The following is a 244,746-nucleotide window of genomic DNA, read 5'->3' as shown; positions in this document are numbered from 1 at the left end:
AAAAATAAATAAATAAATAAAAATGAAATGAGGGCTTCTTATTATGAAATTAAGTTCGTAAATTTAAAACTGCAACCTCTTTCCCTACTCCCCTTCCCTGCTTTAAGTTTTTAAAATCGGTTATGACATACTGTGCATTTTAATCACATATTTTTAAAATAATGCCTCCTCTCTCCTCTTCCTCATCCCAACACATCACTAGAATGGGGACAGGGAATTTTTTCTATTTTGCTCACCATTGTGTTCTCAATATATAGAAGAGTACCCGGCAGCCAGGAGGAACTCATTGAGTATTTGCTGTATGAGTGGGTGAAGAATACATGCAATAAGCAAAAATTACTGCTTCGAGCGCCACTTCCACCAGAGTTCTAGGATGCAAACAGGGCGACCAGTACATTGACTGACTTTTGTGACTGATGATTCCTCAGTGCTCGTAGGGATTGTGGCTACATTCATTGTTCTTGGGGATGTGCTGATGTGTGTAGAGTTTGTGAACTTGCACACAGCTGTGCTGGCAGGACACCGAACTAACACCGAGGTCCGCAAATTCTCAAATTCACACCAACAGAAGCACGTTAGTGTAAGTGCACGGGTCTTCCGTTCTTTTGGGTAATCTGCACAGAACAATCTAGTGTATTTCTTCACTGGAGATTTTACAGTGAAGAAGGGATCAAGGGTGGTGGCCCCCAAATGCGCAAGGACAGGGAAATGAATTAAACAGGCGTCTGGTTGCGAAACAGAAGCCAAGTCTGTATCAAATTCTCACCCTAGATCAAATCCCGCGCTCTTCGTACCCCCAACCTGCCTCCACCTCCACCCCGTCCCCTTCAGATATCCCTGGTGGGCGGGGCAGAGAATAAACATTCCGGGCTCCCTGAAAAATTGTTTAGTCTCGCCCCAGTCTTGGGGTCGCACATTTCCGCAAACACCGAGGACACGGAATCACTAGTGAAAACCGCCGACCAAATGACATTGAAGCAGCATACGCGAGCAGAGAAGAAAGCAAAACACGAAGAAAGGCATCAGTCCAGCAGCCACGTGAGGTGGGCGATCCCCTCCGCCCTCTGAGAGAGGACTTCAACTCCCGGCGTGCCCCTGGGCGGTTACCCTCCGAGGACTCCAACTCCCAGGGTGCTGCGGGAGCGGCCACCGCAACCTCCCACTCAGCCGCCCGCTGCTCCTCCCGCCCCTCCCCCGCCCCTCCTGGCCGGATCGGCGTGCGCCTGCGCACGGGAGGCCGGAGGAGTCTTACCCTAATGTAAGATGGTGGCCCGTCTGGCTGTGGAACCCACCGAAAGCTGAGAGTCTGTCTCTCAGCCGTAAAGGTCGGACTCGCTGAAGCAATCAGGCCCGGTTCTGAAGAGTTTTTTCCCCGACGCTCGTTCGGTGGTTTCTTGTGAGGACGCGGCAGCGCGTGGAGTCGGCTGAGGGAAAAGCGAGGCAAGGCAGGCGGGTGAGTCTATGCGGGGCTGGGCTTAGGGGAAACCCGGGGCTGACCGGCTACGAGAGAGCGGAGGCTTCGCTGGGACTGTACAGGCCGCACCCCCCTTTCTCCCCACCCCCCGCCTCATCTTCACCCTCCTCCTCCTTGGTCTTATTCCTCCTCCTCCTCTTCCTCCCTCTCCCCTTTACGCCACAGCAGTTACCATCAGGAAAAGGGAGCGGGTCAGAAGGCAGCGCGGCGGCAAGCAGCGACTCTCCTTCGAGAATTTCTTTAATTGGGGAGCCGAGGCGGCTTTTGGTCTCCAGCTTTTCTCCCTGCATTTTCACCGGGGCAGGATTCTTAGGTCTCAGTCCTCCTTGTTTCCCCAATCCCCTGTTCCCTGTCTGACGTCCTTTCCCACTGGCCCCGTCTCCCAAGACCAAAGCCATCACTTCCACTCTGACCCGTGTTGCTGCTGCTGCTCATTAATCCCACTGCTCATTGCCCACTCGTCCTGCTGCTTGTTTTTTTGCTCCACTGCTACCACTCTGGAGTTAGCCTTTGCCCCCCTCTGGTGCTTGCAATCAGCCCACAGTGTATCTGCCACACTAGAGCTGCTTCCGATTTGCAGTCTTTCCTTCCACCACATCTGTCATCTTAGAGCTGCCCCTTAAGTATCTAGATTATGCTCCTGCTCCTGCTAACCCACCTGTTTCTCAGCCTTCTTGAGAATTGTCCGTTCCTTCCCTCTTTCCTGTACAGATCCTTTCAATATACACTTCCAGAAAAAGGGATGCCCTGTGGTGGCCCTTGAAAAGTAAAGGAAGTTGGGAAGTGAATGAAGTGAGGTAGGATACTATTAAACGTTATGAGTAAAGATCTTTTATTCAGGCTATTCCGGAGGGGACCGTTTTCTTTTTGCTTTCTGTGATCTATTTGTCACTTATTCGCTCTGTTGTGTTAGGACGTGGTTTTTTTCTTTTTTTCATTTTGGACTGGTTTTATCATGCTACTAAGCGTTCTTTGGATTGCCTTTCCCCAGGACACTTAGTGTGGGCCCTGATTTATACCAACAAATATTAACCCCAGCATTACACAGTAAGATAAATCTGGCCCACATACAGAATTCATCTGTGAACTCCGCTAGCAAATATAAGTGATATTTTGATTACATGTGGGTTATGTGTGGGTTCTTTATTGAAACTTGATTTTTGACTGAGTTTTATTGATGCTCAGCTTAATTAATGACATTTTATTTATGATTTGAGTGGAAATTTCCTCTCCAGTTAATATCAGATTTTCTTCTTCTTTTTGGATTTGGGAAGTTCTCTTGACATTTCTAAATGATAGTTATCTGAATAAATTGTCTTCTCTTGAAAATCCATTAGTTATGTATGCAAAAGAAAAATCGATATTTTTATATAAACCTAAGTTCCTCGTATTTTCCCCATAGAAAAGAAGGGGGCTGGGAAAAGAATGACAAAGCTGTGCACATACATGCATTTGGTGGAACTCACTGTCATTGTTATCTACAGTAAAAAGCAGAAAACTGGAAGCAAGAGGTGGCTTATGATGTCCATGTTTTGGTGAAAGCAAAATTAAGATGTACTGACTAATGGTAAAATGGAAAGAAGCAGCCCTGGCTATAATCAGACCACTGTGAGATAAAGAATTACCAGAAAAGCAACCAGGATTACATAGTTCAAATACATACATCCCAAGTTTAAACATGACATACATGACATTGTATTCTTAAGATATATGTAAAAATGTTTAAAATCAGTGACAGTCTCATGTGGCAGTCCATTACTGGCTTATTGTAATTTTTACAAATTTTACCTGTAAAATTTGGAATCTTAACATTTGGCATTATGTTCACTTGATTGTGATAAATGGTCTGTTTTACCAAACGTAAACTAAGGTTAGAAAAGCTGTTTATAAAACCTTTTTCTTTCAGCCACTTAAGCCCCAATTTGGGGGACCAAATAAATACTTACTCTTAGAACTGCAAGCAATTTATATGGCAAACTTTGTCCTAAGTTACAGCTTGAGTTTTGTTTCTTTTTAAAATCACTTACATTTAGTTTATCAGTAGGAGTGTATTTAATAGTTGATCTTTAACTCTAAAAAATATACTTTTGTTGTAATACACTGGTGGAGAAGCTTTCCACTTTGAACAATCCTAACACAGATTTAGAAACTCTTGGCAGTCATACTTGGCTGAATTGTAAGCAGTGAGTTCTAGGAGAGGACTGTTTGTCTGGTAGAAGGGAGTGATTTTAATACATCTTTTTTTTTAAAAAAGGTATTTGTCTCACGAAATATTTTCTCAAGTAATTCTTTCCCCTCCATAATTTTTGCCTGCAGTTACTGAATTCTTCATTTCAGCCCTCTGAAGTCAAAAGGAATTTACTTTTGTCTCTTTAGTACGTTTAAAGAAGATATCTAAAGTTCTTTAACATTTTGATAGGAAATAGGGAGCTGAGATTTCTAAATATTTTTGCGTGGTTTAAGTTTTTTGATCTAACGTCATGAACACTGAAGCTTCATATTTTCATGGTTTCTTTTGATAATTTGGAATACCTTCTGCCAGGTTCAGTAGTTGAATTCTTGAGATCAATAGATTATTTCTGTAAGAAGGTTTTCAACATGAATCGCTTAAAATTGGCCTATTATAAAATTAGGAAGAGATAGTTATAATCAGATGACAAAGTGCAGAAAAATAAAATTGTTTTCGTAATGCCCTTTAACTTGAGTCTAAATGGGAGTACCAGCGATAACTTGCAACTCATTACTTTGTTAAAGAAAGGGTGTTGCCAGAGGATGGACTCCTAGCTTTAGGGGAGTCTTATTTTAAAAATGATTTTGTGTGCTTTAAAGGAATGAAAAAATATCCTACCAATTTAAGCAGTTTGGATTTAGAAATCTTCCCTTTTTTCCCCTCCCTACTCTTGTCTTTAAAAGGAATCCATATTCTTCAGTTTAATAAATTTATCTTTTTGTTGTTTTGTATGAGAAAAATATTAAATTTTCTTTTTCTTTTCTTTTTTTTGAGACAGAGTCTCGCTCTGTCACCCAGGTTGGAGTGCAGTGGTGCGATCTTGGCTTACTCTGCCTCCTGGGTTCAAGCGATTCTCCTGCCTCAGTCTCTTGAGTAGCTGGGATTACAGGCGTGTGCCACCACGCCTGGCTAAGTTTTGTATTTTTAGTAGAGACTGGGTTTCACCATGTTGGTCAGGCTGGTCTTGAACTCCTGACCTCATGATCTGCCCACCTTGGCCTCCCAGAGGGTTGGGATTACAGGCGTGAGTCACCATGCCAGGCCTAAAATTAAATTCTCTAATGTGACTGCAAATAGTACTCAATTAAATATATTTAAACTTAGTGTTTTTTTTTTTATAGATCATTTAAGTAAAATGGTTTTAATTTGTGAAAACTTCAGCCTCTGGTGAAAATTCAGTTAGTTAGGTCTCTGACAGTAACTGTAATACCATCTTGACTCTTTGTGAGGGAAGTTACATTCAGCTCATTTGGTTCCGAAGAAAACAGTAGGGAAATAGGTTATAGAGATTTTTGCTGTTCTAGAAACAGTATAACTAGAATGTACTACATACTTTTCTCAAAGGATTTCTTAATCTAAATGGAACTTGTAAATGGTTTTTATCCCACTGGAATAGCATGTATTGGATAAAACTTGTTTAACACATTCTGAGATTTTATAATATTTTATGTTACCTCAAAGATATTAGGAAAAATCTGCAAATATCTATTCCTGAATAAAAGATGACAATATCCTCAATATTTTAAAGATTGTAGTATATACATATTTTTCTCAAAAGTTGAGAGTACACAAATTTAAAAGCTAGCATTATTTACCCAGTTATTTTTGTGATGCAAGGAAAGAAGATATGTGGGACTTTTTAATCATGCGTTTAGTGGTTTTCTAAAAGAACTTCACAATTGTTTTTAATCTTTTTATGTGGACTTCTTTATTAGAAAAGATGTGGTAAATGTCAACTTTTTCTACTATAATAGAATCTAACTGGTTCTGTGACACATTTCTTTTTTATGATAGGATTCTTTCATTATTTAATTATAAAGTTTATCGAAAATTTCACCACTATTTTGTCTCCTTAGATTTTAGTACTTAGATTTTAGCAGCATATTTTTCTTTTATCAGAAGAGAGAAATTATAAGCTACTAAAAAGAAGATGATTACTTTTACTTGGTAGGAAAACCTAACTTTAAGAATCGTATAACACAGTTTGAGTATGAGTTTATTTTTCATCTTAACAGGTTTATTTGTGAGTATGGCTTTTTTTCTCCGCCCCCCACTCCCCAAGATGGAGTCTTGCTCTGTCACCCAGGCTGGAGTGTAGCTGCAGGATCTCGGCTCACTGCAGCCTCTGCCTCCTGGGTTCAAGCAATCCTCCTGCCTCAGCCTCCCGAGTAGCTGGGATTACAGATGCCCACCACCACACTCAGATAATTTTTGTATTTTTAGTAGAGATAGGGTTTCACCATGTTGGCCAGGCTGGTCTCGAACTCCTGACCTGTGATCTGCCTGCCTCAGCCTCCCAAAGTGCTGGAATTACAAGTGTGAGCCCCTGTGCCCAGCCTCAAGTACGGCTTCTTTATTATTAAACTCTGTTTATACAGGAGGGTTGTCCTGTTTTAAGGTTTAATTGCTTTGGGTGATGGGCAGATGATGTATTGCTATTAGGATAAGTCTCGCTATTTGTATAGGTGTGTATGTCAGATAACTGTTCAAAAACAACGTTTTTAAAGTATGGCTACTAAAATTTCACCTCTTGAGTTTTAAAGCAATTATGGAGTAGAATTTGAAATCAAAATAGTCAAAATTGGCTTGTGGATATGCTTAAAACCAGTTTGGAAAAAATGTCAAGGCAAAAAAGCAGTGTAATTAGAAGAATAAAATGCATTCCCTTAAAAATAGTAGATGTGGCTGGGCGTGGTGGCTCACGCCTGTAATCCCAGCACTTTGGGAGGCCAAGGTGGGTGGATCATGAGGTCAGGAGTTCGAGACCAGCCTGGCCAACATAGTGAAACCCCATCTCTACTAAAACAAAAATTAGCCGGATGTGGTGGCACGTGCTTGTAATCCCAGCTACTCGGGAGGCTGAGGCAGGAGAATCATTTGAACTTGAGAGTCAGAGGTTGCAGTGATCTGAGATTGCACCATTGCACTCCAGCCTGGGTGACAGAGTGAGACTTTGTCTCCAAAAACAAAAAGAAAAAAAATTAGCAGATCTTATATTACTGCTTTTGGAAGCAGTTAGTGAATGATGTAGGCAAAATAGTGATTGAATTTTGAAAAGCAGTTAGACTAAAATTTCAAAGGGGTGGAGCATTTCTTAATAGCAACAAACAGATACATGGTCATTAATCCCAATATCTGAAATTTTCTGAGCATGTTTTTCAGTGTTTGGAATAGAGTGGAAGTGCTAATTTTCTGATTATTTAAGAACCTTTTAATCCATTCCCTTAGAGCATCAGGTGTTTTCAGATTGTGAATTTTCTAAAATAACATTGGCTGATTTGGGTTATTGAACATTGGTTGTAGCAACTTTTCTCCTTTTTTTCCCCTTTATTTTCTGCTTCCCATATTTTGCTTAAGATTTTTTTCTGAAGTTTTAAATTTTCATCAGTTATTTGGGTGGACCCTCTTGTGAATGCTCTAATTGAATGAAGATTTATAATATAAACAGTGTTGCTTTTAGTGGTTAGGATTAATTTTTCTTTTCATGGAAATCCCTTCTATTTGATTATATTTTTTCCTCTAACTTTTATTAATTCTTAGATGAGAATTAGGATTCTGCATTAAATCTTTCTGCAAGCATTTTTCTTACTGTCAGGAGGGACCTATGTATTCTTTGGGTAAAGAAAATGTTATATTTTGGTTTTGTCATTTAAAATGATATAAAGACGTTATTAGTACTTTTTTAAAAAGGAACTTTTGGTATTTTTAAACAAGTACAAAAGTAGATATGAACCACCATGTAGCTGTTACTCAGCTTCAAAGAGTATCAAATCTTAGTCATTACATTGTTTCATTCGTACTAGAACTTTTTTTCTTTTTTTTTTTTTTGAGATGGTCTCTGTTGCCCAGGCTGGAGTGCAGTGGCACAATCCTAGCTCGTTGTAGCCTTGAACTCCTGGGTTCAAGCAATTCTCCCACCTCAGCCTCTCAGGTTGCTCTGACTACAGGCACGGGACCATGCCCAGCTAATTTTCTTATTTTTTATGGAAATGGGATCTCACCCTGTTGCCCAGGGTAGTCTCAAACTTCTGGGCTTAAGTGATCCTCTTATCTCAGCCTCCCAAAGTGCTGGGATTGCAGGTGTGAGCCACTATGCCGTGATATAATAAAATGTCTTTATTTATTTATTTTGAGATGATGTCTCACTCTGTCACCCAGGCTAAAGTGGCAGTGGTGCCATCCTGGCTTACTGCAACTTCTGCTTTCTGGGTTCAAGCGGTTCTCCTGCCTCAGCCTCCCAAGTAGCTAGAACTACAGGCGTGTGCCACCATGCCCAGCTAATTTTTGTATTTGTGGTAGAGACAGGGTTTCAGCATGTTGGCCAGGCTGGTCTCGAACTCCTGACCTCAGGTGATCCACCTGCCTCAGCCTCCCAAAGTGCTGGGATCACGGGCGTGAGCCACCGTGCCCTGCCAAAATCAGGATTATTTAATCAACTTTTCTTTTTTTTTTTTTTTTTGAGATGGAGTTTTGCTCTTGTTGTTCAGGCTGGAGTGCAGTGGTGTGATCTTGGCTCACTGCAACCTCCACCTCCCGGGTTCAAGCGACTCTCCTGCCTCAGCCTCCTGAGTAGCTGGGATTACAGGTGCCTGCCACCACACCTGGCTAAGTTTTTGTATTTTTAGTAGAGGCAAGGTTTCACCATGTTGGCCAGGCTGGTCTTGAACTCCTGACCTCAGGTGATCTGCCCGCTTCGGCCTCCCAAAGTGTTGGGATTACAGGCCTGAGCCACTGCACCCAGCTTTAATCAGTTTCTCGAACAGACTTTGCTTATGGAACCACTTCTTGGAAAATTTGGCACAACTTCTTCGTAGAGTTTATCTTGTCAGGAATACTTTCATAATGATATAATTAGCACTGTCCAAAGCAGTGTACAAATGATGTGTGCTACATGTAGTATGAGTCCAGTCTGTTTGTATAGGGATATCTTCAGACTAAAGTCCTAGGAGTGAGGCTTCCTGAAGAAGATGAGACTTGAATAAAGGTTGTGTACTGTTTGTATAGGCTAGCATATCCAGAAGGAGAACATTATGTACGTTCTATATAGGGAATGGAAGCATGTCTTAGTTCATTTTATGCTGCTATAACAGAATACCACAGACTGGATAATTATAATCAACAGAAATGTATTTGGCTCATGGTTTTGGAGACTGGGAAGAACCAGAACATGGCGCTGGCATCTGGCAGGGCCTTCATGCTGTGTCATCCCATGGTGTAAGGTAGAAGAGCAAGAGAGGGTGAGCGAACAAGAACAGAGAGGACAGAACTTGCTTTTTATCAGGAACCTACTTCCATTACTATGGCATTATCATTGATGAGGGTAGAGCCCTCATAACCTAATCACCTCTTAATGGCCTCAGCTCTTAATACCATCACACTGGCAATTAGTTTCAATATACGTTGTGGAGGAGACAGACCACAGTAAAGAATGAGCAAACACTTGGTAGGGGCCAGCATGATGTGAGAGGGATGTAAGGAGTCTGATCTCAATGGAATAAAGTGTTAATTACTGGGAATGGTGGCAGATAAATTTGTATTAGTAGGGTAGAGCTAGATTATGAAAGGTGTATTAGTGTCAGGTTGAATCTAATCTGCTAAACAATAAGAGGCCAGTAGAGGTTGGTAGGGAGCAGGAGAAAACATGATGAAAGTGGTTTTCAGAAAGATTAGTCTTTTAGTAGTATGCAGCATATTTTGGGGTTGACAGTTGAGTTTTGTTTGAAAAATTAGAGACCAAGCCACTGAGGTAAGGAGCTATCCTGAGAGATGTTAGGATGGAAATTCTACAGGATTTGTCAGATAATTGATTCCATCTTCTCTTTAGTCCCTCATGCCCTAAAGTGACACCAAGGTTTTGAAGAGTAGAGAACTGAGGAAATGTGGTCTATTTGTCTTTGATAGTAAACTGTAATTTGTTATCCAAGCCCAGCTGTTGCGAAGGAAGTGATAGATGATTACTCAAATAACAGCCTCAAAAAGTTTTAGTAGTCCTGGTGTGGTGGCTCACACCTGTAATCCCAGCACTTTGGGAGGCTGAGGTGGGAGGATTGCTTGAGGTCAGGAGTTTGAGACCAGCCTGGCCAACATAGTGAAACCCTGTCTGTACTAAAAATACAAAAATTAGCTGGGCATGGTGGTGTGCCCCTGTAATCCCAGCTACTCGGGAGGCTGAGGCTGGGATAATTGCTTGAACCCGGGAGGCAGAGGTTGCAGTGAGCCAAGATGGCACCACTGCACTGCAGCCTGGGCTACGGAGTGAAACTCTGTCTCAAAAAAAAAAAAAAAAGTTTAGTAGAAAATAGCTACCAGTGTTTTTGAATGATTTTAAAGCTATTCACTGGAGAATAGGAGCTTGGAAAATAAAGAAATATTGTCTTTATTACAGTAAGAGAAATGAACATACTTCATTTGTAAAAGAGAAATTTAGGCCTTACCTGCTTCCTATGTGTGTGTTAGTTCAGAATGATTATTAGGAGACTACTCACATTTGAATACTATAACCAGTAAATATTACTGGATGACTTTAGTAATGGTCTGATCAGAGCTAAAGAAAATTCTGATGAAGTAGGGCATTAAATATTTCTAGCTACCAGCTCCCTTTAAGGATAAATAAAGGTAGGTCCGCAGGCTGAGGAAGTATACAGGGAGATTGTGAAATGAAAACTTATCCTTTCATTTACTTCGATATCTTTGTTTTGCACAGGTAATTTAAAAAATAGGTCTGGTTAAACATCAGCTGTATATGTTTTGGCTGGAATTTTTTTTTTAAGTTCTGCGACCTTTGAAGTTGTTTTTTATTCTTTGTTTTGGTTTGTAGACCCTGCATTAAGCCAACTTTCTGGGTCTGTTGTGTATTTCTGGATAGCATACTTTGTTTTGTGAAGGAAAATTTTACATTTTATTTTAAAGCTGGGGGAAAAAAGTAGGTTTCTTGTTTCTCGCTTTGTAAATGAGGTAGATGAATAATACTGTATTGCCACTTATTATCTTCATGCTTCCTTCAATGTCTCAGGTATTCCTCCTCTACTGTATTTAGCATGTGGATCTCAAAGTTTCCCACAGTTGAGTCTGAAAACATCTCAACTGTGCTTATAATTTTAAAATTAAACTTAATTTTACCATTTTCTTTCTTGTTATTATAAAATATAGGACCTATCATAATGCCATGGACCTTTTAGTGACTTGGGAAATACTCAATGATTAAGATGATGCAACATAGTACATTATTGGGAAATAATCTGTTTTTCATTGGCATCGCCTCTATCCTTAGACCTCTTTCATTCCAGTAATATGACAGAAATATTTTTGACGTTTTAAAACTTCCTTATTTAGCTGGTCGTGTGTGCTGTTGAAAATGAACACTAGAATAGAAAGCCATTGCCTTCTCCTTGGGGGGTTTGTTTTAACAGGGTTTTCATGTTTTAATTTTGGATTTGAGTTGAGATCTCCATTGTGTAGAGAATCTTGAGAAGGATTATACATCTTTCTTGTTGTCACCAGTGTATGTGGGAGGGAAGAAAATATCAAATATGGGGTATATAGGAGAACCTTAGTATTTGGGAATATCTTCAGTGATAGCTGCCAAATCCAGTGTTTTCCCCAGGAAATTTGTAGTTAATCCCTTGGAGTATGGGATGACTTTATGAGTGTCATAGTGGGTTGCTGTGGGTGAGGAGAGGAGAAAACGACTCCCTGTTTGAAAGATCTTTTCCAAACAGTTGAAACATTTGAGATTAAATAGAATTAACCGCAAATTATTAATAGTTTATGTTTTTTTTTTTTTTTTTAACTCATACAGTGCTTGGGAAGAAATTGGTTTTCTGTGAGTGGCCTTGGGGGTGCTTTGGGTGCTTTCCTTACCCAGGAAAAGGGAGGAGAGGCAGAAAATAAAGCGGGGAATAGTAGCTGCTGTGGATTTTTGCCTAAGGCATTGATGGCATTGTTTTTTTGGCTGCCTTTATCTACATACCTTTTCTTTTCCAGTTAGGCTGTCATTACTAGTTGGAAAGGCTACATACAGTCTAGCCTTTCCCAAATCAAACTAGCATCCGTGTCCTGGTTTGTTTTAATCTCTCCATCTCAAAACCTGACAAATTCATGTCTTTTCTCTGCCTAAAGAGCAGGGGAAACTGGAAAGAAAATGATAATGTTGTAGTTAGGCACTCCCTATCTTTTAATATGTCAGGATTGTTTTATGAAAGAACCTCTGCCTTTGGATTTTAATTTTATGTAATCAGTTATAAAATAATTGAATTCTCTATGAGTCCTTAGAAACCTTTTAAAAGATCCTTTAGCCATAAAGTTGGTGATAGGTTGAAGAGTACCTATATGAGTTAAATGCTTTGGGGAGTTTTTTTGCTTCTCCTAAATTTTTTTCTGTCATACGGGACCTAGTCCTACGTGTGAATTTTTCTTCCAAACAGTAAAGCTGGCAGTCTTTTAATCCCAGCACTTTGGGAGGCTGAGGCGGGTGGATCACGAAGTCAGGAGTTCGAGACCAGCCTGGCCAACATGGTGAAACCCTGTCTCTACTAAAAATAGAAAAATTAGCCGGGCGTGGTGGCATGTGCCTTTAATCCCAGCTACTCCGGAGGCTGAGGCAGGAGAATCACTTGAACCTAGGAGGCAGAGGTTGCAGTGAGCCAAGACCATGCCATTACACTCCAGCCTCGGTGACAGAGCAAGACTCCGTCTCAAAAACAAACAAACAAAAACCTTAAAGATTGTACAAATCTATTTTGATTCTGATGAAAGCAAGGATGACAGCAAAATACTTTAATATGTGCATGCTAACAAAAGAACACAAGTTAGACCTGTGTCACCATATATTCTTTGTCATGCCTAGCAAGTATTTTCAGCATCTTTGGGGAGCTCTGAATGATATATGGTGTATTCATGTTTGTAGATTGTGGTTTTTACTATATACTATTAAATTCTATAATTTAAACTTGACATATTAGAGGAAATACCGTTCTTCATTATTTGGAGTAAAGGATTAACTTATTATATGTAACTTTTTATAGTCGAATATAGTTTTCAGTTTCAGTTTTGAGCTCTATTTGTTTTTATTACTTCTGCTGGGAGTATACTAGGTAGTATGGAACCAGGCTTCCTACATATGAATGTTGGCTCTCCCACTTACTATCTGTGAGACCTAGGTTGTTACTTTACCGTCTTTGGGCCTCAGCTTCCTCATTTGTAAAATGGAGATACCAGGATTGTTGTGTGGAATAAATGGGTTAATGTATATAAAGTGCTTGGAATAGTGTTTGGCACATAGTCGCTTTGTGTAGGTGTTTGCTATTTTTATGCATTTGAAGGAATCAAAAACATTCATCTTTGAATTTCTCTATTAATTCAGTACACTTGTAAAACAATGTCTAAGTACTAAACATATATTTTCAGTAGTCACTTGACCACATAGAAATATAAGGAATGTGTTTGAGGGGTAATCAGAAGATTGGCCTGCCTGGAATTCCCTTGAATCAGAGAGTAATGGAAAATGAACCTGTATGGATACGATAGAAAATGATTATCAAGTGTTTTGGACTAAGGCATAGAAAATTAGATGTGGCTGATAAGAGGGGAATCATTGCAAGGTTGTTATTGTTGTTTTCAAGTCACGAGAGTGATGTGTTTAAAATAGTATTTAGGGGAAGATAGTTTTGAGTGTGCTTGGTAGCATAGAATTATTTCACTGTGGGGACAGAGGATTTTTTTTTGGTCTGTTCTGTTCACTAATCTATTTTAAGCAACCCAAACAGAACCTGGTTGATGGTAGATGCTCAATAAATACTTAATTGGATGAATGAACCTTAAAAGAGATTATCAGAATCTTTTATTTTTATTTTTATTTTGAGACAGTGTCTCACTCTCTCACCCAGGCTATAGTGCAGTGGCACAATCTTGGCTCACCACAACCTCCGCCTCCTGGGTTCAAGCAATTCCCGAGTAGCTGGAACTACAGGCACATGTCACCATGCCTGGCTAATTATTGTATTTTTTGGTAAAGATGGGGTTTCACCGTGTTGGCCGGGCTGGTCTTGAGCTCCTGGCCTCAAGCAATCCGCCTGTCTCGGCTTCCCAAAGTGCTGGGATTATAGGCGTGAGCCACCATGCCTGACCCTATGAGAATATAAAAAAGAGCTGGGTGCAGTGGCTCACGCCTGTAATCCGAACACTTTGGGAGTCCGAGGCTGGAGGATAGCTTGAGCCCAGAAGTTCAAGACCATCTTGGGCAATTATAGTGAGACTCCATTTCTTAAAAAAAAAAAAAAAAAATTATCCAGGCTTGGTGGCACACTCATGTAGTCCCAGCTACTTGGGAGTTTAAGTGGGGAGGATCGCTTGAGCTTGGGAGATTGAGGCTGCAGTGAGCTGTGATTGTGCCACTTCACTCCAGTCCAGTCTGGGTGACACAGACTCTGTCTCAAAAAATAAAAAGAAAATAAGAGAAGAACAGTGGACTCAACTTAAACTTTTGGGGTTCCTACATTTCAGGGGTAGAAGTGAAAAAGATACTTTAATAGGAACAGTAGGAGAGGTAAAAGGAAGATGGAAAAGTTTGTCTCAGAATCCAAAGGAAGAGATTTTCTAAGGGAAAGGTCAGAGAGAGAGAGAGAGGAATAGGAAGATTCAGGATAGTGTTGCTTCTAGGTAGCCAAGGAGGTTTCAGGAAGAAGGGCACAGAGGTGGACATAGTCCAATACAGAGTTCGAGGAGAATGAGAATAGAGAAAGAATCCTTTGGCTTGGTGGTGTGAGGGTCACTGACCACATTAAAGCAGTTTCAGTACACTAAGAATGGTAATATAAATCAGATTGCAGGGAGGTTAAGGAAGATGTTAAGCAGAGACTGATAAAGACTATTCAGCTGGCCTGGCACAGTGGCTAACGCCTGTAATCCCAGCACTATGGGAGGCCAAGGCGAGCAGATGACATGAGGTCAGGAGTTTGAGACCAGCCTGGCCAACATGGTGAAACCCCGTCTCTAATAAAGATACTGAAATTAGTTGGGCATGGTGGTGCGTGCCTGTAATTCCAGCTACTTGGGAGGCTGAGGCATAAGAATCACTTGAACCCAGGAGGTGGAGGTTGCAGTGAGTGGAGATTGCACCACTTCACTCCAGCCTGGGTGATGGAGTGAGACCTCTTGTCTCAAAAAACAAAAAAACAAAAACTATTTAGTCAAGAAAATAACTGTAAAAATGGCCAGAAAACAATATAATAGGAGCATTCACAGTTTTTGTATATATACTGTGAGAGTCTGTTTATTAGAGGTGAGAAAACTTGAGACAGTTTGTGCTGAATATTATTCTTTTTCTTTATTTTAGAGACAGGATCTTCCTCTGTTTTCCAGGCTGGAGTGCAGTGGCGCAATCATAGCTTATTGCAGCCTTGAACTCCTGGGCTCAAGCAATCCTCCCACCTTGGCCTCCCAAAAGCACTGGGATTTACAGATATGAGACATTGCTCCCACCCAGCCCTGAATGTTCTTAAATTTCTTTCTTTCTTTTTTTTTTTGAGACAGGGTCTCACTCTGTCACCTAGGCTGGAGTGCAGTGGTGAGATCTTGGCTCCCTGCAGCCTCGATCTCCCGGGTTCAGGTAATTCTCCCACCTCAGCCTCCCAAGTAGCTGGCACTGTAGGTGTGTGCCATCACATTCAGCTAATTTTTTTTTTTTTTTTGAGACAGAGTCTCGCTCTGTCTGTCGCCCAGGCTGGAGTGCAATGGCGCAGTCTCGGCTCACTGCAGCCTCCGCCTCCCGGGTTCAAGCGATTCTCCTGCCTCAGCCTCGCGAGTAGCTGGGACTACAGGTATGTGCCAGCATACTCGGCTAATTTTTGTATTTTTAGTAGAGATAGGGTTTCACCATGTTGGCCAGTCTGGTCTCAAACTCCTGACCTCAGGTGATCCATCCGCCTTGGCCTCCCAAAGTGCTGGGATTACAGGTGTGAGCCACTGTGCCCCACCGCTGGTGGTGCTTTTTTAGAGAAGCCAGTTATCAGATTGATGGACACTATATAGGACTTTACCTTCTCAAAGACTTCCTCCTTTTTCTCAAATGAGTTTTCTGAGTTTTTTTTTGGTACAGGTTTCTTGAAATCACTTGGGAAACCCATTCGTTAATAGCTGAGGAAAGGAATCTATAAATGAATCTTTTTTTGATACAATACTTATATTTTACATTTGATTAGCTAATGAAAGCCTATCTGTGAGTGCTTATTAGATGCTAAGCACTATTCTAACCTCCTTATTAGTTTCAAAAAATTCTATAACACCTTACAAGTGCATTACAGTTTCTTTGCAAGCCATTATTAAGGTTTAAGGGGAGGCCCTGTGTACTGAGACCAAGAGCATGATTCCCCAAACTGTTGTCTTCCATTGATAGGGAGCTTCAAATACCACATTCCTTCCTCCAATATTCATAGCTTTGACACTGCTACTTGTATCAGTCCACCAGGACTAATCTCATTATGTTCTTTATCCCTTTTCCCTTTTTATGTCAGTTACTATCAGTCTTCTAGGTGATACTCATGTCCCCACAAGGTGTGGTGTATTTACTATTTTTTTCAATCCTCTTCAACTCTTGAAATCTTGCCATTGTGCAACCCAGTGGAATTCACAGTCTATCATCAGCAAAATTTCCTGTATCCTTGTTTGTTCTTTCTCTGAACATTTTGTCTACTTCGTACTTTGCTGAGGATGCTGCTTCCCCTGTGGCTGTCTTATACATTGGCAATTAAATATTTCATTTTTTTCTGATAATGTCATCAAGGATCAGTGGGGAGTCCTATGCACTGAGACTTGAAACTACATTTCCTGGCCAGGCATGGTAGTATACACCTGCAGTCCCAGCTACTTGAGAGATGGAGGCAGGAGGATCCCTGAGCCCCGTTCAAGGCCAGCCTAGGCTACATAGTGAGACCCTGTCTCTAAAAACAAACAAGCAAACAAACAAACAAACAAACAAACAAACCATTTTCCTGCTCTGACCTACTCCATTTGAACAGGAGTCAACAGGGAGCCTGGTTCCACTGACTGGAACCAGGAGCCTGGAGATGGGGCAGTTGTCCACCATTCTCTTGTTCTCCTTAAAACTTGTCTATTAACAGGTTATATTGTCTGTAAATCCTCATGTTTGCTGGCATCTACTGCAACCTGGGTTACACCTTCTCTTTTCTTGACTAGTTTAGCTCCTGGCTCACTGTCATTCTTCTAACACGAAGTCTCTTTTAATTCTTGATAATTTCAATATATATCACTATGGTCCCTCTAATACTGTGACCTCTTAATTTCTAAATGTCTTCTTTAATGATCTTACTGTCTAGCCCATTTAAGGCACTTCATGGTCCTATCTTTTTTATGCATTAAAAAAGATATTTTGTAAAGATGAGGTCTTGCTGTGTTGCCAAGTCTGGTCTGAAACTCCTGGCCCCAAGCAGTCCTCCTTTCTTGGCCTCCCAAAGCGCTGGGATTACAAGTGTGAGCCACCACACCTGGCCTCATGGTCATTTCATATACCTTGTTATTACCAATAACTTGAAACCTCTTCATTTTTTCTAAGCTCTTTCTGACTGCTGTCTTTTCAGCCCATTCTACCTGGTACTTCAACTCAATAATTCCTCACTGTCATTGAAACTGTCAGTCCACTGATTCTATTCCCTTTTCACTGTACCTTGCCGCCTTGATTTCCTTTCTTCCTTTCTTACCTTGTATAATTCAACTGCCAGTCATATTGCATATGCCCTCAACTCACTTGCTCCTTTCTGGCCTCTTCATAATTAGTTGGCAAAACCTCAATCTTAGGTAAATCAACTCTTTGAGTACTTCATATCTACATCTGTGCAGCTGAAAGTGACTGAAGAAAAATACAACTATGTTAACTGCTCTCGCTTTAAATTCATGGTAAGAAACCTCAGGTTTCTTGCCCTGAATATTGTCTGGCAATTATACTCTATTTTTTTTTTTTTTTTTTTTTGAGATGGAGTCTCGCTCTGTCGCCCAGGCTGGAGTGCAGTGGCACAATCTTGGCTCACTGCAAGCTCCGCCTCCCGGGTTCACGCCATTCTCCTGCCTCAGCCTCTCCGAGTAGCTGGGACTACAGGCGCCTGCCACCACGCCCGGCTAATTTTTTTTTTGTATTTTTAGTAGAGACGGGGTTGTACTCTATTTTCTTAGTCCATTCAGTCTCCCCTCTCATAGATGACTGAGTTTGTACTCTTGCTTTTCTCTTCAAACTTCCAACCCTCTTCCTCATACTCACTCTCAGTTGATGGACCTGATTTCTACTTCATTGTAAGATGCAAGCAGTCAGAAGAACATTTATAGACTCCTGCCACCACATGTATGTATTGACTACATCTGTACTCACAGACCTTGCTGCTGTCTTTGTGTTACTATAGATTTACTCTCTATGTTTCTGTATAGTCCCAGGTCCTCTGATTAATGCATTAGTTAATGAACTGTGAAGTTCTTTTTATGACAACCAATCTCCAAGGTTCTTTATATACAGTGTAGTAGATAACTCCTATAGATTTACTCTGGACATTGCCCTACCATTCTCCCTTCTCTGTATATCATCAATTCGTCTCTTCTGGATAATTCCCATCAATATACAAGCATACTGTTACTTTTTTCATCATAAAAATATATTCCCTCAATTGCTCTTTCTTGCTCTCTTTCTGTAGAACCCCTTAAAGCATTGTCTAAATGCACTTGTCCTAATTTCTTTCTCATGTTCTCTCTTAAGCCTGTTCTAATCAGGCTTTGCCCCTACCACTGTGCTAAGATTGCTTTTGTTAATGTCTTCCAACAAATGACATTATTAAATCTAATAGTCAGTTCTGTCATTACCTTGGGTGATGATCTACGTTTGACAAAGTTATTTTCTCCTTGTCTTTGATATACTTGTTTAACTTGCCTTTTAGGCTACTACGTTTACTTGGTTTTCCTCAGAATTCATTGGCTGCTCCTCCTTAGTCTTCCTTAGTAGATTTTCCTTTTTGCCTACCTCTAAACATTGGAATATCCCAAGGCTCACTCCTTGGTTTATCTTCTCTAGCTATGCTCATTCCCTTAGCAATCTCTGTTAGTTTGGTGGCTTTGAATATTTTCTCTCAAATGAATTTTTTCAGCCCAGATCTCTCTCCATAACTCCTTATTTTTATATCCAGTTGCCTATGTTGAATGGCTCTTAAACATCTCACACTCAACATTTCCAAAATGGAATTCTTGCTTTTCCCTCCCAAACCTGCTCTCTCATACCTACCCTGTCCACATAGCCTTCCTCATCTCAGTTCCTGTCAGCTTTCCAGTTGCTTAGGCCAGAAACCTTGGAGTCATTCTTGACTCTTGCTGTCTTATCCTCTTATCCTACATTCATTCCTTCAGGAAGTTGTTGGCTCTAACTTTAAAACATATCCAGAATTCAACCGGTTTTCACTGTCTCCACAGCCACCATCATCTCTTGCTGGGTAATGGCAGCAGCCTTTTAACAGGTTTTCCTGCTTCTACCCTTGCCCTCTGTAGTCTGTTATTAACACAGCAATCAAAAAGATCCTTTGAAAATTTAAGTCAGATGGCAAGAGATTTTGTACTACATTTAAGAAGTTTCATGAGTTGATAAGATTAGAGATTGTTCTAGCCAATGATATTTTACTAAATCATGTCAGCCCTGAAGGCACATTTAAGGCAGGCTTTGAGTATGCTTGTTTGTGTGGGTGGGGAAGGAGTGGTCAGAGATGGTTCATAGCCTCCCTCTTTTCTCCTCACTAACACTTGTCTTTTCCACCATATGCACGAAAAGACATATTTATTCCTGAGGAAATTAGAAAGGGAGGGCCTGAGTTGGTTGCTATTCCTGAAAGTTTCTTTGAATGGAATACTGGATCATCGTTTTTGAAGAGGTCTGTTGTTACTTCGTTATTACCTCCTTTAGCAACACGCTTGTTTTCCTCCAACCCCTGCCAAGATTAGTGTCCTGTGTCTACATTTGCCATTTCTGTTTCTCATACTCCCAAATGGAAATATTATATTTCTTAGGACTTTTCGCGCTATTTGAATTAGTATTTTATACTCGAAACCCTTCAGAAATCCTGAAACCCATTCTTATGCTTTCTATGTGAGTTGGTTTTATTTTTGTTAATAATGTTTCAACAGAATGATACTGGACATGATAGCAAAAGGGAAATTGATACCAATATGTAATGAAGAAATCATGTGTGAAATTGTGAAGAAAATGAAAAATATTTTTATTGAGTACTTTGAAGGTACTTGTCATAAACTAACAATGCTAATGATTTCTAGAGGAGTTATATACTACACTGTATATAAAGAACCTTGGAGATTGGTTGGCATAGAAAGAACTTCACAGTTCATTTCTTTTATGTGTGTACATTCTTTTCTCTAGAGGCAAATGTTCTTTAATCAGTTTTCCTTTGATTCTCTTTCATAGAGGCTCATGTAGTGGGATCAACAACCATATCACTGTTGTGGCATTGTATATATGTTAACTATTGATTTTATATTCTTTTAGATTATAATATTTAATCTCTTGGTCTGAAGGTAGATATATTCCTGTTTTCTCAAGCTGTTTCTTAGACCTTTATTGTCCAGTATGGTACCCACTAGCCATATGGGACTACTGAGCACATGAAATGTAGCTAGTCGGCCAGGCGCAGTGGCTCATGCCTGTAATCCCGGCACTTTTGGAGGGTGAGGCGGGCAGATCACACGAGGTCAGGAGTTCAAGACTAGCTTGGCCAACATGGAGAAACCCTATCTCTGCTGAAAATACAAAAATTAGCCGGGTGTGGTGGCGGGTGCCTGTAATCCCAGCTACGCGGGAGGCTGAGGCAGGAGAATTGCTTGAGCCAGGGAAGTAGAGGTTGCAGTGAGCTGAGATCATGCCCTTGTACTCCAGCCTGGGGGACAGAGTGAGACTGTCTCAAAAAAAAAAAAAAAAAAAAAAAAAAAAAGAAATGTGACTAGTCTGAATCAAGATTGTGCTAAGTACAAAATACACACTGGAGTTAGAATCCTTAGTAACAAAATTTTATAAAATGTGTAAAATTTCTCATTAGTAATTTTTTAATATAGATTACATGTTGAGCTGATTTGTTGGGTTAAATAAAATTAATTTTACTTGTTCTTATTTTTTCTAAATATGGCTAGTGGAAAATGTAAAATTATATATGTGATTTACGTTATATTTCTCTTGGATAGTGCTGTCTTAAACTTATCTTTCTCTTTTGCCCTAAACCTTCTGAAGTTGTTTTTAACTCTGTTAATGATCTGTTATGTATTCACTAAAGTATGATTTTAGTATTTATTATTATAAAATAATTTGTTTTTTTCTGAAGGAACAACTTTTATGTTTTTATCCTTCTTAGTCCTAACTTTCTCAAGTCTTGAGTTTTCTTTTTCCTTTTTTTAAAAACCCTTTGACTTTTGCCATACCTTACCCATGGTAGTACTACACAAGCATAACTTACTGTTTCTCTACATTGCTTGGGAGAATTTTGAAAAGGGAATTTGAAATTACGAGTATCAGAGTTGATCTTTTATTTACTTTCCTTCTTAATATTAGGACTGTTAATAATAATACATTTTATAATTCCTCCATTATAACATAATTTTAAAATTTAAAATAAAGGCAAATTTTATCAAGTAAAAAAGTGGATTGAAAAAGTTACATATGAGGAAAGAGATTTTTGTCTGCTTTAACATAAAACCCAGCAAATAAACAAAAATACCTGCACTGACCCATTCTACTGGCACACATTTTGTACATTTTTATAAACTTAGGCTCTAACAGCTACTATTGGCTTTTTTTCTTCAAAGATTTCAGTTTAGGCTGGGCACAGTGGCTCACGCCTGTAATCCTAGCACTTTGGGAGGCCAAGGCGGGTGGATCACTTGAGGTCAGGAGTTCAAGACCAGCCTGGCCAACGTGGTGAAACCCCTTCTCTACTAAAAATACAGAATTCAGCTGGGTGTGGTGGCATGTGCCTGTAGTGACACGATTCTCTTGCCTCAGGAGGCTGAGAATCGTACCATTCAGTACCAGTCGTACCACTCAGGAGGCTGAGGCAAGAGAATTTCTTGAACCTGGGAGGTGAAGGTTGCAGTGAGTTGTTGACATTGTGCCACTCACTGCACTCCAGCCTGGGCAACAGAGCTCAAAAAAAGGCTTCAGTTTATGGTTTTATTTATATTAATTTTTTTTTGAAAAAATCTTTGAAAACAAGATTTATGTAGAATTTAATGAATGCTTTTTTTTTCTTTCTTCTCTTTTTTTTTTTTTTGAGATGGAGTCTTGGAGTCTCACTCTGTCATCCAGGCTGGAGTGCAGTGGTGCGATCTCAGCTCACTGCAAGTTCTGCCTCCCAGGTTCACACCATTCTCCTGCCTCAGCCTCCTGAGTAGCTGGGACTACAGGTGCCCACCACCATGCCCGGCTAATTTTGTTTTTGTATTTTTAGTAGGGACGGGGTTTCACCGTGTTAGCCAGGATGGTCTCTATCTCCTGACCTCGTGATCCGCCTGCCTCAGCCTCCCAAAGTGCTGGGATCACAGGCGTAAGCCACTGTGCCTGGCCGCTGTGCTCGAAAGTATATTTTGAAAGTAATCCACAATCTAGTATCAATTCTGATTTTTTTTTTAAAAAGCAATCCATGAGATAGTAGCAATTCGTGTTGCTACTATCAGTGTACTAACAAAAGTGGCTTTGTTAGGCATTTGGAAATAATTTATTTGCTGAAGAAGTATTACTTTTATTGTTCTTACCGACTCAAAAGAGTCCATAATACCTGGTTAGGTACGGAAAATTAGGCCTGGTGTGGTGACTCACACCTGTAATCCCAGCACATTTTGAGGCCAAAGTGGGAGGATCATTTGAGCCCAGGAGTTCCAGACAAGCCTGGGAAACATAGGGATACTGCATCTCTACAAAAAATTTACAAAAAAAAATTATCTGGGTGTGGCGGTGTGTACCACCACCATTACTTGGGAGGCTGAGGTGGGAGGATTGCTTGAATCTGGGAGATCAAGGCTGCAGTAAGCTGTGATGGCATCATTGCAGTCTAGCCTGGGTAAGAGGGAGACCATGTCTCCAAAAATAAGAAAAGAAAAGAAAATCATATAAAAGCACATTTACAGGAAGAGTATTAAAAAAAAAAAAAGTTTGGGCCAACAAGCTAAAACTTTTTTTTAAATGATTGTAATTGAGAAAACGTTGGTTTTATAAACAAGGACAATGAGGGCAAAAGATATTTAGGGTAGAAAAAGTAGAGATAATATAGATAATAGGAATTTGCGGATGTTAAGAAAATAAGCAAAGTCATAAAAGTTCACATTTTTGGATGCTTAATGGAAGGATAATCTTGACAGACTGAAACAAAAATTTTACTACTTGTTAATTTTCTGGATCTTAGTACTCTTTACCTTTTTTATTTCTTTTATGCTTTGAGGATATGACTGATTTCTGTTGGCTCTCTAGACCTAGATTTGTATTGATTCATAAACATTTCTTTAAAAGAAGTGTTTTGTTTTGTTTTGTTTTTTGTCCTGTGACACAGCCTCAGGAGACTATTCTTATGTGCCCCAAAAGAACAATTTCCGAGTTCATCTGTGTTGTGTATATTAACTCTTTGTTCCTTTTTATTGCTGAGTAGTATTCAGTGGTGTGTGGGTATACCACAGTTTAGCTATTTACCTACTGAAGGACATTTTGGTTCTTTTCAGTTTCTGACTCAACTAAAAGAGCTGTTATGAACATTTGTGTACATGTTTTCATATGAACGTAAGTTTTTATTTCTCTCAGATAAACTCCCAAGAGCAAAATTGCTGGGTCATCTGGTAAGTACGCGTTTAGTTTTAAAAGAAACTGGTAAAGTGTTTTCCAGTATGTCAGTACAGTTTTGCATTCTCATAAGCATTAAATGAGTGGTCCAGTTTCTTTGTGTTCTAGCCAGATAGGGTGTTATCAGTTTTTTCATTGTAGTCATTCCAGGAGATCCGTAGTGATATTTTATTGTGGTGTTTACTTGCATTCCCTAATGGCTAAAGATGTTCAACATTTTTTCACACGCTTATTGGCCTTTCGTAATTCCTTTTCAGTGAAATGTCTGTTTGTGTCTTTTGTCCATTTTCAAATTGGTTATCTTTACTGTTAGATTTTTTTAATATCTTGAGACTTTTCTAGATATCTTATTTTCTTCTCTTTCATTTTATTTTTATTTTTCTATTAAGTTATTGGGGTACAGGTGGTATTTAGTTAAGTTCTTTAGTGGTGATTTGTGAGATTTTGGTGAGTCCGTTATACTAGTTCTTTGTCAGATATGTGATTTGCTAGTATTTTCTCTCTGGTTTTAACTTGTCTTTTCATCCTCTTTGTAGGGTTATTCACAGAGTGAAAGTTTTTAATTTTGATGAGGTTCAGTATAGCAGTTCTTCCTTTTGTGGATCGTGCTTTTGGTGTCAAGTTTAAGAACTCTACCTGGTGCCAATGCCTGAAGATTTTCTCTAAGTTTCTTCCTAAAAGTTTTATACTTTCACGTTTTACATTTAAGTGTGTGATAACATTTGGATCTAGTTTTTGTATAAAGTAAGCGGTTTAGGTTGATATCTCTTCCTCCTTCTCGTCCCGCTTCCCTTCCCCCTTCTCTTCCCCATCCATGGAAGTCCCAGTTGCTCTAGCACCATTTATTGGAAAGGCTGTCCTTCTTTTATTGAATTGCTTGTGCATCATTGTGAAACATCATTTGGGCATATTAGTGTGGACACATTTCTGGGTTTTCTGTTCTGTTCTATTAGTCTATATGTCTCTTTCTTCATCAGTACCACAGTTTTAATTGCTATAGTGGTATAGTTATCCTTAATATCGGGAGGCATAATTCTACTTGTTTTTTGTTTTGTTTTGTTTTGTTTTTACAAAACTGCTTTAGGTCTCCTAGGACTTTTCCTTTCCATTTAAATTTTAGAATATGTTTGTCTATATCTACAGAAACAAAAAACCGCTGGCTGCGGTGGCTCAAGCCTATAATCCCAGCACTTTGGGAGGCCAAGGCAGGTGGATCATGAGGTCAAGAGATCAAGACCATTCTGGCCAACATGGTGAAAGCCCGTATCTATAAAAATACAAAAATTAGCTGGGCGTGGTAGCACGCGCCTGTAATCCCAGCTACTCGGAAGACTGAGGCAGGAGAATCGCTTGAATCCGGGAGGCAGAGGTTGCAGTGAGCCAAGATCGCGCCACTGCACTCCAGCCTGGCGACAGAGCAAGACTCCATCTCAAAAAACAAACAAAATCCTTCCTAAGATTTTTCTAGGAATTGCATTATACTATACATCAATTTGGGGAGTATTGATATCTTTACTATGTTATATTTTCCCATCAATGAACATAGTAAGTCTCTTCAGTTATTTAGATCTTTGATTTTACATTAGCATTTTGTAATTTTCAGTATATAGATCCTGTATATATTTTGTTAGATTTATACCTAAGTATTTCATTTCCTTTGGAGCAATTGTAAATAGCATTGTATTTTAAATTTCAGCTTTCATGTTTATTAATATATGGAAATATGATTGATTTTTGATTTTTGATTTTTTTTTTTGAGACAGAGTCTCACTCTGTTGCCTAGGCTGGAGTGCAGTGGCACAATCTCGGCTCACTGCAACCTCTGCTTCCTGGGTTCAAGTGATGCTCGTGTCTCACCCTCCCAAGTAGTTGGAATTACAGGTAGCACCACCACACCCAGGTAATTTTTGTATTTTTAGTATAAATGGAGTTTCACCATGCTGGCCAGGCTGGTCGCAAACTCCTGGTCTCAAGTGATCTGCCCGACTCAGCTCTCAAAGTGCTGGGATTACAGGCACGAAATAAGACTGATTTTTGTATGTTGACCTTGCATTTTATAACCTTGCTGAACTTAATTATTCTGGGGGATTTTTGGGTAGATTTCTTGCGATTTTCTAGATAGTCATGTCATCTACAAACAGGGACAGGTTTTTTCTTCTGCTCTAGTCTGTTTGCCTTTTATTTTCTTGTGCTGGCTGGAATTTCCATAATTATGTTGGATAAGATTGGTGAGAATAGCCAATCTTGTTTTATACTTGAAGTTGGGGGAAAATATACTATTTTTCTTTTTTAAATTAAATTAATTTATTTATTTTGAGGTGAGGTCTCACTCTGTCGCCCAGGCTAGAGTGCAGTGGCACAATCTCGGCTCACTGCAACCTTCGCCTCCCAGGGTCAAGTGATTCTCCTGCCTCAGCCTCTTGAGTAGCTGGTACTATAGGCGCCTGCCACCATGTCTGGCTAATTTTTTGTATTTTTAGTGGAGACGGGGTTTCACCGTATTGGCCAAGCTGGTTTCGGACTCCTGACCTCAAGTGATCTGCCCACCTTGGCCTCCCAAATTGGTGCTAGGATTACAGGCGTGGGCCACCACGCCTGGCCTAGCTATAGGTTTTTTTGTAGATGTTCTTTGCCAAGTTGAGGAAGTTCTTCTCTATTCCCAGTTTGCTTAGAGTTTGGTTTTGTTTTGTTTTTGAGACAGGGTCTCACTCTGTCATCCAGGCTGGAGTGCAGTGGTGCAGTTTCGGCATACTGCAGCCTCAACCTTCAGTGATCCTCCTACCTCAGCCCCCTGAGTGGTTGGGACTACAGGCATGTGACACCATGTCCGGCTAATTTTTGTATTTTTTGTAGAGATGGGGTTTCCTCATGTTTCCCAGGCCGGTCTCAAACTTCTAGGCTGAAGCAATCTGCCCTCCTTGCTCTCCCAAGGTGCTGGGACTACAGGCGTGAACCACCGCACCCGACCTGCTTGGAGTTTTTTTTAATATCATGAATTTTGTCAAATGCTTTTTCTGTCAATAATATGATCATGTGATTTTTCTTCTTCAGCCTTTTGATATGGCAGATTACAGTATTTTTCAAATGTTGAACCAGCCTTGCATACTTGGAATAAATCCCATTTGGTTGTGGTTTGTAATTTTTTAATGTATTGCTTTATTTTATTTTTATTTTTTTGAGACAAGGTCTTATTCTGTCACCCAGGCTGGAAGGCAGTGGCACGATCATGGCTCACTGTAGCCTTGACCTCCTGGGATCAAGCGATCTTCCCACCTCAGCCTCCAGAGTAGCTGGGAGTACAGGCATGTGGCACCACACCTACCTATTTTTTCTTTTTTAATTTTTTGTAGAGATAGAGTTCCACTATGTTACCCAGGTTGGTCTCAAATGCCAGGGCTCAAGCAGTCCTCCTATCTTGGCCTCCCAAAGTACTGAGAAAAAACAGGCATGAGCCACTGTTCACAGCCTAGATTTTACTTGCTAATATTTTGTTCGGGATTTTTCATCTACTGTTTTTTTTTTTTTTTTTTTTTTTTGATATGAAGTCTCGCTCTGTTGCCCAGGCTGAAGTGCACTGGCATGGTCTCAGCTCACTGCAACCTCCACCTCCCAGGCTCAGGAGATTCTCCTGCTTCAGCCTCCCGAGTAGCTGGGATTACAGGCACCCACTACCATGCCTGGCTAATTTTTGTATTTTTAGTAGAGACAGGGTTTCACCACATTGGCCAGGCTGATCTTGAACTCCTGACCTCAGGTGATCTGCCTGCCTTGGCCTCCCAAAGTGCTGGGATTACAGGCGCTAGCCACTGTGCCCGGCCTTTCATCTACTTTTATGAGAGGTATTGGTCTGCAGTTTTTCTTTGTTTCTTCTCTCTCTCTTATTTTTTTTCTTTTTTTGTGATATCTTTGTCTGGTTTTGATACCTGGCTCTCTGGACCACAGGATTTCTTTCTTTCTTTTTTTGTTGATACAGGGTCTCGCTCTGTCACCCAAGGTAGAGTGCAGTGGTATGATCACAGCTCATTGCTCCACCTCCCGGGTCCAAGCGATCCTTTCACTTTAGCTTCCCGAGTGGCTGGGATTACAGTTGTGTACCACCACACCTGACTGATTTTTAATTTTGTTTGTATACAGGGTCTCTGCATGTTGCCCAGGCTGTTTTCGGACTACTAGGCTCAAGCAATCCTCCTGCCTTGGCCTCCCAAAGTGCTGGGATTGCAGGCATGAGCCACCACACTCCTAGGATTTCTTTATTGGGAGCTTTTAAACTATTAATTCAGTTTAATTTTTTAGATTGATGCATAATATATATTTGTGGAGTACATGTGAGTATTATATGCATAGAATGTGTAATGATCAAGTCAGGGCATTTGAGGTATCTATCACCTTTAATATTTATTCTTTCTGTTGGGAACATTTAAAATCCTTTCTTCTAGCTACTTTGAAGTACACAGTACTTTGTTGCTGACTATAGTCACCAGTACTCTGCTATTGAACATTAGAAGTTATTTCTTCTATTTGACTGTATATTTTGTACTCATTAACCAACTTCTCTTTATCCGCTCTCACCCACCCACCCTCTACAGCCTCTAGTATCTATAATTCTATTTGCTACTTCTATAAGATTAACTCTTTTAGTTTCTACATATGAGTGAGAACATGCAGTATTTGTCTTGCTGTGCCTGGCTTATTTCACTTAATATAATAACCTCCAACTCTATCTGTGTTGCTGCAAATGACATGATTTCATTCTTTGAATGCCAAATCCATTGTGTATATATACTACATTTTCTTTATTTCATCTGTTGATGGACACTTAAGTTGGTTCTTTGTCTTGGCTATTGTGAATAGTGCTGCAATAAACACATGAGTGCAGGTATCCCTTTGATACACTGATTCTTTTTCTTTTGGGATTGCCAGATCATATGATAATGATATTTTTAGTTTTTTGAGAATTCTCCATACTGTTTTTCGTAGTCGTTTTACGGATTTACATTCCCACCAACAGTGTTTAAGAGTTCTCTTTTTCTCTGCATGCTTGCCAGCATCTGTTATTTTGTGTGTGTGTGTGTGTGCACGCGCGCATGTGTGTGTTTTAGAAATATCCATTCTAACTGGGGTAAGACAATATCTCATTGTGGTTTAGAATTGTATTTCTCTGATTATTAGTGATGTTGAACATTTTTTTCATATACCTGTTGGCCATTTGTATGTCTTTTAAGAAATGTCTATTCATGTCCTTTGCCCACTTTTTAATGGGATTATTTGTGTTTTTTTTTAATGGTTTGAGTTTCTTGTGTATTCTGGATATTAGTCTCTTGTCACATTAATAGTTTGCAAATATTTTCTCTCATTCAACAGGTTATCTCTTCATTATGTAGATATTCCCTTTGCTGTACAGAAGCTTTTCAGTTTAATATAGTCCCATTTGTCTATTTTTATTTTTGTGGTCTGAGCTTTTGAGGTCTTAGCCATAAAAATCTTTGCTTAGACCAATGTCCTGATGTGTTTTTTTTTTTCCAGTTTTATATTTTTGGTCTTAGGTTTAAGTCTTTAATCCATCTTGACTATTTTTTTTAATATGGTGAGAGAAAGATCCAGTTTCTTTTTTTTTTTTTTTGCATATAGATATCCAGTTTTCCCAGCACAAATTAGCCTGTCCTTTCTTCAGTGTATGTTCTTGGCACTTACGTTGAAAATTAGTTGTCTCTAAATATGCAGAATTATATGAATTAAGTAGATATATATGATTTAGAAATTGTATATTAAGCTTATAGCCAGGAATAAAATGGAAGAAACATTTGTATTCCTAAAAGACATTTCATGGGACACAGATGAATGCCTCTGCAATGGTTCTAATAGGAATCTGAAACTGCAATGGGCTATGTCATGCCACTGCACTCCAGGCTGGGCAACAGAGCAAGACCTCATCTCTTAAAAAAAAAATACAACATTTCCAGAATCTGCATTTTTGACAAGATTGCGTGATCAAGTTTGGTAGGCACTGGTTTGAAGGGAAGTTAATCAAATAGGACTGTATGTAAGTTGAATTGTAGATGAGAGAAATTATGGTAAGAAGTCAGTTCAGATTCCTTGATTTCCTATATTAGTAATCCACTTGAAGTGGAGACCAAAGGGTATGTAAAAAGAGAATTCTTAAATAAATAAGTAGGATTTAGAGAATGGAGGAGAGTGCTATATCAATGATTATGATCAAGTTTTGGCACTGGGCAACGGAAAACTTAGTGGACCAGTGACAAGAAATCAAAACCGTAGGTGGCATAAAAAGCCGTGGTGGTTATTCTTTACTCCCAGACTACTAGAAGTTATTGTTAACAGAAAATAAGCATAATAATAACACTGGAGAAAATCTTGAAAAAGGAATTTAGAAAAATTCATAATTTCAAAATCCTAAAATAAGCAGCATTTTTTGCAAGTTATCTTATTAATATGCGAACTTTTTTTAGCTTGTTAGTAGTTTAAAGCCAGTTTGTAGTTTTAATGTTTCTTATACTTGTTTCTTCAGAATTTAATTAGTTTTAAAGGAATTTTTCTCATTATAAAATACATAAACTCTCAAATTCTTTTTGTTTTGTTTTGTTTTTTTAAGTTCTCACTCTGTCACCCAGCCTGGAGTGCAGTGGTGCGATCTTGGCTTACTGCAGCCTCCACCTCCCAGGCCCAAGCAATCTTCCTGCCTCAGCCTCCCAAGTAGCTGGGACCACAGGTACCATGCCTGACTAATTTTTGTATTTTTTATAGCGACCAGGTTTCTCCATGTTGCCCAGGCTGATCTCAAACTCCTGAACTCAAGCCATCCTCCTGCCTCGGCCTCCCAAAGTGCTGGAATTACAGGTGTCAGCCACCATGCCATGCCTGGGCATTTTTCTTTCTTTTTTTTGAGTCAAATTCTTTAAAAAAATGTAAATTATAAATGATAACTCCAGTATTTGTGTTTTAGATTGGTGAGGATTAAAATACTTGGTTCTGGCCAGGCGCAGTGGCTCATGCCTGTAATCCCAGCACTTTGGGAGGCCGAGGCGGGTGGATCATGAGGTCAAGAGATCGAGACCATCCTAGCCAACATAATGAAACCCTGTCTCTACTAAAAAAATACAAAAATTAGCTGGGCATGGTGGTGCGCTCCTGTAGTACCAGCTACTCGGGAGGCTGACGCTGAAGAATCACTTGAACCTGGGAGGCAGAGGTTGCAGTGACACGAGATCATGCCACTGCACTCCAGCCTGGTGACAGAGCGAGACTCCGTCTCAAAAAAAAAAAAAAATTTTTTGGTTCTAATAGGCTTTGGTGAGACTGTAAGATTGGTGCAACTTTTAAAATGACAATTTGGCAATGTTTGTCAAATCTAAAAAAATGCACATACCATGCTTCATCTAGCAATTCCATTTCTAAGAATTTGTTCTACAAATATACTGGCTCTATGTCAATTAATCCATAGACGGACTCATCAAGTTTACCAATTGTGTTGGTGTATTCAGGAAAATTTTTTTAAAATAGATATGGTCAAAATTACATCACTTCATGGAATTTTTCAGTTTATTCTGATTTCTTTTCAATCCTTTTAAAAGTTGTTTTATGTATTTCCCCCAGCATCTTAGTATTTTTAGGATTATTTTGTCAACTTCAAAGTGCCTCTACCAACCTTACTTTTTGGTGTTTTTGACTAAAGTTTACAGCTATTTATATTGGATGGGATGATCATAAGAGATTTTGAAGATTTTTGATGAGATTTGGTTGACTCGATTGATTGGTTGATTCAGACAGAGTTTCATTCTGTCACCCAGGCTGGAGTGCAGTGGTGCAATCTCTGCTCACTGCAACCTCCACCTCCTGGGGCTCAAGAGAACCTCCCACCTCAGCCTCCAGAGTAGCAGGGACCACAGGCACATGCCACTATGCCTGGCTAATATTTGTATTTTTCGTAAAGACAGGGTCTCCCCAGTTGCCCAGGCCGGTCTTGCACTTCTGAACACAAGTGATCTGAGTTACCGTGCCTAGTCCTATTCTTATAATATCATTTAAAGGACTGTTCAACTTGTAAGCTAAGGGTCGTGGCCTGGTTGATTTTTATGAATATATTCAATATTCAGAAAAACATTTCACAACCAGTAATTATTATTTCACTGTAACTCTAACATACATCTACCATAAATGTGTGTTGAAAAATAGGCAACTGCATGAGTAAGAAATGCCAATATTTTGGTTCTTAATTGCTATAAAAATTAAGAGTGATACTTTAGTTGAGACATTAGGGAATAATAAATTACCTAACAACTGGAATAATAAAATATTTCATTCAAATAAGAATGTGAAATACCATCATGAAAGACAAATTAAGAATTATAATGACTAGAACAATTAGCAAATATGTTAATTAGTATAGTAATACATATAAATATGTTTTCACAAATTAATATTTGTAAACAGATAACACCACATTTGATTTTAATAAATATATATTTGTGCATATTAATAATCATATATCTATTAATATATTAAATATAAACATTACACACAGAAGTACATATAGTGTGTTAATATATCAACATAAAATATATACTGGCATAAAATATAAGAATCATGTGTCTGAGTGGTTCAGCTCTTTGAGATGAATGTGTAAAGTTGGTAATTTCCATGAATTTATTGTTCAGTGAATCAAGTTTTGTAGAATGAGTTTGTTTTTGTTATACTAACATACAGGATTATATGTTCAAGTGTGTGCATTACCAGATGGGAAACAGGAGGGTCAGTTGTGTGTTTGTTATTTGTCCATCTGTATGATGAAATGTATTGCAGCCATGAAAAAGAATGAAGTAAAGATGCATCTATTAAGATGGAAGAATGTGCAGTGCATGTAAAGTGAAAAAGGGTTCAGAACAATGTATGCATTCGTTTCGTTTTCAATTAAAAGAGGGTACTACAAGATATATTCGTGAGTGTATGTTTATGTATATATCGGGTGTATCTATAGGAATACACAAGAATTGTTTACAGTGGTTGTTATTAGGACTTTAAAAGATGGAAACAAAAGTTAATGGGTGTCCTTTTATTGATTTTAATTCTGATCATCCAGTGAGTAAAAGTAAAATTAATTATTTATTTATTTATTTATTTTTTATTTTTTTTGAGACAGAGTCTTGCTCTGTCACCCAGGCTGGAGCGCAGTGGCGCGATCCTGGCTCACTGCAACCTCTGCCTCCTGGGTTGAGGTGATTCTCCTGCCTCAGCCTCCCGAGTAGCTGGGACTATGGGCATGTGCCACCATGCCTGGCTAATTTTTGTATTTTTAACAGAGACAGGGTTTCGCCATTGTTGGCCAGGCTGGTCTTGAACTCCTGGCCAACCTCAGCCTCCCAAAGTGCCAGGAAAGCAGGCGTGAGCCACGACATCTGGCCTAAAATTAAATATTTATAGCATATATATTCATTATAGAATATGTGAAAAATGACAACATAGAAGAAAAGTCAACCAAGATAACTATTGGTAAAAGTTTGCTTTAATGTGTTTCCTTTCAGTCTTTTTGTTTATTTGTTTGTTTTTGCAACCTCTGTGTCCCTGGCTCAAGCTGTCCTCCCACCTCAGCCTCCTGAGTAGCTGGGACTACAGACACATACCACCACGCTCAGCTAATTATTTTATATTTTTTGTAGAGATGGGATTTTGCTGTATTGTCCAGGCTGGTCTGGAACTCCAGAGCTCAAGTGATCTGCCCGCCTTGGCCTCCCAAAGTGCTGGTATTACAGGCGTGAGCCACTGTACCTGGCCTTTTCTTTTTTTAAGAGACAGGATCTTGCTCTGTTGCTCAGGCTGGAGTGCAGTGGCACAAACATAGCTTACTGCAGCCTCAGTCTCCTGGGCTCAAGTGATCCTCTGGCTTTAGCCTACCCTGTAGCTAGGACTACAAGTGCGTATACCACTATACCCAGCTCCTTTTAATCTTTTTATTTTGTATTATGCTTTTACTGTTTAAATATTAGTTTATTTAAATAACTTACCATAAAATTAATATTTTATAGTTTTCGTATACTCCATAACATACTTCCTGAAATAAGATGGGGACGTAAAATGAACTTCCAAGCCTCATTTTTAGCAGTTAATAATTTCATTATAATGATGGGAAGGCAATGTGATTGTGTGTATTACCACATCAGTTGTCTGAGCTGATGGCTGATCTTGTGGGTTGGGTAGGTGGCCTCTTCCTTTCTCATGGTTGTGTATCTGTCTTTCTCTCAGTTTTGTTGAAGATGACAGCCCCTACTGGTTAGGAAAATCTTCCCCCGTTGGACACTTAGATTTTTCTCAGGTTTTTTTGATGTCATAGATATTGTAGTGATGTATCTTTTTGCTACATTTTTTGACCCAGTAGACTGATCCTCCAAGGATATTGTCAGTCCAGTTTAGTCAGTTTTACCAAAATTAATGAATTTTCATCAGAGTATTTTATATGAAAAGTTACATTATTTTATTGGTCAATTTTCTACATAGCAACTTTAAACTTTTTTAGACTTTTTCCCTCATTTTTATTTTTCCATTGTTATTATTGAGACAGGGTCTTATTCTGTCACCCAGGCTGGAGTGCAGTGGTGTGAACATAGCTCACTGCAGCCCTGACTTCCTGGGCTCATGCTATCCTCCCACTTCAGACTCCTGAGAAGCTGGGACTACAGGTGTGCACCACCATGCGTGGCTGATTTTTTTTTTTTTTTTTTGTAATGACAGGGTCTTGCCATGTTGGCCTTGCTGGTCTCAAATTACTGGGCTCAAGCAATCCTCCTGCCTTGGCCTCCCAAAGTGCTGGGATTACAGGTGTAAGCCACCTTGCCCGACCCATTTTTATTTTACTCAAATTATTTTTACTGGGATTATTTTCCTTTTACATTTTAGAATGAACATTTACTTTATTGAGCTGATTTTTGTTCTTAATTTTGTAAATTATAGCTTTGTATTTGTTAGTTTTCTTTTGTACTTCTACCAAATTCAGTTTTTTTAATTAAAAAAATTTTTAACCATTTCACTGCACACTGAGAGTTTTCCTACGTCAAATATTGCACACTAAAATTCTGTAATTATCAGTTTTTAGTCAGCACTGTAGTTTACCAGGTACAATTTTAGTCATGATATGCTTAATTTTGTTGGTGGACTCTGTCCGTGAGTCTCAGAATATCTTCAGTTCTTTTGTGTTTTATATGTTTCTTCACCCTGAAAGTCTGGTCATAATGTTGGCCTTTTGTTTTGGAGCCTTCCTGTTCCAGTGATGAGATTCTAAAATGTAGAATTTGGCTTGTTTGTGACTTATCCTTAGCTTTGATAAAGTTTTATTTTGTAGATTTCATTTATTGTTCTGTCACACAGATAACACCTTTGGAGTACAGGATGGCAATTTGGATGCCTCAAATATAGATCTTTACACTGCCTTAAACCAGGCTCTAGCTCATTTCAATTGACCGTTAAATCGTAATACAGATTCTGAAGTGCTAGGCAAGGTTGAAACAGTGCACATTTCTTTAAATTTTTTGCTTAAGTAAAATTTCTAGACATGAACTTACTGGATCAGAGGATATTACCATCATTATGGTTTTTGCATTAATTTTCAAAAAGATTGCGACAATTTGTAATGTCATCAGCAGTGTATAAGCATTTCAATTTTAATATATTTTCTTTAAAATTAGGTATCAGTATTTTAAAATGTTTTATCTAATGAACTAAGAGTAAAATGGTCTTGTGAATTTTCTTTCATTTACATTTTTAGTTATTTTGTATAGAAATTTAATAGGAACAAGAAGTTAGAAGCAGATTAGAGACATGCTAAACTTAAACTCCTAACCAGAGCATTTGGCTGTATAGACTACTATGCACTGCATTAGTGTTTTGAATCTAAACCAGTTTAGTTCAGGCGCCGTGGCTCATGCTTGTAATCCTAGCACTTTGGGAGGCCACTGTGGGCAGATCACTTGAGGTCAGAGGTTCAAGACCAGCTTGGCCAACATGATGAAACCCCATCTCTACTAAAAATAAGCTGGATGTAGTGGCACCCACCTGTAGTTCCAGCTACTTGGGAGGCTGAGGCAGGAGAATTGCTCGAACCCAGGAGATGGAGGTTGCAGTGAGCTGAGATCACGCCTCTGCACTCCAGCCTGGGCGACAGAGCAAGATTCTGTCTCCAAAAAAAAAAAAAAATAAAAAAAAAAAAAAAAAAAAAAGTTTGGGCACAGTGGCTTATGCCTGTAATCCCAGCACTTTGGGAGGCTGAGGCAGGTGGATCATGAGGTCAAGAGTTCAAGACCAGCCTGGCCAAGATGGTGAAACCCTGTCTCTACTAAAACTACAAAAATTAGCTGGGCCCAGTGGCAGGTGCCTGTAATCCCAGCTACTTGGGAGGCTGAGGCAGGAGAGTCACTTGAACCAGGGCGGCAGAGGTTGCAGTGAGCCGAGATCACACCATTGCACTCCAGCCTGGGCAACACAGTGAGACTCTGTCTCAAAACACACACACACACACACACACACACACACACACAAAGACAAAAACCAGTTTAAAAATTAAGATTACTTATTAGCATGATGAAATAGAGCATCCCTGGAAAGAAAGCCATAAACAGTACTATTCTACTCTTGGATGGGGGAGTTTGTTCCTTTGTCTTATGTCCTTCTAGAATCTACTTTTATCCTGCAATTTGACAGTCACCGTGCGTAAATGTCTGCTTGTCACACATGCGCTCTTACTCTCCCTCGCTTTCTTTCTCCCTCTTAGACTGTCTTGCTCAGTTACCCAGGCTGGAGTGCAGTGGCATGATCTCGGCTCACTGCGGCCTCCTTCTCCTGGCCTCAAGCCATCTTCTCACCTTAGCCTCCCAAGTAGCTGGGACTACAGGCATGCACCATCACGCCTGGCTAATTTTTATATTTTTTGTAGAGACAGGATTATGCCATGTTGCCCAGGCAGGTCTCAAACTCGTGGGCTCAAGGGATCCACCTGCCTCGCCTTCCAAAATGTTGGGGTTACGGGTGTGAGCCACCACGCCTGGCCTATTTTTAAATCTTTTGCCAAATTAGTAGTGCTGTAATAAATTTTTCAGAGAAATAAATGGAAAACCGTCATGTTTGTTAGTTTTTTTTTTTTTTTTTTTTTTTTTAGCCAAAAATTATTAGGGTGGCTCCACTTTTTCCTTATTGCTTTTGAATTTGGTTTTTAAATTGTAAATAACTTAAGAGATGCCTGGAAATGATTTAAAATAAGGCATGTTATTAGTTCATTTATTAGAAAATAAGGAATACTTATATAGGAGTTTGAGTTAATTATTTACTTTCCCATTTATGACACTTTTAGGACTCTTATTCAAACTTCCAAGCCAACAGTTTTATTAAAACTAGATTCTAAGGTACATGAATCAATCTTTTCTTAATATCAGTAAGACTATAAATTGTATAATTATATTTGCAGTCCTTTTTTTTTTTTTTTTGAGACAGAGTCTTGCTCTGTCACCCAGGCTGGAGTGTAGTGGCATGATCGTAACTCACTGCACCCTCGACCTCCCGGATTCAGGCAGTCCTCCCACCTCAGCCTCCCATGTAGCTGGGACTGTAGGCATATGCCACCATGCCTGACTAATCTTTTGGTTTTTTATAGAGACATGGTCTCCCTGTGTTGCCCAGGCTGGCCTTGAACTACTGGGCTCAAGTGATCCACCCACTTCAACCTCCCAAAGTGCTAGGATTGTAGGTATGAGCTACTGCAACCAGCCTATATTTGCATCTTTTAAAAGATTTATTTTTTACTTTTAACCTTTGTTTAGAATTTTATATAATTTGTGTGTTGCATATTTAAGCTTCTTTGTTCTGTCTCTTTAATTTCCTTTGGAGCCAATCATTATCTCTTAGGGATAATTCGAAAGGGTTAAATGCTGTGAGATGCTATGACGTACTTATGGTGAGGATCACTTTATATATACATATAATTTTTTTTTTTTTTTTTTTGAGACGGAGTCTCACTCTGTCGCCCAGGCTGGAGTGCAGTGGTGTGATCTCTGCTCACTGCAAGCTCCGTGTCCCGGGTTCACGCCATTCTCTTGCCTCAGCCTCCTGAGTAGCTGGGACTACAGGTGCCCGCCACCACGCCCGGCTAATTTTTTGTATTTTTAGTAGAGACGGGGTTTCACTGTGTTATCCAGGATGGTCTCGATCTCCCGACCTCATGATCTGCCCACCGCGGCCTCCCAAATTGCTGGGATTACAGGTGTGAGCCACCACACCCAGCCTGTATATTTATATATGTATTTTTGAGAGAGGGTCTTACTCTGTGGCCTATGCTGGAGTACAGTGGTGTGATCTCAGCTCACTGCAACCTCCACCTCCTAGGCTCAAGCTCTACTCCTGCCTCAGCCCCCCAAGTAGCTGGGGCTACAGGCACTTGCCACCACACCTGGCTAATTTTTGTGTTTTTAGTAGAGACAGGGTTTCACCATGTTGCCCAGGCAGGTCTGGAACTCCTGAGCTCGAGTGGTCCGCCTGCCTTGGCCTCCCAAAATGCTGGGATTACAGGCGTGAGCCACCGCATCTGGCCAATATATTTTACATAGTAAGGTCTCCTTCAGCTAGTCAGCATGCGTTCCAACTCTCTGCTAGGCATAGGAACACTGCTCAAGGTGCCATTATATTGGCTAGCGGAGTGCCAAGATTTACGTGTATAACGTAAGACACTTATGGAATAATACAAGTCATTGTATATACAGGAGCTGTAGAGTTCAGAGAACAGAAGGGTGTATGGGTCAATAGTTTACTTTTTATTATCTCCGACCAGCTGATAAAAGACAATAATTAAATACACACATACATACATAAAACAGATAATTTACTTTCAAGGCTACTATTCTGCCTCTGATTTTATCTCTTGATAATCTTGCTTCCCAAAACATAATTTTATCAGATTCCTTTAAACTTAGTCTTTAACTTGATTCTTTTATGCATACTTATTACCATTTTAGTTATGAAGATGCTACTTTTAGGCATGTGTCACAACTCTCATAATAATTGCAAAATATTCTACAGTTTAATGGTTTTTTTGAGGACCCTCAGATTTTTTAAGTTTATAATAAAGTGTCTTAAGTTTCTTAACAGTATCAACTGTTTTCAGTTGTTTGAATGGTCGCTGAATGAATTGGCATGCTTAGTGACTTTTTTTTTTCAATCAGAATCTCTTATCTCTGTTTCCATACTGTCTCCCAGTCTTCTCACTGAAGGTTTACTATGTAATTTAGCATAACTGTTCTGGGTGTACCAGAGTTTAGAGTTGCAAGATATGTTCTAAAAGACTACCTTTTCTCCCTCCAACCCACTGTTGGGTGCTTCCCTCCAAGTCTTCACCACCAGCCAGATAGTGGGATCAAATTTCTTAAAGTAGGCTTAACTGTAAGGGTTCTGCAGACATGGAATTAAGTCGAGATTTTGTTCATGGCTTAAAAATTTGTTTTAAGTTTGAGGTCAATTGTATACAATGAAATACATAATCTTAAATAAGTGTTAAATGAGTTTTGACAAATGTGTGCACCTGTGTAACCCACATCTTTATCAAGATATAGAACATTTCCATCACTCCAGAAGCTTCTCTCATACTCCTTCCTACTCAATACCTGTCTCCCAGATTTAACCGTTGTTCTGATTCTGTCACCAGAGCTTAGTTGTGGCTGTTACGGAGTTTTATATAAATGGAATAATTTTGTGACTGGCTTCTTTTACTGAGCATAATGCTTTTCAGATTTGTTCATGTTTCACCTATTAGCACTTCTTTTTTATTGATGAGTAGTATTTAGTATTCTGTTGAATGAGTATACCACAGTTCGTTTATTCATTTACATGTTGATGGACATTGAGGGTTGATGGACATCGAGGTGTTTTTTTTTTTTTTTTTTTGAGAGAGTCTAGCTCTGTTGCCCACGCTGGAGTGCAGTGGCACAATCTCAGCTCACTGCAACCAGCTCACTGTGCCTGGCCAGGTGGACATTGAGGTTCTTTCCATTTTGTCCATTATGAATAAAACTGCTTATGAACAGGCCAAGCATGGTAGCTTACATCTGTAAATCCCAGCACTTTGGGAGGCTGAGGAGGAGCATAGCTTGGGCCCAGGAGTTTGAGACCAGCCTGTGCAATACAGTGACACTTCATCTCTACAAAAAAATTAAGAAACTAGTGGGGCATGGGGTCATGTGCCGGTGGTCCTAGCTACTCAGGAGGCTGAGGTGGGAGGATTGCTTGAGCCTGGGAGGTCAAGGTTGCAGTGAGCCATAATTGCACCACTGCAGTTGCTATGCCTGGGTGACAAAGTGAGACGCTGTCCTCTCCCCCCCAAAAAACACACCAGGCTCAGCACGGTGTCTCACACCTGTAATCCCAGCACTTTGGGAGGCTGAGGAGGGTGGATCACTTGAGGCCAGGAGTTTGAGACCAGCCTAACCAACATGATGATACCCTAGCTCTACTAAAAATAGAAAAATTAGCCAGGCATAGTGGTGCATGCCTGTACTTCCAGCTACTCGGGAGGCTCAGGCAGGAGAATTGCTTGAACCTAGGAGGCGGAGGTTGCAATGGCCTGAGATCGTGCCACCGCACTCCAGCCTGGGCGACAGATCAAGACTCCATCTCAAAAACGAACAAACAAACAAAAAAACCCACACACCACCACCACCAACAAAAAACTGCTCATGAACATTTGTGTGTAAGCCCTTTTGTGGATGCATGTTTTCATTTTTCTTGGGTTAATATATAGAATTGAAATTGCTAGGCCATATAGGAAATATATGTTTAAAACTATTTTCCCCTGGACCATAGTGATAGAGGGGAATGGAGGTGAGAGGTAAGTGAAGGCTATACCATAAATGACCTTATAGTTCATATTAAGGAGGGTTTTATCCCAAGTATTAAAAAAGCCATGGAAGTGATGTAGGAGAATAAAACCATCAATTTACATTTTTACACCTGACTGCTTTTTGAAGACTGAGTTAAAGGTGAGGCTGAAGGAGGAAGATTCAGTGAAGACGATATATCAGTGAGGACTCTGTTGCAAAGAACATAAAACTTGACCAAACTAGCTTAAACAAAAAGAGAATTTTTGTATCACATAAATGAGAAGGTCCAGGAAGCATCGTTCATTCTCAAATATTTAAATACTAAATATGTCTGATTCCAAAATTTGTATTTCATCAGCTCTTACCTCTCTTCTGAACTCTAGGTATGTTCACTAAAGAGATCCTTATGCTTAGAAAAGTGCCTCATGTATATACTGGATACTCAATAAATAATTTGATGAATAAACTAATGTTCTTGGGCATCCCTCAAGAGTTATACTGGGAATCATACTTGAAACCTCCTGCTCTTCCATTTATCATCATCAATAATTATCAATCCTCCTGACAGATTATTTGTCAAACTTGTTCAGTTTTCTCAATCTTCACTGCCGTTACACCCCTGATTTCTTTCCTACCCTTCTTGAGAACCTTCTGTGGTCTTCACATGCTGCTTCTTTCTCCATTACAGTCTCTAAAGGTTGGAGTTACTCAGGCCTTGGTCCCATATCCTCTTCTCTTTCTTTGTACCCTTCTTTGGATGGAAGGTAAATATTAAAAAAGGAAGATAATAAGTATAATATTAAGAGTAAGGCATAAGGGTTTGAATTGATTCTGACATATAGTGAACTACATGCTAATTTGCTATAAAGGGAAAGTGGAAAATATACCAATAGGTAAAGTCCAGGGAAGGAATAGATGTATAAATTTTTTTTTTTTGAGACAGAGTCTTGCTCGTCACCCAGGCTAGAGTGGAGTGCAGTGGCATGATCTTGGTTCAATGCAACCTCTGCTTCCTGAGTTCAAGCGATTCTCATGTCTCAGGCTCCTGAGTAGCTGGGACTACAGGTGCCCACCACCACACCCGGCTAACTTTTGTATTTTTAGTAGAGACAGAGTTTCGCCATGTTGGCCAGGCTGGTCTCGAACTCCTGACCTCAGGTCATCCACCTGCCTTGGCCTCCCAAAGTGTTCAGACTACAGGTGTGAGCCACCACGCCCAGCTGAGATGTGTGAAATTTTTGGTAGAGTTCTTCATGGCATATCTGAGAGTGGGGAAATGTATTGTTCCTTTGCTTCCAGAACCTACAAATTAACTATTCAAAATATGACCTTAGGCACACATCAAGTGATCTGTAATAATATTTTATTTATTTATTTATCTTTATTTTATTTTATTTTTTTGAGACGGAGTCTCGCTCTGTCGCCCAGGCTGGAGTGCAGTGGCGCCATCTCTGCTCACTGCAAGCTCTGCCTCCTGGGTTCACGCCATTGTCCTGCCTCAGCCTCCCAAGTAGCTGGGACTACAGGCTCCTGCCACCAAGCCTGGCTAATTTTTTTGTATTTTTAGTAGAGATGGGGTTTCACCGTGTTAGCCAGGATGGTCTGGATCTCCTGACCTCGTGAGCCGCTCATCTCGGGCTCCCAAAGTGTTGGGATTACAGGCGTGAGCCACGACGCCTGGCTGATCTGTAATAATATTTTATTTTTGTAAACCAATAAATGACTTTAAAATTTGTAAAAGAAATGAAGAAGTGTGCTTAAATTAAGTCACAAAACAAGGAAGTTGGTGCTTTAATGAAGCACCAACTTCCTTGTTTTCTCTCTGTTCTTCCCTTTATTTTTACCATTTGCACACTGTGTTTCCTTAGATAGTCATATTTTCCAGAAGTTTTATATCTTTTTTTAATTAAAAAAAATTTTTTGGAGACAGGGTCTTTCTCTGTCATCCAGGCTGGAGTGCAGTAGCATGATCATAGCTCATTGCATCCTCAAACCCCTGGGCTTGAGAGCCTTTTGCTCCAATCTCTTAACTAGCTGGAACTACACGTGTGCGTCACCATGCTCAGCTAATTTGTTTTTTTATTTTTGTGGAGATGGGGTCTTGCTATATTGCCCAGGCTGGTTTTGAACTCCTGACCTCAAGCGATTTTTTCATCTCAGCCTCCCAAAGTGCCGGGATTACAGGTATGATCCACTGTGCCAGGCCCCGGAAATTTTATGTCTTTACATCATAGAGTGTTGACTAAAGAAGGCTGACTCACAGCGATGGTCGGGAAAGTAGTGGCAGCATGGAATAGAGAGATTTGCACAGTAGTTTGCATAGCTATGTTTAGACCATAGTTGATAAATTTTGAAGTCTTGGAAGAACCTGAAATTTGCCTGTGTAAATAGAGTGAAGGTGACAGAGTGCATAGTAAATTTATTAATCATTAATATTTCTTCCTTGAGCAACATCATCATCATCATCATCATCATGAATGCCTAGTATTATATCTGATACACAGTATGTGCCTAATAGGATCTTTCGTTTTAAAAAGAGTTAAACTTGAGTTTCCTGGAAAATACACAGATGGTGAAAGATAAAAGTAAACATTACTAAAAACTGAAATGCTCTGTCCTAGAAATGGAAATGTACACTAATGCATCGCTTAACAATATGGCTAGTTTTGAAAAATGCATTGTTAGATTATTTTGTTGTTGTGTGAATGTCATGGAGTGTACTTACACAAACCTAGATGGTACAGCCTACTGTACACCTAGGCTATTCGGTATAGTCTATGCTCCTAGGCTACAAACCTGTACAGTATGCTGCTGTAGTGAATACTGAAAGCATTTGTAACACAATGGTATTTGTGTATTATACATATCTAAACATGAAAAAGGTATAGTAAAAATATGATATAAAAGATTAAGAAGTGGTAAACCTGTTTAGGGCATTCACCATGAATGGAGCTTATAGGACTGGAAGTTGCTCTGGATGAGTTGGTGAGTAAGTGTTGAGGGAATATGAAGGCCTAGGACATTAATGTACACTACTGTAGACATTGTAAACACTGTATAGTTAGGCTACACTAAATTTATATTAAAAATTTTCTTCAGTAATTAACCTTAGCTTGCTGCTTTAACATTTTTATATTATAAACTTTTTTTTTTTTTTTTTGAGACAGTCTTGCTGCGTTGCCCAGGCGATGGAGTGCAGTGGTGTGATCTTGGCTCACTGCAACCTCTGCCTTTTGGGTTCAAGCGATTCTCATACCTCAGCTTCCTGAGTAGCTGGGATTACAGGTGCATGCCACCACGCCTGGCTAATTTTTGTATTTTTAGTAGAGACATGTTGGCCAGGATGTTCTCAAACTCCTGATCTCACATGATCTGCCCGCCTCAGACTCCCAAAGTGCTGGGATTACAGGCATGAGCCACCATACATGGTCTATATTATAAACTTTTTAATTTTTAAAAACATTTTAACTTTTATAATAACACAGCTTAAAACACACATTGTACATATTTACAAAAATTTTTCTTTATAGTGTTACTCTGTAAGCTATGTCTATTTTAATTTCTTATTTTTATTTATTAATTTATTATTTGAGATGGAGTCTCACTTTGTTGCCCAGGCTGGAGTGCAGTGGTACAGTCTCAACTCACTGCAACCTCTGCCTCCCAGGTTCAAGCGATTCTCCTGCCTCAGCCTCCAGAGTAGCTAGGATTACAGGCACTTGGCCACCATGCCTGGCTAATTTTTGTAGTTTTAGTAGAGCTGGGGTTTCACCGTGTTGGTCAGGCTGGTCTAGAACTCCTGACCTCAAGTGATCCACCTGCCTCAGCCTCCCAAAGTGCTGGGATTATGGGCATGAGCCACCACACCTGGCCTTATTTTAATTAAAAACAAAAAAAAACAACAAAAAAACTTTTTTGTTAAACACACACACATGTACACACATGCTTACATTAGCCCACACCTACACAGGGTCAGGATCATCACCATTGTCTTCCACTTCCATATCTTGTCCCACTGGACATGGAGCTGTCATCTGTGATAACAGTGCCTTCTTCTGGAATATTTTCTTAAGGGCCCGCCTGAGGCTGTTTTACAGTTAACTTTTTTTCATAAGTAGAAAGGAGTAAACTCTAAAATAATGATAAAAAGTGTAGTATAGTAAATACATAAACTAGTAACATAGTTGTTTATTATCAAGTATTACATACTTCAGGCATCCATTGGAGATCTTGGAATGTATTCCCCTTGGATAAGAGGGGACTTGTATTGAATAATTATAAATTATTGATCTCTGCCATAAATACAAAAATGTGGGTGTGTGTTGTGGGAGTAGCAGTCAGCGTGTATATACACATGTCTGGTGTGGGTGAAGATCCCAAGGGGAGATCCAATCCAACAGGAGCAGAAAAAAATACTCCGTTAAAATGGGTATGTGCTTGGATTTTTATACGTTTATATAAATATAAACATGTAAATGAATAAAACAGTGAACCCTGTCCTTTTATTTAAAATTAATTTATTAAAACCAGAGAGCAGCAGCTTAGGAAATATACCAGATTTATTAAAAATCTACTTTAATAGCCCAGCTGTCTTCCAGATTATCTGTGATAATTTAGTGTATCAATAGCAATCTGATGTATAAAATAATAGTATGTATACAAAAAAGTACTCTAATTCAGATTTCTCTTCCAATTCAAATTAGTAGCTTTAATCTGTGTTTCTTGTACCTTAGGAAAAAATTCTTTGTGCAATATCTTTAGATTTTTTCTAGTCATTACTAAACACTAAAAGCCATTTATTAACAGTAAATATCAAAACATTGGGCTTTATTAAATAACAGTTTTCTTGAGAATGGCGACAGACTTAAATTTTGAATTATAAAATTATTTTTTAATTTTAAAATTTAATAGTATTATAGAATGTTGATTAGCATTGTATTTTATTCCTATTGTAGGTTATCACAGTTTTTTTTAAAACTTTTAGGTTTGGGGTACATGATAAGGTTTGTTACATAGGTAAACACATGTCACATCACCCAGATATTAAACCCAGTACCCAATAGTTATCTTTTCTGCTCCTCTCCCTTCTTCCACCCTCCCTACTTTCCCCTCAAGTAGAGCCATGTCTGTTGTTTCCTTTTTTGTGTTCATAAGTTTTTATCATTTAGCTCACATTTATAAGTGAGAACATGCAGTATTTGGCTGTTCCTGCATTAGTTTGCTAAGAATAATAGCCTCCAGCTCCATCCATGTTCCTGCAAAAGATATGATCTTGTTCTTTTTTTATGGCTGCATAGTATCCCATGGTGTATATGTGCCACATTTTCTTTAATCTGTCATTGATGGGCATTTAGGTTGATTCCATGTGTTTACTATTGTGAATAGCGCTGCAGTGAACATTCATGTGCATGTGACTTTATGGTAGAATTATTTATATTCCTCTAGGTATATACTCAGTAATGGGATTGCTGGTTTGAATGGTGGTTCTGCTTTTAGCTCTGAGGAATTGCCATACTGCTTTCCACAATGGGTGAACTAATTTACATTACCACTAGCAATGTAAGTGTTCCCTTTTCTTCGTAACCTTGCCAGCATCTGTTTTTTTTTTTTTTTGACTTTTTAATGGTAGCCATCCTAATAGGTGTGAGATGATACCTCATGGTGGTTTTGATTTGCATTTCTCTAATGATCAATGATATTGAGGGTTTTTTTTCATATGCTTGTTGGTAGCATATATGTCTTCTTTGTGAAGTGTCTATTCATGTCCTTTGCCCTCTTTGTAATGAGATTGTTTGTTTTTCTCTTGTAAATTTGTTTGTTCCTTATAGATGCTGGATATTAGACTTTTGTCAGATGCATAGTTTCCAAATATTTTCTCCCATTCTGTAGGTTGTTTATTCTGTTGATAGTTTCTTTTGCTGTGCAGAAGCTCTTAAGTTTAATTAGATCCCACTTGTCAATTTTTGCTTTTGTTGCAATTGCTTTTGGTGTCTTTGTCATTAAATCTTTGCCGGTTCCTGCATCCAGGATGGTATTTGTTTAGATTGTCTTCCAGGGTTGGTTGGTTGGTTGGTTGGTTGGTTTTTTTTTTTTTTTGGAATGAAGTCTCACTGTTGTCCCTTAGGCTGGAGTGCGATGGCACGATCTTGGCTCACTGCAACCTCCACAGCCTGGGTTCAAGCAATTCTCCTGCCTCAGCCCCCCAAATAGCTGGGATTACAGACGCCTGCCACAAGGCCCAGCTAGGCTGGTCTCGAACTCCTGACCTCAGGTGATCTACTCGCCTCGGCCTCCCAAAGTGCTGGGATTACAGGCATGAGCCACTGTGCCTCGCCTTCCAGGTTTTTTATAGTTTTGGGTTTTACATTTAAGTCTTCAATCCATCTTCAGTTAGTTTTTGTGTATGGTATAAGGAAGTGGTCCAGCATTGTTTTACTCGACTTCAAACTATACTACAAGGCTACAGTAACCAAAACAGCACGACACTGGTACAAAAACAGGCGCATAGACCAATGGAACAGAATAGAGGGCCCAGAAATAAGGCTGCACATCTACGGCCGTCTGTTCTTTGACAAAGCTGACAAAAACAAGCAATGGGGAAAAGATTGCCTAACCAATAAATGGTGCTGGGATAACTGGCTAGCCATATGCAGAAGATTGAAGGTTATCACATTATTTAATCCCTTTAAAATCCGTTGCTTAACTGCAAGAGGTTTACTGTAATCATTTTACATTTTTAGAGTTTTAGAATGGGGAGGGATCTTAGAGGTTTATCTAATACAACTTCTTCATTTTACTGACCGAAGCTCAGGTCTATAGAAACCTATGACTTGACCAACTTCTCAAAACTAGTTATTTTAAGAATCCAAGACTGTAACCTAGATCTGCTATACACACCATATTTTCGAATGCTTTCTAATTTGAATCTAATTGAAATACAGAATGTGCTAATATTTGCATGTTAAAAGGTCTTCATTGGTAAGAAAATCTTCAGAAGCTGTAATGGACAAAAGTATAAGGAAGTATTAGGAAGGAATCGAGTTTCCTGTGAGAGTAAGGGTCTTTGTGACATGCGGTTGATAACTCTCCTCCAGTCTTTTATTATTTCATTCCTTTCATCTCTTTTTTTCTCCTGGATCCCTCCTACCCCTTTTTCTCTTAGAGTGCAGATGGGATGACTGTAAAGTGGACCTTTTAGAGTAGACCAGAATAAGGAGATTGGATCGAGGGAGATGGGGGCAGAACTGGCAGGTTAATTATATTTTGTAACTTCCCAAGCTGGTTCTAATGTTCCAGCACAGTTACTGGAAACCAAAAGAACTAAAAACATAGATTTTTTTTTTTTTAGAAGCACTCCACACTCTGCTGAAGTTGGTAATATTATAAAAGTTGTAGAATTCTCTGTTAGTCTTCCATCCTACGCCTGTGAAGTCCACCTTCTTTGTTTTCTCTTTTAAAAATTTTCCTTTTTTTACCTTTTTTCCTTCTGTTCAAACGTTGTTTGCTTCAAGTGATTTTTTTTTTTTTACAAGGGAATAGAAAATGTGAATATACTCTTAAGACGGATATTCTTCCTTTTAATAAATCTCTGGACTGTTGCAGTTCTTATCCTTTTTTAAAGAGAAGAGTTTGCTGAAGTGATTAAAGATATTTTACTGAAATTTCATCTTGGTAAAAAAAGACAGTTAATTTTTAATATTATTTTATTATATTTGCTCTGCTTATTTCCTTATTTTATTTTATTTTTCTGGGACGGGATCTCGCTCTGTCACCCAGGCTGGAGTGCAGTGGTGCGATCTCGGCTTACTGCAGTCTCCACCTCCCAGGTTTAAGCAATTCTCCCACCTTAGCCTCCTGAATAGCCAGAATTATAGGGGTGTGCCACCACGCCTGGCTAATTTTTGCATTTTTAGTAGAGACGGAGTTTTGCCATGTTGGCCAGGCTGGTCTTGAACTCCTGACCTCAGGTAATCCACCTGCCTCGGCCTCCCAAAGTGTTGGGATTACAGGCGTGAGCCACTGCGCCCGGCCTTTGCTTGTTATTTCCAAAGATTTAATAGGTAAAGCAGGGACACGCTGTGAACTGAGATAAGGACAATTAGATGATGATATTTATTCCTGTAGCTGTGAGTCATTATGTAGCCACAGTTGGGTGTACAGGGCTTGTTAGGAGCAGCCTTTCAGGGAGTATCTTCTGAATATTTGATAAAAGTAGTTGATGAGTTATGAACATTAGCAAAACCATTTATTCTAATAAGCATCTTTAAAATTGCTTGTTTCTTTTTTGGACACTAGACTTCATAAAAATTTAAATTATAAATTTTGATTAGTCTGTGTGGGGGTGAGAATTAAAAGAAGATATATGAAATTTATTTCTTAAATGTAGTTAAGAATCATTACACTAGACTTTTCAAAAAAAAATGTGACTGGCACACACCACCTAAAATTGTGGGGTAATTTTCTATTTTCACAGATCTTTGTAGAATGTGATCTAATCCAGGGATTGGCAAACTGTGCCCTGCAGTCCCCATCCTATTCATGGACTGTTTTTTGTAAAGTCCATGAGCTAAAAATGGTTTTTACATTTTTACAGGTTTGTAAAAACAAAACAAAGAATATAGAACAGAGATTGTATGTGCCTATGTAGCCTGAAATACCTACAATCTGGCCCTTGCAGAAAAAAATTTGTTGAATCCTGAAGAAAGCTCTACATGGTCACATAGAACCATTTCAGGCAATTCAGAATTACAGGCATAAGTTGCCTTATTGTGTACTGCTTTAATAAGTGCTTCATAGATACTGCTTTTTTTTCAAATTGAAGGTTTGTGGCAACCCTGAGTCAAGCAAGTCTGTCAGTGGCGTTTTTCAACAGCATATACTTGCTTCATGTTTCAGTATCACATTTGGGTAATTCTCACAATATTTCACACTTTTTAATGATTATTATGTCTGTTACGGTGATCTCTGGTCAGTGATCTTTGATGTTACTATTATGGCTGTTTTGAGATGCCGGGAACTCCACCTATGTAAAATGATGAACTTAATTAATACATGTTGTATGTGTTCTGACTGCTCTGCTGACTGACAATTGCTCTGTCTCTCTCCCTCTGGGCCCTCCTTACTCCCTGAAACACAACAATATTGAAATTAAGTCATTTTCTAAGTGTTCAGATGAAAGAGAGAATCACACGTCTCTCACTTTAACCCAAAAGCTAGAAATGATTAAGTTCAGTGAAGAAGGCATGTCAAAAGCCTCATGAGATAGGCCAAAAAGTAGGGCTTTTGCACCAAACAATTAGCCAAGTTCTGAATGCAAAGGAAAACTTGAGGGAAATTGAAAGTGCTACTCCAGTGAACACATGAATGATAAGAAAGCGAGACAGCCTTATTGTGGACATGGAGAAAGTTTGAGTCGTCTACCTAGAAGATGAAACCAGCCACATAATTTCCTTAAACCACAACCTAATCCAGAGCAAAGCTCTAACTCACATCCAGAGCAAGGCTCTAACTCTCTTCCATTGTATGAAAGCTGAGAGAAGTGAGAAAGCTACAGAAGAAAAGTTTGAAACTAGCTGAGATTGGCTCACGATGTTTAAGGAAGGAAGCCATTTCCATAACATAAAAGTGCTAGGTGAAACACCAAGTGCTGATGTAGAAACTGTAGTCAATTGTCCAGAAGATCTAGCTAAGATCATGGATGAAGATGGCTACACTAAACAGATTTTCAGTGTAGATGAAACAGCCTTCTAGGACTTGGATTACTAGAAAGGAGAAGTCAGTGCCTGGCTTCAAGGCTTCAAAGCTTCAAAGGGTAGGCTGACTCTTATTAGGGGTTAATGCAGCTGGAGACTTCAAGTTGCAGTCAGTACTCATGGACTATTCTGAAAGCCACAGGGCCCTTAGGAATTATGCTAAATCTACCCTGCCTATGCTCTGTAAATGGAACGACCATTTTATATAAGGGACTTGAGCTTCCTCTGATTTTTGTATCCATAGAAGGTGAGGAGGTCCTGGAACAAGTCCTCCAAGGATACTGACGGATGATTATATTTCATGTTATATACCACAGCTTGTAAAAGTACATCCTTAGAATAGAGAAACCATTTGCCTAATAGTCAAAAGATTTCTTCAGGGAGAAGTATAAGAGAAAAAGATTTGAAAGAGGTCTAGGATTTAGACTTATGATCAATTATGAGGTTTCCTTGTTGGTTTAGATCAGAGCAGAGGTTGGTAAACTGTGTCCCACTGCAGAAATCCTTCCTGCTGCTTGTTTTTGTGAGGCATGAGAGGATGGTAGAAAGCCTGGCTGAGAGCATATCTGTTTACAGCATGGTTTAGGGAATGTTAAGCCCGCTGTTGAGACCTAGTGCTCAGAAAAAAAGATTCCTTTCAAACTATCACTGTGCATTGCCCTGGTGACCTGAGAGCTTTGATGGAGATGTACAAGGAGATTAATGTTTTCATGCCTGCTAACACAACATCTATTCTGCAGTACATAGATCCAGGAGTAATTTTGAGTTTCACGTAATCTTATTTAAGAAATACAATGTTCATAAGGCTATAGTTGCTGTAGATAGTGATTCCTCCAATGGATCTGGGCAAAATAGATTGAAAACCTTCTGGAAAGGATTCATCATTCTAGAAACCATTAATAACATCCCTGATTGATGGAAGGAGGTCAAAATACCAACATTAGCAGGGGTTTGGAAGAAGTTGATTTCATCTCTCATGGATGACTTTGAGAGGTTTAAGACTTCATCGTGGGAAGTAACTGCAGATATGGTAGAAATAGCAAGATAACTAGAATTAGAAGTAGAGCCTGAAGATGTGACTGAATTGCTGCAATCTCATGATAAAATTTGAACAGATAAGGAGTTGCCTCATAAGAATGAGCAAAGAAAGTGGTTTTTAGAGATGGAACCTTCTCCTGAAGATGCCGTGAATATTGAAATGACAACAAAGGATTTAGAATATTTAATAAACTTATTTGACAAAGCAATGACAGGGTTCGAGAGGATTGCCTTCAATTTTGAAAGAGGTTCTACGTGGGTAAAATGCTATCAAACAGTATCACATGCTACAGAGAACTCTTTCGTGAAAGAGTCAATGGATGTGGCAAACTTTATTGTTGACTTATTTTAAGAAATTGCTACAGCTACTCCATCTTTTGGCAACCACCACCCTCATCAGTCAGCAGTCATCAACATCAAGGGCAAGACCCTCTACCAGCAAAAAGACTGTGACTGTCTGAAGGCTTAGATGATCTTACCATTTTTTAGCAGTAAAGTATTTTTAAATTAAGGTGTATACATTGTTTTCTAGACATAATGCTATTGCATATGTGATATACTACAGTATAGTGTAAACATACCTTTAATATGCACCACGAAACCAAAAAATTTGTGTGACTTGCTTTGTGGTGGTAATTGCAGGTGCCTGGAACTGAATCTACAATATCTTCGAGGTATGCCTGTATAGGTGAAATAACATAAATGAAGAAAATCAACACACATGGAGTGTTTGTTACAATGTTGTTTACAGTAGTAAAAACTTTGAAACAAATGTTCAGTAACAGGAGACTGGTTAAATAAATTATAGGACATCTGTGTAGTAGAATATAATATTCATTGAGAGTCGTAACCTATGATTTACACAAAGGAAAAATGTTGATTGCATTAAGAGTGGGGGAGACCAGATTCCAGAACTATATGCAGTAAGATCCTTTACAAAACACACACATTACACGCACATACATATGCTCATGATATCTGTATAGGTACAGAAAATTTTATATACTATAGAGTCCTTGGTGACTTAGATATTTTTTCTAATTGTTGCTTTTATTTCATTGCTAATTATATTACAATGAAGTTAAATAATTTATCTTTGGGTATGGAAAAATTAAATCTGAATAGAGTTTTAAGTCACAAAGATAACAGATATTTTATGTAAAATAGTATTAGAAGCATGGAAACGCCATCGAAACTTACAAATTTTTGGAAAAATTAAAATAGAACCTATCTCAAAATTCTATTAATTTATTATTCTTAAAGTTTAAATAGGCTGAGCATGTAATAATGATATTTCAGTTAGTTGTCCAAAGAAGGTATATCCCTTACAATGCGAGATACTACGTATCATAGAGGACACTTCTTTCCACAGAAGCATGCATTGGTGTTACTTTCAGATATAGATTTTGACTTAGCCAAATCATAAAATTAAACCTCAAATAACATTTCTTCCTTCCATTTCTCTTTCCCTTTGTCTCCTTCCCTTCCCTTCCTTTCCTTAAAGCACTGTGTATTATTGAAGTACAGTCAGATAATACTGACTTTTTACAAATGTATGCTCCCTGTCGTTGCCAACATCCAGTCTTCTTTCTTTTCTCTCCCTAGTGTTTTGTGGCTTAATGTAAATGTGTTTCACATCTCATTAAATTTATTCCTTGATATTTGGTGTTTTATTTGATGCTGTTTAAGTGTTATTACACTTTTACTTTGTTTCCATTGCATGTTACTAGTATTTCGAAATACAGCGGATTTTTGTATATTGGTGTTATAGCCAGTGATCTTGCTAAATTAGTAGTTATAGTAGTTTTCTGTTATTTTGGGGTTTCTATGTACAAAATCATGTCATCTGCAGATAAAGACTAGTTTTACTTCTTTTCCCATCTTACACAGTAGTCCTCCCTTATCCATTGGTGATGCGTTCCAAGACCCGCAGTGATTGCCTGAAACCGCAGATAGTACTGAACCCCGTGTATACAGTTGGCCTTCTGTATCTGTGGATTCAACCAGCCATGGATGGAAAATTTTTGGGGTTGGGGTGGAGACAACAAAAAATATAAATAAAAAAACTATGTCACAGTAACTGTTTATATAGCATTTACTGAGTTATAAGTAATCTAGAGGTGATTTAAAATAAATGGGAGGATTGCATATGTTATATGCAAATAATAAACCATTTTATATAAGGGACTTGAGCTTCTTCTGATTTTTGTATCCATAGAAGGTGGGGAGGTCCTGGAACAAGTCCTCCAATGATACCGATGGATGATTATATTTCATAATATATACCACAGCTTGTAAAAGTACATCCTTAGAATAGAGAGAAACCATTTGCCTAATATGTAGTCAAAATATTTCTTCAGGAAGAAGTATAAGAGAAAAAGATTTGAAAGAGGTCTAGGATTTAGACTTATGATCAATTGTGAGGTTTCCTTGTTGGTTTAGATCAGAGCAGAGGCTGGTAAACTGCATCCCACTGCAGAAATCCTTCCTGCTGCTTATTTTTGTGAAGCATGAGAGAATGGTAGAAAAAATAATTTTAAAAAATCAGTATTTTGTAATATGAGAAAATTAAGTGAAATTCAGTTTTCAATGTCCGTAGATGGATTTATTGGAATACAGCCACACTTACTCATTTGTGTATAGCCTTTGCAAAGACTGCTTTTGCATTTAAGCAGTAGAGTAATTGTAATGTTTGAATGGCCAGTAAAGCAAAAGATATTTACTGTTTAGCCCTTCAACAAAAATGTTTCCTAATCTCTAGATTTCTCTTCTGTTTTCATCAATGTTACATTTTTAAATGGAGGTTTTCTAAGATGGCAGTGGTGTGAGTTTGCATCCCACAATTAAGTAAACAAAATATCCTGTTCTCAGATACTACATGCTTATATGTTTTAGTCTTTTTTTGTCGTTGTTTTTTTGAGACAGTCTTGCTCTGTTGCCCAGGCTGGAGTGCAGTGGCACAATCTTGGCTCACTGCAGCTTCCACCTCACAGGTTCACCTCGTGCCTCAGCCTCTCAAATAGTTGGGACTACAGGCATGCACCACCACGCCCAGCTGATTTTTTATTTTTAGTAGAGATAGGGTTTCACCATGTTAGCCAGGCTGGTCTTGAGCTCCTGGCCTCAAGTAATCTGCCGCCTCAGCCTCCAAAAGTGCTGGGATTACAGGCATGAGCCACAGTGCCTGGCCTTAGTCTTTTTTTTTTAAACCTATGGGCTTAAATTTCCTGAAGACACCTAAAGTATATATTTATTTAAATAGACCACTTTTGTTGCAAAATAAATAAATTCCTTTGTCCATAGTTGGATGGTAGACTTTTATTTTGAAATTGTTTTTAAAATGTGTATAGAATATATTTATGTGCAATTTCAAGATTAGTAAAACTAGCACCCATATATGTATTGACCATTATTTTCTATATTCAAAGCACAGCTTTTGAGTTGGTTGAATTGGTTGGCATTGCTATATGAATTTAAAGCTTTTTTTTTCCCTACATAGTTTTTTTTTTTTTTTAGGAGAACAGGATTTTGCTCTCTTCCCGAGGCTGGAGTGCAGTGGTATGATCCTAGGTCACTGCAGCCTTGAAATCCTTGGCTCAAGTGATCTTCCCACCTCAGCCTCCCAAGTAGCTGGGACTACAGACACACACCACTGCACCTGGCTATTCTTTCTTTCTCTTCCTGTCCTGTCTTGTCCTTTTTTCACACGGGGCCTCACTTTGTAGTCCGGGCTGGTCTCCTGGCTTCAAGTGATCCTCTTGCCTCAGCCTCCCAAAGTGCTAGGATTACTAGTGTGAGCCATTGTGGCTGACCAATTTGTTTTCCACAATTGTAATTGACCTAGTGTTGTGTTTATTTGGTCTTTTATGTTTATAGAATGTTTTGTTTTGTTTTGTTTTATTTTATTTTGAGACGCTGTCACTCTGTCACACAGGCTGGAGTGAAGTGGCATGATCTCGGCTCACTACAACCTCCTCTTCCCAGGCTCAAGTGATTCTTGTGCTTCAGCCCCCTGGGACTACAGGCACATGCCACCATACCCAGCTCATTATTGTACTTTTTGTAGAGATGGAGTTTCACCACATTGCCCAGACTGGTCTCAAGCTCCTTTTTTTTTTACTTATTTACTTTTTTTATTTTTATTTTTTGAGACAGGCTTTTACTCCTGTCACCCAGGCTGAAGTGTGTGATCTTGGCTCACTGCAATCTCCACTTCCCAGGCTCAAGTCATTCTCCTGCCTCACCCTCCTGAGTAGCTGGGACCACAGATGTGCACCACCACGCCTGACTAATTTTTTTTTAATTTTTAATTTATTTTTTATTTTTATAGAGATAGGGTTTCACCATATTGCCCAGGCTGGTCTTTAACTCCTGAACTCAAGCGATCCACCTGCCTTGGCCTCCCAAAGTGCTGGGATTACAGGCATGAGTTGCTGTACCCGGCCTTGTTTTATTCTTGAAAACATTCTGACATATACATTCTCTGTGAGACTTTCTATAGTAATAGTAATTTGGTTAACATTTTGTATTGGAAACAGGAATGAACTAGTTGTATGTGGACCAGAGGACTCTTGACTTTACTATTTTAGTTTTATGGTGTAAAACAGTTACCATTCTAGGCTTTACTGAGTCATAATAGAAGTGAGGCACACATGGAGATTAGGGAGGAACAAACATTAAAACATTAAATTTTTTCTTCCTTTTAAAGAAGAATTAATAGCTATATTTCTGTATTTTAGGCCCCTTAAAAGTATTTGTTATTTAGTTTTATTCCAGATGGCTGCATGGTAGCATATCTAGAAATCAAATATATATATATATATATATACACACACACACACACACACACATATATATGTGTGTGTATATATATGTATATATATTTTTTATAGAGATAGGGTTTCGCCATATTGCCCAGGCTGGTCTTGAACCCCTAAGCTCAAGCGATCCACCTGCCTTGGCCTCCCAAAGTGCTGGGATTACAGGCATGAGCTGCTGTACCAGCATATATATATAATATTTTTGTATCCATATATGTTATATAATATATATAACATATATGTAATATATATAACACACATGTAATATATATATAACACACACACACATATATATAACATATATATAAAAAACAATCCCAGGAAAATACTCATACGTAAGCTTAATTGTTTTATTTTTGTTTAAATTTTCAAAAACCATTTTCTTTCATTTAAAAATCATTATCTACCCAGATACCCATTATCTGCCCTCCTTTATGAATTCTCTCTTACTGTACACTTCCTCCGTGTCCGCTTATGCCCTACCTAGCCCAAAACACGAAAGGGTGGACTTCCACATATGAATCAGTGCTTTCCATGAAGTGGAACTGCAGAAGTGGTGGCAGGATGTTCGTGAATGAAGTTTGAGACAGGTATACTGGCAGAGATCTCTTGGTGGGCAGGGAGCATAAGATTAGTAGCATGCCATCTGGGGTTAGAATTTAGGAGGTGGTAGAATCTAAGTGACTAGATGACAGTTTGGCTAAAGAAGTGGTTGCGTTTAACCAGGCTAATAAACGTGAGCTTAAGAAAAAAAAGAATTCACTGGCTAAGACTGGGTCTTGCACTTCATTTTCAGTTTAGTGTTTCTCCTTGGATTAATTTTTTCAGTTTTATCCGTTACTAGTGGTATACTGTAAATTGATGTACAGCAGTATCTCTAAAAAGACTAATTTATGAGTCCAGATGGACTAGAAGGGTTTTAAGCTTATAATACTTGGATCCTTTTGTTTTAATTAGGTTTCTAGATAAGTCCTTACAAACTTCAAAGGTGTTGTACCCTATCGGATACTTTTTCCCCTAAATAAAACTGTATTTTTCAGTAGAAAATAAATTGATATAGGCAATTCCTTTTCTTGACAACCTTCACAAGTGTGGTAGAGAATTATTTAGCACACTAATTAGTCTCAGCTTTGATTTTGTACAGATTTGATTTTACCTATTAATAACACTTTCATCAGGCTTAGCCTTTAATTTCATAAACTCCGAGCCTCCTCCTGAGCATTAAATTAATAGGAAACATACTGATGCTAATCTCTAATTATACATTCAGAAGTTTTTTCATCTCATCAATCACTCTATTGTCCCTTTTTATTTGTCCGTTATACTTAAATTTTCAACTAATTTAGTACAGTTTTTCTCATTATAAAAGTAAATGTTCATTTCTAAAGATTGAAAGGAAGAAAACAAACTACCTCTAGCCCTCTACTCAGTGACACACACTGCTATTTTCTTTTCTTTTTCTTTTTTTGAGATGGAGTTTCACTCTTGTTGCCCAGGCTGATACGACCTCAGCTCACTGCAACCTCCGCCTCCCAGGTTCATGCGGTTCTCCTGCCTCAGCCTCCCAAGTAGCTGGGATTACAAGTGTGTGCCACCACGCCTGGCTAATTTTTGTATTTTTAGTCGAAACAGGCTTTCGCTATGCTGGCCAGGCTGGTCTCGAACTCCTGACCTCAGGTGATCCACCTGCCTTGGCCTCCCAAAGTGCTGGGACAGGCATGAGCCACCATGCCCGTCCCTATTTTCTTATATGTCCTTTGATACACTCTTTTATTACTATTCCTCTTTTAGAGACAGGTTCTCACTCTGTCACCCAGGCTATGGTGTAGTGACGTGATCATAGCTCACTGCAGCCTTGAACTCCTGGGCTCAAGCGATCCTTCTGCCTCACCCTCCGCAGTAGCTGGCACTACAGGTGTGCTCCACCATGCCCAGCTATTTTTTGTACCGATAGGGTCTCGCTTTGTTGCCCGGGCTGGTCTTGAACTCCTAGCCTCAGGTGATCCTCCCTTCTCAGCCTCACAAAGTGCTGGGATTACAGCTGCAAGCCACTGCACCCAGCCTGAATCACTCTTTTATTCATCTCTCTGCCATCCTCCATATACAGTTTTGGGAGCATATAATACTTGCACATGTCTATGGTACAGTGTTGAATAACATAGGCACAGTCTTTGCACTCAGGATTCAAAGTTTAATACTCTTTAAAAAGTTATCTTTTAAAAATTAATTGCTATTATAGAAGAAATACATAAATAGTCTCTTTGCAAAAACACATAGATAAGGTTCAGGTTTCTGATTGCTCCCATTCCCTTCTTTATTTTCCTAAAGGTAATCACTATTATCAGTTTATATGTCATTTTTCCTCCTAAGGTTTTGCTTATACTATACATATGTAGAGAACATGTATGATTTCTTTTTTAGTGTAAAAACAGTTGGTTGGGTGTGGTAGCTCATGCCTGTAATTCCAGCACTTTGGGAGGTCGAGGCGGGCAGATCACTTGAGTCCAGCAGTTCGAGACCAGCCTGTCCAATGTGATGAAACCCTGTTTCTACTAAAAATACAAAAATTAACCAGGTGTGGTGGTGCATGCCTGTAATCCCAGCTACTAGGAAATCTGAGGGATGAGAATCGCTTGAACCCAGGAGGTGGATGTTGCAATGAGCCAAGATCACACCATGCATTCCAGCCTGGGGTACAGAATGAGACTCTCTCAAACAAAAACAAGACAAAACAAAACACAACTGTTATACAGTACCTACAATTAGTTTTCTTTTCATTCAGTATGTTAGTATGTACAGATTTAGTTCTTTAAACTGCTTTATTTAATTTTGTTGATATACAGTAACTTAGCCTTTCCTATTGATAGACATTGGGAGTCCCAATTTTTTGCTATTGCAAAACATTCCTGCAGTTGCTTATACTCATGTAGATGTGCAACTGTTTCTCTAAGGCTGTTATACAGAGGTGGGGTTAGTAGATCGTAGAGGATTATGTGATTACCCTTGAAATTTTACCATTCATGTTACTCTTTTTTTACCCTCTTTTTTCGGAGGGTCTTGTTTTTCTTTTTTGAGTCAGTCTCACTTTGTCACCCAGGCTGGAGTGCAGTGGGGTGATCTCGGCTCACTGCAACCTCTCCTTCCTGGGTTCAAGTGATTCTTATGCCTTGACCTCCCGACCATTCATGTTACTCTTTAAGTTGGACCTTAGAGCAGTTTATCTTATATCACACCCCTTCCAACAGACATTTTATCCTTTTTAAATCTAACAAATTAGACAGACATTGTTGTTATTTTATAGAGAAATGTGTGATTCAGTTTACTCACATTTTTGCCACATCTTTCCTTACCATCCCTTCAATTTCTGACTGTGGCTGGGCACACAGCAGCTCACACCTGTAATCACAGCACTTTAGGAGGCTGAGGCAGGTGGATCACTTGAGAACAGCCTATTCAACATGGTGAAACCCCGTCTGTACCAAAAATACAAAAATTAGCCAGGCGTGGTGGTGTGCACCTGTCATCCTAGCTATTCAGAAGGCTGAGGAAGGAGAATCACTTGAACCTAGGAGGCGGAGGTTGCAGTGAGCCGAGATCACGCCACTGCACTCCAGCCTGGCAACAGAGTGAGACCCTGACACAAACAAACAAACAGAAAAAAAAATTTCTGACTGTCCTCCTGGATCATTTTCCTCCTTCTTAAAAAACATCTTCAGAAGTTTCATTAGTGGAAGCCTTTTAGTGGTAAATTGCCTGGTTTTGTTTATTTAATTTTTAATTTAGCCTCATTTCTCTTTTTGAGTCAGGATCTTACTATGTTGCCCAGGCTGGCCTTGAACTCCTGGGCTTAAGCGATTCTCCTGCCTCAGTTTCCCAAGTAGCTGGGATTACACGTGTTGGCCACTGTGCCTGACTATTTTTAGCTGTTTATCATGAAAATTTTTAAGCATACATGAAAGTAGAACAAATGCTATGATGAAATCCAGTATTTCCATTCCTCAGTTTCCTGTTATTGATACTTTATCATTTGATGTTTAAAGAGGGTTCTCTTTACCTCTGTGTGCCTTCCTTTCTGCTGGAATATCCAATCATGAAGTCTGTAAATACTTTAGAATGTATCTCCTAGAGAAGAGGTTAAAAAAAAAAACCCACAATATTCTCATTCCTAACTAAATTAGCGGTAATTCCTTAACATCATCTAACACCTAGTCCATGTCAAAGTCTTTTCAGTTGTCTTTGAAATGTCTTTTTATAATTTTACTCTCATTTTTCAGGGTTGTTATTTCCTAGGTGCTCAGTTGTAGGTTGACAGTAATTTTTTCTTCGTATCTTGAAGATACGTCACTGCCTTCTGGCTTCCTTGCTGTTACTTGCTGTTACTCTAATTATTCCATTGGGTGAAGGATTCTTTCTTTATGGCTTCTTTTATGGTTCTTGTTGTCTTCAGTGTTGTGCAATTTTACTACTTTGTGTCTGGATGTGGGCTTATTGATCACATTTGGGTATGTTGTACTTCCTGGGTCTAGGGATTACTTTTAACCAATTCTTGGAAATTTGCAGCTAGTATCTCTTTTAAAACTTTGAAAAAGGAAATATACATTCAGAAACATATAAAACATGTACAGTTTCGTTATAAAGTGGGTGTCTTTGTAGACTCTTCTGAGGTCAAAAGCAGAATATTTCATGTACCTCAGAATCCTCCTGCCCCAAACACCCCTTGCCATTTGAAATCCTCTCCCTTAGAGGTAGTCACTGTCATGACTTTTATCACTTTATGTGCATCCCTAAAATATAGTTTCCTTTGTTGAAATTTATATGACCAGCATCGTATACTTTGTCTTGCTGTTTTTGCTCAAAATCGCTTATGTTTGTGAGATTCATCTGTGTTACCTGTAGTTCTTCATTTTTATGCAGTCATCATTACCTAAGATAGTTTTTCTTTCCCTTTCCCTCTCTCTCCTGTCCGTTTACTACTCCCATTATGTGTATGTTCATGTGCTTAATGATGTTTCATATTTCTCTGAGGCTTTGTATTTTTTTCACTCTTTTTTTTTCCTCTCTGTTCTTTGGATTGCATCATCTCTATCAATCTATATTCAAGTTTGCCAGTTCTTTTTTCTGCCAGTTCAAATGTACTTTTAAGCTCCTCTGGTGATTTTTTCTAGTCAGTGTTCAACTCCAGAATTTCCATTTGGTTCTTTTTAATAATGTCTCTTTATCGATATTGTCTATTTGCTGAGATACTGTCATTATACCTGCCTTCTGCAATTACGGTATCCTTTAGTTCTTTGGACATATTTATAATGGCTTTTTGAAGTCGGTTACATCCATCATCTGGTTGCTCTTGCAGGTAGTGTCTTTTGCCTTTATTTTTCTCTGGTATATGGGTCCTTCCTTCCTCCCTCCCTTTTTTTTTTGAGGGAGTTGCACTGTCACCCAGGCTGATTCTCCACTCACTGCAACCTCTGTCTCCTGGGTTCAAGGAGTTCTCCTGCCTCAGCCTCCCTAGTAGCTGGGATTACAGGCGCCCGCCACCACGCCTGGCTAATTTTTTGTATTTTTAGTACAGACGGAGTTTCACCATGTTGGCCAGGCTGGTCTCGAACTCCTGACCTTGTGATCCGCTCACCTCGGCCTCCCAAAGTGCTGGGATTACAGGCGTGAGCCACCACGCTCAGCACTTTCCTATTTCTTTACGTGGCTTGTAATTTTATGTTGGAAACTGAACATCTTGTATAACATTGCAACAACTCTGGGTACTGATCTTTGAACCCCCTGCTCATTTCCAGGGCTTGTTACAATTATTTGCTTATTTGTTTAGTGACTTCTCTTTCCCTATTTCAGTGACTTCTATTTCCCCCTTGCAGTGTTTAAGCCTCTGGTGTTGCTCCTTAGGGGCACAGACTTGTGTATGCCTGCTTGGCACCTGGCAGTGTTGGGCTGACAGTGTTTGGCAGAGCTTCCTTCTGTTTCTTTTTCTGACCACACCCAGCTTTTTAGCTCCACTGATTGCTGGCTGACTGCTCTGTTGTCTTTAACAATACCCTAGGACATAAATTGCTTCTTAGCCAGATCCATACAACTCTCGAGGTCATTGCACGTACAATTTGTTCAGACCCAGAGGGGTGCATCCCAGCTGTCTTATTCCCTGGTTCTCACCTGCAAACTAGCTGGCCTACAGTTCAGCCTGTATTTTAAATCTCTTCCAAAATGCCTTTCACTCAACCTTGGGTTTGATATTGCCTTTAGGCTTGAACATCACACTCTTGCAAATGAAGTCAGCTCCTTTGGGAAGAGATTCCCAGCTATCTCTGGGGACGTGTTAAATTATATGAGATGCTTTGTATGCTGCTTTTGATTTACATCTTAGAAAAGTAAAATACAAATATTTTACTACATAAATAGCAAAGTGATAGGTAGAAAGCAGTCCTACATAGTTGATTTTTCTGTATAACAGCAGTTTAACCTTTAATGAGAGAGGCTTTTAAAAGTTGTTAGGTAGACAGATTTCTAAGACATAAGTAAGCTTTTCTTGCTTCCTAAAGGTAATACAGTCCTGAGTTCTACAATATATGAATATTCATGGTAGATATACATTGGTACTTTGGCACCTAATTTAAAACGGGAAATTAAGTATTAGTGCTGATATTTAAACTTTTTCACTTAGCACACTGTTCATAGCTACTCTTTAGTCTGTTTTTTGTCTTTGTGTAGTTTATGTAAATAACATGCTTTGTGAAATGTGTCTAATACAGAAACAATGGACAACTTAAAGTGCTGTTTCTTGTTTTCGAAGGTTGTCATTTATAACAGACATATAACAAATAATTTATTCTTTCTTTTACGTATTCATCAAATGTGTGAATGCTTAGTATATACTGGAAGCCATGCTGTAGCTGCATGGTATACTGTCATAAATGTGATGCACCAGGTCATTTCTGCCCTCCTGAAGTTTCCATTCAAGTGGGAACAGATTAATTATAAAGTCCTGAAGTTTCCATTCTAGTGGGAACAGACTAATTATAAAAATATATAGTTTATAATTTTATGTATATATTGCATGTATGGTTTTTATGGAAACTTTTTTTTCTTTTTCTTTTTTTAATCTTTTTTACTTTTTGATTTCTAGCTAGAACCACCTCCAGAATTTATGGAAACTTTTAAGATGCTATACAGTACCAAAGTGTGTGTGTGTGTGTGTGTGTGTGTGTGTGTGTGTGTGTGTGTCTGTGTGTGTATTTCATATCTATAAATAGCTTTCAATTATGTATAATTACAGTGTATATATAACTGGTGTACAGTATATACTTAGGAGTATTATTTCTGTGTAACTGTATTCATTGGAGTTCCACTAGCTACATATTTAAGTTATTAAAAATTCATCGATTAGATTGGCAAAAAATTAAAGGGTTAATTAAATACAGTAATCATTTTTAAATTTTATAAAAGTACTGTTATGTACTATATTTAAGTGTATACAGCATATTTTTCTTTTTTTGACTTTTTTATTGTGGCAAAATATATATAACATAAACATTTACCATTTTAACCATTTTCAAATGTACAATGCAGTGGCATTAAGTACATTCACATTGTTGTATAACCATCACCACTGTCTGTTTCCAGAAAGTTTTTCAGCATCTCAAACAGAAACTCTGTACAATTAAGTAATAACTCCCCATTCTTCTCCCCAGCCCCCTAGTAACCTTTGTTCCACTTTCTGTATCTTTGAATTTGTCTATTCTAGATACCTCATAAAAGTGAGATCAGGCTGGTCATGGTGGCTCATGCCTGTAATTCCAGCACTTTGGGAGCCCGAGGCGGGAGGATCACTTGAGCCCGGAGTTCAAGACCAGCCTTTGCAACACAGGGAGACCCCATCTATATAGATATTTTAAAAATTAGGCGGGTGTGGTGGTGCACACCTGTGGTTCCAGCTACTCAGGTGGCTGAGGTGGGAGGATTTGCTTTATAAAGCCCAGCATTTTGAGGTTGCAGTGAGCTATGATCCCACCACTCACTGCACTGTAGCCTGGGTGACAGAGTGAGACCCTGTCTCGAAAACAAGAAACCAAAAGTGAAAACATAAAATATTTGTCTTCTTGTTACTGGCTTATTTCACTTAAAGCATAGTGTTTTCAGGGTTCATTCATGTTGTAGCATGTATCAGAATTTGATTCCTTTTGTGACTGAATATATTCTTTTTTTATTATTATACAACATTTTATTTAAAAAATTATTTTCATAGAATACATTTTCACATTGGAGATTCCCATTGTGTGAAAATAATAATTTATTACTTATAGTTTTATATTTGTGGACAGATTGTTTTACAACAAGTAGAACACATTTGAGAATTAAATCTCAGTTTACAATTGGTAATATTTTGGTATGTCTACAAGGGGAAACTTGCCCTTAAATGGAACTTCTCTATATTCAGAAGCACTCCAAGCATTTCTTCCTAAGATTTAGAAATTTATAATGTGAAATATCAGCATTTCCTAATTTAAAAATTTCCCTAGTATATGTAACCATCAGTAGGTGGTATCTACTGACTAGAGAGGGAAGTTTTCGAAAATTAAACACTTGTCTAATTTTCTGCAAAGTTTTTATTCATGAATTAAGAGTATTTCCCTTTGTCCATTATTCCCAGGGCAAATATGGAAGTTTGATCATATACTAATAGTAATAAAGCTGGATTCTTTTTAAGAGATTGATAAATTAAAAGGCAAAATCTCATATATCATGTTTAGTTAACTGTGAGTCTTATAAGAAGCTGGGAGGCAACCCTATTAACTCACCAGAATACAGAACTCAGTCTCACAATTTCTTAGATGTAATTCCTCTCAAACCTTTTCCTCAAAGATTAAATTCTGAAAATAACCTTGTGATTAAGAGAAGAAGGCTGTCCACCAATGGACTTATCTGTTATTTCTTCCTTATTGTGAGCTTAATGGCATGACAAAGCAGAGGCAAAGAGGCATGCATCAGTTCTTCAAAGTATGAAGTCAAAAAGGTCAGAGCTTCCACAACGTGGCAACAGCTTTGCAGATGCCCATATCGTGATAGTTGAAATAGCAAAGCCCAGCAAAGGTTAAAGCTGAAAGTGCCAAAAGCCCTGCCTTGGCAGCTTTCTGCGAGGCATCCCCGTGAACATAGTCAGTAACAACTTGTCCAAGGCCCCAGTGACCATGAAGATTGAGGGTCGCAGGCAGGGAATAGTCCATCCCAGAGCAAGGATTCAAATAAGCAGCCGGAAGCAGACCCAGGAGCAAAACACTGACAACCCTCTCGCTAGTCCAGTGGAGAGATGCAGCCATGGAACCAGAATGGTGGCTCGGTGACAAGTGTATGTGCTGTACTCCACACCATTCTGGGATAGGTCGGTCCTGAAGAAATGCTGAGATATGATGAGCAGGTCTGACCACTGGGGTTTGCAGCAACAGAGCTCGGCCTCTTTGGGCACCGCAAAGGGCACTCAGCCTCCAGAGAACCGCCATCTCGTTCCTGAGGATGACTGAATATATTCTAATAGTCCATGGTATGGATATACCACATTTTGTGTATCCCTCCTTTAATGGACACTTGGATTACTTTCCATTTTTTGGCTATTGTCAAAAATACTGTTAGGAACACTGGTGCACAAGTATCTGTTCAAGTCCTTTCAGTTCTTTGAATATACACCTAGGAGTGAAATTGCTGGGTCATATGCTAATTCTAAGTTTAGTAACCACCAAACTATTTTCTGTAGTGGCTGTACTACCTTACATTCTCGTGTATTATTATTATTATTATTATTATTATTATTATTTGAAACAGGGTTTCACTATCTCCCCCAGGCTGGAGTGCAGCAGTGCCATATCACGGCTCACTGCAGCCTCTCCCTCCTGGCTCAGGTGATCCTCCTACCTCGGCCTCCTGAGTAGCTAAGACTACAGGTGTGCACTACCACGCCCGGCTCATTTTGTAGAGATGGGGTTTCATCATGTTGCCCAGGCTGGTCTCGAACCCCTGAGTTCAAACGATTTGCCTGCCTCAGCCTCCCAAAGTGCTAGGACTGTGAATGTGAGCCATTGCGTCCAGCCTCTCGTGTATTCTTATACGTATCTTTTGAACAGGACCCTAAACACAAAACCATGTATACAGCAACACTTTATAAGTGATAAGACACTTTCAAACATAATTTTGAGTGTATGATTTTTATTTTGTGTACTTACTACATGGTATGTGAGATTTTTGGTGATGCAGGAGCATTATTACATATGTCATAGTTACTAGTTACAGTTGATGTAGAGAACAAGAACTCAAGTAATAGAGTAAAAATTTGCCATAGAGCTTAACTTTTTAAAAAGTAATGTTGTTTTATTCTTTGGGCATTTGCACTCCACTTCCAAGTATACGTAGCTCCAACATCAGTAATCGTGACTTCTGTCTTACCATGTTGGAAAGGGCATGAGTTTTGAAGTTGGGTCCTGTTTTTGAATTGTATCTTTAACACTCTAGCTTCAGTTTCATATTTTGTAAAGGGTATAGTGTGTTCTTACCAAGTCACTGTGAGGATTGGATTATGTATATTAAAAGGCTTTTTTTTTAAACCTCTGCCTCCCGGACTCAAGCAGTCTTCCTATCCCAGCCTCCCAAGTAGCTGGGACTACAGGCGTATGCCACCAACCCAGCTAATTTTTTTTTTTTTTTTTTGGTAGAGATAGGGTTTCGCCATGGTGCCCAGGCTAGTCTTGAACTTTTGGCCTCAAGAGATCCATCTGCCTTGGCCTCCAAAAGTGCTGCGGTTACAGGTGTGAGCCAGCGTGCCTGGCAGAATTGTTGTTGAGACAGGGTTTCACTCTGTCACCCAGGCTAGAGTACAGTGGCGTGAACATGGCTCACTACAGCCATGACCTCCTTTGGTCAAGCAATCCTCCTGCCTCAGTCTCCCAAGTAGCTGGGACCACAGGCACACAACACCATACCTGGCTAATTTTAAAAATTTTTCATAGAGACAAGGTCTCCTTGTGTTGCCCAGGCTGGTCTTGAACTCCTGGGCTCAAGTAGTCCTGCTGCCTTGGCCACCCAAGGTGCTGGGATTACAGGTATAAGCCACTGTGTATGGCTAAAAATGAATATTTTTTTCCCTGCCAGATTAATTCTAAGGACTCCTGCACCCCATTCAGGAAATCATTGGCTTTTCTTGCCCTTTTCATTTAAAACGATATTTTATTTCTATGTCTTACAACATTTTAAATCTTATTATTTGAACGTATTGTTTTATTTTATTTTACTTATTTTTGAAATGAAGTTTTTGCTCTTGTTGCCCAGGCTGCAGTGCAGTGGCACAATCTCGGCTCACTGCAACCTCTGCCTCCTGTGTTCAAGCAATTCTCCTTTTTCAGCCCCCCAAATAGCTGGGATTACAGGCATGCACCACCACGCTCGGCTAATTTTTTTGTATTTTTGGTAGAGACGGGGTTTCACCATGTTGGCCAGGCTGGTCTCGAACTCCTGACCTCAGGTGATCCGCCTGCCTTGGCCTCCCAAAGTGCTGGGATTACAGGCATGAGCCACCACGCCGCCCTGTTTAGTTTTAATTTTAATATTAGTTGTCTGGCTTGTTAAGTAAAATTATTCTCTAAATGAAAATTTGGGCAAGGGTATTTTGGAGAGTCGATTTCAAAGCTTATTTTAAAAGCTTAGTTCAGAGGGGTACTATAATACATTTAGGAAATTGCTCTATACTTGAAATTCCCTAAAAGTTTGTGTTTCTTCGTTGTTCAGATGAGTACATCAAATTCTTTTGAATTTCTTATCCAAGATCATATAGTTACTTTGTGAAATAGATGAGTCAGTCAACTCTTTGACCTTGTATTGCAGTGTTCTACCACATCAGACTACCCTCCTCCTACCTTTTACCATTTATGAGATTACTTTTGGCAGCCGGCTTCTGTGGCTTCTCTCCATGGTGCTAGAAGTGCACAAATGTACTTACTTTTGTATTAACTATCTAAAGGATTTCTTTCTTCTTTGTCCCTTTTTGTTCCTCTAAACCTCCCCCTAAACTGAAAGATACATACTCTTGTAAACTTTTTTAAAATTAAAAAGCAGATAGAAACAATCAAAAAGCAAAACCTCAGTATGTCATTTTTTATTTATGTAATTTACCTTTTAGAAAGCTTTTCTATTCATAAGCCCCAATGTATTGTTTCCTTCCCAACATTCCATAAGTTACTTCACTAAAACTCTAATAACCTGTGGTTAAAGAAATGATATCTTAGAATCAAAGGTATTAGAAGTGTAGATAGCATCGTTTGATTATTTCAGTTTACTTTTCTGTTACTGGAACCTATATTTGAGTCTATGTTTTCTACAGGTACAGTTTTGGGATGTTTAAAGTTGGAGGACCTATTAGAAGTCAGCTTTAAACTCCTAACTGTATATATGCTGAAAACTGTTAGTGGCAAATCTGGGCATTTCTTTTTTTTTTTTAATTTTATTTTGAAATAATTATAGATTCACAAGAAGACACTATTTCGTTGTATTTTTCTTCTAATTATTAGCAAAAGTGAGAAGTAATTTTTCTAAAGGAAATGAAAACAATTTTCCTCTTTTTTTAAAGGGCCATTTGAATTGTGAAAAAAATACACTTTTTGCAGCAATTTAGATAATATGGATTTTTCTTTAAAAAATTAGTAGTCTCCTACTTCCATTTTGTCTTGTGTGAAATAACATCATTTTGGTGTCTAAACTTCCATGCGTTTATTTTCTTAGTGAAACAAATATATACGCATACAGGGTTTATATGTTTTTATGGAGGTAATTGTATATCCATACTTGCTGTTCTTTAAAAAGTATAACTAGGATAGACATTCTGATCAACATACCTTATGTTATATCGTATTTACGTAATGATTTTCCTATTAATGGACAGTATACTGTTTGCAGTTTTCTACTCTTTTTTTTTTTTTTTTGAGACGGAGTCTCTCTCTCACCAGGCTGGAGTGCAGTGGCACGATCTTGGCTCGCTGCCACCTCCGCCTCCTGGGTTCAAGCAGTTCTCTTGCCTCAGCCTCCCAAGTAGCTGGGAATACAGGCATGTGCCACCACGCCCAGCTAATTTTTGTATTTTTAGTAGAGACGGGATTTCACCATGTTGGCCAGGATGTCTCGATCTCTTGACCTCGTGATTCACCTGCCTCGGCCTCTCAAAGTGCTGGGATTACAGGTGTGAGCCACTGCACCTGGCCAGCAGTTTTCTACTCTTATAATGCTGTAGAACATAGCCAAACACTTGGCTATGTAGGTGTCACTATTTATGTAGAATAGATTCTTAGTTAGGAGGTGGTATAAGGGAGTGGTTAAGAGCACAGATTATCTAGGGCTAAAACTTCCTAGAAGGAATCCAGGCTGTACTAATAAGTGTGTAACTTAAGGCAAAGTAATGTGTTCCCATTTCCTCTTTTGAAAGAGGGACTAGATCATTGATCCTCTCTACTTGTCTACTTTGGGTGAAACTAACTTCTTTGACAGGCTGATGGGGTAAAAAATAAATAAATAAATAAGTTACCTGGCTGTTAACTAAAGATTGATCATTTTTTCATGTATTTTAATCACTTGTAATTCTTCTGTAACTACTTATCATTTTCTTGTCTCTCTCTCTTTTTTTTTTTTTTTAACTTGTCTGTGTCTTACGCTTTGTAGGATTTCTTTATACATTCTGGACATTAGCTTTTCATTATATGTAGCAAACATATCTTTTACTCTGATGCTTACTTTTAATTTTATTTATGTTTTCTTCTTTCCATGTTGCTAAGTTGATTAGTTGATTGTCTCCTTTTATGGCTTCTGAATTTCTGTTTTGCTTACAAAGACCTTCTATATCCCAAGATTTAAAAAAAAATCTGTTTTTTTTCTTTAACACTTCAATAATTTATTGATCACTAGATCATTTGGGATTTTTAAAAATTGCAGTATTAGATTATATACTATTTTTTCTTCAAATGGATAGCCCAGTGTCCCATCACTGTTTATAAAATGGTCCAGCCTTCCCATCTTGAGTTATACATTTTATCAAATATTAAAATCTCATAAACTCATGAGTCTGTTTCTAGATTTTTCTAATTTTGAGACAGGGTCTCTGTCACCCATGCTGGAGTGCGGTGGCACAATTATAGCTCACTGCAGCCTTGAACTCTTGGGCTCAAGCGATGCTCCTGCCTCAAGCCTCCCAAGTAGCTGGGACTACAGGTGTGTGCCACCATACCCAGCTTATTTTAAAATTTGTTATAGACATGGGGGCTTTGCTATGTTGTGCTGGTCTTGAACTCCTGGCTGGAGATGAACTCCTGCCCTCAAGCGATCCTCCTGCCTTGGCCTCTCAAAGTGCTGGGATTACAGTCATGAGCTGCTGTACCCAGCTACATCTAGATTCTTTAGTTACTTTGCTCTTTTGTCTAATTTTATATTAATAGGAAATTATTTAAATTACTGTAGCTTTATAGTATAATTTAGTATGTGATAGGGCAAATTCCCACTTTTTTCCCCAGAAGCTTCAAAATGATTCCCATGCATATATTCTTGTATGTAACCTTTAGGGTCAGTTTGTCCAATTATGTAAAAAATTACCACCATGATTTTGATAGGGATTAGTATAGAATTATAGATTAGTTTGCAGGCTATCAGATTTTAACTTAAAATAGTGATTTCAACCTAACCTTTTAATCTAACAGTGGCTTTAGCCTAAACTGTTACCTAAAAATTTAAAACTCCCCATAATCTAAAAAGTTATATTATTTAACTTTTCAAAAAGTGTTTGTGATATGAAGGTCTATTTGTTCCCTTCTTTCTTCCTGTTTATTGTAGGCTTTTTGTAGTATTACCATAGGAATACTTTTGTTTAATACGTGTTTGTCAGAAGTTTTCATTGGCATATTGTTATGTAATTAGTTGTATAGTTAAGGTCTATGGTTCTGTGGCATCCGAGTTTTTCTGAGTTTTAGCCTATGTTCCTGTGTCAAGAGTTTGATGTTAACATGTAACTATAGATGATTGAAGTCTCTTGTTTTCATTCGATTTGTTTTATAAATTGTGACAAACTTTAGAATAGTGTAATAGTCTTCTAGTTATGTGGCAATATTACTAGGTTTTAGGTCAAAGATGAGACAGTTAAGAGTGCTTTATTTCCCTAAAATGTGTTATGATTAGTGCTATAGGCTAGTACTAAATGTTTTATCGAGAAAAAAAGGAAGCTCTTTTATATTTATGTTGAATCCAAAATATTAATGATGCCAGGCCTTTTGTTTTGGTATTCAAAAATTTTCAGAAATCCATTCTGAAAGCCATTTCAGGTTGATAACAGTAGTTGCTCAGTCAGTATTTTTCAAAGTTTTTGACAGTGTGACTCTTAATTGTTGACTGTGCCATTTTTCCAGTAGTAAACAGTGTATTTTGTTTCTTCTCATGCAGGTTGTCAAAGTCCTACATTTAAGCTTTCAGTGCTGAACTTCCTTCTCCCTTAAATTATTATAAACTTTTGCTGCTGTTTAATAAACGTGAAGATGTCTCGCAGTCCTGATGTGAAGGAAGACCCTGTGGAGTGCCCTCTTTGCATGGAGCCGTTGGAGATAGATGATATCAACTTTTTCCCTTGCACCTGTGGCTACCAGATTTGCCGATTTTGTTGGCATCGAATTCGCACTGATGAAAATGGGCTTTGTCCTGCATGTAGAAAGGTAAATACTTCAAAATAACATCACAGTGATTTGTTTTAATTGTATAGTTTTTTGCTGCCATGTATATGAGCAAGTGAATTTAAAAGACTGTGCAAACCTCACCTGATTATATTATTTTATTATGTATATTAAGACATAATAAGGTGGAAAGAACACTGCACTGGGAGTCAGGGCCACGTCTTGGCTTTGTTTACTAGCTGTATGATCTTTGTAAAGTCATATAACCTCTCTGATTGGCCTTTAGTTTGTTGTTGTTTTTATCCGAGGAGAAAGACATGGTCAGGGATGCTTACTGCTTAAGAAAATTAAGAATAGAGAGGTAATGGATTTGGATAGGGTTGCATGAAATTAGAAAAACATTTTATATTACATGTGGGAGGAAATTCACCTCAATTTTCTAGTACAAAATCGGAGAGAAGAGGTTTACTAAAAAGAGTTAAAATGACAGAGAAATCCTCGTTCAGAAGATAATAAATGCTCATTTCTTGAGCCCTTACAGCAATTTTAGGCTGGTATTGATATTCCCATTTTACACTCAAGGAAACAGGAGCTTAGAGAACTTGTCCAGAGTCATCAACTTGTGAGTAGTAGGTAGGAGGTTTGGAATTCAAATATGTCTTTTGAGTCTATAGTCTGTTCTGAACTATTGTATTATTGAAAAGCCCCTCCTGGCCGGGCGCGGTGGCTCACACCTGTAATCCCAGCACTTTGGGAGGCTGAGGCGGGTGGATCACAAGGTCAGGATATCGAGACCATCCTGGCTAACACAGTGAAACCCCATCTCTACTAAAAATACAAAAAATTAGGCAGGTGTGGTGGCGGGCGCCTGTAGTCCCAGCTACTCGGGAGGCTGAGGCAGGAGAATGACGTGAACCAGGAGGTGGAGCTTGCAGTGAGCCAAGATCGTGCCATTGCACTCCAGCCTGGGCAACAGAGCAAGACTCCATCTCAAAAAAAAAAGAAAAGCCCCTCCTAACTCTACAAATCTATTATTTTTAATATTCTATGGGTTTTATTGTTTTGATAAGCACCAGCAACACAATTACAGTGTAGTGAATTAACTACTAGGATAGGTAGGACTGCCACATTTGTATTTTGAAGGACTTTATTTGTGACCTTAGGGATTAATGCAAATATCTGCCACTTTATTATGGAATTTGCCTTTTCTTTAATGTTTGTATAACTTAAACTTTATTTTCTAATTACCCATTTTAAAGACTTCGTGTCCATTACTATCAAATTTTGAGAAAGCTGAAATGTGTTTTAGATATCTAAAATTTAAAAAATAATCTATCTCTCAGTTTTCTTACCTGAGAATTTATAATAAACCTCAGAAGGCAATGCATTGTTTATTTATCATTAGATTTTTAAAATGAATCCAGTGGATATGTATATGTATTATATGAATAAAAAGTTAGGTCTATTTCAATGTTAATGTAGTTTATACATTTATATAGTTACACATATATTGTATATATAACATATATAATGTGTATATATAATTTGTATATATATGATATTTCACGTAGTTAATATAGTTTAAGAAATGTGAATGGAAAGGTAAATGAAAACCCTAACATTAGCTTTGGGCAAAATCTATATAAATTTTTGTTTATGGATTTTAAACATTTAGTTATATTTTAGAAATTGGTTCCCAGTCATTCCATAAGAAGACAATCATATTGAACTATTTCATCGGAAGTAATGACTTTCAGGATTGCCCAAGACTCTAAGGATTGTAAATTTGATTGGCTTCATGACGTTTATCTTTTTCTTTTCTTTTTTTTTCCCTTTGGGATGTTATGAAGTCACCTTAAAAGGACCAATTATTAAATTGTCATTAGAGAAAAATAAGTTATTTGGGGAAATTACAAAGAAAATCATTTCAGTCTTAAGAGATTACCTAAAACTACTTCAAGTCCTTAGAAAGTAAAAAAAGAAAAAAAAATAGAAGATTTTAAAGGTAAAAACAATATAACTTTATCAAAGCTTGATATGGATAAAAGGGTGTCCTGGGAATACCAGAAAGTGTGAGGAATCTCTGAAAGACAAGAAGGACGTTGGAATCAATTTCAAGGAGGAAGCATTAGATCAGCTCAAGAGAAAACTGCTTTAAAAAAAAAAAAGGAATGGCAGTGCTTCAGGATCCTAGGAAAAATATCAGTGTAGTTGGTCAAGTATGGTGTCAGAGCAGCCTTATGGGCCTATCCCCTTTTTTGTGCCATATAGCAGAGACAGATGCCCTCTAATTAAAACAGTGATTGTAAGTTTGAATCAGAGCCTTAAGGTTAATGGAAACATTCTGGAGGAACTAGGAGCTTCTATACCTAGCAGATTACCTGTCCAGCAATATGTCCTTGCTACAGTCACAAAGGAGAAGCTTGCAGTAAACAGAAATAGCATTTGTAGGCAGATTACCAGGATTCTCACATGTAAAGGTGTGCAAAAGCAAAGAATTAACACAGATTTCAGGAAAACCAACATCATGAAAGAGAAGCACAAAATTCAGTACATAGAAGATCCTAACACAGGAAACAAAACAGAAAGACATTTAAAACTATCATTGGTACCTTTCAGAAAGGAAAGAGGGAATGTCATATTCATGTAGAAAGATTATATTTCCTTATAAAAAGAACCAATTAGAGGGGTCTTGAAAAATCTTATAGATGGCCTGAAAAGCAAAATGGACACATTACAAGAGCAAATTGGTAAATTGGAAGCTTATACTGAGTGGGTTTTTATTGAAGAATATGATGCAACAAGAGAAAAAATAGAAAGCATGAAAGAAAAGCATCATAGATCCACAGGTTCTAATCTCTGCTGAGAGCAGTCTCAGAGGAGTGAACTAAAAATGAATAGGAAGAAATAATCAAAGAACTAATAGAAGAAAATTCCTCTTAGATTAGAAGGGCCCTGTGAGTGTGAAACAAGGTCACTGAAAAAGATCAATATCTGTTTATATAATTGTGAAATTTTAGAACATCTAGAATAGGGAAAACTCTAAAAGTTTGTGAGAGATAAATATTTAGAATACAAAAGAACAAGACTAAAATTAATACCAATATTTTCATTTTACAATTATAGAAAATAAACTGAGAAATTTATTTTCCCAAATTTTGAGGGACCATAACTTTGAAAGGAGAGCCCTCAATTTTATTAATGTGTAAAGGCATAATAAAACATTTTCACACATGCAAAGATTCATGAACTTTATTATTCATGAACCACCATACAAACAAATAGAGAGTTGAGGATGACTGCAGGGTTTTGACTGAACACCTGGAAGTAAAGAATGACCATTAACTGACATGGGGAAGACTGCATCAGGAATAGATTTTTGAGAAGATCAGAAACTCAGTTTTAGACATGTTAAGTATGAGATTCCTATTAGAAATCTAAGTGGAGATATTGAGTAGACAGGTGAATGAATGTTCATGTCTGGATTTCAGGTGAGGTTCTGGTATGGAGATACAGATTTGGGTGTCAGTTAGCATATAGTGTGTTATTTATAACATCGTGAGACTGGATGAGATCATAAATTGAAAAGATGAAAGATTGTCCAAGGATAAGCACCAAAACTTTCCAACAGTTACAGAAAAAAGAAATCCAGATTACAGAGGTCTAAGACAACCTCCATTTAGGGTCTCCAAGTTAAATCTTTAGCTGAGGTGGTTATTGTTATTAGGCCAGGAATAATTTTTTGGTTTCTTGTTGACTTAATCACATCTCCTAGAACCTCTCCTTGGTCTCCTGGTCACCAGACTTTGTACTGCAGGCAGCAGAGAGTCTTGGAGTCTGAATCCTGGCCTAGTCTTGCCAGAGAATCTGCTCAGCGCAGCGCAAGATAAATATTTATGAAGTTGCCTGTGTCAGTCGGAGTCGAGCAAGTCTTTGGTCTCTGGAGGCCATCTACAGTGGTTGTGTTAACACAGAGGAAAACCACAATGTTGCTAGAGGCCTAGAGAAGGTCATGAAGGTACCATTTACATGTAACCCAACCCTGCAGGGACAGGGTCTACAGAGGCCATGCTGTGAGGTGGCATATTGAGATGATCTGAAGAAACTTGGGAGATGCAAGTAGGGAACTAGTTGAATCAAGCTCCTGTTCTCAGTCTACAATATGAAACGTGACTGTTTTGCAGAAAGTTTCTCTTAGCTTTGATATCTTTGAAAAGCAGAGACAACCAGGTTTTAAAAGCCAAGAGAGTTTAGTGTTCCTTTTTGGTCCTAGCTGCTAAACACAGGCACAGGCTACTTGGTTTTTTCTTAGACTGCTTTTATGTGTCCTTTTAGTGCAGCATTTCTGAGAAAGCTACTGGTGGAAACAGCAGATATGGGAACATAGGTGGTGCACTGATGTGGCATTCTGTATTGATTTCCATGGAAACCAGAGACTATACAAGTAAATGAGAACTTTAACAGAAGTATTATTATTTTTATTTCAGAAATAATAGAAGATAATGTATCTATGAAACAAAAACAGGATGGTGGTTTGGACATGGTGGCTCATGCTTATAATCCCAACATTTTGGGAGGCTGAGGTGGGAGGATTGTTTGAGGATAGGAGTTTGAGACCAGCCTGGGTAATATGGCGAGGCCTCGTCTCTAATAACAATAACAAAAATTAGCTGAGTGTGGTGGCACATGCTTGTAGTCCCAGCTACTTGGGAGGCTAAGGTGGGAGGATCACTTGAACCCAGGAGGTTGAAGCTACAGTGAGCCATGTTCATGCCACTGCACTCCAGCCTGGGTGATAGAGCAAGTTACTGCCTCAAGAAAAAAAAAAAAAAGAACAGGATGATATAAAGAAGAATACTCAGTGAACGGTAACCATTGTTATTGGAAATTAAAATATAATAGCAAAAATAACTGAAGGAAAGCATCGGAAGATAAAGTTGAAAAGATCTTCTAGTGAAACAAAAAGCAAAAGAGATGAAATATTTGGGAGAAGAGATTAAGTTCATTTGAGGATCAATCAAGAAGGTCAAATACCAAACAAGTAAGTGCTCTAGGAAGAGATCAGTACTCTAGGAAGAGATCACAGTGATACAGAGGGGAAGTAATCATCCAAGAATATGATTGAAGAATATTTCCCAGAACCAAAGAACATATTTTCAGATTGAAAGGGCCTATCAAGTGTCCAACGCAAACTTTTTTATTTTGAAATACCAGAATACCAAAGACAAAGAAGTTCTACAAGCTTCCACAGAGGAAAATAGTAGATCGCACGTAAAAGACAAGAAATCCGAATCATTCAGATTTCTCAATAGCAAGACTTCAAGCTAGAAGACACTTCTGAAGGAAATTAATTTTCATCTTCGGATTCCATATCTGCTCAACTATTAAGTGTGACGGTACACTAAAAGACATTTTCAGACCTGAGAGGCCTCAAAATTTTTTTACCTTCCATACATTCTCTCTCAGGAATCTATTGGAGGATGTGCCCCACCAACATGAAGGAATAAAGAACAGAGAATCATGGGATAAAGGAAACAGGAGATCCAACACAGGAGAGAAGCCGCTGAGGAAAGGATAACAGCTGTGCCCAAGGTAAAGAGGGCAACCAGTCCAAAATGCAACACATCAGAGAACTCCAAGAGGGATTTGTAGAAAAAGATAAAATTAAAAGAATACTTGGTGTTCCAAAAGAGAAATGTCTTGTGAGACCATTTTGCCAGTTTGAAGAGATTTGATGGTTGAATTAGTAATAAACACCTAAAAATATAATCAGACAAAACAGATTAACTCAGGAAACAAAAAGTTGTAGAGAAATGAAAAAGCAATCATATTATGCTGCAGTGGCTCACATGTGAGGTAGGGGTCATGATATTTTTTTTTTTCCTATGCTGATGTTCTTGTTGCAGCATCGTTTGCAGAAAAGACTGTCCTTTCCCTCTGGATTGGTTTTGAAATCTTTCTTGAAAGTCAATTGCCCATAAATGTATAAATCCAATACTAGCATCTGTATTCTGTCCATTGATGATTATATCTATCCGTATGCTCATATCATACTGTCTTTATTACTGTAAGTTTTGAAACCTGGTGTGACAAGGTTTTCAACTTTGTTATTCTTTTTAGAGTTTATTTTGGGTATTCTGAGTATTTAGCATTTGCACATAAATTTTTGAATCTGTTTGTGAGTTTCTACAAAAAGCCTACGGGGATTTTGATGGAGATTACATTAACTATATAGATAGATCATTTTGAGGAAAAATGACATCTTAAAAATGTTGACTCCTTTAGTTCATGAAAAGGTATATCTTTACATGTTTTAAAATTTCTTTAGCAATGTTTTATAGTTTTCAGTATACATAATAGTGCAGCATGTTTGTTATATTTATCCATGTTTTATGTTTTTTAGCTATGGCACATGATATTGTTTCTTTTTTTTTTTTTGAGATGGAGTTTCACTCGTGTCACCCAGGCTGGAGTGCAGTGGCATGATCTCGGCTCACTGCAACCTCCACCTGCCGGGTTCAAGTGATTCTCCTGCCTCAGCCTCCGGAGTAACTGGGACTACAGGCGCGTGCCACCACACCTGGCTAATTTTTTGTATTTTTAGTAGAGATGGGGTTTCACCATGTTAGCCAGGATGGTCTCAATCTCCTGACCTTGTGATCCACCTGCCTTGGCCTCCCAAAGTGTCGGGATTACAGGCGTGAGCCACCGCACCCAGCCCAATATTGTTTCTAAAATTTCATTTTCCAGTTGTTTATTGCTAATTTACCATTTTTGAATGTTGACCATCTACATCAAGAAGCCTTGTTAATTAAATAGGTTCCTTAGGATTTTCTACATAGGTGATTATGTGTTCTATACAAAAAGACAGTTTTACTCTTTCCTTTCCAAGCTCTGCTTTTTAAAATTTTTTTTAGAGACAAGGTCTTGCTCTGTCACCCAGGCTATGAAGTGCAGTGGCACAAATATGGCTCACTGCAGTCTATAACTCCTGGGCTCAAACAGTACTTCTGTCTCAGCCTTCCCAGTAGGTGGGACTGTAGGCATGTGCTACCATGCCCAGCTAATTGTTTAAAAATTTTTTTTGTAAAGGTCTCGCTATGTTGCCCAGGCTGGTCTTGAACTCCTGGCCTCAAGCATCCTTCCACCTCAGCCCCCTCCAAAATGCTGGGATTATAGGCGTGAGTCACTGCAGCTGGTTCTGTGTTTTTAAATTCTTTTTCTTGCCTTAATTCTACTGGGTAACTGCTCTAGTGTTTAATGTTAAAAAGAAGTGATAAGAAAGATGTCTTTGTTCCCAATCTTAGCAGGAAGGCGTTAAGTATTACACCATTAAGTATGTTGCTGTCTGTGCATTTTTTGGTTTGGTCTTATCAGGTCAAGGAAGTTTTCCTTTATTCCTAATTTGCTGAGAGATTTTATCACGAATGGTGTTGAATTTTGCCAAATACCTTTTTTGATACTATTGAGATGGTTATATTTTTTCTCCCTTTATTCTGTGAAACGGTAATTTATGTTTTTTGGTTTTTTTAAAGCAATAGGGTCTTGGTCTCTCGCCCAGGGTGGAGTACAGTGGCCTCATTGTAGCTCACTGCAGCTTCAACCTCCTAGGCTCAAGCAATTCTCCTGCTTCAGCCTACCAAGTAGCTGGGACTACAGGTGTGCACCACCACACCTGGATAATTAAAAAATTTTTCTTATCTTTGCAGAGACTGGGCTCACTATGTTGCCCAGGCTGGTCTTGAACTGCTGCCCTCAGGTGTTCCTCCTGCCTCAGCCTCCTCAAGTGTTGGGATTATAGGCATGAACCACTACGTCTGGCCTATGTTAATTTTTGAATCACCTTTTCCTCTCAAAGATAAACCCCACTTGATTATAATGTGTTACCCTTTTTATATTCAGTTTGCTAATATTTTCAGAAGATTTTTTTTGTCTGTGTCATGAAGGGTATTTCTTTGTAGTTTTATATTGTTTTCAGTTTTGGTATCAAAGGAATACTGTCCGCATAAAATGAGTTGGGAAATGTTTCCTCATCTTCTGCCTTCTGAAAGAGTTTGCATGTCATTGGTATTCCTTTTTTATTTCTTTTCTAAATTCATGATTGGCATGGACCCTACTAGGTATCTTTGTTGGAAAGACACCTATGAAAACTAGCTATCACAATATTCCTGTATGTAGACCTCTGGAATTCTTTTTGGACTAACTCCATCTTTGTGGTATTTTGCCGCCATAAATTTCAGTTGTCTCAGCCTTTTCTAATTTTTATCGCTGTCTGTCCCCTCCATTCATTATGACTTTTGGACCCAGTACCAGGATCGGGTAAGTACTGGAAGAGCAGAAAGCTGGGGTAGTTATGGTATTCATCTGTCTTATTTCTTTTTTCTCAGAGATCACAGTCCTGCTGTTCATTGCCTGTTTCTTCAGTGTCTGAAAATAGTTATTTCCTGTATTTTGTCTAGTTCTTCAGTTGTTTATGATGATAGGACTAGTCTGTTACTTTCATGGCTGGAAGTGGAAGTGTGTAAATAACATTTGCATTTTATAATAATGTAATCCTGAATATTGCCCTAACCAAAGTTATGGTAGAAATTAGAAAGTGGACTCGGGATGTTTGATGAGGGGAACTGACAGGGCTAAATCTTCAAGTTGCATAATGTGATGATATCTAAAACTGAGAAATCAGGAAGTAGCAATATGAATGTATTATTTAGAGATATGGTAGTAAATGACAAAGAATCATCTAAAAGAGTCAAGATGATTATTTCTAGGAAGAGGCAACTGGTTGCAGAGGAGGAGGGAAAATGGGGGACTGCTCTTTTTCCTAACAAAACTTGTAGAACCGATTGACTAGAAGCATATTCAAGAAAAATATCAATGAAAGGAGGGAAAAATGATACAGTGGGCAAATGGAAATCATAGGAAAGAAGATATAATAGTACTGATATTAGTCATAATGAAATTCAAGATCAAACACATTTTAAAAGGGCAAAAGGTCCACAAAGTCATGAATCTTTATTTAACTTAACTGTACAGCTTTGAAGTATATTGAGCCATTATAAACACCAGGAGAAACTGACATCCGTATTTATAATGGAGAGACTTCACCTTCTGTATTTTAGAAATAGATGAAGTAGACAATAAAAAGAAAATGGGGAATTTGAATAACAGAATTAGCAAGATGTGTTTGTGTGTGTGTGTGTGTGTATAACTTTGTACAGATAAATTTGTCACAACTTTAAATACAAGAGCAGTGGTCAAAAAACAGGCCACAATGGAAAAATTAGCCAATTCCAAGAAGTAAATCTCCCTTGTGTATTTTAAAAATGTATCTTCCTTGGGAGACTTTTTCAGTCTGTGGGCTGGTGAATTTCCTTCGTTCAAGATAAAAATTAAGCTATTATCTCTTCAGATATTACCTTTTTTTCTCTTTCTTCTCCTCTGTGACTCTAAATATTTTTCAGATTTTTTTTTCACTGTCTTCTGTGTCTCTTAATCTCTTTTCTGTATGTTCTTTCTCCTTCATACCTTAGTAAATGATTTCTTCTCATCTGTCCTCATATGCGAATAGTTTCTTTTGGATCCAATCTGCCGCTAAATATGTCCATTGAGTTTTTAACTATTGGTTTTGTGTTTTCCATACCTAGAAGTAATGTTTGCTCTTTTTTTTTCTCTTGCTGTTATTTTAAAATAGATTATTATACCCTGTAGGTATTTTCAAGGTTGTATATTTTTTAAACAGATAAGCATTATTTTTTTAAAAAATCTTTGTCCAGTAATTCTAGTGGCTGAAGTCTGTGGGCTATGTTTCTGCTTATTGTTGCTCATGTTGTTGTATTTCTTTGTGTTTGGTTAATGTGGCTGCTTCCTTGTTGTTGTCATTGAGAAAACTATTTGTAAAGTTCCCCAAGGACTAGTGTGGATTTGCTTCTCTTTAGAGAGGCTTCAGTTTGGCTTCTGCTGGGTCCTGTAAGCATTGGCATTAGGGCTGCCATGTGCTTAAAGGTTTTTGGTCTAGCCAAGCAATATATCTTCCCTACGGTTGATTTCAACAATTTCTCCAAGACGATTTTCCCCTACCTACTTTTTCTTTTTTCTTACCTTAGTCTGACCTTTCTGTAGTTTGTTCTTACCCTAAGACTATCCTCTGGTTTGTAATTTGTTCTTATCCTGAGCCCACCGTTTGGAGGTGGGCTGTATCTCAGCTTATCATGGAACCTATTTTGCCAAAGACTACCGTGGGCTGGTGTTGGGCTTTGAATGTTCTTTCTCCTTAGCTCTTTCTCTGCCTACCCCATTTATTGTTAATCAGATTTTCTGTTTAGCCTCTGAATTTTTACTTTCAACCAAAAATTGGCTTGGGATTTTTCCGGTATAGATTTTTAGGATGTTAGTAAGAAGGAAAAAAAAAAACTTTTATGTTGTATTTTTCATGGTTTTTAGTAAGAGGGTTAATTAGCTCTCCATTACTGGAAACTAGAACTCTAAAAAAATAGTATAATAGTATAATCAAATTAGATGTTAACAGCAAAAGGATTTTTTAAAAGTTCATTTATCTGTAATACATAAATTATGGTCCTCCATAACTCTTGGTTTAAAGAGATCAAGAAGAAAATTACAAATTATCCTGAATCAATACTTGGAACATGACTTCTGAATATCTGGCATGAGACCAAAGTGGTATGTAGCAGAAAAGCTAAAGTTGTGAATACATTTATTAGAAAACAACAAAAATTAGAAAAAGAAGTGAGTACTATGGCAGTGGAAGGGATCAGAAAAAGAAATCAGAAAAAAATAAGCCCTATGACAGTGGAAGGGAGTGAGTAAGCAGAATTTTATGAAATAGGAAAAAAAAAAGTTTTTCAATAAAGATTAGAGCTGGTTATCTGAAAAGACCAATAAAATAATTAAAGTCTTAGCAAGTTTAATAAAAAGCAAAGAGAAGACACATGTAAGTAGCATTTGGAATAAAAGTGGAAACATAACTACACATATGGAAGAAATTAAGTAATTACACTAGAAACCGCAAACCATGTTAACTGGTAATTTGGCAGTTTATCACTATTAAAAATAGTGTTATATCTAAATACTTCTCCACAGGCAACTTATTTTGCATTAGTTTGATATGTAATACACAATAGTACGTTTAAAGAGAAATAATTTTCTGCTTGTAACTTTTCATTTGATACTATATTCCTAGAAATTTAACATGTGTTTTAGTCAAAAAGTTGATCAGATATATTTTTCCTTTTTTTTTTTTTTTTTTTTTTTTTTCCGAGATGGAGTTTCACTCTTGTCCCCTAGGCTGGAGTACAGTGGCGTGATCTCGGCTCACTGCAACCTCCATCTCCCGGGTTCAAGCGATTCTCCTGCCTGGGATTACAGGCATGAGCCACTGCACCCAGCCTGTATTTTTCTTTCTTTTTTTTTTTTTTTTTTTTTTTTTTTTTTTTTTTTTTTTGAGACGGAGTGGAGTGCAGTGGCGCGATCTCAGCTCAACGCAAGTTCTGCCTCCTGGGTTCACGCCATTCTCCTGCTCCAGCCTTCAAGTAGCTGGGACTATAGGTGCCTGCCATCACGCCCGGCTAATTGTTTTGTATTTTTAGTAGAGATGGGATTTCACCGTGTTAGCCAGGATGGTCTCAATCTCCTGACCTTGTGGTCCGCCCGCCTCGGCCTCCCAAAGTGCTGGGATTACAGGTGTGAGCCATCACACCTGGCCTTTGTATTTTTCTTTATATCCATTTTTAGTGCTAGTATTATTAGCTTTGTGAGTCTTACTGTCTGCAGTTACTCATGTTTGGTTTCTTCATTTCCCCCCCTTTTTTTGAAATAGGGTCTTGCCTTGGCACCCAAGCTGGAGCACAGTGATGCCATCGTAGTTCATTACAGCCTCCAACTCCTGTGCTCAAGCATCCCTCCTGCCTCAGCCTCCCAAGTAGCTGCGACTGTAGGTGCACACCACCATGCCTGGCTAATTTTTTTAATTTTTTGTAGAGATGGGGGTCTCACTGTGTTGCTCAGGCTGGTCTTGCAGTCCTCCTACCTCACCCTCCCTAAGTGCTGGAATTACAGGTGTGAGCCACCGCACCCAGCCCTCCCATCTTTATAGTCTACCTCTCATCCTTATTTTATTGTGTTAGTTTATTGATATTCTGACCTTGGGTTTGTACAGTAGGTATATATGGTGCTGTGTGTAGAGAAGAAATTGTAATGGAGGAGGAACTATTTTGGAATACATGCTTTTCCAATGTTTTAATAAAACTTTTGGACAAGTTGAAGTTAATAAACCTTTTGATTATGCATTTGCTATTTGTGGTTAGCATATTTTATATTTTTCAGGTGTTAAGATTAAACAACTAGTATTTATAACTTCTTTTAAGGTACTGGAATAAGATATATTTGGAGGGTAAATTGTGGTAGAATACTCTGTCTCATGTTCTCCTGTGTTTGTATCTTCTGTATTATGTAGCAGTTATGTTCCAACAACGTTGACTTTGAAGCCTGATGGAAATATATTTCCATAGGAACAAAACTTGGAATAACATAGCAAAAAGACTAAGACAACAATATAACTCAGTGTTGTATGCTCAACATGATGGTGCATCAGTAATATACTTGATAAAAGTTGATATTGCAACCTGATTTTTCTTGTCACTCTCCATCAATTTTTTTGTGTTCATGTATTTTCAAATATTACATGACTTTACCTCATGTTTAATCAGTATTTTATACAACCTCATAGAATGCTAACAAAGGAAAAAGCTTGAGGGTGTTTGTCACATTCTGCCAGTTCTCAGAAAAATCTAAGTCCCAGAAAATTTACATCATTGCTTCTTAGACTGTCTGTGATGAAGAACCAGATTTTTTCTTTTCTTTCTTTTACCCTGTCTGTTGAAGACTGATACAGAGTGCTATTTTGCATGGCTAATATTTTGCTTGTGTCATATGTTCAACTACATTGAAAAATATCTTATTCTTCAGAGTCCACTGGTGATGTACCTGAATGTTGGGGTAGTGTCAGTTGCTCTGAGAGTTTCTGAATGCTTATCTCAGTTTTTGTACTTTCCTTGTTATGGACTGGTAAAATGCAGTGCATCAACTATACTTTGAAACAAAACTAGGAGCAATCCATGTGTTTGATCCATTCAGGCAGTGGAGCATCACTATTTTAGATGTCAGTGAAGAGCCACAGCTTTCAAATGAACTTTGTTTGTTTGTTTTTGAGAAGGAGTCTGGCTCTGTCTCCCAGGCTGGAGTGCAGTGGCACAATCTCAGCTCCCTGCAACCTCTGCCTCTTGGGTTCAAGCAATTCACCTGCCTCAGCCTCCCAAGTAGCTGGGGTTACAGGCTCATGCTACCACACCCGACTAATTTTTTAAAATATTTTTCGTAGAGATGTGGTTTTACCATGTTGGCCAGGCTGGTCTTGAACTCCTGACCTCGAGTGATCTGCCCACCTCAGCCTCCCAAAGTGCTGGAATTACAGGCATGAGCCACTGCACCTGGCCTCCAGTGAACTTAATTGTAAACACTTTAAAAGGAACTACCCCAGGAATTCTAGGGTAGAAAACAGCTTTTCTAGGTGCAAATGAATAATTTAAGTTATCTTATAGAAAAGTATTTTAATTAGTTAATATATAGTTCACTTTTATATCTTTTTACATTTGTGCCTTTAGAGTTCCAAATAGCTTCAAGGGATTAAAATCATCCAGACAGATAGATTAAGATTTGAAGGAGATAATTAATGTAGGTACAGAAAAGTAAGTGGAGAAGAAAGTTTTGAGAGGAAGGCATTAAGAAAAAACTTAAATGTGGAAGACTACATAATTGATTGAGGAACTGAACTTACCTTAATAGATCTTTGACTGTTTGGTTCCTTAAATTAAAATGCAAGAAATAATTTATGTTTTAATAAAAAAGTATGTGTGTGTGTTTTTTGTTTGTTTGTTTGTTTTGGTGGCTTTTAAAAGACAAATGCTGAGTTTTCAGTTCTGGAGAGTAGCTTTTGATGTTCGCTTGGCAAATATTTATTGAGCTTCTGAAATCATACTAAATTTATATTTGATCCTGGAGAAAGTCCTAAAATCATACCAAAATCAGGTAAATTACTAAGCAAGCTGCTTTGTATGCCTTCTACTCACAAATAAGATGGAGTATGCCAAATAGGATCCACTAACTCAAAGATACAGATTCTTAATGTGGGAATCAAATGGTATGGATGTTTACATCCTACCAAACTGTTAAGGATTAAGCCTGAATCTTTTTTGGGTCACCAGCTCTAATTCATTGATGATAAGGTAAACTGAAGAGTATTAAGTTTTCTTAAAAAGCAGTAAGTTAAAATTGAAAGTGGGAACAAAAGGGAAAGAATAGGGTTCTTAGAGACCTCAGGGTATATACTAGTAAAAGTTGTGGAATATAAGGTGAAATCTCACTTTCTTAATTGACGTCAGCATTAGTCTGGGTATGTTCACAAATTTGAGAGGTTTTTTTTTTTTTTAACACATATATGAAGAGATGGAAGTTAACTTTACATTAAAGTCATAGCAAAATTTCAGGCTTGTAGCTATTTCTTCCACCCTTCCTTGTTTCCACCTTTTTTTTTTTTTTTTGGTTTGGCATTATTTCTGTTGTTCCCCACTCTTGTATTCTGATAGGTGCCAATTTCACTACCAGTTGAGTTTCCATCCCTGGAATCTCTTCCTATCCGATTTAAATTATTATGGCATTTAATGTGCCCCTATGTTGGTGTTGTGTGTGCAGGGGTCTGGGGGGAGAGAAGAAAAGAAAAAATAATGTGTCGCATCTTCCATTTATCATTAACTATTTGTTTTTAGTAGTAATAATTGACTTTTGAATACTTATATGTAGGACACAGTGTTAATCACTTTATAGGTGAATAAATAAAGTACTGTAGTTTCCATTTTACAGAGGAGAAGACTGAGGTAGAAAGGTCATATGACTTTACCAAAGTCACTAAGATAGTAATGGGTGAGCTAGGATTCAGTGCCAGCATTCTGTCTCCAGAGCCCTCATTTAGTAGCCCTAGCATTAGTAGTAGGAATGAAAATTGTATCAAAATGCTAAGAAAGAAAAGATCACACAACAGTGTGATTGCTAGTATTTACTGAGAGATTACTATGTTCCAGGCACAGTAATAATTGCTTTAAGAACAAATGTGTAACTTCATTAATCTTCTAGCACATAGTAGGTTTTCATTAAATATTTGTTAATTATAATATGTAAAACCCACATTTAGATGCAAGAACTTACACTCCTTGCCTCTTACGTAGCATCTTAGAAGCTTAATCTTCCCATAAACTCTGTTGGACACTGCAGGGAATATCAAGATTGGTTTGTTGTTGTTTTGCCTTTAAACCGTAGATGTTTTAGCACTAAAAGTGTTCTGTGCTAAGCTCCAAAAATTTTTTTATTAGAACTATTTTATTTAACATTTGTCTTTTATTAAATAAGAAAATTTTTTAAGCAATTGAAACATTCTGATAAAGGGAGAATGTAACAAATAACCACATACCCACCACCGAGAATCAGATAATTACTTACGCAGTTTTTTTTAAAATTTTTTAATTTAATGCTAACTTCTATGTTTGTTTCATGCTTAAAGCCATATCCAGAAGACCCAGCAGTTTATAAACCACTCTCCCAGGAAGAACTGCAAAGGATAAAGAATGAGAAGAAACAGAAACAAAATGAGAGAAAACAGAAAATATCAGAAAATCGCAAACATTTGGCTAGTGTACGTGTCGTACAAAAAAACCTCGTCTTTGTTGTAGGTTTATCTCAGCGCCTAGCAGACCCAGAGGTAAGTCCTCTTGTTTTCTTTGTCATCTTAATATTTTTTTCTGTTTCCCTGTCTTACTTGGAAATAATATTTGACCCTGCTCAATTGTGTGATTCCTCTGAACACATTATATCTTGAAGGAGAAAATAAGAAATTACTTTTGAATAATTGCTAAGAAACCAATGACCAGTCGTGATCTTAGGCAAGTGTCTTAATCTTTCTTGGCTTCAGTTTCTTCAGTTATAAAACTAAAGAGTTGAACTAGATTTCTAACATGCTGACAGTCTGTGAAAATTGGATAATGATTCTATTTTGCTGTTAAGGCTAACATGTGACATGAATACTCTGTTTCTTTTCTCTTTTCTGTATCTATATAAGGACCAACAGTGGAGATGCAGTTACTTGAACCCACTAGAGACTTTAGTAACCTAGATTTTAAAAATTCTGCCCAAATAGTAATTCTTGATTTTTCAGAACTATTGCTATACTGTATCATCATTCTTATTCATTTTAAGCCACTTTGGAGGAAGAGGGAGAATTTGGTAATGTGAAATAAAGGACCCAATTTCTTTGTCATTCATTCGGGGGGAGGAGAGAGCTTAACCTTGTTTCTTAGTACCTCTTTTTTCTCTTCTTCCACCACAAGCCTTGTTAGAGTAATGTCGAACTCATACTTTCCTTGAGGCCCTTGGATATGCATCTGGTAATTTTTAGTTTCTGATATACCATGAGATACTGACTAGATTGTTGAGAAGGCAAATATAAGCTGATCGACAGGCAGAGTGTTTACTTGGTAGGAGAGGGCTGGTTTTGGGGGATCTTCCAAAAGATCCTTGAGAAGAGTTTAAAGTAATATTCGGCATGGTACCCATCAAAGGAAAGATTGTAGTGAACATGCTTAAGGAGATAGGAACCTTGGGAATTGGCTGAGCATGTTAAAGTCCCCAGAAGGAGGATCTTTAAGGAGTCTAATGTCTGTTTTTGTAAAAATTAATTTAAAAAATAACTAATCTTTATTGATGATGTGTTTATATGTGTTGCGACTATACAGGGCTTCAAAATCAATACGAAATGATTTTGACCCTGCGAAAGTCAGGGACATTAGTAAGAAGGATCTGTCATGGATGATAAACATGGAGGCAACTCAAGAATTACTAGGACCTAGGTCCAGGGATGCTGGCAGTCGTTAGTCACATGATACTCAGGAGACCAAGTTCTTTCCAAATCCAAAGGAGTGGTCTAGAGTTGATACAGAAAAAGACTTCTTCTGTAAGAAATGTTCAGCAGAGAGCTCATTTTAGGTGTATGACTCACCTTCTGTAGCCAGTTCTCCTCCTTTTTTTTTAAGCTAGTGGTTATTCCCCAGACAGACAGAATCCTACCTCACCTTTGATCGTTTCCTTGAACAACATCTCAACTTTGCACTAATCCTTTTATCTCCATCTTTTAACTCTATTAAATAGAGTTAAAAAGGTGTGAGCTACCTTTTTTTCTAACCACAGGACACTTCTGTATACTCCTCTAACCAGTGGGCACTTATGCCAGTATTTACTCCTACTAATATTACTGATTAGAGTCTACTTTTTTTTTTTTTTTTTTTTTTTTGAGACACGGTCTTACTTTGTCATCCAGGCTGGAGTGTAGTGGTATGATCATGGCTCACTGCAGCCTCAGCCTCCTGGGCTCAAGTGATTCTTGTGCCTCAGCCCCCCAAGTAACTGGGTCTACAGGTGCATATCACCACACCTGGCTAATTTTTGTATTTTTTGCAGAGATGGGGTGTTGCCATGTTGCCCAGGCTGGTCTTGAACTCCTGAGCTCAAGCAATCTGCCCGCCTTGGCCTCCTAAAGTGCTGGGATTGCAGGTATGAGCCACTGCGCCCAACCCAGAATCTACTTTCACCTTTCTGAAGTGCAGTTCCAGTAAATGAATGGAACTTTTATCTTGATTTGAGAGCTCTTGGATATGGATGTTCCTGTTTTTATTAATACATCTTGGATCTGATCAACTGTAGTACTGGAGGTATATGAAATAGCATCCAAAATTTGGATGAAATTAAGGCATAGACTGAATACATTTGGATTATAAGTTTCCTACCTTTTCTTTTGGGTATGTGATTTATAAGAGGGTTTTTTGTTTGTTTGTTTGTTTTTTGCCCAGGCTGGAGTGCAGTGCACAATCTCGGCTCACTGCAGCCTCCACTCCCTGGGTTCAAGTGATTCTGCTGCCTCCACCACCTGAGGAGCTGGGATTACAGGTGTGTGCCACCGTGCCCAGCTAATTTTTTTTTTTTTTTTTGTATTTTTAGTAGAGATGGGGTTTCACCGTGTTGACCAGGCTGGTCTGAAACTCCTTACCTCAAGTGATCCACCTGCCTCGGCCTCCCGAAGTGCTGGGAGTACAGGTGTGAGCCATTGTGTTTTTTATTTGCTTACAGGGATTTCTTATTTCCATTTCAAGTAACTCTAGTAAGATTAATCTTAACTATATACTGAAGGAAATGAATCTAAGTAGTGACTACTGAAAGAGAGTACTTTATCATGAGTCTAAGTATACTTAAAAATATACTCTACTAGTTTTATATATTTGAAGTAATTCTTTCTTGGTGAGAGGACATTGGATTTTCTCAAATAAAATAAATGGGTGCTTTCCTTTATTTCTCTTGAAAGTCCACAAAGACCAGAGACAAGTGTTTTGTTTTTTATTAAATAGTACCACTTCTAAATAATATCTTTTTTTTTTTTTTTTTTTTTTTTTTTTGAGACGGAGTCTTGCTCTGTCGCCCAGGCTGGAGTGCAGTGGCGCGATCTGGGCTCACTGCAACCTCCGCCTCCCGGGTTCACGCCATTCTCCTGCCTCAGCCTCTCCGAGTAGCTGGGACTACAGGCGCCCGCCACCACGCCCGGCTAATTTTTTGTATTTTTGGTAGAGACGGGGTTTCACCGTGGTCTCGATCTCCTGACCTCGTGATCCGCCCGCCTCGGCCTCCCAAAGTGCTGGGATTACAAGCGTGAGCCACCGCGCCCGGCCAATAATATCTTTTAAAATTCTCTTAATTTGTCTTTATAACCTTTTTAGTATTTGGAAAACTTCTAGTGAAGTTGGCGTCACTAGAAAACTTAAGGTTCAAATTGTTAGCGTCACGTTCAAGTCAAAGAAGGATCCTTGTAATTTATTTATCTTTGGATGATGACCAATTTGATATTTGACCTAATTCTGATTAACAGAATAGGAGAGTTTAGGAACAATTAAAACTTATATTGAAAATAATTTTTGCATACCAAAAAGCTTCATACCAAGATTGATTGTCAAATGTATTCATTTGTTGGTTGACAGAAAAAAAAATGATCTTAGAAGACAAGGTAATTAGAGCCAACGATAGAGGTAATGATGATCACCTTCTAAGTCCTAAAATTTGAGATTTGTGAGGACCTAATTCATTTATTCTGCAAATTAATTCTTGAATACCTACCATTTGCTAGATATTTTGATGCCAGGGGGCGGGTAGGGGGGAAGTAGTTAGCAAGCCAGACACAAGCTCACAGACTGGTAAGGGAAGACAGAATTTTAAGTGCTTACATGTGTGCTGAGTATTTATAAAAGGAAAGTACACAGCTTTTTGGGAACATATATTAGAACACTTAGCTAGTGTGGAGATTGACAAAAAGCTTTTCTGAGGAAAGGATAATTAGGGTCAGCTTGAAGAATTAATAGGTGTTATCTAGGTAGCACATAAAGAAGAGTGTCCTGGGTATATGTGATAACCCAGGAGAGCAGCTTGTTTGATGAACTATATGACTTTAAAGACACAACATTTCATTTTACAAATAAGAAACTGAGGCAAAAGGAAGTTGAGTGACTTGCCCCTGGTCTTACAGTTCCTATTCCAGTGTATTCTGTGTTGATTATTGGCATGTTGTTCATCCATCCATTCTTTTATTCACTCGTTAATCCGTCTGATTACCAAGTTTTTGTTTTTCTCTGTAGTGTCTATGAATACTTCACTGTTTTCCCAAGGAATATATAGCAAGACATTTTGGTCACTAGACATGCCCTTGAACATTTATAATTCTGTCACATGGCCGCTTATTTTCTATGTTAGTAGGAAAACTGGCCCACTGTGAAGTACCTCGTGACACTGAGTATATAGATAATGTGCCGATGTACAGGGTGCTTTGTCTGCTCTCCATAACCTTTATTTGTTCACTAGAATACTATTTTGCTAGTTGTTTAGGCAGAATCTAGAGTGTTCAAGTTAATATGGAAAGTTTAATTCATTGTTTTTCCCTTGCCTGGGTAGCCTGTTTCTTGTCAACCACTTGCCATTTGCTAATACCTTGAGGCCCACTATTGTTACAAATCCATGTAATTCTTTTTGTTTAATGCTAAGATAGTTCAGTTTTTCAGTAAGTATTTACTGAGTACCTGCAATATGCCAGGCGTTATTTAAGACACTGAGCATACACTGATAAACAAGTAGTAGTAAATAAGTAGTATGTTCATTTTTACGAAAGTAACAATATGAGAAGTGTTGTGTGCTGTGAAGGCCCAAGGGATAGCATTCCACTTTGGGAGGGAGGTACGTACCCTTCTGCTGTCTTTGGGGTAAAGTGCTTCTGGCACAGCAACTATACAAATGCTTCTGGTTGAGAAAGACCTCGATCTGCAAGTGATTTGTTTGGCTGGAAGATTAGATTGCAGTGGTGAGAGATAAGGTGCCAAAGTAAGTGGTAATGGATCCTGAAGGGCTTTCTAACCATGCTAAGGAGTTTGCACTTTATCCTAAAGGCAGTGGAAAGCTTTTGAATGTTCTTAAGAACAGAGTGACATGGTTAGATTTGCGCCTTGACAGTATCATTCTGGCTGCAGTGTGAACATGTCATCATAATTACATACTAATCTCATGTTGTTATAAAGGTGTTACACCCAAACGTTGGCCAGAAAACGTTTCCATAAACCAGTGGCCTGCAACCTCATCCGACTCAGTGTCCACTTTTTAAAAACTAATGTAACACCCCTTGACTTTCATGAAATGACTTCTTGATAATATAATTTGTCTACACACATAATTTGAAAAAGTACACGTAAACAAGGAATAAAAGGAAAGTAATTATAAAAAGACTATTTGTACATATAAATGCTTGGAGATTTCTACTCTAGAACCTTGTTATTCAAGGTGTGGCCTCTGGGCCCGTAACATTAATATCACCGGAGAGCTTATCAGGCGAACTCTTCAGCCCTGCCTCAGATCTACTGGATCTGAATCTGCATTTTAACTAGATCATAGAAGGATTTCTTTACATATTGAGGCTCTAAAGTACTATTTGATCCTATGTAATAAAGAAGTAAGATACTTGCACCTATTTGTAAAATCATGGACTGTGACAGCTACAAATGCAGATTGTTACTGGTGTATGAATTGGCAACTCAGGTACCATGAAACATCAATAATGCGATTTTTCTCAGACAACTCTTAGTAAAATTTTAAACAAAGCTGGGAAAATACTTTGTAATTATGTATAATATGGAATTTGTTTCTGGCTCAGTAAACAGCTTCAGGCATGTCTTGTAGGACATTCAGAAATTGTGCAGGACAATTCTTTGTTTTACGGGGCTAGCCTGAACCTTGTAAGACATCTCTGGTCCCCATCCACTGAACACCAGTAGACTCTCCCAGTCACTTTAACAGTCTCTCCCAATAAAAGCTTCCACAAATTTCCACACTGCCCCTCGAGTGCTTCCCTCATTGAGAACTACTGCCTTAAACCTATGATGCTGATGCAGGACAACCTGTGACCAGCCTGACTGAACCCTTTGGAGCAGGTATCTTAGCTATGAGGCTGGTTGCTGAGTTGGTATGCATCCAGCTGGAATATTGAATGCAGTTCCGAACTCCACTAGCCAGAAAGCTTTTTCAAACTCTGCTCTTCTCTCTTTATCAACCCTGAGACTTTGCTACAAATAACTTAAGGGTCATTGTGTTAGCCACTATTACTATCATATCCCTCAGGGGTTTTGGGTGGAAAAAAAAATTGAAACTCAGTGTAATTACCTCACCTTCTAATCCGTTAGAATTGGCTACAGCAAACATAACAGTTACCTTATACTTACAAGCACCTAAAATAAAATATAAGATTAATTACTTTCTATTAATTAGGTGGAAGACTTAAGAATTAGTGATACACCTACCATAGATTTATTCATGAAGCTTTGATTCTATCAAATGCAGAACATAATAGCTAAATTATAAGTCTGTAAGAATATTATCAAATATGAATGGAAAGAAATACTTTACACACACTTGAATAGGTACATGCAGAAAGCTTTCATTTGGAGAGAGCTTGCTATTTGGAGAGATTGTAGGAACAGTAGGTCTAAAGGTACATTCTAGGAAAACAGAATTTTGAGGTAGTTGCAAATTACGGGAGATGTCTTTTTGTCAAGTTACATACTGGTCAAATTACCCAAGGTTAAGTTTGTAAGAGAAGCTGAAAGAATAATGTTCACAAAGTGAAGGAGATGAGGTACGTAGGGGAAATAACCACCAAGAAGTAACCAAGTAATAATGAAACGTATAAATTTGTTTCCGAAATGTTATGTATCAGGAAAAGTAGGGAAAAACCTCAACAGACAGATGAGAAATGGTAAAACTCATTGACATAGGAAACTGTATGCACAATGATAAATCATAAAGCATAGAGGGTTGAGTAGGCACTCTGTTATTTGAAATTTGTAATTTATAAACGATGTTATATACAATAGATTTATGAGTAAAGACTGTCTCTATGTCTGTTCTTTCAATTGTCTTTACCTTTAATACATAATTTTGGTCATTGTTTTTGAAGAATTGCTTTCGTATAAGGATCATCTCTTAATGGCAATGTAGTTAAGATCTTTGATCTGTTTTGTATTTAAGAATACTGTACAGGTAAGATCCCATAGATTATTGGAGCAGTTATTAGAACATAGTGGATAATACCAAATTTAGTGAGTCTCAGTTTCTATTCAGTGGGTCAAGAAAAAAATAGCTTTTAGACTCTTGATTTCCTATAGGTTAGCTACACAAACTGCAATTAGGAGGTAGTGACATTTATTAGAAAACTTTAAAAATTATTGTTTTTCTTTTGCTGAAGAGGGATGATGAATGTCTCCATTATAAGGATAAAGTTGTTGAAAATGGGGACAGTTTATACCTTATTTCTTCTTCTTTTATAGGTTTTAAAACGACCAGAATATTTTGGGAAGTTTGGTAAAATACATAAAGTTGTCATCAATAATAGCACATCATATGCAGGCTCACAGGTAACTAATTTTAGGGATTTTTGCCTTTCCTCCTTATGGTCTGGGCTTGACCTGGGCTATTCCAAAGAAAACTTTGCTCTCTCTGATTAGAAACCTTGAGGGACAAGGACTTAAGCAGTGTAGTGACCTCTGTTGGTGGGGTGGGGGATTTTTTTGCTGCCTAAATGACCCTTGTAGGACTTAACAATTAAGAGGGAAATAGTAAAACAAACATTTAGTGATGGAGTGAAAGGGAGGGGGAGGTGTGTCTGTTATCAGGCAATGTGATAAATAGATAAGGATTAGATAGTGATTTCTAATCTGTAATATTTTCAGATATTGAAAACTTAATAGTGTCTTTGTTATGCTGGTGTTATCAGATAGAAAAGTTTTCCAGATTGCATTTATTTTTGAGAGAACATAATTTGACATAGTCTTTAAATCTTATTTTTTAATCTAAATTTTAATTTTTTTACAACCTTGACGAGCCTGTCAAATGACTTTTTTAAAAAATAAATGCCAAGTCAAAGTGATATTTTAATCACATATATTACAGTATTCTTAAAATCAGATAAAATTCATTGAGTATTATTACTTTCAAATGAGCTAGTTTAGTGTTTAATCAAAACTGCCACTACTACTACTAATTATTGTCATTAGTAATAGTAGTAGTCAAGGTCTTTAGAATTCCCTAGGTTGCAGTAGAATTTTTTTAGTATTGTTTAATTTTTAACTAATGACAGTGGAATGGGATGTTTTCACTTTAGGGTCCAAGCGCCAGTGCTTATGTAACCTATATCCGGTCAGAAGATGCTCTCAGAGCCATACAGTGTGTCAACAATGTGGTAGTAGATGGCAGAACACTTAAGGTAATATAGTCCTCTTGATTCTTTTTTTTTTTTTTTTTTTAAGGGAGACGAGATAAAATATAGTAAGTAGAGGAGAACTGAGCATTTATATATTAAATTTGACAGTTAATTTGAAGAGTCTGTCTTAGGATCTATACCATCTATTATAGCTAATTTTTTTACTGCTGACTTCTGTAGGGTCCTCTTTTACCAGATAGGAATAAACACATTCATTATCGGGGATAATCTTTTAAAATATCGCATTTTTACATATACCTTATTGTGTGAAAATAGAACCATTATTTTCTTCAGAAATAGGTAGTCCTTAAATATATGGACATTGATTCCGGTTTCAGTGAAGAGTCCCACTAAGCAAAGCTTTATTGTTAATGGAAGAAGGATGGCATAATTAGAAAAAGGAATTTGCCTTCTTATGTGTCTAACCACTCATAACATGGAACAGATTTTTTTGTCTATCTCCTCTCCTGATATCTAGGGAAGATTTGGGTGTTCAAGTTTTGGAAACCATAGACAGATGTTTCCTTTAGTTCTTCCAAATGAGCCTCATCTATAATAAATCCTGCTAATAATAGTTTAGTTCTATAGTATTTGCAGCCATGCTTTTTGTTTTGTGATGTTTGTGCCTCATTTTAGGTGACTTGAAAACACTAAACATGGAGATTCTCATTGTGTTGTCAGTTCACATTGAGTCTTCTTTTCCTTTACCCCTCTTACTCCTGCAGGCCTCTCTAGGTACAACAAAATACTGCAGTTACTTCTTAAAGAATATGCAGTGTCCAAAACCTGACTGCATGTATCTTCATGAATTGGGAGATGAGGCGGCCAGCTTCACAAAAGAGGAAATGCAGGTAGTAAAGTCATGTGAATTATCAACTTTGCAGAAAAGGGAGTACTTTTTTTTTATTAGTTAAAATTGCAAAAGCAAAAACTAAGGATTTGGTTTTGTAAAAACTGATACTACTTTAAAGTAGCATTTACCAAACAAAGTGTTTAATGGAAGGGCAGTTCTGCAGGATATTGTTACAATAAAAATGTGTCTGTGGTCAACTAAGTTTGAAATGCTAGATTAATGAAGATGAACAGGTTTCTTTGCTTTAAGACTTCTAAGAGTCCTTAATATGCTAATACATATCCACGAAGGGAATTTACAACCAGAACTTAGTTGACCAGGAAAACACTTTGGGAAATGCTATTTTAAGGGGAATGTCAACAAAATGAAAGCTAAGTGGGATATTGTAATTATTTGTTAAACCAATCTATACTCTTTACAGAGCTTGCTAGAAAATAATACTCTGTCAAACGATGCTGATAAACTAATATTATTTTTACAAAATTATTCTTCCCATGGAAGTGTCCACTGAGTCAGTATCCTGTAAAGGGTGAATTGAAGACTTAATATCCTATGTTCTTTTTTACATTTCCTCTTCTCCTGTCTCCTTTCAATTTGTAGTATAAACATGCCTTAACAAGTAAAAATGTTGACCATACGACATATTAAATGAGGATTATACCAAAGCACAATGCTGCACTTCCCTATTGTAGATGAGGACTTCAGATTGTTGCTGTGGACTTTTCAGGAATACTTCTCATTTAGAAGGTGGGGGGCATTCATTGCTACCTTTCATTCTCCAGGTCAAATTAGAGAAAGTCTGGTAGGGGCTCCTTTAAGAAAAGATTGTTAAATGGAGTATTACCTTTTTTGACTTGGAGCTAGTACAGATTAAATCCCATTATAATAAATACATCAGAGTTTTCTTGACAGTATGGTCTTTATGATTCAAAAACAATGTTAAAATGAGGTCTATCTGATATTTAATAAGGACAGATGACTTAACTGATTTCTTAATGCTTTTTTTGTTTGTTTTTTGGATGAAACCTTCTTGAATGAAATCTAAGGTAGAACCATTTTAAACTAAATTTTAATTAGTAGAGGGTATACTTTATTCACATTTCCTATCAATTTGTCTATCAGAATTTACAAGTCCCACCCAGCTGATCTCATTTAAAGTAATATTAAACAATAAAATAAAATGTATGGGCAGTCCTTTGGAACTTGTTTGTAATGGGATTTAACCTGTCTTTATGAACTGCCCCTGTAGAGTCATTTTAATATCAAGTTGAGCTCTTTGTGGCTTTCCACAGATATTAGTGAAAGCCGTATCTCCTGAAGTATTGATTCCAGAAATAATTTTAAAGACTTTTCATGTTTTAAAAATGTAAATTTCACATCTAATGTATTTTTAAAAATAATTTAAAACTAATTTCATAATGTTGTCCTGAATTTATCTTGCTCTTCTTTAGCTGAGTTTAAAATTACTTTAAAAGGGGATTTTTTTGTTGTTGTTGTTAAAACAGTTTCTTGATGTAGGAAAGAAATTTGAATAAATTTTATGGCAAAAATCAGAAAATCTTTCCTTGTTACTGCGTAACTCAAAATTTAGTGCCATAGGAAATATTTATAGGTCCAATTGAAACAAGCAAGTGGCCTCTCAGAACAGGGAACGATGCATTGTGCAGTATATATGATACAATTATGCTCAATTAAGTGCAATTGCCCTCACTTGTTATTGTTCTGATTTGTTCCATTTTGGTTTTGTTGTATAACATCTATTTAGACCATAATTTAAAAAAATTAACTTCTCTGAAGGTAAGTAAAACTGTTCTTCCAGTCTAGATATACATGCAAACAGTAAAATGTTACTCAAAGTAAGTTCATTATCATTTATTTGTGTCTAATTAGCTTCCACAGGCAATCTTTGCCTAATTTTTCCCATAATATTTGTGACATTGCCTTTCGATGTACACCTACCCCGCTAGAGTAAGCATAGCATTCTCTTGTGTATAGAGCAGAGGTTGGCAAACTTTTTCTGTAAAGGCCAGTTAGTAAATATTTTAGGGTTTCTGATCTATGTATGTAGTTTTCTGTTACAACTACTTTTGTTACAACTACTTTACTCTGCCTCTGTTGCACTACTACACTCTGCCTTTGTAGCAGAATGGCAGCCAAATACAATATGTAAATGAATGGGCATGACCATGTTCCAGTAAAACTTTATTTACGAAAACAGGCAACTGGCTGTAAATTGCTGACCCTGGGTCTAGAGTTTAAAATACATTAATTTTTATTTTACTTTTGATAACCATAGAAGAAAAGAGAAAGTAAAAACTAATTCATGGAAGTTTTACTTAGTGTCAAGATAATGAAGAATATAGTAAAACTGTTCATCTATGTATTACTTCAAGTGCTAATCTCCAAATTGAAAAGGAGACTGATGAATTTTGGCTGATTTTCAGAAAACTCAGTGTTAAAGACTTAATTCTTACATGAAAGACTTGGAAGTAGGTTTAAAGTGGACCTTACACTTTTTGAGCTAGCAAAAATGTTCTCCCCTTAATATGCTTTTCTGTACAATAAATGGGTTGATGAAATGCCTTAATTTAATTTATCAGATATATATCATATAATTTTGTTGGAATGACTTTCATTGATCTAGAAGTTTTGTGATATCCTCACAGGTTTCTCTTGTTTTATTTAAAGATTTATTTACATTTTATTTATTTAATCTTTTATTTTTAAAAAATCTTATTTATTTTATTTAAAATATATTTAATCATTCAGAAGATTATTCAGTATTTTATACCAGCCATTTTGTGAATCCCACTGCAGTTTTAATTTCTTCTTTCATTAGGCGGGTAAACACCAAGAATATGAACAGAAGCTACTTCAAGAATTATATAAATTAAATCCCAATTTTCTTCAGCTATCTACGGGTTCAGTTGATAAAAATAAGAACAAAGTGACACCACTGCAGAGGTACGATACGTAAGTATTGATATTGATAGTCAGACCTCTTACCTTCTTATCAGTTGATCTTCTCTTTTCATTTTAGATCTTTTTCAGGCAAAAGCCTTGTTGACAAGGTCTATCACTTATGCAGAATTGTTTAGCTGTATGGAAAATGTTGAGTCACAATTTCTGGGTTTGAATGTTTGCTGCCTACTCTTCCCTGGTAACACTTCAGACTAGCTTTTTGATGGGTTCACCTTTGGCGGTGATTTGCAGATTACTCTGAGCCCAGGGAATACTTTCCTTATTAAAGAGAAAATTAAGGGATTTTAGGTTTTAAAAGGCTCTGATTACCTAATTGAGGTCCCCCTTGATATAATTAGGGGGAAAATACTATAAAAGGGAAAGTGTGTTGGGGACACAGATGTTCAAAGGATATCTAGTTCCAGGAATCACTAAAGTCATTTAAATCCCGTAAATGAACAGGGAGTATCCCATATTCAGAATCTTACTCATCTTAGGAGACCAGTCATCTCCTATCTTCCATCTCATTATGGTTTTGGGTAAACTACATTGTGTTGATGCTTAAATAAATGTATAGTCTTCAGTAGATAGTCTCATTCTGATATGATGATCTTCATATCTTAGATTATATTTTGTTATGGCCTGTCAGAAAATCATATTAATAAATATAATAATTTGGGGATTTTATTCTATCCTGAACTTTCTTTAAATTTGATATGTTAGGATTTTTGTTCTTTTTTATTTGATAAGTTTAACTTTTATCAAATGAATTTTAAAAGTAAATGTTGTAATTAATTTATGTTGATGGTCTTTTTTTTTAAATTCCAAAGTTAAATTTGTTTGAATGTTGTTCTAATGTCTAGGTGTTAAATATTATAGCCCAGTGTCTATTTGGTGCTAAAATAATGTAAGAACTATTTTCAAATATAGCTAATAATAACTACATGGATTATTGTCTGAGTCCATTTCTTCAAAAACACATTCTTGTCTTTAAATTTTGAAGTCTGTGTTTATTCATTTTGATAGTAAAGATTATTTAAATTATTAAAAACTAAATTATACACATATACATATGTGCACATGTGTATGTAAATATAAATAAATATAAAATAGACCACAAAGCGAAACATAAAGTTACTGTATAGTAAACTATGTAAAATTTGTTTATATCAAAGCTAAGAATAAAAGCTAAGTCAAAACAGATCTTTCTGGTTTGACAAGCTTTGATCTTTTCCTTTAATCTTTTGTACCCACCCTTTTCTAGCCCTGTATGGTTATTTTACGGCAAACCATATGCTATTACTTATCTTATTCGTTGCCACCTCTGTAGTGCTTGGTATAAGAATGAAGTTATTGTAGTAAACAGTGGTTTATTTCAGATGCTTTTAACATTTATGCACATCATTGTTTGCATTAAAAATGTTGTCATTCTAATTTAAGTCATATTCTGGGTTTATAGCCCCTGGTGATTTCAGAGCAAAAATTTAAAATTTGGATGATCTCTTTGAGATAACATTTGTTGTCTTCTGAATATAAAACTGTATGTTTTTATTGAAGGAAATGTGAAAAATTTATGAAAGCATACAGAATAAAATAAATATTGCATATGATCTTAATACCCAGAACTTTTCACTGAAAGTGATTTGTGTACAGCATGCCCTCCAATAACGTCATTTCATTCACTATTGTTTTGTTACAATGTTGATGAGAAAAAAATCGATTCCCAGCTGGGGCCACTGCCTGTGTGGACTTTGTCTGTTCTCCCCATGTCTGCGTGGATTTCCTCTGGGCACTCTGGTTTCCTCCCACATCCCAAAGCTGTGCACGTTAAGTGAATTGACATGTCCAAATTGTCCCATTGTGAGTGTGAGTGTTTATGTGTGTGAGGGGACCCTGCCAAGGTTGGTTCCTGCCTTGCCCTCTGATTTGCTAGGATGGGCTCTGGCCACCTGCAACCCTGAACCCCAATAAGTAGGTTGGAAGATGAATGCATGAATAAATACAAATTATTGTAAAATATAAATTTGTAAAGTGTTAGTGTATTTTCTTATACACTAATTCCTTGCATTGTGTATTTTCTTAGTCTTTTTCTTCTTGTGAATGCATATAAACCATTATACACAGAGTATCTTGGTTTGTTACATTTGAAAACCTAATACATATTATTATGAATAATTTCCCCATGTCACTAAAACATAATTTTTTATGGCTACATAGTATTTCACTATATGTTCATATTTTAAATTTATTAAGCCAATCTTCTCCTATTGTATGTTATGTTGACTTTGTTGATATTATTTATAACACTGTGATATGAACATCTTTACATATAAATGTTATATGGTTGTAACATATAAATGGTTATAGCTTTGATTGTTCCTACAAGTAGAACTACTGAGTCAGAGTATGAGAGTACCTATTTCCTTGAATTGGGTATTTTTTTTTCCTTCTGCATACTTGCCAATTTGATAAACAAAAAATGCTGTCTCATTTTTACTTGTATTTGATTAACAGAGTGAACTTTTTATGCACTGTGAGTTTATGTTTCCCATGTTTTATTTGTGTGTTTAAAAGTTTTGTATGAGTTACAGAGATCTGAACTTCCCCAATCAGTTGATCAATTATTTATGTTTCAAAATACATTGAATTTATAAATCAGTTTTGGAAGAATTTATATTCTGTGACACCGAGGCCGGGCCTGGTGGCACATGCTTGTAATCCCAGAACTTTGTGAGGCTGAGACAGGAGGATCACTTCAGGCCAGGAGTTCGAGAGCAGCCTGGGCAACAAAGCAAGACCCCTGTCTCTAGAAAAAAACAAAACAGTGACTCCTCCCAACCATAAGTATAGCATATCTCTCTTGTGCCTTTCAGGAAAGATTTTCTTTTTCCTGTTTTATTGTATTGGATCTCCTACCACCTTTTCTATTTGAAAAATCCTTAGGCTAAACAATGCAAAAACAGTGTTAGACTGGTAACACTAGCAGGTGTTCTTGTCTCATACTTTACTTTTATGGGGTTGTCTCTAGTGTTTTATTTACTCTTTAAGGATGATTTTGATCATCCTTGAGATGATACTTGAGATAAGTATTTTTAATCACAATATGAAATACCTTGTTATTCCTAATTTATTGAGACTTTTTTTCCTTTAGATTGGAAATGAATATTGGAATTTACCAAAAGCATCTTTGGCATTTATAACAAGTAGTTAGCTTTTACTGTGTTTAGTCTGTTCTTGAATTGCTATAAAGAAATACTTGAGACTGGATAATTTATAAAGAAGAGGGATTCAATTGGCTCACAGTTCTGCAGGCTGTACAAGCATGGTGCTGACATCACTTGGCTTCTGGGCAAAGCGGGAGGCAGGCACATCATATACAGTGAAAGCAAGAGGGAGGGGGTTGGGGGGGGAAGGTACCACACACTTTTAAATGACCAGATCTCCTGTGAACTCAGAGCAAGAGTTTACTCATCACCAAGGGGATGGCCCAAGCCATTCATGAGAGGTCCACCCCCATGATTCAAATGCCTCCCACCAGGCCCCACTTCCAACATTGGGGATTATAATTCAACACGAGATTTGATGGAGACATACATTCAAACTATATCATTTATTTTTGTGATCAGTTATTAATAGATTTGCTAATATTTTATTGACTTTGCCTTTATTATAAAGTATAGTCAGGTAGTCCATAGAGCACATTCATAACTGTTTTGGTAGCAGGAGACTGTCTAGGAGCCACAAATTGTAAAGGGGGAAACAGGAGGAAAAGAGGAAATATAAAACAAGTAAACTCATTTACTAATTTTACCCAAACCCAGTGCTACAGAACCTCAGCTGGGACCAGAATAAAAAAATTTTTTTGAGAGTCTTGCTGTCACCTAGACTGGAGCACAGTGGTGCAATCATAGCTCACTGCAGCCTTGACCTCCCAGGCTCAAACGATCATCGCACCTCAGCCTTCTGAATAGCTGGAACTACAGGTGCACACCAACACACCCAGTTAATTTTTCTTTTTTTGTAGAGATGGCGTTTCACCATGTTGCCCAGGCTGGTCTCAAACTCCTGGGCTCAAGCGATTCGCCTGCCTTGGCCTCCCAAAGTGCTGGGATTACAGGTATGAGCCACTGTGCCTGGCCAGAGCAAATTTTGACATACGTGTACATGCTTTGCATAAGTACATGATATAGAAACTTTTTTTTTGTGGGGCGGGGAGTGGCGATGTTTTCTGTCTTAATGCAGTTACCTAAATTTATTAAGTGACAATTAATGGCCCAAGTTACAGAGAGTAAGCCTTTGGCTGACTGTCAGTCATAGCAAAGGGTCTGCTTTGGTTTCCGCTTCCACATTGCCATCACCCAGGGTAGGCATACAGAGGCAGTAGGTAGTAGGGATGAATTTGTAGATAAGATTTCTTCTCACAGGAAAGACTTGCCAAATTAGAGTGATGAGCAGTGTAACTCTTTCCAAGGTCGTACCCAAGAGATAGGTTTCTTCTTCTTCAAGGTAAGTTAAAACTTAAACTTTCTAGGAAAAAAAGAAACTCAAAGCAAGGTTTTATTTTCACATTTCGTGGCATTCCTACATAGTGGGTAGCAGTTTTACAGAAAGAATTGCAAGAAAGCAAAGCCTGGAACCTTATAGATTGAGACACTAAGCTTAAAGTGTAATTTTCTCTTATTTTTAATTAAGCCAGAGTACAAATCTTAAGAGTACCATAGTTATTAATCCTCACTGAACCCTGACATGGTCCCCGATACACATATGTGTTAGTAAGTGAATTTTTCTGTAATATATTTTACTCCTATTTCACCTAGTGAGCAGAAAATTCTAAAAAAGAAATTTGTCATCTGTTCCCCTTCATTATTATGAATTTGAGAGTATATCAGTCTTAATGAGTTTTGAACTATATATGTGCTATGAATAAGTTGCTTTGAAATGATGAATACAAGTAATGAGAGTGGAAAGTGATGAAGCCTTGCAGTAATGATGCTTAAGGACTGGCTATTTTATTATTTTTAAGTTTGGGGTTTTGAAATATCTTCATTTAGATTGAGATGCTATTTAAGTACCAACTGTGAAAGGAATAGTAACTAGGTAGGCTGCTGTGCCCAAGACAGTGAGCAGGCCTAGTTACAAGAATTGTGGGGTATGCAGATCACTCAGTGTAAATGGTTATGACTTGATATTCTGGCTGAAACAAGCCATCATTGAGGAAATGGAGATGTTCAGCTTTAGACTTAGGTGGAACGAGGGTGGAATGAAAGTTTTGAGTCTTCTGTGTTCATTTAATATCCTCAGTAGGCCTGTGTGGTATATATTGTTTTCTTACTACAGGTAAAAAAACTAAGTCTCAGAGAGTTTAAACAGTTTACCAGTATCCCACACAAATAAGCAGTAGATAAGATTCTGACCAAAGTCTCTGTGACTTTAAAACCCAAGCTCATCCCTCATTCTCCCACTCTTCAGTCTAGAAGAGGTAAAATTCTTAAGAGCAACTCTTAGGAAAAACTTTTTAAAACATAAATCAAATTTGCTTAAATGAAACTATGCCATAACTATATGTAGTTTGATCTTGAAAATCTCTGGTGCTTGAGGCTTATTACCTGAAGACAGATGTAGTGGATGGATTGTAAATTCCAAGGAATTGATGTTATTTTTAGCAAACTTTCCCTGAGCCACAGATTGGTGGCAGTAATGGATTAGCTAGAGAAATGGTGAAAGGGAAACTTCTATAGGAATTTATCAATTTTTATTACATTTGAGAAGGAGTATACATCTTTTAAAATAAAAATAAGCTATATCCTTACCAAAAATCAAGTATAATCTCTGATAGACTGAAGGTATAGTCAGAGTACCTTATTAGTTCAGCAGAATGGGAGTGGTCACTGCATGAATTCTGTTCTCATACCCTGACATTATTTGATAAAATTCTTGAATTTAGAAAAGGCATAGTTCATAGATTTGTAGAAAAAGGTCTCAAGCAGAGATTGTTAGATTATGAATAGGCCTCAGGATATTAGTGAACACTGAAATTTTATGTAAAATTTTGCATCTGTGCACATTCTTTTGAGAGAGAGAACTGACCTAAAAATAGTTATCAATTAAATATTGGTGTAGAGGGCACTGGTCTGCTGATACCTCTAGATAGATTAGAGGTGAATTCAGGAGTGGAATAAAGCAGTGATTCTCAAACTATGGTCAGGTGCCATGAGAAATGGACTAGTAAGTTAAGTGGGTGAGTTAAAGTTTGGTAAGATTTTATATTTACATTAAAATCAGTGGATTACTAGGTTTTTCTGAGTTTATATCTCAGAATCTTCCCTATTTCTCTTACAAAGTTTTCTTCCTATGTTGTATTTGGCTATATACAGAGTTAGTGCACATGTGCACATGCAGTGAAAAACTAGTAAGTGAACTGGGATATCTTGCCCCACCTAAATAGAATATGGTCAAAAAAGAAGTTAGAACCACTTGTCTAAAGTATTTGTTCCAGAGGGTGGGGTGGAATGAGTGTGGGGTGAAGGGGCAGTTAAAGATAGGGTTGTGTGTGCCCTTATTTACTAAAATAAAAGTACAGCAAATAAGTGTGTTTAGGTTTAACTTAAATATAAATCTTTTAAAAACATTAAGTGTATTACTGAAATGCAGAATTTATGAATAAGTGGAGACTTGCTGTTTTGGAAAGGTTACCACATTTTGTGATGTGTTTAGGCTAGTAGATGTCCATATTTTGACTTTATTATTAAAAACTAATTCTTTGTACTTATTAATAGTTATCAAAACATTTGTTTTCATTCATGTTAAGTAGGTCATGGGGTTATGAGAAAATTCTAATTAAAATCATATTTACACAACTACAGTCATTCTAGGTTTAATGAGGCATATTTTTCTTGCCTTGTTATTTTATTTTTTTATTTTTTAATTTATCCTAAAGAGACAGGATCTTGCTATTGCCCAGGCTGGCCTCTAATTCCCGAGCTCAAGTGATCTTCCTGCCTCAGCCTCCTGAGTAACTAGGACTATAGGCACGTGGTGCTGCACCCAGCTTCTTGTTCTGTTAATAGCTAATTATGCCACTTAGATGTGGCCGTGTTTTAGTAGCAAAGTAATACTTTACATGTTAATGTATATTTGAAGCCTGTGTCAAAGTATATTCTGTAAAGGCAAGTTTTACCTGTTGATAACTTAAATATACCCTTTGTGTTAGCAAGTGTTTAAAAATATCTCAGAATTACTTAGGGACTCTGGTAAATGGTAAAATTAAGATAGATTATTTGAAATGAATATATGTGGGAGTATTTAATTTAGAAGCAAAATGAATATGTATTTGTATATATAGTAACATGACTGAAATTTGGAAATGTCTTTTATGTTGACTTTTATCCTTATGTAAATTTTGTGTTTAAAATGTAAGTAAATTTTATCTTTTGTTTAAAATATAAGTAAAAATAAGTAAGTCACTTTGACTATTTTTCTTTTGAATGTGGTAAGCAGAAGAACTAAACCTTCTAACTTTTTTTTAGTCCACCTCCATCCTTAAAAATGTTTTTTCTTTGATTCTTCTACTGTGTAATTGGTTTATGTTGCAAATTTTTTAAAGCAATTATGAGACTATGTTTAGTGATTTGGTTGGCATCACCATTAAGGAAGTAGTAAAAGAAAGTAAAATTCAAGCATTGCCTTTGGAGCAAGTTAGAAGAAATCAAAACTTGGCTGAACATCTACAAATCCAAACTGAGACCCAGCTGTGTGAGTGACTACCTGTTTGCAGACAGTTTTGAATTTGATATCTTTATCTGTAAAACAGAGTATTTAAATTTGATTTTAGTGATTTCTTCTACTTGTGAAATCTAATAATTTGAGAGACTTTGAGGAGTCTTGATGCCTTGTTATTGCGTTCCTCTTCTCTTCCTTTGTTTCAGTGATCATCAAATACCAGATGCCTCAATTTAGACTAATTGAATAGAATTCTCACGATGGAGTCTGGATGTATACTTTTTACTTTAAATAAATATGTATATATTTTGTGCATATATGTATTTTAAAAAGCTCTGTTGCACTTTTGGGTTAATTTACAAATATTTCCTCCTAAGAAATATGTAATCTCAGCCAGGTGCCGTGGCTCACGCCTGAATCCCAGCGTTTTGGGAGGCCAAACCTGGCAGATCACTTGAGGCCAGGAGGTTAAGACCATCCTGGCCAACATGGCGAAACCCCGCGTCTACTAAAAATACAAAAATTAGCCAAGGATGGCGGCATACATCTGTAATCTCAGCTATTCGGGAGGCTGAGGCGCAAGAATCACTTGCATCTGGGATGTGGAGGAATCACTATCTTGTGCAGTGAGCCAAGATAATGCTACCGCACTCCAGCCTGGGCAACAGAGCGAGAATCTGTCTCAAAAAAAAAAAAAAAAAAAAAAGATATAGTCTTACCATGGATTTTTAAAACAATTTGGGACTGAAACTTAAAAAAAAAAATTAGATCGTTTGTATGAAAATACATGTTTTTGAATTTTTGTGTACAGGGATTTATACATACAGCATTGCCTTCTGGGAATATCTTGATTGTGTTAGGAGACCAGATTACCAGTTAGTACTTCTTAGTCCCACTTGAATCCAGTACTTTTCAATGAACTGCATGGTATTCATGGACTTCAGCATCTTGATTTCTCTTTCTCTCAGATCATGACAGTTTCAGTATATGAGTGAAGTACAGGTGTAGTCAGTCTTCTCAACTCCTAACCTCTTCAGAGATGGTTGTCAACCTCTGTTTTTGCCTCTCTCATTCTTTGTTTTAGTTCAGTTTATATTATCTGCTTTTCTTTGCTTCTATCCTTGAGGATAGAATTGGTATCTTCAATTTTTCAAACACCTTTCTAGCTTTTTCCCTCACTAGGCAACTTCTGCCCCACTGCTTTGTGCTGTACAAATGGTTTTTTTAAAAAAACTCTCCCATTGAAAATGGAATGAACAACAAAACTTTAGCTTCAAAATGCAAGTAATTTTGTTTAGTGCAGTAGAAAGAGGTTGATTTAAGAAAACCTGTAGGTTTTTTGTTTGTTTTTAAATAAAAAAAAGCCCTGTGCAATTTATCTTAGTGCATCCAAATTCTTATATCTGATAACATTGGGACCTGGCAGTTTTTTACCATTTACCAGGGAATAGTCCATTTCATGGAATACTCTCTTCATGAGTAAATCTGGTATTTACTGAAGTTTTTATTTTCTTAGCAGTTACCCTCTTGGCATGATAATGGGTGGGTGGATGCTGAAAGTAAAAGAAATTTATTAATGTGACCAGAGCTTAAGCAGACTCAGTTCTTAATGAGGAAGAAAGTTCTACATCTGATGCCAGTGGAGTTGTGAGATCTCTGACCTGTTGGTCGTAGTCTCAAGATAACTTTTCTCTCCAGCCGTTATAGAAACAACGAGTTCACACTTATTGGAATTTGTAAATATAGTTTTTCTTTCTGTTGGGGTTACCCATGTATTTTCAGGGATTCTCCTATCTTTTATTCTTTTCCACTGATAATTCCAATTATTAATATAATATCAGGTGTAACTATAATTGACTTGTTATAGCCCACCTAGGAAAAAAATAATTTCTAGTTATATCTTTATTCTTTAAGCTTTTCATTTATTATTCCTTTAATTTGTTATTGTTAAAATGAGAAGAATATAGTAAAACTGAGTAGAACATACATTTACTGGTCTCTGGCCATAATCCTGATTTTTCAACAGCTATTATCGGATAGATAACACAATCTACAAATTTTAAAACATCTTTGATAAAACTTTCCCAGGTAAAGCATAAAGTATTATGAATCAGTGCTTAGGAAATTGCAGTTGGGATGGTGGACAAGGTGATGTAAGTTATTCTAATTAGTTTTAATCCAGAAACATCCTTAAGATCTATTTTTTATGTAATATTTTCATATGTTGCCCTGGCCATTAGCAAGACTGACCTCATTTATATTGAAAATTATTATCTAGTGCTCTTATGGAAGCACTAAATTGGGTGGTGACTGGGAAGATGAACCAAGATCCAGACACTAGAAATTGTCCTTTGTAATATCTTTCTTTTAGCCTTTTGTTTCTATTATTACCTCTTTCTCTCCACTTGAAGCCCTTATTACCATAGTATAAGTATAGTGCAAGTTTATCTTGGATTATCGCTATTATGTTCTGCCACCAAATTAATCTTTCTAAAACACTGCTTATTTAGGTCATTTCTGTAGCCTCTGGAGCCTAACCTGTGTTTGCCTTTCTGTCCTTACCTTCCATGATTATTCCAGCTATCCCATTTGTTAGCTAAACTAAATACTTAGCTCTCCCAACAGTGTCTCCGACATTTTGACCCTTGACACAGGAGGTATTCCTACCTTTAATGCTGTTCTTTCCCCTTTCCCCCTTTCTTCTCCTGCTGGGTAAATCTTTTTAAGGACCTACTTAAATTTGAACTCTCCTAGGAAACTTTCCCTAATTGCCCCACTTGTAGTAGCTTTGCTTTCTTCTAAAGATTTATGACATTGTTTTTGTTTGTTTGTTTGTTTAAACAATTCATTTGATAGCAAGCACTGGCTGATGTTTGTTTGTACTTACCTTCTTTGTGCACTTCTTTCCCCCAAATACTTCTAAACTTAGTGGGCTCAGGGCTCTATCTTTAAACTGTTTGCATTACCCACATTACTTAATATTCATTGATTTATTGCTATTTTATGAATAATAAGTAAAAATGCTCTTCAAGTAAATTTCAAATCTGTTTGCTTATAATCAAGAACATCTGGCAATGTCTGCAGAAGATTCACCTGGGATTCAGATTGGGTACTAGCCCTTGTTAGATTTTTTTTTTTAGAGCAATTAAATATGGTATCAGTAAGTTATCTATTTGAAAGGGGACTTTGTGTATATTTTCAGGGAATAAAATAATTTTAAGAAATTTGGAATCTTAATTTTTTTCCTATAACAGTATCAGAACAACACATTTGAGTAACGATAGTCATGTACTGCATAACAATGTTTTGTTTTGGTCAACAATGGATGGACCACATATACAACGGTGGTTCTATATAATTATAAATAATTTTTTTACTGTACCTTTTCTATTTTTAGATATATTTAGATACACAAATGCTTACCCTTATGTTACATTGCCTACAGTATTCAAAACAGTAACATGCTGTACAGGTTTGCATCATAGGAGCACTAGGCACTATATGGCCTCGGTGTGTAGTAAACCATGCTATCTAGGTTTATGTGAGTGCACACTTTAATGTTTCCACAATGACAAAATCACCTATCAATGCATGTCTCAAAATGTATCCCATCATTAAGCAACACATGACTATTTTTGTTCATGTGCTGAGTTAAATAAAGTTAGTTATAGGAATGATATCAGTATACTGTTGCAGTGCTTATAGAGATTTTATTTTGTCTTTAAGTCAGTCAAGATAAAATGGATTTGAAGTCAGTGATTCTCTTACTTTACCATGGTACTACATTTTCTCTATACGAAAATAAAATGGTAATGTTTTTGTTTGAATCAGTAGTTTGCCCAAAAATGTTTCTTTTGTCTCATTTCACATGCCTTCTCTAGGGTTATGATTAGTATACAGAAATATTAAAAGAAATATGCTGCTCTTAAAAAATCTATGGAGAATATTTCAATAACTTTTATGCCCTCTGTCAAACACCTAGAAAAATGTCAGTATTATTTCAAAAACTCAAATGGGGAATATGTTTATCACATGCACAAAAATAAATGGTGGATTAGACTTTTGATCTATTATTGTAAGCAGTGCCTTTTTCCCCCCATAAGCTATTATTTTACCCATTGTTTTTGGAGAATCTAATTAGAATGTAAGTTCCTTAAGGGTAGAGATTTTATACAGGTTGAGTATCCCTAGTTCAAAATTCTTGGCAACAGAAGTGTTTTGAATTTCAGATTTTTTTTCTTTTGGATTTTGGAATGCTTGCATTATACGTATTGGGCAAACACCCCAAATCTGAAAATCTGAAATCTGAAATGCTCTAGTGACCAATTTTCTTTGAGTGTCACGTCGGCGTGCAGTAAGTTTCAAATTTTGAAGCAGTTCAGATATTGGATTTTCGGATTTGGGATGCTCAACCTGTACTTCTTTGTGTCCTCAACGTTTAATCAATGTTTTACTTCCCAGTACCTCAATAAACATTTGTTAAGATGGTAAAGTGTCTGGTTTTTGTTTTGTTTTGTTTTGTTTTGTTTTGTTTTGGCTTTCGAGGAGTTTGTCTTTATTGTAGGAGAATGACTTTATTCTGATTTTATTCGATTTGTTTTCTTTTTACAGCCCCATTGACAAACCTTCAGATTCTCTCAGTATAGGGAACGGTGATAATTCCCAGCAGGTAAGATTTGAATACAGTATCACTTGATTTATTTGCCATACTCCGAAAGCAAGGTATTCCATGCAGGTGAATTTTCTAAAAATACTTTACTGACACAATTTAAAAACACTTTTGATGCTCATCTTTATTAATCATTACAATTAGCCTTTTTCCCCTAGAATATATAGAGCATAGTTTAACCCTTTTTTAATGACTCAGAATTATCATTATGACTGGATACTATTATCTTTAGAGTCTGCTAATGTTTTTGGTCTTTTTGACCCTGTGCCAAATGGTCCCAGGCTAGCATGCCTTCTGAGTTCTTGCTTTTAAGAATTGTATTCCTACCACATACTCCCCTTGCCCCTTGCTCTCTACTTTAATTTTCTATTTCAGTCAAGTGTATTTGTCCCTAACAGTTTCCCTTCTTATTTTCCCCAAATGACTATCAGCTTTGAAATGATAAGCCAGATAAGCTGTTCAAAGTTGAATCTACTGTGAAACTGAGTGGAGTGGTGACCATTAGAGCATGCTTTATGTCATCTTGTCTTGTTGCTCAGGGACCTTTTTTTTTTTTTTTTTGGCTAGTTTTGCACTCCTTGAGTTTCTATACATCTTCTTACATTGGTAAAATAAATGTAATTTAGTCTCTTCCATAAAGAATAGCCAGTCCTCCACAGTATTTGTGAAAAACTTAGAGATCTAAAATTATAATGCTTTTCTAAACGTTTTACTGACACATTTTGTAAAACAATGTGGAAATTTGTATATCCCCTTGTGTATTTTAGTTGCACATTAAAATTTTTTACAGGTTAAAAGTAGTTGCAAAGGATGTAATTTCCAGCATATTAGAAATATTGGTATCTGAGAAATTTAATGTTTTGATATCCCATCATAATGTTTTGATCATAATCATGTTTTATTATCCTGTCATCCATTTAAAAAAATACACATGCTTTCCTTTAACAATCAGAAGTTTTAAATTATTTTTTCTCTGTGAACTAATTTTTCTCTTTCTGTTATTATAGAGTTTTATCTTAATGCAATACAGTTTTTGCTTGAAAAGCATATACTTCTCTTAAAAATAGGCATATAAATTTTTGGATTGAAATAATGTTTTTGCATTATTTTGAAGTCATAATAATGACTTCAAATGCCAATTTTTGTCTTCTGAATTTTATTAGTAGTATTGAGGTGACACTATACATAAATGTAGATTTTAATTTTAAAAACCATGAAACAAATAGTAATAAACAGTAAAATTATAGTAAAATAAATAGTAAAATTATATTGAAAATTCATCTCTTAATGAAGAATAGGGCCATTTTAAAATTGGTTTGTATGTATCTCTAGTTGAAAGTTACCTATTGGTAAATAAGAGGCAAGTTTCAGCAGCAATCTAGTCATGTTTTTTATTTTTCTAAGATGTAAGTGTTGAGATACTTTGTTCATATAAATAGGTAGATGAAAGGAGTAGTATTATATCAGTACCTCTCAAGTCTCTCAATTTCTTCTTAATTAAATACCTAAGAATCATACAAAGATTTATTATATAAAATTATTTTTAATGATGTGTTTGGAAACAACTTAATTAGATCTTTCTTTAATTTTCTTGAAAACTAAAATATTGAGAATCACCTAGCATGTAAAATAATCTAGTCATTACAGTCAGTCACTCTCTTATCACCAATCCATGTATTTCTAATAATTTGTGTTTGGCCTCTGGAAAGTTTTCACTCTTGAGCAAAATACTATGGTAAAATCCCAGAATGAGAAATATTCTTTTCTTGGTAAAGTAAGAGAAGTAAGGTTGTAAAAAGAGAGGAGATGGCCGGGCACGGTGGCTCATGCCTGTAATTCCAGCACTTTGGGAGGCCGAGGCGGGTGGATCACGAGGTCAGGAGATCGAGACCATCCTGGATAACGCGGTGAAACCCCGTCTCTACTAAAAATACAAAAAATTAGCCGGGCGTGGTGGCATGCGCCTGTAGTCCCAGCTACTTGGGAGGCTGAGGCAGGAGAATTGCTTGAACCCCGGAGGCGGAGGTTGCAGTGAGCCGAGATTGCACCATTGCACTCCAGCCTGGGCAACAGAGTGAGACTCCATCTCAAAAAAAAAAAAAGGGAGACTAGTTTAATCTTTTCAGGCAGATTATTATTTTTTTTAAAGAGTGTATATGTAAGTTAATGATTTAATTGATTTTCTGAAACTTCATGCTTTCATTAAAACATCTTCAAGTACCACAGTTTGTGAAACACTATTCTAATACATTTAGTTGCAAACTTTTTAATTGTGGCTTATTAAAATGTATAAACATGTAGTTATTATTTGTTTTCCTTTTTTATTCAGATATCTAACAGTGATACGCCTTCACCACCACCTGGTTTGTCAAAATCCAATCCAGTCATCCCCATCAGTTCATCCAATCACAGTGCACGGTCCCCTTTTGAAGGGGCAGTAACAGAGTCACAGTCGTTATTCTCAGACAATTTTCGCCATCCCAACCCTATCCCAAGTGGGCTTCCTCCTTTCCCCAGCTCCCCACAGACATCCAGTGACTGGCCTACAGCACCAGAACCACAGAGCCTCTTCACATCAGGTATATAACAATAGTACCAAGTATTAGTAATTATGCTCTTAACATATTGTTGACAGACTAACATGAAACTCATTAGTGGATATATTTTTATCTTTTGCCTCTCTGTTCTCTTTTAATAAAAATGTAAATATTTAAACTACATGGAATTAGGTGGTTAGATACATTGTTGTGTGACCTAGAAATTACTGTGTTAAAAGATTTCTCCAGAAGTAAAGGTTGTATTATTTTCCCAATAGTAAAAAGCTTAGTCCTTTGGGAATTTTTTTTTTCATTTTTACTTTTTAGAGGTGGGGGTCTTGCTCTCTCGCCCAGGTTGGAGTGCAGTAGTGTGATCTTAGCTCACCACAGCCTCACACCCTGGGTTCAAGTGATCCTCCCACCTCAGCCTCCTGGTTAATTTTTAAATTTTTTGTAGAGACAGGGTCTTGCTATATTGCCCAGGTCTTGAACTCCTGGCCTCAAGTGATCCTCCCACCCAAGCCTTCCAAAGTGCTGGGATTACAGGCATGAAGCACTGCACCTGGCAAGAACTTAGATTTTTAATTAGATTTGTATTTTTATTTAGTTAGATTTGTGTTTAAGATTTTCCACCCTCAGCTGACAAAGATGCAAGTTATTTAGTAGTAACAGTTATGTTACTACTAAATGGTATTTTTGAGCCATTTCCATTTTTATCCATTCTAAATTCTCTCGTTACTATGAAAGGTGGCATAAAAGTAACATTGACAACAGCACCTGTGGAGCAGAAAATTCCAAAAAACTATAAGGATTAACATAAATACTTTTAAATTAAATTATATTTTTTCTTATTATAGAAAGCATATATTCAAAATTATTTGTACTTTGATAAATACATTTAAAAAATAAACTTTACTAATTAAAATCTGTTAAATTATATTTATTTCATGGAAGTGACTTAGGTTGGTTTTGATTATAAATGGTTGAGAGTATAACTGGAGTGTCAAGTACATTTTTTCCTTTGATTAGCAAAATCAGTCTGTATCATTCAGTTTTTGAAGCTAGTAGCTTAAGAGTTAAATAATTGCTAGAATTATATAAGGCCTTTTGTAATTATATGATCTTAATGTGCTAAGAAGTCACATAGATTTTGCACGTACTTGATTTGTAAAATGACATGTTTAACTTTCAGTAGCATGGATACTTACTAAGTATGAAAATGAGCTATGTATCTGATATTCATCACTATTTTTCTTCCCAACAGAAACAATCCCAGTATCATCCTCTACAGACTGGCAAGCAGCTTTTGGCTTTGGTTCTTCTAAACAACCAGAGGATGACTTGGGTTTTGATCCCTTCGATGTCACTCGAAAAGCCTTAGCAGACCTGATTGAGAAGGAACTGTCCGTTCAAGACCAACCTTCCCTTTCACCCACATCTCTTCAGAACTCCTCTTCACACACTACAACCGCCAAAGGTCCAGGCTCTGGATTCCTGCATCCTGCTGCAGCTACAAATGCCAATTCTCTCAATAGTACCTTTTCAGTCTTGCCCCAGAGGTTCCCTCAATTTCAGCAGCACCGAGCGGTTTATAATTCATTCAGTTTTCCAGGCCAGGCAGCCCGCTATCCTTGGATGGCCTTTCCACGCAATAGCATCATGCACTTGAACCACACAGCAAACCCCACCTCAAATAGTAATTTCTTGGACTTGAATCTCCCGCCACAGCACAACACAGGTCTGGGAGGGATCCCTGTAGCAGGTAGGTTCATTTAAAGCCTTTGAGAATTTTTGAATAACTCATATTTTCAGGTTGTTGGGTGGATAGGGAAGTAACTGTTGAATAACAGAGTACTAATATCTTGGAAATTTCTATGAAAGATTAGTCTTTATCATAATCTAAAATGTATTTTTCATTTGATGGATGCCTTGTAATATTGAGCTTTATAAGGATGGTGGAGTATTATACTTAGTTATTGTTTGGAAGCATTTTACTTAATAGGATAATTACCAAACTTTCATATGGTATACAAATGCAAAATGAAAAAGAAGAAAATGGTCTCTGAAGTTATGGTACTATAAAGTCCAACACCTTGGTGAAAATTATGATTTTATATTCTAAAGTAAAATGGCTAAAAAAATTTTTTTTCATGATAATGAGAGCATGAGGGATAAAGCCACTCTCTACCTACTTTTGGCAGTTACTTGTTTTGACTGATACACACATACACACACATCAAAACTGAGCTATAAATAAAATACTTGAGAACTCTGATTATTAGTGTTTTACAAGCATATCATATGTCTCAGACATACACCTTTTGTGAAAGAGTAATTGTTCAAGGAAAGATACTTTCCCATTTGATCTGCCATGTTTTTATTTCTGGGGGAAAATATGAAGTATATATAAGGTAATGTAAGTTTGATGCCAAAATACTTCTGGTTTTGTACTGCTACCCTTGAAGGTTTCAGAACTTTTGGGTTTTAAGATTCTATATAACATTTTTTAGATGAAGTATCTTGTATATCCAAGGGACTTATTCTTGTTAATAGTGTTCTCATTTAACTTTGGCTTTAGAGATGATGTTAAAAAAAAGTTTGTTCCTCTCCTGATTCTCTCAAGTGAAATAGAATCATGATTCTCTCAAGTAGAATACAATAGTTTCTCACTCTGTTAGAATAGTTCTTCACATAATTCATACAGTTTATTGTTATCCCTTGTCAGGTACGGCATGGCAAAGTATTATCGTAATAGGATACTTTTATCAGCAGCAAGGCATTCACTCTCTTGTTTTTAGCAAGGCTGATAGATGAATTTACAGAGGTCTATCAAAGTTCTTTATCCCTATTCCCTTTGGGACCGACAATATTTCATGTTATAGACGAGTAGCTAGGTTAAGAGAATATAGTTTGTGGCTGTTGACATAGTGAAATTAACCATTGATACAGTGAAGTTAATTTACATAGCCTGGTAGCACCTAATGTAGTGACTTGCACAGTGATGGGACTCTTATTTGTTCATTTAATTATGGTAGTTAGTAGGTAACCAGAGTGACATTTTTCAGTCCTCTTCTTCTACATGATACTTACTTGTGAAACAATGTGTTCAGTTCCAAATACTCCTTTTATTTCCTTCCATTCAAGTTAGCGTATTAGAATGTAATTTTCTTTCATTTTACTTCACTTTAATCATTTAGAAATGTGGCATTTTAATTACTAGTAGTGTATCTCATAGTTGATTATAACATTCATTAGAAGTTAAAGTTAAGTTCCCCCAAATCATCAAAACATTTAAAAATTAGACCAATTACAGTGAATATGAGGATTCCTATTTGCTCATCAATGAATTAGGACATGTGGGGAATATTAAAGAAGTTTAAGATGTGGATGAAATTTCCACATACTTAAAGTATAGTTGAAGAGACTAAAATAATGTATGAAAGTGGTAACTATATGTCTGATACTGGAATCTGAGAGACATCAATGTACCCTGTAATTCTTGGGGAGGCTTCATTGAATAAGTAGGAATTGATCCCTACTATCATATCTTAGATTTGGGTTAGCATCAGGGGAAGAGAAAAGGCCTTTTATGTTGATGGAAACCTCCTGAGTAAAGGCATAGAGGCAGGAATTAGTATGTCATTACACTGAGAAGTAATACAGCTACCTCCTATAACAGGAGGTGCTTCTTAAATTGTATAGATATAATGGATGAGAAGATGAGAAACTCTGACAATGAGGCAAAATGGCATGGACTTGGTATGATAGGAAGTAGGATGCTTTCATGGGATTCTAGTTATTAGCTGTCTTCTTTTTGTGCTTTTGACTTATTACATGACGATCTTTGGTTTTCTTCCAATTTCGTAGTCATCATACTATCCCTTAGCACTGAAGAGTAGTTTTAACCCATATATTTCAAACGAATAGTTATTCTCAGAATGCTGCACTGGTAATGAGAAATCGCTGATTAGTGAGTTTAGTTGTCCTTGTGTTAGTCATTTAAAATCTTCGTCTAAAGTAGATGCTTTATGGAAAAAATGTGGCATTAAATTATGGTTCTATCTTTGTGGATTTTGTTTTGATTTTTAAAAATTTTACCATATACTCAACCATAGAGCATTAAAACCTTTTTTTTTCAGAGTTGCTAAAAATGTAGTCACCAACTTTAGGTTCTGAATCATTGTACTATTTGGTAGGGGGTGGGAGAGTTTATTTTGGATTTTCAATTTCAGGCTGTGCAGACTTGCTTGGTATTTAAATGGTGACTTATGGTTAAGCTTATTATTAGGTTATTTTTAAGGCTCTGGTGACTAGAGAAATTTTAGTTTTAATGTACCAAAATTAAAAAATTTTTATCAAGAGTCTCACACACCAGAATCCTCTCATGGATTATAAATATTTGGTAGGTGCCTCAGAAAACTGAATGTGCTAAGCCTCAGAGCAGAATAGCTATGTAATTATAGCCAGAAGATTTAGGATTTTCAGTAACTATTAGAAATGACAGAAAGTGAAAATCTGGAAAACTATATATACATCTTAACTATGTCTAATTTGAATTAATTTAATACCTCGGTAACTCACTTGCACCTGTTGTAACTCGCTTGCACCTGAGTTGAACTATTGAAAAGGATTCAACTTTGTATCCTTTAGCAGTTATCATGATACCTTATACAGGGCAGCTGTCACTAAATGCTTCAGTAATGGAGAGAGTACATACCTGTTTCAGTGGGACCTGCTACTTTAAGATATACTTAGACAATATTTTAAACTAATTCTACACTCTGGAAAGGCATATATATTTATTCTCTAAATATGTAGAGCAAAATATGGTCTCTGACCTATAAGAGCAAATCAGAGATGGCAGTCATCTACATGTCATACAAATAGAATGTCTACTTACTATACATTTGTACTTAAATTTTTATTTTTGGCTTGTTCAGTGAATTATTAAAGATTGATATATCTGAAACCTATCATGGGAAAAACAGTTGCCAGAGGTTTGACAGAAATGCAGCTTCCTTTTTTTTTTGATCTAATTGAAGACTTTTTTTGTGTTTAAAATTAGTAGTTATTTCCTTAGGTGAAACCTTTTTAGCAGCATTTGGTTTACTAAGTTTAGAAATATTTTTGAAATAAATATTCTTGGGGGAAATTTTGATTCGTGGGCAGTTACAGTAAATTCATTCAGATCTTTTTTTTTTTTTTAATTATTGGAACCATATGCCTTCTTTCTACAAAGTGATTTACCTTGTCCTAAAAAGTGACTTTATTTTGTCCAATTCCTTCATTTTAGGAATAGCAAAGCTGTGTTCCAGAAAGCTTAAATAATTTGTTAAAGGTCACATATTCAATTAGTAGTGGAATTAGGATAAGAACTTAGATCTCAAATTCAACAATGGAAATGTTTTTGCACTACAACAGTGATGCCCTCCTTCATAAATGAAGATCACTGGCATGTGCTTTAACTTGGCTTTCTTCCCGTGGCAATTGGTTTTTGCTCTCACACACTTGCAAGTCCCTTTTTATCAACAGTATCAACTCATGAGACAAATTGGCCCAGCTCAGGGGTATATGGGCTATTGTTACAAAATAGAATAAAGTTTATCGACTTGATGGAAATCAGTCTGTTTCTTAGTCCTTATTATTATAATTTTCTCGCTAAGAACTCTAGTCTAAAATTTGCTTTACACAGCCTCATTGCTATGTTCTTGGGGTTTATAAGAATCTTTGCCAATTTACTGAAAAACTACAAAATCACCTGTTATATGGATTGACAGACTCTCATTCTGCTTTGTCAGTTATCCTTCCACATGTAATTTTGCAGATTTGTTTAAAAAAAAAATTCTGCCAAGTTGTTTTTATTCCATGGTGTTAAAAATTATTTGGAAAACATAAATCAGTAAGCATTGTTGTTTCAAGATATATCTCAAAAATATTTGAAACTGTTTAGGATTGGATTTTTTTTTCATGTTTTTGTTAATTTAAACTTTACTTTTGAGAGGGCATTTTTCTTTAAATTTTCTTTGTTTCTATATGAACTGTTTTAACAGTGACTTGATTGAATTTTGAGTCATGTGTGAAACAGGTCACTGGTAGTCAAATAATTCTCAATTATAATCAGGAGAACTGATCGCATTCATCTATAATTCTCTGACCTAGAAGTAGTCATCTCATTTTCAGTCAATTGGATCATTGTACTGTTAACATTTTACTGTTTTTCAATTACTTCAAAGGTAAACTTGAATTTTCAGATGCTGTATGTTAATTTACTAAGTTAATATTTATAGCTCTTATTTTATTTTTTTCTAGTACATAATTTATGCTTTTAAAACATGGATTTGTAATTTTTCTCTTTTAAAAATCAGTTTTCACTTCTGTAAATCAAGGTTTAATTTTTTCACAAAATACTATTAATATTTACCATTTACTAGGAATATCTATAAGAGGTCCAATTGGCTTGGAAAAGAGTGGCTTTCCTGGTCTTCTTTTTTTTTTTGGTAATATGTTGTATTTGTTCTTATCTAAATCTAAATCTATTGTATTTGTTCTTATCTCTGACACAATATTACTCAGGATATATTTAGAATATAACTACTTTCCAGGTACTTGATAAGTTTATATTTTAAAATTCATGTCTTGTTTCACACCTGGATTCCAAACATTAAGCATGTATTTTATATATGTATCAGTATTCCAAATATTGAAATCATTTTTAAAGGGACTGTTAACAAATCTAGTCACCCATAACTAGACCATGACTGACTTTTCCACAGGGGAAGAAGAGGTGAAGGTTTCGACCATGCCACTGTCAACCTCTTCCCATTCATTACAACAAGGACAGCAGCCTACAAGTCTCCACACTACTGTGGCCTGACAACAGAACTGAGAGGAGAGGATTAGACTCTGGGGTGCTTGCATGGGCAACTGGATTTTTGCATGATTCCTTTATGATTTTGCTTTTAATGTATACACCCAAAAGAGCCAATATAAACGTTCCTCATGCCTACAGCTAGCGTGTTACCTCATAGTTGTTGAAGTATTTCTTTATTAGGCCTTTAACATAATTTATTAGTGTAATAATTTTGGCATTGTTTCTCATGAGTGATACTATTTCTAACTCATAAACTTGTAGTACTAAGATCCCAGGTGAGATTAGCTAGAATTGTTCTTATTTTGGCTCTATTATTGAAAAATTATACAAAGGTAATGGTAGTACCTTGTTTTCTGGTTGTGAAAAAATAATATCCTAATCTCCTGAAAAATTTGCAAATTAACAAGATAATGTCTATTGCATTCTTTGAATACTTGAGAAGAAAGAATACATATAAGACAAAATTGGTGGTGTCATTTAATGCTCAGAAGGATATTGTTGGCGATTGTTTTTAGTTGTCTAGATTTATATCCTATAATATGCATTACATGTGTAGAAACTGTTTTGTTCTCTCTTGCACTTTTGCACTTTCTTTTTGAATGGTTGTTAATTATGCATAGAAGGTTAAAAGATAATTACTGTAGCCTAAATGCAATATAATCTCTTTTCTAATGCACTGCCTAGTATGCCAGGAAATGCCTCAAAAACAGAACTTCAGTTTATAGTTGACTTTTCTGAAACTTGAATATGGAGTAAACATTGTATGTGAAAAGCAACCATAGTAGTGTAACATTGTTACTGAACAAACAGTAATTCTGTGGGATATTGTTTTGGAAATTTCATTGTTTAATAATTAAAATGTGATAATAAGATAATATTATAAGTACCTGACCAGAAAGAGACTAAGGCAGAAGAGAAGAGATTGGATGTCCTCTAAAATTAGGCCACCTAAATTGTAAGATAATTTTAATCAAGAGAATAGTGGAGTACTTTATTAGGACATAATGTGAAGTGATGTTTCTGAAAACACATTTCTTGAAATAGTTTTAAAACTGGTAATAAAAGAAAAGAAACTGTACTTAGTTCGGAGCAGTGGAAAAAAGCTGATTCAGAAAACATGACCATATTCTGCGTAAATGAAGCATCTGGGAAGAAAGGGAAAGTCACACCTCCTCTTGAGATTTTAACCATTATGATAAAAGGTATGCTTTAATTTGTTTAAAAAAGTATGAAACGGGATAATGTGAATACAAAAAAGAAGCCTAGAGATTGAAAATGATAATAATAGAACATGTTATTAGGAGATGGTACTTAATGTCATGTTGGAGTTGGGAGTTTTCAAGGTTACCTCTATATAAAATTGGATTACTTTCTGTTAGATATAATGTGACAAATTAAATGACTTTATCCCAAGGTACAGTGAGGTAAACAAAAATTATTCTTAGATATCCTTAAATTTGGTTAACTGAGGCTGTAGAAGCAGCGAATTGTCTAGCCATTTAAGTTATTTTTGTAAAATTCAGCATAAATATCAATCTCTAATTTCTATCTAGAAGTGATTTTAAGACATTACAAGAACATTGTCCATTTGGAAAATACCAATAAAATATTGTAGACTTATTAATATTGTAGACTTATCAGCCTTTTACTATAGCTTAATTTAATTATGGTTTTCATTTTTTACTGTAAGAGGCCAAGACTTCGCTTATGTCTCCTGTGGGGCTGAGGCTCCTGGGCCTTGTTATTATAACACACTCTGGCTCCTTGTAATGATGCTTACTAGCTCAAAGCTTTCTCCAGCCTTCAGTGTTAGCCTTTCATTGCCTGGATCTTCTTACAAAGCCGTAGCGAGCGGTTAGTTCCATTTGCTCCTTGGTGTTGAGAGATATACCTGTTAAATGAGGCTTCTTTCCTTTCTCATTCATAGCCAGTGTGGAAAAATCATCAGGTAGTTTGCCCAGATTTGCCAGAGCCCTAAATAAAATCGCAAAAGATCTCCCTGCCTGCTTCTCCTCCCCACCCCCACTTACATGCACACTGTAAATCAAGAAAATGCGTTTTGGGCAATTAGACTTCTAAATTTTTGCATAGAATGGCTAAACATGATCTTTTGACTCACTTTGTAATTCCTACACCTTCCTTGTAAGCTTCACCTTTTTGCTTACCTAGTATTTTATTTAAACATGGTTTTTTAAAAAACCTGAAGTCTTAAAATCTAGTCATAATTAATTTTACACTAAAGGACAGAAGAAATTATACAACACATAAAAGAAGCCACCACTTCACATAGCAAGCAAATTGAAACCAAAATGACAGAAGAATGAGAAATTCTTTAAAAGCTTCAGGTTTTTTTGTTGTTGTTGTTGTTAAATTCCCGCATGATGCATTATGTGCAAGGGAAACTTAATATACTTTTACACCCTTAACCTTTATAAAGTGACTAGCTTTTCCCTTAACATAGGAATTTTTAACCTGGATCCCAGATTTTTGAAAGTACATACAAAATTGTGGGTTTGTGTGCATGTACATATGTCCATTTTTTTTCTAAGGAGAAGATCCATAGTTATTAGATTTGTGAAGGATTTGGTGATACCCTTCTCCTATCAAAAAAAAAAAAAAAAAGAACAGCTGCCTTGAAATGTTTTTAGTGCCACTTTAGGGAATCGAGTCCTGTACTGAATGATTTTAGCTGTATGAAGAATTATAAGTGCCTCTATTTTCTCGAAGATTCCATTAGAAAATATTTTTTTCTGACTAATAACGCTTTTCTTTTCATTCTATTATTGAGTTTTGGTTTTCCACATGTCACTTTTGTGTACTCTCCCCTTATTTCAACAAAGCATTAATTAAATATTTGAGTACCTATTCTGTATAGTGACTTGAACTAGATCTTGAGAGATATAAGGTTGAATAAAATACAGACCCTATCATCAAGGATAATTCTAGTGACAATTATATTTCACATTATTTCTATCAGGTCTTGATAATATTTTAATCACAGGAACCACCATAGCAGTCCAGACTCTTTATTATTTATCATCTGTCAGTAACTGCTCTGATAGTGGCAACAAAGGGTATTGAATACTTATATTTCAAATTTTAAAATTTATGATAATTTGGAGGGAGGTGAAAAAAACCTTACTAGGAAAGACATACATTCATTATTCTACATGTGTGTGAGCTCATGTCTCTTACTCTTAGCATCCTGGGAATTAAGTAGAGCCTTCTGTGTAGGTGTTCTTTAAAGAAAACTAATGCATTTTACCTTTGCACATTTCCACTGACATGACTCCTATTTGTACAGTGTTCCAAGCACTGTCAAGACTGCCAGAGAGGTCAGGAGATCGAGACCATGGTGAAACCCCGTCTCTACTAAAAATACAAAAAAATTAGCCGGGCGTGGTGGTGGGCGCCTGTAGTCCCAGCTACTCGGAGAGGCTGAGGCAGGAGAATGGCGTGAACCTGGGAGGCGGAGCTTGCAGTGAGCCAAGATCGCGCCACTGCACTCTAGCCTGGGCGACAGAGCGAGACTCCGTCTCAAAAAAAGACTGCCAGAGCTCTGGCACAGGTCCATAGGTACTCCCACAGAGGCATTGCCTCAGAAAGACAAGAGAAAGGAACAAATTGCAGTTGCTTTGAAATCTTACAGTGGCCTGTAGGGGTTGGGATAGGGCAGTAAGGAGATCCAGCTGAGGTATTCAGGTACAGGTAAGCTTGGATAAGTGTGTTTAAAGCCTTGAAAACCAGAAGAAGAATTTAGTCTTGATGCAGATGTGGTCAGTGGTAGAGAACTATAGGTTCTTGGCAAAAATGTAGTTTGAATGTAGCATTTTAAGAAGAGTAATTGGGTAATAGATTTGATTGCAATTAGGACCAGTTAGAAACTAATTCCAGTAGTATGCCATTGCTGGCCAGTGCAAATAAGTTGGCCTAGACTAGCACAGTAGTGGTTGGAATGGAGAACTATGAATTAGAAATTGGGAAGCATAAGAGCTGAGAAAAGGCCTTCAGATTTGTTTAGATCTCTGGTGATCTTTAAAAATGTAACTTTCATAGAAAGGTACAGAATGGAAGCCCATCTTTTTAGGATGAATGAGGAAATGTCAAGAATATGTATGCAGCAGTCATTGACTACTTAGTGTTAAGACATTTGACAACAAAGTTGAAGAGAAAAACAAGATGCTAACTAGATGGGTGGTAGATCCTAGAAGGCATTGCTTTAATATAAGGGAGAAGAAGAACCCTAAATATTTAAAGGCAGACCTGACAGAGCCAATTGAGAGGAAGAGACTGGCAGTGCTGAAGAGAAGATAGGCTCATTCAGTAGGACAGTAGATGTCTTTGGGTGGTGGGAAGAGATAAGCTCCTGAGACAAGCATGTGGGTTAGCTTAAGAGAGGCGGATGGCCGGGCGTGGTGGCTCACGCCTGTAATCCCAACACTTTGGGAGGCCAAGGCAGGCGGATCACGAGGTGAGGAGATTGAGACCATCCTGGCTAACATGGTGAAACCCCGTCTTTACTAAAAATACAAAAAAAAATTAGCTGGGCGTGGTGGCAGGCACCTGTAGTCCCAGCTACTCAGGAGGCTGAGGCAGGAGAACAGCGTGAACCTGGGAGGTGGAGCTTGCAGTGAGCCGAGATGGTGCCACTGCACTCCAGCCTGGGTGACAGAGTGAGACTCAGTCTCAAAAAAAAAAAAAAAAAAAAAAGAGAGGTGGGCTGTATCTTCCTCTGTGATCTGTAAGAGCAAGAAGAACCTGGGGAAAGAGAAAGATGAGAATTGATGAAAAGGCTCATATTAGTAATTATTAAAATGCATTATTCTTTGCAAATGGGGATGAAAGAGTGGAATTGGGAGCCCGTTAAAGGAGATTTAAAAAAAAAAAAAAGTCTTTTGTGAGAATAAGCCCAGAAATGCATTATAAATAGTTGCTTAGTTGCTGTGTAAAGATAAGAGTCAGCTTAAAGATCTCTAAAGTTGAAATATATATGGTTTTGTATGTTCCTCTGGTTTAGCACAAAGCATCAGGAGTGGAAAAAGCAAATATTGAGAGTTTGGTTAAAAGGAGAAAAAGACAAAGACATAGAGACATTCAAGAAAACCACACTGAAATGCATAATCTTGTGTCAAGAAGAGTCTGTTAAGGCAGTTTCCTGTGAAGAAATGGTGTGAGTGATGTGGAAGGGAGTTGAATGATTTTAGATTTTGATGATGACAAAGAACATGTTAGTGTTGCTAAGGGAATCATAACTAGGAGACTGCGGTCACTGTGATAACCACTCAATGCTAAATGATGATTGAGAACCAGAGAAAGGAGAGGGTTGGAGGTTGGAAATAAGCTTGGCTTTTGTAACCGTTTATACTATCTCCTCCAGTCTTCTCATGAGTGTAGGAAATCAAACTATGTGAGAGAGAATTGTAGAAAGCATGGAAGCAATTCCATGCATCCGCAGTTGGGCACCTGGGGAATCCTGGGTCAGGTTTCCGGTGAGTTGAAAATGATCAAAGGAAAACTTCCTTCCTCAAAGCATGGTAGGAGGACATGGAAGCAGAGTGCTGGGGAGGACCAGGAAAAGCCAGGGATGACATGAGACAGGTGTAAGTAAGCAAGCCCCAGTGAGTGTGAAGGATTGGTAGAAATGTTACTGATGATGTGAAAGATTTAGACAGAGGGATTAGGTATGGTGTATGATGAGTTTGGTAGTTGAGGAGCCCTTATTACAGGTAATATAGCTTCTCCCAAGCTCACGGGCAAACTGGAAGTCTTTGTTAAAAATGGGCTTCCACCTATGAAGGGAAAGTGTCTGTTCTTACATAGTTGGATTAGGTCATTCTGCTTTATTTATATATCAAATAAGAATTAAAAGTAAGGTACTGGTGAACAGTAGAGATAAAGTAAGAATTCTATTGTAACAGGTTATAAAAATATTTAGATAATTTCCCCCAAAGAGAATGTACTATATGAATAAATAAAATCTACAAATTATTGGGCTAATTTACCCTTGTTTCTTATATTTTGTATACTTAGGAGGTGACCTCTAGGAAAAAATTGCTGAAGAAGTAGTAGAGCAGGGTGAAGATACTGTATACTGTCATCCCTAGGTATCTGTAGGGGATTGGTTCCACGGATAGCAAAATTCTTGGATTCTCAAGTCCTCAATATAAGACAGTGTAGTATTTGCATATGACCTGCACATATATGGGAGGCTGTGTATATTAAATAATCTCTAGATTACTTCTAATACCTATTACAATGTAAGTGCTATGTAAATAGTTGTTACACTATATTGTTTAGAGACTAATGACAAAAAACTGCATGCTTAATAAATTACACAATTTTTAAAAAAATATTTTCTATTCGAGGTTGGTTGAATCCACAGATATGAAAACCCCAGATACCTGGAGTCAACTGTGTGGCTTTTTTTTTTTTTTCTCCTAGTCAGTTAATAGCAAATATTCCTAGTTTGGAAGCAACCTTAGTTTTCTAATAAAGTATTTTTAGACTCACTGCATATATGTCAGCTGAAATATCAACTGTGACATTTAAAAAGGATAATGCTTCAAAGTACAAATCATTGCTCAAGAATACTGTGTTTGTGAAACCTTGTTGATGGATTGAGAAGCCACTGCTCCTTGGACCTCCTTACCACCCTGTGATTTGCTTCTATGAGTTGTAATCGAGCCACCTAACATTGCTGGTCATACTAGCCTTCCACTTCTTAGTCAGGGGCCATTTCCAAAGAATCACTCTTGATAATTCGAGATGCATTAAGAAGATTCTACTCTGTTTTTTGGTCTTTTAGAGAGTCTTCTCTGGGTTTGAGTTACAGAGAAATTGAGTTTAGGTACCTAGAACTGAGAGCAAGCCTAAGTAATCTAAGCTACTTGAGAAATGGATTGAAGTACCCAGATGTTCCATAACACAGCTTGAAGTTGTTGACCTTGAGAACCAGTTCCTTTTCTCCAGGTTCCTCTTGACCACACTTCCTAAGGCAACTATTGACTTCACTGTCTTAGCCCACTTTACCTTTATTCTAAAAGTTCCTGGAAGCTCCAAGCTGACCCAGGAACATACTGTGCTTATAACAATTTTGTTATTCCAGCTCCTGTTGGGTGCTCAGACCCACTATTGTGCTGTTACAAAGCAACATCCCAAAATGCTTTTTCCCCTCATATAATTCATAAAGCCTTTAATGCATCCATTGCTTTTCCTTCTTTTTTATAGCGGGTGAAATTCACATAACATTCAATTAATTATTTAAAAGTGTATGATGCAGTGACCCAGTACCATTCTTTAATTATCTCAATGGTAAAATAGCAGAATAAGTAACCTACTCTGCTGGCAGAATTTTAGTCTGTTTTCTTGTTGGGGCTGTGTGGTAATAGCTGCTTCTAAACTCTGTGTTTTACCCAGTAGGCTAAAAGGCAAATGTTAAGCCTTAAAATATTCCATATTTCTGCATAGCAGTACTACTGCAACTTAAGCTTGTGAATCAAGCAACTTTTATACACCCTTTTAAAAAGGCAGTGGGGGGCAGTGCAAGGAGCTCTAGGCAAGAGACACTTAGGAGATTTGCTTTTCTGAGTGGTAAAAATGTTTGGAAGCAACTCTAAATAGCTTTGAAATGTTAGTAATAGTCTTACTGTCTTCACGACATTTAATTAGCCTTATGTAAAAGTTTGTTTAGCAAAGGTAAATCATAAGTCTCCTCTATATGCATGTGTGGTTGAATGTGTGTGTGTTTTTATATAAAGCAGTGTTCAGTTAAATCCTCCACTTAATGAATGTAGTAGAGGAAGATGTCTCATGTCATTTTGGTGACCTATGACCTCTGTCTATTCATGTATTTATTCCTGCTGTGTTCCAATTCATATCTTCAGGATAAATGCTGTATTTTTATTGTCTTTCTCCAATTTTTTTTTTTTTTTTGAAGGAACCAAAGACCCTGTTTAAATGCAATAAGGTTGTAATACTGGTGCCCACTTCACCCTGGTCATTTTTTTTCTGAACAAATATTTCATAGCTTTTCCTCATCAAATTCCAGTCCCACTACTAAGATACCCATCTGTGACACAGTCATTGGGAAATAATTTAAAAATGATTTGTATTGGAATCATGACACTTCAGAGCTATGAATAAATAAATATAACATAGTCTTTAACAGTCCTTTTAAAGACCAAATAATAACAATGATGATAATAAACAAGGCTCCAAAGGATTGTGATTTGTCTATAGTCACATTCTAACAACAATTTAAAGTTTCTTTAGCCCTCACCATGTAAATGTGCTTTCATGCTTGTAACTCAGTGGAGGAAAAAACTTTTAAGATTCAGAATCTGTCTCTTCTCTAAACATTGTTGTGTCTTACAATTTAATTATAGTAGTTCTCTCAAGTCAAGGGCTTACAACTGTGAATATCATTGCAAACAATGAATTTGAAGGCTTTCAAAATGACCACCAGCTGGCAGCTGTTGTCACAGATCCTGTAGGTTTTCAAAGCTGCCCTGTGTTAAATGTGGCCCAGTGATCTTGGAGTAACTTTAGCAGGGGGAAAAATTGTAACCTTGCAGGTACTCTTAAAATAAACTTAGGGTAACTACATAATTAGCAGTGTCAGAACTAAAAGAGTAAAACAGAGGTGGAGTTTAATTTACCCAGGATTTTTCTGCAGTACCAAAGAGAATTTAGGGGACAACACGCATAACCACTAGACTGGTGACATCTCTAATATTACAAAATGGAAAAAAACTTGTAGTAATGGCACCAAGATGTGTTACATACACACTAAAGGTGTGATCTCAGATTCATCTTTGAAGAAGAGCTACCCTGTGTTACACCATATAGAATGATAGCATATCTGCTGTTTTTTTTCCCCCCCCAATCAAAGAAGTTGTTGTTTTCAGCATAAGGAAACAGAGAGAGCTCCACAAGGATTTAAAGATGATAATGCTATCACCATCTCCAAGAAGAAATGCAAGAAATCTGCAATCAACTTTTGTAGCCTAGCACTGTTTCTTAATATAGTGAGATCTTGGCCCAAGGACTGCACTAGCATTTACACTCTGTTGTCAGACTTGCATACTGAAATAATGTATCGATGGAACAGAAAGTAGTGATCTAGAACTTCAGTGGGGTGTTCTAAAACATTGTCATGTTATATGTTGGCATTTGCAAGAAGTCTGACAACTGTTTATTTTTTTCCTTTATTACATCTATATGTTTAATATCCAGCTAAAGGTAAAAGATTCCCTGGGTTATGACTTCATCAGCCAAGTAGGAAGTTTTTTCATTGGCCTTAAACTGAATGTTTGGTTACAGCCGTAGTTCCACTTAGGTTTTCTCTGTTAAAAATGTTAGTTTCTGTTAAAATTCATGATTATGGATGGCTGATATATACACACACACATACATGCACACACATACCCTACTCCCCCCAAACCCCATTTAGAGTAAGATTTGCTACCAGATATGTTTCCTTTTCCTTCTAAACTGTTAACATTTACTAATTTTTTCCTTCTAAACTGTTAACATTTACTAATTAATCTACCCATAGTCTTCCCCTGGTTCCAGACAAGTGTAACATATCTTGATTTCTAGTCTGCCCAGTGTTGATAGATGTAAACTCCTAAGACCTCACCTGCATTTTAAATGGTAGATGACTATTTAATTGAAATGAAGCATATTATTAAAATAAGGATTTTATATAATCTCCAAATGCACAAGCCCTGCAACCTTTGTTTTATAACACGCTTTCAGGTTTTAACTATTGACTATTATAAGTCTCCTTCCGATAGCTTGTGTTCACCCTTCTATCCAGTTTCTTTTTCTTTGGACAAAGGAGAAGTTTCTTTCTCCATGTAATTTACCACAATTAACAGGGAGGTCATGACTAAATCTTAATGTACACTACCTGTATGATTTTCCTACTGGATTCCTGACAGGCCTGAATTTTCCCTTTTCTTCTTCTTCTTTTTTTTTTTTTTTTTTGAGACAGGGTTTCACTGTGTTGCCCAGATTGGAGTGCAGTGGCGCAAACACGGCTTACTGCAACCTCGACCTCCCTGGCTCAAGTGATCCTCCCATCTCAACCCCCCAAGTAGCTGGGGCTGCATGCACACACCACCATGCCTGGCTAATTTTTGTATTCTTTTAGAAATAGGGTTTTGCTTCGTTGCCCAGGCTGGTCTGAAACTCCTGATCTCGAGTGATCCATGCGCCTTGGCCACCAAAGGTGCTGAGATTACAGGCGTGAGCCACTGTGCCCGGCCAATTTTCCCTCTTCTAAGGAGAGAGGTCTTTCTGCATCAGTCTACTGAGTGTTTTCTCAGTCTTTTTACTCAATTACCAGAGTCAGCAGACCCTCTATCTGCCCAGTAACTACTCTTACTCACCTGTCATCTTATTCCAAACTGCCTTTGATCCTAAACGAGTATATTCTTATTTTTTTTCCTTCTCTCTATTTTTATTTTGTTTGAGACACTGTCGCCCAGGCTGGAGGGCAGTGGTGCGATGTCAGCTCACTGCAACCTCCGCCTCCCAGGTTCAAGTGAGTCTCCTGCCTCAGCCTCCCAAATAGCTGGGACTACAGGCACATGCCACCATGCCTGGCTAATTTTTGTGTTTTTAGTACAGACGGGGTTTCACATCGTTGGCCAGGCTGGTCTCAAACTCCTGACCTCAGGTGATCCACCTGCCTTGGCCTCCCAAAGTTCTGGGATTACGGGCGTGACCCACTGTGCCCAGCCTTCTCTCTCTTTTAAATCAAAACAAAACATTTAAACAGAAATCATAGTCTGGATTTTGGAGCAGATTAGGGAACAACTAATACACTGTAAAATTTTGAATCGATAAAGATTTTTGACATTGTCAAACTTGGGCATTACTCAGTTCCCCCAACTTTTAAGGCAATTCTAGCTCTTATAAAAAGTCACTTAACACTTCTCAACAATATGACTAAAATTCAAAGTTTTACAAATGTGTTTTTAAATAATTTTTTTTCAGTAAAACAGTTCTAGTTCAGTATACAGCATCAGCATATCTGAAGTAAGAATATTGCAGTTTCTGATTGGTATTCGAAAATATTTTCATCTAGTCTTCTTTTTTGCCTTCCTTCTTTTGAAATAAGATTCAATATTGACTGAGAATTGGTTCTGTCAAGATTGTCTCTGGCAATCTGTCCCTAATTCAACTATAAATTATTGCTAAGGATGAACACTTAAATAATTATATATTTTAAATGACTTTTAAACTAAGGCCCCCTAGTGATGTGATGAGCATATAAATTTTTGAATTCAGGGTATTTTGAAACCCTGTCTTCCACAGGAGTGTCATATGTATAGGTTTGGAAAAGATGTGTTCTTATTAAGACTTAATTCTTTTTAGATTGAGACACCATTTGCAAATTGAAAACAAAAAAAGTTTATATTTCCCCTAGTATGTGAATGTACTGTAAGGAGGAATAAAAAGCAAAATAGTCTTTTTAAAACACAGACTTCAATTTTTAGAGCTATTTTAGGTTCCCAGCAAAATTGAGTGGAAGATACAAAGACTTCTCATTATATTCCCTGCCCCATCACATGCACAGTGTTCTCTATTATCAGCACCCTCCACCAGGGTGGAACATATGTTACAGTGGATGAACCCAATTGATGATCTGGGTGGTGAATAGGTGGAACACAGAGGAGTCTCAGGGTCGTTTTTAGAAAGTACAGATTAGTTTTTAAACTAATGTAGCTTTTTCAGATTGTCTTCTTTCACTTAGTAATGTGCGTTTAAGTTTCCCCTAGCCTTATTTTTTAATCACACATTTTACATAGCTAAAATAGTTGAGTTTCAGAATATAAATGCTTATTTTAAAAAACAGACATTTATTTTAAAAACAATGTGAAAACCTTAATAAATGTCTCTTGGTTTGGGTAACTAACACAATGAGAAAGAACTCTTAAAGATGTATGCTTGGTCTGTTGTATTGGAAATGTTTATCACCATGACTATATCCATCTCCATTTCATTTAGTTTTATAAAAAATGAAGTTATATCATTTTCTGAAATAATTTTTCTTCTAAAATTAAAGTAAATAATCTTTTAATGCCAAAAAGTTCTTTCTAAAAATGAAGCTCATAACCGGATTATGAAGAATCTGTCAATTAAAATGATGTTTCAGAAAAGTGGAAATTTTATTCTTATTTGGGATTTTTGTTATGTTGATTTAAAAGCTTAAGACAATTCGATGCTGATAGGAGCCATCTTTTAGAAAAAGATAAGACTGACTGATCTTCACTATTGAAATAAAGTGTGCCGTGTAATCAAATGCAGTAAAGAACTGGGTTTGATGTTTTAAATAACTTTTAGATAACTTGGGAGTCTTTTAATTTGGAAAATTATGAACATCAGCAATCTTAGGAATTTCAATAGATATATAACCATAAAGGGATTTGCTGTATAGGAAGCAAAATACTTTCATCTGAATGTAAGCCTGAAGAGAAACTTCTGCCCCAATAAAAATATTTTATTGCCACTAAACAATGAAAAGCTATTACTGACTTCATTTGGAATGGCCAGTCCCGAGTGATCTGCTAAGAAATAAGCAGAACTTCACTTGACTAGCCTTCAAAAAAAAGCAGAACAGCATGGTTTTTACGAGGCTGTTAGAGAATGTCATAGCGTCAAGCTCCAGAGAAAATGGTACAGAGTAGACATGCAATAAATGCTTGTGGAAGGAAAATTGATGGTTGAGAGTGGTGTCAATTCTGGAGGCCTGCAAAGCATGGATCTGTTTTGTGTTAATCTGGACTTTTGGAAGCATTTAGTCAGATTCATTTGCATATGAGTTATAATTGATTTTTTGGTTCTATTCTGGCATTGTGGTGTTCATTGTTAAGATTTTCCCCCCTACACATCACCCACTCACTATGTGATTAATTTTTCTTCTCTTTTTTTTTTTCCTCTGAACTTGGGAAACCTCAGCTCTTGGCTTTTCCTTATTTTTCCAACACCCCCTGTACACACATACACACACACACACCCCTTTTGTATATTTTTTGAGACGGAGTCTTGCACTGTCGCCTGGGTTGGAGTGCAATGGCACAGTCTCGGCTCACCGCAATCTCTGCCTCCCAGGTTCAAGCGATTCTCCTGCCTCAGCCTCCTGACTAGCTGGAATTACAGGCGCCTGCCACCATGCCCGGCTAATTTTTTATATTTTTTGGCAGAGACGGGGTTTCACTATGTTGGCCAGCTGGTCTCGAATGCCTGACCTTGTGATCGGCGGGCCTTGACCTCCCAAAGTGCTGGGATTACAGGCGTGAGCCACCGCGCCCGGCCTTGACACACACATTTTTAAAAAACACATTTTTCTTATCAAGTGAGTCCTCATTTTTGATACCCATAAATCTATACATAAATATTGGTAAATCTTCCGTGAAACACATATACACAGCCCAGAAAGTCTCTCTAATACCTGCTTTTTCAGAATGCTTCGTGTGTACTCCTGAGGTGTTTTAGGAGCTTCGTACTTTTGCTAGGTAGGGAGTTCTTTAGGGCAAAATTGTTAGAAATTTTTTATCTTGGTTAAGCCAAAATCTTTTACCAATTGTATTTCTTAGGTGCATTTTGTTAAACACATGAAGACCACTTGTCTGTTAACTTCTGGATATAGATCAAACATCCTCACTTCTTTGAACCATTCCACACTTAAAATGATTTTGAGTTCTCTCTCAGTCTAATTCTCTTTACATATATTTTGACTTGACGTTGCCTTTCTTAAAATATGAAGCTCACACTTGAATATAATAATCCACATATGATCAGATAATAGATCTCTTTTATTAAAACTTGGAGAGGCTGAGGCAGGAGAATGGCGTGAACCCGGGAGGTGGAGCTTGCAGTGAGCCGAGATTGCGCCACTGCACTCCAGCCTGGGCGACAGAGCGAGACTCTGTCTCAAAAAAAAAAAAAAAAAACAAAACAAAACTTGTTACTAATATTTGTATTTTCCCTTATGTTTACAGAGTTCTTTTATAAAAATATCTTGTAGGGTAGTTATCTCCATTTTATAAGTGAGAAGCAGAGTGGTTATCATTTGTGATTTGCCTAAGGTCATAGAGTTGCTAATTTAGACATTGCACATCTATTTATATGGTCTTAATGTTACTTTTTTAGGCGTTCCATTACCCAGTTGCCAAACCAAGTATCATAAGCCTATTTAAGCAAAACCACTAGACCTTTTCCCATACACGCTAACGGTTAGATCTTTTCCATTCTGCCCTTTCCAAATGCATTTTCAAAAATCTAATGTGTATCTGTTAAATTGTATGTGCTTGGATTTGGTATTGTTAGAATGTATCCTGTTTGTATATCCGCATCTTAGAAGTTTGTCTTAGAACTATGTGATTATAAAGTGATAGATGCATGTTTTTAATAACACTATTAATAATATTTGTCAAAGAATGTAAGAGTTTTAATTTAAGAATAGTTGTAGTTTCTGCTATTCTGTCATCTGTAGAATTGGCTTTCTGTTTGCATATTTAAATGAACTTTGTGGGTTTTGTTAAGTATAATAAAAAGCATGGAGTCAAATATAAGCCAAGAGTATTACAGAGACTTTTAGGCTGACTCAGTATCTCAAGTTCTGTGTAGATTCATCTAAACACTGCTCTTATCCATACTATACTTTACCATGTTATCCCAAAAGGGAACCATCAGCAAATTTTACCAGAAACTGCTGAATTCAAGATATATTCAATATATATTATACTTCTGACATCCTAGGAAGCCTATCCAAAGAATAAATTACTTTGATAGAATTTGTTCTTTATGAAAATTCATTTTGACTCTCATTGATAACTTTATTCCATTTTTGGGGAGGATTGAGGAGTCAGTGGGATGGGAACAGAGCTAACTACAAAGTCTGAGTTTAGATGGGCAGCAGAAGGGAAAAGGAAGTGGGCCGTGGGATGTATAAGGACTTTTCCAATGGAAAACAATTGTCAGTGGGACCTCTATGACTACTTGTTCAATTTCAGAATTAAACTTCCTGTATATTTTAGGTGGAATCGAGCTGAGTTCTAGTCAAAATGCTACACAGTATTTCCCATGAAAAATACCCCCAAACACAAGCAGACAAACAGTGATTGATAAACCCATCATATTCATTTCTAAAGAAATCATCAAGCCCCAAATCTGTTTTAGAATTTTCTCAAGAACTAATTCTAGACTGGGCATGGTGGCTCAGGCCTGTAATCCCAGCACTTTGGGAGGCGAGGCAGGCAGATCACCTGAGGTCAGGAGTTTGAGACCAGCCTGGTCAACAAGGTGAAACCCCGTCTCTACTAAAAATACAAAAAAAAATTAGCTGGGCGTGGTGGCACGTGCCTGTAATCCCAGCTACTCAGGAGGCTGAGGCAGAAGAATCACTGGAACCTGGGAGGTGGAGGTTGCAGTGAGCCGAGATCGAGCTGTTGCACTCCAGCCTAGGTGACAGAGCAAGACTCGGTTTCAAAAAATAAAAATAAAAAAATAATAATTCTAAGCACGTTGCTTCTAGAGTCTGCCATTTCCTCCATTTCTGGTATTTTTCTAACAGTTGTTTTGTGTTCTCACCTGTGAGGATTAAGAGCCTGGGATAAAACTCATTTTCAGTCTAAAGATTTAAACTCATTTGAATTGAGTAGATGCTTTTGTGATGTCTGCATCTCTCCTGACTTAACAGTTCCCTTCTTCCCTTTTGGTTAGAAGATCATGCTGTTACCTAAAGATAGAAGGAAGCAAAATGAACATGGAACTACATTGCCCTGCCTTTTCTCCTGTCAAATATGGCATCAGGCTGAGCAGTGGTTTTCCTGATATTCCCCTTATTCAAAACATAGCTTTGTCTTGCTTTCAGCATTTTTCACTTTCCTCAGATCATTATGGATTCTGACTTTAATCCGTAAGAATTATACTTTTATATACAAGTAGGTTATATACCTCTACCCATCTTTTCTAAGCTTTCTTTTCAAATCTAATCCCATCAGATTCTCCCTGTGTAACAACCAACTTCTTTAGATTTCCTCTAATTTTCCTTATAGATTTATTTATTATTGCATAGTCAAAATGTCATGTTTTAGCATCTTCTGTGGCCTGTGAATCACTGCTCTCTATAACCATGGGACCACTCCCACCCATCCTTTTCCTGATCTTTTTTGGATAGTTGTTTTCTTAAGAAATCTGGAAGCAGGCTGGGTGCGGTGGCTCACGCCTGTAATCCCAGCACTTTGGGAGGCCGAGGCAGGTGGATCACGAGGTCAGGCATTCGAGACCAGCCTGACCAACATGGTAAAACCCTGTCTCTACTAAAAATACAAAAATTAGCTGGGTGTGGTGGTGTGCACCTGTAATCCCAGCTATTTGGGAGGCTGAGATAGGAGAATCGCTTGAACCTGGGAGGTGGAGTTTGCAGTGAGCCGAGGTCGCACCATTGCCCTCCAGGCTGAGCGACAGAGCAAGACTCTGTCTCCAAAAAAACAAAACAAAACAAAACAAAAAACATGGAAGCAAACGTTCAGGGTTATATGTTTAGGAAACGTACAGTACCTACTGAAGTTCAGGTTCAGGCATAGTTTACTACATAGAAATTATTAAATCAAGGTCCTTTTCCTAGAGGAGCTCAAAGTCTAGTTGTAAATAGTGAACATGTAAACAAATGATTGCAATACACTCTGGTATTTGCAAAATAGCAAAGATTCCTGCCATCTAAGAACTCAAGTATAATTATTCTCATTCCCTGCTTTTGTAAATCCTAAAATTATGTCACATTCTCCTAGGGTTTCTGTTATTTTTGCAGTAGCCAACCAGTTCTTCGTTGGTCAGAATTAAGTCCAGAATAAAAGTTTTCTTCCTTATTTTCACCTTGGAAAAGAGAGATCGTCAGCAAGGAATGTTTTATCAGGTTTATTTTCTTCTAGCAAATTTAGACTGCAAAGATGTTAGGGTGGTTGACACCCTCCATGTCTCTGCAATTTTGTCATTTGTTTTGGGGAAGTCATATTGGGTGAATATTCTGGTGATCTGTGTATTGTCTCCTTATTTTACGTTCCCTTGACCATCTTTGGATCTCCTCACAGGGCTTTGTTCGTGGTCACTGCTCAGTTTTATGCTCACTTAAATGCTTCCCTCCAGGCTGCTGCTTTGACGTTTTACAGATCTTTTATATGAATCTTTTTTGTCCCTTGCCTTCATTTAGCGTTGCTTACATATTGTGGTTTGGGTCTCACTTGATCCAGTCTGTGATGCTTCTAAGGGTGTATGCATCTTTTATATTCAAATTTGTTAACTTTTTCCTCTTTTTTAATATAACTTTGCACATGAGTATTTTTGTTTTTTTCTTAGATTCTGATTCCTTCATAAAGCAGCCGTCTAGATCTTCTTGTTCTCATTAATCTGAGTCTCCTTCAAAACAGATGTATAGATCCTTATAGGAACATTCTAGAAGAGAATAATATACATTATGCAAAACACATCTACTTATATTTTGAAATGTTCCCACTGTATTTTTTTATTTGCTGCTTGTGGCCTGTGCGTCCCTGTGTTCTCTATGGGATGCCCTTTCCCTCTTCCACATCAGCTGCTTTTCCTCTGATGTTTTCTTATTTGCTGTTTATCCTATATGTAGAATGGAAGAATTATTCACTTCCTTCTTTATGCCCCACAGGTCTTTGCTCATACTAGAATAGCATTTATTATCCCATGTTGTAGTTATTTAAACACATTTACCCTTCCCTTCTGCTAGCCCATGAGTCCTGCCCAGGACACAGACTGGTTGATAGTATGCTTGATGGCAAGAACAAATGCTTTGGAGTCAGACTGATTTTAATTGCTGACTGCAACACTTTAACTCCATAACCTGGGACAAATTCTTTAAACTACAGTGCCTACTCAGCCTCCTCATTTGTAAAATGAACCTACTACTTAACCTCATTGGATTGTTGATACTAAAGTAATTGAGTACATAAAGTACATAGTGAGTGAAGGAATAGTGGCTGGAGTAGAAAAATGGGTAGAATATAGCTTAGAGACTTTTGTTTAATATCCTGTACACATAATACTAGAATATTTGTTTTTAATAAAACATTCCTTCTTTAAACAGTTTTGAGTGTTGGACTTTTTAAAAGTATATTTGCTTGTGTTTTGGCATCTGAAATGCTATTAAAAACGTATCATCTTAGTGGCTCATTTCCTTCAGTTTACATGCAGAGAAGCCTCTTGGACCCCAAAACTTAACTTACTTACTCCTCCTGCATTCAGAAAGCTTTGCATCTTTTTGGAGAGAACCATCTGTTCACAGCATTATACAGATAGGAATTAAACAGATTTTGTTGGGGAAAGTCACTTTCCAGCTCTTCTCAAGTCAGACCCTCAAGTCTGCAGATATCTTGATGCATGTAACATTTCTAAGACACTGAGCTACATGCTGAAGAATGTACAGGATGTCCCCATCAGGCTTTTCAGCGGAGTTGTGAGAGGTGAAGTATGAGTACATGGAAAGGTGGACAGTAACTGCAGTCGATGGCACGGCACGGTGTGCTGCCAGATGAGTGGTTCAGACCCTAAGTGCTGTCCAGTGGAAGAGAAGAGACTTCGACTTTTGGAAGATTGAATAAAAACTACTTGAAGAGAACAAGAAAGCATTCTAGACAAGGAGAATGGAGGGAATAAAGTTTAGAAAGCACAAGTCATATGTAGCGGATCTGGATTTTTCTGTTTATGTCATTTCTACCAGTATAAACAAATTTTGCCTCTTTTGTTGTTGTTGTTTTGGCTGTTACTTTGTTCAGGTTCTTTGTTTCTGCTCAGAACTCTTTTTTCATTTGGGTTCTTAAGATTTTCCACTTAATCCAGATTCTACTTTCAGATCTATTAAACCCTTAAGATTTTGTCTGTGACCTAGAGCAGTATTGGTCTGTCTTGCGTTCTAATAAACATAGTTGTAGAAATTTTAGTGTAAACTATTTAACTAGAATAACATTTTTCACAAGCTGATTTTATAATGTCTGTCTATAACAATTCATTTACTAAGAAGTCATTTTCTCTGCATATTTTAGTTAATAAATTGGAATGATTTTTGTGACTGCCCTGACATACAGTACACTTATATTATGAAGGCCTTCCTTTAAATTTCAATATGACAAATTTTGTCTGCTCTTTGAAGTTTAGTTCAGCATAAATCATTTGTATTTGAGTCACTTAGAGATTCATTATTGAGGTTTGAGAAGTTTAGACTTTGTTCAAATCAAATACTGATGAAGATGCACTCCATCCCAAAACTGGTAGGAGATCACGTATAAGAGGGAGGGGTGTGGGGGCAGGAGCTAAGACAGGTTGTTCCCTATGTCCTTCTAAAAAAGGACAAAGATTTGAAAGTCTAACTGGCAAAGAGTTAATCATCGTAGGAACCAGGTTTCTAATGTGTAGCCACTTGCACCAAGAAAGATTTGTTTAAGTAACCTAACCACTGGAGCCTGTGGTTTTGAACTATAAAGGACAAGAGTGAAGATGGAAGACAAAAGCTTTTTAGAAAAACAAAATCAGGTTGTATTGAGCCTTTTCGTAATGACCATTAAATATGGCTCAAAAACTGAAGTGCAGAATGAACACTTCTAGGTGTATTTTGTGACTGGGTCTCTCAGTGCCTACTTCCTGGTAGGGGTGTATTTATTGTTTAATGAGAAGACCTTGAGGAGGGAGTACCAAAAATAAAGTAGAGGCAAGAATTCCAAGAAGGTACAATATCCTGATTTGGTGGCACAAAAATATATTCGTGGAAACAAATCTACTGGAATTGTCTTGTTTGGGGGCTTGTTTTACATGTGTTTTATCTCACTATGTTGTCATTATGCAGAGGTCTTCTATGTCTTTACCCTTTTAGCAGCAGATCTTATTTTTCAAATTAAATCTTACATGGTACCCTAATACGTAAACTACATGAAATCAAGGTGGGAAGGAAGGATGCCTTGTCCTGGTACCCTGCCCCCTCAACTGCCTTCATTCTTTCAGGTGAAGCTTTTATACCAGCTGGAAAAACCCATTGGCTTGTTGCCAGTGACAGCTTACTGTTAGGAGCAGGTTTGCCCACATTTTGCTATTTCTAGTTTTACATTTCATAATAATTAACATATTGCAGTTAACCTGGAGAACAGAAAGATAACCCACTTTGGATGTTATTAATGCTAACTGTGTGTGCTTGCCCAAGCAGTGTTCTGTGAAAGGTCTGATGTCAGAATTCATTCTGAAATATAGTCTATAATATAGTCATTGTTTAAATGCCTTTGTGTACTTCCTAGTAAACAGCTGGACTAGTACAGTGTTATGTAGAAATACTAAAGATAGTTTCAACCTGTTGTGAGATTTTCAGGTTTGGTGTGGGAGGAGGGGGAGAGCTATGTAGTAACTAAAATGGCAACTCCATGAATGCTACTGTTCTTCACCCACCAGCACGTTCCCATACGTGTCCCAACTGGCCTGTCTTTTTACTGAACTTATGTAGCATATTTTAATCATATACCACCCTGGGCATTTCTTCTGTTGCATTTTCAGATGTAGTTGTTGAACTTTTCATGTATTTTCATCATCCCACTGTCTAGACTTTTAGCCCCTTGAAAACAGAGGTCATGGTTTAAGTGCTTTTGTGTTCCATGTACACTGTAGGCACTCAGTAAAGACTTGCTTTGATTTTTAGCTTGGTGGTGTTAATATATGCATCTTATACTGATTTTTTAAACTGTTGTTGCTAAAAACTAGATTTATCAACTTGTTTAGTGCATCATGATCGGCTTACTATGGATTCTGCTACCTTGACCAGCAAGGTAGCAGAATTTTAACTATAATTTCTTCTTTAATAAGAGGTTTTCTGAGGCAGGTAAATGAAGTTTACTGGTACTTCTTACACAGTAGAATATGAAAGTGTGGCACGTGGCATCGTGAAAGTACTTTAAACTGTGTGCCTTTGAGTTCTACACTGAAAAATAAAACTACTACCAACAACTTGACCCCCTTTCTTGCCCTCAAATTGTTTAGAACTGAAAATAGTGTTTTGTTGTACATATTTATATTCCATAAAGTAAAATTTTCAACATCAGAAAACATCTAAATATATTATCAATTCTTTAAGAATAAACACTCCTTCCCTGATGTATTATACTATTACTAATTACTTTAAAAATAAAATTAGTATTGTTTTTAATATAAAATGTTTGGTAACTTGATTTTTATTATACTTTGCTTGCTCTTTTCCCATCTTATGGTAAGTTTAAAGTACTTTCTGATACCTTGTCTTTGTAATGTTTTAGTGATGAAAAGACTCATTATTAGACTGACTACACAGTACCTCTGAGAATGATGGGTGTTATTCCTAAGTTCCTAAAAGGAGACTAGTACACAGGGCTAGTTCCTAGCAGTAAGAATTACTCTGCCTTAGCTTTTTGGAAAGTTTACTATCCATTCAGTATTGACCACAAGTGGAGCATTTGTTGTTAGGCATTTAGCAAGTAATAAATGTTCTCCAAATTGCATTTGCTTCTCTTATTTTTATCCTTATGAAAGAGTAAGGCAGGTGTTATTTTTAGTTATGAATTAGGGGTCCTGGGATATACATGCCTAAATTAGATTGACAGCCAGTTGTGGAGATGCCTTATACATCCTATGTACAATGTTTTCTCTATGAGACCTACTGGCTTATACACATTGAATTGTACTCCAGTGTGAAGTCCTGTATAAATAAAAGAAAATGAACTTGCACCAGGTTGAGTCAGTGGTCAAAGTCCTGGTACTATTTGAAAGGAAAATACGCATTCAAGCGAGATCATATAAGAGCCCTAGAAGCAAAGGAATCGACTTCCTTTGTGTCAGTGGTTCTCAACTGGATGCAATTTTGCTTCCCTAGAAGACATCTGCAATGCCTAAAGACAATTTTGGCTGTCAAAACTGGGGAGTTTGTACCCCTAGCATCTAGTGGGTAGAGGCCGGCAATGCTACTAAACCTCCCACAGTGCTTAGGACAGCACTTCACAACAGAGAATTATGTAGTTCAAACTGTCAGTGGTGATGAGGTTGATAAACCCTGCTGTGTCTGTTTCAAAGAATGGAATTGCCAGAAGCCCTTGCAGCCAAGACAAATTTGGGTCATTGGGAGGGAATGGGGAATCAAGGAGGTGACTTCAGGTACGGCTGGACTGAGATGAGCTATTTTGATGGGGTTAGGATTAAGCTGATTTTTTTTCTCTCACCTTTTCTTTGTGCCAACACTTGGCATAGCAATAGTGGAAAAAACAGTGAAATAAACTTCTTTTCTTCTAAGCTAGATGGAATATGGTCCTATTCCAAGAGCTAAAAGCATCATTCTACTTCCCTATAACACTTGCAGCTTTATTGTAAGCCACATCCATGCTGTCAGGCTCCCAAAATGTCAAGGCACATGATTTTTTTGGGGGGAGGAGGGGTGTCAAGATTGTTGCATTATAAACTAGCTAATTTATTTCCCAAGGTATCCTGTAATCATAGTGCACCTGGGAGGATCTAAATTTCTCACTGTTTCTGCATCATGTGCCATATGTGAATTTCTTTGGCTAACATACTCTTGCTTGATTTGATTAGTCTACAATTACAGGAACAAATGTCCCTTAAAACAAACTTTTTTTAGAGTAGTTTTAGGTTCACAGCAAAACTGAGTGGGAAGTACAGAGAGTTGTCATATAACCCCTCTGCCTTTATTGTCTTTTGACTTTATTACTAATTTTCAAATAAGATTTATGTAAATGCAAGTGTTATTCTGTTAATGCAAGTGTTATTCTGTTAATGCAAAATTAAATGTTCCTCAATTTCATTGCTCACTAAATGGTAAAGCAAAAGTTAGGAGCAGATTGGTCTGAGTTATGGGATATTCTCTCTCTCCCTATTCAGTAGAAGAGGGAGGATCATCATTTGCACGGCCTTCTTAGGGACATTAGCCAGTCGGTGTAAGAGCAATTTATCTTCCTGAAAATTTTCCCATGTAGTTATACATCATCTTTTTATTTCTGGGGGATTTTATTTTTCTTCTAGGAAGTTTTCCCTGTTTTGCTTTTGCCTAATTGGAAGCTATTTTAAGTTATTCAGCATGACAGTTTGACTGCTTTAAAAGTTAGAAGGTACCATAGCCGTAAACCTTCCTGTGACTGAGAGTGTTCTAGGACCTAAATTTGTGATCTTGTTTGTGTCTCATGTAGTTAGGGAGCCAGGGGGAAACTAATGATTGTATTCTTGAGCAGAATTTTTTTCTCCTGACCGTAGAGTCCAGTTTCTTCCTTTAGCCACAATATCTCTCTGCTAATCATGGCCAGTGGACACACTATAATGCTTCTGTGTTTCTCTTTTGCCTCCTTTCAATCATGGGTCTTCCCCTGGGCTTTCCCTTTAATATTTGACGCTTTAAAAAAATTAATAGTCTGTACAGAGTAGATCGAGAGAGTAAGCTTGCCTGCTTTTTTTTTTTTTTTTTTGGACAGGGTTCAGGTTCAAGTTCTCAATAACAAGTTTTGTGAACTTGGGCAAATTATTCCTGAGTCTGTTTCTTTATATAGTAAATGCAGATTATTTATCCCCGTCTGCCTGCCTCTCAGGGCTGTTGTGAAGATCAAATGACATAATTGACTATGAGAGTGCCTTGTAAACCATACAACACAATACAAATGTAAAATAATATGCAAATATAAGAAATGTGAGGTTTAGTAAATTACATCAATTATGAAATGAAAGTAGGCTTGGAGAATTTATTTTCCCATCTGTTATCTTGTTTTGTGTAGCCTAGAGTGCTTTTTCTTCATCTTAGTAAGTTCAGAGATGACCTTCGTTCAGTTTAGTTGTAGTTTTTTATCTTTTTATAAATAAGGCCAATGGAGTTAAATCCTTCACTTGTTGAAACATGATATAATTTGGCATAGATCAGTGGTTGGTGCAAAGCGAAATTTCAAAAAGAAAATTCTGATTTTGCTAAGCAGCATAGATCGTGCCTGATAGAACATCCTCCTCCTCCTCCTTCCCAGCGTTGATTGCTAATCAGTTCTGTAGAATCAGAAATATTTTTCTATGCTTTTTTCAAAAACTCCAGTTTGTAATTTGACTTACATTGCTATTTTCAAAAATAAAACAACTATCTAAATATTTGTTAAACAACTAAGTAGTTGTTATACTTCACCCTTTTCCCCCTGACCAGTTAGTTATACTCTGTGGATTCTGGATGGTAGTAGATCAAGTTAGTTTAGTTACAATTTATAAAAAGCCTTTTTTATGTTGCTAGTGTCTTCTCATGTTTGATACTATTCATAAATAGACCCAGAAAACTGTAGGACTCCAGGACTCAGGCTGTGAAAGATTGGTAGAACTGTTGGAGTAGAACAGAAATTATTCCATCTAGAAGGTATCAGCTCCTGCCTCCTCGGCCTTAGTGACTAAATGGAAATACATTCTTTTCAAATTCAAAAGCCTGTTCATTACTGCTTTTCTCTTCTGAAACACATTGCCAGTTTTATAATCAAGAAGGACTTAATTATTTTTCTTTTTCTATTGCTTATGTTTATTCTTCATAAAATGACTTTTCTTCCATTTGTGGGCTGAGAAATAAGCTCCTATATTGGACTTTGCAGACTTGGCTTTTTTATAGCGTAAATCAGCTCAGCTGGCTAAATGCCTCACTAACTGAAACTTCATAATGTAGCTGGAACTAAATTGTGCTCTGGAGCATTGAGTCTTTAAACTGGATTATTGATTTACAAACCCATAATGGTGAAGAGGCTGTAGAGAGACAAGAAGCTCCCTCTCCCGATCCTTGAGCAAGTTTTTCCTCACTTCAGGGGCTCTGAGCTCACGAGCAAAATCCTAACCAAGTTTATCTTGCTAGGACAACCCATTTTAAATGCTCAGTAAAAAAAGAATAATTCTTCTCCCGCTTAACCACTAAAGAACAACATATGTTTCTAACGTAGCTTTTTATTTTTTTTTATCTTTCATTTTTTTGTTGGTAAATCTCCCAGACAACAGCAGTTCTGTAGAGAGTTTAAATATGAAGGAATGGCAGGACGGGCTAAGGGCACTTCTACCCAACATTAACATCAACTTTGGTGGACTGCCCAATTCTTCTTCCCCCTCCAACGCCAACCACAGTGCACCAACGTCCAACACTGCCACCACCGACAGCCTGAGTTGGGACAGCCCTGGCAGCTGGACAGACCCAGCCATCATCACAGGTAACTTTCTCACTCCCTTCAGCTCCATTGACTGCCAACAGTTTGGTTTTTAGCACAGATTAAATAAAAACCGAGATCTCTTCAACATAAGCTTCTTTTCACAAAGCCGCAAGTGTGGAGTGGCTTGTTTCTTTCTCAGGGGTCACGCAAGTCTTGTTTAACCTGTCGGCCTAGTTGTGTATTAATAAGAAGGCATTTGATTCCTAGGTTGCTTCTTCTGATTTAAGTAGGTGTTAACATCTGGCAACATGTGTATTTTGTAGGCCTCAAAGTACAAAAGGATTTGACTTACTCTTCTTATAAGGAACATACTCCACTTTTTGTTATAAAGCTCTCTATTATAAGGCTGTCTTTTTACGTATCCCTGTCAGAGGAGGAAAAGCACAATTGGGAAATGCCGTCATGCAGTTCTGGGGAATGGTGTTTTGCAGCTCTGCCTCTGTGACAGTGGGGGACCAAGTTTAGTTCAAGAGGAGGCATGGGTTTGTGTGACAATAAGTCTTTGTTGTTGGGGGAGGATCGGTTTAAAAGGTCTTATTTGGAAGGAGTTTAAAATTGTAATCTTTTCTGTGTTTCCTTTTGGTTTTGTTTTCTAAATTTGTTTGACGACCTTATTCTTTCTACACAAACTCACCATTTTCCTTCTTTTTTCTTTTCTCTCCTTAGGTATTCCAGCATCTTCAGGAAACAGTTTAGACTCTCTTCAAGATGACAATCCTCCACACTGGCTAAAATCCCTTCAGGCCCTCACAGAGATGGACGGCCCCAGCGCTGCTCCATCACAGACCCACCACAGCGCCCCCTTCAGCACACAGATCCCGCTGCACAGAGCCAGTTGGAATCCCTACCCTCCTCCTTCAAACCCTTCCAGCTTCCACTCCCCACCCCCAGGCTTTCAGACGGCCTTCAGACCCCCCAGCAAAACCCCCACAGATTTACTACAGAGTTCAACACTGGACCGCCATTAGGCAAAGAGGAGCAACCATTAGAAAATGCAGGATTTGTCCCACTCTGTTTTCTCCCTCTCAGCCCACCACCCACAGCTCCCTTCTCATCTCTTATGTTCTGAAGAAGCCAATACCTAATCAATTTTTTTTCTCCTTACCCCCAGATGCAATGCGATCACAGGGTCATTACCATCTCTTTATTAATTGTAAAAGTTTTTGTTGATCCAGCATTTGAGTGACACTGTTGAATGTTTCTAAAAATGCCTTTTTAAGGAGAGAAAAAAAAATCAAAGGGCAGTCTCAATACTTAGAAAATTATTGTTTGTCTGTTGCGCATAATAATGACATAATCTGCTTAGCAGAAAATGACGATTAATCTATAGGAAAGGTCAAGTAAATGCATTATCAACTGCAGAAGTTTGAAAACCAGGTTCATTTACGTGAGATTGCTAAATGCATGGGGGAAAGCAGTGGTCCTAGCATCCATCTTGTATTCAGCTTATCATTATTGCAGGGAAAATGCTTTTAATTTAAATTATTTTTTAATTATTTTGGCAAGTTGATGGCAAGGACTTGTGTCGTTAAGCAAAAGAATGTATTGGAAGTTGATGGAAAGACAAATTCATCTGCAGTAGTAACTGGCCGATTGCTAAAGAGTTTATAAGGAGGTAAGAAGTAATTTTTTTAAAGGAGAAAAATTTTTTGGCTTTAGATTTAAAGTAAATTGAAATGTTTTAAAGGAAAAAAGTATTCACAGATTTAATACCTATTAATAATATAAGAGCTGAAATGTAAGTGATTTCTTCAGTCCTTCTCCTCTGTCGGAATCTTTTTTCTTTTACCGTAAATTCACCTGACAGGGCACTCTGAGATAGCACTGCTCTGGGGCCATCTGATCACCATCAGGAGCAAATCTCTGACCTCTTTGCCTGCAGCTTTTACTTAACCCTGTAGTTTCTGGACGTTTGTGCAGTATTGAAAAGACAGGAGAAAAGAAAACAGAAACCTGGTTATAACCTGATGCTAAAACTAAAAACAAGGAAATGTACCTCTTTCTTCAGAATTAAAACTAAAATCTTAAATAAAACAGAAAACTTGATGATGACACTTGGGTTCTTGTTTTTGTTTTTCCATTTTGTTGCATGTGAGTTTGAAAGATTTTGTGACAAGTAGCCATCAGATGTTTCCGTTTGATTTTACATCTTCAACAGTAGGGAGGATGGTTTAGAAGAAGAAAGTGGAGGAGAAACAACCATTTTATTGACAGTCAATGGCATCCTTGAAGTTCAGCCCATCTTGTCCTCAAGAATCCCTCTTCCAGTGCCTTTCAGTAGAAGATTCCTCTTTCTGCTATTGTATTATGCATGCCAAGCCTTCCCAACTGAGAAGGATTATGTGCCAGTAATGGAGAGGTTATTGACATGCTGAGATGTTGGTTCTCTTTAGGGAGACCTGGCGGAAGCAGCAGCCACTATGTCACACAAGTGGCATCTCTTTGTGAGTGCCATGATGGGAAAGAGATCGGGAAACACTGATGTAGATGATCCACGGACACATCTTTTATGACTGACCATTTTAGGAAGTACCTGATGATGGGGCAACGATCGCACCACTGACCAAAAGAGGGTAGAGGATGAAAGTTACCTGTTCCCCAACAGAACACCAGGATCTGTGTGGTTTGTATGTCTTGCCTTGGGCTGCATTCAGAAGCCCAAAGCTGGAACTGGCATATTTTTAGCCATGTCCATTAAGGGATGCGATGTAGGATCAACTAAATAGATCTAGATTGCACTTTCTGTGCTTTCAGGTGGGTTTTTTTCATCCTTACCTTTACACTGTACTTTAATTTGTTAAAATTTCAACACAATTTTTAGAAACTTAAACATGATACTCTCAAATGTCGCCACAAATAGATGGTGACCAAGTGGATAGTAAATTGTTTTGTAAAATTAACAAAATTTCTCTGGATAAGAGGAGAGGACTAGAAATGACAGGCTCTCTTTGCCCTTGAACTTTGCTTCAGTCTCCTGCACCTTCACACTGTACTGCAAAGTGATGGACCAACGCACAAATAATATTCAGATGGCAGCGAATTGTAATCAAGGCTTTTTGCGGGGGATACCGGAAAGTCCTGAGATGGGCATATCAATAAAAATGTTGCTTTTTCTGTAAAAGGAGGGAACTCCTACCTTATAAGGCTGTGCTGTAATTGTGTGTATGTTTAATCAGTCATACAGAAGAGTTTATAAAAAGCATGACTTTATAAAAAGTATAAAGAATAAAAACAGTAATGACCTGTGTGCCTACCACCAAGGTTAAAAATAGAGGCCGGGCATGGTGGCTTACGCCTGTAATCTCAGCACTTTGGGAGGCCGAGGCGGGCGGATCACCTTAGGTCAGGAGTTTGAGACCAGCCTGGCTAACATGGTGAAACCCCATTTCTACTAAAACTACAAAAAAAAATTAGCTGGGCATGGTGGCTCGTGCCTGTAATCCCAGCTACTCAGGAGGCTGAGGCAGGAGAATCGCTTGAACCCAAGAGGCAGAGGTTTCAGTGAGTCCAGATTGCGCCATTGCACTCCAGTTTGGGCAACAAGAGCGAGACTCCGTCTCAAAAAAAAAAAAAAAAAAAAATAGAACCTCTGGTGTCTTAAAAGCCCTCTATTTGCCCCTCTCCAATTAGACTTCATTTTCTTTCCTTATCATCTCAAATAGCCATTGTTTTAAAATTCTGTGTTAATCTTCAAGAGTTTTGCCAGCCGTGTATCTATCCCTGAATAATAGATTGTTTAGTTTTAAAAAGCTGAGTAATAAACCCAAGCCTAGCTGTGGAAGGAAAGGGCGATGTTGTCACTATTAGATTAAGGCTTTTAGGAGAAGATAAACTAAACAGCTTCTGGGGCATAGTTTGGCTTTAGCGTCTCTGATCATTTATGAAAGCCTCTTCTGAGAAGTACAGTGGCCAAGGTTATGAGTGAGTCCTGGAAAATGGAGCTTGCCAGTTGGGGTAGGTCTTGTCATGTAAGCACAGTCCCAGGTGTCTGGCAGAAATATGGTCTACAGGATCAGTCTGCTGTCTGTTTTCCTGTGTCAAAGCTCACCATGGCTTCCCTCCAGTCCTCTGGAGTAGATCACAGACACTTAGTGAATTAAGTGTCTTAACCCTTTGAGGTGAGGGGTGGGGTTTAAAATAAGCGTCAGCTGATTAATTCACCAGGGCTTGGTGGGGAGAACAGAAACTTCATTAGGCTTCGTCAAAATCAGAAAGTACAGAAAAGAGCCTGAACCAAACTGACTTAGGCGGCCTATTGGTATAATAGCAGTGGGAATCTTGGTACTGACAGCTGTCATGGATCACAATACTCAGATCTGGTACACAGCAGTCATTTCTAGTATTTCACTTTGTTCTCTCTCCTTTCTTGGATCTTCTTCCTATATTCCTAAATCCCATACCCTAGTCTTTTATTTATTTATTTTTTTAATCTCATTTTGCTGGAGTGACATCCTCCAGTATTTCTTAAGGAAAGGTACATGGGAGATAAATATTTTAGTAATCTGCTTGTCTGAAATAATATTTAATTCTACTTCTCAGTTGATAGTTTGGTAAATACAGGATTCTAGGTAGATATTTTTTCCTGCAGAAATTTAAAGGCTTATTACCTTCTTGCTTCCAGTTTTGTTGTTGAACAATCCAAAGATGCTCTTATTCTCTATATGTAATCTTTCTCCCTCTCTGGAAGCTTGTAGCAAGTTTGTCTTCTGTGTTCTGGAATTCCATAGTGATCTCCCTTGGTGTGGGTCTATTTTATTTATTTATTTATTAATTATTATTATTATTATTATTATTTTGAGATGGATTCTCGCTCTGTTGCCCAGGCTGGAGGGCAGTGGTGCAATCTTGGCTCACTGCAACCTCTGTCTCTCAGGTTCAAGTAATTCTTCTGCCTCAGCCTCCCAGGTAGCTGGGATTACAGGCACCCACCACCACGCCTGGCTAAATTTTGTATTTTTAGTAGAAACAGAGTTTCACCATGTTGACCAGCTGGTCTCAAACTCCTGACCTCAGGTGATCTGCCTGCCTCGGCCTCCCAAAGTGCTGGGATTACAGGCGTGAGCCACTGCTCCCCACCAGGTGTGGGTCTATTTTAATTCATTTTGGTGGACACAGTGGACATACAGTATGCTTTTAAAACCTTATGACTCATTTTCTTCAGTTCTCGGAAATTTTCTTATTAGTGAATTTCTTGCACTTACTTTCTCTGTTCTTCCTTTCTAAAAATTCTATTATTTAAATACTAGACTTTCTGGACTTCTGCTTTTTAAAATATTTTCTCCAATTTTCTATCTGTATCTTTGGCTCTTGTTTCTAGGAAGTTTTTTCTCAACTTTATAGTTTTCTTCTCCTTGTGTTGTCCGTTTCTCCAAGTTGCTTTTATGTTTGCTTTAATTTCTATCTTCCTTATTAGAGACTTCTACACTTGATCTTAGCCAAAAGGCCAAGAAGTGATTATATTAGAGACTCCTTAGACGCTTGGTAATCCTTGGTTATCTGCTCATGAATAAGACTGAAAAATTGATGGGGAGTTTTGAAAACATGAGTAGGGCTTGCCAACTTTGAATTCCCCTATTGGAAGATCTGGGTGGTCTTTTCTACTGGGTAACCTCTGTTGTCATTGTCTTTAGCACTTGTCTGTTGGCCTTGGCTGGTCAGATTCCATACAGAAGAGTCTTATAATGGCTGGCCTAGCTGGTAAGGGTCTGACTGCCAGGGCTTCAGAGCTGTGTTGGTGGTCTCTGTATGTATTTAATATTATACTACATATAATCTCTCTGATGCAGTCTTTACCTCGCCAGAGATTAACTCTCCAAGTATCTGCCCATTTATGAGAAGAATAGCATGGAGTTGGGGAATGAATCTAGGGAGTTAACTTCTTAAAACAACTTTCTTAGTAACCTTTATTTTAGCCCCACTCCACACACTTTATCTCTAGTTTTAGCGGTATCTAGTCCTGTCAGTTTCTGTGCCCTTGAGGATTTTGTGATGTAAATTGGATTGGATCTCAGTTTTCCCTACTGTTAGCTTAAGGTTGGACTTTCTCAAATGAGCTAGGTGAGTCCACCCAACCATCTACTTTCTAGGTCCTTAGATTTTATTGCTGTCATTTCCTCTTGTTATTCCTGTTTTTCTTTTTTTCTTACTCGAATTTTAATGGACCTTTAGGAAGAAATAAAATTAATATGTAAGTTCAATCTACCATCTTAGCCCAGATCTGTGCTCTGATTTTATAAACTAGTAGGCATAGTTCGTCTGCCAGTGAAGTAGAGGAAGGACCATCTTTTGCTATTGGCCAATGAGTGCTAGCCACCATGTTGTATATCCCTTGGTTTGAATAGTACCTGTTTGTTTCATTTACCTTGAAGTGGTTTCTCTTTTTAACATCCCCTTTTCCAGTGAAGCTCTTTTGGTTTACAGTCAGTAGTTTGTTTTTCAAGAGGTAATCGCACAGGGGATTTTAATGGTTAAACTTTAGGCTGGATGTTAAAGGCAAATTTTACTGCAGTTTTAGGGTCATTTGCAAGTCAGATGGATGTGGGTCATTTTCTAGGCTTAGATGAATTAGAACAAGTCTAGAAATTGCAGAGAGGGAAAAAATAACCTACTTTTACCTATGTATGCTGTGTGTGAATTGTGTTTTAAGGATGGGTAATAATAACTGTCAACAGTGTATATCTACAGAGATTATGCTATAATATAATAATACAGAGCTGAATTCAGTTAGCACTCTCCAACAAGGTTTGCTTAAACTTGAAGACACGAGGGATACTGCACATAGCTTTTGAGTTTTCTGTTAAATATTGACCAACATCATTTAATTTTAGATCCTTATTATTACACTATGTAAACTCTTAAAAGTTAGAAAACTTATATATCTTAAACATAATTTTGAGATATGCCCTTTGTCAGATGTATTTACTTCTGCCCAAGTGATCTATCCAAGTGAAAGATAACTGGAGGTCATTAGCACGAACTATTTGAAGAAATCAAATATTTATCTTGTCCCAAAAATCAGTACTCTATTTTTTGTGCTTGTTCAGTAATTGTTAATTTAGTTCAGACTTAGACTTCAGACAGTCATAGGCAGTTTTCCAGCAGGAAGAGCTGCCTTTGAAAATACTTCTTTTTTTTTTTTTTTTGAGACAGAGTCTCACTCTGTTGCCCAGGTTGGAGTGCAGTGGTGCAGTTTTGGCTTACTGCAACCTCCACCTCCTAGGTTCAAGCAATTCTCTTGCCTCAGCCTCCCAAGTAGCTGGCATTACAGGCCTGCACCACCACTCCCGGCTGATTTTTGCATTTTTCGTAGATACAGGGTTTCACCATGTTGGCCAGGCTGGTCTCAAACTCCTGACCTCAGGTGATCCGTGCTTCTTAGCCTCCCAAAGTGCTAGGCATGAGCCATCATGCCTAGCCTGAAAATACGTTTTAAAAGTTGTTTCTGAACAAATTGATTTAAGGAAAATGAGTAAATTATTTAATAAATTCCTTTAAGGATAAAATAATTATTTTTATTCGTGATAACCCAGATGATTTGGGAAAGAACGTGCATCTTGGCCCAAATGTTCATGGTACACCTTGGCCATTCTCAAGAATATATTCTGCATTTAGTCCATCTCTGTGGGAAACTGAGGGTATTAGGCAGGTGTTAGTAGGTGTAGTCATTGGACCTCCTTCCATGGCTTCCTTTCATGGGTGAAGGAAGTAAGTGTACAAGATCAATAAAAATGAACAGGCCAAATAGATATTTTTGGTGGTCTGAATGATTTAAAAACTCTAATAAAGAACTCGAGCATTTAAAGGGAAACAATAATCTGTGGATTTCTTATTTTCGGCTTTAGTATTTGCAAAGCTAAAGTACTGTTAATAAAATGCCTGGCATGTGATATTGAGTCCAGAGGGACTTTTTAATGTTGTTGGTTTCGTACAACTCTTATCAGATCCCATCATGTGGGAAAAGTAGGCAAATAGGCTCAGAGATGTTGAGGTTTTGTCCTGGGTCACAGGTTTTATAGCCGAGCTAGAACTACTTGTTACCCATCCTCACCTACATTTGCATGACTTTGGTTGTCCTTCCTTTCTGTTTCAAAGTTGCAAGTGCTTTTCTAGCTTTCTTGTTTAAGGAATTACCAAGATGAGGGTGGTATTATTTGTCCCTCCCTTATATTAGCTAAGTAGTGGTGGATGAAACAGTGTAAAGAGTTTCTGTATTTGTTCATCTCAGATCATAAGGTATGAGTCAAAGGTTAGTTGGGAAGTCCCTTAGGGACTTCTTGATTATGTTGTGCTCATATTGAGTTGTATTTACATTCAGTTGAACTACCAAGTTAGCCAGTATCTTCTGGATTGTATATAGATAAGGAACAAGGATGAGGTACTTGTCTTCCAATGTTTGAAAGACAGTTATCTAGAAGAGGAAATAGGATGAAGGATGCAGCTTAGACTAAGAAGCGGAAGAGAGATTGGGGTTCGATTTAGTTTTAACAATTTTTAAAAACACCTTTAGGCTCAGCATTATGCCAGGTGCTTCAGGGGGTACAAAAGTAAAATGATCCCTGCTCTCAAACTGGAAAGGTTTGGATAGTCACCTCTAAAACTGAAAGTGAGTGTGAGAAGTGCAAAGTGCCAAGGTAGCTCAAAGAAAGAGCTTTGGAGAAACTTGAGACTTGGGTTGGAGGGAACCCTGAACAAACAAATACATCAACAAGAGCCTCCCTGGGGCATGTTTAGGGCTTGCAACTTGGGTTTCCTGTAGGGGACTTGTGAGAAATAAGGCGAGAAAGGTGAGTTGGGCACTGCTTTTGTTTCAAATGACAAGTTCTAAGTAGGAGAAAGGTATGATAGTATTTTGCTTTAAGTCCTAAGTGGGAATGATGAAGATGAGAGAGCCACTGAGGTAGGGTTCTTTGGGTCAATGAAAGGACCCAAAGAAATCTAAGGTTTGGCCACAAAGGGACTATCAGTGACCCTAGAAATTGTATGCAAAAATGGTATGTGCATTAGTGTTTTATCAAATTATTTTTAAAATGTGCATGATGCAATAACGTCTAGTAAGCTAGAAGAATAGTTCAGGTGAAGGTTTTGGGCTGATAAAGGGATTGGAAATGGAAAGAAGGAGAAAGAATGCAAGAGAGATTTCAGAAGTGCTAGGGATTTTTGCAAGTTACTGGCCATAGTTAAAGGATGAAAGAAAAACAATTTCACAGCCGTCTTAGATTTCTTAGATCCTCCACTAGACTGTAAGCTTTTTGAGAGCAGATAGCATAGCTAGCTCGTTAAACATTACATTCTCAGAACCTAGCTGTCACATAGTAGGCTCTCAATAAATATTTCAGTAATTCTTGCCTAGAATTACTGAAATATTTGCATATTGAAATATTGCAAGTTTTGAGCCAGATGACTGGAACAATTGTATCATGTTGAAAATAAATATGGACTCATGAAAAGGAACAAGTGAAAAAAGATGAATTTGTTGACTTGAGGTTCCAGCAGGTCATCCAGCCGGTGGTGTCCACGTAATACTTGGAAATTTGTGTGGGATACAGAGAAGAAATACAGTGTTGGAGTCATCTTTATAGAGAGAGAGGTGAGATGGGAGCCTTGGGAAAAACAGATGCTAGTGGTCTAAAATGAAGGAGATCTGAGTGTATGGTGTCGGTGTAGAACAGTTTCTAGGCAAGAATTACTGGAAATTTCATGCTATGTCAGTCAGGGTTTCATCAGGAAGCCAGGGATTTCACAACCACTGGAAGGGCTGGGAGAAGAAAGATCAGGAAGATCTCTGCTGGCTTTCAGGAGCTCCAGAAGTACAGGAGTCATAGAAAAAGCCTCCATCAAAAAGCCCTCAGCTGCCTGCAGCAACAAGTCGGTAATTCCCATGAAGACTCTGGGAAATGGCTACCCAATTCCCCGTTTGCCAGGGGCCACCTGCCTGCCCAGAGATGACACCCATAGGATGATGGCTTTTTCTCTTCCATCTTTCAAATTGCCCTAAGTACCTCCCATTAGTAGGGTCTAACCTGGGATCCTGTTGGAAGGAATTGGAACTGTGATGCAGGAGAGAGTAGCAGGGGTGGGGCTGATGTCAACAGAGAAGCTAGCCCCTGTGGTTTAGAGCATCTCACAGGGTCATGTCACCTCTTTGTCAAAACTTTCCAAAAACATCTCTCCCCCAATACCTTCATAATGAAATTGAAGTTTTGCTGGTGTGGGACCTGGTGCCCTCTCCCCTAACAGGAGGATATTCTTTATTTCATGCGACTGTGTCTCTGTTCTGTGCATATCTGTTTTCTCAGCCTTGAGTGTATATACTATTCCTATCCTCACCCTGGCAATCTGCTTCTTGCAGCTTTTTCTCACACCTCTAGGCGGATTTAGGTGGCCCTCCCTGCCTTTGTGTCTTATATATGCCTTCATTATACGGCAACCTCCTTGAAGAAGGGATACTTCTTTTCATCTGTTTATACACAGGGCTTAGCACAGTTCCCGACATTCAGTTCGAATGAATGATGGAAGGAAAGCAGCTTTGGGTGGTAGGGTGCTATTAAGTTTTATTGGCAGGAGATCAGTCATGAACTTTAACACACTGGTTTCAATCCAGTGGAGGTACTGGAAGCCAACTGCAGTATGTTGAAGAATGGAGAATGACTAGGAGTTAAAGAACTGGAGATAGTATGCTCTGAAGAAGTTTGATAAAGGGATGACAATAACACAGTTTCAAGTAAAGGAAGGTTTTTTTCCTCAAAGGAAGTCATAAGCCTTTTAGAGGAGACAAAATTATTTGAAAAAGTAAATTTGAAGAAAGCTGAGTTGAATGAAATCAGGAACATGCATGGATGCTTCCCTCCAAGATAACAGCAAATAAATAAGAGAGAGGGTTTTAAGATAAAGAAAGGAATATTAAGGGAACCCCTTGGCTCAGCATAATGAGGTAGCACGAGGTGGAATAGGGATTTGGAGCTTAGAACATAGAAAATGTGCAACACTTTGGGGAATGTAACAGGAAGGTAAAAGAATGGGTTAAAAGAGTAGTAAACAAGCAGCAAGGGCCGAGCTGAGGTTAGCATGTATAGATCCAATCAGAATAATTCGATGTGGCCTGGACTGTTCATCAATCTTAGAAGCAAAGGAGGCATGGAGATTACCAGGAGCTTCTGACCGATAGAAGTGGTGGAAAATCATGGGATTGAGGCTTTGGGAGGGGGCGAAGGTATCAAAGTGCTCACCATGGCCCATAGTATGAAGGTTAAGTGCTCACCGTGGCCCATAGAAGGCCAGCAGTAGGGGGCGCTCTTCAATCATTCTGTCAATCTCCTGGAAATGGAATGGTGCCCGCAGCTGGGCACACAGAAAGTACACAACCTATTGTCAGAGCACACAGCCATACAATTGGACCCTTCTATGATCCCTAAAGTTCCTTTCAACATTTAAGATTTTATGATAATTTTGGGGTTATTGCATAAATTACCAATAGCCAGAATTCTAAAGTAAGTGTAAAATTTAACAGAATGTATACAGAATGCATTATTTTATAAAACTCACAATAGCCTAATTCATATATTGAGTTTCTTCCAGGGATACCTGTATTTTCTTGTTAATAATACCCACATCATTCTTTTTTTCCCCATCTGCTCAATAACCATTTATTAAGCATGGAGGTACTAGACTATGATATGCGTTAGGTACGCATTTGGGAATAGAACAGTTATAACTCTCTCTTTCTTAGAGCTCAGATTTAGGTGGTGAAGATGATCATTAAACAATCCAGTGAATATACTAGTCATATAAAAATGCAGAAGAATGTATTTAGAAATATGTATAAGCAATATCCAAAATAGAAGACCCCAAAGAAAAAATATTGACAAACTTATCCTAAACTTAAGACTTCTGTGAGACAAAACACCATAAGCAAAATTAGATCAACAATGGACTGGGAGAAAATACTTGTAACCCATGTAATCGACTGAGGATTAATATCCCAAATACATAAAGAATGCCTACAAATCAATCTTTCTTAAAAATACAAGAAGCCAAAAACAACTAATAGACAATGATTGCTGAGAATGTTTTGTTCTTAGGATTAAGAAAAACAAATATTGGTAAGGGTATAAGAAAATAAATATCTTAGGTACTTTTGCTGTGATTATAAATTGGTACATCCTTTTATGGGGAATGAACTGACAATATGAAATTGCCCGTTCACTTCAACCCAATAATTTCCCTTCTTGTACTCATACAAAGAGAGGAATACATAAAAGCATTCATTATAGCATTGTTTATAAGAAGAAAAGTACAAAATAGCCTGAATGTTCAACAGTTCATTGGTAGGCAATACTACAGAACACCACGAGAAGAATAATTACATGTATTTCTGTGTGCAGTCACATGGTGAAAAAACTGTATGTAAATCTACGGGTTTTTTGTTTGTTTGTTTTTGAGACAGAGTCTCGCTCTGTCACCCAGGCTGGAGTGCAGTGGCGCGATCTCGGCTCACTGCAACCTCTGCCTCCTGGGTTCAAGCGATTCTCGTGCCTCAGCCTCCTGAGTGGCTGAGATTACAGGCATGCACCACCACACCCAGTTAATTTTTTTGTATTTTTAGTAGAGACGGGGTTTCGCCATCTTGCCCAGGCTGGTCTGAGCTCAGGCAATCCGCCCCCCTTGGCCTCCCAAAGTGCTAGGATTACAGGCGTGAGCTACTGCACCCAGCCTAAATATACTTTTAAAGTATATCTGCAATATTTTCTACGTTAAACACACAAGAACTTAAACTACATATTTGTATGTGCCTATGTAAATGGCAATGCATAGACAAGACCTGGAAGAGTTCATGCCAAAATGATGATAGCAATTACCCCTATGAAGAGGAGTGATGTGGTGTTGGAGCTGGCCGGGAGACATTAAGGAGAATTTCTTGCATGACTGATCTGTTTGACCTTTTTAAACCATAATAATGTATTAATATATTATAAAATGAAAACATTTATATAATTAAAAATTGTGCTTTGAAAGGAAAGTATAACATGCAATAAGTGTGCAATGGAGAAACTGCTTTTCATCAGGGCATCAGAATGTAAACGCACTTGGAGAGCAAACAGCATGTTCGACTTTGTTTTTGTTTTTGAGATAGGGTCTCTGTCAGGCTGGAGTGCAGTGGCATGACCATGGCTCACTACAGCTTCAACCTCCCCAGGCTCAGGTGATTCTCCTACCTCAGCCTCCTGGTGCACCACCACCCCCAGCTAATTTTTGTATTTTTTGTATAGATGGGGTCTCACCATGTTGCTCAGGCTGATCTCGAACTCCTGACTGAAGGGATCCACTTGCTTTGCCCTCCCAAAATGCTGAGATTATAGGCGTGAGCAATTGTGCCTGGCTGCGTTTGACTTGTTTACTCCTGTCTACCCAGCAAAGACATCAGATGGATGGGTGGGCAGATGGATGGATGAGAAAGCCTCACTGAGAAAGTGACATGCCAATCAAAAGAAGAAGAACAAGGAACCAGCCCTGCCAGTTCCACCAGCAGGAGAGCAGTGTGTGTGAGCATGTGGAGAGACCCCACCACGGGAACCTGGGCATACCGAGCTGGAGGCAGCCCATGTTGCCTGGTGCACAATGAATGAGGAGGAGAATGGTATGAGATGAAGTGTGTGAGTTGATCAGGGGCCTCAGGGCTCATGGCTTTGGTAGCTAGTCATGAGGAGTTCTATTTAGTCTAAAAAGTGATGAGTATACCCTGACAATGACTGAGGTGTCTCTATGGAATGAGTATACTCACTAAGAAAAATAAGTAGCATAGTGTGATTTGACTTGCTGCCAGTCACAGTGAGTGGGTGATGAGGATTAAGACTTGGTTCTTAGCAGCCAGTGCAGTGGCTCACGCCTATAATCCCAGCTTGAGGCCAGGATTTTGAGAGTAGCCTGGGCAACATAGGAGACCTCACCTCTACAAAACATTAGAAAAAAAAAAAAGACTTGGTTCTTAGAAATACCAGGCCACATTCTGTCCATTTAGTACATGAAGCTTTTTTTTTTTTTTTTCCTTGAACTGGAGGTAGGGGGATAGTGTAGAGAAAGAATAGAAAAGGGTTTATAGTATAATGGTTTAGAGTTACGAACTCAGACTGCCTGCATTTAATTGCCAGCGTTACCTACCATTTGCCATCTGGGTGACAGTGGATAAGTTACCCAAATCTCTAAACCTCAATCTCCTTTCCCTGTATGTCAAATCAGGATAATAAAGTGTGTACTATTATCTTAGAATTATGGTGAGGTTTAAATAAAATAATCCATGTTCAGTACTTAGCATTTTGCCTGTCCAGTGGCTCGAGGGATCTGGAACATTTAGGCCAGAAAAGAGAGGAGACCACTCACATATATTTGAAAGTTTTGCTGAGAAGAGGAATTATACATTATTTACATGTCCTATTTGAGGACAATGAAGAGTTATGGGGAGAAATTCAAGGGCAAGGGCAACACAATGTAAGGAAGACCCAACACAGCCAAGGATCAATAAAGGGAATTCCTTGCTTTTATTGAGAGGTTAGACTAGGTGACCTCCAAAAGTCCTTCCAGATTCACTTATCAGTAATGGCACCAGATAATCTTGGAAGTGAGTATAAAGTCATGTTAAGTTCTGCTGTAATCAATTTACAATGAAGACCTCTAAATAACCTCAAGATTCTCAGGCGTCAGCTGAGAAACCCCTAATATGAAACTGCAAAAGGTTTTACCACTTACCTTATGGCCTTGGGAAGACCACCATACCGCTTTTGGCCTCTGTTTCTTCATCTATGTACCAAGATCGTTATACTCATGTGGCTGCAAGGCTTAAATGAAATATTGCAAATGGAAGTGCTCTGAAAACTGAAGTGCAATACAAATGCAAAGAATGATTGCTGTAATAATTTGCTGCAAAATGTTTTCTTCTCATGAAATACTGCTGCCATACTTTACACTGGTGGCTGGGGATTTGGGCATAAGCTGTTAGCCACGTGGATTTCTTTAGTGTCAATGGGGGTGCACTAGGTATCCCCCACCCTCCCCGAGGCCACATTGCACTCTGGACTTCCCTCCTCCTGGGAGCAGTACCCACAATTTCCCATCAAGAAGACCTTAACTTCAAGTGGCTTCCAGGTTTGAATTATGCTGAACAACCCTTCTGGGGAAAGGCAATGCTTTGGGTTTGATTGCCTCAGACTATCAAGATGACAACTTTGAATAATTACCCTGATTATCTTTGACACTTAAAGAGCTACTAATCTTAACCAGATGTTGTGATACAACTGTTATCCCCGCTTTTGATTTTGGAAGAAGATTCTCCTTTGTGGTATCTGGCAGAGTATCCAAATGTATTAGGTTGGTGCAAAAGTAATTGCAATTTTTGCCATTTACTTTCAATGGCAAGTACCATGATTACTTTTGCACCAACCTAATATTATGGAATCCTGTGCTCAGGAAGACTTTTAGGGACAACTAATATGTCTTTATGCATCCAGAGAAGGTAGCATTTTAACCAGTATAGATGGATGAATATTTTATTGATTTATTTATTAAACATACAGTTATTGAGTACACAACAGCCAGAGTGCCAAGAATGCAGAGACATATTCCTGACTACTTAGGAAATCACAAACTCAAAGGGGAGACTGACATGAATATCTCTTAAACCTTTCAATTGTGAAATATAAGACATAATGAAAAGTACATAAAGCCAAGCTGTGCAGAGTGTTGTAGTGACATGTAGAGGGAGGGATTAGTTCAGTGTGAAGAATCGGGGCCAACTTCACAGGGCAAGGAACATGGAAGCTGGAATATAAAGGATGAGCAGGGTTTACCAGGATGAAGCCCAGAGATTTGGGGTAGGGGTGGCAGAGGGGATGGAGAGGATATGGCATTCCCAGCCAGTGAAGTGACAGGTGCAAAGACAGAAAGGCATGAAAGTACTTACCAGGTAGTGGTGTGATTGGGTTATTGTTGGAGGAGTAGCAAGAGGTACTGAAAAGGTAGGTTTAAGCCAGACTTTTAAAGGTCTTGACTGTCATGCTAAGGAATGTAGGCTTCGTATTGTGCTTGACATGGCAGACTAGGCCTTCTTGTATCTTAGAAAGTTACCTTGGATTGTACCATGGTTGCGGGGAAGCTAAGAGAGGAGTGTCATGGTCAATTATGTCAAATGCCATGGAGGCCAAGTGGGACAGAGACTGAAAACAGTTCATAGAGTTGGAAATTTGGAGGTCACTGATCACCTTTTCCAGGGGGAAGGTAGAAATATGATTATAGTGGATCAAGAAATGAATGGATGGTCTCACTTCTATGTGGCATTAAAAAAGTTGAGCTCCTAGGAGTAGAGAGTAGAGTCGTTGTTACCAAAGGCTGGTGAGGTGGAGTGGACAGGAACAGAGAAGACAGCAAAAAGGACTGGAGGAGAAAAAAACCCCACTAATTAACAATAGTGTGTGTATATGTGTGAGAGAGAGAGTATTGGATTAGTGCAATATTAACAGACACAAACACACACACACACACACACACACACACACACACACACACGAAGTAATGAAACCAGTTTAAAAGCTATTGAGAAAAAGCCAGGCACAAAAGGACAAATATTGTGTGATTCCACTAATGTGAGATACCTAGAGTAGTCAAACTCCTAGAGGAATAATAGTGGTTACCAGGAGCTGGAGGGAGGGGGAAGGGGAGTTACTGTTTCGTGGGTACAGAGTTCCAGTTTGGGGCGATAGAAAAGTTCTGGAGATGGATAGTGCTGATATTCAAGCAACAATGTGAATATACTCAACGTCACTGAATTGTACACTCAAAAATGGTCCAGACAGTAAATTTTATGTTGTATCTATTTTACCACAATAAAAAACAAAGCTACTGCAGTAGTCCTGGTAAGAAAGTGTACCTGAATCTGAATTATGACCATGAGGACAGAGAGGAAAAGAGTAATTTAATTTTTTTTATTTTTTCCCCCAAGAGGAGTAACTTAAATTTTAAGAGACATTTCTGATACATAATTGACAGGACTTGTATCTGTATGAGAAGGTGAAGGAAGAGAAAGTGATGGACATGACTGACGTCTTTGACTTGGACAACTACGTGCATGTTGGTTTAAGAGAGAGAGAATGATGACTTTGACTTTGTATGGTCTAATACGCAGTGAAAAATATACATGTATGTATACACACGCGTGCGCACACACACACATAACTAGAGCTCAGGAAAGAGGACAGATAAAAATTTAGGAGTTGTCACGTGCAGAGACACACATAGACTCAAAATAAAGGGATGGAGGAAGATCTATCAAGCAAATGGAAAACAAAAAAAGGCAGGGGTTGCAATCCTAGTCTCTGATAAAATAGACTTTAAACCAACAAAGATCAAAAGAGACAAAGAAGGCCATTACATAATGGTAAAGGGATCAATTCAACAAGAAGAGCTAACTATCCTAAATATATATGCACGCAACACAGGAGCACCCAGATTCATAAAGCAAGTCCTGAGTGACCTACAAAGGGACTTAAACTCCCACACAATAATAATGGGAGATTTTAACACCCCACTGTCAACATTAGACAGATCAACGAGACGGAAAGTTAACAAGGATATCCAGGAATTGAACTCAGCTCTGCACAAAGTGGACCTAATAGACATCTACAGAACTCTCCACCTCAAATCAACAGAATATACATTTTTTTCAGCACCACACCACACCTATTCCAAAATTGACCACATAGTTGGAAGTAAAGCTCTCCTCAGCAAATGTAAAAGAACAGAAATTATAACAAACTGTCTCTCAGACCACAGTGCAATCAAACTAGAACTCAGGATTAAGAAACTCACTCAAAACCGCTCAACTACATGGAAACTGAACAACCTGCTCCTGAATGACTACTGGGTACATAATGAAATGAAGGCAGAAATAAAGATGTTCTTTGAATCCAACGAGAACAAAGACACAACATACCAGAATCTCTGGGACACATTCAAAGCAGTGTGTAGGGGAAATTTATAGCACTAAATGCCCACAAGAGAAAGCAGGAAAGATCCAAAATTGACACCCTAACATCACAATTAAAAGAACTAGAAAAGCAAGAGCAAACACATTCAAAAGCTAGCAGAAGGCTAGAAATAACTAAAATCAGAGCAGAACTGAAGGAAATAGAGACACAAAAAACCCTTCAAAAAATTAATGAATCCAGGAGCTGGTTTTTTGAAAAGATCAACAAAATTGATAGACCGCTAGCAAGACTAATAAAAAGGAAAAGAGAGAAGAATCAAATAGATGCAATAAAAAATGATAAAGGGGATATCACCACCGATCCCACAGAGATACAATCTACCATCAGAGAATACTACAAACGCCTCTATGCAAATAAACTAGAAAATCTAGAAGAAATGGATAAATTCCTTGACAAATACACCCTCCGAAGACTAAACCAGGAAGAAGTTGAATCTCTGAATAAACCAATAACAGGCTCTGAAATTGTGGCAATAATCAATAGCTTACCAACCAAAAAGAGTCCAGGACCTGATGGATTCACAGCTGAATTCTACCAGAGGTACAAGGAGGAACTGGTACCATTCCTTCTGAAACTATTCCAATTGATAGAGAAAGAGGGAATCCTCCTTAACACATTTTATGAGGCCAGCATCGTCCTGATACCAAAGCCTGGCAGAGACACAACCAAAAAAGAGAATTTCAGACCAATATCTTTGATGAACATTGATGCAAAAATCCTCAATAAAATACTGGCAAACCGAATCCAGCAGCACATCAAAAAGCTTATCCACCATGATCAAGTGGGCTTCATCCCTGGGATGCAAGTCTGGTTCAACATACACAAATCAATAAATGTAATCCAGCATATAAACAGAACCAAAGACAAAAGCCACATGATTATCTCAATAGATGCAGAAAAGGCCTTGGACAAAATTCAACAACGCTTCATGCTAAAAACTCTCAATAAATTAGGTATTGATGGGACGTATCTCAAAATAATAAGAGCTATCTATGACAAGCCCACAGCCAATATCATACTGAATGGGCAAAAACTGGAAGCATTCCCTTTGAAAACTGGCACAAGACAGGGATGCCCTCTCTCACCACTCCTATTCAACATAGTGCTGGAAGTTCTGGCCAGGGCAATCAGGCAGGAGAAGGAAATAAAGGGTATTCAATTAGGAAAAGAGGAAGTCAAATTGTCCCTGTTTGCAGATGACATGATTGTATGTCTAGAAAACCCCATTGTCTCAGCCCAAAATCTCCTTAAGCTGATTAGCACTTTCAGCAAAGTCTCAGGATACAAAATCAGTGTACAAAAATCACAAGCATTCTTGTACACCAATCACAGACAAACAGAAAGCCAAATCATGAGTGAACTCCCGTTCACAATTGCTTCAAAGAGAATAAAATACCTAGGAATCCAACTTACAAGGGATGTGAAAGACCTCTTCAAGGAGAACTACAAACCACTGCTCAATGAAATAAAAGAGGATACAAACAAATGGAAGAACATTCCATGCTCATGGGTTGGAAGAATCAATATCGTGAAAATGACCATACTGCCCAAGGTAATTTATAGATTCAATGCCATCCCCATCAAGCTACCAATGACTTCCTTCACAGAATTGGAAAAAACTACCTTAAAGTTCATATGGAACCAAAAAAGAGCCCGCATCGCCAAGTCAATCCTAAGCCAAAAGAACAAAGCTGGAGGCATCATGCTACCTGACTTCAAACTATACTACAAGGCTACAGTAACCAAAACAGCATGGTACTGGTACCACAACAGAGACATAGATCAATGGAACAGAACAGAGCCCTCAGAAATAATGCCACATATCTACAACTATCTGATCTTTGACAAACCTGACAAAAACAAGAAATGGGGAAAGGATTCCCTATTTAATAAATGGTGCTGGGAAAACTGGCTAGCCATATGTAGAAAGCTGAAACTGGATCCCTTCCTTACACCTTATACAAAAATTAATTCAAGATGGATTAAAGACTTACATGTTAGACCTAAAACCATAAAAACCCTAGAAGAAAACCTAGGCAATACCATTCAGGACATAGGTGTGGGCAAGGACTTCATGTCTAAAACACCAAAGGCAATGGCAACAAAAGCCAAAATTGACAAATGGGATCTCATTAAACTAAAGAGCTTCTGCACAGCAAAAGAAACTACCATCAGAGTGAATAGGCAACCTACAGAATGGGAGAAAATTTTTGCAACCTATTCATCTGACAAAGGGCTAATATCCAGAATCTACAATGAACTCAAACAAATTTACAAGAAAAAAACAAACAACCCCATCAAAAAGCGGGCAAAGGACATGAACAGACACTTCTCAAGAGAAGACATTTATGCAGCCAAAAAACACATGAAAAAATGCTCATCATCACTGGCCATCAGAGAAATGCAAATCAAAACCACAGTGAGATACCATCTCACACCAGTTAGAATGGCCATCATTAAAAAGTCAGGAAACAACAGGTGCTGGAGAGGATGTGGAGAAATAGGAACACTTTTACACTGTTGGTGGGACTGTAAACTAGTTCAACCATTGTGGAAGTCAGTGTGGCAATTCCTCAGAGATCTAGAACTAGAAATACCATTTGACCCAGCCATCCCATTACTGGGTATATACCCAAAGGACTGTAAATCATGCTGCTATAAAGACACATGCACACGTATGTTTATTGCAGCACTATTCACAATAGCAAAGAGTTGGAACCAACCCAAATGTCCAACAACGATAGACTGGATTAAGAAAATGTGGCATATATACACCATGGAATACTATGCAGCCATAAAAAATGATGAGTTCATGTCCTTTGTAGGGACATGGATGAAACTGGAAAACATCATTCTCAGTAAACTATCGCAAGGACAAAAAACCAAACACCGCATGTTCTCATTCATAGGTGGGAATTGAACAATGAGAACTCGTGGACACAGGAAGGGGAACATCACACTCTGGGGACTGTTGTGGGGTGGGGGGAGGGGGGAGGGACAGCATTAGGAGATATACCTAATGATAAATGACGAGTTAATGGGTGCAGCAAAACAACATGGCACATGGATACATATGTAACAAACCTGCACATTGTGCACATGTATCCTAAAACCTAAAGTATAATAATAAAAAAAAATTAGGAGTTGTCAATATGTGGCTAGTATGGAACTGAGATCACTTAGGGAGGAAAAAAGGAGCCATAAGTGGGATCTTGGAGAACATCAACTGGTGAGACTGAGAAAGAACAGAGGGAAAGGAGGGACCGGGAAAAAAATAGTTGCATGGAAGCTCTCGAGAGAAATGTCATGGTCAACTATGTCAAGCACACTGGAGGCCAAAGGGGACAATGACTGAAAGCAATTCATAGATTTGGAAATTTGGAGGTCACTGATCACCTTTTCCAGAGGGATGGTAGAAGTATGATTATAATGGATCAAAAAATGAATGGATGATCTCACTTCTATGTGGAATCTTAAAATGTTGAGCTCTTAGGGGTAGAGAGTAGAGTGGTGGTTACTAGAGGCTGGCCAGGTGGAGTGAATGGGAACAGGAGAGACGTTGATCAAAGTGGACAAAGTTTCAGTTAGACAGGAGGAATGTTTTAGTGGTCGATTGCACAGCATGGTGACTACTGTTAATAATAATGTATATTTCAAAATTGCTACAGCAGACTATTCGAAACATTCTCACACCAAGAAATGATAAGTATGTAAGGTGATGGATATTTAATTAGCTTGATTTAATGATTTCACAGTGTATAAATTTGTACTCCATATATACAATTATTATTTGTTAAATAAAAATTAAAATTGATTTTTTTAAAAAAAGGGAATGGGATACAGCAATGAAAAGAAATGAATGATAGCTATGCAACAATATGGACTAGTCTTACAGCACACTGTTGGGAAAAAAAAAGAAGCAAGATGCAAAAGAACACATAGAGTCTATTCCATACCTGTAAACGTTTAATCTTAAAAATCGGTAAAAGAAAACTACGTAAGCGATATCATGAAAGAGAAGAGTGAGCGCAGGATTATTAAAAAGTGAGAAAGTTGCTTACTTCTACAAGAAGGTGGGGGTTATGATCAGGGAAGCCATGGGACAGGGATTCTGGAATATGTATGTTGATACTTCTTGACCTATATGACTACAAGAGTGCTTACGTTAAAATTATCCACAATATGTGTGTGAACAAATTTCATGCGTGCATCTTTCTTTATGTAGATTATACTTCACACAAAATATAACCAGATCAACAATCTTATATCTGCTTCTGAAACTATTCAGAGAGCAAATTTTCAAGCAGCAAACAAAGCTTTAGTTTGTGGCGCTGCTTTAATGTAATTACATCATCGCCTTTGGCCAAATCTTCCTGAAGAAGAAGAAATCCTTTCCTTTAGTCAGTTTCTGTTAACGAGGAAGGCAAGCTTAACAACTCGGTGGCAATATCACTATCGCTAGCATGCTTTACTGGCAAGGTTAGCATCAATTTCATACTGGAACTCTGTAGTATGGTGATCAGAGAAAAAAAAAACATCTAAAAGTGCCGAGAAATCGGTTTCCACACTCTAATATTAAAATTTGAATACTGTACATTCTTAACTCTTTATGTTGAACTAGTTTTAGTATTTTGGAAAGTTGCAAAAACAGTACAGAGAATTCCCATATATCCTTCACTCAACTTCTCCTAATGCTAACATCTTACAGAACTACAGGACAGTGACCCAAACCAGGAAATTAACATTAGTGCAGTACTAACACACACACATGCATGCATGCATGCACACGCACGCGTGCACACACACACACACATTTAGTAATAAAATTATTGAGAACCTTTTAATGTAGTTGGCAGTCATTTGGATTTTCTTTTCATGAGGTCTGCTTGGATTCTTTGCCAATTTTCCTCTTGGGTTGTCTAATTTTTTTTTCAAATTGAATTTGTAGTTTCCTGGTGGTCCTCATTCAAAAACTGTTGTTGGGATATTTATGTATCAATTCATTTAGGGTGACAATAATAAACCCATACATGTTGGCACAGTTAATGTATTTGATGAGGAATACCTATATTTTCAGGAACAAGGATCAGAGTAGAGGGTGGCACTATTTTGCATTTTTGTGAGTTTCTTTGATGTCTGGCTTGGTGAAGGACAGCTAAATTCTCATACCTGCTTCCTCATTCAATTTGTTGGGGTATTTTTTTTATTTGCCTTTTATTCAATGGTGTTGTCGTACCAGAGTTTATTCAACCATTTTCCAATTGGTAGGCGTTTACTTTTTTCCAGTTTTATAATTTTTGTGTTGTTTCTGCTACTATGAATAATGCTGCAATAAACATCCTTGCGTGTTTTAAAAAAAGTGAATGGGAAGTGAAGAAATGGAGGTAGTCAGTGGAGACTAACATTTTAAAAACGCGATTCTTCATCTCCTTTTCAAATAACACTAAAAGTTTTATTATTAACCCTTATTCTTCATCTCTTTATGTGTTCACTCTTAATTTCCATTAAAGTACACTCTTACTTGTTTGACTATTAGTTGTTACTATCTTCAGCAAAACCTCATAGCTCTGTTACACCCTCCATCCCTCTTCTCTGGTCTAAATGTGAGACTCTTCAACTAAAGGAGATACGAAACCACTCAATCGAATATTCTCTTATAATTCCAAATGGTCCTGTAAAGATAGCTCATTCTTCAGTGGGCAGCACCCTTCATGTCCTTAGAGAATCCCCTCAGTGATGCCCATGATGTCCTCCTCTTTGTAGGTGAGGATGGTTTTCTTGACCAGCAGTCAGGACTTAAACGTTACCAGTGGTTGGGATACGCACGGTTGACATATGACACACTCGATGTTAGGAAACCTGGAGCCCACTTCTGTGGGACCTCTACCACCTGTGTGACCACTGAATACCTATGTCACTTTGCTTTCTGGACCAGTTTCTTCATCTATAAAATGAGGGATTTGGAGTAAGTAATTTTTTAAATTCTTCCCTGTTCATTCTTACTTCAATACCTTGCAACTGTGGCATCCATTTGCCAGATGATTGGCCAGGGCCACAGCTGCCGTGTACGACTGGGAATGTGGCAAAACTAGCTGGTCCATACTGGGACTTGACTTACAACTCACTTGTGCAGGGTGCTACTCAGTCCTCTTCCCTGGGGTGGTGGTGGAGGGCTCCAAGGCCTCAAGGCTTACCCCAATCAATGAAGCCCTTCTCCCAGGCTGGCTTCTTAGGGCCATGGTGTTGGTTGATGGATTAGTTAAAGGCAGGAGCTGATCTGGAAACCCTGGGAGGGAGGAGGTGGGAGAAAGATGTGGGGCCAAAGAGCCCTAAAAAAGTGACATGAGATTCTCCTGGCTGCCTCACACAGCGTCCCTTTCCTGTGCCACAATGGTGCCCACATTCAAGTCACGCATGAGGACAGGCTGGCTGAATGACAGTGGGCTCCTAGTACAAGCCCCTTAAAATAGCAGAGGTAGGGCTCCACTCCAAAACAGTGACAGTATCAGCAAGTTAATTAAGAGATCTGCCAGGGACGATGCGAAACCTGGCATGTGGCCCATTCAGATCAGCGCTGCTCAAGATGAACTGAGCGGGTGTTTGTTTGTCAGGCTGAGCTAAGTCAGGCTGAGAGAACAGCTCCCCGGAGAAGGTTTCATGTCAGATATTCAGAAAACTTCACTTCTCGCTGGTACATATGCTCTCAGATCAGATGACATTTTGATGGAAAACTGTGTAGGATTTCCATTTAAGTATCCAATATCACAGCCGGTTTGCATCATGCCTTTTGATTTTCTTTTAATGTAGCCTATCTAAATTTCATGATGTTTCATTTGGAAACTGGTCCTTGTAGGTGGATACTGCCCATCGTTAGGTTTTAGATGAAGTAAGGAAAGTGCAATCGCCTTCTCGGTGCAGTGACGGTAGAAGAAAGGGAAGGACATGTAGGGCAGGGGTCAGGGAGTTGAGCAAGTGGTTGAGAAAATGGGAAAAGTGAGGAGGAAAAAGAAATGGGGAAAAATGGGTCTGCTCTTTCATGGGATGTAGATCCCTGGTCTGCATGTGAATGCTGGTCTCTGGGCCAGCTGCTGTTGGAGGAGGTGTAGTCCTCCCCCAAATCCAGCCACTTTTTCCCTATGGGCTGGAGTCCTGCATGTCCAGCTGCTGGCTGGCTATTTCCACTCAATGTCCACCATCCCTTCACACCCAACATGCGTGAAACCTTCCGTTTCCCCCGACACACTCTGCCTTTCTGCCCTATTTCTAGGCTGCCTTCGTCAGTACTGGTGAGGTGTGGAAGGGTGTGGGCAAGCCACAGCCGGGGAGTGACCCTGGGCTCTAGCCTCCATCTTACACTGAGCTGGGCCTCCCTGGGAAGACTCCAGACCTTTTCGGGTTGGGAAACACAGGTGGAGCATTACCATTACCTGTGTGAGCTGCCGGGCAGTTCTGCCTGAGCACCTCAGAGCATGATATCGGACACAGGCAAAGTTATCAAGACTTCAGTTTTGATTGGTCATGAGAGAAAACTCTGTTCATAAATGCCCACCTTAAAAGTTTTTTTAAAAATTTTAATTTTTTTCAGCACATGCCCACTGTAGCCAAACACTCTATACCTCCTGCCTCCATGAGCTGACAAATGCAAACTTTTTTCTATCTTTGCCGCTGATTACTTTTATCTGGGTTATTATAATTTAGTAGCTGTGCACAATATACGTACATATTAGAGATGGGGTCTCCCTCCAGGCTGGAGTGCAGTGGCACAATCATAGCTCACTGAAACCTCAGACTCCTGGGCTCAAGCAATCCTTCCGCTTCTGCCTCCCAAGTTGTTGGGATTACAGGCATGAGCCACTGCATCTGGCTCTTCCAATATTTTCCCATTGCTTCTCTGGACCCATCTTCCATCCTTCTCCATCCTATATTCTGCCCTGGGAGGCCAACCTATCTGGGCTACACCAACAGGTTCCTGTGCTGTCTGGCTTTGGTTGAGTTTGGCCAATGGGGAACACAAGTCAAATATTAGAGGAAGGAAGGAGAGTAAGGCCATGATCTTTAGTCTCTTGGATCCCTACCTGGGAGGCAATTGGATCCCCCTCAGCCAAAGGTCACACATTCTCAACTTATCTTCCTCACTGTGACTCTCTCCTCCTAGGGACCAGTCCCTCTTCTTTCCTTTGCCCTTGGATCTAAGGGTGGTAACAGTGCCCTCACTGTTACTAGCCCTGAGTTACTGGATATCCAATTTAGTTCTCCCATATTCTACCTCCACCCTTGTAAATGATCTGTTTGATTGCTGGGAGTCTGAGTGGCGGAGCGTTGCACAATAGGGGCAAGAGGACAACTTGGGAGGGGACTTGGAGGCACTGTTTCCGAGGCTTGTAGTTCCACCTGCTGGCCACCTGTTAGTAGTAGAGTGAGTGGCTGTGCTGCCCTACCAGGATCATCCTTAGGCCTTGCTAGAGGGGTCCACTCTGACCCTCCTCTGGGTATGCCCTCTCCATGGGGCAAGGAATCTGGGGCCAAAGGAACATGCCAACCTTGACCCCCTGTATAGACCACACTCTCATTCTAAGATTCTGCCACTTGCAGAGCCTGTGCAGGCCAGGTGTGTGCTCCTAGGCCTCACCGAAGAGTAACCAAGGGAAGGTGCTGGGGAGGGAGAACATGGAAGAGCTCAGATGTTAGGAGAGGGATGTCCATTTGCACACACCCAAGGACTGTTGTGTGGGATGGAGCAGGGGGTGGGCTGTAAGCTGAGGTCTGTTCTCCCTGTGCCACCCCATTTGAGCACAGAATTCAAGGAGTATGCATTCCAAATGCAAGTCAGATACCAGGTTGTTTTGAAGGTGTATTCATCAAGGTTGGGCGATGGAGCATATTCATTTCACAGTTAGCTGGCCTTGTAACTTTTCAATCCATAGACACACAGTGTGTAGTACGTAAGCCTTCATTTGGATCTGTGCCTCAGGCCTGCAAACAGCATGGGTGGGGGTCTTCAGAGGAGTCCTGATTGCTCCTGTTCCATGGCAGGCAGCCTGGCCCCTTTCTAAAGATTTCCTCATTAACCCTTGCAGTGAACTCAGCCTTCTTATGAGGTTCTCTTCCTTAAGTCCAGCTCCATTAGGAAATAGATATGGTGACTTAGGAAAGATTTCCTCATTAACCCTTGCAGTGAACTCAGCCTTCTTATGAGGTTCTCTTCCTTAAGTCCAGCTCCATTAGGAAACAGATATGGTGACTTAGGAAGACCTTTCTGACAATGGAGTGAAGGCCATTACAGGGGCCGAGCTTGTGGTCAGAATCCCAGTCAGGTGGCTTGTACTTTCTTGCTCAAACAAGAAAAGGCAGGGATTGGGCCCCTTGGAGGAAGGAGAAGATAGAACAGATGGCCATGAGTGACAGTTCCCCTCTCTTGCCACAGAACCTGGAGGGGATGCCTCCTGCAGAGGGCAGTGTGCCCTAAGTCATCTCTGCTGTACTCACAGGCCCATAGCAGGAGCCCAGGCATGTGGGCATCTTGCCCCAGCTCAGTGGGTGGCAGGCGGCTGTCTGGGGAGGCTAATGTGGCACAAGCAGATCCTCCTTGGCTTCTGGAGCAGGTGGATACATGTCAAAGCTACTGATAGGGCCCCTGGTGCAGGCACTTTTGGGGGTGACCCTGGCCTGCCCATTGGCTTGAGGAGGCTACCCCAGACTGCTGCAAAAAAGGAGAGAAGAAGGAAGGAAATGGGAGGGAGCCTGGATGTGAACAGGTTAGAGCTGTGGCTAGGCTGGATGGGTGGTCCTGGCTCACGTGGACACGGATGCTCCTTCGGACTCCTAGGAGAGCTTGGGTCTCTTCTCCTAGTGTTCTGTGGCCGAGGGGATGGGCACTTTATCTTGTGACAAGCCCTTCCACTACTTTCTTCCTGCTTCCGCCAATGTATAGATGACAAGTGCCAACAAGGGCAGAGTCCTGCTCCCTGCTGGAGCCATTTTCCAGCCACACTCCTCCTGCCTCCAATCACCGTCAACAGGAAGCTGTCTGACCATCTAACTGCAGGCCTTGACCGGCCATTGGAGTGAGGTCTGCATTGTCTTACTGTGTTCAAGGCAAGTGACGTCCAGGTAACAAGTTCCTGGGCATAAAATGGGAGGAAGAGAGGGGTAGGTGGTACCCGCTTCTGGTGACACGGGCTCAAGGCCCAGATGTGTTCACCCTCCCCCCGCACTATGAGGTTGGCTGGAGAGGGGAGCCAACGAGGACACCCAGGCAGGGCCTGAGTGGGGAGGCAGGGAGATGCTCCAGGGAGCAAAGCCCACCCTGCAAGGTGGGCTGGGTGTGCGTTAGGGCCCTGGCACCTGGAAGGGAGATGCTTCATGGAGACCTGGAGGGTGCTGGCAAGAACCTGGCCGGAAGAAACTGGTCCTGAACCCAGTGTCTGGGCCACACCCGGTACCCTCAGCTCAGTGCGCTTCTGGTCTGAAGCCGACATTCTAAACTGGGGGCTCAGTTTCTGCATGACCCATACTGCCACCTCATCTGCTCATGCTTCTGGGGCCCTGGGAGTCAGGCTGAAAGTCTGGCTATCGGCCAGTGAGGGTGAAGAAATAAATGGCACTGTGGGGGCAGGGAGGTGGCTCCGGGACCCCTGCACATCCTTCTCCATGGGTCCTAAGTACCTCTAGGAGCCAGGCTCTTCCTCTTGGGTGGGGCTGCCTCCCTGGGTGGTACCTAGGGGGCAGAGGGGGCAGGCCTGGTCCTGGAAGGGGCACTTTGAGAGTCACGTTGGCTGCGTGGGCTTCCCACCAGCACAGCCTGTGCTTCGGGGCCCCCGAGCCTCCGAGAGTGAACTTCAGCATGTGAAGGGACCCTTTCTTCACCACCAGCTGGCAGATGTGGGGAGAGGAATGAAGAGGTTGCCCAGCTCCCACCCGTTTACTTAAAAAAATCACAAGATCTATACATTTAGAAAAGGAGACTTTATTTTTTGTAAAGGGTTACAGCCCGCAAAGTGCCCATCCCGCAGGCTGGGAAGCGTAGCCCCCAGCGAAGCGTAGCCCCCAGCCAAGGCCAGAGACAGGCCCTTAGGAGGAGGAGGAGCTGGGGCAGGGCTTTATGCCGAATGGGTTGGCTAAACATATGTATTCAACAGGTTACAGGAGGAACTATGAATATTGATGAAGGTGGTCCTGACGCACTGGATTAAACATGCATGTAATATGTGACCCATGTTCACCTTGGGGTGGAGACTTAACATTTAAATGCACTATAGTTAGGCCCTACACGTCAAAAGTTGAGCAGAGACACAAAGGCACTCAAGTGTGCAGCCTCTGTAAACCGGCCAGAACCAGTCCATGGTCAGTGGCCTTCTTATTCAGGAGAGTTACTGCAGTTAGCCTCTTTTCCAGTGAAAGCTGTGGTTATGGCTGGTAGAACAGGAGGTTAGTCCATGCCTATGAGCTGCAAGTGTTGTAATTGTTTCAATATTGCTTATCTTGAGGCCACTGCTTGTTTAGTGGCTGGAGAAAAGGAAGACCCTTGTGGCAGTTGGACATAGTTTATTCTTTAAGTGTAGGGGTGCATGACTTAACTCTTCTCTGGCATGGTCCTAGGTCCTGTTGATAATTTGGTACCTTATTGCCACAAAGAGTCTGTTCCGTCAGGCTTATGACCTCTGTTTTAGCATTAATTCTCGTCAGTCATTGTGTCTAAACTGCAAAAAGGAGGCAGGTGTAATAGGTATGTCTGATCTCAGTTCCATGATAGTCAGGAATTTAGTTTTTCAGGATTCTCTGGGCCCCCCTTGGCCAAGAGGGGATCTGTTCAGCCAGTTGGGGGGCTTAGAATTTTGTTTTTAGTTTACACACCTCTCCTGCGTCTATTCCCCCCAGGGTCAGATCAGGGCCCAACATGACACATATCGGCCCTGCCAGTCTTGATGCACTTGTCTGGCTCATGTGGTTCCAGTGGTCCTGTCTGGAGGGAGCCCAGCCAGGGGCTGTGCTGCCAAAGGGAGGCATGGAAGGAAGGCTGGTCCCGGCCCCCAAGGGCCCCATCCGCACTGCTTAGTGCCCTTCTGCCTGGTCCCAGCTTCCTCTCTCTGCTCAAGGATCTCACTCAACAGTTTTTGAATCAGGTGGACCACAGTGACTGGAACCTTAGCCCGGGAACCCTAACAGTGTGGTTCTCCCCTTCTTCCAGCTGCTGTTCCTGGACTGACCTGTGTGCCCTTGAGGCAGGTACCTTGAGGCTGGTATCTTGAGGCTATTCTTAAGATGTTATTGTCAGGCAAGTTGCCTCCTGTCCACTCCTCATGCTGTCCTCTTTCTCTGGGCCTTCTCATCCACGCCTATGATGTCAGTGACCATGTATGCAGAGTTGACTCTCAAAGTTGACATCTCCATCTCTCTCCTGGGAGACCCTTTGTATGTACATATGCCTCCTTGACATTCTCACTTGGATGTCTCAATTCACCTTGAACTCAACAACTGCATTTATGTTCATCCACTCCAAACCTGGGCCTCTTCCAGTTTTCTCTAACTCAATACAAATCCCCACCTTCCATCACATCAAAAAGCCCCCAAACCCCATGTCATCCCTAATACTTCCTTCTCCCTTATTCCACCCCTTGGCCAATTCATCACCAAGTTCTGTTGATTTTACCTCCTAAACATCTCTTCCCATTCAGTTTTGCCCATCTTCACCTTCACCATCACTTTGGTCTGAGCCACCAACTTTTATCATCTAGACTCCTGCAAGAGCCTCCTCCCTGGCCTTTCTGCATTCATTCTTCCCCTTTCTAGTCTGTTCTCTACACAGCAGCCAGAGCAATCTTTATGGAACATAAACCTGCTCATTTCACCTCCCTATTTAAAGCATATCCATGACTTTCCATTGCTCTTTAGATAAAAGACAAAACTCTTAACATGGCCAACAAGGCCTTGCATGTCTGGCCCCTGCCCACTCCTCCAGCCTCAATTTGCAGCCCACTCCTCCTCACTCCCTGCACTCCAGGCTTCTTTTAGTTCCCTGAGTGTTTTTGTGCCTTTGCACAAGCTGCTTCCTCTGCCTCAATCCCTCTCAACTCATCTACCTATATCAAAGCACAGTCATTATTTTCTCAGGGAAGCTCTTTCTGGCTTCCTTGACTAGGTAAAAAAATCTTCTTATAATAGTATTACAGCACCATTTGCCTGTTCTTCATAGCAGTTATCACATCTGGAATTATGGATTGATCTGTAGTATTATTTGATTAATGCCTGTCTCTTCTACCAGACAAAGAGTTTCATGAAGGCAGGTACCTGTAGGTCTGTTTTCGCTCCCTGTGATATACCCATCACCCAGCACGATGCTCAAATCATACCAAGTGGTAGTAAGTGCTCTAGAATGTGTTGAGTGGATGAATGGGTGGGTGGCTGGAAGGAAGAAAGAATGCAGTGAAGGAAGGGATGCCTGTTTCCTAGGCATGCTCGAACAAAACCCCACAGCTAACATTCTCTGTTAGGTTTCCGTTATTAGTTGCAAAGGCTTTGTAGATTGGGAATACTATCTTTTATCTCCTTGCCTTCTTTTTGTAGGAGAGAAGAAAAATCGACCATTTGATAAAGGCCAGGACTTGAGCCTTGCCTCAGGGAAACAGCATTAGAGGCTTGGGATGTCACCTGTGGTTGGTGGCTGTGTGAGCTGTGGTCTTAAAGCCCCTGAGACAGCAGACATGCAAAGTCAGGCCCTGCCATCGACATCCAGTCTGGCTCACCCTTTCTCCCATCCTAGGGTGTCAGCACCATGGACAAGACCCAAGCCCAGCCCTCGAAGATGGGGTCTGTGGGGAATTCTGGTGAAGCAGGGGGCAGGCCCGTGCCCATCTCTAGGTGGAAGGGAGCCGGTGTACGTTTCTCCACTGGGTGTCACTGCTGCCTTTGTTTTCTGTCACCTGAGGCTCTGGCAGGCTGCAAGGTGATGAATCAAAGGGCACCCCTCCCCCTCCTCCAACAAGGGATGGGGAAGGAATTACCTGGATCAATTTAGAGAATGCTGGCTTCGGGCCCAGTTATGGGTTTTAGTTCTCACATGCTGCTTACCACACAGTGGCCCCATTTGACCCCAGTGGTAATATTAGGGTCGGGGAAAGCTCTCTGATGAAACAACGTGCAGCTGTTTCCTGCAGCCAAGACTTCCTATCATGTCCATGTCATCTCCTGCAAACATCTGAGTGGGGTGGTGGCATGAGCACTCCTGAGAAGGTGGAGGGGTACGGGGGGCTCGGTGCCCCTGCCTCCCTGTGGGCCTGTCTGCTCATAGGGTCAGCACAGGCCAGTGCGTGCTCAGTGTACCTGGCCCTTGGGGCTTTCCACGGGGCCGGGGCAGGTACACAGAATGAGCAGCTGCAGAGCTGCCCCGTGGCACCTGCTTCTGGAGGAAGCACAGGGCGAAGAAGATGGAGCCAGCTGGGAGGATGAGAGAGAGGTGCTCACTGCTCTGTAGAAGCCATCCTTGGAGGGCTCAGGGGTTACTGGGGCAAAGACAACTTGAGAAATCGAAGGGGCAGCTTTTGTCGTGGCTCCTGCCTCCAGGGAGAGCCTCACTATGTGTTGGCGTGGTGTGGGCTCACCCTCCAGGACTCTGAATAGCAGCACTCTCCCCCTGGGGACAGGCCAGTGCTGTGCTGCCTGTTGGCCCCCAAAGGAACCTCAAGAAGCAGGTGATTCAAGCTGCAGCAGCTTTCCTCAGCACTAGGCTACTTTGCACCCACTTCCCTCTGAGATCTTTGGCACCCTCTCTCTTCCTTCTCAGCTCCAAGGTCAGTTTATTTTTCCTGTCAAGTGGCAGAGATTTTTCAGGAAGAATGAATGGGAGGGTTTTATTTAACGCTCTCCATTCTCTCTCCCAGAAGTCTTCCTTTGCCTTTTTCCACAGACCGTTTTATGGAGGAAGGGACTGTTGAGGCCATTACAAAGGGGATGGGCCAGGTGCAGTGGCTGATGCCTGTAATCCCAGCATTTTGGGAGGCCGAGGTGGAAGGATCACTTGAGCCCAGGCATTCAAGACCAGCCTGGGTAACGAAAAGAGGCCTCATCTCAACAAAAAAATTTAAAAATTAGCTTGGCATGGTGGTGGCACACGTGTGGTCTCAGCTACTCAGGAGGCCAACGCAGGAGTATCACTTGAGCCCAGGAGGTTGAGGCTTCAGTGAGCCAGGTTTGCGCCACTGCACTCTAGCCTGGGTGACAGAGTGAGACACTGTCTAAAAAACAAACAACAACAACAAAAAACCCAACAATGAAAACAAAAACAAAGGGGATGGTGGCAAAGGTAAGACCACTGGGTGATGGCTGCGGTGAGCAGTTTACTGGTGAGAAACCCAAAGTCTACTCATCTAGCATTGTATTATTTATATTTTCCTATTTTTCATATGTTTAATGATCTGGGATTTGGGGCTCTCTAACTGGAGATAGTCTGCCTTTCTAGGGCAATTCTTCGAGTGTTTTTAGAGGTAGCAAATAACTTCCCTTCAAGCCTGCCTGTCATTTGCAAACTAACCAATCCAGAGCCCATACCCTCAGCCACCTTCTTTATCAGGCTGAGCCACTGTCTTCATGCCATAAACACCCTAGGGCCAGGTGGAAGACAACTAGAGACAGCCCTATACCTTAGAGCCTGCCAGAATTATTCAAACCAGCCAATCCTAAGCCTGCTCAGCTGCTTAGCCTGGGTCACCCATACTTCCCCATGAAAATCACAATCAAGGTTTTTGCCTATACTTTCTCCCCAATCCTTCTGCCTTCTGATGACTTTGGTGCTTCTCTGTGTGGCTCTGCATGGCATGGTGTGCCTCCTCCTCTTAGGAACTGTAATAAGCTACCTTTTCAATGGCTGTCATGTCCTGATCTGCCAGCCTCACCACAACCGAACAAAAACAAAATCTCAGGTACATTTTAAAATTAGCAAAGGAGATGAAGAAGGGCCTTGGTAAAGCCATACCCCTTTCTGAGCAACTGTTTCACCCTCTGAAATGGAAATCAGATTTCTAAAGTTTTAGAGAAAAGCCCATCCTGTGACTTCCCCTGTGGCAATGAGAGCAGCAGCTCCTGCTTTGGGGGTCTACCCACTGAGTGGCCAGCCTCACATTGTCCATTCTGAGTGCAGGCACAGAGGACCAGAGCGCAGCCTGTGCTTTCAGAGATCCCCTGTTGTTTTATAGTCAGAGCCTGGGACAGTGGAAGGAGGGCCCTGAGGCCTACCTCTTTATGGACAAAGAACTGGCCCAAGAGAGCAGAGACGCTACTCAATAACTGACACATGTTGAGTCAACTTGGATAATCTGAGCCAATCCAGTTGCTATTGGCTGTGTACCTACTTGTGTATGAGGTGCTGTGTGGGAGGGGGGTGGTGAGCAGTGAGGCTTGGCAGAGCCAAATCAGGTCATGAAAGACATCATAGGATGCACTAAGGATTAGATTTACTTTATCCTCAGGGCATGGGGGAGTCAGGAAGAGTTTTTTTTTAATTTTTCCTTTGTTCTTTTTATTTATTTATTATTGATGTGGTTTGGCTGTGTCCCCATGCAACTCTTATCTTGCATTGTAGTTGCCATAGTTCCCATGTGTTTTGGGACAGACCTGGTGGGAGATCATTGAATCATGGGGGTGGTTTCCCCCATACTGTTCTCGTGGTAGTGAATAAGTCTCATGAGATCTGATGGTTTTAAAAGGGGTTTCCCTTTTCACGTGGCTCTCATTCTCTCTCTTGCCTGCTGCCATGTAAGACGTGCCTTTCACCTTCCGCCATGATCGTGAGGCCTCCCCAGCCACGTGGAACTGTGAGTCCATTAAACCTCTTATTCCTTTTAAATTACTCAGTCTTGGGTATGTCTTTATCAGCAGCATGAAAACAGACTACTACAATCTTTTTTTTTTTTTTTTTTTTGACACGGGGTCTCACTCTGTTGCCCAGGCTGGAGTGCAGTGTCATGATCTCGGCTCACTGCAGCCTCTGCTTCCTGGGTTCCAGCGATTCTCCTGCCTCAGCCTCCTGGGTAGCTGGGATTACAGGCACGTGCCACCATGCCTGGCTAATTTTTTGTATTTTAGGAGAGACAGGCTTTCACCACATTGGCCAGGCTGGTCTCGAACTCTTGACCTCAGGTGATCTGCCTTTCTCGGCCTCCCAAAGTGCAGGATTACAGGTGTGAGCCACTGCACTTGGCCTACTACAATTATATTTTTAGAGACAGGGACTGGTTTTGTCACCCAGGCTGGAGTGCAGTGGTGCAATCATGTCTCACTGCAGCCTTCAACTCATGCGCTCAAGCAGTCCTCCCACCTCAGCCTCCTGAATAGCTAATACAAGTGTGTGCCACCACGCCCAGCTAGTTTTTGTAATTTTTTTTGTAGAGATGGAGTCTCACTATGTTGCCCAGGCTGGTCTCAAACCCTTGGCCTCAAGCAATCCTTTCGTCTTGGCCTTCCAAAGTGCTGGGATTACAAAGTGCTACCATGCCCAGCCAAGAGTTTTAAAAAGGAAGAACATGACCAGATTTTTGTTTTAAGAGTTTACCCAGACTTCTGTGCATAAAATCAATTATCGGAAGAAAATAGGCCATGATGTGACACATAAGGAAGCCAGTATAGAATTGAATAAGAAGTAATGAAGGGGCTTAGATGAGGTTAATATATTTGCTACTATCAGAGAGAATGGAACACACATGAGAAATATCTAGAAAGTGAATTTGGTGGAACTTGAGAACAGTTGCATATGGTGGACCAGTTTACAAGGCTGATTCTCAGGCTGTGGCTTGGGTGGTTTGTTGGATGTTGGATTAACTGAGACAAGGAGACTGACCAAGTAGTTTCCCTCTTTCTCTGGGATTTACTTTCTTCTATAGTTCCTTCCTCCTTTCATAGTCTAGATTTCTACTTCTCAGAAAATTTCTCTGCAAGACAGTGGAGGCAAAATGTGGGAAGGGATGTTGACATGAATAGGCCCTGTTAGTCTCTGAATATCTTGCCAGGCTGGCCTTCAGCAGAGGACTGAGGACAGGTGGGTCTTGGTCAGAGTGGGGCAGAAACCACTATGAGAACCACCTTGTGTTCTTCCCAGGAGAAGAAGCGGCCTGCTCTTCAATTCATAGCCCAGGCCAGTGCTACTCAGTTCCATTGGAAGTGATGAAAGAGAAGATGAAGATGTAACTGTGAGCAAGATATATTTAGGTCAAACTCCTATCGGGAAGAATTGAGGGGAAAAAAAAGGCCTGAAGCCAAAAGCACCATTCTCTTCTTATAAAGCCAATTGTAGGAATTCCACACATCACATCTTAGAGGTCTCTGGCCCTGGGCCCCACACCTCCCAGCTGCAGTTGATTCATGTAGAGGAGCCAGTGCTACACGCTAGAGTGGAAGGACATTGTATTAGTCCATTTTCACGCTGCTAATAAAGACACACCCAAGACTGGGAAATAAAAAGAGGTTTAATGGACTTACAGTTCCATGTGGCTGGCGAGGCCTCACAATCATGGCAGAAGGCAAGGAGGAGCAAGTCACATCTTATGTGGATGGCAGCAGGCAAAGAGAAGAGAGCTTGTGCATGGAAACTCCCCTTTTTAAAACCATCAGATCTCATGAGACTCATTCACTATCACAAGAACAGCATAGGAAAGACCCACCCACATAATTCAATCACCTTCCAATGGGTTCCTCCCACCACACGTGAGAATTGTGGGAGTTAAAATTCAAGATGAGATTTGGGTGGGGACACACCAAAACCATATCAATCATGCAGGAGCCAGGCGCTCCTCAGCCCTGGGCTCCCACATCCCTTACCTGCAGTCAACTCTGTCTAGCAATGGAGCTGGGTGCCAGGACACCACCACTGTAAGGACAGCACCAGGGATGGTACAATGAAGGGTATGACCTTGGGCCTCCTCCTTGAGGGCTAATCCTCAGTGTGAGCATTTTTCTGCAGGTGGCATGCAGAAAGGACAAACACTGTGATTCTGTCCCATCCATGGCCTGTATGACCACAGTCACAGTCTGCAGAAATGTTCTGGGATCTGGTGGCTCAGCCCTCCTTTCTCCTTAAGGTGCCCATAACAAGTATACATTGAGTCAAAACTGCAGATGGGCCACAGGTAAAAAACATTAACTTTTATTGTGAATCTCCATTCTGCTGGGGCTTTGCAAGTTCCCTTTTAAAACTCTTGGCTGGGCACTTTGTAATCCCAGCACTTGGGGTCCTCCCCGTCTCTGGGGTTTGCAGCTAAGCTCCACTTGTAGTGCCAAGGCATTAAAGAAGTTTCCATCTGGCCCTGGGTCCCAGTCCTCAGGTGTCCCTGAGGTGTCTATCATCTGTGTGGTCCACATTCTTCAGTTCACATATGTCCCTACTGAGAAGGCCCCATCAGCCATCGTGACCAACTCTGAGTCAGGCTTGAGGACCCAGGAATCAATCATTTGACTGCTTCTGTGTCCTGTGGGGGTGCTGTTTGTGGCAATGACTCTCTGGACCCATCACACAGATGTCCCCTCTCTGGGTTCTTGCTGTCCCCTCTGGACTCTCACCTAGGAATGGGGCACCTCTTGGGAACATGTCAACACCCAGCTGTCTTTATGTTCCTTGTCTCACGATTCACCTCCCAACCCTCCAACCAACTACTTGCAGGAAGAAAGCCCTTCTCTATAAATAGTGCTCTTTTCTCTGAGGTATCCAGCATTAACTTCTGCATGGGTAAGACCTTCAGATGCAAAGAAGTGAAAAAAAAAAAAAAAAAAAAAAAGCAAGTGACAGGTATACAGGTATTTTGCTTTCTGTCCTCTCACAATGAAGGGAAGGAATGAAAGAGGAAAATACTTGAGGAAAAAAAAATAAATTATTATTCTTCAAACATTGTTCTTCCACAGTTTTCTTCCCAATAAGTCTGTGTCCCCACAAAGAAGAGGGGAACTAGGCTCTGCCCAAATTGAATATCTCTAGTCAGTGGCTGCTCCACTCGGACTGCTTGCTCTGTGGGTGAGACTTTCCCAGGATCTCTTAGGACAGCTAAGGAGCCTGCACACTGGGCAGAATTCTCTCCTCCCTCCTCCTGGCTGGGGGCCTGTCCTCATTCTCTCCCTTGCTTCCTCTAGCCTTGCTGTGGGTTCAGATTTCTCCCCTAGCTCAGTCTCTGCACTGGGTCCCCCAACCTATTGCTGGGTACTGGGGCCCTTTGGTCTTGGCTGCTCAGTTAGAGGTGCCCCCACCTGATGGCTGGTGACACCTGCCAAGTGCCAGCCAGGGCTGCTGGCTCTGGTAGAAAGCCTCTTGCTCCAGAGGGCAAACCCCAACAGGTGCTTCAGAACTTCCCCTGGAGGGAAAATTCTTTCTCTGCAGGAGGAAGGTCAGTTCTTTTGGAAATTCTCAGTCTGGCGTAAAGGGCTTAAAAATCATCCTCTGGCCGGGCGCAGTGGCTCACGCGGTGGCTCACGCCTATAATCCCGGCACTTTGGGAGGCCGAGGTGGGCGGATCATGAGGTCAGGAGATTGAGACCATCCTGGCTAACACGGTGAAATCCCGTCTCTATTAAAAATTACAAAAAATTAGTTGGGCATGGTGGCGGGCACCTGTAGTCCCAGCTACTCGGGAGGCTGAGGCAGGAGAATGGCGTGAACCCGGGAGGCGAAGCTTGCAGTGAGCCGAGACCGCACCACTGTACGCTAGCCTGGGCGACAGAGCGAGACTCTGTCTCAAAAAAAAAAAAAAAAAAAAAATCATCCTCCATGCCCTTCTCTTTCTAGATATTTTCCTGGGAATCAGGAATTAATCTGGTCCACAGCCTCTAGTCATCTTCACCCCCTTTCTTCATCCTGGCGATGGCCCTGAATCTGCTGAAGGCATTTACAGTGGTCTGTCGGACCCTCTCCCATGCAGCTTAGGGAGTGCACTCTGAACCCGGGCCTCCTGGAGGTACACGATTCTGCCTGGGCTCCCCACTGCCTCGAAGGCATCTGTCTTGGTTTGTGACCATTCCCCGATACAGACATGCTCTAACTGAGGGGTCTTGGCCAACCAGGTTGAGTCTCCACACTAAAGGGTAGGACTCTGAGTCTGCAAAATCAGGGGTGCAAGAAATTACTCTTTATTGCTCTAAAACTTGGTGAAGTGAGGATTCCTGCCAGCTTCCCTTGGAGTGGTGTCCTCTAGGACAGGTGGGGAGGAAAGAGGGAAATACCCACACAGAAAACGTGTGTTCATAGTTCATACTGTGTGATAGCACAGTAAGGGAAATATGCTGACTCCTCCAACCCAGGATACGGGATATCCCCATCATGGTAACTAGGGAGTGACTGCCTCTTTCTTGCGTCTTCCTCCTGCCATTCTTTCTTTTCCTTTGGAAGAACTGCCCCTTGCTCCTTCTATGTGCTTCCTGAGAGCTGCCACTCATAAGAACCCAGTTCCACCCCCATTGGCTTCCTGAATGGGTGGGTGCATTACCAGCCTGGGCCAATCAGATCCTGTCTCCTTGGAATTTGACTGTTGAGTGATGGCACAAGGAAGAGAGGGTGGATGGAGCTTTGTCACCTGAAAGTAATACCCTATAAGAGAAAGTCCACAGATTTCTGCTGCTGTGATCTCTAGAGCCACTATTTCTATCCTTCCCAGTGCCTGGTTTCTGAACTCATTTGATGAGCACCCAGTGTTCTTTAAATGCATATTTGTTTCTTGCTTAAGTTGGTCGAGTCAATTTCTTTGACTGGCAACTAAGAACCCTAACTCTATCCTCTGGTTTACACCTCTCAGGTGCCCTCTGGTTTCTAATTTCTTTGATGGCCAGGCAGTAGCAGGATGAAGTATGGGTTGCCAGGAAGGGCTTTAGAATACTGTCCTCTGGGCATGTGGGTAGCAAGCAGCCACAGGAAGGCTGCAGGCTGGTCCTCCGGCCAGGGTGAACAGTCAAGGAGGCACACTACTGGACACCTTCAGGATGAGGTAGTCTATTGGTCCAGGACCTCTCCCTCCAGACATATCTCTTTCTGAGAATCCATTCTGACTTTCACAGGACTCTGCTCTGTCCAACTTATGGGAGCCCAACCTTCCACTCTGAGCCTTGGTGAACCAGTGTGGGGAAACCCAAGCACAGTATACAGGAAGAGCTGGAATCAGGAAGATGCCAAAGCTGGCTGCAAGACCTGCTGCTACAGAGCAGGAGCAGCTTAGAGCAGTAGTTACATTTTGGCAACCTGTTTTCCAGTTTGGAATCAGCATGGTGATATTAGAGTAGTGATTTTCAACCATAGATAGTCAAATCATCTGGGTTTAAAACAAAATCAAAAGCTGTTGCTATGTGTATGGGGTGGTGGGGAGTCAATTAAGTGGGCTTCTCTGATAGCTGAATCAATATGCACCCAGGACTGGGAAGTGCTTCTAACCAAGTGAACCTGTGTAAGCCCTGATCCTGCTGCATTTATGGGAAAAGTTTGGGCTGGGCCCTGGGCTCTGTGTCCTGGCCCCTCAAGGAAAGTTGCTGGCTCCCATCTCTGAACGTCTCTTCTGAGCCTGTTTGCTCTCAATTAGTGCCTTCTGCCCCTGGCCAGAGCCTTTGCACCTGGTTCCTGCCTTTTCTAAATGATACTAAGGAAGTGTGGGTGACCTGACACCATAAGCTGATTTTGCACCTTAGTTCCACACGTGCCAGCTCCATCCCCTCCAGGTGTTTGTTCCTGGCTCCAGGGACCCTACCTGGATATTCTTCCCTGGGCCCTGCTTGTCCAGTAAAAGACCTTGGAAATGGAGGACAGAGACAAGCTGAAAGGTTAGCAGAAACAGTTAGTTATACAAGAGCAGAGGTGGAAGATTGTAAATGGCAAATTGCCCATTATGACTGTTCCTGTTAAGCAGCCGTAGAGTAATATCTGTGTTCTGCAAGACTGAACTCAAATAAAAGCTTGTAGTATGTTTAATCCCAGAAGAGAAAAGCAAAGCTGTTATCAGTTGAAGAGAAGAAAATAGTTTTTAAAAAGTATTTAGTTATACTAGTTGTTTCTGCTTATTTAAACCATATCTACATTAATAATAAAGATTAAAAATTATATGCTGACGTCTTAAAATTGAGTCTTTCTTTTCTTTCTTCTTTCTCTCTCTTTCTTCTTTCTTCCTTTCTTTCTTCTTTCTTTTGTTCTTTCTTTTTTTGAAAAAAACCAACACTATATTAACTATAGACTTCGGGCAATAATGGTAAGACAATGTTCATGTGTGGCTTTATGTACACTGGCTGTGTTAAATTGGTTTAATTCATATGTCTATTAGAGGCTTGATAGCAGGAGACAGCTTGTGGAATAAAATCAAGAAATTAAAAGAGGACCACCATCACTGCTTTTGTGAAGCTGAATGATCTATGTGCAGATACTGAGTGAGGATGGGCAACAAAGTCTCTATTTGCTCTGAAATTCCCCTAGGGAATATTCTGGCTAATTGGAAGGAATATAGTTATTAACATATGACTAGAAAAAAGATGATTTATTACTGTAATAATACTGTCTAGACTCAGTACCTGATGGGTGATAATAGATTTTGGTCCCAGAATGGAAGTACCCAGTATTAGACTTTGATAAAATTAGAAGACCTTTGTCAGAGAGTAAGGAAATGGGACGAAATACCCTACATCCACTCTTTTATGCTATTGCAGAATCAGGACTCGGGACGGTAAAGGGGCCACAGGATACTAGCCATGCAGGGAGATGTGAAGAAGGTACTCCCAGATAGTCAAATTCAGGAAAAAAGGACAAGAAAGATTTCGCCCTTTTATAGGCCTTGAACTTGGCAGCCACTATAGGTCTCATTGAGGCAGCTGTGGCTCAGCCAGTAGCCACCCTTCCCCCTGGCCAAGGCAGACCCAGAGACTTCTTCCAGTGATGCTGTGTTAGCTCCACCCATAACACAGCCCATTCCCACAGGGCCAGCAGCTGCTTTCTTAGCTGCCATGCCAACCGCTTCCATCCCACATTATGAAGAAGTAGATTTGAAAGAGGGAGCCACAGCCCCTTCTGAGTATGATGAGGGAGCTGGAATGGTCTCCCCCTCAAAGATCTGGCAGGGCACCCAGTTTGGACAGGGCAAAAGTAGGAATGGGGCAGGGCAATTCCCACTTAGGAGATTACCAGTAGGAGGTTTAGATAAAAATAGACAACCTGCAGGACACTGTTAGACATATAGCTCATTTTTAACATATGACTTATTGAATTAGAAAAGTTCCAATCCACCCTACTGGGAGGACCCCAAGAGGATGGCAGACCTTTTAAAATCCATTTTTGCCACCCCTCAATCCACCTGGGCAGATGTACAGACCTTCCTGAATATGTTTTTATTGGCAAATAAAAAGGTATTAGCAATTGAAGAGGCAAATGAGGAGGTGCAGCACCTCCATAAAACCAACCCATAAAATACTCTCAATCCTGCCATGGACATTCCAGGTACAAACCCTCACTGGGACCCCAACCAAGCAAATGATATGGCTTGCCTAGAACACTAATGTAAGTGTGTCCTAGTTGGACTCAGAAAGGGAGTACCCAAGCAAAATTGCCTGAACAAAGTCCAAACAGTCATCCAGAAGGCAAATGAGGATCCTTCTGAATTCATAGAACAAATCTACCAGGCTTTTTGTAGAAATACATGCATAAACCCTGAGAAGTCTGAGAACTCAAGGCTACCAAATGTGACTTTTATGCAGAGAAGTGCCTTCAACATAAGTAAGAAATTAGAAAAATATGATAAGGTGCTGGAAATGATCCCAGATCAGTTGGTGGATATTGCTTTGCAGGTGTATAACCATAGAGACCACAAGGGAGAAAAGGAACAACAACCTGGCACTGCATATATGGCACAGGCAGGGTTCCTCAATGCCCTAGGAACCAGGGCGAGCCCCTAAACCACAAAAAATGTGCTTACTGCATGGAGGAAGGCCATTGGAAGGCCAGCTGTTCAAAACTAAAAGAGACAGGGGGGCAAAGAAAATCAGGATCCATCCAGGAGAGAGGTCATAAACAGATGCAGGGACAGAGCTGTGATAATTAATGGGGATGCCCACGGGCTCCCTTAGGTCTTACAAGACCAATTAACACTTCCCCAGAAGAGCTCTGGATATTATTGACAGTGGAAAGCAAACATTAATTTCCTGGTTGATACAGGGGTTTCATACTCGATTCTTAACACCCCAGAAGCACAGAGCACAAGAATAACAGCACCTGTGACAGGAATAGCAGGGAGTATCCAGCAAAAAGCCTCTTTTCAACCTTTGAAATGTAAGTTGGGGGATTTGGAACGAAGGCATGCTTTATATGTATGTCAGAATGCCCCATCCCTCTGCTTGGATGAGGCCTACTGTGTAAATTAAATGCTCAAGTAGCCTTCTTCCCTGAGGAACAGCAGTGATGCTTGCAGGTTCCCCCAGAGCAAGCACTTTGGTTATAGATGTTGCTTACCCTCTAAAAAAAGGAAGAAAAACTTTTCCCTCCAGAAATCTACAAAAAAATGAGTAGTTGTGGCAGACAGAACTCTGGGAAAAGCTAAAAATGTACAGCCAGTGCATATAGAATTAAAGGGGCTAAGGTGCCCCAGAAAAACAAAACCCACTAAAAAAGGCCTTAAAAGAAACACAAACAATTTTGCAAAAATTTTTAAGGAATGGGCTAATTCATTCTTGCAGGTTCCCATATAATACCCCCATTCTGCCTGTAAAAAGGCCACACTGTGATGCAAACTGATTTGTCCAGAACTTAAGAGCAACTAATGAGATAGACCAGTATATTCACCCAACTGGGTGTAACCTTTCTACTTTACTAACTGCTATACTTGGAAACTACAGATGGTTTTCAGTGTTGGACCTTAAAGATGATCTTTTCTGTATTCCAATTGAGGAAGCAGCTCACCAGTTATTCACTTTTAAATGTTAAGACCTGGAGACCAAAGTGACTTTCCAATATTGTTGAATAGTACTGCTTCAGCGGTTGAAAAACTCTCCCACTGTTTTGGGGGAAATACTGGCAAGAGATTAGAGACTTGCAACTAGATGAAGGAGTTTTGCTACAATATGTGGATGACCCTGATTATGAGAAGTACCTATTGCTATTCTAGTCCTAAATCACCTGGCTCAATGTAGGTAAAACGTATCCCCTGTGGATATAAGATATCCTAGCAGACAGCTCACATTTGCAAACAAAAGGTCATTTATCATGGCTTCAAGTTAAGGCTAGACAAGAGGAGCCAAATGACTGATTGAAAACAGGTAATAGCAGCCATTAAAGCCCTGGAGAAGCGGAGGCAATTGCATGGATTCCTGGAAATGACCTGTTTCTGTAGGATCTGGATTCCAGTTTTGGGCTGATGGCCAAACCACTTTAGAAAGCCTTAAAGGGACTAGACTCAGAGCCCCTTTAAGGATAAATTAATTACAACCCCAGCACTGGGGATACCAGGCCCCCAGAAGCCGTTCAAACTTTATATCCATAAAAAACAAGGAGTCAATTTGGGCATGTTAATTCAAATGCAGGAGGCACACTGCAATCCATAGCCTGTTTCTCTAGGCAATTGAATCAGACAACCAAGGCATGGCCAACCTGCCTTCAGGCAGTGGTAGCTACCTGTATAGTTTTGCAAGAGGTAGAAAATTTTTCCCTGGGACAGTCAGTTACAGTGTTTGTGCCCCACCAGGTATTGAGTTTACTAAAACAAAAGGGAGATTATGGCTCACTGCAGGGCAAATGGGCAAACACCAGGCCATCCTCTTGGAAGACCCAAATGTTACCCTGCAAACTACTACACCTCTAAACCCCAGAACAATGCTCCCAGCTACAGAACCCAATTCTGATTTATAGCATGGCTGTCTAAAAATCCTTAATGCAGGCCAGGCGAGGTGGCTCACCCCTGTAATCCCAGCACTTTGGGAGGCCGAGGAGGGTGGATTGCTTGAGCCCAGGAATTTGAGACCAGCCTGGGCAACATGGTGAAACCCTGTCTCTACTAAAAATACAAAAATTAGCCAGGTGCGATGGTGCATGCCTGTAATCCCAGCTACTCAAGAGGTTGAGGCATGAGGATTGCTTGAACCCAGGTTGCAGTGAGCCGAGATCGCACTACTGCACACCAGCCTGGGGGACAGAGCGAGACTCAGTCTCAAAAACAAACAAAAAAAACCTTTATGCAGTCTATTGCAGCAGACCAGACCTGGCAGACCAGCCAGAGATCGGGAACTCTACACCAGTGGGAGCAGTTTCACAGAGGATGGACAGTGCCAAGCCAGGTATGCCGTGGTAACTATCAACCGGGCAAAAGAAGCCGTCGCCCTTCCTGCTGGTACCTCTGCACAAAAGGCTGAGCTAATTGCCCTCATCAGGCCCATGGAGCTATCCTAGGGAAAGTGGTTACACTGATTCTAAGTATGCCTTCATGGTAGTGCATGCTCATGGGGCTCATCTGGAAAGAGAGAGGCCTCCTGACATTAGGAAATAAAGACATTAAACACCCAGTGAAAATTTTAGCTCTACGAGAGGCAGCTGCTCCGCTCACCCAGGCCTCCATTATGCATTGCCCCAGGCACCAAAAAGATGACTCATTGACAACTAAAGGAAATTAGGCAGCTGCCGGGAGCTTTAATTCCCCATCTGGACTTGTCAGATTTCAAACCCTGTTACACTGAGCAAGACAAGAAGCGTGCCTGGGGACTAGGGATTTGATAACACAGACTCAGATCCATTCTGGAAAACTGAGGCTTAGGGAACAGTCTTACTCCCCGAGGCCCTGGTCTATCCAGCTTTAAAACATTTGCAGGAAAGAACACACTATGAGAGAGGCACCCTTGCAGACCTTGTGTGGCCCCCACCTTTGGAAAGCTATTCAGAAAATTACACAGGGGTATGTTTTGTGCACCAAAAATAACCCCAAGACCGAACATAATCCTGCCAACAGAGGAATGCAACTCAAAGGACCGTGCCCTTTTAAAGAGTGGAAGGTGGAATTCACTCAGATGCCTACAGCCAGTGACATAAATTCCTCCTGGTATTTTTTTTTTTTTTTTTTTTTTTGAGATGGGATCTCGCTCTGTTGCCCAGGCTGGAGTGCAGTGGCTTGATCTTGGCTCACTACAACCTCTGCCCCACAGGTTCAAGCAATTCTCGTGCCTCAGCTTCCCAAGTAGCTGGTATTACAGGTGCGTGCCACCATGCCCAGCTAACTTTTGTACTTTTAGTAGAGACGGGTTTTCGCCATGTTGGCCAGGCTGGTCTCAAACTGCTGACCTCAAGCGATCTGCCTGCCTCAGCCTCCCAAAGTGCTGGGATTACAGGTGTGAGCCACCACGCCCAGCCCTGCTGGTATTTATAGACACCTTTTCAGGATGGGTAAAAGCATACCCCACCAAGTCCAAAAGAGCCACAGAAGCAGCTAAGACATTATTCAAGAAAATCATTCCCAAGTTCGGACTCTCATGCACTACACAAAGTGACAGCAGTCCTTCTTTCATTTCAGAAGTTACTCAAAAGGTAAGTCAAGGATTGCAGAGCAAATGAAAACTACATTCATCATACAGACCACAGTCAATGAGAACGACAGACAAGAAAAACCACTCCTTAATAAAGACAGTGGCCAAACTCTGGCATAAAACTAACCTGTGTTGGGATAGGGTTTTATCTATCGCCTTGCTCCTGGTCAGGGTGGCACCCCGAAGCAGGCTTGGGTTAAGTCCCTTTAAAATGATATAGGAGAGGCCTTTTCAGACCCCTTTGCCAGAAACTCCACGTGTGGATGTGGTAAGGCCAGAGAAACAACATGTGCAGCAGTTGGGACAGACACTGCTGGCTGGTCTGCGAGGGTAGGGGACTGTGGTGGGCAGTGAGGTGGCTCATTACTCTGATCCACTCTGGCCAGGCCTTCCCACAGCAACCAGTGGATGTTGGCCCTGCTCCTAGCCCTGGTCTGGCAACTCGCCCAGCCCAGGGGATTGCAGTCATATTGTTTTCAGGGGAACTCCATAGCGGCAGGAGCTCCTGCCTTCCTGACACCCAGCAGTTCCCATCTTACTTCGGGGGTGAACTGGGGCCCTAAGAACGACGGTGGAGGATCCACACTTCCTCCATGGCCACACTTGCTGAACCTCAATCAGAACCTCTCTGGGCCATGGGCCATCTCCTCCGGAGCCGCTGCCCAGGCCCAGAGGGTCTTCACTCACCGTCCTCTGTAAGCCATGGGCTGTGGAACAGCCTAGGTTTGAATCTCAGCCCCTACATTTATTATGAACCTTGAACAAAAACCCAACTCAACAACATCTGAATTTCTTTCTTTCTTTTCTCTCTTTTTTTTTTTTTTGAGACAGAGTCTTGCTCTGTCACCCAGGCTGGAGTGCAGTGGCATGATCTCGGCTCACTGCAACCTCTGCCTCCCGGATTCAAGCGATTCTCCTGCCTCAACCTCCTGAGTAGCTGGGACTACAGGCGCGCACCACCATGCCTAACTTTTGTATTTTTAGTAGAGACGGGGTTTCACCGTGTTGGCCAGGCTGGTCTTGAACGCCTGGCCTCAAGATCAATCTGCCTCAGCCTCCCAAAGTGCTGGGATTACAGGTGTGAGCCACCAGGCCTGGCTGTCTGAATTTCTTAATCTATAAATAAAGATGTGAATGCCACGTGTGTCATGAAGATGAAATAAGACAGTCCATATAAAGGCAGAGCACGGTGTACAAAGCCAAGTGTTCAGTAACAGTCAGTGACTTAGCAGCTTTTGACTGTCTCATCTTGGTTTTTCTGTCACAGCCCAAGCCTAGTCTGTCTTCTCCTTCTTCAAACATCTTCTGAATCCAAAATATCTAAGACAGGTCTCCTCAATCAACTTGGAAAGTTTATTTTGCCAAGCTTAAGAATGTGCCTGTGACACAGCCTCAGGAGGTCCTGAGGACATGTGCCCAAGGTGGTTTTATACATTTTAGGGAGACACAGTGGTGGGGTGGGGGGGGTTCCAGGTCATAGGGGGTAGATAAGTTTGCTTTGTTTTGAGTCCTTGATCAGCCTTTCACTGAATACATAGTTTGGCTCAGTGAATCTGCATTTTTTTTTCTTTTTTGAGACAGTCTTGCTCTGCTGCCCAGGCTGGAGTGCAGTGGAACAATCTCGGCTCACCGCAACCTCCGCCTCCAGGGTTCCAGCGATTCTCCTGCCTCAGCCTCCCAGGTAGCTGGGACTACAGGTGTGCACTACCACACCCAGCTAATTTTTTATTTTTAGTATAGATGGGGTTTCACTATGTTGACCAGGTTGATCTCAAACTTCTGACCTCAAGTGATCCACCAGCCTGGGCCTCCTAAAGTGTTGGGGTTATGGCCGTGGGCCCAGCCAGAATCTGCATTTTTACATAAACAATAGGGCAGAGGAAGCAATCAGACATGCATTTGTCTCCGGTGAGCAGAGGGATGACTTTCTGTCCCGCGCCTATGAGGATCAGTCGTCAGTTTACACTGCTAGGGTGAAATTCCACAGAGCTGTTTTAGGGTAAAGATCTTGAGGTCCACAAGGAGTTTTCTTGTGGGCAAATTGCGAGTGAGATATGCAGCGTTTTTATCTCTGCAGCTATCTTATTTAGGAAAAACTGGGAGGCAGGTTTGCCTGAGGCCAGCTTGACTTTGCCCTTGGCTTAGTGATTTGGGGTCCCAAGATTTTCCTTCCACAATCTCATCATCATGGCTTTTGGGGCTTCCTTTGGACCAACTCCCGTTGACTTTTATGTGGGTCCTGCCATGTGCTTCGTGAACCTTGGCAACCAGTGCCGCCCTTTCCAGAACATTCTGCCACCATGAGGAGCTGGTATTTGCTTGCTTTGGACTTCATGAAGTGGGGTTTGATCAAGAGCTTTTGAGGAGGGGCTTTCAAGTGTTCTGTGCAGAATAACAGTGAAACTACACCTTCCTGGACTTCTCTCTTTAGAAGGCAGATTATCAGGTGTTTCTGGGTCTTTGGGAAACAAGCACAAAGGGTTAGAAGCATTTGTCTCTCAGGCTCTCACCTGAGCCTTGTGAGGCCTTTGCCCTACCCATAAGCCTTAGCAGCTGTGGCCAGGACAAGGCGTAATCTTCTACCCTTTTAATCATCTCATTAGGCATCTCAGGGGTCAGGCTGTTCCAGCTATTTTGCAACGATTTCCATTCAGCTCAACCAGTCACAAGGAATCAGCTTAGAAAATGGAAAAGCCTCTGTGTTCCAGCCAGAGCCTCACTCTCATCCCCCTCCTTTTCTGCCCCCTCGAACCTGGTTTCCAGAAAGTGTTCTTCTGCTACACCCTGATGGGCTGTCCTCCGCTTGGTTTCCTGAGTGCTGTGGGGGATCATTAATTCCTCTGCAGCTACCGAAACTTATGAAACATTTCCTGCAACCAAATGCACCTTGGTTCCCTGCAGGACAGGCTGGAGCGGGCGTCTGTTATAGATGAGCAGGCAGGTAGGAGCTGGAGGCCCCTCCCTCCTGAGGGCTGCCTGGGTAGTCCTCGGTGCAGAGCTGTGCCTAGAGAAGTTAATCTCCGGCTCCTGCGGCAGCTTCACCTTTTTTTTTCCTTTTCTTTTTTTTTTTTTTTTTTGGTGTTCCCTGCCCTGCTTCCCCAGAGGAAGCCAGAAGAAGAAGACCCCAGTTGCCATGAACTCTGCCGTCACCAGCCGTGAGCACTCCACTTACTCGGTGAGGCCCGGTGGGAGACAGAGGGAGAGAAAGACGGGGAGCAGGAAGAAGGGCTGCGGGGAGGTCCTACTGCCCTGACTCCTTCTTAGTGCTAAGGCTGAGCCTCATGCTTTAGATCAGTGTTCAGATGATGAGACCCGGGCAGCACTCCCTCCCCACCTCCAGCGTTAGTGCCTCTTAGTGTCACCTGTGGTCACCATCACAACAGACACAGAATCCGCCCCGAATAAACAGTAAATTACAAAGGAGGAGGGATGATTTGGAAGACTAGATTTCCTGGTAATCCCGGCAACTGATCCCGTTTGCGACACCCTAATGCACGGGGTGGATCTGTTGAATCTGAAGGCCTGTTTTCCAGGTTGCATTTCAGTTTCTCTTTTCAGAAGCTTTCTCTGAATGGAAGCAAAGTGTGAGAGAGAAAGAAGTCACTTTTATCAAGCAGCCAGTATGCCCTAAGCACTTTCTGAACTTTATTTTCTTCCAAACAAGCCAATGGAAACAGGCACTTCTGTTCCCACTTTACAGATGAGAGACCTGAGGCTCAGAGAAGTCAAGTCACAGTGACTCATCTGATGGTCTCTCTAGCTGGGCCCTGAACCCTGGCCCTACCACCCCCTCCAACTTATTTTGGCCACTTGAACATAACAGGGTGGACTAGGGGGAGTCCCTCTGTTCTTGCCAATACCCACTGCACGGGCCAGTTCTGCAGCTCTAATCCAGCCCAGCCCAGATGTCTGGGGACAGGGACCACCCACGATCCGGGCTGGGCTCTCAGGCTTCCCTGGAGCCTGGCTGCCGGCCCCTGCCTGCTGCTGGTCAGCCTTCCAGCAAAGAGCCACACACATTCTCTTCTGAGAAAGTGTGGGAGGCACCAAAGAACTCACGTCACTCAGCGGAGGTGCCACTAGCTCTCGGGAGCCAAAAACAACCCTAAACAGCAACGACACAAACTTGGGAAATGAGTTGAATATTCCATTTTCTGGAGACTGTTGTGTGTTCCTACATTTCTGGCTTCCCTGAGGCAAACTTGAGAGTGGGGGTTCTGGGCACCTATCCCTCTCCTTCTCAGTGGCCTTTCTTCCTGCTGTTTTTCTCACAGCCTCAGATCAGCACCCAGATGACAAAGTCACCGTTCTGAGATGCTGCTCGTTTTGGGGAGCACGTTGCTCTGCTGGAACAGGGTTATAAACTGGTTTATAAACTGGGGGAAGGCAGCTCCCCGACCCTGAAAGCTTACGGCCCAGCTAGGCAAAAGCAGAAAGAGGCGGCATCTGAAAAATATCTCTGATACACGGGAGAAAATGGCAAATGATGCTCCAGAGATAAAGGCCACAGGCAGGTGGGGAATCAGGAAAGGTGATGGGGGAGGAATTTGAGCTCTTCCAAGGAGGCTGCGAGTACAAGAAGCAGGTGGTGGAGATGGAGAGAGGACCGCGGTGAGCAAAGGCACTGAGGCAGGACCATGGAGGCCACATTGGGAGAAACCTGGACAAACCCACTGGCGAGAGCCAGGTGAACGGGAGTGTTAGGAAACGAGCCCAAGTCAGGTGAGCCTTGGAGGCTGGAAAGAAGGAAAGGCTGTATGGGATATAGATGGTGTCAGAGGGGGAAAGGCATTCACCTTTCCCCAAGTAATCCCCAGCCTTGTCATTACTGCTCTCCGCACATCAGTGCCGCCTTCTGCTCTGCTAGTCTGTCCCCGGGAGCTGGAGGACTGTCCCTGTATGCCTAGGGCCACACCAGGTGACAGCCCTCAACTCCACTTGGTCCGATGTGAAAGCTTCTTCCTCTGGTGGACCTCAGACAAGCCTTGTAACCTCAGGGAGCCTCAATCTCCTCATCTGTCAGAGGGAAACGATAAGATGGTGGTGAGACTTAGATGAGATGTTTTTTTTTTCTCCTGAGACAGAGTCTCGCTCTGTCTCCCAGGTTGGAGTGCAGTGGTGCAATCTTGGCTCACTGCAACCTCTGCCTCCTGGGTTCAAGCAATTCTCCTGCATCAGCCTCCCAAGTAGCTGAGATTACAGGCCCATGCCACCACACCAGGCTAATTTTTGTATTTTTAGTAGAGATGGGGTTTCACCATGTTGGCCAGGCTGGTCTAGAGCTCCTGACCGCAAATGATCCACCTGCCTTGGCCTCCCAAAGTGCTAGGATTACAGGCTTAATCCACTGCACCCGGCCTAAACGAGATGTATTGGAAACTCTTTGTAAACTGTAAAGTGCTATAAAATGCCAAACCCCAATCAGGATGCCTCTTTTGATCAAGTCTTATGGTAAAATTACAATCCATGCATTGGACAGACTCCTCCAACCAGAAGAGGAGGTTGTGGCTCATATTCTCATACCATTCTCAATGTCAGGGAGTGTTTCATGAAGAATTCATTCTTCCTCCAAAAAGGGGCTTGCAAGCTTTCTTCTGCCACTGTATGAGTCACATGCACAGACTTCTCCCAGCAAGGGATTCTCTGGAATTAAAAAGTACTTCATATATATATATATATATATATGAAGAATATATATATATGAAGAATATATATATGAAGAATATATATATGAAGAATATATATATGAAGAATGTACATATATATGAAGAATGTACATATATATATGAAGAATATATATTCTCTGGAGTTAAAAAGTACTTCATATATATATATGTGTATATGTGTGTGTGTGTGTGTGTATATATATATGTGTATATATTTGATTTTTTTTTTTCTGGTAGAGACAGGGTTTCCCTATGTTTCCCAGGCTGGTCTCGAACTCTTGGGCTCAAAAGATCCTCCCACCTCAGCCTTTCAAAGCACTGAAATTACAGACGTGAGCCACCGTGCCTGGCCTACCCACATTCTGATATGCTCTGAGATGAGGCATCTCCTGCCTGCATCTGAGAAACCTGGCTCTAAGCTATCTCTGGGCTGTTCCTTGTTTCTGTGAATGTCTTTAAGCCCTTCCTCACCGACACACAGGACTCTTAGCATCCTGTGTCCCTGCTGTTCATTTCTACGCCCCGGCCCTCTTTGCCTAGATGACTTGAGGAAGTTTACAACAAAAGGTGTATTTATAAACAATTAAGTGAACAATATAGAGATAAACAATCAAGCACACAGAAAGGAGAAGAAAATGAGTATGTTCAGAGAAGGGCTGGTATCACTGAGATCAAAGTATTCTCCCAGGCTCTGAGCTTTCTACCAGTTCTGGCTGGCGGGCTTCTTGGTCACACTCTCTTCACAAGGGAAGGACCAGCTGTTCTCAGGGAAGGCAAGGTTTCTCCTGGTTCTGTGTTCGAATTTTTTTTTTCATGTGGACCCTCATGTAGGATCCATTTCCCAGAAAACTGTTTTAAAGCAGATGCAGAAGTGGTTTCCACGACCTTCCGATGGTCCACATTGATATAGACAGACCTTAGATGATTCAGAGATCATCAGACCGTGAACAGTCTTTGACACTGGCTCCTGCTCTACTGGGGAAAAAAAGACAAGTAGGTTAGGGCCCACGTTTTTTCCCCATCATGCTGTCTCCCTCGCCTTCACCTTCCTGAGAATTCCCAGAGGTCCTGGGAGAGGGTACGATGTGAGCTTGCTGGCAGGACACATACAGCTGGAGCGGCCACGGCCCTGTGAGCTCATTCACAAGTATGCGTGAGTTGATGGCACGCATGTTGCATGCAAGCTAGCCTGCAGGCATCCTTATGACCCCTCCAGATTCTAGAGGGGGAGACAGGCTGGGAGAGGCGACGTCAGGTGCTTGTGGTTGCTGAGCTGGGGGATAACAGAATCACATCGGCCTAACTCTTGCTGCTCCTCTGTGACTTGCCTGTTCAGAATCCAATGGTCAATCACTCCATCTCCCCCTCCCCCTCCTCTTTCCTCAATCGTGAATTTTCTTGATGTTCCTTGTGGATTCCTACACACATTCACTGAAACCTCAGCATAAGCACTCAGGATCCAGAGCTCCCTCCAGTCTACTTTTGGCTGGGCTTTGACCACTTTAGGAAAAACAGATTTCTTCTACGTGCAACCCGTTTTCCAAGCAGCCTCAATACATCCTTTTTTCCCTAGAAGTCTAAAGAGAGTAGGCATGGTGTTTCAGAAGAGTTCCAACCAGCCAAAGTTAGAGATTTATTTTAAAAAATCAGTTAGAAAGATTCTCCATAGTCATTGTTTTGTACGTTTGTTCATTCGTTTCATCAGTGCCAAGAGCACTATGTACTAGGGATGGAGATAGTGAAGTTATGGGACTATGCAGTCTTTTGGGTAAGGAATCATAGGATTATGATATGAGTGTTTGGGGCTGTGGTAAACATGCTCATGATTCCATAGGAGGCCCTGAGGGAGAGCAGACCTTCTCTAGTCTGAGGTTGGCTGCGATGGAGTCAGGGAGGGCTTCCTGGAGTAGGTGAGCAGTCACTAAATAGATGAGCTGAAGCAAAACTCTTACATAGATGTTTTAGGACCTAGTGTTATGAGATGAATGAGCAAATGCTGATTTATGATGAGAATCAAATGATCCTGCAGAGCTGAACCAGGGCCAGGTCGGTAGACCCCATATCAGGATCCCAGACCTTAGCCCTGGGTTCTCCTTTGTGTGCAATGCCAGGCTTCCTCCATCCCTGCAACAGGGCTTTGCAGGACTATACTGGGAAGGAATTAGGATGAGCATTTGCCAGTGCTCGGCCCCCATGGAGAGGGACTGGCTTCCTTTATCTCCACACAGGACAGGGTGCCGCCCACTCCACTCACCTCCCCATCCTTTCCACCCAGCACTGTCCCAAAGTTAGGGCTTCCTTGAGGGGACCAATGCTCTTACAATAGTGGTTCTTAACTGGGGGCAGTTTGACCCCCAGGGGATATTTGACAATGTCTGGAGGCATTTTTGGTTGTCACATGTTGGGGGAGGGAGTGCTACTGGCATCTCATGGGTAAGGCCGGGATGCTGCTTAGCATAATATCACGCACAGGACAGCTCCCATGCCACCAACCACACAACACAACAAAGAATTGTCCAGTCCAAAACATCAATAGTGCTGAGTCTGAGAAACTCTGCTTAGAATATAATGTTTCCTTAGCACAGTGCTCTCCTGGAGATGGTAGGGGAAGACTGCCCAGTTCTTCCGGTGGCTCGCTTGCCTCTTTCCACATCAAAGCTAGTGGTAACCCCCACCCCCATCTCATCTCCTGCTCCTGCTTCTGCAGAGCGGAGCTGCTGATCCATTTAGGTGCAGGAAGCACAGTGCCCAGGACCCATGAAAATGTCCTCATTTCTTTTAAAATTGGAAGGAAAATATGCACTTTAAGGTTAAAGAAAAGGTTTTAATATATTACAATAGGCTGGGTGCAGTGGCTCACGCCTGTAATTCCAGCACTTTGGGAGGCCAAGGCGGGCAGATCACCTGAGGTCAGGAGTTCGAGACCAGCCTGGCCAACACGGTGAAACCCCGTCTCTACTAAAAATACTATATATATATATGAATATATATATATTCATCTTTACACCAATGTAGTCCCCAAATATAATATAATTTTTTTTTATTTTTGAGACAGGGCCTTGCTCTGTTACCCAGGCTGGAGTGGAGTACAGTGGCACAATCATGGCACATTGCAGCCTCAACTCCTGGGCTCAAGTGACCCTCCTACCTCAGCCTCCTGAGTAGCTGGGACTACTGGTGTGCACCACCACACCTGGCTAATTTTTGTATATTTTGTAGAGATGGGGTCTTGCCATGTTGCCCAGGCTGGTCTCGAACTCCCGAGCTCAAGCGATCTGCCCTTCTCGGCCTCCCAAAGTGTTGGGATTACAGGAGTAAGCCATCATGCCCAGCTTCCAAATACAATTTTAAATATATTTTCTATGGAGGAAGGGGCCCACAGAGTCCAAGGGCTTAGTGCCTGTGAGCATCATAACGTGGCCCTGCTCCAGAAGTTGTTCTCTGAGGCTGGGCTGATGTAAAGGATATGTAGGCAGGGAGCTGGGCATTGGAGTGGATGATCTCAACATTCTCTCTAGAACTGTCTCCATGGGAAGCCCGCACTATCCTCAGGCTGTGACATTGTAGAGACCTGCCTTCTGTGATCTGGCTGGCGCCTAGAACCCTGTGGAAGCACATCACATAGAGTGGCCTAATGTTCATATTGGCGGCCTTACCAGCTTCTGGCCACACCAGAGACAAAGCTGCCATGTTCTTCTCACTCATGACAATATGCTCAAATGTTGGCCTTAAGCACATGTGCAAAGCCCTTTGAACATGTGGAAATATGGAAGCTCAGAGTAATTAGATCAGCTAATATTGATGGGGCGATTACGCTGTGCCAGGTGCTAGGCTACGCGCTCATGCTCCAATTTGATTTTCTCATCCATCTATAAGGTAGATGCTATTGACGTTTCTTTTATATAGATCAGAAAACTGAGACAGAAATATAAGGAAGGGGCCCAATTAGTAAGCTGTCCCACCAATAAGTTGGAGGGAAGGTCTATAACTCAAAGTTAATTTTGGTTAAGCCGAGAGGAATGCAAGTTGGCTATCATTCTGTATGCACGGTACTCATTTACAATGTTACATTCATTCGTTCAGACTACACTGAGCACAGGGACTTCACTAGAAGCTGGGATGAGTGAGAAGAGTGAGAAACAATCCATGCATGCTGGAAACTGACATTCCAGCAGAAGGGATCGGTAAGGAAGCCGCCCATTATGATAAACATGTTGTGAGGAGGGCTTTGGCAGATGGAAACACTGGTCCGTGTGGGAAAACTACCCATTTTCTGATCTTGGAGTTGGCCCCATCTCCTCTCCCACAAAGCTGCTCCTCTGCCAAGGCATCGGGTAAGGTGCCCACTCCCCTCGTGTGGCCCCAGACTTCACACAGAGGCCCTGCTGCAGATCATAGCATAGGAAGCCACTGCTCTTTTGAGTCTGCTGGCTTCAGCAGACTAGCTGGCCAACAGTTGTCCCCATCCTACTGCCTCTTGTGTTTTAAAGGCCGTCTGTCTGGTTGAAATCAGGAAGTCCACGTGATCCCTCTTGAAATGCCCAGATGTGTCCTTTTCCTGTTCCCAGCAGAGGGGTGATGTCGTGCTCAGCACCCAACCTGTGGCCAAGGCAGGAGAACAGATAGGCAGCCCGGGAGTCATGCCGCAGCTGCCTGGCCTATGGCATCTTGGACATCCTGCCATGTTATCTCTGTATCCTCTTGGGGATTCAGGTAATTCCTCCTGAAGAGGCTCTGCCTCAAAAACCACATCAACACATAGTCAGGTCAAATGAAGTTGTTTTGTCTCCCACGTTGACCTCTCGTGGGAACTCAAAGCTCCTGCAGTCTCTTTCTCTCCAGGGGTGTGGGGAGGGGTGTGGAGGATTAGAGGAGGATTTTCCCTCGTACTGCATTGACTGGCCATATCCGAGACTGGCTGGGCCATTTTTCTCCTAGTTGGGTTCATTGGGCTGGTTAAAGGTCCAGTTCTCTTGGAGGAGGCGAGAGGTACCAGCCAGTTCTCCTTCCTTAGAGCAAGCCCTGCAGATGATAACTTCTCTTCCAAGTTCAGCTTTCATGAAAATGCCTGGCGGCCGGGCAAGGTGGCTCATACCTGTAATCCTAGCACTTTGGGAAGCCAAGGCAGACAGATCGCTTGAGGTCAGGAGTTTGAGACCAGCCTGGCCAACATGGTGAAAATACAAAAATTAGCTGGGTGCGGTGGCTTGCATCTGTAATCCCAGCTACTCAGGAGGCTGAAGTAGGAGAATTGCTTGAAGCTGGGAGGCAAAGGTTGCAGTGAACCAAAATTGTGCCACTGCACTGCAGCCTGGGCAACAGAGTAAGACTGTCTCAAAACAAGAACAACAAAAACAAAAAGCCCAGGCACGGTGGCTCATGCCTGTAATCGCAGCACTTTGTGGGGCCGAGGCGGGTGGATGACTTGAGGTCAGGAGTTCGAGATCAGCCTGGCCAACACGGTGAAACCCCATCTCTACTAAAAATGCAAAAATTAGCTAGGCGTGGTGGCAGGTTCCTGTAATCCCAGCTACTCAGGAGGCTGAGGCAGGGGAATTGCTTGAACCCAGGTGGTGGAGGTTGCAGTGAGCTGAGATCTCGCCATTGCACTACGGTCTGGGTGACAGAATGATACGCTGTCTCAAAAAGAAAAAAAAAGAAAAGAAAAGAAAATGCCTGTACGATCAAGAGATTTATTTGCTAATGAGGGGAAGTTGGCCCTGTCTATAAGGGTGTTATAGCCAGTGCTTCCGGGCAGGATATGAGATGGGCAATCTAACACTGGTGGATTCTTGGCCTGGAGAGTATTATGGTCTGCACTGAATTAGTGGGTAGCAGGTCTAAGAACATCTATGAGACACCATGAAGGACTGTAGGAACAATGGCAAGGATTGTCAAAGTGCCCCTACAACACGTAGGCACTTCTTCTCTGAAGCTCCCCCACCCCCTTATCGTCTTTCCCAAGGGGGCAGCCAATTTTTAGATGACCACAATTTGTCTGTCCATCTCCTTCCTTCCTTCCATCCTTTCTTCTCCTTCCTTCCTTCCTTTCTTTCTTCCTTCCTTCCTTCTTTCTTCTTCCTTCCATCTCCTTCCCTCCCTCCTTCCCTATTCTCCCTTCCTCTCTCTTTCCTTCTCTTATTTTCTTTCCCTTTTTTCCCTCTCTCTCCCTGTTTCTTCTCCTCTCCTCTGTTTTTCTCCCTCCCTCCTTTTCTTCCTTCCTTCCTTTCTTCCTTCTTTCTTTCCTTCCTTATCTTCTTTCATTTTTTATCTTGACTGACCCAACAATTAACTTTTATAAACCAAGCCTACATCTGCTGCTTGATTTATGCTGTATTCTTAGGGGTTAAGTTAGAGAGCCTATACTCTTGGGTAAACCTGCAGTGGGACATTGGCTGCTCCTGCAGATGCCAAACCAGAGTGATTCTACCAGCACTAGGGACATGAGACCATGTGGAAATGCTGGCCTCAGGTTTCAGAAAGCCAGTTGCATCAAAGTGAAGGAGAGAAGCAGGTGGCTTCACATGTCTGTTCTCAGAATGTTTGGCTCAGTGGCCAGATTTGTGTGGGGACTGGAGCCATATATTGGCCAGTTAGTGTGGCTCAGAACAAAACTGACAACAGCCCCCAAATGTACCCCTAGACCCGGCCAACCTTTCAGCTCTGGGGCTAGAGTGTGTGAGATAGAGTCTGCATTAGTCTATTTTCACACTGCTATAAAGATACTACCTGAGGCTTATTAATTTATAAAACAAAGAAATTTAATTGACTTATAGTTCTTTGTCGCTAGGGAGGCCTCAGGAAACTTACAATCATGGCAGAAGGGAAAGCAGGCATGTCTTACATGGTGGCAGGCAAAACAGTGGAAGTGAAAAACCAAGGGGAGACTCCCATTGATTGATTGATTGATTGAGTCTCATTCTGTGGCCCAGGCTGGAGTGCAGTGGCTCCATCTTAGCTCACTGCAACCTCTGCCTCCCAGGTTCAAGCAATTCTCCTGCCTCAGCCTCCTGAGTAGCTGGGATTACAGGCACCTGCCACCATACCTGGCTAATTTTTGCATTTTTAGTATAGATGGGGTTTTCACCATGTTGGCCAGGCTGGTCTCAAACTCCTGACCTCAGGTGATCTGCCTGCCTTGGCCTTCCAAAGTGCTGGGATTACAGGCATGAGCCACTGCACTGGGATGGGAGACTTCCATTTATAAAACCATCCGATCTTGTGAGAACTCACTCACTATCACGAGAACAGTATAAGGGAAACCGCCCACATGATCCAGTCACCTCCCACTGGGTCCCTCCCTTGACACAAGAGGATTATGGGGATTACAGTTCAAGATGAGATTTGGGTGGGGACATAGCCAAACCATATCAGTGGCCCATTTCTGTGTTGATTGCTTGCCCCATATCTATCAATCAATTGGTCAATCTGGCATCTATATTTAATTTACCCTCTTTATAGCTGAGGCTGCTTGCTGTGGACTCAGCCCTACCCTGAGCTCTGGGTCTAACTCTGTCCTGTCCAGTGAAACTGCAATAGCCTTTGGCCAATGGCTGCAAGCTCATGCTCAGGCCCTCCTTGTAGATGATCTGCTCTCACAGTGGGCCTTGTTTAATAACGAGCCTCTTGCCTTACTCTTGTTCTTTTTTTTTTTTTTTTTTTTTTACTGTTTGTCATGGTACTTTATTTGATATTCAAATTTTTTTTTTTTTTAATTATACTTTAGGGTTTTAGGGTACATGTGCACAATGTGCAGGTTTGTTACATATGTATCCATGTGCCATGTTGATTTCCTCCACCCATTAACTCGTCATTTAGCATTAGGTGTATCTCCTAATGCTGTCCCTCCCCCCTCCCCCCACCCCACAACAGTCCCCGGAGTGTGATGTTCCCCTTCCTGTGTCCATGAGTTCTCATTGTTCAATTCCCACCTATGAGTGAGAACATGTGGTGTTTGGTTTTTTGTCCTTGCGATAGTTTACTGAGAATGATGTTTTCCAGTTTCATCCATGTCCCTACAAAGGACACGAACTCATCATTTTTTATGGCTGCATAGTATTCCATGGTGTATATGTGCCACATTTTCTTAATCCAGTCTATCGTTGTTGGACATTTGGGTTGGTTCCAACTCTTTGCTATTGTGAATAGTGCCGCAATAAACATACGTGTGCATGTGTCTTTATAGCAGCATGATTTATAGTCCTTTGGGTATATACCCAGTAATGGGATGGCTGGGTCAAATGGTATTTCTAGTTCGAGATCCCTGAGGAATCGCCACACTGACTTCCACAATGGTTGAACTAGTTTACAGTCCCACCAACAGTGTAAAAGTGTTCCTATTTCTCCACATCCTCTCCAGCACCTGTTGTTTCCTGATTTTTTAATGATGGCCATTCTAACTGGTGTGAGATGGTATCTCACTGTGGTTTTGATTTGCATTTCTCTGATGGCCAGTGATGATGAGCATTTCATCATGTGTTTTTTGGCTGCATAAATGTCTTCTTTTGAGAAATGTCTGTTCATGTCCTCTGCCCACTTTTTGATGGGGTTGTTTGTTTTTTTCTTGTAAATTTGTTTGAGTTCATTGTAGATTCTGGATATTAGCCCTTTGTCAGATGAGTAGGTTGCAAAAATTTTCTCCCATTCTGTAGGTTGCCTGTTCACTCTGATGATAGTTTCTTTTGCTGTGCAGAAGCTCTTTAGTTTAATGAGATCCCATTTGTCGATTTTGGCTTTTGTTGCCATTGCTTTTGGTGTTTTAGACATGAAGTCCTTGCCCACGCCTATGTCCTGAATGGTATTGCCTAGGTTTTCTTGTAGGATTTTTATGGTTTTAGGTCTAACATATAAGTCTTTAATCCATCTTGAATTAATTTTTGTATAAGGTGTAAGGAAGGGATCCAGTTTCAGCTTTCTACATATGGCTAGCCAGTTTTCCCAGCACCATTTATTAAATAGGGAATCCTTTCCCCATTTCTTGTTTTTGTCAGGTTTGTCAAAGATCAGATAGTTGTAGCTATGCGGCATCATTTCTGAGGGCTCTGTTCTGTTCCATTGATCTATGTCTCTGTTGTGGTACCAGTACCATGCTGTTTTGGTTACTGTAGCCTTGTAGTATAGTTTAAAGTCAGGTAGCGTGATGCCTCCAGCTTTGTTCTTTTGGCTTAGGATTGACTTGGCGATACGGGCTCTTTTTTGGTTCCATATGAACTTTAAAGTAGTTTTTTCCAATTCTGTGAAGAAAGTCATTGGTAGCTTGATGGGGATGGCATTGGATCTATAAATTACCTTGGGCAGTATGGTCATTTTCATGATATTGATTCTTCCAACCCATGAGCATGGAATGTTCTTCCATTTGTTTGTATCCTCTTTGATTTCATTGAGCAGTGGTTTGTAGTTCTCCTTGAAGAGGTCCTTCACATCCCTTGTAAGTTGGATTCCTAGGTATTTTATTCTCTTTGAAGCAATTGTGAACGGGAGTTCACTCATGATTTGGCTCTCTGTTTGTCTGTTATTGGTGTACAAGAATGCTTGTGATTTTTGTACATTAATTTTGTATCCTGAGACTTTGCTGAAGTTGCTAATCAGCTTAAGGAGATTTTGAGCTGAGACAGTGGGGTTTTCTAGATATACAATCATGTCATCTGCAAACAGGGACAATTTGACTTCCTCTTTTCCTAATTGAATACCCTTTATTTCCTTCTCCTGCCTGATTGCTCTGGCCAGAACTTCCAGCACTATGTTGAATAGGAGTGGTGAGAGAGGACATCCCTGTCTTGTGCCAGTTTTCAGAGGGAATGCTTCCAGTTTTTGCCCATTCAGTATGATATTGACTGTGGGTTTGTCATAGATAGCTCTTATTATTTTGAGATACGTCCCATCAATACCTAATTTATTGAGAGTTTTTAGCATGAAGGGTTGTTGAATTTTGTCAAAGGCCTTTTCTGCATCTATTGAGATAATCATGTGGTTTTTGTCTTTGGTTCTGTTTATATGCTGGATTACATTTATTGATTTGCATATGTTGAACCAGCCTTGCATCCCAGGGATGAAGCCCACTTGATCATGGTGGATAAGCTTTTTGATGTGCTGCTGGATTCGGTTTGCCAGTATTTTATTGAGGATTTTTGCATCAATGTTCATCAAGGATATTGGTCTGAAATTCTCTTTTTTGGTTATGTCTCTGCCAGGTTTTGGTATCAGGATGATGCTGGCTTCATAAAATGTGTTAGGGAGGATTCCCTCTTTTTCTATCAATTGGAATAGTTTCAGAAGGAATGGTACCAGTTCCTCCTTGTACCTCTGGTAGAATTCAGCTGTGAATCCATCAGGTCCTGGACTCTTTTTGGTTGGTACGCTATTGATTATTGCCACAATTTCCGAACCTGTTATTGGTCTATTCAGAGATTCAACTTCTTCCTGGTTTAGTCTTGGGAGGGTGTATTTGTCAAGGAATTTATCCATTTCTTCTAGATTTTCTAGTTTATTTGCATAGAGGTGTTTGTAGTATTCTCTGATGGTAGATTGTATTTCTGTGGGATTGGTGGTGATATCCCCTTTTTCGTTTTTTATTGCATCTATTTGATTCTTCTCTCTTTTCTTCTTTATTAGCCTTGCTAGCGGTCCATCAATTTTGTTGATCTTTCAAAAAACCAGCTCCTGGATTCATTAATTTTTTGAAGGGTTTTTTGTGTCTCTATTTCCTTCAGTTCTGCTCTGATTTTAGTTATTTCTAGCCTTCTGCTAGCTTTTGAATGTGTTTGCTCTTGCTTTTCGTTGTGTCTTTGTTCTCGTTGGTTTCAAAGAACATCTTTATTTCTGCCTTCATTTCATTATGTACCCAATAGTCATTCAGGAGCAGGTTGTTCAGTTTCCATGTAGTTGAGCGGTTTTGAGTGAGTTTCTTAATCCTGAGTTCTAGTTTGATTGCACTGTGGTCTGAGAGACAGTTTGTTATAATTTCTGTTCTTTTACATTTGCTGAGGAGAGCTTTACTTCCAACTATGTGGTCAATTTTGGAATAGGTGTGGTGTGGTGCTGAAAAAAATGTATATTCTGTTGATTTGGGGTGGAGAGTTCTGTAGATGTCTATTAGGTCCACTTTGTTTAGAGCTGAGTTCAATTCCTGGATATCCTTGTTAACTTTCTGTCTAGATGATCTGTCTAATGTTGACAGTGGGGTGTTAAAATCTCCCATTATTATTGTGTGGGAGTTTAAGTCCCTTTGTAGATCACTCAGGACTTGCTTTATGAATCTGGGTGCTCCTGTGTTGGGTGCATATATATTTAGGATAGTTAGCTCTTCTTGTTGAATTGATCCCTTTACCATTATGTAATGGCCTTCTTTGTCTCTTTTGATCTTTGTTGGTTTAAAGTCTATTTTATCAGAGACTAGGATTGCAACCCCTGCCTTTTTTTGTTTTCCAGTTGCTTGATAGATCTTCCTCCATCCCTTTATTTTGAGTCTATGTGTGTCTCTGCACGTGAGATGGGTTTCCTGAATACAGCACACTGATGGGTCCTGACTCCTTATCCAGTTTGCCAGTCTGTGTCTTTTGATTGGAGCATTTAGCCCATTTACATTTAATGTTAATATTGTTATGTGTGAATCTGATCCTGTCATTATGATGTTAGTTGGTTATTTTGCTCGTTAGTTGCTATAGTTTCTTCCTAGCCTCGATGGTCTTTACAATTTGGCATGTTTTTGCAGTGGCTGGTACCGGTTGTTCCTTTCCATGTTTAGTGCTTCCTTCAGGAGCTCTTTTAGGGCAGGCCCGGTGGTGACAAAATCACTCAGCGTTTGCTTGTCTGTAAAGTATTTTATTTCTCCTTCACTTATGAAGCTTAGTTTGGCGGGATAGGAAATTCTGGGTTGAAAATTCTTTTCTTTAAGAATGTTGAATATCAGCCCCCACTCTCTTCTGGCTTGTAGAGTTTCTGCTGAGAGATCAGCTGTTAGTCTGATGGGCTTCCCTTTGTGGGTAACCCGACCTTTCTCTCTGGCTGCCCTTAACATTTTTTCCTTCATTTCAACTTTGGTGAATCTGACAATTATGTGTCTTGGAGTTGCCCTTCTCGAGGAGTATCTTTGTGGCATTCTCTGTATTTCCTGAATCTGAATGTTGGCCTGCCTTGCTAGATTGGGGAAGTTCTCCTGGATAATATCTTGCAGAGTGTTTTCCAACTTGATTCCATTCTCCCCATCATTTTCAGGTACACCAATCAGACGTAGGTTGTTCTTTTCACATAGTCCCAAATTTCTTGGAGGCTTTGTTCATTTCTTTTTATTCTTTTTTCTCTAAACTTCCCTTCTCTCTTCATTTCATTCATTTCATCTTCCATCAGTGATACCCTTTCTTCCAGTTGATTGCATCTGCTACTGAGGCTTCTGCAATCTTTGCGTAGTTCTCGAAACTTGGCTTTCAGCTCCATCAGCTCCTTTAAGCCCTTCTCTCCATTGGTTATTCTAGTTATCCATTCTTCTAATTTTTTTTCAAAGTTTTTAACTTCTTTGCTATTGTTTTGAATTTCCTCTCATAGCTCAGAGTAGTTTGATCGTCTGAAGCCTTCTTCTCTCAACTCATCAAAGTCATCCTCCATCCAGCTTTGTTCCGTTGCTGGTGAGGAACTGCGTTCCTTTGGAGGAGGAGAGGTGCTCTGTTTTTTAGAGTTTCCAGTTTTTTTGCTCTGTTTTTTCCCCATCTTTGTGGTTTTATCTGCTTTTTGTCTTTGATGATGGTGATGTACAGATGGGTTTTTGGTGTGGATGTCCTTTCTGTTTGTTAGTTTTCCTTCTACCAGACAGGACCCTCAGCTGCAGGTCTGTTGGAGTTTACTAGAGGTGCACTCCAGACCCTGTTTGGCTGGGTGTCAGCAGCGGTGGCTGCAGAACAGCGGATTTTCGTGAGACCACAAATTCAGCTGTCTGATAGTTCCTCTGAAAGTTTTGTCTCAGAGGAGTACCCGGTTGAATGAGGTGTCAGTCTGTCCCTACTGGGGGGGTGCCTCCCTGTTAGGCTGCTCAGAAGTGAGGGACCCACTTTAGGAGGCAGTCTGTCCGTTCTCAGATCTCCAGCTGCGTGCTGGGAGAACCACTACTCTCTTCAAAGCTGTCAGTCAGACAGCGACATTTAAGTCTGTGGAGGTTCTTGCTGAGTTTTTGTTTGTCTGTGCCCTGCCCCCAGAGGTGGAGCCTACAGAGGCAGGCAGGCCTCCTTGAGCTGTGGTGGGCTCCACCCAGTTCGAGCTTCCTGGCTGCTTTGTTTACCTAAGCAAGCCTGGGCAATGGCAGGCGCCCCTCCCCCAGCCTCGCTGCCACCTTGCAGTTTGATCTCAGACTGCTATGCTAGCAATCAGCGAGACTCCATGGGCATAGGACCCTCCGAGCCAGCTGCGGGACACAATCTCCTAGTGTGCCGTTTTCCAGGCCCATTGGAAAAGCGCAGTATTAGGATGGGCCTGACCCGATATTCCAGGTGCCATCTGTTTCCCCTTTCTTTGACTGGGAAAGGGAACTCCCTGACCCCTTGCGCTTCCCGAGTGAGGCAATGCCTCGCCCTGCTTCGGCTCACGCACAGTGCGCTTCACCGACTGTCCTGCACCCACTGTTAGGCACTCCCTAGTGAGATGAAACCGGTACCTCAAGCAGAAATGCAGAAATCACCCGTCTTCTGTGTCGCTGGGGCTGGGAGCTGGAGTCTGGAGCTGTTCCTATTCGGCCATCTTGGCTCCACCCCGCCTTACTCTTGTTCTTAAGGCCCTGTCTTGGTTCCCATTACCCCCTCCTATGATTGCCTCCCTGCCTTGGTTTCCTCCCCAGGATATGAGTTCCTGGAGCCAGGTGCCTGCTCCCGAGGCCAGTCTTTGTGGCTGGGTCCCTGCTTCTCACCATCAGGCCTTCCTCATTCCCCTGCCTGCCTGGTCTTTGCTTGTTACTCATGGCCAGGTGACTCTCAGAGCAGTGGGAAAGGCACCCCTGTTAATGTTGGGCACTCTCTGGTTTGGGGAATGAGAGTGGAGCTGGAGGCCACAGCATCACATGCCCGCTTCTCTCACTCTCTTCCCACAGCACTTCCTCACAGCCCTGGGGGGCCTCGTGGTGGTGCCATTCATCCTGGCCAAGGACCTGTGCCTGCAGCACGACCCCCTGATGCAGGGCTACCTCATCAGCACCATTTTCTTCGCTCTAGCATCTGCACGCTCCTGCAAGTGTTTTTAGGGGTCAGGTAGGTAAAATGGCTCCCCGTGGGTTCTGACTTTTACCTGCCAGGGTGCCAGCAAGGCTTTCTTGGCTTATGGCTGGAGAGATGGCTGGGAAGCTGGTGTGGCGTAAGGGAGGGCGCACAGGGTTGGGAGACAGAGCCTGGGTTCAAGTTTCAGCTCCATCACTTACTCTCCACATTGGCTAGGATCCTTGATGGGAAGTAACACAAATCCAGATCAGCTTAGGCAGAAATGTATGCTTTATTAACTGATAAGGTTAAAACAGGAGAAACGCAGGGGTGCATCCAAGCTGCAGGAACACGATGAACCAGAGACTCAAATGCTGCCGGGATCTTCTCTGTCTCTTGACTCTGCTCAAGCCTGCCCCTAATATTTGCAAGACCCTCGGTACGAGTACAAATGGAGACCCACATACTCTGTGTCTAAATATTGGGAAGTTATAAACCAAGCTGACAAACTCTGAAATAAAACATGTTCTCATCATTCTGCCTGGAAGGCCAGGTTTGAACTGAGAATCCTCTGCCTCGTTAGGCCTCTGCTTTGGAGCCTGGCAACATGGCAAGGGCCAGCCCCCAGCCTGCAGCCTCCCACTTCTCTCTCCACGCTTTACTCCAAATCACAAATGGTCTCACATGTATGGATGTGGACATCCCAACCTGCACATCCAACTTCTTTCCTCACCCCCATGACAATGGACTCCCCAAAGAGCTGGCCCCAAACTGCTGGCCCATGGCCATCCTTGGGGTGTGCGCACCTGCCTCATTGCCTGCCCTCAGCAGGATAGACCTACAGAAGACACACAAGCAGCCTCTGGAAGAGGCCCAGGGCCATCTGGGCACAGAATTTCGGGGACTCAAAGGGGAGAGGGACACAGACCTCAGGTGAGCACTTCCCCTTGGCCCTGCAGACTCCTCCCTGAGCAGCTAGAGCAGACCCTCTAAGGCAGCGGGCCAAGTGCAAGGGGCTCTCTTCTGGTTGGAGGGCAGGATCGTCTCTTCATTACTCTGCCAGTGCCTGTACTTCCTACTTGCAGACAGGTTTCCTGCACGTGTGTGTTAGTCAGGGTTCTCAGAGAAGCAGAGCCAATAGGATATATAGAGATATATGAAGAGGAGATTTATTTCAGGAATTGGCTCACACAATTATGGAGGCCAAAGTCCCTGATCTGCTACCTGCAACCTGGAGAACCAGGAAAGCTGGTGGTTCAGGCTGAGTCCAAAGGCCTGGATGTGAGGTCGGGGTAGGAGGCTAGTATTATAAGTTTCAGTCTGAGTCTGAAGGCCTGAGAACCAGGAGTACCAGTGTCTGAGGGCAGGAGAAGACGGCTGTCTCAGCTCAAAAAGAGAGCAAGAGAATTCAGTCTTTCTCTGCCTTTTGTTCTATCTGGGTCCCCAGTGGATTGGATGACGCCCACTGTATTGGTGATCTTCTTTACTCATTCCACCAATTCAAATGATAATCTCTTCCAGAGACACCCTCACAGACACACCCTGCGATATGTTGCCAGCCATCTGGGCAGCCCTTAGCCTGGTCAAGTTGACCCATAAATTCCACCATCACAACGTGACTGCAGGCAGCACTCCTAGACATCTTCCCACTTACCACCCAAAAGCAAGCGTGGGCTGCTCTGGCTAGTCCCACATTGTAAAATTCCAGGAGAGCTCTACTGCCCAGCCCTGGAGCTGCCTGGGCAACAAATATGGCAACTCCCATTCGGGAAGATTTCCCAGTGAAGCAGAGTAGAGGAATTCTGCTCTGGGTAGGCAAGACAGCAGACATTCACCGTGGTTTGGGACCTGTGAAATGTAGCTAATGAGTATATGTGCCTTTGCTCCCTTACAGTATCGAGATGCTCAATTGGTATAATCAGTAGAATCCCTTTTTTAAAATAAAAAAATCAAGTCCCCTGTGTTCATGTGTGGGCTGCTAAAATTAGCCCGAGTAAAATGGAGCTCTATTACTCTGGCCTGGACAAAATTGTGAAGCCAGGAAATGTGTCTTTGGAGACCGTTCCTCCGTCATTTCCACACATCCTCTTTTTTCACTCTCTCCACTACCATTCCCTACCCCATCGTGATTCCCTAGAACCTCATACAGTGGCTTCTTTGGGTTACCACCTTCTTGGGAAATTTCTCTTTGTAGGTCCTCTTGATCTTCCTTATTCTCCTCCTTCCCTGCAAACCTATTAGTCCGGTGTTCCTTCCTTTATGTTTATTTAGCTTCCAGTCCAAGGAGAGAGTGAGTTTTGCGCAACCTGAAGCTTAGATGATTTTTGGTGTCCCATTTAAGAAAAAGAACAGAGGCCGGGCGCAGTGGCTCACGCCTGTAATCCCAGCACTTTGGGAGGCCGAGGCGGGCAGATCACGAGGTCAGGAGATCGAGACCATCCTGGCTAACACAGTGAAACCCCGTCTCTACTAAAAATACAAAAAATTAGCCGGGCAAGGTGGCGGGCGCCTGTAGTCCCAGCTACTCAGGAGGCTGAGGCAGGAGAATGGCGTGAACCCCGGGGGCGGAGCCTGCAGTGAGCCGAGATCACACCACTGCACTCCAGCCTGGGCGACAGCGAGACTCCGTCTCAAAAAAAAAAAAAAAAAAAAAAGAAAGAAAAAGAACAGAAAATTACCCATATAAAATGTGCACAAAAAAGAATATCTATATTTAAGAAAGTAATCACAACAAATTACAGGTGTTAAAAAAACAGATAAATACTATAAATGTCACACATGTCAGAAAATAGCATGACATTTTTATTATTTAACCATCTCACAGTCACCTATAATACTTTCTCCCTCTGCATTTTATGGTTTCATCTCTTCAATGACCTCAGTTTTCAGAAGAAAGGAAAGATAACTCAGTAATTCCTCTAGGATGGGTTAGTCCAAGTTTATTTGTTACTACTGCTAGCTGAGATGCCTGGTTATGACTTTCCATGCAGACTGTAGTACTGCTATAGATTTGTGCCTTACAAACACAGGAGTTTGACAAATTTTATTGGACCTGATTCCTATCAAAAAATGTTTAAAGGCATAGTGCATTCATAAGTTTATATGCTGCATTCCTACGTATATTCCTGATAGGAGAAAATGTCCGTTTTTGCCTAAACATCAATAACAACCAAATCTCTGGGAATTTTGCGTATCTGATGATTGTCAAGTTTTCCACAGATAGCTTCTGGCTCCATACATTTCAAACCTTGTTTGTCATCCACTATCCGCATACATCAAGTGCCAGGTGCTAGAGGACATATTCACATCCTGATGTGGCCTCTGGTCCTGCACCATTATGTCATGACATCAGGTGAACTGGCCCAGTGGGTGTTGGGAGAATTGCTGGAAACCGTGATTATACCAAGAAGGCTAGCAATAAATTCATTATACATAGGTGGGTCAGTGGTCTGCAACTGCATTAATATATCCCACTACATTTTAACTAAATTTATCCTGACTCGACTTTCCCTTAGCCAAATCCCATGGCCATTCAAATGCCATCTGAGCCATGGTTTACGGTTAGGGAGCTCAAAGTGGACAGAGACAGCTGTTGAAGCCAATGGCGGCTGAAACCTTTTGCTTATACAGATTTTACAAAGGTGTATGGTTAGTGAACACATTGCTAGATTCCCATCTGGGCTTTGGAAGGAACTGTGCAAGGGAGGGGCCCATCACTGTAATTCCACTTTCTACCTGATCTGCGCCAAGCCTGTGCTCCGCTCTGGGGTTGCAAAGGAAAATGGAAACATTCCCCACAATGTGCTTCTGCCTATCTTAAGAGAAAATGACTCGGCAGGAACAATGAATATGCAATTAGTCTTAATTATCTGAATCAAAGCTACAAAAGTGTAGACTAAGGTTGGCTAGTTATTTCCAAAGTAGATGGTATCTAGGCAGCATCTGGAGGAAAATATTCATTCCTAGAATAGTCTTTTTGTCTAAATCAAATCAAAGTACTTCCCAAAGTACTTCCTTTGCAACTCATTTCCAGGAGACATGACAGTGCTTAAGCTCTCCCTGTGATCTGTAGAGGATGGGAGGCCAGTTCCTCCCTCTTAGACAAGTGACTTCCCTTCCCCCTCTTCCTTCTTTGTCACTATCTCCGTGAGCCAAGATGTCTTCCAAGGGTTCACTCTGGTCTGTCTCTCAGGCCCCTAAAATACAGACCCCTCCTTTCCAGGATTAGCCTCACAATGTAAGATGTTGTGGTAGCAGTAGAGAGGCCTTGTAACTCCCTGCGGAGATACCCAGGAGCCCCCACCCCAGCTCCCGCCCCAAGAAGAATTATAAACACAAAGCTATTGTGAATGGGGGAGCCCTTCACCCAAACCTGAGGTGATGTTAATTTTAATTATGGAAAAGCTTCAAGTTTGGAAAATAGAGGGCTGAATTCTAGCTCTGTGCTGTGGGAACTTGGATGAGTCATAAACCCTCTCTAAGGCTCGAGTTTCTCATCTGCAAATTAAATAAGATGAACTAGGTAGTATCAAAAAGTCCCTTCCATCTCTAATATTGTGGACACCTCTGATGTTGACAGAGAAATCGACCAAGGGTCCGTCCGTCCTTTCTTTCTTTCTTTCTTTCTTTCTTTCTTTCTTTCTTTCTTTCTTTCTTTCTTATTTCTTTCTTTCTTTCCTTCTTTCTTTCTTTCTTTCCTTCCTTCCTTCCTCTCTCTCTCTTTCTTTCTTTCTTTTTTTGAGACAGAGTCTTGCTCTGTTGCCCAGGCTGTAGTGCAGTGGCGCCATCTCGGCTCACTGCAACCTCCATCCCCTGGGTTCAAACAATTCTCCTGCCTCAGCCTCCATAGTAGCTGGGATTATAGGTGCGTGCCACCACGCCCAGCTAATTTTTGTATTTTTAGTAGAGACGGGGTTTTGCCATTTTGGCCAGGCTGGTCTCAAACTCTTGACCTTAGGGGATCTGCCCACCTTGGCCTCCTAAAGTGCTGGGATTATAGGTGTGAGCCACCGTGCCTGGCCAAGTGTCCTATTTCAACTGAATAATCAGGACCGAAAAGGCGTATGGGGCTAGCCTTCTGGTAAGTTCTGTGAAAAGCACAAACTAATCAGAAGTTAGGGTTCAAGGAATTTATACCCTAATTAAACATGCAAAGAAAAGAGAGATACAATTCAGAAATAAAATCATGCTCATGTCTTTAGACTAAGGTGAGGGCAGAAATAACTTGAGTGTGGTTTCACCCCTGCAATTGGGCTTCCCTCTCAGATCCTGATGAGTAACTACCTGAGACAGATAGGTTGTAAAACCTAACAGATAGCTTATGAACTAAAGGCCAAGTAGATTTGATTGTTGGTTAAGCAGTATTTAATGATGGACTTCTCTAGATTAGAAACAAGAATGCTGATGTTGCAATAAGACTTCAGAAGATCTTAGCACTTCCTACAATGTTAAATACTCAGAAGGGAAAAGTGAGAGGTAATAGCCACTGCTTTGGGCATAAGAGCTAACAGTTGCTTCACCCAGGGTGGGCAGCAGCTATAATTCTCAACTGTGGATGGCTGCCTCCTTGGTATGGCTTTAGAGGTCTTGGGTGTATCCCCTAAAGATCTTCCTTACTTATGTGCTCACTTCTGAAATTCACATAAAGGAATGCATCACCATTCATTTCAAAAGAAGACATCAAGTTTAAAAGGCAATCGCTAGAGGAAGAAAATATTGACTGTGTGAAACTCCAGATTTTAACTAATCTCTGGAATTATTCATGATTTTTGCATAATTCTGGTAATTTCTTTTTCTGGAGTGATCCCAGGCGATACGTCTCCCTTTCTATTATCCTTGGAATATCCCAAATGTGGAGCAAGAACTGTTGCCACAAAGCGATTCCAATGTCTCATGCTTACTTGCATACAGTTTGGCTGCAGCCAGCCCTGGCCTGGGTCCTTTTCATCTACCATTTTCCCTGCTGGCTGAGCCCTACCTTGCCCTAGCTCTGTACCTGCCTCTGGTTCTGCAGAAAGGTCATGCTCGCCACCAGGGGTCTCTAGCCATGTTGCCCCTGCCCCTGTTGAAAGGTAGGTTACCAGATGCAACCCTGGGGCTCTGCCCAGAGGGGTAGGAGAGTGAGCTGGTGATCAGCCATGTCAGAGAAGCTGGAGGGACTGATGTGTTTGGAGGAGTAAGCTGGGTTTCTGTTGGGTAGTCATCCACAAGGAAGGCATGGGAGGAGCCCTTCCACAATTTAGCAGGTCCTTCCCTGCTTGATGTAGGGAGCTCAGGGGAAAAAGTAACAAAATTGGGTCCTGTGAGGCGCCCAGAATTTCTCAAAACACAGTGACCCTTTTAAATTCAAGAATTAATCAGTCACATTCCACATTCCAGAGCCTCTCCTCCCCTTCCTGACCTATTTCAAAGAAAAGTCCTTGTGACATCATTTTTTACCCACTCACTGGATGGGCTCCAAGAAGGGAACACAGAGGTGATGACACAGGAGAGGTTGGATTCCAGCAACTGGAGCTCCAGAGGCATCCATCCCCAGCTGGTGACATCTCTGCCATTTACTCACAAGTTGGTCAAACTTCACACATCTGTAAGAAATTAAAGAAAGAGGCGAGAAATATGAAGTGTGGCTTTACAGTTAACAGGGTCATTAAACAAACCTGAGAGGGGCTGCTGGCTGAGTTAGGTTAGAGCCCCACTCTTTTACAGACTAAGAGTTTTTAAGGATTCATTGTGGGAGAGTTTATCAGAGGCTTGGACTGCTTCTGTGTCTTTTTGTTGTGCTTATTTGGGAGGGAGAGTTGTGTGTCTGTTCCTATACATCTTTCTGCAGCTGCAGGCATATTCCTCGAGTCTGCTTTTAGCTTCCCTATCTTAGTGCACCTGAAGGGAAAGGAATGTGATTACTAAGGCCCACTGTTTTACTGGGGCCCATTGTATGAGGGTGAAGTTTGACAGTTACCCGAGAGACTCCTTCTGTGTCTGAGCTGTCTTATCTGTGTTTTACTGTCTGCTTATAGTTAGAAGAGAAGTGATTTCCTTGAAATGCATGAGGCTAGAAAGGGAGCTGGAACTTAAAGTGGCGGTGTTTGTCTGAGATGAAGGTGCTCTTGCTCTGTCAACGTCCCAACCCTAAACCTGGTGGGGGCTTCATCCTCTCCAAGTCCCTAGGTACAGAGGGCATAGTGCCCACCTAATGGGGACTTCATCTTGCTCCTTGTCCTCCCTACCTCTGGCAACATCTCCATTTATCTTCTCTCAGAGACCTCCTGTTCCCATTAGGAGAAACTACTTGGTATTTTTCCAAACCTTGAAAATTAAGTTAGATAATGCACATAAAGTACTTTGCTCAGTGCCTGGCACAGAAAATTTATTTTTCACATTAAAAAAAGGATCGTACTATATATACAATTTTATGTCTTCTCCCTCTTTAAAATAATTTTTAAATTTCTTAATTGTGTAGAAAAAACCAGCTCCATCTTTTTAAAAGCATATATAATGCATTGTAAATATCTTTCCATTTCAACTAACACATTCCTGCAGTAGCACTTTGTAAAACACTGGTCATTTAGTATTTCCTAGAATAAATATGTTTTGGTTTATTTAAGCATTTCCTATTAAAGGACATTTAAGTTAGTTCGAGTTTTTCACTATTATTACTGTGACTAATGTAACACCTGATTATGAGAGACATACATTATGGATGTGCTGACATACACTTATCTAATGAAAAATTGAAAAAAGACTGGAAGAAATGTTAATTTTTTTTCTGGGTGATATATGAAAGGTATTACAGTTTGATGTGTGCTGATAAAGTTTATCTAGTTACAGATCAAAAGAAGATTGGAACAAACTGTTAATGGCTATTTCTGAGTTGTAGAATTATGGTAATTTAAATTTATTCTTTACATTTTTCTTGATTTGCTCTTTGCTTTTCTTCAAAGTGCATGCGTATTATAACTAGGAAAAATAAAAACTGTTCAAAATGTTTTTCAGAATAGTATCAGGGCATATTTTGTGAGTTGCACCCTTTGAATCTGTGCCTAAGAGCTAAAGTCCAGGAGGCTGCTCATGACTGTCTTGGGAGGGGGGCCCGGAGCTATGGATCAAGGCCCCAGCCTCGAGACAACAGCTGAGATTCTGCAACCTTTGTGATTTCACCTGCTTTTAATCTTTGCCTCGCCAGTCTGTTTTTCTATGATGATCAGCATTAAAGCCATAACAACAAAAGGGGCAGTCATGCTTGGTTTGGGAGCATAACAGAACAGATGGCTGGAGCAAAGGCCCCAATCTGTTGCCAGTTTGGGGTGTCAGGGCACACTCAGGGTAGCAGATAAGAAAGGTTTCCCCTCCCCACCAGAATCTTCCTCTCCTTTTCTTCTAGGCAGAGGCAAGCACTCGCACCTTTCTTAGCTGGTGATATAGATATTTTCCTGTGTATCTCTAAATAATACACTTCCATTACTGATCGATGTGCCAATATGAATGATGACAATTTCATTTTCTTTCACTACCCCTCACTCCCACCACATGCAAGCATACTTCCCATCCTCCTATCTTCCCACCCTCCCAGCACAGATCAACATTCAGTGTTTACATTAGGATGACGATGATGCTCTTCAGAGCTGAATCATAAAGTTCTTTCCCTGCCCAACTTTTTGTTTTTCCTGGAGTTAATGTGTTTCTTGTTTTTGAGATACTTAATTTTCTGTCCATTTATTTCTAATTCAATTCTAAATGCTCTGCCTATTGTCTAAATATCTTCTTAAAATTTTTATTCATATTAGGAGAATGAACTTCATCTTCTTGATGAAATATCTCCTGGAGCTCACTGACTTACTGCAATCTAAAACAGTTGTTGTCTATTCTTGGTGCTCAGCTGTCAACAAGAGATGCCCCTTCACCCTTATCCTGGGAGTTCCCTTTATGTCGTTTCTCTGCTGAATCTTTTGTTCCCATGTCTTCCTCTTAAAAAAATTTTTTTTTGGTGAAACACATAATCCATTAGCTCCCTGAGAGAGAATGCATGAGAGGTAAATTTTGTGAGACTTAGCATGTGTGAAAATGTCTTGATTCTCCTCTCATATTGGATTGATAGCTTGGCTGGGTATAGAATTTTGGGGTGAAAATAATTTTCTTTCAGAAGTTTGAAAATCACAGCTCACTGCAGCCTCAACCTCCTAGGCCCAAGCCATCCTCCCACCTTAGCCTCCCAAGTAGCTGGGACTACAGGCATGTGCCAGTACGCCTGGCTAATTTTTGCATTTTTTGTAGAGATAGGGTGAAATCTTGAACTCCTGGGCTCAAGTGATCTTCCCGTCTCGACCTCCCACAGTACTAGGATTATAGTCATGAGCCACTGTGCCTGGCCTGAAATTCCTATTATTCACATGTTGAACTTCCTGGACTAGTTCTCTAATTTTCTTATTGTTTCTTTCCTACTTCCATCTCTTTGTGTTTTTGCTTTTTATGGTGGGAAGAAATCACATCAATTTTATCTTCTAACTCTTCTTCTGAATTAAGAGCTCTTTTTGTTCTCTGAATATTCCTCTTTATGCATCCTGTTCATGTTTTAGAAATCACAATCTTCTCTTCTCTCTCAAAGACATAAATGAGACTGATTTTTTAAAGTTATCATCTCCTTGCAGAAGAAGTTACTTTCATCTGTCTGTTTGGGTCTCTGTTATTCATATTCCCTTTGTTGTTGGGAATCCTCCTATATCTGCATATATTTAAGAGTGGAGTCCTAAAAGGTTGACTGGAAGTTCTGAGCCTGAGAGTGGGTCTTGTTCTCTTTGGGCTCACTGTAATATGATATGCATGAATGCCCCAAAACCAAATTGCAGAAAACACATTTCACAGTGTAATCTTTAAATGGCACCATGATCTAGCTGGAGAGACCCAAATTTAGCCATCTTTATGCTCTTCCTGACATCTTGTCACATACTCCAGGAAAGGATCTTCCGGTCTCTTGCCTAGAGGGTGAAGGCCTGGTTGGAAGTATTTTGGAAGCTGAGTGGGAAAGTGAGCTGGAGGTTTTAGTGTTCAGAATGCACACATTAAATTATACCCCAGTGTTCAGTATGGTATCCCTGCTTCCAAATCTACTTGTTTTTAAAATTTATTTGTTTATTTATTTATTTATTTTACTTTAAGTTCCAGGATACATGTGGAGAATGTGCAGGTTTGTTACATAGGTATACAGTGCCATGGTGGTTTGCTGCACCTATCAACCCGTCATCTAGGTTTTAAGCTCCATATGCATTAGGTATTTGTCCTAATGCTCTCCTTCCCTTTGCCCCCCACCCCCCAACAGGCCCCAGTGTGTGTTGTTCCCCTCCCTGTGTCCATGTGTTCTCACTGTTCAACTCCCACTTATGAGTGAGAACATGTGGTGTTTGGTTTTCTGTTCCTGTGTTACTTTGCTGAGGATGATGGCTTCCAGCTTCATCTTGTCCCTGCAAAGGACATGATCTCATTCTTTTTTATGGCTGCATATAGTATTCCATAGTGTAGATGTGCCACATTTTCTTTATCCAGTCTATCATTGATGGGCATTTGGGTTAGTTCCAAGTCTTTGCTCTTGTAAATAGTGCTACAATAAACATACATGTTCATGTGTCTTGATAGTAATGATTTATATTCCTTTGGGTATATACCCAGTAATGGGATTGCTGGGTCAAATGGTGTTTCTGGTTCTGGATCCTTGAGGAATCGCCACACTGTCTTCCACAATGGTTGAAATAATTTGCACTCCCACCAACAGTGTAAAAGCATTCGTATTTCTCTACAGCCTTGCCAGCATCTATTGTTTCCTGATTTTTTAATAATCGTCATTCTGACTGGCGTGAGATGATTTCTCATTGTTGTTTTGATTTGTGTTTCTCTAATGATCAGTGATGATAAACTTTTTTTCATATGTCTCTTGGCCACATAAATGTCTTCTTTTGAGAAGTGTCTGTTGATATCCTTTGACCGCTTTTTGATAGGGTTGTTTTTTTCTTGTGAATTGGTTTAAGTTCCTTGTAGATTCTGGATATTAGACGTTTGTTAGATGGGTAGATTGCAAAAAGTTTCTCCCATTCTGTAGGTTGCCTTTCACTCTGATGCTGGTTTCTTTTGCTGTGCAGAAGCTCTTTACTTTAATTATATCCCATTTGTCAATTTTGGCTTTTGTTGTATTTGCTCTTGGTGTTTTAGTCATGAAGTCTTTGCCCATGCCTATGTCCTAAATGGTATTGCCTAGGCTTTCTTCTAGGGTTTTTATGGTTTTTTGTTTTACATTTAAGTCTTTAATCCATCTTGAGTTAATTTTTGTAAAAGGCGTAAGGAAGGGGTCCAGTTTCAGTTTTCTGCATATGGCTAGCCAGTTTTCCCAGCACCATTTATTAAATAGGGAATCCTTTCCCCATTGCTTGTTTTTGTCAGATTTGTTGAAGATCAGATGGTTGTAGATGTGTGGTGTTATTTCTGAGGTCTCTGTTCTGTTCCATTGGTCTATATGTCTGTTTTGGTACCAGTACCATGCTGTTTTGGTTACTGTAGCCCTGTAGTATAGCTTGAAGTCAGGTAGCGTGATGCCTCCAGCTTTGTTTATTTTGCTTAGGATTGTCTTGGCTATATGGGTTCTTTTTTGATTCCATATGAAATTTAAACTGTTTTTTTTTTAATTCTGCAAAGAAAGTCAATGGTAGCTGAATGGGAATAACACTGAATCTATAAATTACTTTGGGTAGTGTGGCCATTTTCATGATATTAATTCTTTCTATCCATGAACATGGAATGCTTTTCCATTTGTTTGTGTCCTCCCTTATTTCCTTGAGCAGTGGTTTGTAGTTCTCCTTGAAGTGGTCCTTCATGTCCTTTGTAAGTTGTATTCTTAGGTATTTTATTCTCTTTGTAGCAATTGTGAATGGAAGTTCATTCATGATTTGGCTCTCTGCTTGTCTATTGTTGGTGTATAGGAAAGCTTGTGATTTTTGCACATTGATTTTGTATCCTGAGACTTTACTGAAGTTGCTTGTCAGCTTAAGGAGTTTTGGGGCTGAGACAATGGGGTTTTCTAAATATAGAATCATGTCATCTGCAAATAGAGACCATTTGACTTCCTCTCTTCCTATATGAATACCCTTTATTTCTTTCTCTTGCCTGATTGCCCTGGCCAGAACTTCCAATACTATGTTGAATAGGAGTGATTAGAGAGAGCATCTTTGTCCTGTGCCAGTTTTCAAAAGGAATACTTCCAGCTTTTGCTCATTCAGTATGATATTGGCTATGGATTTAATAGCTCTTATTATTTTGAGATATGCTCCATCAATAACTAGTTTATTGAGAGTTATTAACATGAACCAAATCTACCTGTTTTCTTCTGGCCCAGAGACCCTGTATTTTGCCTTTTCCAGAGGATAAACACCTAGTCTTCTGCCAAGATGGGAGGACTGTCACCTGGCTGGTGCTTAAAGAGGACTTTGAACTTGTTTTCGCTTCACATATATCCTACTTTAAGAATCAATTCCTTGGAATGTGTATTTTTCAGAATATTGCCATCTACCTATTGCTAGCATAAGATTCTGCTTCTCCACGGCTGTTTAATCAGTTACCAATCTATATCTGCTTTTCAACTTCCAAAATTTTACTGTGATTGTCTCCTGCTCCATTCTCTTAATCCTGGTGATTTATGCTTCTAAAATACATTTTAATGTCAGTTTAGTGGATTTTTAAGAGGGAGTGAGTGTGCAATCTGACATTTTTATCCAGAAGTCAATGTTTTTCTTAGTTTACAAGGAATTCAATGAATATAAAGAATATTAAAACTTTGTCCTTATTGTCATAAACATTTTTAGTGTGTCTTTCATTTTAATTAAGATATTTTTCTATGCCAAAGATTTTATGTTTCTATGGTAAAATTTATCACTTCTGCTCTTTCAAACTTAATCTAATTTTAGGCTTAGAAATTCTTCCCATATCTAATAAATAAGATAAATATTGCCTTATTAAAAAGTACTGTGTAGCTAATAAATAAGATAAAATCATCTTATTAAAAAGTATTGTGTTATTTAGATTTTTAAAATTGAAGCATTGAATTCACCTGGAATTTATTTAGGCATATGTTGTAAAGTTAGGTTTTAAATTTATTTTTTTCTCCCTAACAGCCAATTTCCTCAACATCATTTGTTGACTAAATCCATTCCTCATTGAGAATCATGACTTTATTCATCACATATTAAGTTCTTTTATACCCTGGGATTTATCTTTTTCTGGGCTGCTATTTTTTCCATTAATCTCTTTGTTATGTCTTCAATTAATACTGCACTGTTTTAAAATTAATAACTTTGTAGTGGACTTCATCTGGTTGGGTATGATTTTCCTCATTATCTTTTCCTTTAAAATTTTTCTAAATTATTTTCATTTTCTGTTCTTCTACATTAATTTGAAATGAATTTTATTAAATAAAACAATCTCATTGGGATTTTGATTGAAATTGTATTACAATTATAAATTAACTTGTGGTAATTGGCATCTTCATAATACTGAATTTTTCTTTCATAGAACATGGTATATGTCTCATTTATTCAAGTTACCATTTTGCCTTCTATTTGAATTTTGTAAAAAAAAAATTATCCTAAGTTAATCTATAATGCAGCTGTATCCTCATTAATATTTTATAAGCATACCCGTTAGTTTTCATTTGGTTCTTACAGAAAATTCTTCCCCTAAGTCTTCAGAGCAGGGAAACCTTTCCCTTCTTGTTGCAGGATTTTATACAGCCCTGAATCCTGCAGGGTTTTCCATTTATTTATCATTTAACCAGGAGGGATCTATCTAGTCATAGTGCCTAACATGCAAGGTGACTAGAATGTCCTTCATCCCCCAGCCATCTGGCTGATGCCCTATTCCAACTGCTGGTATTTCAGTCTATGCTAAAGAGTCATTAAAAAAAAAAAAGAGTCATTTGCAGTTCCTCTTTGGGCAGTGTGATTTTGTAAAGACCACTGACTTCCTTTATCATGAACAGTTTTGGCCACTTTTATCCTCTCCATTCATTTATATTTCTTGTTAAGTGATTAAAAAATTCAGAATTCTGGAATTCTCCTCTTTTCTTGTGTTACAAGCCAAGACTGTCATCTCTGAAAGAATGTAGCCTGGTGTGGACCCTGGACCACCTGCGTTAGCATCATCTGAAGTGCTTGTAAAAACACACCTTTACAACTAATCACAGCCAGCTACATATTTCTTTGTTCCTTTTCTGCTCCTACTGCTTCACTTGACTACAAAATAAATGCAAAAAACAAAAACACAGCTTTTGGCTAGCTGTGGTGGCTCATGACTGTAATTCTAGTACTTTGGGAGGCCAAGGTGGGAGGATCACTTGAGTCCAGGAGTTCAAGACCATCCTGAGCAACATAGTGAGATCCCACCTCTACAAAAATAAAAGTGAAAAAAAAAAAGCTGGGCATGGTTTTTTGCACCTGCAGTCCCAGCCACTCAGGAGGCTGAAGCAGGAGGATTGCTTGAGCTCAGAAGGTCGAGGCTGTAGTGAGCTATGATCATACCACTGTACTTCAGCTTGGGCGACAGAATGCAATCCTATCTCCAAAACAAAAACAAAAACCAAACCAAAAATGCATTTTTCTGGGCGCTCTTCCAGACCTACTGAAAGGTCAGAACCTCTCAGGGTTCTGGACATTTTAACAGAATCCCCAGGTGATTCTTATGCACATTAATATTAGGGAATCAAGAGAGGCAAAAGTAGAGTGGGAAGGTGGGGAGTCGGATGATGGCCTACTGTTTTTCACAGTGATGTAGCCATGGACTTCAATGGATAATTGATAAGGTCACCTGGCAAGTTCTGGTTTAGAGGGTAAAGCATGTGGCAGGTAATCAAGAATATTTTCCTCAATTAATCTCATCAATGAGGTAATTAGTAGCAATTATGCCTGAACCTTGGTTTTTGCCTAAGAGTGCAGCTGTAAATTTTCATGCATTCCCCATGTGTTCTAATGAAATCTGGAGGAAGCATATCTGACATAATTAGTCACTCTCCAAGTTACCTTGAGAGCACCCCATCTCCTTCAGTTACTGCAACCCCCTGCTGTCCTTTATCAGGCCTTGGTGACCTCCTTGAGACCTGCAGATCCAACCAGGGCAGTTGAATAGGCTTCGCTCTGTGTCCTCCCAGAGGCCTCCAGATCTAAGTGGGCTTATTTGCAGTTGATTTCCTCATACCTCGTCCCTGTAGAGTGGGGAGAAACAAGGGTAAACTGTTGCTGATAAATGGTAAAGAGGAAAATCTCAGGTCCACTCCATGATTCACTTTAAGTGAGGTGGGGCAGCAGCCTGAACACAGGGGCCGAGCCCAATACCTCACCTGTTTCCCCTTCCTATAAGATAATAACAGTACGGGCAATGCATGAATGAGCACTGTATGACTTACAAAACATGTAATGCTCACTACACCATTTGAGGCAGGTATGATTATTTGGCTTATTGTACAGAGGAAGAAACTCAGGTGTAGACAGATTAAGTGACTGACCTGTTTCCCATTCCATCTTGTTTGCTAAGTGTCTTAGTCTGCTCAAAAGACAATAGACTGGGTAGCTGAAACAACAGAAATGTTATTACAGTTTTGGCGGGTGGAAGTCTGAAATCAGGGTGCCAGCATGGTCGGGCTCTGGTGACGGCCCTCTATTGGCTTGCAGACAGCCACTTTCTGTGCTGTGTACTTACATGGCAGGGGTGGGGAGGGGAAAAGAGTCTCTTCTTATAAGGGCACTGATCCCATCACAAGGGCGTTACCATCCTGACCTCACGTAAACTTAAATAGCTCCCAAAGGCCCCACTTCCAAATAACACCATATTGGGGGTTAAGGCTTCAACATAAGAATTTTGGGGGGATACAGGCATTTGGTCCATAGCATTAAGTGACTTATACTTCCCCCAGAGGTGGGCAGTTTTGGTGTATTGGAAAATGGAGGCAATGTTAGTATCGTATTCTGGATGCAACGCAGGGCATCTGTCTCCTGGGAGAAGATTCTCTGTAGGTCAGGGAATCCCTGGATCTTCGTAACTGGAAGGCTTTAAATGCTGTCAGTTCCCTGTAGGCGCGACCTCCATCCTTGATGCTGTAGCATTAGTGAGTCCTGAAACCAAGGTACTAGCAGCCGTTACTCTCATGCCACATGATTTCCTGCCATACGTGGACACTGGGATTCCCCCATAGTTCTTGCGTTCAAGGAGATGAGAGTCTTAAAAGGGGAATTAGAGATGTGAATAAATAATTAAAACCAGCGTGGTCATATTATTACATTCTAAGTGATGTGGTAGCAGGAGAAAGGGGTAGTTAACTTTCTTAGGAAGCCAGCAAGGCCGTGGCACTTGACAAACGATAACCAGCTGGAGGTGGAGGTTGGGGTGGGGAAGAGCCACTGAGAACAGAGGCAGTCATGCTCACATTTACGGAACGCCTGCTATGTTTCTGGCATGATAGATACTATGAGGGGCAAAGTTAGACATGGTGCCTTTGACATCTCAGGCCTGAAGCAGGATATTCTAAAGCAGGATATTTCCCTGACCCCTTCATGGGACTCACAGCAGGGGTGCCTCAGTTACTCAGCCCACTGCTTTCAACTCCTCCTGGGAGGAAGCATGCGAGCAAATGAGGTGGGAACTGGTCTAATGAGTGCTGGAACCAGCTGGCTGCTTCAGCACCTGCAGGAACAAACTCCATGTGGGCCCTGCAGCAACATCCAGGTGGAGGTGCCTGTGACCCCCAAAGTCCCAGAGGGCATGGTACAGTGCTTTTAGCTGTTCCATCCACAGACAGCTTAAGTGTTAACAGCTCAGTGGACCCTCTGCCTTTTCATGTGAGGCAGCTGCCCTACGCCAGTGAGGACAAAGGGCCGGTGTGACAGCCTTTTGTATCCACACTTGTGGCTCCTGAACTCTTGTCCAGCTTCCAGGAAAAATGAGGTCGCATGAACGAATTGAAGGATAGTAAATGCAGGCGATTTTATTGCTGATGAAAATGGCTGTCAGCAGAAAGGGGAGCTGAAAAGGGGACTGGGGGTGGCGGTAGGTAATCTTGCCCTGAAGTCCAGCTGTCTCTGGCTGGGTTCTTCTCTGAAGTTATGCCATCAAGCTGTCCCTCTGAAGTCAAGCCGTTTCTCTCCAACATCCAGCCACAGTCTCTGCTCCTCTCCAACTGAGTCTGGGGTTTTTATAGGCACAGGATGTGGCAGGGTGGGGCCATGGGTAGTTTAGGAAAAGGCAACATTCAAGCGGGAAAACAGGATAGAAGTTCTCACTTTGGGCCGCAGTTTCAGGCTTTTTGGCTTGAGGGTGGGGTTTTCACCAGGGACCTGCCCTTTTCTGCCTAGAATTTCTCTGCCTCCTGTCCCCATCAGTTCCTTATCTCCATCATCCTAAACTGGGACAGTCTTTTCTGTTACATGATTGCAAAGCACTGTATAACTTCCTTTTACAGCACTTAATCAGAGTTTGTTATTAGTTATTGTTATTGTCCTTCCTCACTAGACAGGAAACCTCTGTCACAGGGATCGTGTCTGACTTTGCTCCTATACCTGAAATGTGGGGCACACCTCCCAGACAGCAGACAGATTCATAATTTTAAAATAAAAAATATACACACACATATACACATTTATACACATATACATAGCGGCACTGTTTTGTTCCAACCCCATGTGCACAATGTACTGTGCTCCATTCTCTTGTGGAGACTTGTGGGTCTAGATTTGTGACTCTAGACCAGCTGTTCTCATGGATGGCTGCACATTAGATGTATCTGAGGAGCTTTAGGCAATCCCCATGCTGGGCCCATAACCAGACAAGCCCACGGACTTGCCTGGTCAATGCCCAGGCATCACTCATCCTAATGTTCACCAGGCCACAAAGTCCATTTCAGCAGCAAAACTCTTTCATAAACTATATTTTCTTCACATAAAATGTGTTCTTTCTCAAGAATCATCCTTTATGCTTTCTTCTTGAAGCACTGATTCAAAAATACCCTTCTAGTATTCAGAAAAAGTACCTGGACTAGGTGGGCCACAGTGACAAATGCAGTCAAGATGCCACAGTCCCTCTGTCCCACCTTCCTACCCCCAAATTCTAATGTCCACAGTTGGCAGGCTCGGGAAGCCTTGAGAGCCTCTGACCCTCTAGTAAGAGGGGTGGCTGGAGGTTGACTTACCAGGTTGCCTTGACCTCTGTGGGAAGGCAGGTGGGGCAGGCACTGCTAGAAGTTCTCACAGAGGCCAAAGTGAGAAGCCCAGCAGGAGTGAGGAGGGCTGGGCTGGGAACATGCCCTGACAAAGGACATATCTTACTGCCCTGCGATAAGAAGGAGCCTGAAGATCTTGGATTGCTCTTGGTTTCTAAAGACACAAAAGAATCTGGCAATCCAGATTTTCAGCTGTGCAGCTCTTGATAGTGGCAGAATTGATTGCTGGGCGTTGCATGCGTGGGAGCTCCGCTCTGGGCCTGGGGCCTGGGAAGGGTTCTCTGGGGCTGGGGCAGAGAATGGCACCCACTAGGTGTGTTCACTGGGCTCTGTGCCATACCCAGATTCTTTCTCAGGGCCTGACTCCTTCCTCTGGGTTTGCATCTCCAGGCCCAGGTGTGGGTCTGGGTGCCTCCCTGCCTCCCTCTCCTCCCTGTCCAAAGTTTGACAGGGCTCATGGGTCTGCCTTGAACCTTGGTAGGATCTCTATGCAACTGAGAACAGAGGGGTCATGGTTTGCTTCTAAATTGGGCTAGGCCAGGCCCAGTGGCTCACACCTGTAATCCCAGCACTTTGGGAGGCCAAGGCAGGTGGATCACCTGAGGTCAGGAGTTTGAGATTAGTCTGGCCAGCATGGTGAAACCCCATCTCTACTAAAAATACAAAAATTAGCTGAGCCTGGTAGTGAGTGCCTGTAATCCCAGCTACTCGGGAGGCTCAGGCACGAGAATCGCTTGAACCCAGGAGGCGGAGGTTGCAGTGAGCCGAGACTGAGCCATTGGACTTCAGCCTGGGCAACAAGAGAAAAACTCTGTCTCAAAAAAATAAATACATAAAAAATAAATAAACAAATTGGGCTAGGACTTGGGATTGAAGGCCCTCCTTGGGGCCAGTGGCAGGCCAGTGCTAGAGGACCTCATGGGTAACTGCATCCTTTCCCTCCCTCCAGGCTGCCCATTCTCCAGGGAGGTACATTTGCTTTTGTGGTAACTTCTCTGGCCATGCTTTCCCTTCCCCCCGGAAATGCCCTGAGTGGACACTCAATGCCAGCCAGGTGAACACCAACTCTCCAAAATTCACTGAGAAATGGCAGAAGAGGATCTGAGAGGTAACAGAGCAAGGGGGATGGCTGGGAGCAGGAGTCCGCAACAGGGACTCCTGAGTGCATTCATTCATTCAACATTCATTATCCAACTTCCTGCCAGGCAAGATCCTGGACTTTAAGATACTGCGGTAGATGAGACAGAGAAGGATTCTGCCTTCACAGAGCTAACGTTCTAGTGGACATGCGTGGTAAGGTAGGGTGGGGAGAGAAAGATGCTAATAAGCAAATGGAAAAGGCAAATCTCAGCGAATTGTAAGTGCAATGAAGAAAATAAAACAGAATGATGAGCAGGAGAGGGACTGGGCTGCTCAATGGAAAGGATGGAGAGTGAAAATGGGTGTTGTTGGAAACACTCCTGCATATATCAAGGAGGAAGGGCTCAAGCATTCCTCCAGCCAATCCTAGGAAGTAGAGAGGGCAGCAAGTAGTACTCCTGCTTTATATTAATTCACTAAACATCATTAGTTGAACATCTGGCAGGTTCCAAGAGTTGTGTTGGGACTATAAAGAGGAGAGAGACACATCACGGGGGTAGTGGTGACAACGATGGTGGTGGTGGCGGCGATGGTAGCAACAGATCGTGGTTACTGAACACTTAGAGTTTTCCAGGCACTCTACTACAAGTTCTTCATAGATGCACAAGTGCCATATTGATAAACGTTCGCAGTGGGCTCAGATTAATGGGAGAACCAACATGCCGGACTAGGGCTCAGCACCACTCTGTTAGTGGGCGCTGCCAGCTTAGCTTGCTCATTTTGGAGAGTTGTGTCCCTGTGTTTATCCCACCATGAAGCATGACTCTTGCTAAACTCAATTGTATCATCTTGGGAGAGGAACTAGTGGCTTGGAGCAGGCTCTGAAAGTCAGGTTGGCTTATCTAAAGGGTCAAGAAGAAAGTCAGCACACTCAGGATTGTTGGCAGAGAGATCACCACAGGCTTAGGGACAGAGCCCAGCATCCTCACCCAAAGTAGGCAGGTGGAGGGGTGGCCTGTGGATGGGGTGCAGTTGTCGGTGGTACACTGTAAGAGAGGGAAGGTCACTTGAGATCTTTAGGGAGCCTTAACCATCTACTTCCCAGCTCAACCTGAAACACCTAGGGCCATGGCATCTGTGCATGGGCTGGCCTGGAGCTGTGCCCAGCACCACCTGCTCTGGAGCACTGGTGGCATTACACAGCACAATGCGATGATGGGGCCCAGTCCAGTGTAGTTTGCTCAGGCATGAATACAGCCCCCATTTATTACCTTCTGTACCAACTCCCCAGTATCACTGGGACTAGACCAAGGATGTTCCAGAACTCAGGGCTATGGACCTAGAGCAGGGTGGGTTCCCTAGATAGATCCAGGAGCCAAGCTAACAAGCCTTAGACCAGGCAGGGCCCATCCTACAGCCCACCTTGACCCATGTTGAGTGTCCTCATAGCCTCATTGCTTCAACAATTGCCATTCTCCCATATGGGAAATACAAAGGACAAACATGGAAGACGGAAAACAAACTATTCCTACCCATGTTTGACCAGTAAGAAGGAACAGAATCCACAAAACATCTCAGTGCCTAACAATGCTACTCTGTGCTTGATAACATTGCTCTAGTTTGATTTTTCCCTCCTTGCTTCCAAAGTTTGAACTAGTACCTTTTAATATAAACTTGTTTGTTTTTTGTTTTTGAGACAGTCTTGCTCTGTCACCCAGGCTGGAGTGCAGTGGTGCCATCTCAGCTCACTGTAACCTCTGCCTCCCGGGTTCAAGTGATTTTCCTGCCTCAGCCTCCCAAGTAGCTGGGACTATAGGCATGTGCCACCAAGCCCAGCTAATTTTTTGTGTTTTTAGTAGAGACGAGGTTTCACCATGTTGGCCAGGCTGGTCTCAAACTCCTGATCTCAGGTGATCCGCCCGCCTCGGCCTCCCAAAGTGCTAGGATTACAAGTGTGAACCACTGCGTCTGGCCATAAAATAAACTTTTAATTTAAGTCTTACAAGCATAAAGCAAAGAACACAATACATTTTCAAAGTTGAACTGATCAATGTAACCTACCTCAAGAAATAGGCATTACCAACACCTTTTAAGCCCTATCATACCTCCTTCCAGTCACCCCTCCCATAACAGTAAACACTATCCCAACTTCTAACACCACAAATTAGTTTTGTCTGTTTGTGAACTTTGTGGAACCACACAGTACATATTCATTTGTGTCTGACTTCATTCATTCAGTATTAAGTTTGCAAGATTCTTCTGTATTGTTATGTGTGGTGGTAGATTATTCATACTCATTGCTGAATAATGTTTCATTATATAATGTTCCATTATATAAATAGACAGCAGTTTATCAATTCTGTGTTATCCAAATTATGTGTTTAAGGGTGGTTTCCAGCTATTTGCTGTTGTAAATTGTGTTGCTATGAATATTTGTGTGCTTGTGCTTAAATGAACATATATATGTACGTCCCTGAATGTATACTTAGGAGGAGCATTGGTTGGGTCATAGAATGTGTATGTGTCCACCTTTAGTAAGCACTACTAAATACATCTCCAAAGCGGATCTTCCAGTTTACACTCCCACCAGCAGTGTGTGTGAGCTCCAGTTATTTTACATTCTCACAAACATTTTCTATCTTTTTTGTTTTAGCCATCCTGGTGGTACATTTGTAGCATTTTAATGATGCTGTTGGGATGATTTAGAGTTAACTATAATTGTCCCTCCTCAACTTGTAGTTCTGCTTGACTTCCTTGGGTCATTTTTTCCCTAAGCTTACCACATTAACTGGTGACTGGAGTTAAATATCCTGATGTAGACTTTGTCAGATATCACCATTTCCATGATTTTTATTTCACTGAGTATCATGCAAATCTTAATCTAACATAAAAGTTCAAGCAACAGACCATGTCCTAATGTGCCAGCATTACGTTAGGAATTGGCTACGTTCACAACGGTTCCGCCTCCTTGCCCATCCAGCTCAGCCAAGTGTACTCTGGGCCCAGTTTTACCAAGACAATAACATTAAATGTGTTCCAGTTTGGTAGAATCAACTCTGATGCCATCATCTCTCATCTAAGACTGAAGACATATCTAAAAATATTGCTAAGAAATAATTTTACTAGTAACTTATTTTAAAGGTAAAGGGCAAAAGTAGCATCATTTGGTACAGCAGTATTTCTGGTGGCTCCAATTCTTTCTGCTACCATCTTTATTTCCCCCACTGGGATCCCTGAGCCCATTCCCTTGCTCCTATCAAAGGAGGAGTATTGGATTCCTTCTCTGTTATCCTTCAAATAGTGAGCAGCAAAAGTAACACTGTTAAACCTACTTCATGTGTCCTTCCCAAGGTACTTTCAAATGACTTAATAAGTATATTCTAACTGGGTCCTCTCCACTGGGTAGGGTGTGTCTTGAAAACACCAGATTTTTCAATACAGCTCATAAATGCCTTCAGGGTTCCAACAAGTGAAATTAAATTAATTTATATTATTCCTACTTTAGGGAACACAATCAAATCGCTAGTCCTGCAAAGGTTTCCTTATCTCTCCATTTCTCAACCTATGCCTTAGACAATGCTCCGCTGTTGACTTGCTCTCGTGCTCCTCCTACCCTGGAAAGTTAGGCCTCTGTGTCTTTCTCATCAACATTTTGTTCCTTCAAGCACACATTGCAATTTTTTTTCAAAATTGTGCTGCTTTGTAGAAGTGATGTGAAATATGAAGAGGTCATTTGAGATTGTATTTCTTGGTCTACTCTTGTCCCATTCATGCTGTGAAAAGTGATCCGTGAGCTGTTGATGTGTAAGTTGATATCATGTTGGTGAATTATCTGGGCTGCCAGTCTTTTTATAGTACTCTGGGTCAGATCTTTAGTTGCAGAACGGGCAAAGCTCAAACCAGAAACATTGTCAATACCAGTTTTTAAAAAGTCTTTAAATTTCCCTTGCTCTGTGATATGTCCAGGATAGGCAGCCTGCCAACTCTGTGATGGGCCATAAACCCTCAAAGTATATTCCCCCACCAAAGGCACATGAACCCATTTCTGTTGGCAATCTGGACCATCCTGGGTGACACAAGTGGCAACAGATGCAGGTGGGGATTATGTTGTTTGTGAGCGTGAATGTGCATGGCTTGTGGCCCAACGTGTCATCTTGTGGACTCTAGTGACTACATTCAAAGACATACTTCCCTCCTTTTAAGATTAAGGGGCATCAGCATGAACAACCAGTCTCTAAAATTCAACCATGAAGTCCTGTCCCATGAAAAGGAAGAAATGTAAATAGGGTTTTCTGTGATTCACTTGCCAGATCAGTTAGTTTATTGACTATGGACCAGGAGTCCATGGAATTACATATGGTATAATTGCTGGTAGGATTTACATGTGTACAGTTACCATGTCATACATACCTTAGTCCGTTGGCCTGACTTAGACTTGCCATACTTCTATCAGGGGCCTTCTGTTGGCTGGACAGAATGTTGCATTCTTCTAGTTCCAGCCTTTCCCAGTTAATTGAGTTCCACCTTCAGAAAGGTGCCGACTAGTGCTTTTGAATTCAAAGATTTATACAATGGGGCCCGAGTCTCTGTTGCTGGATTTAGATTATACTGTGAGGTTATGGCTGCCCTAGGGGATGGGGACTAAATCACTTGCTTGTGGATCTTATGTATCTTTCCTGGGTAATTGTTTTTCTTTTCCTGAATATGACTATTTCCCTGTAATCAACACATTTTGTTTATCAGGCCGTTCCTCATTTGAATGTCTTTCTGACATCACTCGAGACACAATTGACATCTCTGATTTAGACTTATTTGCTTATTAATTAGTGGTCTAACCCCAAACAATGCCCAGTGGTGGACTGCTCAGTAACGGTCTTTCAAAGGGAGAGTGGTTGAGTAGCTGCCTTGGGCCACATCTGCACCAAAAGCCCCATTGGCAGTTCTGGACACCTGTCTTTTGCAGGGTCAGTCCTCATTCAGTGTAGACTCCATCACCAACACTTCCCATAGCTCAGGAGCACTGTGCCTGTGAGGATGCAATAGACCAATCTGAGCCCTAACTTGTGAATTTCAGCTAGAACCTTCTGTTACTCTTCTCTACTTTCAACAACGGCCTTTTTGCATGTGCCTGTACTCTGACATATAGTCCAAAAGTACACCCAGATGTAAGTAGACTCAATCACCTCATCAAATTCCTGTCCTTCCTTTTTATCTCAGGGTGGACCCAGAGTTAACATGGCATTTCAAGCTTTAAAGAACTGTTCCATGGAGCTCCAGACCAAGATATACCTAAGGCCTTCACCTGTCAAGCTGGTGGGGCCTGGAGTTTTGCCAGGTCGGTAGTCCAGTCTCAGAGTGGTATGTGCTGCACTACTTTTTCCAAATCAGGAAGTTCTTCAGTGAAGTCTATTCATATCGTGTCATCAATAGAATGAATCACAGCACACATGCGGTTTGTGGGCTTGTGGGGTTTCTTGTTTTTGTTGCTTTTTCCTGTCCCCCGGGAAGCCTATACTTGGCTTTGGTAAATTCAAATTAAAACTGGGCATCTGCTCTGTTAGATTCCAGGGCAGGGTTTCCCTACACCCAGCCCCACTGAGAACTACGATTCCTTATGTAAGAATCTGTTGCCTTCCTACTTCCCAAGAAATAAGATCTGACAAATTAATTCGTCTTTACTCCTAGTTAAGCCCTTCTGCTGCTCAAATCCTTCCTGTGTTTTAATGCAATGTCTGCCTCTATCACTGCAATGGAACAACTAAAAAAACTTCAGTATGGCCGGGTGTGTTGGCTCATGCTTATAATCCCAGCACTTTGGGAGGCTGAGGTGGGCAGATCACCTGAGGTCAGGAGTTCGAGATCAGCCTGGCCAACATGATGAAACCCCATCTATACTAAAAATACAAAAATTAGCCAGGTGTGGTGGCGCACACCTGTAGTCCCAACTACTCGGGAGGCTGAGACAGGAGAATCACTTGAACCCGAGAGGCGAAGGTTGCAGTGAGCCGAGATTGTGCCATTGCACTCCAGCCTGGGCAGCAGAGCAAGACTGTCTAAAAATGCAAAACCAGAAAACTTCAGTGCATTGAGAAGCAGTTGCCTTGTGTTTTGAGGGTAGTGGACAATAGTTATGGAAAGGAATGTTCCTGGGGCCTGAACAGTATCAGCAGTGAGAGTGGATGTTTAGGGATTTGGGTCATGCCCTGCTAGCACTGAGGACTAGATTCCAAGTGACAGAGCCATTATTATTTTCTTTAATACATTTGCTGTTTACTTTTGTGCTTGTGTTAGGTAGAGTCCTCTAAAGCAGGAGTTTGTAAAATATGGCTCTTGGAGCAAATCCAGCCTGTGACCTGTTTTTTTTTTTTTTTTTTTTATGGCCCATGAACTAAGAATGTTTTTAAAGGTTGTTTTACAAAAAGATCGTGCATCAGAAACTACATGTAGCCTACAAATTCTAAAATATTTACTATCTGGCCTTTTACGGAAAAAGTTTGCCAATCGTTGCTCTGAAACACAGGGCCCAGGTCTAAGGGTGTCATCTTCACCCACACTGCCCCCAAGTGTCCAACACAGTGAGCTACAAACCTAGGGTCTTATCTGTGGTATTTTAGCTCCCTCTGCTGGGCCAATGTTTTTCACCAGTACTGTAAACACGAGAAAGTTCTTGCTAATTTCAACTTCATCTTATTAATTGATGATTGATTGGTTTTATTCACCGAGTCAGCCTATTGGAAGGGAAGATAGATTCCCCATGTTTCACTAAGTTATACTGATCCACACACATGTCGAGGCTTCAAACCACTGACCGTCAGCCGACCAATTGTACAGCACAATACTGCCACAGATGAAAGTGACAGCAATATGGAACCAATAGGAACATCATTACTCATTGGGATGCAAGAAGTAGTGGAGAGGGAAAAGTGAATGATGATTCTGTTTTGCGGGAATGGTGCTTGCAGAAAAAGTAGAAAACCATGGGAAGAAACGGCAAATTCAGTTTTCAACACCTTAGACCAATTTAAACTTCATCCTCCAGTATCAGGGTAGTTTAAGCTAACATAGAACCCACAAACATTACCAACACCTGAAAATGCTGGATGAACTGTTATTAAATCCAGAACCAAGTTCAAAATCAAGAGGGGAAAACCTTACTCTCTAGAAACAAAGATGGGAATTACAGCCAGGATCATGGGGCTTATTGATGGTTGGGTAAAGAATCAGACCCAAATATAGGACCAAAGGCTAGGAGCTTGGGTTGTAATGATCACCTGGGATCTGGAAGAGCACCCACTTCAGTGAATGGGGGAAATAATAATCCTACCATCCCAGGGAATAAACAAGGAAACTTTTATTCTTCCTAGAAGTCTGCGGGAAGTGTTAGAATATGGAATTGAATGAAAAATAAGGATTCCAACTCTACAACACGTGAACACATATGGGTGTGGTGGAAACATCTGCAAGCTCAGAAATTAAAGCTAAAACTGGTCCTGTCAATAAAATACCTGTGGTTCTCACAGAAGAAAATGTACAATTATTCTTTGGGGATATTTCCACATTCTAAAGCACGTAAGACATGGGGAAAAAAAACAATTCCCCCGAAGAAGAGTTCACAGACATAAATTTTGTTATTTCACACCAGGTAATAATGTATTATGAGAGAGAATCAGTAGAATCAAGAGCTAATAGAACAATTTAAAAGATGATAGTAAATCAATATGTTTAAAATAAAGAGAGTCAAGAAGCAATAGAAACCATAATCTAGAAGATAAAATGAAACAAGAACAAGGAAATTTGAACGTAGAACCAAATACAAGTTTAGTAATAAAAATAAATAAAGTCACTGCAATTTAAAAATGTATTTAATGAGTTAAACAGCATTTAGACACAGCTAAAGAGATATTCATGAACTGAAAGATTATCTAAGGAAATAATCCAGAATGCAGCACTGAGAGATAAAAAGATGGGAAATGTGAAATAGAGGATGGGAAATATGAAACAGAAGTTAAGAAATGTGAAGCTAGACTGAGAAGTCCAACATGTTTCTAATAGGAATTCCTGAAGGTGATAATGAGAAAATGGAAAAGTGATAGTATTAGAAGTGATATAATGGCTAATAATAGTTTGGAGCAGATGAAAAATATGAATATTTAGATTTTAAAAGCACATGTAGTCCCAAGTGTAATAAACAATTAAATCTACAATTAGATATAATGAAACTGCAATACAAGCATAAAGAGAAAAATCTTAAAAGTAATAAGAAAGAAAAAAAATACCTACAAATGAATAGCAATTGGACAGTTAGCAGCCTTCTCACTAGCAAAGGTAGAGGCTGGAAGACAATGGAATATTTTCAAAATGTTAAGAGAAAATATTATCATCCTAGAATTCTATCCCACTGTAGAATCCCACATCAGGCAACACTGATAGCAAAATAAAGACATTTTCAGGTAAACAAAGACTAAGAGTTTATCAGTCACAGACCCTTACTGAAATAATTATTAAAACTTCAGGAAAAAGGAAATGGAATCTTGAATGAAAGAGTGGTGGAAAAGAAGCTATAAGTGAGCAGAGGAACATATGGGTAGAAAACATAGGTGGGTTAGTCAGCTTGGACTGCCACAACACAATACTATAGCTGGGTGCAGTGCCTGTATATGTCTGTAGTCCCAGCTACTTCATAGGCTAAGGCCGGAAGATTGCTTGAGTCCAGGAGTTCGAGGCCAGCCTGGGCAACATAGTGAGACCCTGTCTTCACAAAACAAAAACAAAAACCAACCATAGACTGGGTGGCTTGAACAACTGAAATTTATTTTTTCACAGTACTGGAGGCTGGAAGTCTGAGATCTGGATGCCAGCATGGTCAGCTTCTGGGGGGTGCTCCTTTCCTGGCTTGCAGATGGCCACCTTCTAGCTTGTCCTCACAAAGACTTTCCTTGGTACATGCAGAGAGAGAGAGGAGAGAAGACAGAGAAAAATCTCTTCTCTTTATAAGGGTACTAAGCCCATGAAAGGGGCTTTTCCCTTATGTATTAGTCTGTTTTCATGTGCTGATAAAGACATACCTAAGACTGGGTAATTCATAAAGAAAAAGAAGTTTAATGGACTCACACAGTTCCAGGTGGCTGGGGAAGCCTCACAACCATGGTGGAAGGTGAAAGGCACGTCTTACATGGCAGCAGACGAGAGAATGAGAGCTAAGTGAAAAGGGAAACCCTTTATAAAATCATCAGATCTTGTGAGACTTATTTACTACCATGAGAACAGTACGGGTGAAACCACCATGATTCGGTTTTCCCACCGGGTCCCTCCCACAACATGTGAGAATTATAGGAGCTATAATTCAAGATGAGATTTGGGTGGGGACACAGCCAAACCACATCACCTTATGACCTCATCTAAACCTAGTTTCTTCCCAAAGGCTCCATCTTCAAACACCATCATATGAATTTTGAGGGAACACAAACGTTTACTTCACAGTACTAGGTAAATCTAAATAAGCACTAATTGTAGGAAAATATAATAAAAACAATAAGCAATGGCAGTGGAAAAATAAATATTTGACAACAATAGCAGAATGGTGGTAGAAGTTCAAGTTTTCTAAGGTCATTGTACTATTTGATGGGAGACTAGACATTTTATTTACCCATGGACATTGTTAAGTGAACAATTCACATTAAAAAGTTGTGAGCAACTTCTAAAAGAATAAAATAACAAGTCGAACATCCAAACAAATAAAATAAAAAGGGGAAATAAAGCAAACTTAATCCAGCAGATAAGCTGGCAAATTGCAGCCCAGGCGCCAGATCTGGCCCATCACCTCCTTTAGAGCAGACAGCTCACGACTAAGCATGGTTTTACATTTTAAGTGATTAAAAAAATCAAAAGAAGAACATTTCATGACACATCAGAATTATCTGAAATTCAAATGTCAGTGTCTATAAGTGAAGTTTTATTGGAACACAGCTACACTCATTTCTTCACATCTTGTCTGGAAAAGTTGTGACAGAGCCCGTATGGGCATAAAGCTGAAAATATTCACTTTTTTGGTCCTTTGCAGAAAAAGTTTGCATAGCCGGGCATGGTGACTCACGCCTGCAATCCCAGCACTCTGGGAGGCCGAGGCGGGCAGATCACGAGGTCAGGAGTTCAAGACCAGCCCGACCAACATAGTGAAACCCTGTCTCTAATAAAAACACAAAAAAATTAGCTGGGCGTGGTGGCACGCACCTGTCATCCCAGTTATTCGGGGGCTGAGGCAGGAGAATCGCTTGAACCCAGTAGGCGGAGGTTGCAGTGAGCTGAGATCGTGCCACTCTACTTCATCCTGGGTGACAGAGTGAGATTCCGTCAAAACAAACAAACCAAACCAAACCAAACAAAACAAAAAAACCCAGAAAGTTTGCCGACCTCTGCAATAGAAACTAGGAAAACAGAAAAATGCTGCAACAAGATGTTCAATACACGACCGAGTGTGCTAGTGTTGGGAGTCGCCAACATCATCATCATTGTGGCTATAATCAAGAATTAATTTCGAAGCCTATTTCCTGAAAAGCTTTGTTAAGCAAAAAAGTCCAACACGCAGTTGGAAATACAGACTGGAGGGAGGATGGAAATCAGAGCTCTCCTCTCAGTTCCTCGGGGGTCCAGCTTTGCCCCTGCACTGCCTAGGAACCGCCTAGGGGTCACCAGATTTCACCGTGGGCTGCAGCATCCGGAACTGTCACGGTGGCCTGGGCTGAAGGGCTGCAGCATCCGGGACTGTCACGGTGGCCTGGGCCGCGCCGAGGGGCTGCAGCATCCGGGACTTTTACGGTGGCCTGGGCCGCGCGGAGGGGCTGCAGCATCCGGGACTGTCACGGTGGCCTGGGCCGCGCCGAGGGGCTGCAGCATCCGGGACTTTTACGGTGGCCTGGGCCGCGCGGAGGCCCACAGCCCTGAGCACTTCTCCCCTTCAGTTGAAGGGTGCCATCATGGTCACTTCCTGTGTCCAGAATGCTGGTGGGCTTCTCAGGCCTGATTGGCTTTCTCATGGGTTTCATCTGCTCCTTGGCCATTGCTCCAACTAACTCCCCAGTGGCCCTGCCCCTCTTCGATTCTGCAGGCAATAATGCCGGGATCCGCTGGGGGATTTCTGCCAAGTGCTCCCTGGCGAGGGAGTGCCATGTATGTTCTCTTTGGTGGAGAATCACCCAGAAAGAATAATGGAGGGCCTGGATATTGGTGAACTCTTGTGGTTTACAAAGACTTTCATGAATGTTATCAAACCTTAAAAAGCATCAAAGTTGTTACCTATAATTCATCATGACTGCTCATTATTATTATCCTATTTGTATTCACAATGAGGCGGAGGTTTCAGTGAGCAGAGATTGCGCCACTGCGCTCCAGCCTGGGCAACAAGAACAAAACTCCACCCCCCCCCCCCCCCAAAAAAAAAGAAAAGAAAGGAAAACAGATTCACAGGTGTTGGGAAAAGCTGAGTGTTGGGAGAAGCTGAGGCAGGTCTTGCATGTCTGACAATGTAAAAGAGTCTTGGAACATGTCCAGGGTCCAGGGTCTAAAACCCCTTGTAGCTTTTGGAACACCAAGCTCTGTGCTAAAGGGTGGAAGGCTACACAGACGCACCATAATCTAATCCCAGGGCATAAAATCCCTGGTGGCTTGGATAGAATCCAGGGCTTGTGGCTCTAGAATGTGTCTAGACTTGCTGGCTCCTTGCTTTCCCAGGATCAATTGTATCTTGACTTAAAAGAACCTGCTCTCCATTATCTCAAGTAGCAGAGCAAATGCTAAACCATCACAGCTGTAAATCATGTGCTTAATGCAACGTGCCCTTTCAACCTCCACATTCTCACCACCTGTTTCTTTGTTGTATTACCAATAAATAGCATGGGCTCCCAGAGCTCGGGGCCTTCACAGCTTCCACAATTGCGATGGCCCCTTAGTCCCACTTGTCTCTCTCAAACTGTCTTTTCTCAATCCTTTGACTCCGCCAGACTTTGTCACCCTCACGACCTGGTGTTGGGTCTGATCACCCCAACAACAGGTTTGGGGAGAAGGGCGTGGGCCTCTGTAAGGGGCTATGATTTTGTCTTCCACATCTGGCCTTCTTTGCTTGTGGCGATTCCACAGGCAGAAATTCGATACTGGCCCTGGCAGAGCTCTTTGGTGGCTTTCTGAAGTGTAGCGGGGAGTTTCATTACCTCCAACCCAGCCCTGCATCTGAGCTCCAACCCCGAATATTCATGTGTGTCCCAACCAGCCCTGTCTGATGTCCTGAGGGCACCTTGCCCTCAGTGGCCTCTGTGAAGCTCAGCCCGTGCCCCCTTCCTGACTTCTTCTGCGATCCTTGTCTCACTGGGCCGACCTAGTCACCCACGTCATCTGTAGCTTCTTGCTGTTCCGCACCCTCACTGGTGGGTTCTATTTTCTTAACACCCCCATTTCCTTCCTGTCCTCTTTTCTCCATTTCCTGGCCCATGGCTTCATCGTCACACTTGGACGTGCAGTGACCTCTTACATTCTCTCTTTCCAGGATCTTGCC

General features: G+C 40.1%; 2 protein-coding genes and 1 long non-coding RNA gene across 10 annotated transcripts; 1 reads left to right on the top strand and 2 right to left on the bottom strand.

Annotated features, from left to right (window-relative positions):
* Positions 1-1,230: 1,230 nt before the first annotated feature.
* CNOT4 (CCR4-NOT transcription complex subunit 4) lies at positions 1,231-148,587 on the top strand. Of its 7 annotated transcripts, none has more exons than XR_009209505.1 (12): positions 1,231-1,453; positions 71,494-71,759; positions 87,343-87,540; positions 94,736-94,822; positions 95,569-95,670; positions 96,393-96,518; positions 99,360-99,493; positions 111,812-111,869; positions 114,199-114,448; positions 115,671-116,168; positions 121,180-122,479; positions 146,321-146,446. XR_009209505.1 is itself a non-coding variant. In XM_032761845.2 (12 exons), exons 2-12 carry the CDS (start codon positions 71,586-71,588, stop codon positions 147,499-147,501), a joined length of 2,133 nt encoding a protein of 710 aa, XP_032617736.1. In that variant the 5' UTR covers positions 1,231-1,453; positions 71,494-71,585; the 3' UTR covers positions 147,502-148,587. The 7 variants fall into 7 exon arrangements, 6 of the variants coding, with proteins under 6 accessions (XP_032617736.1, XP_032617734.1, XP_032617740.1 ...); XM_032761845.2 differs by lacking the exon at positions 121,180-122,479 and adding an exon at positions 147,200-148,587 and having other exon boundaries at positions 99,360-99,484; positions 146,321-146,533; XM_032761843.2 differs by lacking the exon at positions 121,180-122,479 and adding an exon at positions 147,200-148,587 and having other exon boundaries at positions 146,321-146,533.
* Positions 65,047-65,537, bottom strand: LOC116814392 (succinate dehydrogenase [ubiquinone] cytochrome b small subunit, mitochondrial-like). 2 transcript variants are annotated; one of them, XM_058427031.1, is made up of 2 exons: positions 65,366-65,537; positions 65,071-65,220 (listed from the first exon to the last, which is right to left on the bottom strand). In XM_058427031.1, the coding sequence occupies exons 1-2, from the start codon at positions 65,535-65,537 to the stop codon at positions 65,132-65,134; spliced, it is 261 nt and encodes an 86-aa protein (XP_058283014.1). In that variant the 3' UTR covers positions 65,071-65,131. The 2 variants fall into 2 exon arrangements, with proteins under 2 accessions (XP_032617741.1, XP_058283014.1); XM_032761850.2 differs by having other exon boundaries at positions 65,047-65,537.
* Positions 148,588-240,992: 92,405 nt separating the features above from the next.
* LOC131383001 (uncharacterized) lies at positions 240,993-241,392 on the bottom strand. Its single transcript, XR_009212652.1, has 2 exons — positions 241,316-241,392; positions 240,993-241,137 (listed from the first exon to the last, which is right to left on the bottom strand). It is a non-coding gene; the product is annotated as an uncharacterized LOC131383001 (long non-coding RNA).
* Positions 241,393-244,746: the final 3,354 nt, after the last annotated feature.

The sequence above is a fragment of the Hylobates moloch genome, unplaced genomic scaffold (assembly GCF_009828535.3).
Source record: "Hylobates moloch isolate HMO894 unplaced genomic scaffold, HMol_V3 SCAFFOLD_1, whole genome shotgun sequence".
NCBI classification, from domain to species: domain Eukaryota; kingdom Metazoa; phylum Chordata; class Mammalia; order Primates; family Hylobatidae; genus Hylobates; species Hylobates moloch.
The sequence above is the reverse complement of the archived record's forward strand: the minus strand, read 5'-3'. Positions and strand labels throughout refer to the sequence as shown.

What these genes read in the sequence shown, in the direction of transcription:
- CNOT4 (XM_032761843.2), top strand. Translation starts at nt 71,586, where the DNA reads ATGTCTCGCAGTCCTGATGTGAAGGAAGACCCTGTGGAGTGCCCTCTT. An exon ending in TAGATGGCAGAACACTTAAG is followed by an intron (nt 95,671 to 96,392) that starts GTAATATAGTCC and finishes TTACTCCTGCAG; the next exon opens with GCCTCTCTAGGTACAACAAA. An exon ending in ACGGTGATAATTCCCAGCAG is followed by an intron (nt 111,870 to 114,198) that starts GTAAGATTTGAA and finishes TTTTTTATTCAG; the next exon opens with ATATCTAACAGTGATACGCC.
- LOC116814392 (XM_032761850.2), bottom strand. Translation starts at nt 65,537, where the DNA reads ATGGCGGTTCTCTGGAGGCTGAGTGCCCTTTGCGGTGCCCAAAGAGGC.